This window comes from Marmota flaviventris, chromosome 12 (genome assembly GCF_047511675.1).
Source record: "Marmota flaviventris isolate mMarFla1 chromosome 12, mMarFla1.hap1, whole genome shotgun sequence".
Taxonomy (NCBI): domain Eukaryota; kingdom Metazoa; phylum Chordata; class Mammalia; order Rodentia; family Sciuridae; genus Marmota; species Marmota flaviventris.
In genome coordinates, this window is record NC_092509.1 from 11,343,368 (window position 1) to 11,630,190 (window position 286,823).

The window sequence follows — 286,823 nt, forward strand, 5'->3', positions numbered from 1 at the left end:
ACCACCAGACCTGATGCGCTGTCTTGCCTCAGGCCCAAAGCCACAGTGCTAAGTGACCATGGGTCAAACCCTGCAGCCAAATACATCTTCTGTCTTTTCCAGGTGACTTTCCCAGGCATTCTGTCACAGCATGGAGAAGTGACTGACTCCTTAGAGGGATCGCAGGCTGAAACAGCAGGCGCCTAGTCCAGGGGAGTGAAGGTCAGACCCTCCACAGTGGCCACATTTCCTCGAGGCAGGGTGGGCGCTGTTCTGGCCACTCACTGGCCCACACAGCCTCCAGGATGCACCACAGTCCGTGGCGGGAGGAACGCCCCGGCTGTAGCCCTGGCCACTCTTGGGCTCCTGGCTCCTTCCACTCCACTTCCCTCTGCTGCCTCCTGCTTGCTCGAGGGCTCCTGCCAGACCCTACCCAGTGCGGGCACCAAGTGGACACAACAATAAAGTTACACATGAATCTAAACCGCCATTGCAGGGGACACTCCTGCCGCTCCTGGGGGACCGTGCTTCCATGTGTCAGCCAGGTGACAGGGCCTGACATCTTGGAGGAAACCAGGCACATGGACATGGAATGAATCCCAGGGTCTCTGCTTGAAAATGTCCAACAGTTTAGGTCTCTGTCCAGTGAGTTCCCCTGCGGGTTGCTACTCTGCATAGTCTGTATTTAGACTAGAATGGATGGTGGGTACACGAAGGCACATGGCTGGGGGCCGTGCAGCCACTCTGAGGTGCAGAGGCATGAATCCCATCAGGGAGGGAGAGGGGAGGGAGTTAGAGGGCAAGGGCCACATCTGTCCTGGGCACAGTGCTGCCCGTCTGTGGCCCTCTCCAGCCAACGCTGTCGACCAGTCAGCCCTGTAAAGCCCTGCGTGTCGCCAGGCCCAGCTTGTGGGTCCAGGTTCCTACACTCCTTACCGTGATGGCTTCTCCTGGGCTTTGTGCCTATCAATTCAATCTCTGGGTCCCTGTTGGCTTTTTCATTTTAAAACCCATTTTTAGCATCCCAGTCTCCATTTCTCTCATCTGAATTCTCACTGAAGCTCAACCTATTCCCTGACAGCTTGAATTCCTCTCAGTCATTCATCTCAGGACTGTGCAGCAGGGATGGGCTCGGCTTCCCTGCAGATGATTGTGCAGAGGGGCTCCGGCTAGAGCCTGGGAGCGAAGCACTCAAGAGAGTGCCCTTGGGCCTGGCTGCCTGCCCGCCTGCCCTCTAGGCCCCACCTGCCACTGCCTGGTGGGAGGATGGCTGCTACAGGAAGGAGCATCCTCCCAAGCTCCTCTCCCAACCCCATGTGCATTCTGGGTGCCTGTGGACACAACAAGGAACAGAGATAAAAGCCAGTCAGGCCTCGTCTTCGACATAATAGCCCCATTCTGACATGGAGCCCAGCAGCAGGCAGGAGCCCAGCTCCTTTACAAAGCTGTCACACATCTGCGCACAGAGGTGGTGACCTGAGAGCCACCCTGTAGCTGCTTCTGGGCAAATGTGCTGATGGGACACCATTCCCCAGTGGGGAGGGGCCCCTGGTTTCAGGGACAGTTTGAAGAGGCAGTGGCCTGCAATCTCCACCTGAAACTCAACCTCTAAAGGGAAATCACTGGACACTGAAAACTCCATCCCCATCCACCAGAAAGGACAGACACACATGTGTGTACTCAGGTGTTTTACCTCGGTCGTCCTGTCACCACCCGCCAGTGCATTTTTTCAAGGTGAAAAGTGGAGACTTTGGAGACTGGAGATGCTGTTTCTGGCCGTGTCCAGGGCGGGGCTACGTGGTCAGGGTTGCGAGGCTCCAGGGACAGAGTCTCAATTTAAAACTGGGGCCAACACAACGGTCTGAGCAAACCCAGACTAACATGCTCAAAATAAAGACAAGGAGGAGATGACTGGAGTTGCCTTACCAGGAGGGGTGTGCTGTCCTGTTAGTGCAGAGCCAGGCAGGCTCTGTGCTTTCCTGCTGTCCCCAAAGAACTCTGTGTGGTCCTTTAAGTCACAACCTTCAAATTCCCAGGTCGCTGCCTGACAAGCGGCTCTGTGGCACGTGTAAGGAAAATAAAAAGGAGGCACAGAGACAAGATGCAGAGGCAGAAGAAGTGGCTGCCCGTCCAATCAGCCCATTTATTTATACCAACCAAGTAGCCCCTTTATTTATACCAACAGGTTAATATTAGGCCATTAGTGCCATAACTACCTTATTGTTTATTGTATCAGTAAGGCTGCTTATTCCACAGCTACACTCTACAGTTATAATACGCAATGTTAGGAGCTTTGTGCAGCTCTCAAGCCCATTGTCTGAAGTTACCCTTAGGTGGGCAGGTCCAGGAGCACCAGGGCTTGGTGAAACATTGTAGTTACCTGGCAAGCAAGTTCCTTTACTCTCAGGAGCTGTGTGCCCAAGATCAAGGTCAAGCTGGAAAGACTCTGGCACAGCACCTCCTCGCGCAGGGCGTTACCACAGCAGTGAGACAGTGCATGTGCCTTAGTTCTCTTACTAGGTCCTAGGAGGAACTGCAGGGCGTCTAAGCATGGGAAACAGGGTGCCTGTTAACCCCCGCGAGTTTGCTCACTAGAGGAAGGTTTCCCCATATATTTCCATGGTCAGAATCTCTACGGGCACCTGCCCTCTGGCCCCCCTGTGACAGAGCCACAGTGATTACAGAGGTGAGGAGTGCACCTCTGAGTTTTCAGTCTGAGGAGGCAGAACTGGAGTTCCACACACCCTGTCCAGACAGAGGAAGCTCGTCCCTGCACTCCACAAGGGCGCTTCTGCCGGAATGTGGTCATCTAACACAGACCAAATTCGGGCTAACTGGTGTCCTGAGTCTCCTCATCTTGGGAGAGTCTCCCGATGTTTGAAGCACCTCAAAAGCCTCTTCTGTGGATGCTCCTCAAAGACCTTGCAGAGAAGTCAGTCTCTTAACTGTAACAGGAGTGGGCTTCGGTCCACAGTCATGGCCATTCTCTCTCCTGCACTAAATCTGACATCTCCTTCCCATGTCTTCTCCTTCTCATTCCTTTACAGCAAATTATCTTAGAAGTTCAACCCAAAAGAGGAGAATGAGGAAGGAAATCAACTCATTGGCCATTGTCAGAACAATCATAACTTACGAATTATTTCACACTTTTGCAAATAAGGTCATGAACAACCATATCAAAATAAATGGGAAACCTCCAACATTGAAAGCTGGAAACTCCATGAAAACTTGCTTGGAGAAAACAAACTTGAAAAAAGAAACAGTAACAATTATCCTAAGTTCCCTACCAAGCACCTCTTAGAGCACCTCTTAGAGGCACTATCATTTAATCCTCTCAAAGCTCTTTCAAAGAAAACGCTCTTCTCCCATTTTGTGGACAAGGAGACTGAGGGTCAGATGGTAACTAGCTGGCCCAGTCAGTAGGCAGTAAGTGGAACTGACCCAGGCCTGCCTCACTGCCAAGTGTATGTCCCTCTACTACCTACCTGTCCTTTCAACAAAATCTAAACCCGGTTAAAATGTCTGAGACAAGAAACTTGGAAGCACACTCTTCACAAACGTTTGGTCCTTTGCGGAGCTTTGTGCGTCCCCACAGGCTTCCTGCATTGATATAAAAGTTCTGTCTGTGCTGTCCACCCTGTAGCCGCTGGACACATGTGAACACAACACTGGAAATGTGTTTCATGTGACCGAACCTCAAGTCTTAATTCAGCTTTAACCCATTAATGATTATTTAATTTCCACTTAAGTAACAGCTGGTGGCATGTCAGCCGTGTCTGGCGGGCACAAACCTGCACAGCCTAACCCCAGCTAAGACAGGAGAGGGAAGAGGGCGATTTACGGTAAGGATAATGCCCAAGTTGGCCTTCCCCAAGGACATCAGGGGAATTCCTGGACAGCAGACGACCCTGTGAAGTCGGACCTACCTGTGGGCAAGTGCATTGTGAAGAGTCAGTCCTACTAAGAGACTAAGGGCCTGAAGTCCCAAGGCCTGCCCGCCTCCCCCGAGCGCCGCCCTCCTCTCTGAGCTCTGCCCTCCTCTCCGGAAGCCCACCCTCCTCTCCTAGGGCCCCTCCTTCTTTCCCAGGACCCCTCACCTCTCCTGAGCCCCACCCTCCTTTCCCAAGGCCCCACTCCTCTCCCAAGCCCCGCCCTCCTCTCCCGAGCCCCGCCTCTCCTCCCCCAAGGCCCACCCTCCTGTCCTAGGGCCCCTCCTCCTCTCCCAAACCCCACTCTCTCCTGAGCCCCGCCCACCTTTCCCAAGGCCCACTCTGCTCCCAAGTCCCCCCCACCCCAAAGCCTGCCATCAGTGTCCTCAGGGATTGGGACACAGTTTTAATTCCCATGCCTACACTTAATTATCTTGCCCACAATCCTGCGTGGCCGCAGGACGTGTTGGTTAGTAGATGAAGGTCTTCCTCCTGTTGTTGACTCTGCAGCTCCGGAGAGACTTTTCTTACCCTCTGAGCATAGCATCCAGATTCTGGGCATCAGTTCCCAGATCATAGAAAGGCAGGACCTCTCATAAAGGTGCAGTTTTCTTAGAGATCTTCTTTGTTTTGTCGTGTGCGATGGTGTGAAGAGCGTCACTCCAGAATGTCCTCAGAGGCACTCCAACCAGGTTCCTCAGAGAGCGCCAGGTTCCTGTGCAGGGGAGGCCGCTCCTGCCCCGCCCAGACTCTCCTGGCTGTCACTCATGCTCAAGTGCTGGGCACGCGCCCCAGCAAGGGCAGAGGTTCTTCATCTCTCCAGCGGGGTCCTCTCATTCCCATATTCTGGGCAGTCAGCTCTTTTCTCTCTGACTGCCCTATTTTACATGCAGGCTTTTCTGTAACAATTGTTGAATCGTTGTTTCCTTTCTTTCTGATGCCAAAGACACACATGATCACTGGGAAACCTTTGGATTAAGCAAATCCCCCTCTCAGAGACCACTACTGAACCCGGGGGCCAAGGAGAACCTCCTGTCCTGAGGAGGGCATGAGCGCGTGAGGAGTGGAGAACATCGATGTGTCTGGGGAGTTCAGAATTGTCATTCCTGGTCCTGTCCTGTACAAAGAGATACTGGCAAAGAGGTAGCTGCTCCTCAGCAAGGCTTCAACTAGCAAGATAGCGAATGCCTTAGACCCGGTGGGTCACTTGAGTGCAACTACTGAACACTGCCCATAGCAAAGGCAGCCATCGACCCTGGGCAACGGGAGTACCTGTTCTAATAAAACCGTGTTTACAAAACAGCAGGTGACACCTTGGGCCTCTGGGCCACAGCTTGCCCACCTCTAATCTACATCACCTTCTGAAACAGCTACATCTAAATTGTACATTTTATTATAATTTTTTTTAAAATTTTCTGGCCAAACCACTTGCAAATACTTCTCCCTTTAGCTTCTCAAATAGCCTTTGTTGTCTGGATTAATTTATGAAGACCTGATCTACATGACTGCCAATGAGTGACATGACGAGGAGTAGAGCACGTTCCTGGTGGCAAATGTTAACAGCTCATCTCCTGAGGCTGAGCGTGCCCAGTGACCCCACGTTCCTCCTCCTGAACACTCCATGCACACACTTGCTAGTGTGCCTGAACATGGATGTTCATAACAGAGCAAGATAAGGGCCGAGGGCTTCATGTATTCCAGGCCCGTGAAGGATCAGATTGCTCTGTCACACCAGAAGAAGGAACAACTTGGGATGTGGTTTGAGAAGGAACAACCTCTGGATGGCGTGGATGGCGTGGACGAGCCTCACCCAGGACAGTGCGTGGAAGAGAGCATACACCTTGATTTCCTTTCCATCAAGTTCAGAAACACCTTGGTGTTGAAATCACAGCAGAGCCTTCCATGGGAGGGGGTGCTGGTGCCTGGGGAGGCAAGGCGGTCCCCGAGGAGCTTCTCATGGGCAGGTTCACTCCTCCTGCGGGTATGTGTAGTTTTAGGAAGCTGACTGCAGCCAGGCTAACAGGGGCCCTTTTCTCGGGATGGCCTTGCGCTAGGCACGGACACCTCTCACGCACGACTCGTCATCCTCACCAAACCCTTGGCTGCACTCTCAGCCTCGCTGTGTCACGGACGCAGGCTCCCAGAGGTCAAGGACTTTGCTGAGTCCTGCAGTGAGTGAGCTCCAGTCTACCCCCAGGTGACTGTTTCTGCAGAACAATCCCTGGCTCCATGAAACCTCTTGGTAGATCTGGCGACCTAGCAAGGAGCAAGATGAGACCCTGTTGGGGAGGAATCTGCAGGTGAGCAAGGAGGGGCTGTGCCATGTCTGAAGGCAGGAGGGGAGAGGGCGCTGGGCACTTAAGGCTGGCACACCCAGATATCAGAAAGTCCCTTGATTGTGTGCTGCCCCCAGAAACAGGCCCTGGAATGAGTTAGCTTTCTGCCTCTGGGAGGTTCCTGCTGCTCACCTTGTTGGTTCTACAGAATATACATGGTGCAAGCAGGCTCACCTCAGAGTGCCGGTTTTTTCTGAGCAGAACCCTGGTTCCAAATTAATCCCGCACAGGCAGCATTGCAGGCCGCGGCCTGGGATGGTGCGCTGTGCAGAAAGCTCCCAGAGCCCTGATGCTGAGATTGAGGATGCGGAGACCAGACCCCCAGTCTTCCCCAGAACCACATGGGCCACCCCGCCCACTGCCCCTCCCTGTCCCTTTCCCCACCCTATACACTCTTTGTGAGCCCATGCTAGACACCACAGCATCCTATTGTTAAAAATGATGGTCTCAACATAGTCTGGCTTGTGTACAAGCTTATGAAATTATTCCTGTGCTCCCAACAGAAATAAGAGTCTGCAGTCCAATAAACAAACACTGCCAAAAATCAAGAGCTCCAAACGAAGCCTGTTTTCAGCACAGGACATGGAATGTGAGAATTCACAACATTTATCCAAGTCCCTGAAGGTATCGATAAACTTTTATGTGGGAAAATAGTGTAGGAAATATTCACTATAGCATTTTACGTTTTACTTAGCTGCAGTTCACAAACTCTCCAGGCCCCCAGAGAAGTGCTGGGAGCTGTGGCTTTTGACTTTAGGGGGATCCTCAGATGTCCATCAGCCTTGCAGGGTGATGTGTCCCCAGCACTGTGGAATCAGTTGCTGCAGCTGTGGGGAATCTGTGATGGTGCTTTCAAAACTCTGCAGAATATAGTGAGATAGGAGGACAATCACTGTGGAGAGAGAGATGAGAGTCTTTTATATTGGCTTTATTTATGTCTGTTTATGCTGCCAAGAGACAGCTGTTAGGGCTGTGAATCGTGCCTGATGTGCAGATTAATAGCTATAAAATAGTCCCCCAGGGAACCAGGGGTGTGGCTGAGCCACCCCCACGACGTCCTGTCGCCAGGAGCGTTGTTGTCAAGTCCACAGGCCCATGTTCCCGAGGTCCATGGGTTCCAAGACTGGAAGTGTGTCCCAGCATCAGGTGCCTGGCGGGAGCTCCTCCATGAGGTTCCTGGCGTCGCAGAACACACTGCAGAGGAGCAATGGAGCCGGACTCAGGGCCAGATCCTGGACTCCGACTGGCAGTGAAGCAGGAAAGCCAGTCGAAACTGCCCTGTCCTCCCAATAAACCTCGGGGATGGGGGGACGTGTGGGGGAGGAAGGGTCCAATCCCATGATTGCCACTCCTTGCCACCCACAGGCTGCAGGAAGGCAGAGTGGACCCCACGTGCCTCCTGCAGGGGTGTGGGCAAGGGCAGCACCAGAGGGCAGGAGGTGGCTTCTTCCTTGGTGCAGGAGATTTGGACTAGAACTTCGGGGGGTTTGAGAGCCTGTTGCTGCTCATGGCCATAGTTAAAAGCCCAGTCACGCGAACTTCCAGTGCACAAAATCCACTTAAAAGCAAGTTAACACATACTCAATATTCCCAATGGTCCTCCTGCGTCTTCCTAGGACCCTGCGCTGTTGGGAAGTGTGAGTGGATCTCTGCTGTGGCAAGGCTGTAACCATATGTCACAGTGTGTCACCACCCATGGCTGCCACACTCCAGAGCCCTTAGACACTGGGCTTCCAGCTGTGGAGGTATTGAGGCCACTGCCCTACCCACATCCTGTGCAGGGGCAGTGGAGGAGAATCAGGTGGAGCCAGCCCTAATCTCCATGCGTACTTCCCGGGCCACATAGCCCAGGGAGCGCTGCGCCTCTGCCTCTCCTTTCCTTGCTGTGGAAGGAGGTGAGGCAACGTCCCAAGCACCTCAGGAGCACACAGCAGGGACAGGCATCCTCAGGTGCCCTCTGTGATTCAGGCCCTCCTTCCTGGTCTACTCATCACCAAGCCACCCTCATGGGCAGCAGCCTGAGTCTCAGCAGCACTGTCTGGGCACCTCCCCCACTATGAGGGGCAAAGTAAACAGTATTTATTAGACAGTCAGTGACCATCACTGGCATGGCCATCTGCCGCTAACTGACCCTGACCTGTAAGGCCACACGGTGGTTGCATAGCAGCAGGCAGAGGGACATGCTGAGCATGGTCCACCACTTGCCAGGACTCTGAAGCAGAGAAGTTGGTGGTGATGTTCAGCCAGTGCCTTCAGCCTCACTGAGGGCTTTTAGGCCAGCATGAACCCCGGAGCTGGATGATGGAGGTCAGCAGACCTGGTTCTCCCTGTCTCTTAGAGTAAATCCTCCACAACTACGGATAGTAATGGAGCCCGTATCCCCTGGGGTAGAGGAGCAGGGTAAGAACCAGCCTTGGAGTAGGTGTGCATGTGCAGCTCCCTCCAGGCCAGCGGCTCCCTGACCACCACGCTCCGCACCTAGAGAGTGCCCCTGCCTCAGCACCCTGCAGTTTTTGGAGGGACTCCCAGTAGTTTTGAAAGCCAAACTCAGCAGATTTCACTTTTAGAAAAAAACTGTACTTCTCTTATGTTTCCTAAATAGGTACAGAAAGTAGTATGCAGGAAACTGCGTGTGTGAAAGCAGTCAGAACCAGAAAAACCAGCAAGAAGAATCACACCATGTGTGAAAAAGTGAATGAGGGTCTTAGGCTTTCAGTAAATAAGACACTACGAGGAAAGAAGCCTAAGTAAACAGTAACCCTCCAGCACCCATCAAGAGCAATCCAGAGGTGGCCATGGAGGTGAGCACTTCTTGTCCTTAGCTCCAGTCCTCACATCACCTGCAGCACTAGGAGGAATCATTGCCTCCCTGCTGGAGGGGATGCCGCAGTGGCCTAGGTCATTGGATCTCACTCTCCCTCGGGGTGGGACAGTGGGAGGAGCTCGTCTTCTGCAGAGCAGCTCCTTCTAGGGCCCCAGACAGGGCTAATGTCTCCCCGGAGAGCAGGAGAAACCTAGTGCAATTCTCCTAGTTCTCCTGAAGCCTCTGCCTGGGCGTGGAAGAGGACACTGAGGACGTGGTCCTGTGCCTGCCCTGCACTTGGGCCACACCCCAGTCCAAGTCCACCGGGATGCCAGGTGGAAGCCAGCAGCTCTGGCTCCACCATACTGGATCCTTCTCTCTGCCCTGAGCAGGTGTGGTTGGAGCAGCTGGCATTGGGCCCTCGAGAACTCAATCAGAGAACAACTGGAACCAAGCCCTTACCCCGGGGTCCAGGGGACGGACGCAGCGTCCTTCTCTGTACGCTGCTCCTTGCAGGTTCCTGTGTCAGGGAAAGCTTTGCTCTGCCTTGGGCCCAAGGCCACTTGTGCTGCCTCCTCCTAGTGAGAGACATGGCCTGGGATCGAGCAATTTCTGTAGATTTGGATTTTTTCTGCACCGTGGTGTTTTGAAAATGCCTTTGGAAAAGGTCTTTGTGGTCTTCTCGCCTGCTTTCCTGTTCTTCAGCTTTGGAGTGCAGACAGGGTGCAGGCATTGGTCAGGATTCCCAGTGGGGCGCCCGGCCTCTCTGGAGCCACTTGTGCATGCAGACACTTTCACTCTCAGGACACTTCTCCCCCTACTGAACTAGAGTCCTTATTCCTGTCTAGATAAGTGGGGTTTTGCTTTTTGTTTTTTAGGTACAGGGATTGAACTTGGGTGCACTCAACTACTCAACATCCCCAGCCCTGTTTGTATTTTATTTAGAAACAGGGTCTTGCTAAGTTAGAAATAGGGTCAGCTAGGGCCCCGCTAAGTTGCTGAGGCTGGCTTTGGCTTTGAACTCTCAATCCTCCTGCCTCAGCCTCCCAAACTGCTGGGATTACAAGTGTGCGCCACTGCGCCTGGCTTTGTCTAGGTAAGTTGTTTTTTTTTTTTTTTAAAGAGAGACAGAGAGAGAGAGAATTTTAATATTTATTTTTTTTTAGTTTTCAGCGGACACAACATCTTTGTATGTGGTGCTGAGGATCGAACCCGGGCCGCACGCATGCCAGGCGAGCGCGCTACCACTTGAGCCACATCCCCAGCCCCTAGGTAAGTTTTTGAAAGTCTCCTCTGCAGGGGACGTCAGCAGGTGAAAGAGAAGTTGTGCGCTCACCCTCTCTGCCTTTTGCTTCTGCTCCCAACGGCGAGAGCAGACAATTGCCAATCAGAAAGCACCAGACTCCACCGGAGCTGGAGGAGGAGAGGAAATCCCAGTACATTCAGCACACCTGCTCACTCTCCACTAGCGGGTCGTAACTAAGCAGGTGACTGAGTGCGTTCACCACAGGCTCCTCAGTGGGCAGCCGGAACTTAAGCACTGGGCTTATTGGAGTGATTTTTCACACAGTGTTAAGTGTGAAACAGCCTTTAACTAACGCTGCTCCACCCTCTTGGGGATGCTAAAGGCTGGACTTAAAAATGCAACATCGCTTTCTTGTCCTCCTCCCTTGGAGGACCCAGAGTGCTCACCTCTCAGAGAATTGAGGACAAATTAGACCCGAGCAGGTGGAAAGCACAGGACCAGCAGTTCCTTCCTGTTGTCAGGGCCGGTGTCCACTCTCCAGACAGGAAGGTTTAAATGGCTGCCATTGCAGTCCTGATGACTGTTTCCATCCCAAGTGAGTGCCCAGGGGACCCGGGACCCAGCGTTCATCAGGGTTGATACGCAGTCTCAGTTAGAAAGTTCACGATGATCAAAGTGATGGGGAGCGGGAGCATGACGTGTATTGTAAAGTGCAAATAGAGACAAAAGGAAGGAAGGCTGCGGAGAGCCCGTCCCAGCACTGAAGCTCCCAGCGCTGCTGCTCTGGCGTGTGCCCACATGACAAGCCAGCAATGGGAGGGGCATTGGGGGGTTTTGTTGTTGTTCTGGGAATGGAACCCAGGGCTTTGCTAGGCGAGCACTCTGCCCCTGAGCTGCGCCCCCGCCTGAGGGGCATTTTGTGATGCCAAAGCTGATGTTGTTTCTGTCCCTAGGACATGCTGACCACTTGATATGGCTGGCCCCTAAATAGCAGAGCTAAGCCCTTAGGGTGTGACAGGAGATGGCTCAGACTGAACCCGAGCACAGGCCTGGAAACTGGACTCTCCCGGCCCCAAACCTCCACCCTTTCAGTTCCATCTGCTGTGGACCTCTTCCTTATGGTCTAGGGTTGCTGGCTCTGTTCCTTCAGGCTCTGCTCAATGTCATCTCTCAGGGAGATTTTCCCTGGTGCCCCTTCCCTCCTTGCCTTCCACCAGCAACTGAAACAACGTACCCTTGTCACGTTGTACCCGACACTCTCAGATGATCTTCCTTGCCCGCCATTTACTTATCCAATATGCATTTCTCCCAACTGAAGGACAAGCCTCTGGAGGACAGGGCCACGTGGGCACTCCCCCAGAGCCTCGGCCTGGTCAGTGGCTGCTCTCAGCATGTGCTCCACAGGCGTTTGCTAAATTAGCTGGACGTCTTTGAGTAGAAATGCAGACATGGGATTGAACCAGCCTTGGCCTCACAATGCCACTAAGGAGTGGCTGGACTCAGAAAGGGCCTCTGACCAGTCCTCTGGAGATACTGGCTTCCCCAGCTCCACCCACTGGCTGACCATCTCCTGCACCAAGGGAACTGCGGGTTCAAGCAGAATTTGTCTTTCTAGACAACCATCGAGTCCCCCATTGAGGTTCCCTGAGAAAACACTCTAAGAAAGGCTCCTCGAGTGCCTCAATGATAGCGAACTGCCTGATGCTGAGACGGTAACATCATGCTGCTAACGTCCAGGCAGCAGGGCTTTGCATTGCTCTCTTCAGGGATGGCTGATCTGAGTTCATCTTTGCCAGCTCAGTGGCACCTGGACTGGCTAACTGCGTGCCCTTGGGTGAGCTCCTTGCCCTCTCTGCTTTAGTCCTCTCATCTATAATATGGAGACTGACACAGGCACAGGAGCTTCTTAGGGGCCTCATGACGAATGAGTGACCTCAAGCAAATGGTAGGACAGCACCCTGACAGCGTCCTGCAACTGTTCTGCTGGCCCTTGGGACATTTGCTGCTTGGGAGGGAAAGAGGACACCCAAAGGAAAAGACAGTCAATTGTGGAACATCTGATAAATGCCACATGAACGTGAGTGACCGGAAGCACCATTGGCAGCAATGGACAGAAGAGATGGCATGAACTGGGGCTGGCAAGTCCCCAGTGGAGTGAGCGCCAGCTGACCCTGGCACTCCAGCATGGCCTCTTCTGTTTGGGACAGGTTATCCGTGCAGTGGATCCACCACATCCTGCCTGATCTTGTGGGCTCCCCCAGCCACAGGCTTCCCCACAGAATCCACGCACAGGGTCCCATTAATCTTATTGGTTAAGATTTTAAATTAGCTTGTTTCAGGTTCAAGGTTTGATAGGTGGAAGCACCTTGAGAGAGAAGGGAGGTCTGTACTAGCCGCCACCGGAAGTCTCGCACTTTGGGTTTAACCATCACAATGTCCTCGGCTTCTGGGGATGGCTTTTGTGAACTGGGTTAGCAAATCTGATTTTTGCTCTCTTGGCCAGTTAAAGACCAAGATGCTGAGGTCAGGAGAAGAGATAAGGCTGGACAGAGAGGGAAATGGGCCCTGGGGAACTTCCTGGCAGCAGAACACACACAGCAGCTGCAGGGTTTTGCTGAGAAACTTGCAAAAAGTTTATTTTTAAAACAGGACATCTGTGACCTGAAGTCCAAGGCTTCTCCAAAGAAGGAAATGCCTGATGGGTGTTTCGATTGAACTAAAGCCTGCATGGATGCCTTGGGGATGCCTCGTGCCTTACCCAGGATGAGGCCAGGCTGACTCCTTAAACCTACAGCCCACAGTGTTTACCTGGACAATGGTCATCCCCAAGCAACCCTGTCAGCCCCCTCCCAGCGATGGGAGCTGGGCTTTGCTTTCCCCTCCTGCTGGCCATGAGTCTTATTCTTTGAATCTGCGAGACAAGGAACCCACCCATGTTGCAGTGGTCCCCCCTGGAAGGACAGTTCTGATCCACGAGGTTGCCCTCCCTCGATGGGGCCTCCATCCCTCCACCTCTTCCCGCCCCCGTCTCATCCTGTGCGGAGCTGCCTACACAGGACACGAGCACTCTGCTGCTCGCCACAGCTGCCCTGTCCAGGCTTCCACTGATGGATACCCGCAGATTAGAAGCAGGAGAGACCCAGATTGTCTGAATTCCTTTCCATTTTAAGTCAGAGGGAGCATACATCTGTGGGCTCCTGGGCGCGGAGCCAGCCTTATCATTCGGCTGAGCACTTGGGGAGGCATTAAGTGCCACCTCCCTGGACGTGGGAGACCAGGGCCAGCGGAGTTCTCCTGGAGAAGAGAGAAGAGAGTCTATTTCTAATACTCACCACCCTGTGGCCCAGGAGTTCACTTCTGGGTCCCCATTACAACAGGTGGACCTTGGGAGGTGACCAGGTCCCAAGGGCTCTGCTGGTCACAGGTTAATGGTCAGTGGGTCTTCCCAGCATCTTTGTTATAGAGCCAGCCCTTGCTCTGCTTGCTCTGTGTTCACACGTGAGGCCCTCTGCCTGCTATGGCACAGTCCGAGACCTGCACCCGAGGCAGGCTGGATGCTGGCACTGTGCTGTTTGGCTGCTCAGTCTCCAGAACCAGGAGCCAAGTGTATCTCCGTCCTGTGCAATGTTCCCAATCTCAGGTGTTGGGTCAGAGCAACACCCATACACGTCAGTATGGACGTGAGTGCACATTTCCTTTTCTGTCCAAATGTTGACTTCTGTTATGACGTCAGATGAGGTGGTGCCTCTGGGGGAAGTGAAAGACTGCGGCTCATCAGGGTCGTCTCCATGGCACCCGAAGGCCCTTGGGCAGCATCCTGATGTGGAGTTACTACTTTTTAGCTAAAACACACTGTAGAGGCTGATTAGCCATAAACCCGCAGAGCACAGCAGATGGGCGTTTCCTTGGTTTATCCTCAGACACAAATACACTGCACAGAGTGGACACTACTCAGGCATGGCTGGCTCACCAGCAGCGCTCCCTCCTCACTGAGTTAGAAGGGAAGGGACAGGAGTCTCTATTGCCCCTGTGACCCCTTGGGCAAAAGCTGCAGGTGGCAGCTCAGATGCAGTCCTGAGGAGGGCTTCACTCGGCAAAGTCCCTCACGGAGCCAACAGACTCAGTGACCTTGCTGCCCTGCAAGGTGATTGGGCCCTGGTGCCTCTGAGCCCATGTCAGAACTGAGGACACACAGTGGCTACTGGGAGGACACACTCCTGGCAGGTGTGACACTCTCCCTGGAGGTGGCCTGGTCTCTATCCTTCAGTGCATCACCCAGCTATGGGCAAGGTGCAGAGGACCCATGCCTGGGGGAGAGGCTGTGACAGGGGCTAGTTTGGAGGGAGTGAGGACAGGGCACAGTCTGCCTGTGCCCTCGGGCTCTGGTGGCTTTCCCTCTCCGAAATTGGGAGTGCATCTGGTAGCCGAGAGGTGGAACCCAGAGCTGCTTCTGTTCCTGCCTCCCAGGATGCCCGTGACCTCCCCAGTCCTGGTCCTCAGTCACCTGAGAGTGGAAGAGCACCTAACTGAAGATCACCAACAAACAGAAATAGCCACAGAAATGCTCATGAGGGGATAGAAATGTGAACTCCCCAAATGCACAGTCAGATTATCATCTTTGATGTTGAGGTAAAGATCTCCAGGCCACATTGTGTTAGGTATGAATAAATCAGATATTCTGCATCTTCCAACTTGGAACCTCTAGATACTAAGAAAGAACAAATGAGTCTAAGAGCTTTTTATTTTTTATTTTATTTTATTTTTTGGTACTGGGGATTGAACCCAGGGGTGCACAACCACTATATAGCTCTTTTCTTAGTTATTGACAATGTGTGCTGCAGTCCGGCTGCTGCAAAATAACCGGGGGGGGGGGGGGGGGGGTGTGACGAACAACTTGTGTACATTGATACAGCAGGAGTGGGAGCCGTTTATTGTAGGACAGGAGGGGTATATATACATTACACACAGCTTATCTTAATTAACATAAACTAGATACAGCAGTCAACCAATAAGGAATCTCCACGCTTAATGGCTAGCTGGCGTTACTTCACAAACCACTCCCTCTGGCAAAATGCCAGGTGCCATCTTGACTTGTTTACAGACCCTAACAAATGTGCACTTCAAAATTGATCATGTATGTATTTTTTAAACCCCTGGAACATGTTTGAGAATGGAAAAATATGACATCCTATTAATTGATTTCTTTCTTTCTTAATGCAGTTCAATTTAAAGTTAAAAAACAAAGCAGAATAGAGACTTGTCAATAAAGTTATCCTTTAATCAGCCCAAAGAAATCTTCAAAAATTTGTTAAAATGGAATTAAAGATTATTTTTATAAAATTTGACAAAGAAGATGTGCATAGATGTTTTATCTGAAAATAGCTTCAGGTGACCACTGGGTTAGAAATAGAAAGAAACTAATGATATAAGTGAGGGAGGGAAGAGATGTATTCTGGAGCGAGAAAAGAATTCTTCAAATGAGAGAAATATTCATGGAGTACTTTTCTAAATGAATTTTGTACCTTAGTTAAAAATTTAATAAAAGTTCTTTAAGGGGCTGGGGCTGTGGCTCAGTGGTAGCATGCTTGCCTGGCACGCGTGAGGCCCTGGGCTTGATCCTCAGCACCATATAAAAATAAATAACTAAAATAAAGGTATTGTGTCCAGCTCTAACAAAAAATATTTTTAAAAAAATCCTTAACTTAGAATGTCATTAAAATTAAATTTCTGCCTGAGATTTTGGACAAGGAAGTCATAAATCCACATTATGGAATCACATCAAGTTCATTTTCTGGTGGTTCCACTTGCAGGGAACCATGTCCTGCTGCATGTTCCTGGACACTGCACAGGCCCGCAGCCGAGCCCTTTCCGGAGGACATATGCACAGAGCTTCCATGGGGAAAGACTGTGTCCCAGACCTCGAGTAACTTCCAGACTGAATCAGGTGCCCAACAACTTTTGCTGAATAAGTAAATGAATTAAAGAAAGAGAAAAGTTGTCACCAAATACCTGTAAGAGTGACCTTGGCTTTGACCTGACTGCAAGGCGGCCAGAAAACGGTCTTCCTCGGGCCAGGTGCCTGGGCAGTGGGATGTGAGCGTCCTCTCTTGGACAGAACTGCACTTTGAGAAGCAACTTGTGGGTTGCAGCCGGAGCAGAACCAGCATGTGCCCTGCGGCCTCCCAGGGATTCACCCACGGCTGTGCATGTCCCTATGCCATCCTAGAGTGACAGGGACAGGGACAGGGACAGGTAACAACCCCAGAAGAGGTGTGTGTTGGGCAGTGCAGGTCTGCCGGGCTTCATGGCACTGAATCTGGTGCCCACGATTGTCATAACTTGTTTCATAAGAATCTTTCTCATCTCCCATCCAAGCTGCGAGCACATGCACACTGGGGGCTATGAGGGCTTTGATTCCCAGGTGGCTTACCTCCACCTCCTCTACACCATGCCCCGCAGAGATATGGTGACCCAGGCCAGGCGTCAGCCATGTGGATGGGCCACCATACCAGGGAGCCCTTGCACACACTCCCAGGAGACCAAGGGTGTCAGCCAGTGTCCACCAGAAGACCAAGTCCACAGTTAGTGTTTAAAAGGAAGAATTTAACTCAGGGAATTGGTTACCCTCCTGGTAGTGGTCACCAGGGCAGGAAATTACCCCCTCCTGGCTGTGGTCAATGGGTCAGGAAATGGCTCCTCCTGGTCATGATCAACAGGTCAGTGATGGCCTGTGGCCCTGGTCATGGCCAACATGACAGTTTTTAGCACAGGAGGGCCAACAGCACGCTGAGCCCATGTCCCTGCTCTGCAGACCTCATGTGCATCAGCGTGCCCAGCTGAGGGGCAGCTCTGAGCTCCTCTCAGCACTGAACTCCACCGACACTCAGGATGGGTGTCCCTTTCTTGACCTCAATGAGCCAACCTGTGCTCTCTTTGACCCATCCTCTAAGTCCTTTCTGCAAGGACATCAAGGACACTCACGGGCTGAGTTGAGGTCTGTGTCCTTTGGAGACCCCCAGGACCTTATTCAGGTACACCATTCTTTGCTTCTGTGTGCTCACTTTCCTAGGGTTCACTGTGAGACCCTGTGTCCCCACGCCCCTTCTGTGCCTGGCTTGGTGACTTTGCCTGTGTCTCCAGGTTGCGGATGGCGCTTTAGAGTGAGTGGCCTTCCTGGCTCTCCTGGGCCTGTCCTAGCACTGACCCCACATCCCAGGAACCCCTCAGCCTGGGCAAACAGGACAGTGGGCCTGGAAGTGAAGCAGGAAGCAGGGTCGGCTGCTGGGTGGGGAAGGGCTGGACACACCTCTTGCTGGGCCACCGGACACCAGAGCCCAAGGGGGCAGAAATGGAGATTGGTGAGCTCATAGTTTTCAAGCTTCTGATTAAAACCATCAGTCACGAGGGCGAGAGCTTTAACAACAAAGTCTTTGAGCTACGGAGGAAAAAAAAAATAACCCAGCCAGTGTTCAGAAAGAAATAGAAGAGGAGCTAAGCTGATAGCCAGTGGGAAGAGAAAATTGTGTCACCACATGGCTCACCCATGTCTGCAGCTCATGGGAAATCACCTGTCTGTGAGCTCTAGGGAAATGGTCTGCAGATACCATCACCTGAAAAACCAACCCTACAGGGAGCGCTCCCTGTGCCATTTGTCCTCCTGGCCCCTGGCTGTGATCACAAACTTTGCTAGCTTGATAAGAACCCTTCGGGTGAAGGGCCAGAGATAATATCCTCCCAGGACCCTGGCTCCTGCTTAAATAATAAATCATGTCAAGATAAGGAAATCACTTGGTTCTTTAAACTCAGAAAGAAGATGTGATTAAGAATGTCACTTCTTAGCTGTCTGGAAGGTGTAATCAGTTGTCCAAAATAAACTGTGTTATTTAGCAAATGTCTACAGAGAGACAACAGATGTTTAAGATGGCGAAGAAAAGCTGAAAATATTTTAAATGTAGAAATGCTTTTTAAAATATATATTGACTTTAGAGTGAGAGACATTGTGCTTATTTTTAATAATAGTTTGATATTTCTATTTTTAACACAATATAGAGACTAATACTGAGAACATTTGACACTTTAAGCCGAGGAGAGAGAGACTGTGAGATGAAGCCCTGTCTGATTGGGGCTTTGAATGATAAAGGATGTGATTTACATGGAAAGGAAGCCTCTGAAATCCACAACTGCACACAGTGAAGCCACCAGTGAACTGTCCAGGGAGCGTGTGAAGAAGAAAGGGAGAAAGGACGCATTAGGGAGAGAGGCCCACTGGGTCCCAGCTTCCTCTGGACACGAGGCAGGGGCTTCTCCAGGTGGCAGCTGGAGACGTGACCAAAAACAAGATCTCTCCCAGCCTCTTTGGCCCCCAGGGGGACTTACACTTGGCTCTTGGGACTCCCGTAAGAGACGAAGCATCCCTGAGAGGAGTGTTTCCTGGCATGGGGGCAGAGCGAGACAGAGAGAGGTCAGGACATCAGGGGCACTGGGCTCCAGAGAGCCTGTGAGAGCCCCCAGCCGGAATCTCTGGACACTGGGTCCCCAGGAATAGGGCCCTTTGCTGCTTAGCCTGCTTGCACTGGTTTCGTTCTCCACTGAGCTCCCCTCTGCCCGCCTGGCCCCCAAGGGCCTCTGCTGCCTGAGGGTTCACCCTGGAGTAGCCAGGGCTTGATGGGCAGACGGCATGGGAGAGGGCAGTGGTTCTCCCTCATCACCTGCCCTCGGCCTCCGACTGAGGCCTGCCACTCTGCTTCTCATGGAGAGGAAGGTGCAAGGAAGTGAGAGAAGGGTCTCCAAAGAGTGTGGGTCAGGGAGGTGACGCACTGCTGTCACACCAGGAACTGACCTCATGGCCGCCGGGGATAGGCCCAGGACGCTATGGTTAGGATCCTGGAGCTGGGCATCTTGGTAGACCCAGACAGGGGGCCGTAGGCCTGGGAATTGAGCAGCAGAGGCCTGGGTGTCAGAATAGAGCCAAGCAGGGGAACCCAGAGCCCCTCCCAGACCTCAGCCCCCACCTTCCTTCAGTGACACCACGGGCATCCTGAATACTCTACCAGACAGCGAGGCGGGGCCAGCATCTATTGTCCACACAGCAAACTCACTTCAAAACCATGGGATTAGCTTTGAAATTCTTAAAGTTCAGTGCCATCGTTAAAGGGAAAGTTTAATGAGCTGGTGGTAAGTTTCACAGCCACTGAAACGTCTATTTGGGTGACATTTGCTCTTTCTCTGCAGCCATTTAATAATCATAACTGTGTGTAGCTTCACTGTTCAGGATATTTTCTGAACGTTATCCTGCTTAACTAACCTCGTGACACTCTGTGACTTTCCCACTTTACAGGTGAGGGCTCAGGGAAGCAAAGCTGGTGGGTGCCTATGGCAGAGCTGGAAGGAGCAGGCAAGACCAGCCTCCCACTGGCCTTAGTGCTGCCTTCTTGTTGGAGGGCTGCTCTGTCACATTGCACGGCCCTGGCTGCACCAGGTGAGCACCAGCTTCCTGAAAGGGAGGACAGGGCAGCTTTCAGCAGCAGGAACTTATTGCCTGTGTGTGCCCTGCAGTGTGATGGAAGGGCGCAGTGCCCACTAGGGAGCCAGCGGGGCCCAAGCCATGGTCTTCACGGTGACCAGAATCCCAGCTCTGAGCTCAGGGCTGAGCAGGGAATTCCCAGCGACCCCTGAAGTGCCGCTGCCTCCCTGAGTCTCTCCCACGTGCTAACAGGATGGACTCTGGGCATCCTGCGCTGTTGGCTAAGAACCCAAAGGGGTCTTCTTCAAAGAAGCCGAGGTGGACGGGGTGGCTCATGCTGGAGGCCGTGCCTGGGGCCCAGTCCTGGGGCTTCAGGGGACGTGGGTCCTTGCTCTGCGGCGCCTCTCTACGGTTGCTGCGCTTGTTCTGACGGTGTGATGGGGGAACCAGAGTTCCTCTGGTGAACTCTGGCTGATGGAAACGCTGTGGTTTTGAGTCAAGGTGCAGAGTTTCTGTGCTGAATTCCGTCCCAGGCTGCCCAGTCCCCTGCTCTAGTTTTGCCCCGTTGGGCTGATTTTTCTTTAAATTATAAACACCAAATTTGCATGAAGCTTTTTTCCAATTTCTTCCCCCCTTCCCCCTTCCCCCCTCCTCCCTTCCCCTCTCTTCCTTCTTCCCTCCCCCTTTCCCTCCCCCCTTCCCCCCTCCTCCCCCTTCCCTCCCCCCTCTTCCCTCCACCTCCTCCCTCCCCCCTCCTCCCTCCCCCCTCCTCCCTCCCTCCTCCTCCCTCCCTCTTCCTCCCCCCTTCCCTCCCTTACCCCTTCCCTCCTTTCCTTCTAATAAATAAGAGTCCTGTTAAATACAAATCCCAGGGCTGGGGTTTAACTCAGTGGTAGAGTGCTTGCCCAGCACATGTGAGGCCCTGGGTTCAGTCCCCAACCTCCCCCCTTCTTACTTCCTCCCTCCCTTCCCTCTCCTCTCCTCCCTCCCCTTCCCTCCCTCCCTTCCTCCTTCCCTCCCCCCTCCCTCCCTTCCTCCTTCCCTCCCCCCTCCCTCTCCCCTCCTCCCTCCCTTCCTCCTTTCCGCCCCTCCCCCTCCTCCCTCCCTTCCTCCTTTCCTTCCCCTCCCTCTCCCTTCCCTCCCCCTTCTCTTCCCCTCCTCCCTTCCTTCCTCCTTCCCTCCTTTCCTTCTAATATATAACAGTCCTGTTAAATAAGAATCCCAGGGCTGGGGTTTAACTCTGTGGTAGAGTGCTTGCCCAGCACATGCAAGGCCCTGGGTTCAGTCCCCAGCCAATCCGACCCCCAACCAAAAGGACTAAAGACCAATCCCAAGGTCAGCTTTCCTACATCAGAGGTAGTGATCCATCATGTTAATTAAGCGCTTGTATCCTCAGGAACTCCGGGAGCAGTCCAACCCCTGCTGGGACCAGTCCAACACCTGGAAGTGGCTCTGCTGAGGGAGGCCATGAGCAGCCTGTGCGGGCTGAGGGTGGAGCTGTCACACTCAGGGCTGCAGAGGTGGCAGTCAGGCCTCACAGGAGGCCCAGGGCAGGCCCTCCAGTGGTAAAATGGGTGGACACCTAGTACCTGGCCCCAGTCATGGCTGCTGGCCACACAGGCTCTCAGAGGAAGGAGCAGGTGGGTTGTAGGTCAGAGGGACTGCTGGAGCTAGTCACATCTCTGTGGATGGCGGCAGCTGGAGGATCTGATTCATGTCACCACCAGTGGTCACCAAGTGCTCACTGCTACCTACTTCAGCATTCTATGAGCAGGTCCAATGGAGAATCTGTCCAACAGGATTCATTTCAGACTCATTAGAGGAAAAGAGGACCCCCCCCAAAATCACCGTCATTTATAACAGCTTGCAATGCACAAAGACTCTTTCCCTTATTCTACCTGAATAACTCTTCAGAATAATCCTGGGAAGTAATAAAAAACCAGCCTCTACCTCAGAGCAAAGCCTGTCCAAGGAAGGGACATGACCTTAGTCCTTGGAAAAACCCACAGAGCACTCCTAGGCACATTCCCGCCCTGCTAAGTTATTTATCTACAAATAACAGGAGAGATATGCTGCACCAGGTGTCCCTGACTCAGCCAGGCTAGATGGAGATCCATAGCAACCTCCTAGCAGCCACCAATCAGCATGAGACAGGGAAATACCTGGGATGCCAGATAACCCTCCCAGTAGTTTATGGTGGTTGATAACATATTGGGAAAACATGTAGTTCAGCACATACACCCCTCTTGGCTTAAACCAATCAGTACAAACGAATACCCCTTTTGTACTGACCAATCACCCCTACCCAACTTGTTCCCACCAGTGAATGTGCTAATCATTTTTTAGAGTTGTTATTTGATTTTCCCGCGGTGTGTGATGATTTGCTAAAAGAGGCTATGATGTATGTGAAGTCCCTGCCCTCTCCAAAGAATGTATAAAAATGCTGCAAACCCTGGGCTAGGGGCCTCTCAGTGTCACCAGTTGCTGTGTGCGCAGAGGACCGAGCTAGCTTGCAATAAACACCTCTTTGCTGCTTACATCGATCTTGGGTCTCTGGTGGTCTTTGGGGGTCCCGAATTCGAGCATAACAGTAAATACTGTCTAATTTTCCACAGCGGCCCACAGGGTGTAGAGGTGGGGAAAGCTGTTCCATCAATAGTGAGAAATCCTTTCCCCTCCTCCAGCATGGGAGGACCTCGCAATTCTCCTGATGCTATTCCTTGTCTTATATCCACGTCCAAACCCAGCCCCAGCCCATGGCATGTCGTCAGGGGCCCTGGTGACAGGCTTCCTCCCCGCTCGGTGCACCTCTCCCAGGATTACAAGCCTGGGAAGCCCCTGTGAAGGCCTTAGGACCCCTGCAGCTGGGCTCCTCGTGGCTCCTTTCTGAGGGGCGTCCATGGCTGGGGGACAAGAGAGCAGGCACTGCCTGCCTGTGGCTTTAGCACCAACTCCCTGGTCCTCCGTCCTGCAGGTGCTGGCCCAGTCACCAGCATCCTGGGAGCCAGGCTGCTGGACGACCCCTGTCAGGTGTCCTGGAGCTCCTACCCCAGCCTTGGCCTCTTGATCCCACCCCTAGCAGAGGGAGACTGCTCTCAGGGGCCAGCCAGCCTGGCATTGTCCTGGGGCCCTCCTCCCCTCAGCTCTCCTGGGGATTCTGTCCATTCTAACTCCTGCTGTTGGTCCTGCTGGGCACAGGTCCAGTTGGTCCAGCTCCGAGCACCTGTGCCCTGACTGATGAATGCCCTCCTCCAGTGACTACAGGTCCCGAGTCCCCACAGGCATGTCCTTCTGCACATATTCACGGCCCTCTCCCTGCTCAGGTGGGGGTGGCCTCCCAAGCTTCTCCTGGGCCGGCCCCTTGAGGGACTCTCCTGCCCAGACTCCTGCACCCCCACAGCCCCTCGCTGCTCCTACGGCTGGTGGAAGCCCCGTCAGAGCCGTGTCCAGCTGAGCTGGCTCTGCAGGGCCTGTCCCTCCCCTGGCTCCTCGGGTGGCAGTGGGACGGTGATCTCTGGAGATGGGGAACATCCCGCCCTGCTCCAGCTTTTCCTTCTCGGGGCACTCTCCCAGGCTTGTAGGAACATGCTCTTGGGTTTTTCCCGGGCTTCCTACTCTCTGGCACCGCCCAAGCTCGCTCACTGCTTCAGGAACCAGCGCCACCAGCACCACGGGGCTGGAGGAAGGGTGGGCCCAGAGTCACCTGTGCCTTCTGGGTTTGAGTCGGATTTGCCCCAGTGCCCTCTTCCCACCCACTGAAGGAGCTCTCTGGGAGCGAGTGGGGGCCCTCCATCTGTCAGGCAAGCACTCTGCAGGCTGCCCAGCAAGACTGCTGGTCCTGACCCCAGCCGGGGGGACTACAGTCGAAGGCACTGGACCCAGTGGGAGGAGCAGGAGGGACCGAAGGCCCTCATGCTGGAAGGAGGCTGGATTCCTGGCTCCTGAGGGACTGATCCTCCAGCTGTCCTCCAGGGGACGCCCCAAGGGGTGCTGCTGGGGCTTGAATGGGTCCCCATGGTCCATGTGCTAGGAACGCATTCCATTGCAGTCGTGTGGGAGGTGATGCTCAGAGAGGTGCCAGGGCTGTGAGGGCAGGCCTGGGGTGTCAGTGCCGTCATCGAAGGTGTGGGCTGGCTGCTGCAGGAGTGGCTTCCTGAGACAGGTCCCTGAGGGTCTCAGGCACTGGGCAGGAGTTTGGACAGAAAAACCAGTCAGGAAATGGCTGCTGTCCCCCACTCCCACCCCGAGACCCAGAAACTGAGATGGAATGGCACAATGTGGCCCTGAGAAAGCAGCCTGTGACCCAGGAATCGGCTGCCTTTTAAGTGCACATTGTAGGAGATCCTAAGAGGCCCTGCGTGTGCGTGGGGTGGGGTCCAGCCGCTCTCAGGGGCTTCTCCTTTTCCTTGTATGTCCCAAGCTTTTAGGAAAGTGTGTCTGATACAAGTTTTTAAAACTTCATCTGCCTGTAACTGTGTGAGACCTCTTTTCTGTGTGAGGACTAAGGTCTCTTTTTCTTCCAGAAAATTCCTGTGTGTTGCTTTTCACACTCTCCTCGAGGAGCCTCCTCATCTTCTCACTGAATAAATATCGGGACATTGGAATTGTCCTCCTCATCCTTTGCTCCCTTCACATTTTCTTTGTAATCCTTCTGGAAAGTTCCTTCAGTCTGACCTTCAGTCTGACCTTCCATTCGCACTCCACGCAGCTGGATGGATGTTCAGCATACCTGCTGGGGCTTCGTCTCCGCAGCTGCGTTCCCTGGTGCCCATTGCTTCTCCTGGACTGTCCTCCTGCTCCGTGGCTATCTCCTCCCTTGTTTCCTGGAGGGGGTGAGAGTGCGTCTCAGTCCTAAGTTGGCCCTCGTGCTTGCTGCCTCCTCCTGCTGCTGGCCCCTCTCAGGTGGCCTCCCCTTCCCTACTTGGGGTGGGGGCTCCTGCGGATGACCTCGGGTGGGGATGGGGTTCTAGCCTCCCACAACAGGAAGGAGACTATACCCAGCCCCATGGTGGTGCTTGCTGCCAGGTTGCAGCCCTGGGTGGTCAGCCCTCCTGGCTCCCCTTGGCCTGGACCCCCCGTCCCCTGCCCTGGCTGTTTGGCCGGGCGCTGGACCTGGCCTGTGAGAGGAGTGTGGATCTGGCCCACGTAGACCTGTGGTTTCCTTCCTCCTCTGCCATGTGGACAGGGGCCCCACTGCTGGGCTACAGGACTCCCTCCCCCTGTGCCTGCAGGTGCTGCACGTCTTTTAAGTTGTAAGTGTGTGTTGGGAAGAGGAGTTCCAGCAAGGGCCACCCAGCAGCAGGCCTGGGTCCCCTCAGGGGTTTCCCAAGAGAGCTGAGGGCCTGGGTGCAGGGGCGGGGGCTCTCCCTGGTATCTCTTCACTGTCTCACAGTGAGAACCAGAGCAGAGAGTAGGACAAGCAGAGCCACCTGTGGAGGACAGGAAGGGGGCCGGGGGCCACTGGGGGCCTCAGATGCTGGGGCAGAGTCCCCTGTTGTAGCTTTAAACAGGGATGTTATTTTTGCACCTGAGGAAGGACGTTCAGCACGTGCTTCTCCACGAGCATTCCCCTCGCCCCCACGGCTTCATGCCATAACCTGCTCAGAGCTCGAGTTGCATAGAACAAGACCACTGCAGTAACTGGCCAGTAACGAACGTTCTGCCTGCACGTGAAGACCAAGTGTGAACAAGGGAGCCAGGGGCTTTGCTAGAGAAGGAGGTGGTCTGTGGCCCTCCACCACTGCTTTGGAACCTCTGATAAAACGTGACTCTAATATTGAGGCTGATAACCTCCTTCTGGTGTTGCTGAGTAAGGTGTGCTGGGAGCTAATAATTCAAACCAAAGCTGAGCCCTAAGGAGGCAGGCTGGCTGGGTGCCTGTCAGCAGGCTCAAGTTCTGGAGGCTCTTTAGGAAAAATAACCCTAGGACAGAGCTCCTCACTGAAGTGAGGACTCCAGACCCTTCCAGATGCACTTTCCTTTTAGCTACAGGACCATGGGATGTACCTACATGGGGTGCAATCCATTTCAACTTGGATCCCAGTCTTGTGGTGGAAGACAATGTGGAGTTACACTGGTGGTGCATTCATATATGAGTACAGGAAAGTTCTGTCCAACTCATTCCACCGTCTTTCCTATTCTCATCCCCGCTCCCTTCCCTTCATTCCCCTTTGCCTAATCCACTGAATTTCTATTCTTCCTCTTCCCACCCTCCCTTGTTATGGGTTAGCATCCACATATCAGAGAGAACATTTGACCTTTGGTTTGGGGGGACTGGCTTATTTTACTTAGCATGATATTCTCCACTTCCATTCATCTACCGGCAATTGCCGTAATTTCATTCTTCTTTATGGCTGAGTAATATTCCATGGAATATATATGTCAGATTTTCTCTATCCACTCATCTGCTGATGCGCTTTTGATGTTGCAGCAGATATACCTGAGCAGTCAGGTACCCACTCTTTAGGAAGATGGCATCTCCAAAGTGCATGCCACCCATGCACTTTGAGAGCTCAGGAGGTGACCTTGGTGGGGAAGAGGGTCTTTGCAGATATAAACAGGCAGGAGGAGTCCACCAATCAGGGTTGTAAATACAGCTGCTGGTGCCCTCACAGGAAAGAGTGATTGGAGATGGGAACAAGCAAGAAAGCCTTGTGGCAATGGGGAAGGGGTTTTCCAGGGACACCAAGGACTGTGGCAATTCCCAGAAACCAAGCAGATGGGGAAGCATCCTCCCTGGAGGCTGGAGAGAAGGCTAGGGCTCAGACTTCCAGCCTCCAGACCTGAGAGAACACATCTCCTGTTTCAAGCTGGTGCTTAGTTATGGCAGCCCACAAGAAATCTGGGGCAGACGCAGGTGCCAAGCCTGGGTAGCAGGCTTCAACATCGACACCAGGGAAGGCAAAGGTCACCTCATCAAAGGGACTGCCAGGCTCCCTGACACCTGGGGATCTCTTCAGTGACCCAGGTCAGTTTATTGTGGTCCCACTGATGCCTTGTGCTACTGAGGTCAGCACATGGCCCTCTGCTGCCACGTGTGAGCCCTGCCCAGATGTCCCTTGGAACTGCCCTCTGGGGCCTCACAGCCACGCTCAGAGCAAGGCGGCTGTCACTGGCAGCACTTGCTGAGTGTTCATGACGTCAAATGCTTCTTCCTTCTGACCAGTCCTGCTATAGACAGGAAAAGCCCCCAGAGAAAAGAATACAATCTACTTAGCATAACTTTTATGTGACAGGAGCATAAAGAAGTGATGATCCCTCACGAGCTAAGCCGGGTTTTATGGCAGGTCTGAAGACAGCAGTGTTCTTGTCAGCTTTCTCACTGCTCTGACTGGACCCCTGACCAGCACCATCAGAGGAGGAAGGGTTTATTCGAGGGCCCGTGGTCTCAGAGGCCTTGGTCTACACAAGGCCGGCTCCATTCCCCAGGGCTCCAGGTGAGTCAGGACATCATGCTGGGAGAGGGTGGCCAAGGGAAGCAGCTCACATCACTCCACCTCCAAACACAAAATGTCCACCCCATGGCCAGGCCCCTGTGCCGCCTCCTCTAGCCACACCACCCCTTCAGATGTCGCTCAGTTAATCCCATCAGGGGTGGAATCACTGGTTGGGTTGAAGCTGTCACAACCCAATCCCTTTCCTCTGCACCTTCATGCACTGTCTCTCACGTGAGCTTTTGGGAACACCTCACCTCCACACCATAACAAGCGGATCATCGTGGAGAGAAGCAAAGAGCAGAGAGCCGTATGGTGAGCCGACCTAGCGAGGACCTGGCTCACCTCCTCCCTGTCCTGCCTTCTCATCGTCCTCTGTGCCAAGGGTGCTCCTTTCTCCCAGGGAGGAGGGCACCCTCACAGACAGTCTTCCGACCTGTGTCAGGGGAAGAACCAGAAAACCCTTCCTAGGTTTTGTTACCTGCTTCAGGGGAGGGTCAGGTCCTGCCAGCCCTGGCTGTCCCTCGAAGTCCTCTAGCTTAAAGCACTCAGCATGCCAAGGCACACACTTCGGGGGAGTGTGTCCTGAGCCCCGTCGCTGTGCACAGAATAGCTTTTGTCCCCAACTCAAGCTAGCTGGGCTTAGGAGTGGCTGGCGGTGCTGATGGTGTGCTGTCTTTGGTTTACGGTGTGAAACAACCCACGGAGGGGCCCCCGGTCACAGTCTCAGAGGCTCCCCACCCACCTGGATTCCAGACACCTCTTGGGAAGGGAGAATGATCACTGCCAGCTCCAGCTGTGCTTCCCAGGGCCGCCCCTCCAATGGGCACACCCCGCAGGCCGTCCCTGGCCACTGAGGCTGAGTGACAGTTGTACTTGTGCCGGGATCTTTGTCCCTACACACCGTGAGAGACCAGCAGGTGGCTGGGGAAGCTGGGTTGGCACAGTGGGAAAGCCATTTCCCCAGGGGGCATGGGCTCCTGGCTGCTTGTGATGGAAGGATGTCTTGGCAGAGACCCTGCACCGTGGTGCCCGCCTGTCCTGCAGTCATTTGTACGCCTGCTGCTGTCCCTGCACTTGCACAGGCAAGTGGCCCTAATTGGAGCTGAAGAAAGGGCACCTGGCTCAGCTCAGGCCAGCTCAGCGCAGCTCAGGGTGACAGGCCTAGCTGGAGAGATGCCTATGCCGTTTGAACAATGATAAGGCCAGACACTCTTGGAAGGAAGACTGTCTCACTGAAGTTTAATCTGGTTTATGCACAGTCTTAAGTGTCCAGAGGGTGAGTTCTGACAGCTGCTAGGCTGTCAGAACTCCAAAAGGCCAGAGCTCCAGAAGAGATACAGAGCATGTCCATGGCCCCCGGGGAGACACCCCTCTAGTTTCCATAGCACAGGCTGGTTAGCTGTCACTGGGTGTCCTGTGAGCACCCCGGCCACTCCTCCTCCTGGCCAATCCTCCTCTGGGCCTCCACTCCACACTGTGCCATATACTCATGTGGTTCTAGCAAGTTCCTTCCTCCACGTTCCTTTGGAACCTCCTATCACCGAGCCACAGTTCACCATCCTTCTCCTGTGGGTGGACATGGGGCTGCTTTTGCTTCCCATTATTACAAATCAAGAGTCTCTAAACGTTGACCTGAGTAGTTTTGATAGAACAAGAGGCTGGGTATGCCAGCGTTCACAACAAGGCCCACGGAGCCTCCCGAAGAAGGGAGGCCACGGGAAGTCATACATCTGGGTTCCAAGCTCCTTGAGTGGACCCAGGAGAGACCGGCAGGAGCTGTGGAACGGAAGGGGCTTTCTCTTGTGAACCATCTTTTCTGGGGAGCAGGTGAGACTTGAGGAGGAGAGAGAAGAGGGCAGGGCAAGACCAGGGCAGAAGGAGAGCCCCAGCTCGTGAGCCGCAGTGAGGAGGGGCAGGCTCTGGGTGACTGCTCTGCCAGCCCTGCCCTGAACAGACCCAATGAAAGTGGCAGGGTGGACCCACTGTATCTAGAGGGTGACTCTTCTCAGGGCCAGGGCAGGAAGGAGCTGCAGCAGTGCTCTGTGGAGAGAGGAGAGGACGTCACCAGGGAGTGGGCCTGATGTGGATGTACTGGGAGAGTGCAGGCCTGGCCCGTGCCCATACCTGTGTGTTGGGCAGTGGTTTGCTCTGCACAGCTCAGTGCTGGCCGGGAGATCCTGCTTCTCCTTCCCACCTCATGGAGCACTCTGGAGGGTGCGTAGCCTCTCTGAGTCTCTCCTGTGGGCCGGCGGGCACACATTGTGTTCCCAGGGTCCTGCCTGCTCCCACAGCTGCTCCGAGGGTCAATTGACCTCGTAGGACCTTCCACCACTGACACTAGGCCAGGAGAGCAAAATGACCCAGGTGCACAGTGCAGCGCTGGTTAAACCCAGCATAGGTGCATAGCTTCCCCCAGCCAGGCAGCCACACAAAGAGTGGGCCCAAGAGGCCAAGGTCCCTGACACGTGAGTTCTGCCTCCTAACCTAACACAAGAAAAACCCAACACAAGAAAACGTGATGATTTTGGTGCATTGCAGCCCCAGCTGATCCGCCCGCAGCCTGTCTCTCTCTCTCTCCTCTCTCTCTCTCTGGCTTCCTCCTTTCTCTTGCCTCTCCCTTACCTTACAACCAGCCTGCCACCTGTCCCAAGCACCGCCCGGCTGCCTCATTGAGCACTTCTCCACCTGGTGCAGTAGTCGTCTAATCTCAGACATTTACTGACTGAGAACGAGATCACATTGCTCCACAGAGGAGCGTCAGCCTCCGCAGCAGGAACTGAGGCCTGCAGAGCCTGGTGTATCTGCACTAGGTAACAGCTCATTGGCTGTGTAGCTGGCATTGGAGCCTGCTCTTCTAAATCCTGGAGTCAGGTGCCAGCCTGGAACGCGTCCTTTAGATCAAATTACAAGTGTTTGCCATGTGCCCAGGGTGGGGTATCTCCCCAGCCTGGATGAGGCGTGCTTTCTAAGGCAGAAAAGAGCACTGATTCATGGTCACGTGAGTGGACGCCAACATGGAGAGGAGGATGGGAATCTTCAGCCCTGGAGGGAGAGACGGCAAAGAAAGGAAAACAGAGCTCAAACACATGAAATGGCCCAGCAAGAACCACGCAGAGAAAAGTCTCAGGAATTAGCACCATTAAATATTTTCTGAGGGGGAAGAAGAAAGGCGCTCGGCTCCACCAGGCCAGATCGAAACCTCCCGAAGGAAAATAATGAGAACAGAGGAAAAGAAAAGAGGAAGCCAAGACAAAGCTGGCCTTCCAAGGTTCAGACCCCGGAGCTCAGGAGCCAGCAAGCAGCGACCCATCAGAGATGACGTGGGGACAGCCAGATGCAGGGAGAATGCCAAGCAGACACCGTGGGGTCCGTGCCGCGGCACCTGGATGGCAGAGAGTTCATGGGCCGCCCGGTGCCCAGGGAGGCGGTTTCTGACCCCGGCATGCTAATAACAGCAAGCAGCCTTTGGCTCTGCATCCATTATTCATGACCTGCTTTACAAGTGCCCTCCTGCAGAAAAGAGGAAGATGAACGGCCACTGCAGTGGGCCCTTCCTGCCGCCTCTACCCCAGCCACCCTCCAAGGATTACCCTGCTTCCCCTCCGTGCAAGGAAATGAAAGGAGCTCCCTCTGGAAAGTGGTTTAAAGATGGACAATGGAGCTCAGCCGAGGCCTGAGGGGCGAGTTGCATCCAGGGGCTGGGGATGAGCCGGGGCGGGGAAAGGGGAGCTGCTCTGGGCTCGCGGAGGCATCGCGTTGCACCACGATCATGTGAATAAGGTGTAAAAGGAACCCTGACAAAGAAACGGATTCCAGGGGGAGTGAGGACCCAGCACCAGGCTTTTCTTTTTTGGGGGGTAAAAGCAGTGCTAGGATCTGGGTCCTGAATTTCCACCATGCCGTGGTCAGTCCCAGAGGGCTGTCAGGGAGCCTAGTTCAGCCTGATTCGCCTGCTGTGATGGTGATCCACAGGCCCTGGTCTGGCACAGCCTGCTGCCTTCTCCTTCCTGCAAGTGGGGCTTGCCAGGCCACCAGGGTTCCCATCGCTGCCCGGGAGCTGCCCTGGGCATTCCTGTGGCTTCACGCTGTGCAACTTTGGGAAGGGTAGGAGCTGTTCCCTCCTGGCTGGTGCCTTGTTCAGTGGGTGGCCTGTCCTCTGGGGCAGCCTCTAGCTACAAAATGTCTTCATGAAACTGAAGGGAGATCATAGAACAGAGAAAAGGAACCAGGGGAGGGAGGGGGAAGGGAAAGGGAAACCCTGGGGACTTGTACTGGCTTCCTTAAATTGTCACAGAGTGTGCACGTATGAATATGTAACCTGGATCCCACTGTTATTTGTGACTATCATGCATCAATGACAAATGTGCAGCCAGGCATGGTGGCACACACCTGTGATCCCAGCCACTCAGGAGGCTGGGGCAGGAGGGACACAGGTTGAAGGCCAGTCCCAGCAACTTACTTAGCAAGTTGCTGTCTCAAAATAAAAAGATAAAAAGGTCTGGGAATAAAGGCCCTGCCTCAAAATAAAAAATAAAAGTCTCTGGTAAAGTGCCTCTGGGTTAAATCACGAGTACCAAAAATAAAATTAAAAAGTATGAAAAAATAAAGCCACTTAAACAAACAAAAGAAGTCTTCATGTCTACACAGACCCTGGGCCTTGCTCTGGATGAGCACCAGGTGAGGAACTTGGCCTCCCCTGGGTCCTGAAGTTTGACTTGAAACCAGCCGGTCAGCAGGTGCCCCTGCCAGCCTGGTCCAGTCTGTTCCCTCCCAGGGCCGAGAGCCTCCCAGCAGACCCCGTGCGGTAAGGTCCTCAGATAGTACAGAGCGGCTGGGGGGTCTGGGAATCCATGTGCCACCTGATCACCTGTATGCACCTGTGCTTTATAGTGGGGACAGGGTAGGTACACAGCAACATTGTTAGAACTTAGCCTGGTGGTGGCCGAGGGCCAGTCCAGGCCCTGCCAGCCCAGGAACCCTGTGTGGGAGAGTGTAAAAATGCAGATTCCTGGACATCACCCTGATTTCTGCTAGTCGGTCCAGAGTGTGACAGCAAATCTATGTGTGTGCTTCTGGGGAGCGCAGACTCACCAGGCTTGGTAGCCACTGCGGACTCACTAGGCTTAGTGGCCACCGCAAGAACAGTTTTGGTCAATGTGATTTGTGTCCTGCTGGGGTTGGTGTGTCTGCTCTGTCCCAAGTGATTGCTGGGAACCCTCTCTGTGCCAGACACTGCCAAGGAACCATCAGGCACAGCTGCCCAGGGGACAGGATTGGTCCTGGGGCTCCAGCGCTCCTGCCCCTCATGCTGAGAGGAGCTCACCTTGCCAGGCTTCTGTGGCTGCAGAGCTTGCCTGGTGTGGGGAAGAGAAAGGACAATTTTAACACAGACACTGCTTGTGGGGAGCGAGATCAACAAGGATTTCTGTGGATGCGTTGCCTCAGTGCTGTGGGCAGAAAGGAGGGCGACCAGCCCCTCTAGAAGGAGTGAGGACAAGGGAGAGGCATCTGCTCCCCAGTCAAACTATCTCCCAGGAGAGAACCTGGTCCCAAAATCACTGTGTCCTGCTGAAACATTATGCTCAAAATAACCCGTGTCAGGACGCTGCTGGTTCTCACGGGTGCCCGTCAGTGCCCTGAGCACACGACACGCCAGGTACCCACTCTGCCTGCTGCAATGTGTGTCCAGCATGAAGGATGCTTTGCAGATCGAGTGGAGATCCAGTTTGGACCCAAGGGTGTGACTTCCAGGATCAACAGAAAGATTGACTTGTTTTCCCTAAATAACAGGAAAAGTGCACTCACTTCGGGCCCCCTCCTGGACTTTGCCAAAGCCCTCTCCCCCTGTGACCCCAGACACACTCCCCTGCCCTATGGGCATCGAAGGGCTGCTGGGTAGGGGCTGCACTTGGAAAAATCTCACATACAGTTGGGGCAGGATTCACGTAGGATTCCAGGCAGTCATTTCTCGACCCCGTCTCGTTGCCGGATTCTCTCCTTCTGGTTCAGGTTGGTCTTGACGTGACTGGTCTGAACTTTGTGCGAAGTGTCCGTGACCGTCTAAGACAGGCTCTGGCAGGTAACTACACACAGGTGCCTAGAACCAGCCACCACCCTTATGGGCCTGTGGGGCTGGTGAGGTGGCTCACATATGTGCTGGGCTTCCCCTCCAGCTGCACCAACCTGGGGACAGGCAGGCACTGGGACGGCTGCATTTCAGGCCAGAGTGGGGCGGCCTTCTTGGCCCGGGAGGACCCTGACAGCTCCCACTGCAGGATGGGCCGGGTGGTGTGTCGTGGCCACGCGCTCAGCCTCCTGGGATTGCCAGAGACAAATACTCTGTCTTCATCAGGGTCACACTTGTCTCTATGCTCAGAGCCACCCACTGGCCCCATGGTCGGGGCTCAAGTGACCTCCTATGTGTAGACCCCGAGGAGATACACGGGCGGCTGTAATGGCTGGACCACGTCCACTGCTCCCAGGGCCTCACAGCCCTCTGCCCTGCACCGGCATCTCCACGGCTGCCTTCCGTGGCCCACTCTGGCCCAAGTTTTTGCTTTGGATGTTTAATCAGGGCCTTCATCTGCCCTCCAGCTGCTCCCCTGCTGGGCACAGTGGGAAGGCCCAGCACCTGCCTGACCAGCACCTGCATCCAGACCCAGCCCGTGGCCCTGAAGGGACCCGACTCCACATGCCTGGCCTGCGCTCTGGCCCCACTGGCAACTGGTGGTGCTCAGATGCATGGAGTCCTGCCCAGGCCCCTCCTGATCTTTGCCTATTCATGTGAGGGGAAGCCCTCCCTTTGTTGGGGCTGAGGGAACCTCAGGCCTGAAAGGAGGTCCCAGAGAATGGCCTGTTGTTAGTGGAGCCTTGACTGTTCCTGCTCAGCCACCCCCTCCTGTCATGCAGCTATTACGGAAAATGTTCACCCGCTTTGGCTGGTGCATGAGAATTGTCCCCAGAAAGCCACAGTGTTCCATGTCACTAGGAGGTTCAGGAACTCACAGTCAAGGTCTGCTCTGCTCCCGGGGCTCAGCGTCTCTCGTCCCCACACCACAGGGGCACCAACCACCACAGCACTGCTGACAGGCACCTGCACAGGTCCAGCCACGCCTCAGTGCTGACCACTTGCACCTGGTAGTGGCCAAGGTGTGCCAGGCCCTGCTCATGCTTCACCGAGTCCCTCCAGCCTCAGCCACAGGTCTTGTGGAGGAAGCTGGGTCAGTGGGATATCTAGACTCTCTTAAAAAGTGGCACGTCCCAATTCTAGCCCAGCTTTGCCAACCCACCCCTGTTGCTCTGCCATCCCGCCTCATGGAAGGTAATGTTTAAATGCACATTTAAACTCCCGTGAGCCTGACAGATGCTGGGAAGGTGGAATTTGAGTCCTGCTCAAAGAGCAGCCAGAGGCCACAGGGGCGGCCCAGGTACCCACAGGGCCCAGGTACCCACAGGCTCAGGCTCATCCGCCCTCTGACTCCCAAATCTCAGCATCTCTCCTGGAGTCTTAGTGGGAACGAGGACATTACCAAGTGTGCACTTCAAGCTGTTCCCTGCTAGCTCCCGACAGAGCGTGGAAAGACTGCACCAGGGCAGAAGAGGTGTCCAACTCTCAGCAAACAAAGAAAGAGGAAGCAAGGCAGGAAGAACTTGCCCAACTGACAAAGCTCTGGAGCAACTTTCCTGAGGACAGCTCTTTGGTGTCTCATCAGCATGACGAGGGTCTCGGAAGTGATGGGAAAGAGACGGTCTGCATTTGGCACAGTCCAGAAGTCCATATCCCAGGGTGACCTGGAAGACGTGCACATAGCTGTTGTTTTCAGCTTCTCTGTGGTGTAAACGCGACACAGCAGGGATCTCCTCAGCGCCACAGCTCTAAGGCCTGTGGCACCATCCACCAAAGCCTCGTAGAATGGGTCAGGCTGCTCGGGTGACGCCCCTCTGCTGGGAACACCAGCCTCTCTTTACAGAAGAAGGGCAGCCCACACGGGGACATCAGCCCTTGCCCTCCATGCTGTCTAGGCCAGCTCTGTGCCCAGGTTCAGACTTCCCACCCACATGATTGGCCCTGTCCAGCTGTCCAGTGGATCCTGACTGTACCAGGTGGGGCCCGATACCGCGGTAGATGCCAGGATGGCTTCTGAGCTCCCTCTGCAGGGTGGATCCCAGCAGCCCTCATAGCGAGCACCTTCAGAGTCAGCACACTTACAAAAGCCTGTAAAAGGGCACAACACCTGCCTTCCAACAGACTCACAGAGGCCACAGCTGCCCGCTACTCCACACGCTCCATTGCCTCCCGGTGCTCAGGGTGCATGTACCCTCGCAGCGTCCATTTTACAGAACAGGAGACTGAGGCAAGGATGTGCTATGGTCACTTAGCTCCCAGGCATTGCACCTGGAACCTGAGGCCCCCTGCCAGACCCAATGCCTGTGTTTTTGATTCTGGGTGCTCTGGCTCCTTGAGGCTTAAGGGAGACCAGCTCACTCACAGCTAGGCAGGAAGCAGCTGCAGACATTGGCATCCTGCTACCATCTCATGGGACATCAGGCCTTGCCCTCCACGCTGTCTGGGCCAGCTCTGTGCCCAGGATGTCCCACACTCTCACCACTGCCCTCTGTAGACAGCCAATGTGGGACACGAGAGGTCGCAGCTGCCTTCTGACAGGCTCCCGCTCCCCAATGCCCCCAGATCTGCTCCTGCGCAGCAGCCTCAAGGGCCCTCCTGGGCCGCGGCACAGATTCCCAACAGCAGGCAAGGGCCGACATCCCCCAGGATTCCCCGACAGCGACAGCGGGTGAGGGCCCATGATCCTGTAGGCCTTCTTGGCCTCCCCAGCTGCCTCTGCAGCCCCTCGGCTCCACCCCCCACCCCACCTCCTGCCCCTCTGGTCCAGACACAAGGGCTCCTGGTCTCCACCACACAGGGTGAGCAGGGCCCACCTACGTGGCCTCTTCACGACTTCTCTTCCCACCAGTAACTGGGAGACTTTTCCCTTCACCTCCCTCAGTCTCAGCTCAGCTGCTTTCCTCAAATTCTCTTCCCACAGAGAGGCTTCCCCTCCACCCCTCACCCCTGTTCCTCTGTGGTTCAGTGCCAATGAGGCACCATGTCACCATTAGTACTGTCCCTTACTCGCTCACACAGAAGTGCCTCGAGGGCAGGGTTTGGTCAGTTGGTGTTGTTCACCACTATATCCCTAGGTCTAGACAGAGCCTGATGCATAGTAGGTGTTCAGTGAAAGCTGGTTGAATTAATGCACAAACGACAGACCAGATAGGACCAGCTCAGTCCTGGCACGCAGTAGGAGCTAAAGTCAAGTGTGCACGTACTTAAAACCAGACCTGGGGCTGGGGCTGGGGCTCAGCGGTAGGTATATCCTTGGGGACATTCCAGACCCTCCCAGAGAGGGCACTGAGTCTCCCTGGCACTGAGCAAAGCCGCATTGTGAGGCACTCCTCTTCTGGGACTCTGATGTGACGTGTATGAGACCTTCTTGCTCTCTCCTCCATTGCTCAGGTTCTCATCTCTCAAACCTCTCGTATTCTCTATGCTGGATTCCAGGTAACGTCTTCAGTTTCTTCAGTATACCATCTGTCCCTTTATCTAGCTTTTTTTTTTTTTTAAAGAGAAAGTGAGAGAGGGAGAGAGAGAGAGAGAGAGAGAGAATCTTACTTTTTTAAAATTATTTTTTAGTTATCGGTGGACACAACATCTTTGTTTGTATGTAGTGCTGAGGATCGAACCCGGGCCACACGCCTGCCAGGCGAGTGCGCTACCGCTTGAGCCACATCCCCAGCCCCCTTTATCTAGTTTTAATGTGTTGTTTCTACAATAATTACAGTCTAAATCCTAATTAGAAAACTTCCTTGGACTTCTACCTTGCAGATCTGATGAACATTTAGACACTTTTTTCTACTCTCTGCAGGTCACGAGGCTTGTCTTTCGCTGTGCTGTGTGATTGGGTGTAGTTTCTATAGTTTGACGTAGTTCGAATGCTGAAGCCTTCATGCTTCGTTTCTGCTGGTTCCCCCTCGTGTTGCCTGGTGACTGCTCTTGAAAGTTGCTCAGTTAGTGGAAATGGCATTGGGATTCCTTGAGGCATTAGAAGGATGATGCTTTCTTCAGGAGGGGTTTGCACAAGGCTTTGCCATCCAAAATCATTCTAAACTAAACTCATGGCTTGCAGGTTTGAAGACCACAATTATAATGACTTGGGGATACAAATACGTGAGAGAGAGGACTTTTAACACTACATTGCAGGGGCTTTATTGGTTTTTGTTGTTGTTGTTTTGCTTTGTTTTTTGCCCTGCTGGGTATTGATCCAGGGCCCCTTTAACACTGAACCACATCCCCAGCCCCTTTTTAGCTTTCATTTTGAGATAGGGTCTTGCTAAGTTGCCCAAGCTAGCCTCAAACTTGCAATCCTTCTGCCTCAGCCTCCCAAGACCCTAGGATTACAGGTGGGAACCATCACAGACAGCATGGGAACATTCTTTTCCTGACCCCTGCTTTGCTCAGTGCCAAGAAGACTCTGTGTCCTCTCTGGGAGGGTCTGGAATGTCCCCAAGGTCCTGTGTTAGAATCTTGGTCCCCAGCAGGGGCTATCAGCAGGTGGTGGGATTTTAAGAGGGGGAGTACTGAGAGGTCACTGGAGATGTGCCCTAGAAGTCATGTGGGACCCTGATCTCTTCCTCTCTCTCTCCTTTGCTTCTGGCCCATGAGGTGAGAGGTTCTGCTCCACCATGTTCTCCTGCCGTGATGCTCTGCCCACCACAGACCCAAAGCAGCAGGGTCGACCAATCCTGGGTTGAGACCTTCAGAGCTGTGAGCCAAGGTGAATCTTTTCTCTTTACAAGGCGATTTCTCAAGTGTTTGCCGTCACAGTGTCAGAACCCTGACTGACAGGGGAGAGTGCTGCGGTGCTGGCTCACCCCATCCTGGTGAGCAAGGCCCTGTGTTCTCTGCCTTGGGCCACAGAAGGGCAGTCTCACGACCCACCTCCTTTCTGCCCTCTCCTGGCCACCCCCTTCCCAGGTGGGGCTTTCTTCTCTGTGGAACTCAGACAAACACCACTGCGAGGCTTTACCCAGCAGGGGCTGGTTTTGAGCCCTAGGTGCTCTGCCCTGGGATCCTGACCTGGCCAGCGTCATGCCCCCTACGACTCTGGCCCTGGCGGCCCTAGTGTCCCTGGTGCTCCTGGCCCTGGCCTCCTTGTTTTCTGCTGAAATGGAAAGGCCCTTGGAGTTGGTGGCCTCAGCTCCCCTCCTTTCCTCTTGCCTTGTCCTCAGCCTGGCACTTTGGGGACAGTGAGCGCCAGGAGTCTTGTGGCCATCTCCCTGCCAGCAGTGTGCTGCAAAGTCCTTCCAGACACCAGTCAGAGGGCTTTTCACGGCTCCTCCTGGTGACCCTCTGTGACTTTAGCACCTAACAGCCAGCCCTACGGGGCTCTCCCTCAGCAGGCAGTTTAAAGCTTCCCGTCTGGCCTTCACACAAGCCCCTGAGGCAGATCCTGTCACTGTCCCTCAGCGCAGCTTAGGAAGCTGAGTCACCACGAGACTGATAATTCTCCCAAGCAGCGACCAAGGATGCCACTCATCCAGACAGCAGGGTCTTCAAGTTTTATAATTAACCAGGAGGCTAAATGTGCCCCCCGAGTAGCTTCCTGAAAGGGGTAGTTTCCTGTCCCTTTTCTGAAATTTAAAAATAATTTTTTAAAAATACCTAAACAAATACACGTAAAATAGTTTAATTCTCTGGCTTCCCCTGAAGTTTAAGGACTCCGGAGTGCTGCTGCCGCCCCCTCTGCCCAGTCCCTTAGGGAGGCTTAATTCATGATCAATGAAGCACATTGATACTTTATTTCATTTAGCTAAAAGGATAATGTGGCTGTCTCATTAATGAGGAAAAATGATAGCAGAGAAAGAGATCGGGTGACCTCACTCTTTCACAGAAGGTCTCCCCTGGGTGGCCCCAGGACAGGCCGGCCCGGCCCTGGCAGCTGGTCACAGTGTCCTGAAGCCGAGCAGAGCAGCTGCTAGCAGAACTGTCCATGTGCGCACAGCGAGGCTTTGGCCGAATCCTAAGACAGACAGGAAAAGAAAGACCCTGCAGATGGATGAGGAGACACCCACCCACACACCTCCCAGCCCTGTGCTTCCTGAGCAGGCCGACAAAGCCTGGAGTTGGAAAGGAGTCAAGGCAGGACCAAGCCAGGTGCTGTGGCCACGCCTGTCATCCCAGCAGCTTGGGAGGCTGAGGCAGGAGGATTGCAAGTTCAAGGCCAGCCTCAGCACTTAGCGAAACCCTGTCTCTAAATAAAAAACAAAAAGGGCTGGGGATGTGACTCGGTGGTTGAGCACCCCCTGGGTTCACTCTCCGGGTATCCCACCCTCCATAAAAAAAGAAGGACCAGGTGACTTTACTGCAATCCCTAGATCCAAGGACCAGATGGGATTCTGCCCACCACCTGGAACCGCAGGTGCTGGTTAAACTTCGTCCTGCAGACCAGGCAGCCAGGCGTGAGGAAGTGGGGCTGGAGGGTAGGGTGTCTGCGGGGGACTGTGGCCAGAGTCCTCTTATAAGCAAAATAATAAAAAATGAAAACAAGAACTTGCCTCCAGTGAGTCAGAGCAGCGCATGGGCACCAGGAGAGCAGTGACCATCCGGCCCACACTGCAGAGCCCGGGTGGCCCATCAGAGGCTCAAGCCCCTCCCAGCCGGGGGCTGTAGTGTCTGCTGCGCCCTGGAGGAGACAGCGTCCCACTGGCCACAGAGGGAATGGGGAGGCTAGAAAACCACTCCCAACCCCCTCCAAGCCTTCGCTGGCCACTCGAGGCCGGGCAAGTGCCCATTCCATCCTGCCACCCATTCCTGCAGGGCAGGCACTGAGGGGACCTGGTTGCAGGCTGCAGGTGATCTACCTCTTTAGGAGCCGGTAGCAGACATTCAGCCGAGGCCACACCAAGTGGTGCCCTGAGGACAGAAGGCCTAACTTTTGCCCGTGTCTCACTTAGCTCTGCTGGGCAGGAAAAGCCTGGGTGCCAGAGAGAGGGGAAGGTGCTGGCAGCCAAAGAAATTGTGGACACCACACAGCGGCTACAGCAGGGCGCTCCGGAGCGGGAGTCTGGCATGGATGCCCCCTTTGCCCACCCCACGCCCTGCCCACCTGCCCGTGCTGGGTGTGGGAAGCCATGCAGTAGGGCTTACGGAGGTGAGAATCCTGCAGCCCTCGCAATGCCTGGGGTTCCCAGAGGCTAAAGCACAGCAGTTTCTGCCAGTGGCACTGCCTGCCTGGCATAGGTCCTGTGGGCGGGGGGCGGGGGCAGGGGAGGACACGTGAAGTCAGAAAGGCAACTAACCTAGCGGAAGATCATACCATCATCATCTGGTTAGACCGAGGGTGGACCTGTCCAAAGCCACCCTGAACGTCCATAGTTCGCCCAGCAAGATGCACCGCTTGTGAAGGAAAGGGGTTTCCAGCCGGGTCCATGGTTTCCCGTGGGGCCCTGCTCTGTGAGTGGCTGCTGTCCAGGGCTCTTGTCCCACCCCCCACAGGGCCTTGGCTTTGCAGGCCATGGGCAGTCCCCCAGGGCTGGGACAGCTGGCTGCCACCCTTGTGGTCAACCTCTTCCATCTGCTTAGAGCTCAGAACGTGTTTTCACGTGACAGCTTCTGACCTCTGCGATCATCTTCAAGGGGTCAGACATCATCATGTACTCTCACTACACAGTCCGTGTGCCTTTTTCACGGTGTGACTTAATATTGTTATGATGTCAATTGTACCCAAGAAGAAATCAGAGTTTGGTGAAGGGATGTGACTTTAGGTCCAGGCGTTGGGTCAATGTCATCGTCGGGGCTCCTCAGGTCTTCCAGGTCTGCATCTCTGCATCCCACAGTGATGCCAGCTTCCTCGGCCTTGGCCTCCAGGGAGGTCCACCTGAGACCTGCAGGCAGCCGCATGCTGGTCTTTCCTTCTGTGTGTGTGGCCTAAAGGCCAAGGCGCGGTCAGCAGTCTTCACAGATGGGCATCTGGCAGTTGGTCCACGAGGACAAGTGGGACTAGGCCACTCGTTGCCACCTGCTCCACTGAGAGCCTGACATCCTGACCTGCCAGCTGGGGGAGGGTGATTTACCTGGCAGGGACCCACCAAGTGAGACAGGCAGATGCAGTCCTGCCTGGAGCTCTCTCCCGCTTTGTTCTGACATTTCTAATTTAACATCCTCCTCCTCATCATCAAAAGGTTGCTCAACACACAGGCTCTGAGGGAGACCTTCCACCTGGTGGAGGCTGTTGCTTTAAATGTTCAGCTGTCAGAGGGAGCTGGGAACCAGGGCTGAGTTCATAGTTCAGGGCATTGGGAGCCCTGGGAAACTCACCCAGGCTCAGTTCCCTCGTGTGCAGCGGCACTCGCGATGCCTACTGCACACTGCTCTGTGAGAGTGGCGTGGAAACCCCCTCAAGGCCCCAGCCAGGCTGAGCTCAATAAACGGTACCTGTTCTTGTGACGCTGTTGGGTTCGGAGACGAGGCCAGGTGCCCTGAGGAGCTAGCCCTGGGTGCAGGGCTGCAAAGCCCGGGGACAACCTCTGGTGGGCCAGCGTGCCTGGGCGGGTGGGGGAGCAGAGCCTGCATCTGCACAGCCCCTGGTATCCCACTTGGGTTTGCAGGCTTGTCCCCTGGGACGTTCTCCTCAGATCTGGCCCTGGCTCCTTCTCACTGCCAAGTTGTGCAAGTCTCTCTCAGATGAGCTCTGGGGCCTGCAGCCTGCTCTCCTTGGGCTCTTGGGGACAATTCTTGCTCTCTAAACCTGTGGGTTTAGGTGCCCACCTATCTATGGTCGCCCTCCCCCAGCTGTGAGTCTGTAATGGCAAAACCAGACCTGGTCGTGAAATGAAATTATAAAAACATTTTGGTAAGAAACCAAGGCCTGGGGAAGGGTCAGTGCCCCTCCCCTCTCTCAGCCTTTCTCCAGGAAGCCTAATTAACCATGGGTCCCTACTTTTGGGTTGTAAATAACTGCCCAGGAGTCTGTCCACTCCCTCTTGATAAGTAAACACCTGGGCCAGGTTCTCACGGCTGGAGATTTAACCGATGCCTGTGAAAAGAGCCCTTTCTTCCTCTGTTTTTGTGAGCATGCTTCATGTTGGAGACCCTGCACAGGCCTCCAGTCCAGTAGATTAGGGATTTTTTTTTAAAAGAGGAAGAAAACCCCAATGACAGGATGGGTCTAAGATGACACCCTATAAATGTTTTCAGCACCTGTGGATCAGGGCTCAGAATCTGGAGTCTGTTCTCCTCTGGGCCTGCTGGTGTCAAATAAGGTTTGGAGTCTCCTCTCCAAGTGCTGCTTGCTGCTTCTTGACTTGTTTCCTGCAAAACACTGGGGCAGGATCCTGTACTCTTTCCTGCTCACCCCTTGGCCACCCAGCAGGGGGCCTGGTATCCCCTCCTTTCCTCCATCATCTTGAGCCAGTTGGGGGATTGAACCTGAGGCAATGGCTGAGGAGCTTGGCTGAGCATATCACACCTAGATGATGACCTAATGCAATGGGGGCATGAATTTGTTTGCATGGGGATAAAAGAAGGAGCAGAGAGGTGGTGTGGCAGGGTGTGAAGACCCTGGACTGGGAGCCTGGGCCTGGGCTTGAGCCTGACTCTGCCGTTTGCCATCCATGCGATTTGGTACAAGTCATTACACTCACCTAGGTCTCCGTTTCTTTGTGGCATGATGGGATTGTTACTGTGATGGAGGGAATTTACAGTTGTAAGGCATGTAAAATACATGGTCGGGCCATCCGCTATTGAAATGTCTATTTAAATGCATACGGTTTCCCTGGTGGGAATCGAAAGTCCCCTCTATGGGAATGGTGTGGGCAGTATTCCCTCTAGGGCCTGCAGGACCGAGCTGGCTTTCCCACAGGCCTCTTGCTCCTGGCTGGCGCCTCCCAGCCGACTTCCTGCATGCAGGGCAGGTTGGGGGGTCAAAGCAAAGTCCAGCCTCAGCAGGAGGCACCGCCTGCTTTGCTCTCTGCCCTCCTCCTTCTGCAGGCTGTTTTGAAATTCTGTCCCTTCACTTGTCTTGAAAAGTCACTCCCAGGGGATTTTATTTTCAGCCCAGCGGGCTGCCAAGGAGAATTTTATTTATGGGTGTGTATGTTGAGAGTGCTGGGGATTCTCCTGCCTTCAGGCACTGGGGCTGCCTCTTCCCCCACCCTCCCTGGGAGTAGCGGGTTGCAGCACTTGGCTGAGGTCTCACAACCCCCAGGGCTGCCTTCTCTCCTGCAGGACTGGGAGGGCCCAGGGCCTCGGCTCCCTCTCTCCCACCAGGAGTGTGGTCCTCCCTCTGGAGTAGAGGATGTGCCGTGGGGGAGGCCCTTCCTCTCCCTTCCATGCTCCTGGGTGCTGTGTAAACTTGGTCCACTGAAAACAAAAAATGCCCTGTGTTTGCTCATGCTCAGCCGCAGGGGGTGGGGGGGTTGGAGGGGGTGGGGGGTGGGGTAGGGGTCTGTGGGCGGGAGTGGGGTCTGTGGGCACTTGGTGGCTGCCTGCTCAGAGAAGTCTCCAGGTACAGGTGAGAAAGCCAGAGACTGCCAGGGGTCTGGCTGTGGCTGGGCCCAAGCAGGGACATCCTTGACTGGAGGATCCACAGCTGAGATTTTTAGCAGGGGCCAGGGACAGACCCACAGGCTGGCCCAGAAGAGGGTTTCCCCCAGATGGCTCTGTGGGGCACCAAGGCCAGGGCCAGGCGGCATCTCTGTCCTTGTCCCTGTGCTGTCTATTGTTTAGAAGCTGGAACGGGGTAAGGTGGCAGGCGTCACTGAAAGTCACGGTCGTGTATGGATTTTGGCACGACTCAGTGGTTTGCAGTTAATGACTTTGTTCCCTTTTGTCCCTTATCCTCTTAGAGGAAGAGAGAACTTGTTTCCAATTCTCCTGTGTCCAGAGAAGGCAAGCTGCCAGACCTTTCGCCTTTTGCTGAACAAAAGAGCTTGGGAGCTGGAGTTCCCAGGAGATGGGACTGACTCCCGGAGCTGGCCAGGAGAGCCGCAACTCTAGGAGAGCTGGCTGGGGTGCTCTCTCACAGGACTGCAGGAGCCACGTTCATCCGGGAGCCTTGTCCTGCTCCTGCAGGCCCTCCTTCCTCCTTCTGATTCCTCCCTCCTCTCCTCCAGGATCAAGTCCTAAAGACATCAAAGCGCCCCAGAGATGCACGACCCACAGAGGAGTGAGCAACTCTGCCCTGTATCCACCTTCCGCCTGCCAGGAGCCCGAGCTGTTTGGTTAGTACAAGGCACAGAGGTTGGGAAAATAAGCACCTGATCAATAATCAAGACACAGAAAATGTGAGCAAGTGGGCCAGAGGACGATGCCCTGGGGAAGAGCCAGTCAACGCTCTCCTCATTGTTCTCAAATCCAGAGCCAAAGGAATAGCGGCCCTGGAAGTTTCCTGACCGAACAGAATCACAGGAAGACTGTGGCAGAGAAGCCTCTTCTGGAGGAAGTACGGAGCCGGCTGAGTTTATAGCCAGCGCATTCTTGGGTCTGCTGCAGGAAGCCTGGGCTGGATCGCAGCTTAAGGAGAAGCCAGCCTTCCAGACCTTTCCAAGCACTCCAATTTGGGCCCAGCCTTGCATTTTTAAAAACTATCTCTACTTACACAAGTTGGAAGAAGGCTCTTTTAACCAGTTAGGTTTAGTTAGGATGGTTTCTTTGCAAGTCAAAGGGTAAGCTCTGTGTTAGCAGCTAATTGTTAACAGTAGAAGATTGTTATAAGAGCTGCCTCCTTAGGAAGCCCACAGCCCGACAGAGCCCGAGGCACAGCCCCAGCCTCCTGACTTTGCCAGGAAACCCATCTGTAGGAAGAGGGTCTATTGGCTAGAAGGTGACCTGTGCAGAATCCATCCAAAGGACCTGGTGACGAGGGCACAGGCTCAGGATGACCCCCGTGTCACCCTCCAAGTCAGGGGTGGGCCCTGAAGGGGAAACAGGGCTGCAGTTTCCAGCAGAGCCCACACAGCAGGCTGGACCTGCAGGCAGAACCCCAGGGCTGTCCCCCACAGGTGGGACCTGGGAAGATCCCTCACTGCGGGCTCCTTCATGGAGGACTGGGGGGTCTCCAGAGGCGGGATCAAGGCCGCTCTCCTGTTTTAGGAGGCAAAGCAGCAGCCCTGAGTGCGGCCTCTGGGAACTGAGAGCAAACCCGACCAAACATCAGCAAGGAAGGGAAGGCCTCCTGCCTGGGCCCTGAACTGCACAGCTGACAGCTGGGATGGAGCTCCGCGGATCTGGGTTCAGCCCTGGGACCCAAGTAGAGGAGCAGCTGCACTGTGCTTGGCTTTCCACCCATGGACTCTGCCCTGCCCCGGCCCCTGAGTGGCCGCCCTGGGATGGAGACCGTGAGTGCCCTGCAGCCTGTGTGGCTGGAGAGGATGGAGCTCAGAGCCTGCTGCTCCCCTCCCCTCTGCTCTGTTCACGAGGACTCGTGCCCACCCACCATGTTAATCCCCACTTCTCTTGGGAGCCCAAGACCTCCTGGCCTCCTCTGTGATGCCCTCCTTGACTGCTCACACTGAGCAGAGCACTGGATGCTGCCTGGGGAGTGTGGGTCTCAGCTGCACAGTTGCCTTTATCAGGAGGCACTCACCCTTCTTCTCCCCTCCACATGACCAAAGGCTTCCTGAGGGCAGAGCCGGGTCGTTCCTGCTCGCCGTGCCCTTCCCAAGCCAACACACTGAGGAGCACGTAGCACGAGTTTCAGGAGATGCTCGAGGGACGGACGCGAGAGTTACTTATAATGTGTCAAACTAGAATGAGACACCCGAGAGTGGCCCCAAGCCCTCCGTGGTCCCTCATGTCCCAGACATGAGCGCAGAGCCAGGAGCAGGAGGTCCATGGACCTCGAGAGGAAGGCGGGAGTGAGCGTGAGGCCTTGAACACGGTCCTCCCAGCACCCTCCTGTGGACCCTGCTTCTGTCCCTTCATCTGTCTGATGGCATCTCTTTGCATCCCACAGGGACCAAGAAGCACCATGAAGACAGGAGGGGTTGCCGTCCCTGCCACCAGGCATTGTCTCTACCGTGGCCAGGCTCCAGTCACTGACACTTCTTATGGGACTGTGCCTGCATTCACCAGTCTCTCTGTCATTGTCCTAGGGTGTGACCGAACTTCGCTGGCCTCATGACTGGAGTGGGAAGCACACCGTCCTCCTCTGATCTCTTAGGGTTTTCTTTGCCGGCCAAGTTTCCTCTTTAAGTGCTCCCAGATCTCACTGATGGGAACCCCTGGGTGGAGCCTGTGGCTGGACGGGTTTCCGGTGCAAATTTGGAGTCTTCCACACACAGAGCTGCTCGGTATCTCAGTGACTCTTGCATAGATTTCCTTCTCTTATGAGAGGGGTGTCTGACCAAGCCACTGCCCTCTGGTTGGGAGTTCCCCCAGGGGTCTGAAGCCTCTTCCTTCTGGACGTCCCTCCTTGTCTCTGGTAATGGTCCTCATCCTGGAGTCCTTCCCACAGACACACACGGTTGTATGGCTGTTCTTGCCTTTGTGTGTCTGTTATTTACACCAAACATTTGTTTCTATCCCTTTACTTTCAACCTGTTCATCTCTTTTGTAAGAGAGATGATCTGCTGCCTCTCATAGCAGAATACGGTCCCATACTGTTTTTAGCCCAGTGTGGCAGTCCCTGCCCATTAGCAGCAGTGGTCAAGCCACTTGTACTCAGTGTAATTACATGTATGTTTGGATTTGTGTCTACATTTTTCTTTTGTTTTCTAATTGTTCCATTTGTATGTGTGTGTTTTCCTGTTCTTCCTTTTTGGCCTTCTTTTGGGTTAATAAAAATCTTTTAAGATGATATTTTATTGTCACTCATGTGGGCTTTCTACTATACATCTTTTTTTTTCTGTCACTGGGGATGACTCAGGACGCCAGCATGTGAGCCAAGCACTCTGCCATGAAGCTATGTCCCTAGTCTTCCTTTCATCATTCTCTACTGATTGTCCCAGGAATCCAACGTGCACCTTTGACATTGTCCCGCATCACAGGGACGGTGAGACTCGTGCAGGGTGCACCGTCATTTAATCCCCTTCCGTGCCATCGCTGATATCTATGTCAGATCTCTGAGTATCACGAACCCAGGATACAGGGTTAGGATTTTGGTTTAAAACAGGTATGTGCTTTATAAAAAATACAAATGTAAAAAAAAAATTATAATCTTTTATTATATCATTTTATTTTTCTAGAATTTGGTGAATGACCCAGTCCAACAGTTCTCTTGGAAAATAACAATTGTAATAACAATAATAATGATGCCAGATTTGGAGGGCACAGAAGGTCCAGGAAGAAAACAGACGAGAAAGTGGATCCACATTCTCCACTCCCGTGCAGTAACAGGAGACTCTCTGTCGAGCTGAGGCCCTTGCAGATGGAAAGACGTGTGAGGTGGGAAGGAGCAATGAAAATCAAGGCAACAGGGAGGGAGAGAGCGAGGCCCACAGCTGGAAAAATGGGCAGAAAGCACAGACCAGACCTCACTGCTCGGCAGGCCTGCCCCAGGAAGTCATGCCAGGCAGCAACAATCAGATTCCTGGATTTTTACTTCTCCACAGTATGCAAATGACTCCGCTGAGCTGCTAAACATGCTGTTATGGGATTCTGAGAAATCCCCTTCATAAGATGTCATATTTTTGTGACAATATTGTCAGCAGTGCCAGATTGCTTTTCTATTTTGGTTAAGCTTTTATCTGAGTCTGGTATATGTCATCCACTCCCAGATTCCAAATGATTGCTTTTATGTAATTTTATGTAATGTCATTTCTTGTGTAAGCAAGAAACACCACTGTGCTGCGCAATGTGAGAAAAGTGTCAACCCCCCGCTGCTTTCCAGTGCCCGGGAGGGTCGGAGGGTGGACCCCGATGGGGCTGATGCCTTCTCACCTGTGTGTCTGTCTGCGTTGGCCTCCTGAGTCCAGTACCCGGCTCTGGCCCTGTGTCTTGCTCCTCCCACGTTCAGGAGCCTCTCGAAGGACTGACAGAGATGGGGAGGCTATGAGAAAAGGTGACACACTCCGCCTGACACATTCCTCCTGGGTCCTCCTCTCTCCTGTTTTCCAGAGAGGCTGGGCTCTCTCCTGCTGTCCCCATGCTATCCATCCCCGTAGAACCCGTGGCTCATGGTCTCCCTACTCCTCATGGGTTTGATGGCTCCGTCCAGGACAGCAGCACTCAGGAGCACCAGCCACTCCTTAGGAGTGTGTGGTAGGGATCTGGTCAACCCCAGGTGGTGTCACCTTCAGGGTTAATTTTAGGCATCAACTCAGCGAGGCGCAGAATCCACATGTCTGGCTGATTGTTACCCTAGCTGTTTCTGCGAAGCCACATCTCAGGCGTGATTAACATTGACCCTGTGGACATGAGTAATGCAAAGTGCCCCCCACCATGTTGTGGACCTCCCCCGATCAGGAGAACGAGCCCTAGTACAGAAAAGACTGCTTCTCCTCCAGGCTGCCTCTGGGCTCTGGCTTCAGCATCAGCCTCCCCTGAGCGTCCTATCTACTGGCCCACGGCCCACCCCGTGCATCTGAGACTTGCAGCATCCACAATCATACAAGCCTATTCCTTAAATCCAATCTCTCCACCCTTCCTTGGCCATGTGTGTAGGTGGACAGGATCACCCAGGTTACTGGCATGCTCTCTGGCACAGAAGGGCACAGGTGGGCAGGCCTGTGACATCAGGGCTGGATGCATCCCACACTGGCTGAGTCCTTGTTAGTATTGAGGTTTGGCCAGGTACTTGAGCAGTAGGTGAAAAAGTCCTTCTGAGACCATTTTCAGAATCACAAAGATTGTTCCTTTACCATCACATCAACAGAGATGTGTTGTTGAGTTGAGGTCCCCAGGGAGAGAAAGCAGGCTCAGGTCCACTGACCCTGCAGATCTCTTTAGATCTGTGTCCTTCACAGAGTGCCACACCAGGCAAAGCAGGACTTCATGTCCTGCCCTGCAGCAAACCTCCAGAGGACAAGTGGCCCTGGTAAGTCACCCTGCAGGGCCTGACCTCAGTGCTGAGGACAGGTTATCATGACCCCAGGCAAACTTGCTGGCACAGGAGGAGGGGACATGGGCAGAGACAGGTCCACCCCCATGGCCGCAGACACTAAGGGGGAGAAACTTTGCAGGTCCTTGAGTTCAGGCCTCAGAAACCTGCACCTTAGAGCCGGGTACATTCCAGAAGATGCTCTGCCCTTGACAGGGCCCCACTGTGGTGTCCCAGCATGTGCTCAGCCAGGAGAACTGCGGGATCCTGACTGTCTCACTTCACGTGAGCACACAGGGCCCCGGTGAGTGGCTCAGGCCCAACACACCGTGGTAACAAGCCCGGCTGAGACGCGCTGACCTGCGGCCCCAGAGAAGTTAGAGAAGCCACCTCTCTGTTGCCATCTTAGCACCTCCCAGGTCTTGGGAGATGGATACAGAGAAAGGGCCAAAGACCAGAGACAAGGCGGCCCTTCAAAACCTGCAGAGTGCCCGGAGCTTCCTGGTGGTGGTGAGAGTTCACCATGCTGGAACCTCAAGGTGAGTTCATCAGGACCCTGGTCTCACAGTCTCTGCAGCCTCCGTGGCCTCTGCAGCCGGGGCCCCACCTCTCCCACCCCTGGTTCTGGAGGGCGGGGGCCCACGACCTCATGGCTGGGCAGGGTGTGGCATGGGGAGCCAGAGCTTGGCTTCTGGGTCTTATGCTTCCAGCTTCCTCTAGGAACGGCGTCTCTCGGGCTGGTCAAGGCTGGGTCAGCACTTAAATCTGGGAAGTGCCAGGGGGCTGTGGGGAACCGCCAGGTTAGAGCCAGCAAGAAGGGGCTGAGAGTGTCCCCTGGGGGAAACCCAGCGTGGCCAGGTTGCACTGACCCCATGGGGCCCACTGGGCTTTGTCTGCTAGGAGTGTGAGGGCTAGAGGAAGGACCCTGGAAAACGTCCCTCCTGAAGCCCGTGGGAGCTCCTGCTCAGGATGGTGAAGCTGCCCGCCTGAGCCCAACAGGAGAAAAGTTCCAGACGCTCTTCCCTTAGCAGGGCCCCACTGCCATGTTCCAGCATGTGCAGAGTGGCCCGAATGCGCCGGGTTCCTCGTTCTGTGGCTCTAAAGGGCAAAATCAGGGGCAGAATCCTTTCCCATGTCAATATAAACTTTCTAGCTCGAGCACCTACACAGCAAGAGCAGCTCATGGAGCCGCACGTCTCCCATGCAGGGGAGTCACCCAGGGTGCAGCGGAAGCCCCCACCCCACAGACCCAGACCTCCAAGCCTCAAGTTGCCTTTCCTGCTGTTTCCTGGGTATACAGCAGTTTACCAGGCGGACTTTTTTCTGGGGAAGAGCAGAGATCTGGGGCTAAGAGCGCGGCCGACAGTACCCATGCACCTGGACAGAGCAGAATCCAGAGGGTGAGCGGCTCTGCAGGGGTGCCCTGTGTCCCCTCGGGATGCGTCTGGCACGTGGCTGGGCCAGCAGGACAAGTGTTTTGGTACGATCTCAACTCCTCATCCCTCCTCTAGTGACCCAAGGGGGGCTGCTCCTAGGGATGTGAGAGCCCTATTGCCCCCAGGGCAAGTGACAGAGAGGGAGCAGGAGCCACCAACATGTGACACTGCAGACAGCCTTGGGGGGATTCTCCTCTTCCCACACACATTTCATTTCTATTCTCTGTTCCCAAGATTTTAAGGTGTGATCTTGAAATAGCAGCACTCTTACAAGACACAGCCTCAAATAACCTCTCTGATGGCTTTGTCGAGAGTTGCTCGAAAACTGAGCTGTGCCAAGCCTGAGTCAAGGCAATCCCCACCTCCTTGAACATAGTCATCAAGGCCAGCTTTTTCAGTGCTGTGCCCAAAAGGCCTGACAAGAACGATGAGGGGAGGAAACGTTTATTTGGGGCTCACAATTTGAGAGGAGTCAGTCCATAGACTTCGTTCCTTGGGGACGGAGTATGTGGCAGAGAAAAGCAGCTGGGGAAGTGGCACCAGGAAGCAGGGAGAGAGTCCCCTCACACAGGCCAAGTGTCTACCCCAGAGACAGGTCACCATCCACTTGCCTCCCCAGCCATGCCCCACCTGCCAGTCACCGCCCAAAACATCCCCATGGGGATCAAGGCACTGCCTGGTCAGGGCTCTGCTACCCCGCCCCTTCGTGTCACTTCTCACGTGAGCTTTTGGGAGACACCTGATGTCTAAACCATAACACAGCCCAAGCCACGTTGGGCCCTGGAGCCAGCGTTCCGGAGGAGCTGCGAGTCTGGTGTGCCCAGAAGTCTTGCAGCCATGGCCACCCTGACAGTGGGCAGGAAAGCCGCGGAGCCCCAGCAGTGAGCCCAGCCTGCCAGTGGCTGTGAAGCCCGAGGACGACAGCAGTCTTACAAGGCTGGATGTTTCAACCTTACACTTTAAACGACGATCCTCATCCCCTGAGAGGATACAGAGACGGCAGCTCCCAGGGGCCCCAGGTCGGCTGGCGCCATCTGGGGCTCCCTGGCTTCACGTCGCGTGAGTTTCTGTGGTTTATAAGCTAAAAGTCAATGAGGAAATGAGAAAGGAAGCCCCGTGAGTCTTCCTGGATCACCTCAGCGGTGGGAAGGACTGAGCTGGGACCCCTGACCTCCCCGGGGGGCTACCCTCTCGCAGGCAGCCTGTGCCCTCTGACAGCCGCTCTCCCCACACTTGACTTTCCCTCTCCATTGCTTGTTTCCCCTGGAAGCTGGCGACCAGACTTTGGCGTCACCCAGTCTGCACAGCACTGTCCTGTAGAGCTGCTGAGACCTGGGGGCTGCTCCTTGCCAGGACTATGGGAGTGACACCCCATGGACCAGGTGGCTTCAATGACAGATGGCCACCATCTCCCAGTTCTGCAGGCTGGACAGCCAGGGTCAGCTTTGACAGGCTTGCACCTGATGGGGAGTTCTGCCTGGCTCGAGGTGACTGCCTCCTGTTCATATGGTGCTGTCACTGTGTGTGTGACTGTGTCCTAAGCACAACCATCGGGTAGATTGGGGTCACCCTCCTCCAGTGAGACCTTGTCTTAACTAACTACATCTGTAGCCAGCGGCTTCAGATAAGATCACTTTCCGAAGGCCCTGCTGCTGTTTCAAGTATCTCAAGTGACCCCTGTCATTTTTACCTTTAAAGCTCGCCTCCACCTCTTCAAACCTCCTCGCTCCCCATGGCACACGCGTCCCCATTGCCTGCTCTGCTGACCTCAGTGGACATCTGTATCCACTGGAGAATCTCCCTGCCTTCTGTACGTGACAGGAAGATCTCCAGCCACGAAGTCCCAACCTTTCTATATACTCCACCAAGAGAAAGCCAGGGGAGGCCCCAGAACAATAGCAGGGGACTGCCCAAACCCGGCCTTAGTAAGTGGATGCCAGCCTGGGGGTCCTTTCTCCCCTTTTCTCTCCTTTATGTCCCCGTCCTGCAAGTGCACAGTTGGAGCTCATCAGTGGGTTTATTTATTTATTTATTAAATATTTATTTTTTAGTTGTAGATGGACACAATATCTTTAATTCATTTTTATGTGGTGCTGAGGATCGGACCCAGTGCCTCATGTGTGCTAGGCAAGCTCTGTACCACAGAGCCACCACCCCAGCCCCTTTATTTGTTTTTTAATATTTATTTTTTAGTTGTAGTTGGACACAACACCTTTATTTCACTTGTTTATTTTTGTATGTGGTGCTGAGGATCGAACCCAGGGACTCGCACATGCGAGGCGAGCACTCTACAGCTGAGCCACAACCCCAGCCCCGGGTTTACTTTTTAAAATCACAAGATTCTAGGTGAGATAAAGGCTCATTTCTTGCTCATAAATGTCAGCCTAATCAGTAGAGTGCAGAAAACCTCTCCCGTCCAGACAGGATGCAGACCGGCTGCTCCAGACCATGCCCGGGCCTGGGAAATGCTCTCTTCCCTGTGCCTGGGCCAGTAACCTTGCTTTCATCCCTGTGGCCACAAGTAGACCTTGGACTGCTGACTTGAGGAGGTCTAAGCCAGCGTCTGAGCTGCAAACACCACTGCTGGCCCTTGGATCCCGGGTGCCATTCTTAAAGGGTGTGTCTGTGGCCTTATACGGGAAAGATCTAGGTCATTCCAAGTGGCAGTGGACTGCGCTGTCTCAGCTGAATGCATGCTGAAGTACAGCCCAAGTGATCTCTGCCTGTGCTGCCCATGGCCATTTTCCTGGGGGCTCCGGGCCAGCTGCCATTGCCGGGCAGGGGCTCTGTGTGGGGGCAGAGGGGCCGGCAGCCTCGCTTGCCTTTCTCTGCCTGCCAGGTTCTGGAAAATTACACTGCTTCAGAAAATCACTCAAGTGATGTCTTTCTCGGCCTTTCCTAGCATGGCAGGCTGCAGGTATGGCTCTAGATGTGTAGGTGAGGTCCACGGGTGCTGGATACCTGGCGCTCAGGACTGGAGACCCTCAGGGAGCCCCAAGTGAGGTCAGGTGACGTGTCGCCAGGTTTTCTAGTCATCCTGTGGACTTGATTCCTTCCAAGAGCTGCAGAGACAGCCTGCTGCTTCTGTTCACGGTCGGTGGGTTCACGCCAGTGCCCCAGCTGGGGTGGGGGGCCTGGACCTGTCAAAGACATTTGGGCTGCTCCCGTTCCCAGGTCCCATCCAGCCCCTGTAGGCTGGGGGAGGCCTGCCCAGTGCCCGGCCTGCATCCCGCCTGGCAGCCCTTCAAGGTGTGTGCTCAGGTTGGCAGCTTGGCCAGGTGTGGTGTGTCCTCCTTCAGTCACTTCGATAGCTTCTCTAGCCCCTGGAGATGGTGCTGCCATCAATGGCCAACTCTCGTTGACAGCCCTGGGGATGCTCTGCAGGAAGAGTCATCCAGCTGTTCCCAAGCCAGACTTCACTCGTCTGCTGACGCTCTGACGGGATATGTCAAACCGTCCCTTCAACGGAGCTGAAGTATCGACCGCTTCCTCCGCAGCCAGGGTTGCTGAGGCTAGTGTTCCTCTCACTGGACACAGAGATACGGCCACTAGGGGATGGGGAGAATCAGGTTATCTGCAGCTGAACCAAGGGGAGAGGTTGTTGGTGGGGGCAGGGGTGAGGCGACACACACACACACTCAGAGGTGCAGAAGGGGAATTGGTCTTGCCAGCGTGAGAGACGGTGGATTGATTACCTGCCTCCAGTTTTAGAGGTTGAGTTTATTTCCAGAACTACACTGTTTTGAAACTTGCAAAGGGAGCACTCAAGAGAAGACGGTGATTGTATTGAGAGAGGCCAGGATAGGACTCGCCCCTGGCAGCAGGTGGCCTGACAAACACAGGGTGCACTGTAAAATTGGAAATTCAGGTAAACTACCAGTAAGTTCTTTAGGTGACAGTATAAGTATGTCCCATGTAATATTTGGGATGTACTTATACTAAAACCATTACTTACCTGAAGGGCAAATTCGACTGAGTGTCCTGTGCTGTTTGTCATTTAGCTGAAAGAGTGATTGTAGTAGGTGACTGGGGGACTTGCCCATTTTGCATATCCTTATCTCTGGCTCTGCTTCCATTTGTTCATGCCCAAGAATGACACAAAGAGTACAGCCAGGTGGCCTTGGACGTCTATGCGCCTGGGATCAGTTTTCAAAGCAATTCAGAGCAAACCAGCCGCCAAGTACGCGGTGTAAAGCCAGAGGCCCGTTTTTAAGGAGGAAGTAGTCCAAAGGGGTCCACAGTGATCTCAGTGTCCCGATGGGCCACGTGTGACTCAAGGTGGCAGAGCCTGAGCACTGGGCTGGACAGGCCTCTGTGGCTGAGGGGGAGCAAGTCTCCCCATCCTGCAACCTTCTAGAACTTGCTGAGTCAGCAAGCAGGGGGCTGGCCCGTCCAATGTGTGTTGGGGACCGAGGACCTCCAGGCAAAGGGGCTCATGTTAAGGGAATGTCTCAGCAGGGAACCTCAGCCTTTGCCTGGGGAAGGTTCTGAGAACAGGGTCTGGCTTCACCCAGCACCTGGCTGAGAGCTGGGCAGGTGGCGCCTCAGGTGTGCCCAGCGGAGGAATGCTGGAGAGCTCTGTTCACACACACCACCCAGCCCTATGGAGCCCAAGTGGCACTGGATGCACTGTGCTCACGACACAGGAGAGAGTGCCGCCCTGTCACAATGACCTGCCACACAGTGGGTGCCGTGAGGGCTCTGCTGGACCCATGGAGGTTTGTGGGCATCGGCCTGGCTGTCAGGACCTTGGCACCTGACCACGGGGGACTCTACACCCTCCCAATTCCTGGTGGAGCTGTGGGTCCCAGGGTGCCAGCACCATGGAAGGCTGGGGGTGACAGGCAGTATCCTCAAGAGCAGAGCAGGCACTGGGCAGGACTGGACCTGGTGCCCACATGCCAAGCGCTGCGGAGGGTTCCCAGCCTGCCTCACATACGGTAGGTGCTCGGTGGTGGGTAGAGGCCTTTGGTTACTGTGCACACACAACAGGCACGAATCCAGCTAAAAGCCGAGCGTAACCACGGGCCTGTGAAGGAGGCAGATTTATTTTTCCTGTAATTTCTCAACTGTGGCTTGAGGAAATGTCAGTGTTTGGTTCAGTTCCCATCTGGCACCTTTCTCAGAGGTAAATTGATTTCAGTAGGCTTTTTAAAAAGCCTCATCATGGAGCTTCCATAGTTAGGTATAATTCATCAAGATTTAGAATTAGACCAAATTTCTGTAAATTCTTCTTTATTTTTTCACACAAGGCATCATGATTGTTGGTGTGGAACATCAAGATGCAAATGATGAGGATCGCTACACATTTCCACATGTGGCACCAGCCGCTGGCAGAGAGCCACCCTTGCCTGGGCGTGCTGAGATGGAAGGGAGGGGACCTAGAGGGGGTGGCGGGCTTGATTTGGGCTGCACTGGCCTGGGGAGAGGAGAAGTGTCCTGCGCCTTTTGGACCTGAGCACCAGAGGACAGGCGGCCTCTGGAAGGTCCCCACCAGCCCGCAAGGTGGAGGCCAGGCAGGTCTCAGATGCGCCCAGACCTTCCCCTGATCCCCTGAGGGCCGATGGCCATCTTCCTCCGCCTTGGAGAGTGGGTGTGAACTCCTAGCAAGTCTGGGTATCTCCTTCTGAGGGAATTGAAAGTGTCCAGACCCTGTACGGAGGCCAGACTCTCCAGGGTGCTCTCCCAGGCACTCCAGCCCAGCACGCAGCCCACCTGCTCCCCCAGCCTGCTCCCCCTCCTCCGTGTTTCTTCCAGCAGACCCCTTGACCCCTGCAGCCCTCAGCTACCCAGTCCTCCCACAGAGCTGCCCACACACATGCCCCTGGATCTCAGCTCTGGAGTCCCCCCTGGGAAGGATGTGCTCCTGAGCCTCAGCCCTAGAGATGAGCTGGAATGATGGAGCGTTTCCTGGGGGTGGAGCCAGCGGGAACCAGGAGAAGTACCTGGCCTACTCCCTGCCTTGCCCGCAGCCCTGCCCACCAACGCAGGGCAAGCAACAGCAGGGAAGGCAGGCCTGTGCCTGCCCGCGGTCATGCGTGACAGCCGCCTGGCACAGTCCTTCTTGGCTTTCCTGTCCTCTCTCCACAGTGAACAGGTGCCCTCCCCTCCTCTGCTAGCTGTTTCTCCTTCAGGTGTCCTACAGCCAGCCTCTGCATGTCCCCTGCCACGTTCTGGGCACGCAGTCAGGGGCAAAGCCTGGCCAAGCCACAGCCGCAGAGGAAGGGCAGAGAGAGGGGGCCAAGAGTTGGAGCCGCTCAGCCGACTGCCCGGCAGCTGCTGTGGGACGCCCTTCTCCCAGCAAGCCTGGGCACTGAGGGATTGAGGTGTCCATCCACCAGGCAGAGGGGCTGAGCAGCGAAGGGCAGCAGCTTCCATGGGCCAGAGAAGGTCTGCGCCTCACTCCCGTGGCGACTCGATGGTATTTAAGGAGACTTTTGGGTCGTGGGAATAAGTTGACCACTCTGGAACTAATCAGAAGCCCCCTTTACAGCATGAACTCTCGGAAAGCCAAGAAGGGGCTGCAGATCTTTCAGGGCTTCCAAGATGGGAGCGTTTTTGGAGAGACAGTAGAGTTTGCAGCTCCAGGTGTGTCCTTGGGGTGGTGAGGAGCAGAGGTGTGGGGGGAACAGAAGCGGGGTGAGGGAGACAGTGCCCACAGGAGAGCAGAGGACTAAGGAGGCCATCCCTCTTGGCACCACAGGCCGTCTACTAACCTGAGGATTTTGTGAGATGGACTTAGCTGCTGCTGGGTGGCATGGCTGACACCCAGAAGGGCTCGTCTGGAATGTCTTAGAAAAGGGACGAGGACGGGGACCTGGGAGGAAGAAGGTGCCACCTTATCATGCCTCTCTTCCCACTGAGTGTTCCCTGCAGTAGGGGACCCTGCTGTGAGGCTCAGGGTACAGGAGATGGGCTGCGGGTGTGGGGAAAGCACCAGGGAGTGAGGGCAGCAGACGGCCCAGTCCTGCTCTCCTTCCTGGCTGTGCTTCCAAAGAGCCCAGGCTGACCGTGGAAAGGCCTCTCCCCCCGCTGCAGGGCTCATGCCCACCATCACTGCGTCTGTGCCCTGAGTTGGCCCTGCCCAAGGGCCTCAGGATCTCTCCGTGGTGAGGCAGGCAGGTGGCTCTGGAGGACGCACAGAGGTGTCCAGTAGAGAGGGGTGTGCCAGGGCATCCAGCCTGTGCGTAACCACCACAGGTGTCCCTGCATGAGAATCCAGAGAGTACGGCATCGGGCCAGGCCGCGGAAGGACGAGTTGAATCTTGCCATGATGTGCTTAAGTTACTAAGCCCTAGCAACGCTGGTCTCAGGTCCTGTTTGGAAAACGGCAAGGCACAAATACATTTCAATAGAGCCAAGGATCCAGCGAAGGGCACGGAGAATCCTTCGAACATCACAGCCTGTGATGACGGCCCCTGTTGTTGATTTGGGAACAGAAACGTGTCCAGCGAGCAGCCTCGGCTCACTGCAGCCCATGTGTCTCTTGTCCTTGAGCCAGGCCACACTGCACCCAGAGTCCCCACCTCCGCACAGGGAAGTGGTGGAGCTGACAGGACCACTGCTGTAGAAGAGCAGCCGCTGCCTCTGTTACAGTGGGAGAGGGGAGGTAAGTGAACTGGCCCTAGAGTCCCACCTCTGCAGCCGGCCAGGGGATATCCACTGGAGACCCAGCCTGCCCAGAGACATAGTCCACACTGGGCACCAGCCTGCAGCACTGGGCCAGTCCCCTGCCCCTGGGTGCTTAGTGCCCAAGGGAGAAGAAAGTGAGAAGCTGAACGGCATCAGCTCTCAGCTCAGTGGACAGACATGGCCTCCTTCTAGAGCATTCCAGCACAGGACACAGAGCTTATCACACTGAGGGAGTGCTGCCCTTGCTTCAGGAGCACTGTCCGTGGGTAGAAGAATCTGGTCAATTGACCATGGTTAGCAAGAGGGACTCTGCCAACACCGTCTACCAGAAGATGGTGCCCTGGAAACAGGTCTTGCTCCCAAATCTGTTCTCACCCGCCATTCTGTACCCCAAATGATGCCCAGCGTGAAGAAGGCCCCAGCCAAGGCCCAGCCTCAGGAGAACCCACAGGATGCGTGCAGATCTGTGTTCTAATCACGTGCATGTGTGCGTGGAAGGAAGGACACGGTAATGGGGCTGAGAACATCAATATGGAAACACTCATCCGGTGTTTGCACCACACAGAGATAGGAAATATGAGCTCTCCCCAACACTCACAGATTTTCCCTCACATCTCTAAATCTAAACTAGAAAATGTGACTCGAATGTCAGCTTGGTGCAGGTTTCTTGGATGCTGCTGTGGATCCTCCTGAGACAAAGGGAGCTTCTGTAAATTCCCCCAGAAACAAATGCACACACTTATCTGTAATATTCCCAGGAAGCTGCCCACACCCTCCACAAGCCCAAAAGTGGTTGGCGTTTCCTAAGAAGCTGTTGGGGAACCCACCAACCACCCTGTGGTGACTGTGGCTCGGGAATTCCAGGCCTTGAGGAGTGTGGGCGGGACACACATCAGCAGAGCATGTCTGGCTCCCACCCCCAGCCTTCCCTGGGGCCAGGGCCTCCCTGCTTCCTCAGTTCTTCACATTGACTTCCTGTTCCTTCCGCTCTTCCCTGCCCCCAGCCCCTGCCCAGGCCACCTGATTGCTCAGGATGCAGGGTGCTCTGGTAGCTGCTCTTTGGCATGCAGCAGGACAGAGGTAGCTCCTGGCTGGGAGGTGTCTTGGGCATCCCGTGGAGTGTCTGAGAACTGCCCTTGGGGTCTGGAGCACTCTAAAGCACACGGCTATTCCCATTAGACCAGGGCCTGCCTGACTCCAGGAGTATGCAGTGGACATGAAGCAGGAAGGCTGGATCAGGGACCAAGCCAGCAGGGTGGCAGCTGGCGTGGGTGGGTGAAGGAAGAATCTAAATTCAAAGTAACCAGGGGCCTTGAGAGAGCAGTGGCTTTGTGTTTAGAAGGTCCATGTGGGCGTTGGCCGGTCAGTGTGTTTGCTGATGGGTTTTTTCACTCTTGTTTCCTTCCAGTCGAAAACCAAGAACTTCTGAGAGGTGTCTTTAAGGGACCAGCTCTTTCTTGCCAAGATAGAGGGAGCTGGGTTTGTCTCCGTGTCCTGGGCAGGGCAGGTCACTCCGCTACCTGCTCTTCTCTGCAGATATATTTCCAGAGGACTCTGGTTGGGTCAGCTCCTTCCGTGCCAGCCTCCCGTCCCAGCCTCCCTGGCTCACGCAGCAGGCTCCCCGACCCTTCCACACTTGCTCAGTTTCACTCCTATCCCCAGAGGCTTCTCAGGATATTCCTGCTGCTTCCAGCGTGTCTGTCCTTCACCCCTGTCCAAAGCAAGCCCAGCCTTCTCCAAACTCTCCAGCCTCCCTGGCCCACCAGGCTGTCTCAACTCAGTGACCCCCCTGCTGTGGGTGCTGGCTCCAGCCCCCAGTCAGGCTGCCTTGCTGGCCTTGATTGGGTTCTTGTCCATCTACAGCCCGGAAGAGGTGCTGGGCAAGCATCCTTTGAGTTCTGTTTAAGTTAGAGGAAATGGTCTGAGGCCTTGTCCACACGAGTCAGCTGTAGGTGAAGTCAACACTAGAGTCTTACGTTCCTGCAGGTGAGCCCATCTGCTCCTTTGACACTGCCGGGACATCCATCCTGACCCAGGGTTCAGTTACCTTTGCATGTGGCTCAGGACGCAGTGTCACTGACCTCCATGCGTAACTGAAACCCAGCCTTGAGACGGCCTCTTCTGTGAAGCAGATACCATCTCTGGTCCCTCTTCTTGTGCCTCCTCTGAAGTGTGGAGGGGAGAAGGGCTCTGGCTTCAGAGTTGCCCAGCAGGCTGCAGACATTCTGCTGGTAAAAGACTTCGGGCAATGCCAGACACAAAGTAGGTGTGCAACCCACTTTGTCATCATTATTAGCATCATTATTATTCCTTTTGACCCCGGTCCCTTCATAGGGTGAACTGCCTGCCTTACCCCTCTATTCACTGAGGATGCCTAAGCAGCATCTAAGGGGAGAGAAAGCACACACCGTGAGAAATCCGGAACAGTCATTCCCTGGGACCTCTGAGGCGGAAGTTTCAAGGGCGTGTCGGATCTCTAAGACTGCCAGCTCTGGGAGCACAGAAGGCCCCGGGTCTCTGAGGACACTCAGAACACAGTGCCCTCTGTTCAGAAGGCTCAAGAGCACGGCCCTTTTGTGCTTGGACTTCCCGGAGACCATCTGGGTTGTGAATGGTCTCCTTGCTTCAGACGCTACCATGAAAGGTGGTCCTATCCTCTGGGCTTCCTGTCGTGAGGCAGCAAGGCTTGGTAGCTGGAAGCTGTATTTTGGCACCAGCTGCCTGCTCTGGGTACAGCTAGAGAATAAGGATGTTGCTCTTTGGAGGACAATTACCATTTGTCCAAATACATCCAACCACGTGACTGAGCAGAAAAATACGAGGTTGTGTTCAAAACAGGGAGGGTTGTCTTGCTGTGAGCCTGGGCACGCAGCCTGGACAGAGCAGACCCCATGAGCGTCTCGTCCTGAGTCATTGACATTGGGTTCTTTACCAGGGATTGTACTTGAAGAGAGAGATGTGTCTATAAAGGGACAAAGGTCCTTGACCCAGGGACACAATTGCTACCATTGTCTTTCCTCCAAATCCTGGAGCACATTTGTGAGGCAGCTCAGACAGTCAGCACTGCCCCTCTCAAGGTCAAGGTGTGGACAGCCAGGGAAGCCGGGAGCCCATGGAGGAGAACTCAGAAGACTGCCTACACAGAATTCTTCTTTTCTTCGTTTAACAAAATCATTTTTTTTTTTTTTTTGGCTTGTGGTTAGTTCTTGTTTTCTCCATGTGGGATTCAGGAAAAGATGAAAAGAATATGTTTAAAACCCTCATTTTCTCAGCCACACCAGTGCTAATTGTTGGTTACAAAGGGCCCAAAATAGCACGGCTGTCCAGCACCTGCCCGGCTCTGAGCCAGGTTCCCAGCCAGAAAGGGGAAAGTGAGAAGAGACCCAGGGACTGGCTGAGCTCCCTCAGGCCTTGTGGCCTTCAGGGCCAGGCTCTGCCACCTGTCCCCAGGGCTTCTCTGATCACTGCAGGGCTGTGGGGACAGCACAGTGGAGCCCTGCTTTTCTGGTGCTGCTGTGGCCATGGGGGCCTGCTACGGGTAGGGGACAGGGACAGGGAGGAGCTGACGCCCAGGGCTGTGACTTCGGCCCTCCCGTGATGAGCTCCCAAGGCATCTGGTTTGGACACCAGGTCCAGGCACCTGGGCACAGGAAACCTGGGTCTTTGGAGACCTGGGGAGGATGCAGCCTGGGAAGACGGGACTGATGGACAGCGTGAGACTCACCAGCTTGGTGGGAACGCCGAGATGGTTGATAAGTGGCACAGGGAAGACACCATCTGCGGCTGAGCCGATGCGTTGAAACACAAGTGGTGGTGGCAGGAGCTGGAGAGGTGGTGGACAGGACTGATGCTTCTCTCTGCTTGGGGTCTCCTTTCCGTCCCTGGAGACTTAACTCCCTCCACATGTTAGAGTCTGCGGTTCCCAACTTCCCTGCTCAACCACTTTGCCAGATCTCAGGGAAGATGTGCCCAACCCAACCCTGGAGGGAGCGGTCAAGGAGGTGGGCAGAACGAGGCGTGGGAAGGTCCCAGAAGGAAAGGGCTCGAGGGCGTGGGCAGCCAGGGCTTGTGTCCGCCCGAGGCAAGGAGCCTCATTCAGGGCATTTGCAATGAGAAGGTTCGGCAAGGGAGGCTGGGCAAGCGCTCAGGTGTGGAGACCTGTGTGGTGGCAATCCTCCTCTTTGTGGCCTTCAGGAGGCTGTCTGTCCCCTGCACACTTGGACTCCTGTTCTGAAGCAGCTCCAGGCTTCCGAGCTGGCCTCAGCCCAAGGTTAGTGGGAATGGCCTAGGAAAGAGCGGGAAGAACCCTGTGCTCTGAGGCCAACCAGCATCCAGGGGCTACTCCAAACTGAACAGAGGCTAGAAGTTTGTCTCAAGGGGGAGCAGCATCAACGCGGTCAGAGGATGCACTGCCCAGCGGCCAGAGCAGGGCACAGAGGATGCAGTCGGGGCTGTGGGGCAGCAGGATTCCCCTCCACGCTCACGGCCCACGGCTGCCGTCCACACGGGGCTTTACTTGACAGGAAATAAACAGTCGGCTTGCAAATAGAGGGCCCCACAATGGAGCCACTGGCTGCAGGGCAGGCTGGGCCAGCTCTGGACATCGGCCACGCTGGGGACCCCCGGGATCTCGGGCCACTCCTCCCATGGACACTGTGGTCTGCCTTTCTCCTCCTCCTTCCTGCACCGGCAGGAGTGAGCACCCGCTTGGGGCCCGGCTCCTGAGTGTGAGTCCCCTGAGCCCAGTCCTGCACGTGACCAGGCTGCTTCTACCTCTGTTTGCCCTGCTAGGTGCCCAGCATGCCTTGGAACGAAGCCTCACAACTGAGGGATGGGCAAGGTAGGTGCCATCTGATGTCTGCCTACTAAATCTGAGGAACCGCTACCAAAGACCAGGAGCAGCAGAGTCAGGGTTTGTGATTGTGCTAGCCCAGGACTCACGTCTCTCTAGGAAAGTACAAGGCACAGCTGCGTGCCCTCTGGAGACCCTGACGCAGGACGAGTAGCCCTAGGTTCTGAGCTCCATGCTGACGACTCAGCCTGCGGGGAGCTGGTAGCACTTGGCTGCCAGACACCCTGTTCACAGCCTTCTGTGTGCAGAATCACACTGCCCACTGGACTGCTGCCCCTTCAGCCTCAACAGACAACAGGAGATGGGGTTGGTGCCAAGGAGGGGCGAGGTGCTGACTCTGACCCCTGTCTAGTAGGAAGGGGACCGAGGCAGGAATGGAGGATTTCAGGTGCCTGTCATCCACTTGGGGAAAAAGCTGTCCACAGAAAGCCGTCTGGACCCCCCTGATCATGTGTGACTGTTGAACATGGGGGACGGGGGCCTGCAGGTGAAGGGGCTGCCAGAGAGCAGCCAGCGAGCCCTGAAGGAGGGGACAGCCAGCCTGGCCAGGTGGGTGGCAGCACAAAGGCAGGCCCCGCCCCGGGTTGTGCCCTGGCTTCCCTCACAACCCAGCCGCTGTGGACTCGGCCACAGGCCTGACTATCCTGCCCCTGTCCTGCCCAGGTAGTCACGTCTCTGCCCTGGGACTCAGTCTGCCTCTCTGAAACTCTGATGATGATTCCGCACCTCGTCTGAGGTTCTGAGGTCTCCAGGTGGCAGATGTCCCCGACCACACTGACACTAGACTTACTGCATTTCCCCATGGTGGGTGCTGGAGAGGAACACATGGCAATCCAGGAAGACTTGTTGAGCGCATCTCTCCATCGGGTCGTCCAAAATATCAAGTGTGAGTGAGACCAAATATATTTTGTTTTTAAAATTAAAATAGATATTGTGAAACTTGGAAGACACAGTGGAGAGGAGAAATATAACCCAGGCTCAAGCGTACGAGGGTGAGGAAATTCTGAGACCGGGAATGCAAAGGCAGAATGTGCTAGAACCACACCTCCAGAAAGCAGAGTGAACGCTTCTCTTACCTCAGAACTTTGTGGTCAGCAAGATCCACTGTGGACCCTGCAGAGCTGGGACAAATGGAGGGTCACATGCCACTCACCAACATAGTTACAACTTCCAAGTTGAGCTAACAAACTGAAAAGTAGATAAATTCTCCCTGCCTTTCCCGACAATTTTTCTTTCTAAATGACCTGAGTTAGAACACAGGTGTGACCTCACGTCTGGCTGTGGTTCCTCAGATGGGACACCAGAAGCAAAGCAACAAGAACAAAAAGACCAAGTGGACACCTCCAAGATCAGAACTGTCTGTGTGTCACAGGATCCACCACCAAGTGAAATGACAGCCCACAGTTTGAGAAAGAATATTTGCAAATCACAGATTTGACTAGCGCCTAGTATCCAGAATGTGTAAGAACTTTTACCCCTTAAGTGACAGTTAAATGACAACTCGATTTTTTAAAATAGACAAAGGATTGGAATAAGTATTTCTACAAAGACAGTATATGCATGACCCGAAAGCAGATTAAAAGGTGTTTGTCACCACTGGTCACTAAGGAAATATAAAGAGCACAGTGAGACACCTGTCACACTCAGCAGGTGGGTCCCAAAGAAAGTGACAGACCATGCCCAGTGCTGGCAAGGATGCAGAGAAACTGGAGCCCTCCACTGCAGCGGGGAGTGTGAAGTCAGGTGGCCACGCAGGGGAAGAGCGACAGTTCTTTAGAAGTCACCCTTATGATTATCACGTGACTCAGGACACCTACCTAGGTGTGTACCTAAGAAAAGTGCTCAGAACCCAGGTGTGTCTGCAGCAGCGCTATCCGTGACTGCCAAAAGCTGGAGATAACCCAAAGTCCAGCACCTGGTTGTGGACAGACAGCGGTGGTGCCATGAGACGCCCTTCAGCAGCACTAGAGCATGGAAGGTGACCACAGGGTGACCCTGGACCCTGGACAGTGTGCAAGGAGGCACATGGGCACGTCCATTTGTGTGGAGCATCTGGGGCAGGCACAACCAGAGAGGTGACTCTGGTGGGGAGGATGAAGTGTTCTGGAACCAGGGACTGTGGTTGGGCCACCTCACATCTACTAAGAACCACAGAACCGTGGGCTCCAAGGGTGGATTCGTGGAATGTGAAACCAGCCTAGTTTCACCAATTTTCTCAAAGGTCAGTTCAGGATTTAGAATCTGCACCCCGCCCCACAAGCTGCCAACCCTCCTGGGCACCCTGCCACGCACCTGCGTGAACCCCCTGCCCACAGGCCAGACTTTCCACACCTCACCAGCAGTTGTCCCCAGGTGTCCTCAGACCTGGAGGTGAGTGCACAGAGCCTGCCCAGGATGACATTGTGGGTTTGAGGTCCAGCAGGCTCTGAATATGGGCTTAGGGACATTTGGGGGTGGGCAGGTGGGCCCACAGAAGAGAGTGGCAGAGGGAATGGTCACAAGGTCCAGGTAAGTGGTCCTCTTGCTCCACAGATGCTTTCCCTGTGCAGAGGCACAGCTGGCCAGGAAAAGGGGTGATGGACAATTCTCGAACACTATGGCGTGTAGAGGGCAGCATTCTCCCAGTTAGCCCAGAAATGCCAGAGCCAGGGCTGCGGATACCTGGGGAAGCTGAAGAAGGCAGCGCGCTTTATGAGAACTCCGGGAAGCGGAGCAGGTGCCCAGACGGCAGGCCCAGGACGGCAGGACCTGTGTGCTGGTGCGTCTGGTGCTCTGCGGCCATGGGAGCCCAGGCTCTGGCTTGGAGCGTGGCCTTGCTGGTCCCAGGGATCGCCGTGCTCTCAGAGGCCCTACCTCCTGCAGGAGGAAAGCCCTCGGTACCCTGGTGAGCTGGGAACTGCTGGAAAGACTAAGAGGGGTCAGAAGTCACATGACTGCCCAGACAGAGCCACAGAGTAGGCAAGAGGAATGAGCTCGGGAGGGAGCACAGGCCTCAGATGGGATGAGGTGAGCGCAATCTGTGTCCCCGGGATCACTTCTTGCCACCCTGCAGAGTCTGAGGGCAGGAGCAGCAAGGCTGTAACTGCAGCCTGGGGAACGGCAGAAGTGTTTGCTGGGCCTGGGAGGGGAGGTCTCCAGGACAGGGGGAGGATGAGCAGGACGGCCCTCCCTGTGACAGACAGCCCACGCCTCCTGGTGCTTTCCCTACCTGTCCGGCTGACTGGAGGGAGGGCCGCTAAGCCAGGGCGCAGCCGGAGGAGCAGGCTGGGCTACTGCACCTTGGGTGTGTGTGCTGCCCGGCTCTTTGTCCTACAGGTGTGGCCTTCCACTGACGCTGGTGACTCAGGATGCACTTGAGCATCAGGCCAGCCTCAGCTTGGATCCCAGCCCAGCCCTGCAACCTGGGTTCGTTCAGCCTGGAGAGCGGAGGGGCTGGGTTGTAGCTCTGGGGCAGAGCCTTCGCCCAGCGTGTGCTAGGCCCTAGGTTCAAACCAGCAGGCACTTCCAGCGGGATCTGTATGTGAATCTCTGAGCACCATCTCCAGGGCCTGTCAAACACTGGGGGATTGATGGGGAGTTTGGCTGATTGGGAAGCAGAGCCCAGGACTCCCTAAGTCTCACCCGCTGGGGACAGGCTGACCTTCATTATATATTGACAGCAAAGTGGACTTTTCCAAGGAAAACCAGTCCTTCCTTTGATCTAGCACTAACAGCATAGATGAGCCTCCAGGGAGGGGAGGTGGATTTGCAGTGCAACATCTGCTCTGAAGAGTGGCCGCCAAGCGCTTGCTCCCAGAAAAGAGCTGAAATCCTTGGCTCTGTGAGCTCCAGTGGGGAGGGGGTGCACACTCAGTGCCCGGAAAAGCTTTCTTCCCCAGGTGTCTCTGCCCTTAAGGCTTTGTTGTCCCTCTTGTCCTCCACCTCCACGGTCAGCTTGGGAAGAGCTACAGTAGCCCCTGCCACCCTCCATCTGCCCCCAGTGCACATGGCCAGGGGTGACCTGGTGAGATGCTTCAAGCAGGACAGAAATAGAGGAACAGGACAGAGGTGAACCCATGCCCAGCTTCACCACTGACCATCGGAAGAGCTCCGCCCTTCAGATCTGCTGCTGGAGACCTTTCTGCATCTGTGTGGGGCAGTGGGGGTGGCAGCAGGTGGACTCTGCCAAAATGCTGGATTTCAGAAGGTTCAGCATCTGCTGTTCTCCTAGGTGGCTCGCTCCATTCAAATTTTGGGCCAAATACTATTTCTGTAGCATGAAACCAGAATGATGAATTGTTTGGTGCCAGGGACATAAAATAACGAAGGACAGTATAGGTAAAAATAAGGCTGCTATGATTTATGGGGCTTCTTTGTACTTTTTTCTCTTCCTCTGATAATCTTCCAAATTTATCCCACTTCTCTCAAAGAATCTTTCTCGCTCCCAGCACGGAGTCTTTCTCTTCACTTTGTTTTTTATGAGAAATAACTTCCTGGGTGGGGATGTCCTTAAAGAGCTGGGGTAATCCATGGAAGGAGTTTCTCAGCACCGCCCACAGGGAGCACTACGGGGATCAAAGGGAGCCTCCCATGGCCCGCCCATGCTTGGGACACGTGGGACATTGTGGCACCGCCCCTGATCCCTGGACGGCCTTGCCCAACAGAAGCCAACAGGCACGGGGCAAACTTGGGTGGGTGTAGGGCTGACCTCAGAGAGCTGCCAGATGGCCAGGGCCAGCTGCCTAGCCCAGAAAGTGCCTATGCTGGTGTTGGAAAAGTAGGAGGTGCCTTGGGAACCAGGCTGCAAGGGGCTGAATCCCACCTCTGCCACATGCCATGTGGTGGTGACCTGGGGCAATTTACCTAGCCTCTCTGAACTCTATGTAATGGGAGTGATCACAGCACCTATCTCACAGGACAATTGTGAAAATTATTAGAAATGCTTAATACGAAGTGCTTGACAAAATCAGCAATGCTATAACACACTAATAACTTGAGCCCACCTAGGGTGACAGCAGGTTACAGATGACAGTGCAGAACATCCAGTGAGTCAGATCTCAGCCTTTGGCGCAGCAGAGCAAGCAACAGCCCAGGGGACCTTGGGTCAGGATTCAGGCCCTGAGTCCACTGCTGTCACTATCACAAATCCCAAGGTAGGCTACTTTGCAAGGAAAAGAGGCTTGTGGTGGCTCTGGTGGCTCTGGAGGTGCAAAGTGAAGGGCCCCATCTGCCTTCTAGCCAGGGCAGGGCAGGGCATCACTGGGCAGAGGCAGGGAGCATGTGCCCTACCAGGAACTCGTTGGTGCGGCTCACTGGATGACCTCCTCTCAGGCTGGTCACCTCCTTAAGGCCCACCTCTAAACACTACATCAGATGAGCTCCCCCCTTACTGCCTGGCACTGGTGATGAAATGCCCACCCGGGAAAACTGGGGGGACACACATACCGTGTCCAAGCCATCGCACAGGCCACCTGGCTGGGCCATGGTGTGCAGATATGGGAGGGGACTGGGCCCTGGGCAGTGGAGGAAGATGAGCACTGAAGCCAGCCATCCAGGAGGGGGCCGGGCACCAAAACATTTGGAAGATAAATCCCACGAACAAAGTCAGTGTCCAGTAGAGCGGCCAGGCCTTCTCCCCTCGAGTCCCCAGTGCACTGGGTCAGTGACCTGGCAGCCACTCAGGGCAGGTGGTTCCCAGAGTGGCTGCCATCCAAGGTGGTCACAAAGGCGGGGCCTCTCACCAATCACGCGGCCTTGGGCATGATCCTTAGCCTCTGCACTTTTACCCCTTGTCTGTAAATTGGGGGGAACGGCAGCCGTGTCATCTTTAAAAGGGTGAAATGTGAGGGCACAGTGCCGGGCACACCATGTTATTGTTATTAAACCTGATTAAACTCAGGAGGCCTGCGGCACCCTGCAGTCTATCTTCAGTGGACGCTGGCTGGAGAGGACTTCCCAGGCTGTCACCCTCCAGGGCCTGATCAACTGTGCTGGACTCAAGAGGCAAATCTGGCTTGGGGAGACCCAGGCAGCCAGGGCAGGTGGCAGCACATCCTTCCAGTGAAAGGACATCCAGGATGGGCGGTGGAGAAAAGCAGGGACCTGACAGGAAAAGCCTTGCTCTGGGGGGAGGAAGAGCAGCAGCCCCAGGTGGGGTGAGGAGCAGCTGAGGGGCTGCAGATGGCAGGGAGCACTAAAAGAAATGGCCCACCTGCTGGACCCTCAGGGTGCTGGGAAGCCAGGGAAAGGTTCTCAAGGGAGGTAGTGGCTGGCCCTCTGTACGGGAACAGACCTCAGGGTGCAGACACAGGACAGGGAGGCCAGCTGGCCACCAGGGCTCAGTGGAAGCAGGAGGGTTGAGGCCCAGCTGGGGCCACAATGGAGATGGGGCAGGCTCGCTGCAGACATATTCAGAGGAGTCAAGGGAAGCTTGACTCTGTCACCAGTCACACAAGCCAGGATTCTGAGCATGGAAAGGGCAAGGCTTATGGCTGCCAGGGAACACGGCCATCTTCACAGGGTTCCCTGAGATGACACACGGAAAGAAGGGCAGGTTCTCTGGGCCCAGGAGGTGGAGTCCAATAATCCTGCATAGGGTATGTAAAGTGTCCGACACTGAAACAGGTGTTGGAATCTCCTGAAAAGGCAGCGTCACACACTCAGGAACGTGGTCTTCAGGAGAGTCTGGAAGTGGAGAGGGGGGGTGGCCTAGCACAGGACCCGGGCCCTCCCATGCCCTGAGGTTGGAAAGGGAGGGGACCAGGAACCCAGCAGCAGCCCAGGAAGCAGGAGGGAGCAGGAGGTGGATGCCCAGATGAGTGCCGTCCAGAAAGGAGGGTGCGAAACCTCACCCGAGGTCCTGGTCGCCTGGAGTGGAGCAGATTTCTCCATGTGCAGACAGGACACCGGAGGGACCAGGACCTCATAATGAGCTCAGAGGAGGTGGGAGGACAGCACACACAGAAGATCTTTCCAAGGAGGTTCAAGGGCAGCCAGGAGAGAGTGCTTTGTAGAGGTGAGCAAGTAGCCTCCGAGGGATGCGTGTGTGGGCTGGGTGCGGGGAGACTGCAGCTGCTGCATAGGCCATGAACAGGGGCGCCTGTGCTCAGGGTGGCCTCCCAAGGTGGGCACGGCGCACTGCCCGAAGAGCAGTGGGCAAGCAGGCCATCCACAGGCTCAGCCGCAGGGCAGGCGCCTGCCTCCCACACCACCATACTGCAGTGACATGGGAAGGAAGGGCTCTGGCTGCAAACACGAGGGGAAAGATGGGTTTCACCTGAGGAGGGGGCGGAGCCCCGGGGCTAGGGAATGATGGGGCTGCCTAGAGTCTACATTAACTCTGTGCCAGGGGCTCCGTGACAGACAGGCAGGAGTGTCAGGGTTAGGTGCAGGTGTGTGGGCCATGTATGCACAGTCAGAGTGACAGGGTCAGAGTGACGGACCATAGGCTGGGACAAAAGTGAGGAGATGGAGGGATACAAGGTAGAGGGGCAGCCCGGGTGGGCAGAGAGAAGTGAGCTGGAAGGTGGAGGTTGGCCGGAAAGCCTGCAGCGGGTATTCTGAGCCACTGTGGCTAATGGCAGTGGAGAGAGACTTCCAAACTCTCCGTTAGCTGAAGCCAGATAAAGGACAAGGTCACTGGCAGGGATGAGGGTGTTGGAGAATATGTTTGTGTGACTTTGAAATCCCTAGGAACAATGAAAGTATGCTGAAGGGGACAGCCAGCTGGTGCCCAAAACCCTTGATGGACGAGGGCAAGAGTCCATAAATGATGGCCACTGGCTGAGTTGGGAGGAGGGGACCACACCTGCCTGGATGTGGTGGGAGGCTGTTAGCGACAGCCATGCTGAGACACAGGGGTCTCCAGGAGAGGCCAGGACGGCCTTCACAGATGGAGGGGTGTCCCACAGGAGCGGAGGTCAGGCAGGGAGGCCATGGCTACTCTGATTTCCAGAGCACAGAGTGGGCGGAGCACAGGCCTGGGAGCTTGCATCAGGGTGGAGGATGAGCCAGCCCCAGGGAAACAGTGGTCCCAAGGAGGGCAGCCAGAGAAGCTGGGGTTTCCTATGGAAATGGCGGCAGAGCTGTGAGGTGGGTGGGTACCACCATCGTGGTCCTTAGGCGAAGATGCTTGGCCCGCTCCAGTGCTACCTGCTTCTTGATGCTGGTCTCCGGACCAGCAGGGAGGGGACTCCTGGGGATGGGAGAGATGCAGAGAGGACAGGGAGTGTGGTGGCCTTACCAAGAAGGAGATGCTGTGTGACCCCTGGACCACCTGGAGTTTTTAAACCCAGCGGACTTGCTGACCCAGGGCAGGAATGCAAGGGCCAGGATGGCCAAGCTGGGCGAGGCTGGGAACAGCCGGAAGGTTCTAGGGTCCCCTGGAGGAACCTGCCCCCCGTGCCTCTCTGTAGGCGGAAGGCAGACAGGGCCGTGCCCTCCATAGCACCAGAGACGCTCTCACGCAGGCAACAGAGCTGCGCCCAGATCCCCGCCTCTCCACTGCCACTCCCTGTCTGCGAGTTAAGAACAAAGGTTGAAGCTGCCGTCTGCTGTCTTTATCTACTCTATTCCGTGCAGCCCATGAGGGCAAATCTGCCAAAACCCATATTTAATGGCTCCCAGTAAAACCCAATTTACTCACCTGCCAACCATGAAGTGGATTGGTTGCCGGAGGAGCCCCATTTGTTGTTGACCATGGGAACTGCCCTGGACCTAGAAATACATTTCCCTTCCTCAGATAGAGATGATGCATTGAAAATGAGCCATGAAACAGCCTGGGAACAACGTGCTGCTGTTGATAATGGTGCTACATTACTTTATTTGTCATACACTCTAGATCTGTCTTCCTGGGCACTTGGTCCTTCCTGAGTGTTTAACATGAGCCCTCATGGGCAGCAAGAGGAGGATACACAGGTTCATGGAGGTCAGCTGTCTGTCAACCAAGTCTCTGCCCCAGCCTCTGGGGAAGCTAGGGTTAGGAGGCACCTTAGCAATGGCATCTGTTCTCATGGGCTCCAGGGCCTTCTGGCTGCTGCCTGCATTGGCAGGGGTGTGGTGGGCATATCTTAGCCCTCCTCACTGCCTCAGCTCCCTGCTGTCTGCTCAGCACATTCTCCACCTTCGTCCTCTCCCACAGACAGCCCCTTGTCCCCAACACATTCCCGATGCTCTCCAGCTGCTTCCTGGGTGCATTGCACTTGGCACCAGAAGTCTGGACCCGAGAGCAGATCACCAGGGAGCAGGCAAAGGATGCCGCTTGCTGGCTGGTCAGCACTGCTCTCTTGCTTCTTGCCTCTTCTCCTATGATGTAGAAGCAGCGACAGTCCTGGGCAGTTCTGGTCAGGTCTCTGCTTCCAACCTGACAGGCATGGCTGGCATGACTTAAAAGCTCCTGTATCTTGTTGATGACAAAGAACTTGAAACTTGGCCCAGGAAACAACCCAGGACCCAGGGCTTCCCTGAGAGGCAACGGCCTTGGGCTGGGCTTGCTCGTGCATGACTGGGGCAAGGTCTGGACTCCTTCCCCAGCTGCCCCGAGTCTCTTTAGGACTTGTTCACAGTCACGAGCAGGAGGGTGTGGGTATGCCTCGCTGTTAACAGCAGGAGCTGAGGGTCACTGGCAGGTAGTACAAGAGTGCAGTACTCCTCAAGCTAGGCTGAGGGGACGGTTCTCAGGGATCTGAGTGAGTAAGGATGTTATTATTATTTTTTTAATTTGTATTACATTTTTGCCAATAGTATTTAAAATCACCACATGTACACTCTGAGACCATTGGCTGGTAACTACAGCAGGGTTCTGTGTCTGCCTGTGGTTCCTCATATACCAGCCCTGACAGGAGTCCTTAACTATATCAGGTGCCAGGCCACATATTTTTAGATGCATGTGCTCATTTATCTCCACAGCAAACCTGCGAGGTGGCTTCTCCTACCATTGGCATTTTACGGGCAGAAAGTAGGCCCCAGGCATCAGCTGCGGCATGCCCTCTTGCACGCAGCTAGATGGACGGGAGGGGACCTGGCTGAGTAGTCTGGCTTCAGAGTTTGGTGGCTTTTAACTTTTTCATTTTTCTTCTCAAACTTGTGATACTTCAATTCCAATATGGTATTTCTCAAATTGGGCTCCAGTGAAACCAGATTTGTGATGTATAATCAAAAATTATGGGATTTTATTTTTCTTAAAATAAGTCTGTGCATTCCTTAACTTTTCAAAGGCATAGGCTTTAGAGTGAGACTGTTAGGGGTTCAAATCTAGACAAGGCTCTTCCCAGGCAGGGGATGCAGAGGCATTTCTTTCTGGCCTCTACTGTGATGGGGCATTGCTCTCCCCTGTGGGGTTACTGCCAGAGCTTGGTGAGACTGCCCTGTGAACTGGGCATACCATATTCAGTAAGGCTGCTCCTTCTCCCTTCTGCCCCTCCCTCCTCCTCTTGTCAGCTGGGTACAAAGTCTGCAAGAACCCTGGAGCATCTGGAGCTGTTTGGACTGCAAAGAGGAGCAGAATCATTGGGTTCCAATGACTGCTCTCTGGAAGACAGGCCTCTTGCATAGAGGGGCAGGCACTCAGTGCCTGGGTAGCCACTCCAAAGAGACAGTTGTGTGTAGACAGTGGCAAAGATGTGGTGGGGCAGAGATCAGGAGGGAAGTGAAACTGTATTCTTCTGGGGCAAGAGACAATATCTCCACGTTTGATTCTGCTGTGAACTTGTGGTGTGTTCTTGGACTAGTCTGAGCCTCCATTTTTATCTCTAAGGGGATTTTAGACTGGCGATTTTAAGTTTCTCTTTAGGCACAGAACCCAGTAAAGGTTATGCCCCCTCAAGCAGATTTTCTTTATGAGGCATGCCAACATGGCCAATTCCCAGTGGCTGACGGGGGCCTAACGTGGAGAAGGTGGTTCCATAGTGAGAGTCTGTGGCCAGTCATCGATGCTCCTCGTGCACAGGCCTCCCAGGGAGTGGGCATCCTGCCTGAGAGACAAGTGTGACAAATGTACAAAGAACCTTTCAGGCCAATGGGCAGAGATGGCTGGCCCTGGTTTAACCCTCCAGCAAGCCATCCTGCCACACACCCTGGACTTCCCCCAGCCTCTCTCCATCTTTCTATGCCTCTAAATTTTGGAGGTATTACATTAAAAAACTGTCCCATACTTGAAGATGTATGAAGTTTGATGCTTCATGACTGAAATTGTCCCAGTCAAACTCAGCGGGCAAAGTGAGGCCAATATCCTTGGCACCGTAACGCTGGGCCCAGCACTGCGGTGATATGTTTGCCTAAAGCCCCATTTTAATTGGTCAACAAAACATAAATGAGGCTTTTAGCCAGCAGGGTTGGTACCAGTTCACCCCAGCTGACTGGATTGTTCAGTTCTCTCCTGCAGACACCTGGTTCATGTAATTCACCCTCTTGTGGGATATTTTAATGGGCTTTTCACAGTGCTGAAGAGATTTGCCAAACTCAGCAATCCGAGGCAGCAGAGATTCGTCATTGTGTTCACGAGGTGTTTGGTGGCCACTCGCCTGGGGAATCTCCTCCAGCAGGTGAAAACAGAGCTGTCACCCTAGTCCTGGGAATGGCTCTGCTGGAGTGCCTGCCAGCCCCCCATCTCCCAGGGGCATTCAGAACCCTGCAGGGGCTTCCTACCCAGGGCACAAAACACCTATTTACGAGAACTAGAAAGAGATGAAGGGGAAGGGCACTTGCAGCTCTGCTTAGGTTGCCAGGACCTGCGCTGTGGAGCAGGGAACAGGCCAGTAAGGAAGGCTGCGGCCCAGGGCAGGGTTGATGTGTAGGCTAGAACCCACCTCAGAGAGCCATGCCACCTTCTGTCCACCACGTCTCCCAAAAAACTGGCTCCACACCTGCTGGAGCACTCGCCTGAGGTCTGTGGGACTGGACGGGTGCACGGACCTCAGGAAGTTACCTGGGACCATGAGACATTAAAGTACAGGAAATAAAGATTCTGATGCAGATGGTGACCCTCCTCCTGCAAACACCACATCCCAGAGAGCCACTTCACAAACCAGGAGTCCAGTCCTTATCCGCCCAGCCAAAAGGAGCTATGGAAAGTAGAAATGAATGAGTGAGCCCAGTCAGCGTTTTTAAACAGCCGGTCACGGGCATTTGCAAAGGTGAAGGGTGGAAACGACCCGCCACTCACACAGAACTGTTCCAGGATGGGTGAAGGCCCCCACAGCTGGGGTAGAGTGCGGTGGCTGAGAAGGTGGGGCTGTCGGGGAGGGCCAGTTTCCACGTGGCCCATCTCCAGAGGATGTGGAAGGCCTCATTCACTCACGTAGCATATGAGAAGACGCTGACGCCATTAGCCAGACCCAACTCAAAACACAAGGAAACTCCCTGCCACAGCCTCTGGGCTGCTGGGTCATGAACAAGACGACAACCAACACGGGCAGGCTGGCGCCGGCAGGCCTGCAGGCAGTACTGGGGTGACTATACAACCTGGGGCAGAAGGTCCAACACAGACCACACAACAGCAAAAACAATTATGTCACAAATGTGTGAACGCTCACCCACCATTATTCATCAAAGCCCCAGCCTGAAAACAACCCAGGCCTGTCGATGAAGACACGGACACACAGAAGGTCCCAGCTCGTACAAGGCATTCTTTGGCAATAAGTGTAAGCAAAAAGAAAATAAATGAACCATCGTACATGCTGCAGCGTGAATGGACCTTGATGACATTATGCTAAATGAAGGAGCCATTCATGAAAGGCCTCGTGTTCTGGGACTCCGTTTCTACGAGACGTGCCGAACAGGCAACTCTGCAGAGACGAACGCAGAAGCACGGTGTTCTGCATCACTGCCTAGCACGGGGAGCTGGAGGCGGAGTGTTGCTCCAGGTGCGGTTCCTTCTGGGTGCTGCATACACAGGTGGCTACACTGAAAACTGCTGACCATGCACTTCTGATGGGTGAATTGCATCTCAAGAAAAGTTACATAAGAAAAAGAAATAACTTGGAAAAAACCACACCTTTCATAGCCCTATTAGATAAATAGAATAATAGGTCAGTGGGCCAAAGGAGAGGCAAGAACCATTCTTACTCAATATGTAAGAAACTTTGCATTCCAAATCAGTAGAAAAATAAAGAAATTATTACATTAAGTAATTCAGTGAATCAAGGCAGAAACTGGACTATTCATCTGTGAAAGAAAAAGTTAGATGCTCACAGCACATGAAAATGAGTTCCAAGTGGGAGGATTGGGGACAGCTGAAGGGCTACAGAGGGGCCAGTCAACCAGAGAGGCCGTGGAGCCCTCTGGATGGACACATGACCAAAGCCGAGTCTCCAGGTGATGGTGGTGTTTGATGTGGCCTCGGCTGGCCGTGAGGCACTTGGGGTAGCTGTGGGTGTCATAGATGGAAGAATTAAAAGTCAAAGTACCATTTGAAGGACATCAGACTCTGTTCCGTCTCAGTTTAGTAGGTAATGGGCGTTAGAAGAACCACACACAAGCTAGCCACCATGATGAAGGCTTGCAGAAGACCCTGGGCCACCACACTGAAGAGGGAGACACGTGGCCCGGTGGGGGAAGGACTTGGGAAGTGACAGCAGGCTAGAGGTCAGACATGGACACCTCCCAGGGAAGGCACACCCCGAGAGCCAGTGCGGGTGGGCAGCACAGCTGCCTCACTTGCTGCTCCACCTCGGTGGGCTCTCTGGTGGGCTCTTGGTGGCCATTCTGTGGCAGTGCAGCAGTGCAGGTTTGTAAGCAGGGCCCATCTGGAATCAGGGTGCATGCAAGCACGCTCCGGTAAGGAACAAGGACAACTTAAAAACTGTTGACCAGCAGCCATCTGCCCAGCGCTGCGGTGGACCAGCAGCCTACAGGGAGGGGCCATCCTCGAAGGAGCCTGTGGGTGGAAGGCCGGGACGACAGCAGGGAGACAGAGGTGACAAGCAAACAGCAGCAGGTACTTAGGGTCTTAGAGCCAGGGGGTGGGCTCCACTTGGAGATTCCCGAGCATCTCAGCTGGGCTCAGGGTCTGAGTCCTTCCTGGCCACCTCTGGGAGGAGTGACTACTTAGCGACAGCTGCAGGTCTAGGTTTTCCCATTTGAAATTCAACCCAGAGCCATCTGCCAGCCCAAGAGCCTGGCTTGAGGCCGGCTTCTCACCTGCGTCCGGACACCTGCGCATGCCTTGGTGCCTCTCTGGTGATAATGGTGGCCGGCTGGGCAGACTCAGGCACTGGATGGCTCACAGACCACTCAGGAAGGCCACATGGGGGTGGGGAGGCAGGTGGCCATGCACACTGGCCCTCTCGAAGTGGCAATGGGATTCCTGAGCTGACTCACTGACCACCACTCTCACCCTCACTCTGATCCCCATGTGACTCCAAGAACAACATGTCTAGGGACATTGACTCACTCTAACCAAACAGAACTGGTATCAGCCATGTGCCGGCTCTTCATTTCAGGACGAGAAATGCAACCATGAGGCAGACCAGATGGTCACGTTGGCCTGACACCTTCTCTCCCTGCGGGGGAGTTCTGTGGAAAGCAAAATGTGACGAAGTGGCTTGGTGAGGTTAGGGCCAGAGCAGGACGTCTGTGTCCACTGTCTATAGCTGTCCCTCCTCCCTGTTTACATGTGACGCACCACCCTGCGTGATTATCCGCCTGTACCTCCATCTCGTGACTTACACAGCCATATCTTTTTGTACCTACTGTTGCCTGCATTGTGTGTGTCCACACCCTCCATGTATCTCTGTCGACATATCAACCTATGTACAGTGTCAAGGGTGCCTGACTCTTGTTTGGATCAAGTATGGTAAGAAGCACAGGCAGGAAGGGACTCTCATAAAAGAAGTTAGTGCTTCTCTAGAGAGGCAGGAAGCGCCCTTCACGGCAGAGGGAGAGGGGAGTCTAAGCCAGAGCCTCTGTGGATCCCGCAGAAGGTGGCAGGTGAGGAAGGTGAGCATCCCTGGGAGGGTCTAGTGTGAGTAGGTTCAGGCCCTGGAGCTGAGGAGCCACTCCTGGTAGTCTTAGGGGTCATGCCCACAGCCAGACACCTTGGAGAAGGTGGGTGAGGACCCTGGATTTGTTGGTCTGGGTTTGAAAGGCGTGCATGCAGGTGAGTTGTCTGTTGTTCCTGTGAGCTGGCCAACCCTGAAGGGGGCAGTCCCCTGGCCCTGGTGCCACCATGTCAACCTGCTTTCTTTGTGTGCCAGCCATTGGTCATTAAAGTCATGTTCCTTGAGATCCAGGCAGAGAAAGGGCCATCGGCAGCACCTGCCCAGATAGGGATGTGCTGCTTTGCCAGCCCGTGTCAGGGCCAGAGTGAAGCGAGGCAGACAGGCCAGGGCTGGGTGGAGGCCAGAGGGAGACTGTGGACGGCAGTGCTGCATCCAGCAGGAGTATCCACCCTGGAGAGCACTCGCCAGGCCCTGGGCATTCAGGGCCCCGAGGAAGCATTAGCAGAGGTAGCGCCCAATGGAACCCAGTGTGGCAGGTGCCATTGCTATGTTACTGTCCCCACTTTGCAGACACAAGCCTCAGACCAGACAGAGAGTCCTTCGCCCAAGGCCATTCAAGGTAGACACAATGGAGCTGGATTCTCTTACCACCCCAGGGAATCCAAGAAGGGAGGTCAGGTCAGGAGTGGGAGATACCAGGAGCATAGGTAAACACGAGCAAGGTGAGTTGGAAAGCTGTAGAAATAAACAGTTCCTGATTTTAAACCACAGGCCCTTTGAGCGGGATGTTGAAATTTCCCTGTCTCATTCCATCTTGCCCAGGATGTGGGTTGCTGTGCTCCCCAGTGTGTCCAACTGTCTGCGCTGCCTAGTGCTCTTTGGTCAGTACTACCTTGGCTCTCAGGTCAGCTGTCCTGCAGCTGCAGTGCCAGGCTCAAGGGACCTTATTTCATTTAAGAAGAGCCCAAAGCACAAGAACAAGAGGGAGGGAGGCCCAGGGCGTGAAACACAGGAGGCAGGTTACTGTCGCCCACGGTGGCTCTGCAGGGCCCACAGGAGACATGATCATACAGGGCTGGGGCTTACTGGGTCTCACACATCCTGGGGGAGGGTCTTGGAATGAGCCTGTCCCCAAGGACAAGGGGATGATTGCAGTTCCTGTGCCAAGTTCCACATGCTCCTGTTTCCCTACGTCACAGTGCTCAGCTTGCCGCAGAACCTCATGTGCATCAGCGATTGCTAGGCATGGTGGGTACATGATAAATATGATCCCTGACCTTACAGTGGTTCTGCTCAAGGATTCAAGCCAAGAACAACCAAGTGGAAACAAGGAGCTCAGGCCAACGTGGGGCAAAGCATGGTGGCCTGGGGGTTCTTTCGCTGACTCTCCTGGGTCCCGAGGGAACACAAGCCAAGCACAGCCCTGCCAGTCAGGGAGGAGGGTCCTGGTGATCCCTAGGTGGGATCTTGCAGGCAGCAGGCCTGGCTGCCCTAAGTGTGGTTTGCTGTTGGCTCCGTTGCCTTGGAGAGATGCCTGGGACGCTGGCTCTGTCCTGTGGTGGCTGGGGGAGGGAAGACTGCACAAGGTCCCTCTCCTTCCCATCTCTGCAGTCTCATCAGGCAATTAGTCAGCCTGCAGGGTGGTGGGGAGGCCCCCCTGGGAGCCCAGGCCTCAGGCAGGTGAGAATCAGCTCCTTCAGGAGCCCCCTCCCCAGAAGGCTGTCCCCTGGGCATCACTGGACGGTCACTTTCCGCAGCCAGGGCCCCTGGGGAGGGCAGGTTTGTGCGGTTGTTCTTCCCACAGGCATTCCCCATTATTCAAAACTGTGCCCAGACAACTGGCTTCCAGAACAAATAGCAACGGCTCTCACTGCACCACTGGGGCATCAATTGGCTGTCGAGCCACTGGACAGGGCCTGAGGCTCCAGTTGCTAAGTGGCCAGCTGCGGAACTTCACCCTCTCTGAACCACCTCCCTCCAGGAGGGCCATTCTCATGACCCCTGGAGCTCTGAAGAGACCTCGATGACTACGAGTCTGCCCACCAGCCTGGAGCCCAGTGGCAGGCAGTTGACGTGTGCCCAGGGATACAGAGAGGGGGTCGGCACCTTGGGGACATGGTCCAGGCAGCCCCCTCCCTGTGCCAGCCCAGGCTGACTGCACAGGGAGGCTCCCCCTGCAGCTGGGCTCAGGGCGAGTGGCTGGGAGGTCTGGGGGCTCCTCTCAGGAGTGGCCACACGTCTGCCCAGGGCCAGCAGGGGCTTGTCTTCAGGCAGATGTGAGGGGCCTAGAACACGTTCCCAGGAGGAGAGGCTCCTTGCACGGCCAGGTCAGGCGAGCTCAGGTGAGGGACAGGCCAGCCCCAAGGCAGAGAAGCACTGTTCCTCCTTAAGTAGCTCATAACACAGGGGTGGCATGGGGGGCTGAGAGAGGTGGGTGCAGCGGTACTCAGAGGGGAGGCCTACAGCCCAGCAGAGCACAGGACCACGGCCCCGTGGGCACCACCAGTACCAGTGGATGAGAGGTCTAAGCACGCAGTTGGCGGTCACCTTTGCCTCAACCCTGGTCTTGACACGCCCACTTTGGGAGCTCTCCACACTCGGGATTCCTCCCACCTCATCTGGTTGCTGTGCTCCACCTTCCCAGGTGGGGCGACCGCCAGAGGCCACCGTTCCTGGGATCTTGACTGGTACTGGGGGCTGGGGAGGTCGAAAGCGCCTCAGCTTCCCCTTCTGTGACACACCCACTGGGTCACTGATTTCCTACCGCATTCTCCTTTTCCTGTCGTTTGCTGTTGACGCATCTCAACACCAGTCTTCCGTCAGGTGTAGAAAGTGGATGTATTTCCTCCCAGAAAACACGGTCACCTACCTGTGAGCTTAGTATCCGATGCAGTCACTGAACAGAAATCTTGGCTTCCAAATTACTGAACCAATTGCATCTTTCTTTCTGTGTATCTTTTTTTTTGTATTTTTAAAATGAAAGATGACCCCAGTCAAAGCTTTTACAAAGATATCTCTCTGTGTCTCCTTCTAGCATTGTACTTTCAATAGCATGAAATCTTTCTTCTGGATATTTAGCTTTACCTTTTGTAGGTAGGTATTTGATGAATCAGGGGATTTTTAAACTTTAATTGGGTGAAGGGCTGGGTTGGAGTTCTATAATTTTTACACACACACATACACAAGCACAGACCCACACAAGCACACACTCAAACCCACAGCACAACACAATTACACACACGTGCAGAGAAAGCACACACCACACATGAGCTGTGGTCCCCCAGGGCTCGGTCTGCATGGTGAGCCTCTACTCGGTGTCCTCCTGACCCTGAGCCCTGAGGGCTGCCACTGGAGGCTGCTGTGTTCTGTCCTGGTAAGGAGCTGTGGCATCTCTGACAGGTACTGACAAGAGAGCTGGCCGCCTCCTGTGGTTTCACTTGTCCCCTCAGGTAGGCCGTGGAAGCTGTGAGCATGGAGAGCTGAATTAACCTGGCCCCGGTGTCCTGGTGGGGAAGTGACATGCACTCTGGGCCTGAGTGGGGGGCTGGCAGCCTGACTCCTTCCCTCCCACCCAAGACATCCACCATCCATCAAGTGCCTGCTACTTGGCAGCAGCGTGCTGAGAAAAAGGGAAACATCTAGTTAAGGATGTGGGGAAGAAGCATGTGCCAAATGGAGACTGGTCCATGAAAATACCACCAGGAGAGTGTGATGGCCAAGTGTGTCAGTCAGCTTCCATCACTGTACTGAAACACCTGAGGCAATGGCCTTATAAAGAGGAAAGGTTTATTTTGGCTCACAGATTTGGAGGTTCCAGTACAAGATGGGGAGGCACATTAAGGGCCTCTGATGAGGCAGGTACACCATGGCAGGAGCGTGTGGCAGAGCAGAACTTCACCTAATCAGCCAGGGAGCACAGAGCCAGGACAGGGGTCCCCCAGGGCCTCTGGAAGTTCCCCCCACCCAGTGCCCTCAAGATCTCCCAAGAAGTCCTCCTAAAGGCCTCACCAGCTCCCAGCAGCCCTAGGCTGGGGACGGAGCCTGAGCACACAGCTTTGGGGGATGCTCATCCATATTCACCTCATGGCACCAAGACAACACGTGCTTGGCTTGTGGCTGCTCAGCTCCTAGTGCATGCCTGCAGTGCTGGGGCACAGTGTTGGGGTGCAGTGCTGGGGCACAGTGCATGCCTGCAGTGTTGGGGTGGTATTGGGGCACAGTGCATGCCTGCAGTGTTGGGGTGGTATTGGGGCACAGTGCATTCCTGCAGTGTTGAGATGCAGCACTGGGGTACAGTACTGGGGCACAGTGTTGGGGGGCAGTGCTGGGGCACAGTGTTGGGGGGCAGTGCATATCTGCAGTGTGCACAGGACGGGCAAGTGGCTTCCAGGCTGGTGAGGCAGTCGCACTGGCAGCTTCCACTCAGCAGGTGTGTTGGTGCAGGGCTCTTCCCTGTGCACCTCCCCTGGGTGCACTTGAGGTTCTCAGGACAGTGCTACCACGGAGGGACCATGATCACCCTTCCTTTATAATGGGGACACTGAGCATGGCAAGGCTAAGTGGCTACACGGGCTCCTGAGGGTGAGTCTCCGTGGACCCTGGTGATCTGCACCAGGTCCTGACGGGAAGACACGTGCAGAAAGGCGCCCTCCTCGCCAGGCTGCCTACACAGAGCACCGGGACCTCAGTAGGACCTCACCCCACATTCAAGGCTCTGTGACACAGTGTGAACCAGGCACGTGCGTCATGCAGCCAGTGTCTGCAGGAGGTGGGCGCTGGCTCCGTCATGCCTGCTGAGGGAAGAACAGAGGGGCAACCATGGTCTCTGGCGTAGGCCAGGCAGCTGAGCAGGAGCACTGTGTCCATGCAGCACAGAAAGGGCACTGGGCTGCAGGGGCAGTGGCTAACGGTCCCTGGAGGGGAGGGAGCAGCGCCCAGGGGCAGAGCCGAACCCAGCGAGGACCACAAGCAGAGGCAGGAGAGGATGTGCCATGCTGGCTGCCAGGTAGTGTGTGGTTTAGGGACCTAGTGGGCCAGGAGGAGGGAGGTGGGCACAGGAGAGGGTGGCCCTGGAGGGCAGGGAGCTGGGTCAATCTGAGCATTTGTCAGGAGCTCCCAGGGGAGGAAGCCATGTCTCAGCGACTGCTGCCCACAGTGGTGCCCAGGGAGGAGGGAGGTGGGCAGAGTGGAGACCACCAGAATCCAGCCCTGCATCCCAGGCGGGGGTGCTGAGGATTTGGCAGAGGAGGCCGGAGGGAGGACTGGCCTCTAGGCAGTGTAGGGACTGCCATCTTCATGACCTCATCCAAACCATTACCTCCCCAAGTGTGAGGTGCCAGGTCACCCAATTAGAGCAAAAGGGAGTCCTCTTGGCCATGGGGCAGGGTGGGACTCCCCTCTTGGCCCTCTCCCCCACTCCAGGGGTGAGAAGAAATCACCCCCCTGGAAGGCTGGAGACCCATCTTGGGACAGGAGGGAAACTGGCTGAGGAAGAGGGTCTGGGGCTGCAACTGAGCTGGGGGGAGCAGCTCTGAGGCCTGCTGACCTGTCCGCCCCCCAACAAGCCCCAGGGCCAGTCTGTTCCAACTGGGAGTGTGTTAACTGAAACTGAGAGCAAGCTGCACACAGAAGAGCATCCTGGTCTGGAAACCCTGGGCCTGAAGTGGGACCGTGACAGAGACAGAGGCCCAGTCAAGCAGATGCTCAGTATGGGAAAGAGGCCATGCCAGCTTGTCACCAGAGGGTGGTTGGATAGGTGGCTCTAAGCCCACAGGAACAGGCAGAGGCAGGCGATGCCCAGGGCAACTGTCAGAGCCAGTGCTTGGCCTGGGTGTGTGAGCAGGGCCCAGCCAGGTCCCCCACGGGCAGCAGGAGGACTGCCTGGAGTCTGCTCTGTGCCTCCCCCAGGGTCAATCTGTCCTACGTGGACCTGAGAGACCCCAGCAGGGATGGACCGTGGTGCCCACCTGTCCAGGAGCTTCTCAATGCTCAGGCTTCTCAGCCTGACCAAGTGTGTGGCCGGCCTTCCCCAGGCACCTGGGTTCCGCTACTGCTGCACCATACGCCCCAGCAGATGCACACGCAGGTGGAGCTGCAGCCATGCCGGCGTACGGCTCCACCAGCACCCCGCAAACCAGCACTGGGGCTTCCAAAGGGAGGTTATAAGCCCACTGCTGGGGGCCCACAACCTGGGTACCCAACACCAGGGTGCCCCTGGGCAGAACAAAGCACCCAAGTCCACAACTGGGTTTGTTCACTTGAGCCTGGCACTCAGGGTGCTCAGTGGTGTCCTGCCGTCCTCTTCCTACCCTGCCTGTCCACTTAGCACCACAGCAGGGATCAGGAGGAAGACCACCAGCCCAGCTCGCCTTTCAGGGCTGGACTTTGTTGTGGCCGTCCTTGGCAGCCCCCGCTGCCATACACTCCTGAATCCCCCAAGATGGGACAGTCATTACACATGCTGCTGTATCCCTAGAGTCCCTGTGCTGGGCTAAGGGGACACTGCAGTGGGATTTAGTCAGGGAGGGCCAGTCACAGCCAGGGCTCCCGTGAGTGCCAACTGCTTGAGAACTGCCTGTCACTGAACTGCTCAAGGGGAAACAGGACCCTCCAGGCAGCCCTGAGCCCAGTCCTGAGGAAGGCCAGGTTCTCTTCCGGTTCTGTGGTACCCGGCAGTGAGTTCTAGGCCCAGCTGCCACCTGAATGGCTTGGGCAGCCGCACGCGGCTCCTGACGGCTGCACTGGTGGACGGGGCTGAGGCCATGTGCAATGGTGGCCTTGCTCTTCTTCTCTCCAGGTCCTGTCCCATCTTGCCCTGACAGGTGAGGACAGCAAGAGGAAGCTAGCACAAGGTTGGGGACCTTCCCAGGGGAGCCTGCCAGGTGCCACCGCCTCAGGGAGCCACAGGGAGCAGAGCCACAGGTCACCTGAACACGCCTCCTTCCTGCCAACCATCCAGTGGGCAGAAGAGCTGGCCAAGCCTCCACCTGCTCCTGACCCCGGGGCTGCAGCGGGCGGGTCCAGGCCTCAGTGGGCTCATGGGACGTCCGCGCACAGCGCCCCTGCCTTCTTGCTGGCAACTGCATGTGGGGCAGAGCGGAGCTTCCCCTGAGGGCAAGAAGTGGGTGGGCCCAGCCCCTCTGGCTGGTGATGTGCACAGATCTGAATCCCACCTGTCCTGAGGTGTTCAGTGGAAGCCAGGCTGTGGGCAGGGCTGAGTGGGTTAGAGTTCAGGTAGAACCGAAAAATCAAGCTTTCCCCAATAATTTCTCCTTTCAAAGGTATTCAATAATACCTTTAAAACTCATTTTCTTTTTTTTTTTAATAATAATCCTTTGCTCACAAAGCTTACATATTTATTTATTTTTTAGTTTTCGGCGGACACAACATCTTTGTTTGTATGTGGTGCTGAGGATCGAACCCGGGCCGCACGCATGCCAGGCGAGCGCGCTACTGCTTGAGCCACATCCCCAGCCCTCATTTTCTTATTTTTACTTATAGGTCTTGGTTGTCCTAAGTCAATGAAAATTAATATATATATATATATATATATATATATATATATATATATATATATATATATATATATATATATATTTTTTTTTTTTTTTTTAAATTTGCAGTACTAGGGATTAAACCTAGGGGTGCCTACCACGGAGCTACACTCCCAGCCCTTTTTCTTTTCTATTTTGAGACAGGGTCTCATTAAGCTGTCCAGGCTGGCATTGAATTTGCCATCTGCCTGTCTCAGTCTCCTAAGCCACTGGGATGACAGGTGTGGCCACTGCACTGGCCAATTGATCATTGACTGCAAAAATGCACTAGGGCGTGTGTTCACTAGCATGCACTCCCTCCATGTCCAAAGGGTGCCTTGGTGCAGCTGTATGGCTCTGGCCCCCGGAGCCTCTCTTTTCCCCACCGACTCCTGGAATTGGCCCTCTCCTGTTCCAAGGCTCTTTCAGTCAGCACCAGGGCTGCCCACAACAGCTTTCCTTCCCTTGCCTGTTTTAAGCGAGTGCTTCCCCCAGTTTCCAGGTGTCCACACCCTCTAGCTCCCGTGGCCAGCATGTTCAACTCCTTCCTGAAGCTGTTTTTCTGCTCAGCCAGCCTCGCCATCCCCCAGGGCTGTGCTTAAGGAGGAGCTACTCTTCCTCTTGTTTGTGTCAACGACAGAGTCAACCAAGTCAGAGGTCTTTCCTTGCAGCTCCTCCTGCAGGCCCAGGGCAAAGCTTGAGAGCCACTCTCCTCTCTGATAGAAGTACCAGCGCTGAGGAGTCAACTCCTGGGCACAAGAGGGCACTTCCGTGGTGTCTCCATTCCCCTCCACTTCTTCCAACAGGTCTTTAGTCTTGTGAGTTTTCCTTGTGTGTGTCTGCCCAGGTTCCCACCTCTCACCCACTTAGGCCCCATTCCTTAATGTGTATTTTTAATTGTGCAATGAACACAACCTAAGAGTCTACCACTAACCATGCAGGAGACAGTATTGTTGGGCGATCCCCGCCCCCCCAACCCGCCCCGGAGCTCTGTCTCTCTGCAGCTGATACTCTGTGACCACCCTGCCCTGCCCCACCTGCCAGTCTGACTGGTACCTGGTGGCCCGGGGAAGGTGGAATCACACCATGTTGGTCTGCTGAGACTGGCTTCAGCTGATAATGTCTGGTTTATCCATGCTGGAACAAGGGTCAGGATTTCTTCATTCTTGAGGCTGAATAACACTCATCTACTGATGGCTGTTTGGACTGCATCCATCCTTTGGCTGTTGGGAATGATACTATGAACATGAATGTAGAAATACCTCATTGAGACCCTGTTTTAGTTCCTGGCGTTTATATCTGGAGTGCAACTGCTGCATCACATGGTAGTTCTGAGTTTGATTTTTAAAGGATCTTGGACTGTTCCCACACCAGCAGCGCCATCTTACTTTCCCACTGGCTGTGCTCCAGAGTTCCCAGGTCCCCATCCTCATCAACGAGTGTCCCATTCCCACCCATGTCACCAGATACAATTCATCACAAGCCATAACTCGGAGGTGGGGACCAGGCAATGCACAAGGGGCCACAGGCTCCATGTGAACCACGGGTTGGGTCAAACTTTCCAAGCAGAGTATTGGAAAGACCACTGGAGTTGGCAGCTACAGAGTGGATGCTCCCCGCACGAGTGTGAGGCATTCCTAGGGAGAAGTAACTGGGTGCACTGTCGACACAGTTCCTTGGACAGCGAGGGCCCGATTTGTACAGCACCTGACGTAGCCGGCTGGTGGATAACACCTAAATAGCTTCTGTTTCAGGAATGGTGCTTAAACGCTACGACAGTGGACAGTCAGGGCAGCCAAGGCCAGGTCAAGTATGTATTGTAGAACGAACCACACAGAGGGCTTTGCTTTTGAAGGACAGAACCTGTTAAATGAGGGCTGAAAACCTGATCTGAGAATAATAGAAGGATCAACAATAGAAGGATCAACAATAGAAGGATTGGGACCAGTGGTGAGGCCCAGGTAAACCAGACTCACAACTGGCTGTGACCAGGCTGCCCCTCACACTGCCCTCCCCACAGCCATCAGAAACGAGGTGATTTTCAGATGATGGTGGTGGGACAGACTTCACAAGTGACAGAGGAATCAGGCAGGGCACAAGCCAGTAGCCTCCTGTGCCCAGTTGTAAGCGAGCCCGGTCCCTCCCAGCAGTGCTGCCCGGGTTCTCACGTCCTTCATTTACAGGGGCACAGAGTGCCCATGCCTGGGGTTCTGCATTCAGAGGAGAGGTTTGCGGACATAGCTGCTGCCTGTGAAGCCCAGATGGGGCCCCACAAGGTGCTCCAGAGGGCATGCCACTACTGTGTTTAATCATCCCAACTTAGTGGGGTCAGATCTGCTCGGTTTTCCATCAATGATGATGGGCATAGGAAGGGGGCTAGGCCAGATACCCAGGCCCAATTTATTTTACACACGGTGGTAGCAGAGATTCTGCATGAAGCCTCCATTTGCACCTGTGCGTTAGCAGCAGCACTGGCTGGTCCCCTTCTCTCCCTAACACACCTCACTCCGAGTCCCTGGCACACACAGGCCTCCTTGTGAGTTCTGCAGGTTCACAGTGGGACTGGGAGAGTGGCACCCAAACCTCTACCACCAATGCCTCCAGCTGGATCAATGGGTATCGAGGGCCATAACAATGGAAGTCTGACCCTTAATTGGGTTTTTTTAATAATTTGGTGACAGTTTAGCAGCCAAAAGGAATTCACATGTCAAGGGGCCTCATGGTTATTCATTTGCTTTTGTGAAAAACAGCCTACTGAGCACATCTCAGGTCCCGAGCATCAGGCACGGAAGCAGAGTCTGCAGATGTGACCCTGGATAAAGACCGGCAGTATGAGGTCAGTGAGGAACATAGGGGCTGGCAAGCTAAGATGAACAAGAGGGCTTGCAGAATCCTTATTGTTTTAAAAACAACTGAAAAGTCCCCAGATCTTGTTAGTCAGAATGCACGAATGCGACCCTGAAGTGGTAACGCTCACCAGGCCTTCATAAAACACAGGGGGACTTTGTGCTTCAGTTTCTGTTGCTGAGGGTCAGCGGCTCAGCCTCTGGGATAGTTTGGAGTTCTCAGGCCACACTGCCTGGGTTCTACCTTGTGGGTCCTAATCAATAGACAGCTCACCCCCCTCACCTCTACCAGATGCTGATCGGAACCCACTCACCTGCATCCAGGCTCTGTTCTTGGAGCCGGGGGCACGCGCACCTGCTGAAACTAGAACTGCAATGGTGGTTTTAAATTTCTAAGCACAAAATCCAGGTGCCGAGGAACCGGGCTGGTTTCCTATGAGCCCAGGACTGTGAGAGTTTCACTGGCTCTTCCAGTCCATGCCAAATTGGGGATCCAGGGCTTGCCTGTGTGGGCCTTCATCCCTTCCGGAGCCCGCCCTCTATGGCTCGGCAGCGTGGTTTTGGCCATGGCAGAGCAGCAGACTCTGCTAGACCGTGGCTCCTTTCCAGGCACAAGTCGCCCTCCATCTTCACAGCTTCCCCAACCAGGAAGCCATCTGCGCCATCTGAATTGCCAGAGGGCTCCTAGGCTTTCTTGGGCTGATGTTTCACGCCAGGAGCAGCGACTTTCCCATCAAGCACTCTGCTGTGTCTGTAAACTCCCGGTTCAAGCTTTCTGGCTCTGCAGACACGAGGCTGTGGCTCAGGTTTCATGGGCCTGAGTAACTCTGCTGGCTAACAACATGCAGCCGACCCTGTGTCTTCCTGATCAGGAGGACCATGACCACTGGCACTTCCAAACACGAGGAGCAGGCGAGGCGGGCTGCTCCGCCCTGCTCCACCGTGGCTGCAGCTTTAATATGCCCCCCTGCTGCAGAGAACAGCAGGGATAGACCCTGGACATGCCAATTAACTTCAACTGTCACACATCAGAATGGTCTTGATATACAACAGGGTTCTCCAAGCAGAGAGAAAACACCTGCTTATTCCAAAATAATTCCTAGTGGATACATTCCGACATTTAGATTGTACCAATCAAGTTATAGCAAGTCAGCGTGGGCAGTCATGCAGGGGCTTTACACACAGTGGTAGCAGAGACTCCGCCTGGATCTGCCTGTTGTGGCCAGTGGTGTGCGCCTCGATGCCATGCTGCTACCCTAGGAGTGTGTGGAGGTTTTTCTCTGGCCTGATGCCAACTGGAAATGTCCCTTTGAAGAGGTTTAACAGACCAAAATCACTTTGGCCATGTGTTCAGCATGACTTGTGCAGGTCTCGGACTTGAGAGGGGACTGTTCTTTTGCTAGTGCAGAGGACTGTTTTTCCAAAAAATGTCGCTGGCTTTGTCCACAGTGAGCTGGCAGAGGGTGGGCCACCTCAGTGGGGTTCCATCACTGTGTCTGCATCCTCCTGACTGGCTGCTCCCTGCAGCAGACACACCCATGCCTGACCAGTGCTGCTGAAGAGCTGTTCCGCCCTTGCTAGAAGCGCATGGTCTGCTAGACTTTCACCAAAGCCAAGAAACACTCATGGAACAACCAGTTTGTTGATTTCAATGGAGTTCAGGGCTCATCCCCAGGTCAAACCTCTCCTGTCTCCAACCCACCAGCAGCTCTGCGGCTCCCTCTGAAAACCCCGCTTCACTGCGTCTCTCTCCTCCTTGGCTGCCCTGAACCTGGGTTTGGCACAGTGAGCTATGACACAGCCTTACCAAGCCGAGAATGGACTCATCATCTTTAAAGGGGAGTGAACACAACTTCAATATGCTACAGAGACAGTATGCCTTGTACGGAAAAAGCTTGAGGACTCACATGACCCTTTCTTGCTGAGAGCCTCAGCCGAGTCGGAATGGCCCCTGGCATTTTGCCAGAAGTAATGGTTGAGAGGCGAGCCATTAAGATGATGCTGGATTGATTCAATTGTATATTAGACCTTTACTGTCCACCTCAGGCGCCCGCTACTTTGGAGTTCTCAGGAGGATTGCCTGGGGAGTTCCCGTTGGTTGGGGAAGTTCCGGGAGAGGGAGTTCCGGATGGTGTGTTGGTGTGTGGAGGAGCCGTGTGGGTGGTGTTCGGGAGAGTTCCCGGGGAGTGTGTGTGGAGTGCTGTGGGAGTTCGGAAATAAAGTTTGTTCCTGCTTGAGTGGCTCGTGATTTGTGCCCAGCCAGACTGCGACAATTTCTCCTTCAGAAGTCAGAATAGTGCACTTAGAGTCCACAGCACGCCATGCTCCTGCGTCAGTGGCTTTGACTTAGGACAAGATAAAACTGCAGCAGGCCCATGATGCCTTAGTGGCATGGCTAGGCTGACCCACGCATCCACCCACCACCTGTCCTGCAGGTAGCATGGACACCGGTGGGCCCTGAATATGCTGGGACTCAGGGCCATGGAACCCTGCGTCCCCTTTTCCTGCTCCATGGTCCTGCCTTGGGGCCCCCATCGATGTCCTGCTTCTTTCCCTCTAAGAAGGGCGAGGCCAGGGTCCTGCTCTGGGGGCTGCTGTGTAGAGCAGAGGGCTGGCCAGGGCCTGGAGCCTGCAGTGCCTTCTAGTGTCCACCTGTCTGAGCACCGCACCCCAGGTTAGACTGGACTCCTGTGGGGACAGTGATCTAGAGCCCTGTGGGGTCTTCAGCTCCTGGCACAGTGCCCAGAACACGGTAAGAAGGAAGAGAGGGAGGGAGGACAAGGAGACTGGCCTGGCCTGCGGTGTCCTGTTCCCTGGGAGCACCTGGAGGTGGTGTGAAGCTGTGCTACAGCTGTGGGGGCACTAAGGACACTGCTTAGTGTGCCCCTCATAGGCAGCCTAAAAACCACTTGGCACCCGCTCAGCTCTGCCTGTGGTCTCATCTCTAGAAGGCCAAGGGCTGTGTCCCTTGCAGTGCCCACTTCCCACCAGGTGCCTGTCCATGTCTTTGGCCCTAGCCGGACTGAAATCCAGTGAAATCCTCTTCCTGATGACTCTGGACTAGTTTTATTGTATGTGCTATAAGAACAACACGTTATGTGAATGAGATGATAATAAAGAAGACAACCCGGGTACATTATGTGAGCCCAGCCCCAGTTAACCCGGCTGTAAAACGGGACGCCATGCCTTACCTACCAAGGACACCGTAGGGATTCAATAATGAGACAAGAAGCACAGATGAGGGTCTGGCACAGAGCAGGTACTAATAAATACTAGTTACTCTTTACTTTAAATCAGCCTGGGATTCTCTAACAAGGCAGCTAAACGGTATTCAGTATACAATAAGATCTTAAATGACCCAAAATAAATCCACAGACTGTTGACAGATCATAAAAGGTCTACATCCACCCGGCAAGGCTGTTGCTTACGTGGACTTCTTTTGAACATTTATTAAAAAAGCAAAATGTATATTCATCTCAAATATAACAATTAAAAATGGTAAAGCAATACCAACAACTTGCTCCTCGCAGCCTCCAGCCGTGGTCCCCCCCAGTGGCCTCTCTGCCCTGGGCGTGCCCCGTCCTCCCCGAGCTGTCTGCTGCCTCCCTCCTCCTCATAGTGCAGGTAAGACTACATCTTATAAAATTAACAATTCAAGGTTAAATAAGCTTAAATAAGGGTGTTAAATACAAGACACATCATCAAAGCTTCTGTACAAAGATACACAGATGTGGCACTGCCCACGGGAGCCCCTGGCTCCCAGCACACAGGCAGCTCCAGTGTGAGTGGATCTCTCGTTCCAGCAAAGCAACTATACACAGTGAGCTAAGAGTCGAGCGACTACAGACCACTCGGCGAGCCATTTACAAGGCATAGTATCTTTTTAAAAAAAATCAGAACACTGTTAATATTCAGGCACCATTTGTTCCTGCAAATAAATAAGTCTCTACAGTAACTGCATTCGAACTAGTGTTAGGCCAGTGCTTCCCCATGAAGCTTTCCAACTACTGACTAAGCCTCCCTCTTTATTGCTATGATAATGTGGCTGTGGAAATAAAGCTACTGTACATCCAAAAAAATAGAGCACCTTTACCATTAAAGTGTACATCTGACTGTTCGTCTCCGTGTCTACTTTACAACACTAACACCCAAAGAGGGCCCTGCTCGGCATCGCCTCAGCGGCTGGCACTAGAAATGGAGCCCGCCTCTGCCTCCAAGGTGAGCCAGGTGAGCCCAGCCAGGCCCCACTTCAGAGCCCGAGGAGGGTCTCAGTGGACGAGGCTCACGTCCCCGCCCTGTGAGTTACACTCATCTGCACTTCACTGCTTCCTCTGTGGCTGCCTGGAGGAGCCAGGCCCCATGCTGCTGGGGTGAATGGCACTGCACGGGATGGAACAGCAAACGCTATGCTTGGTGACAGCACACTCAGGACCCTGCTGCGGCTGGGGGGGCAGCAGCAGGCCCCGTGGCCCGGCGAGGCGCTGGCTAGGACTTCTTGTCCACAGTGCTGAAGAACCACTCGGTGAACCTGCGCAGCTGGGCAGCGGCCGTCTGGGACTCCTCCTGCAGCCGCAGGTTGTCCTCCCGCAGGTGCTGCACCTCGGCCTGCAGCACGGCCTTGTCCTGCTTCTCCTGCAGGAACACACCAATGTCAGGGGCTGGCCCTTGCTCCCTGGGGGCCTGGGAGTCCCTGCTCTCACTTTTCCTGACCTCTGGGAGGGGGCGCGCTTCCTTCAGGGAGGGGACCTGCTAATGACAAAGGGACAGGTGAGCCTCTCCGCTTACCCCACCACGCTCCTGCTCCTTCATGACCAGGGTGCCCGCCATCTTCTACCCAGAGGGAGATCACAGCAGGCAGCTGGGAGGGAAACCTGATGTGCCTGAGCTTCCCAAGCAGCCTCCCGCTACAAAGGACAGAAGCCATGTGCCCCTGGTGTGCTCAGTGACCAGAGGGCCTTTCATTCCCTTACATGCTTTCTGGCTACATTATATTTCCACACTGATCTTTAAAAATGTGCCACTCAAAACTATGTAAGAATGATTAAAAAGTTCAGAGCAGTCCCACCAGGAGTTTGCAACACACAGTGACAAGAAGCGTAAAGCCCCAGCCCCAGCTCTATGGGGCTGGGAGACCTTTGCCCCATTGGAGCTTGGCAGCGGCTGCCAGAGGGATCTGACTAGACCACGGGTCCACCAGCGGCCCTGCGGTGCTGTGTGGGCATGGCCAAGTGGGGCGTGGCTGGCCAGGGGCTGTTCCTGCTCTTGGTGCCTCTGGCCCCATCCTCAGGTCCCCCTATTCCTTCCAGGCTCTCCTCTGTGCTGGAAGTTCTGGTCTTAAGAGGCAGCTGAAGTGACTTTCCCCAAGGCTGACGCAGTTTTCCTGGGATCCTGCTCTCCTCAGCCAGACCCCACCTCAGCTCAGATCACCCCACTGCCCCTCAGCAGCCACCTTCCCACTGTCCTCGGGACCCCGCAAACTTGCGCTCTGTCAGTAAGGCCAGTACTCAACCTCTGTCGAGGTTCCCTTTGCCTCACTGTCCATCAACAGCTACGCGCCCCACAGTGACAGTGTCTCCTCCTCAACATGGACTCTGGTCCCTGGTTTGAGCACACCTCCTGCATGCCCAGGGTCCTTGTCTCTTTACCTTCCGAAGATCGGTCTGCAGTTGTCGCAGAATTAATTCCAGCTGATTGACTTTCCCGGTCAAGGTGGATGGAGAGCGCTCCCTAGCAAACAGGTCTAATTAGAAAGACTCAGGGGATGTGAGGGAGGACACCCCTGGTAAACCTGGCACTGGGCGTTACTCCTGCGTTGGGAGCCTGGCAAGGGGAGGAGTGATGTCACGTCCTACTGGAGGGAGTCCCCTCACTGCTCAAGACTCACTCCATGCTTAGGCACAGAGGTCAGGAAGAAAGCAAAGGGTGGAGTGTGTGGACAGAGGCCAGCGTGCAGCCCTGGGAACTGCAGGTGGACTCCACTGTCCAGCCTGCCTGTTATGAACGTATCATGAACCTCAAAGGAATTTGTGAGTGAAGGACGGCTCAGTTCACACAGAGGGGAGCACTTCCACTTCCCGGACTATGTACTCATGAATGCAGGGCGGCAATGGGGTCTGAGGCTGGGTCTGGGGCAGGTTCTGGAGGAATCTTGCCTTTGGTGGGAATACAGCATGCATGGCCTGGCAGCCTGAAAGCTGCTTGGTGTCACTGCCTGGCACTGTCATGATGACTAAGCAGCAGAGGTTGACCCTAAGGCCCCTCCTGTCCCTTTCTGCCAGTGAGGCATGCCCCTGTATTATCAGCCTTGGCAGATGGGACCTGCCTGCACAGATGAGCAGCCACGTAGCCGAGCACCTTCATCCAGGAAGTCAGGAAGCCCTGCCAGTCCCCTCTGTCCCTCCCCTGGATTCCCGAGGAGGCCCAGTGGGATGGGGGTCCACATACCCAGCTGAGTCCATGAACTCTTTGCTGCTGCCTGGATCTACGCACAAGGACAGCTCCTGGGCCCCTTCCAAGTCCTGTCTGTGCTGCAGATCCGTCAGGGTGCAGAAGGACGCCACTCTCTGGTCTGGGGCAGGGGAGAAGAACAACAGAAGAGTCAGTATCAGCTCCAGGGCACATTTTTTTGTAGAGATGAATTTAGTACAAAATGAAATCTGTTTCCCCCTCCAAATCAGTTATTTCCCTGTTTGAAATAAAACAAAGAAACAGAAACTCAGGCAAGCTGACAACGAAAGCATGAAGATGGCTGTCCCACGGGGCTGCATGGCAGGGACAAGTGACAGATCCTGGATTGCTAGAGCCAATCTGCTCTCTTCTCTCCACACCCTAAGAAATGCCAAGCTGCTGGCTCCGTGCAGAAGAACAAGCTGGATGATAAGGGCCAGGGAGACGGGCCTGCCGGCAAGCTCCCCCAGACCCACAGAACATTCCTGGACCACCCGGTAAGGCGCCCCCAGCACCCCCAGCCCAGAGTGCGAGGAGCCATGCAGACATGCAGACACACAGACACAGAGCAGGCTACAGAGCACCAGGAGGCAGCAGCCAGCTGCAGACAGTCACCTAGAAAGGATGCGTGGTGACAGAGCAGCCCCAGTTCCTCATCTGAGTCAAGACCTGAAATAAGATCCAGAGTTCTCCCATGAGCAGGACGCCCTCGTACCCGAGGCTTTCGGGCCTCCCAGGCTCAAGTGACAGGTGGTATGCAGTACAGAGCACAGTGTGGTTGCTCAAGACAGAAACCGGAAGGAGCTGAGTGCCAGACAGCTGAGACCACGTGATGGCCAGAGGCAGGGCCGCAGTGGACAACAGAGACACCTGGCGCGCCACGCACGCGGACCCAAGCACAAGCACCAGTGACTCACTCCACACACTGGGAAGGGGAGAGACTGGCAAACCCACCCCCTGGAAGTCGGGCAGGAAGGTCGGGGCACGGCACCTGCAGCTCCAGAGCCCAGGGCTGAGCTGAACGGGTGTTGTTTCTCAGCACAGGCCATGCTGGCCAGAGACGCTGAAAGACGCGCAGGAAAGTCCTTCTCTGCACAAGGTGGATGTGGGCCGCAATCCACCCAGGACCACTTCCCTCCCCTAGCCCTCACTCCTAGTTTCTGAGAGGCACAGCTTGAGTGTCGGTGCTGTGGCAGCTCTTTTGTGTGGCTGATTAATGGGGGAGAAACTGCACTTAGGTGCACCCTGTTCTTAATTCACCCCACTGTCTCCCTGGCTGTTCAGTAAGCCTCCTAATGAGGCTACCTGCCTGTCTGGCTTATGGAGGGTCACACACTTCCAGTTAATTAAAAAGGAAGGCCACGTGGAGGCTGCCAGGAGCCCAGGAGGAAAGCCAGGGTTGCAGGCGCAGTGCTGGCGGTGGGTGGCCCCAGGCCTGGCGTCCCAGAGTCTGTTGAGCCCGCTCATGACCACCGTGGGGTTCTGTCAGGGGCCCCTTTCTAACATCTGCCATAGCCATCCAGATGTCCTTCGGTGAACCTTCTTGAAAGTCCCACAGGACTCATCTTCTGAAAAACAAACACTGCAACACTACAGTTCCAAGACGACAACTCTGTCACTCATTCAGCACAGCACACTGGGACTTCTGCAGAGGATGGGTTTGTGACAACCCCAACAGCTAACGTGGGTGTTGCCCAGATTCACTCAGGGCTCCAGGTGCCCGGCAGAGGTGGGGGCAGAGCCAGGGCAGCCTGGCTGGGGAGGTCCTGCCTGCTGTGGTGTGCCACACAGCCCTGTCTTAAAGGTCCCCAGGGAGAGTGCGTCCCACTCAATGACCAGAGCTGTCATGCTCTTTGGGGAATTTCACTGCTGACAAGAGCAATGCCAAGAATGTCACAGAATTAATCTCCTCACTTTCTCAAAGAGCTCTGCTGGCGCCGTCCTCACTGTGCGCAACCAAGGGGCACCTGCTGACACCATCCTCACTGTGCGAAACCAAGGGGCATCTGCTGACGCCGTCCTCACTGTGCGCAACCGAGGGGGCGTCTGGTCAGGCTCATATCCCACCTAACACACGTGTTCTAAGCCCCACGTCTACATACCTGGGTGAAAAGGCTTCAGCTGTGCCAACCTTAACTGATAAGACATCCCCAAGACAAGTCTGGCTCCTGGCAGCCACCCAGATGTTCCCCGGGAGAAACAATGTCCTGCTGCTCAGGAGGCAGGCCACCAGGGCCGTGTTGCCACAACCAGGCCTGCGCTGAAGCTCCTGTGTAACGTGGCCCATCTTCCCGAGGGTGTCCAGGGGAAGCTTCTATGGTGATAAACACTCAATCAAGTGACTGCTGACCTACAACCACACAGCCCAAAGGAAACCACGAAGGCCCGGGAGCCAGGGCTGCATGAGCACACGGCACGTGCAGCCTCCCTCTCCCCGGCTCCTGTCTGGGCAGGTGGGGCCAGGGGGACATCAGCGTGGCTCACATGAGACAATCCACCCCTTTATTTAATTTAAACCTTGCTCCTACATTTTAAAAATGTTTAACACATTAACACTAAAAGAGGAGGCAGAGTCAACAGCTACCTGTGTCAACTTCGGGCTGCCGTCAGACAGCTGGCCGAGCGACTCCCAGAGCCCACCTGGCTTTCTGCAGCTCTGAGGGCCTCAGGCTTGCGGGCTGGGTTGTGTGGCCAGGTCCTGGCTGCAGGGATGGATCAGGACCACAGTGCACATGGGGGTGTGGCCACCAGGACCTGGATGTCCCCAGCTGGTGCTTCCCTGGCAGCTGGTGGCCTGCTGGAGAAGTAGGTCATGGGGGTGAGCTCTGCAGAGGAACACGGGGCACTGGCCCTGTCTCTGTTTCCAGGCTGCCAAGAGGGGAGCAGCTTTGTTCCACCACATGCTCCTGCCACGATGTCCTGCCTCACTACAGCCCCCAAAGCCATGGGTCCAGATGACCAAGTCCTGGAGCCTCTCAAACCACAAGTCAAGATAAACCTTTTCTCCTTTTAAGTTGTTTGTCTGACAGCGGTGTAACTTGCTAGAAGCCAGAGGCTAGATCAAGACAGCTCATCTCCACAAGCAGCGCCGTTCCAGCACACCTCTGCTGAAACCACAAGCCAGAGACAATCTGGGGCCTTGCAGCTCCTTCGAAGAACCAGAGGCTCTGGTTGAGGTCTGTGCTCGTCAGGCTGCAGGAAGCAGACTTAACCGACCGCCAGGAAGCAGCATGGGTCTGCACTGGGCTTTCGGCACGAAGTGCTCTGGGTCAGACTATGGCCACTGACTGGAGAACGCAAAAACCATAATGGCTGGAATCTTCGCTGAGAAGCAAGTTAAGGACAGCCCTGGCCTCTCTCTTGACTCGAGATGCAGCAACTGAAGCAAATTCTAACTTACGCTGGAGACTTAGACTTTGATTTCCTCTATATTGACATTCACCTTGCAGTTTTCTTCTTGTGCAGTCACTTTTCTTTTTTTCTTTCCTCTAATCATGTTACTGTGAGGAGCACCCAGCCTGTCACCCACCGTTCCCTTATGCTGGTGTACACACACGTGCACATCACACATCACTAAATTGACGTCATCAGCTTTAAGCTGAAACTTTAGAATTGAAAAAGTTCTCATTACGAAAGTTTATGGTTACCATGGGATCTAAGAAACCGAGGGCCCACAGGGCATAAGCTACAGCACAGAAAGCTGTTTTGGAGAGGATGTTTATGCGGTCATCTTACTCCTGCTGCAGTGCCTGAACTGCCCCGATGGCTTTGGGGACATGGTGGCGGTTGCCAGCCATGGAAAATGTGGAGCGGCGGATCACAGGTCTCCTCGGCTGGGGGTGTGGAATCCCGACTCTGACCACCCGCTTGCTATTTCTCCTTTCAAGGCTGCTTCTGGTCACATCTATGCCACAAATGCTCCAAACTACACTTGATATGTGGGAGCTGCTCAGGGCTTCTAGAGAGACTCTACTCTCGCCCCCCCCCCCCCCCCCACAATGGTTGAGCCACAGCCAGCTTTCCCAGTGGATCTGTCCCTGTCTCCAAACCTGAGGGGGTGGAGACTACGGCAGAGCACCCCATGCTTGGGATGGGGTGACATCCCATAAGCCTGTCCCAAGTTAAGCATACTCTAAGCTGAAAATGTATGTAACACGGTAAGTCCCCCATGTGGCTCAGCAACACAGCACACAGCCCTGATGGCCCCACTCAGGGTCCCAGGGCTGAGGGAGCTACGACTTGCTGCACTGCCTAGTGTCAGAGGCTCCTTCTGCATCAAAATCCCAATCCCAGCTTCCGTGGAACGCGCAGTGCTTCCACATCATGGGAAAGTTAACACCTGTTAGAGGAGCGAGCCAGGGCGTCCACACACACGCTCTCGTCCACACCCGGGCGGCTGAGCGCTGTGCTGCCAGGGCTGAAGGGCCTTGCTGCACGAGGTCAGTGCATCTTACTTGGGAGTTCTGAAGAGCAAAGGGCAGCTCGTCCCACTCAAGAAAGGAACTGCACATATGAAAACAAAGCCTGAACCGTGGCCAGCCAGGTTTTCAGCTTCCCACTGTGGCCTGGGAGGACTGCAGCTGGGCTGACAGCATGTACGCTCAGCACCCAATCACCTCCTCCTCTGGACCCAGGGGATGGCTCTACTTTCTCTGACATGTGGCTTTTGGGGTGGAATTAGGTAGTGTGTTCACTTATTAAGTTTTAATGATGCCACACAGTATTTCTCTACAGAACACCTTTTCACTCTTTTGAATAGTCACTTCTCAGGAATGAAGTGTCTAAGCAGTGGGGTGCAGTCTTCTGGGTGAGCTGTGCATGGTGCTGTGCTTGAGTGGGAAAGGAGCCCTGGTGCTCTGAAGGGCACCTTCTGCTTCCCAGAGCTGCCAGGTTGTTCTCTACCTGCCACAGGTGGAGCTGGTGCTCACCCGCCCTGCCATGCCCGAGGCTGATGACCACCTGCTGGCCCTTGTGCTCCGTGTGTGGGCTGTCTGTCTGCTGCAGAGGTGCTGTTCTTTTGCCAAGCTCCCAAGTGCAATTTAGACACCCTGCTTTGCCTGTCACAGGTACAGGCAAACCCTAGCGCCCAGCACACCCGCCTCAGATCTTCTCTTGAAGGTGTGTACAAGGTCTGTGAAATACTTATATTTGATCATGCTACCTTTTATATGTTCTCTTGTTATCCAACAACTAAAGATTACCTCCAGATGGTGTTTTTTTTTTTTTTTAACTGTTTCTAAAATCAACTTTTCTAGTTCCTAAATCCAAAGGGCATACATAACTCCCTTTGCCATTTAATTATTGAAATATATTCAGATTTCTGTGTGTGCTCTATTTTTCTTCAAAAGGACTTATTCTATTTTTGAATCACTGCAATAGTTTTAATTATTATTTATAATAGATTTTTTTGGTTGAACATTGTTCCTCTATTTTCTGAGTAGATGCAATTACTTTAACCTACTTTTGGGGGGTTGGGGATGTGGCTCAAGTGGTAGTGCGCTCGCCTGGCATGCGTGCGGCCTGGGTTCAATCCTCAGCACCACATACAAATAAAGATGTTGTGTCCGCCGAAAACTAAAAATAAATATTAAAATTCTCTTTCTCTAAAAAAAAACAACAAAAAAACCCCTTAATTTTGGATAGCTGAACTGAAATCATTCTAATCTGCAAATTAATTTGAAAAGGACAGTCATTCTTACTTCCGTTAAGAATTTTAGTTACTGAAGTACTTCTTGGAACTACCTCACTGTAATCTAATGGTGGCTTGCTTTCCAAAGAACACGGAATTCCATATTCTGATTCTGCGGCCATCTCAGTAGGAGACTCTGAGCAACCACTGTGGAGAGTCAGCCTTTTGGGAAACACACCACCCTAGCAGGAGAGGTGGAGCCTGCGCCCACCCAGGGCTGCTGGCCTTGAGTCTTGCTCTGATCACAGCATGTGGCAAGATGCTATCCTGGGACCTCCAGCACCAGGTCTGGCAGTCACAGAGCACCTGCTTCTGCTCTGCAGATTCCTAGTGCCTCCTGTGAAGAGTGCGATCACCCTGCTGGGGGATGCGGTCCCTGCCACAGCCTGGAGCTCCACACTACAAGGGAGTGGAGTCCCTGGGACGTGCAGGTCCCAGCTAGGCTCCAGCCGCATGAATGACTCTGGGTGACACCATGTGGAACAGAAGAGCCACCCAGCTGAGCCTTGACTAGCCTGTGGCATAGGAAATAACGGAAATCATTGGGGTTAGCTGTACATTTTGGAGTGTTTTGTGATGTAGAAATAGGTAACTAAAAAAATTAGCAACATTTTGAAATGGTGTATATCAAGTTACTTTGTCTATGTTTATGATCCCTAAAAATTTCTAAATGTCAATGATTCCAGTAAAAGTTAAAGGACATGGTTTCAAAGGGCAAGTTGGTTCCTTTGGATTTAGGGCTCTGCTTGGAAAGATCCCCACGGGTATCGTGCAGTTATTTGGAATAAAGTAGACATTCCAAGGCTTTTGAGATATCTTTCTTTTTTGGACTGGGAATTTAACCTAGGGTCACTTTATTACTGAGTCACATCCTCATCTCTTAATTTTGAGACAGGGTCTCACTAAGTTCCTGAGGATGGCCTCAAACTTTTGATCCTCCTTTCTCGGTATCCTGAGTTGCCAAGGTTACAGGTGTGTGCCATTGTGCTTGACTAGAGGTATCTTATCAATCTTTTATTAGAAACTTCAATCTTTTATTCAAAATTTTATTAGAAATAGGTTGTAATTCTGTTAGATATACTTTTTTTGGAAAGTGATATGATCAGTTTAATTACTTCAACTACTGTAACTTGTTATAATTAAAGTTTTTTTTTTTATTATTATACCAGCTAAGCTCTTGCCAGGAACAATGCATAATCTTTTCAATATATTACTGAAATTTCATTTAAGTTTTTCTATATCAATATTAGACAATTGTCTAATGGTTCTCTTTTTTTGTGTGTATTTAATCAGGAAAGAATCCTATTATGCAAGAAGGCTGCTTTTAAATTTCAAGAAAATTTTAAACAAGGGCATCATTATTCTCTGAAACTGAAAACAATTAACTGTACACTTATTAGTTTCAAGTGGCATTTGGGATGTGGGGATTTCCAGATGACCTTTACAATGACCCCCACACTCTGGCCTTCAATTATTTCTTATGCCTCCCTCCCCCCCATTAACTGGATTCATTCCTATGTAGTGCCCGACATTCCTAATTCCTCTAAAACCCCCCTCCAAGGGCACCAGAGGACGCGTACTGGGAAGCACAGAGCACAGATGCGCGTGCTGGGGGTGGGGCAGCCAACATGCTGCTACTTGGCTCAGAGGGAACCGGCCGCGGGCCAAGAGCCACACCAGGATGGAGACAGAAAGCCTCTGTGGGGTCAGGCAGAGCCCAGTGCCCAGGTCTCTATGGTGGGCAGTGTGTGTGCTGTGAGCTGAGGGGTGCTCTAAGCTGGCAGTGCCGGACAGACTTGACACAGGTTTCTTTCAGCCTCTCCAGCTAACTCCTAGGACTGTCCATCTGCACACTGAGTTGACCAGGTGACCCACCTCTTAAGCAAGGGCAGGGTCCTGTCCTGACCATATTAGGAATCTGGGTGGCCAGGTATGTCTTCTGGAGGGGACGGCAAGGACTCCAACCATGGAGGGGCCCCTACCGTGGCCATACCAGCCACCTGGCCTAGGGTTGGAGGAGCCTGCTTGGGGAGGTGGCACGTGTCCTCTCCCAGGCTAATTTCATCTTCTTTACAATTTTGTACATCTAAAATAGTACAAAATTGTACTATTTATTTTTTGAGTCAAATCTGCTAATGGTTTATCAATATTCAAAGAAAAACTGATCACTGACTTTCCTTATAAAATATTCACTGAAATTTCATTTGCCAGGTTTAGATTTATTTCATTTTCTTTCTTTTCTGTAGGGGTTTTTAGTTTTTGTGGAATCTTTCTGAAGTATCGTCTAGTTAGCCAATTTCCACATCTTCTTCCACTCCAATGTTCCTTCAGGCCTGACTCTGGCTGAAGTCCAGAGGTTTAACAGGTAGCATCTCTCCCATCATCCTCACACACACATAAAATGCTTCTATGAACTCCTTCATTCCTCCCAGCACGATCATTATTCGATACTTAAGATCTCTGAAGGTTGTTAGAGCTTCTTGCTGGTGTGCTTCTAAGCTACCTCGTGGCCAGTGATGGTCGAGGGGGCTTCCTGAATGCAGTGTGCAGATACCTGGCGACCCACCCGTGGTCACACAGCCTACGTCTGCTCCTCCTACAGTTGAGACGAATGCTGTGGCTTGGACGCACAGCGTCGCCCAGGAGCTCATGTGAGGACATTCAGAGGTGAGGTGATCAGGCCATGAGAGCTGTAACCTAATCAGCAGAGATTGATGCACTGGTGATTAGATTAACGGGGCGTACCCCAAGGTTTGTGTCTGTCCCTCTGATTCCTGGCCACCATCCCTGAGCAGCTTTCCTCCACCACAACCCACCATGATGTCCTGCCTCTCCCCAGGCCCAGAGCTACAGGGTCGGCCAACTGTGGACTGAAACCAAGAGCCTGAATAAACACCTCCTCCTCTAAGTTGTTCTTATTGGGTCTTTTGACCACAGATCACAGCAACAAAAGAGCTGACTGAAACAGGAAGCCATGCTTGGGCAGATGAATTTGGTGTGTGACCTATTGTTGCATAGTATGGTAAATCTGTAACCTTAAATTTGTGTGTTCAATGTCGACTTTAGCTCTTAGGCAAAAGTGAACATATCACAAGATGAGATGTGTGGCATGAACGAGGTAGGTGTGGGGAGAAGCCCGCAAAGAGGAATGACACTTTGGGTTCTGTAAAGGTCCTGGGTCTCACTTCCATAGGCAGAAACACTCCATTTCTGAAGGCCTACTTTCAAAAGCACTGGCTACACTTACATCAAAATATGGGCGAGAGGCTGGGGCTATGGCTCAGTGGTAGAGTGCTCACCTAGCATGTGCAAGGCCGTGGGTTCAATTCTCAGCACCACATATAAATAAATAAAATAAAGACATTGTGTTCAACTACAAAAAATATTAAAAACAAAAACAAGAACAAAAAAACCATGGGCCTGGGGGACCTGAGTCCCACAAGACCCTCAAACTGCCTTGGAGAGCTCGACAGTGAAAGAGAAAGCCCATGGGCATGTTTCAGACTACTCACGGGAACACGGCTCTGGGGAGTGGGGACTCCAGAGCCTGCTCTGTGCTGTCAGTAGAGCAGGCAGAGCAGGCTCAGGCTGCATCATTCTCCTCTAGGACAAACCCTGTCCCCCAGGACCTGAAGAATGGTCTCAGCTTCTGCCCTACACACAAGGATGCTGCTGGCCAGAGGAGGCCTCTCGAGTGGCCAAAAAGCAAGGCTGCTGATGGCCTCCTGAGACAGACCCCGCCTGTTCCCCGAGGCCTGCTAGGCCACAGGTGTGGTAGAAGGGGTGCGAGAGGCAGAAGCTGCCATCATGACAGTATAGGAGAAGTTCTGAGTCCTGATCCTGGTCCACTGACTCACTGTGCATCACACACAGGCCAGAGATGTCAGGAGCAGGCGTCTTTTCCGTGGCCACCACCATCTACAAGCTGGGTCAGGTGTCCCCCAGGCAGCACTGAGCAATAGACAGCAGGACTGGGGGAAGGCCCATGAGGTGGCTTGTCACCAGGGTGAGCAGATCATGCCACGTCCACACCTGGGGGATCGTATCCTGCCAAACCCGCACCGTGGCCCCTGGAGGGTCCTCCACCTCACCTCACCATGCCTCCAGAAAAGACATGGTATGCACCTACATGATCACTGCTGCTTCTCGGATAAGGAGACAGGGCCAAGAGGCAAAGTGGCTCATCCCATCCAGGCCACAGTGAGGTCTCCACTGGGAACCCATGACCAGCGCTCATTCCATGAGCTCCTCAGAGGAAGCTCCTCAGAGCCTGAGTCTTCCTCTCAAGTTCCTTCTCAAGGATGGGTGACACACCCAGCACCTGACCCAGAGGACGATGCACAGGCTCTGACCCAAGCTGCCAAGAGCTCCTGGGACAGGTGTGAGGCCGGAAGGCTGGAATGTTTACCTTCAAATGCCCGCGCAGCATCCACCAGGTGGGACCATGCCAACCCTGTGGCTGTGTCTGGGAGGGGCATCAGGCCAGGATCTGCACACTTGGACTTATCCGACAAGGACCCGTCGGAGAACCAGAACTCATCTAAAGAGAAACAAGACCAGGGCGTCAATCAGCATGGGCACTGCTGTCATCTCACAACCACAGGCACCCATCCCTCCCAAGTGGCGCAGGACACTAAACATATCTTGCTCCCTGTGGAAAGGTCAGCATCAAGCTATGTTAACCAAAGGGCTAGAGAAATGGCAGTCAAAAGAAGCAGTCCAGGAGATCAAGCTGGGCGGCAGGCGCTTGGGCTCAGAGTGGAGACACAGGACCACCTCTTCCCAGCCGTCTCCTTAGCACACGAGTCTGGCTGACTGAGGACAGAACCTCCTCCTTCCTGACGTTTAAAGGGTTACTGAAGAACAAAACTATTGAGCTGAGCCCCAGAAAATCGAGATGCCTCACAGATCAGCTTATTAAAAAGTGTGGTGAGACCCACTTTGTTCTAATTTTATGATTTTCTGTTTCATAGGATGCTGCAGCATGGTGGGACCTCACATGCCCTGATTGCACACATGGATTTTTTCCCTTTAAACTGCCATCAGAGTCTGGATTCTGTCAGTACTGCACCGGGGGTAAGGACCTGTTATGCACCTGAGGACACTCCAGTGTGCCTTTCTGAACCCGCCAGAGTGCTGTATGCAGCTGCTCATGGACACATCTGCCTAATGAGACCACTCACAATAATCACCACCTGGCTGTCTGAGCCTGCAATTAAGTTAAGTAAGGGACATAATTAACCAAATGCACCTGTAATTCCTGTTCCCACATCCTTTGGGGGAGCTGTGAGATGCTGGCAATTGGACCAAGACAGGGTCTATGCATCTGGCCTTGTCATTCTCCTGACAAGCGCAGTCCTCACAGACCTCTCCCCACGGTAGGGAGACCCATCTAGCCACGCCCTCTCAAGCTGGGGTGCCACCAACACCACAGTTTTCTCCCAGCCTCCAATCTGAGGAGAACCTGGCAAGAGGTGCTCTGTGCACGTGCCCTGCCCCTCCCATGCCAGAAAGAAGAGTGACTCCCGCATGCTCCAGGTGGAAGCGCTCAGTCCTGGCCAAGGGGCAGGCCGGCAGCCAGGCTGGAGTGGGAGCTGGGCAGGAGGTGAAGGCTGGCTCTAGTTTAAGCAGAGAGATGAGGGACCCAGGGATCTTTGCTCCTGGGCAGATCATCCCTTCTGCTGTCAAACACGCGTGGGCTGCGCTCCAAGCAGGGTGCTTCGCCAAGTGCAGAGAAGCCCCGGAGTGAGGTGGTGGCAGCCACCCTTGCTGCAGGCTTCTAAGTAGAGAGTCTCAGGAAGCTGAGCAGGCGCCACATCCGGAGGGGTGCACAGGCAGGCAGGCTGGATGGTGGCCTAGTCCCTCCTTTCTTCCCCGCCAGAGGGGCATGTCCCAGGAAGAAGGGCACACAACAGGACAGAATGCCACTCAGGTGTGCGAGTAGTCCCAGGGCCAGCGCTGCGTGAGCCCCATGGTGGGAATCCTCTGCCCTGGAGAGGAGGTCACCTTCCCTCCAGGCCCCAGCACTCTCAAAGGCAGACACCAACCCAAAACCTGTCTGCGAGTGCCTCCTTCCCCTCACCACACTGCTGTACCCTTCCTGGGTCTACTGTACACAGGTGGAGAGACAAAGAGCAAAGGAAGTCAAGGAACAGAAGGACAGTGGCCAGTGCCAACTCAGAAGGGTGCCGCGAGGCACCATTCCTCACATACTCCGAGGAGCAGCTGCCTGGCGTGTCTTGGACTGAGCAACTAAAGCTATCTCTGTTCCTGAGCACCCTGAGGTTCTAGGACATGTGGCCCTTTCTCTGAGGCTGGTCTTGAGAGGCTAATGTCCAGAAGGAGTGGGTGGGTGAACCTCACTCAGCCAGCCCCTGGCTTCTGCTTCCTGCCCTGGCACAACACTCAGGCAGGAGCCACCACTGAGCAGCACTGGTGACCACAGGGTCTGAGACAATCTCAGTGCCCCTTCCACAGCCCAAGGCAGCCTGGCAGCCCTCGCCTCCTCCACTCTTACAGAGGACCAGGAGCAAAAGGAGGGGACCCTGGGTGACTAGACCTGCAGAACGGGCCAAGGACATCAGCGGCATGGAAGCTGCCCCCTCTGGCTTGTCTGCAGTGCAGCCCTCCCTATGGTCTGCAGCCCCCCCTATGGTCTACCCGAGTGGTCCTCAGTGAGCATGCCACCTACCGAGCAGCTCTGACTGGGTCAGGGAGACACGGCTCAGGCCACAGGGGAGGGCAAGAGGCCACAAGGAAACACACAACAGGACTCAGCCGCGCCAAGCTCCTGCGGAAGGCACGCCCACATCAGGTGCCATGTGGGTGGCACCCACGGTGAGGGGTGCAGAGCAGCGCTGGGAGGAGAGCCCTGTGGAGCCTGAACCAGTGCCTCTCCTGGGCAGGAAGAGCCTAGTGCCAGCGGCAGCCCCATCACAGCCCAGAGCAGGGGCTCATCCTGAAAAGCTGGAGCAGTGGCTCCTGAGTTCACACCTGGGCTTCTCTTCTCACCCCAGACCTGAGATCATGGTGACCACAGAAATGATTTCTGAATCAGGGGAAATTACTAAACCCTGCCTGCAATGCAAGCCAGCAGTGGCCTTCACACCCCGTCCATTGACATGCTGCCTCACCACCAATGGTATCTGGACATTACGTGTCCAGTGAGCAGTGAGATGCAGACCTGCTCTCGAGGAGGAGCCTGGCCCACCCTGGATGCTCACTGTCGGGATCTGACAGGGTGTGGTCAGTGCAGAGCCCGAGGAGCCAGGAGTCACGGCTAGGCTGCACAGACGCCATGGCAGGGGCCAGGTTGTCTCTGGTTTCAGCTTATTGAACAGGCGGCACCTTTGCCGTGTGTGGGTACCAAAGTCCACTTTTCCAAATCCAGCTCCCCCCAGCCTTGGGCTAGCTCAGAGGCAGACACTGCTCTTCTGGCTGATTTGGGAAATAGAGCAACTGAAAGTCCCAGGGTGGCCCCAGTGCCACTTCACATCTGGAGCGTTTCCTGGGGTTTGAGGGGGAAGCGGCACAGGCAGGGAAGTCACTGCCGGGAACCTCCTGGGATGCAAGGGCACAGATGTTGCTGCAGAGGACAGAGGAGCGCGGTGCTGCCTCTCTGCTGGTGGCCTCCCTTGGGCCATCTGGAGAGGCTAGGAAGTGGGTCCAGGACCCTCTGCCTAGGCTTGTTCACCAAGCCTAAGATCACGGTAGCCACCAGTGGGAACCTGACCTCACTGATGGCTATCTGCCAGTGAGCCTTCCTGACTGCATTTCCTGGTGGAAACCTGGGGTCTCAGCTATCCTGTCACAGGCACTCCAGGCCAGGATGGGAGGTGTGGGGGAGGAAGGAGGCGGTGCAAGCAGGGTGCCTGCCTCTGGCAGGTCCTTCCACACTGGCTGGAGTGCTTTGTTGCTGGCCCTTGTCCCCTGACTTAAAATTGGCAAGCACACACCTGGGTCTGTAGTGATTTGTGCTCACAAAGTTATCCCTAAAATACTAGTTCATTTATCCTAACCCCGTGTGTGTGCATGAGTATGACTGGCAACTGAGCCCAGGGGTGCCCCTCCAGTGAGCTGATCCCAATCTCTTTATAATAAAGTTTGGAGAGACTCCTCCTGCCAGAAGACCCACCTGCACCCCAGCCTCCCCTCTGCAGGAGCAGCCTCAGGCACGGGAGTCTCCCGTAGAGGCAGAGCAGCTGAGACTGGAACAAGAAGGCAATATTTGACCTGATAAAGGAGTTCAGCACTAAGTTTTCAACTCCCTTATGAACAGGTAATTTTGCTTTTAAAAAATTTCCATTCTGGAGCTTTTACATTTGAAAATTACTTAAAACAAAAAGCATATATGACATCAAAAGACGTGCATCTGACCACCCCCCACCTACACGGGGACACAACCTGAGGGGCCCTGAGCCGGGCCTGTGGCGGGCAGCACTGCACTTACTTCTCAGGCTGCCCATGCTGGGCGCTGGGTGGGTCCTGGGGGGCAGCGTGCTGTGGTAGGGTGGGGTGGTGCTGAACAGGATGTCGTTGGGCAGTGCTTGGTCCAGTATGGAGCTGCGGGAACTGCCAAAGGAGGACCCCCTCCGATTGCTGCACACACTCTCGTCAGAGAGGGTGCGGTACAGCGACCTCCTTGGAGACAGGTTCCCATAGAACGAAAACTATGGATAAACAAGATGGGAGTGAACGTTAAGCACTGAAGGGGAGGAGTGCCTCTGACTCAGCTATGGGGCAGCTTCTCCAGGCTTCCCCATTAGCTTGGAAAAGCTGAGCCAGGCTCACGGGCCCCAAGGCAAGTGCACCAGGGCTCCTGTGTGGTCACTGGATTGCAGCGCTTTCTTCTGACATTCTGTAAAGTGTACTTGTCTATCAACTAACTATAAGTGAAGTCCCATAACAAAACTAATTTTGAATACTTATGCCACTGAGCCACATACAGTCAGGCTCAAGGAACATGTTCTTAGGGCAGGAAAGTCCTACTCTCCACTTGAACGTGCTATTTAGAGAGGTCAGCATTACAATCACTGGAAACTGAGTTGCAGTAATGGATCATCCCCAGGTTTAAAGGAACCACGGATTACTGTGGGTCAGCACAGATTGGGTAGGAGAGCTGATGGAAGAGGAGCTGGTACTCAGGGACGTCAGGGCACCTGGTGTCCAGCTCCTCCATGGCCTCCCACTCAGCAGTGAAGCCAGCATGCCCACATCATGCAACGACAAGTGGTGTCCACATGTGTGAACGTGGCAGGAGGCTAATGTGCTTCTCCTGGGTGCTGCTCCCCTTCTGTCAGCCCTTTCTCCCGACGAGGAGCAAGCACCATGGTGCATTAAACCTGTACCATAAGTAGGTGGTGGTTTGTCATAGGAGGAAAAAACCCACATCAAAAAGTTTATCCCTACAAGAAAAGCTGTCTGTACTTGTACCTGAGCACAGTTAAAAAAGATTTGCTATGACGAGTTCTTTTGGGATCCCATCACATATTACCAGCAGATTCCCCAGAGCCACCGCAGCAGGCAAGATTAAAGCAGCTGTGGGGTGGCACCTGGTGTGCTGCCTAGGCGCTCACAGGACTGCTGTAGCCATCTCCCCGGCTGCAGGCAAGGTGGCTGCCGCGCCTCTCGCCACCCTCAACTTGACAGGAGGGGCACCGTGCTACATTGAGGGGTTCCATTCTGCACTCTGGCACCAAACGTTTCTGTGCATCTCATACTTCATCATCTAAGTCTCAGTTATTTGCAGAACAGGGCAAGTGGGCTCAGTTACCTCACTCTGTATTATTTTAAAAAGTGGCTTAAGAGACTGTAATCACAACGCAGCCAAAACCACCCACAATAGGCAACCCTGCTGCTGCCTGTAAGCAAAAGAAGGCCCTGCTGAGAAGGGGGTGGGGGAGAGGCCCAATGAGCATGCCTTTCCCTGGGACCTCTGTGCACCTCTCTGCGGCAGAGTGCCAGGTCCAATGCTGGGGTGAGCCCCGCCCACTTCTGGAACAGGATATGCATGCCGAAGGTGGAGGTGGAGGGGGCTCAGGCTAGGGCTCGTCAGGCAGTGTGAAGTTCAAGGACTAGTCGCGGCCATGTCCAGGCACGTGCCAGGCTCTGCACACATCAGTTCTGACTGTCACTCTACGTCTGCCTGAAGGACCCTGAAGCCATACCACTTGCAAGGAGCCACATAGGCGACGACTGCTGGGGCCAGAGGCAGCCTGCCTGGCTCCCAGCTCTGCCTGCCACAGGAAGCTGCTCTTCCTGAGCCCCAGCTAGTTCACCTTCCAGGAACCACCAATGGCAAGGCCATCCTGCTCCGAGCTGCTGGCAGGGCCCTGGGAGAGGACCTATGGGGCATGGTGGAGTGGGGGTCGTTCCCTGGACCCTCGTGGTGCCACAACCCTGCTTGCAGTGTTTCCGGTAACTCCAGAACCCCATGACACTGCTCACCTTTCTCCTCCCCTCCTCCACCAAGGGGCTGTCGGGAAGCATCAGTTTCAGAAAATCTTCTTTGGACAGGACGTGCTGAGTTTCTGAGATGGCATCTCCCACTGCCTGGTGGTGAGCTGCTGTAGACATGACGTCCACCTCGCTGTACATCCTGTTGACACAACAGGACAGGGAGTCAGGAGCCGCCATTCATCAGGTGCCTGGGTGGCGAGAAGGAAATCCGGTGGCCAGGTGGGCCACTGTGCCACTCTCTGGGTCACTGTGGTCACCAGTGTGCCAAATCTCACACGGCTTCGCATGCTACACAAGTCAACTGGGAAGTCAGACTTCTAAATAATGCAGAAACAAACCAGATCCCCAAAGCCCAGGATGAGAAAAAGTGTGCCAACTCTTAGAAATAAGGCCATGTTTCCCTTGCCTAAGCTGTCGGGAGACAGGCTGGAGAACACATCAGGAACGAGCGTGTCTTCTGCAACAACGCTGGTCTCTGAAGCACAAAACAGAGGCCCCTCTTGAGGCTGATGGCCAATGCAGTGGCTATCAGGCTGCAGAAGGTCACCTGGGGAGCCTGCAGTTTAAGAGTAATTACCACAGGTGTGTGTAAGCATGTTTTATTATCAGTAGCTTCATAAACTTATTTGGATCAATAAAGCAGCTGTCTCCCGTGATTATCAGGATATGAAAATGTGTCTATGCATAACGAAGGACTGCTGAGCTGCATTACTGACTTCAGCTCTTCTGCAGGGAAAACTGGAGACTCATTTTGGAAAGGTTGACTGTGAAAAGGCAACCCAGGCAGCCAAAGAGTCCTGGGATGCAGGGTGGTCAGCAGTGGACTTTCCAGAGGTGGATGGTCTTTGTTATGCAGCCTGAAAGGTCAGGCCCCAGGAATTCACAGCCTAAAGCAGCAGTGAGCTGTAGAGCTGACTGCACACAATGAGTCAAAATGCCACTCTATCCCAAATGAGGCCACCTTGCTGCATGTGACAGCCTCTGGAGAATTCTTAGACTGAGAAACAGCCACAGGCCTGCTCAGAACCAAGCAGAACCATCTATGGCTCCTGTGTTGCTCCTGCAATTGGAAAGACCCCCTACCCCTCCCATCTCGATAGGCTACACTGGCCATATGAGCAGATAGGACTGATAGCAGCTCTGCAAAACTTTAAAAGCATCATGAGGAGGAACGGCATGAAAGGACAGAGAACCCAAGACCTGGCAGGCTTCTGCACAGCCTCACGGGGAGAACCAAGGTGCGGCTTTACAGAGAGGCTTCTGATCCTGAGCCCCAGGGCTGCGAAGTGCTCCTGCCGCAGGCCCTGTGCTCTGGGGAGGATGTGGGAGGTACCTAGGCTGCACTGGTAATGGCGTGGGTGAAGAGGACACCTAGGTCACAGTTGTTTCAGTTTCTTCTGTTTGTGTAGGAATAGAATCACTAGCCTTCTCTGCTATAGTACTAATTTTTTAAAAAATTAAATAAATAATTAACTAAACCAGTGTAAACAAAGGTTTAGTCTGTGTCAGTCACTAAGAGCACAGAAGTGGGCAGAGCTCGGCCCCCGAAGGGCCCTGGGCTGGGAGTGTGTTTGTACACATACACATGCAGTAGTCAGGTGGGAACAGGGCTGTGTGGTGCGGAGAAGGGCACATCCAGGAACTGGGCAGGGCACGTAGACAGAGGGCAGAGTGAATAACGACAGGAAGGCCTCAGCAGAGACGCTCCAAACCCGACTCTGTGGCCGGCAAAACACTTGGTGGGCTCGCTTTGCACAGGCTTTTAAAGACTACGTGGTGATGTCAGAGCCACATGGAATTTCGGTCAGGGTGTGGCTGACCATTTCCCAGGACCCACTGTAGTGACAAGACCAAACTCCAGACACTGCTGTGTGGCCCTTTGCAACCCTCACCTCAGAGTCACGGCTGCTGGATTGTGCCTGTGACCCTGACAGGTGAGCTGCCACGCTGGCTGGGAGCTCCAGCCCCGGGTCCCAGCACTTACTTGGGTCAGGGGTGGAAATAATCTCTCTGACCTCAAATCATCTCTAGGAAATGGGGGCAGGATGAAGGCACTTTGCAGCCCCTTCCCTCCAACATGTCTGAGAGCATAAGCGGGGCTGCCAACTGCCCCACCTCGGTCACTAGGGTGTGGAGACTCTGAGGGGCTGTGGTAGGGACAGACGCCCTTGGGTGTGCCTGCTGTTGCCCAGGGATCCACAGCCCTTCCTCTGGATGCAGGGGGTGCTGAGCCAGCAGCGTGAGACACACAGACCCTGGCTTCTGGGTGGACTGTCCAGGGACACTCCTCACACCTGACCCTCGCAGGGAGCCCTTTGTAACGGGGTGCTGCCGTGATGTCACCAATACTTCTACAAGTGCTTCCCGGAAGCTAGTGAAGCCTGGAGTGCATGACCTGGAGCCCTCACATCCTGCGGTGGAGACCCCAGGCTTTACTCTCACACCCACACCTACAACACAGAGCGCATGAGACTTCCTTCCTGAGGAGTGATTACTGACGTGACTTTTTTTTAAGAGTTCAAATCCAGTTTTAGCCCTAAGAGGACTTTCCCTTGATCAACAACATGATAGTTGTCTTTAAGACACGGCATCACCAACTCCTCCTCTTCCTTTCTGAAATGGGGTCTTGCTATGTTGCTCAGGCTGGTGCCACACTCCTGGGCTCCAGTGATGCTCTACTGCAAGCATATGCCACAGTGCCTGGCTGGGGTCATCAGATCAAAAGAGTGACACTGGTTCACAGACCACACAGAGACCCTCAGTCGCCTCACAACACTCTCGTATGCTCCCAGTGTTTCTGAAGTTAGGAACAGAGAGCAAACAGCCCAGTGACTGAGCTGGCCTTGCTCAGCACTCTGTAATGCCATCTCCTCACCTGTCCCCCAGAGGCATCAGCCGTTGGCATGACCCTTACAAACAGGGTGTCGGAACTTCTCCTCTTCCCACGTACACACAGCTTCCCTCCCTCTCTGCCCCACAAAATCTAACTCTGAAAAGGAAATGAGAAGTCCTGCTAGACTCTTGTGCTGCCACCAACTGAGATTCCAACTGCCCTTGACCTTGGCAATGACAGAACACACTCACACCACCGGGCACATGATCATGCCTTTTCTAATGAAGGCAGTTTTGTGGATATAAGAGCAAAGAACACAGTTTTTTTCTTTAATGTAAAAGTTAAGAAAAATGGGGACTTTGAAAAAGAGTTACAAATATCAACATTTAAAGCATTTAGAAAGATAGCTCTTGATTATTCTTAGAAAATATATTCCCTCCCCATCTCCAAAATGTCCAACATTGTCCAGAGAACAGTCAGCCACCTTACCGGGGACACTCTGTAACTTCAGGCTCCTCAGGCGGTGGGCTGTCCTCTGCCTTCTTCCAGCCAATGACATATTGGTTGACTGACCCTTGTCTGCGGTAGGGCTTGGACGCGGAGCCGGGAACCTGCTGACCGCCACCATGAGACACGATATAGACTTTGGATGTGTCCAGAGACCCACTACTTTTGGAACAGTGGGCCGAAGGGCTTCCTGAATGGTGGGAACCACTGAGGGGAGAACACACGAAGCAGAGGACATCAGAGCCAGTGGCTGGTGCAGAGCCAGCGGGTCCCCAGCCTTTCTGGGGTCCTGGTTCATAAGCAGGCTTGGGCTCAGAGGCAGGGTGGCCTTCTCCACCACAGGCCTATTGGAAAGCCTCACCTGCAGAGGCCCAGGAGCCCATGGGCAAGCTGAGTGCCCCTGCAGGAGGCAGTACTGAAAGGACAGGAAGAGCCCAGGAACAGTGAGGCCCGAGAGGGAAGGCTCACAAGGGGCCAGTCTCCAGGAGAGGCCAGCGCAGACTCGCAGGCACCATTGCACCCTACCGACAGCAGCTGCAGGACCGCCTAGACACCCAATGACAGCTGGCCAGGACCCAGAGAGGGCGGCCGGCTATGTGTGGGAGCAGAAGGGAGCAGGCAGAGCCTGGGCTCCAGCAGCCCCAGGCCAAGGGTGCACCTAGGAACAGGCCTGCTGCACAGAAGTGACCAGTCATGGCAGACATGATACACTGATCTGTCCAGGTTATTCATACTTCCACACTTTTCAAAATATGCAATGTTTTTAGCGTGACCTGAGCATATGTATTTTCCATTTATTCTATAAGACATACTTTTCTAATTTAGACTTAATTAAAAATGTCTTTTATTCCATAAAGTAACATATTTTAAATTTAATGCTAAGAACCAAGTCAATCTGATCAGTGAGACAGCAGAAATCTGTGCTCACTAGCAGTGACATCATTATGAAAGATTCCCTGTGGCTGGGGAACTTTCTAGAATGCTGGCACTACACCTTGCATGCATTCTTTCCCATGTTAGCACTGTTGTGCCAACTTCCAGTCGTTGGTATTGAGGGCATGGTGACATGGATAACGTGGCCCACAGGATCACACAGCCCTTCCTGAGTACCACTGCTCAGGTGTACGGCTTGCTGGTCAGACTGCCAGCCTGGCAGAAGCCTGCTGCCCTAGGCAATGGCATCCTGCGCCACAATGATGAAAGCCAGAGACGTGCGTGGAGATCTGAGCGGGTGGGGGTCTGTTTCTTCTGCAGACCCTAAGGGGAGCGAGCCATGCCTAGGGTCAGAGGGGCATGAGCACAGGAGGTCGGCAGGTGGCAGAGGCACACTCTCCCCTCGTTCCCTTTTATTGCACAGGCCCTACCTCTTCTCTGAAGGTGTGTTGCGGGTGGTGGTGGGGGGTTACAGGCAGCACTGGGAGGGACCTAAGTGGCCTGGCTGGAGCTCTTAGTATCTCCACTGGCTTTCCCTTCCATGGGCCTGTGAAGTCCATGGGCCACCAGGATCACCCCTGGAGAAAAGTTCATAGCTGCACTAGGTGCCTGGAGGACTGCCCTGCCGCGGGTTCTTCTAACTGCCCAGCAGCAGAAGAGTTCAGAGAAGTCAGAGTGTGACTTGGGGCAAGTTATGGAAGCCTCAGGAACAGGGAGGAAAATACCATTCGATTCTGTCCACAAATCAAACAGATGCAGGTCTATGCCTGGTCTTTGAAGACAAAGACAGAAAAACCAGATGGGAGGTCAAAGCCACTTCTAACTCTGTAAGCAACATCTGCCCCCAGTATGGCTGTAGATTTAGCTGGTATCTGTTCTGTTTCAAGTCCCCACTGCCAACTGCTTATTGCCCGATGTGGAACTGTGGCCAGCATGCCCGAGGTGGCAGGTCTATCCTGCTTGCTGTGAGGCCTCAGGAACAGGGCAGGCTGTACATCTGCACACGGGGCCCTGGGTCCCTGGTGCACACTCCCCTCAGTCCCTGTTATTGCACAGGCCCTATCTCTTCTCCGAAGGTATGTGTGTGTGTGTGTGTGGGGGGGGGGGGCGGGCGGTCACAGGTAGCACTGGGAGAGATCTAAGTGGCCTGGCTGGAGCACTTAGTATCTCCACTGACTTTCCCCTCAAATTTAAAGCAAGAGAAGGGGAAATAAACCACACACATGACTTAATGTACTTACCTTGGCAATTAGATTTAGAAACAAGCCTGTCTTCTGAAGACAGACAGCTGGGCCAATGTGACAGTGGCCCCAGGCCCCTGGCACCCCAGGGCTGGGAGGCACAGCAGGGGTAGCCCTGCAGAGGCTCACCTGGAATGAGACGATATCTCACTGAGGTCACCCATGCTGCCCTCGGTGGCGCTGCCGGTGGCGATGGCGGTGGCATAACCACGCATGGCGTACATCTTAGCCTGCTCGTCCTCAGGCCCTGGGACGCTGGCCTCATCAGCCCACTGCTCAGCCCGGCTGTGGATCAGAGACCTGCTGCCCGTCAGGTGGACAGGGCCGAGGAGGGCGGCTGGCATGCATGGAGCCGTGTCGATGCCGCTGTCAGTGGATGCCCCCTTGATGTAGGTCAGCCCCAGCAACTCGGGGTCCATCAGGTCCTCCGACCCAAAGGGCTTGTCGTCGCTGCTGCTGGAGGTGTTGCTGGAGAGCGTGTTGCTGCTGGAGTGACTGGAGCAGCCTTTGTCGCCAATCTGGGGGCAGGGGACAGAGCACCTCAGAGGAAACCCTGGGCTAGCTGCCTCTTGCCGACCCAGAGCAGCTGCTGGGGCGTGGCCTGTGCCCACTACTCTCCTCACACACGGGCTGGGTGGGTGCAGAGTCCCTGAGTCATAATGTGTCTAGCAGTTTAAGTTAAATGAGCATCTTTTCTGTAAGTCTTTTCCTGATATTGGTGCATGAAGCGCCAAAGCAGGGCCATGATGTCACCTGTGAGGGTTCTGTGAACTGGCACGTGACAATAACAGAAGGGAGGGGGCAGCCGTTTATGCAGAAAACACTTGGGACAAGTGACGGTATGGGCAGGAGACCCAGGTGTGGTCACGACAGGCCTCTGGGTCAGTCACAGCCCCCTGTGCTTGCTGCACTGAGCTCCCAAGGCTCCTGTGCAGACCAAGAGGTGACACACGTCAAGAGCACCAGCAGCTGCGAAGCGCCCTGCAGACCTGCGCTCCGGGGTCCCAGGCCAAGCCACTCTGAAGCTGAAGACACAGAGCTCTGAGAGGGGCTCGGGGCCTTGGGGGTCCCTAGCTTGCCCTGTGCTCAGGCAGTCACGGATGTCACGACGGATCCTGTGACACCAGCAGAGGGCTTTGGCAGACCAGGAGGAGCAGGTCTACCTAAGGTGGCTTGGCCTTGTCTCCTCCCTGTCCCTTCAGATCCCCACACGGATCCAACCCTCTGGCTGCACCTGGATGTTCCCGCTGTGCCTCCCTCGCCAGAGCCCTGCGAGAGCCGGGTGGACACAGTGAGGCTGGCCGCAAGCAGGTGGAACATATGTGCTGCTAGGAGACCACTGGGGGCTGGCTGGAGACGCGTGGAGAGGAAGGAGAGGCGCAGGGGCCTGTGCCAGCTACTCCAAGGCAGGGGCTGCATTAGGCACCGCTGACAAAACCCTCTGTCCACCTCCAGCCAGAGCCCTGCCTCCGGGCAGTCTCCAGTGTGGCCGCCTCCTGGGGTGTTTGGCACAGTGGGCGAGTGTGGGACAGAAAACGTGCCAGTGGCTGTGATCACCACAGGGCCCTGGTGACTGCTCTGTAAATGGCACCTGCGATGGCTTCTCTGAGGTTTGAGAGGCTGAGCTATAACCTTGCTTGGCTCTGCCAGTGATTAACAGCACGACCTTTCTTTGAGGTCCTTCCCAACTCAGGAACCAAATCACCCTGCTTTCCTTGTGTGGCCCCCTGAGCACTGCTGGCCATGGTGCTGCCCTACTGTGTGCCGAGAGCTCGGTCACCCAGGTGAAGGCTGTTGGAACAGGACTTACGTGCGACAGCTTACTGGGGGAGTCCCGGCAGCTACCGTCCTTCTGTAGGGCTCGCTCCTTGTAGGGGCCCAGGACCTTGGAAGGTGGGCCGTGCCATCTGGTCTCTGCCATGTGAAGAGAGGAGTCGAGTCTCAAAGTCCAGCGTTAGCAAAGGAGGAAGGAGGCAGGAGCCAGCAAGAGGCTCTGTAAACACGAACAGGACTGTGGCTCTGGGTCTTCCCAGTGGGTGAGCCACGAGAGGAGACAGAATAACTGCCACAGAGAACATTTGCCACTTCTACAAGCATTACCACTCCACTCCAGCCACCACAGCCACCTCCAACTCCACAGCCACCACAGCCCCCAGTCACACCCTCCTGTTAGGAGCCCCAGGTGGTCTTCTCAGCTTGGTGAGGAGGTGCCCACCGGTCATGGGTGGCATGAATGCCTGATGGCAGAGAGGGAGTGGCAAGGCCAGGAGCACCAGCGGTCACTCTCACCTTGGTGCCTGCTTCCTTCCATGGCATCCTCTCGCTCTCTGGCTCCATCGTACTCCAGAGGGCCTGGGCCCTGGTGCTCAAGCAGCAGAGGGGACTGGCACCTGGGAAGAAGGCAGAGCTGAGCACTCTTCTCACCAGCCTGCTGGGGCAGGGATGGGTGGGGACAAGTGTGTGGGTTCTACAGGGGCTGCGTGGCACAGCGCCCTCAAGGAAGCTGCCCTCAGGACACACACACACACACACACACACACACACACACACACACAGCTTGGACAGCCCAACCCCCCCAGAGACACCGGAGCACCAAGGATGGGAGTCTGTCTGTGCTGCAGGTCCAGGGCACTGGACAGAGTGCTGTGGATGCCAGGGGGGAGTGACCTCCCAGGCCAGTGCCCTGCCACCTGGGAGGACCCCCTGCTCCTGGCTGCTTCCCTTGGGCCAGAACACTGACACATCTGTTGGTTAAATCATCTTAAGGAAAAGAAAATACGATTAACTCTAGATTATATCCAAGTGGGCTTTGTTTCATGGAATCCCAAAATAGGAAAATATAATCTTGGGAAAGAAATAAAGAAAACTATTCACATTACGATGTGATCCTTACTTCCAGAATTCAGGTCACAGGCCCTGGTGCATAGAAAGTCAGAAAAAGGCTTGCAACTTATACCAAGGAAGGAAAACCTCCCCTGTTAGTACGTAACTATCCAGAAACACCACACAACTCCTGGGAACTCTGTCTGCCCTCCACACACAGAGTCTACTTCAAAGATCAAGGGTTGAGTGCTATGAAGGAGGAGAGCTGAAGCCCCCAGCCCAGGCCTCCACTGTGCTGGTCTGCATCAGGGTGCAGCCTCTGTCCTGTGGGGCGGCCAGAGTAGGCCACTCACCTTTCCAGGGCGTGGCCTCAGTGGATTCCGTCTGGGCAGCCCGAGTGGTGCCTGGGTTGCCATCTCCCAGAAATAGTGCCTGCCTTGGGCGCACTCAGCCAGGTGTGCTGAGGTGACCTCTGCTGCTTCCCCACGGGGGTCAGCTATGGGGACCCTAACCCTTTCCCTTTCTCTGATTCTCAGAGCGTGGGCACTGTCTGTGCTGAAGAGGCGCACTCTCTGATCTGTACCCGCTGCTCACTGAAAGCAGGTCTGGCATTTTTACATTCCCCAAATGGCCTAGGTGTGCAGGAGGTGCATAGTAAATGCTTTAAAACAAGCCACACTGGTTCCTCTCAGGGAGAGCAGAAAGGTAAGCAAGCAGTACCCGTCATAGCCCACTGGTGGTCTCCAGGGTCCACTCCCACCAGGTCCGGGGTCACTGGAGGACGACTGGTTACTGGGGGAACTTCTGAAAGGCAGAGCAGAGTTATTACAGGGCACTGAGTGCCCGCCAGGCACCCAACCCTGAACTGCTGGACATTAAACTTCACTTTCACAGTGAAGAGAAGGAAGAAAACCACACAGACGTAAACCAGAAACAGGTGCTATCCCGAGACTTCTGACGTTTATGGTGGCTATCTACATAGGAAAGACGTACGGGCCAGCCCTCCACTTGGAGATTTAAAGCAGAGAGAGTAACTCCCAGTGAAGGAGGGAAGACCAGGAGCACGACCTCGGGCAGTCAGGAAAACACCACTACCTCCTGCCACAGAACTCGGTGCCAGCTGTGCTTTGGCTCCCCACCAGAAGCTACGCAGAAAGCAAGACTGAAATTTGGCAAAACTATTTGTTTTCACACATCTACTGAATAGAATCTTTTCCCTGTTTTTTTTTTTTAAGAGAGAGAGATAATTTTAATATTTATTTTTTAGTTTTCCGCAGACACAACATCTTTGTTTGTATATGGTGCTGAGGATCGAACTCGGGCCGCAAGCATGCCAGGCGAGCGTGCTACCGCTTGAGCCACATCTCCAGCCCCCATAGAATCTTGTTTATCTTTTATTTCACAAAAAATGAGTGATATTTGTGAAAACACACTTCATGGGATGTACGTCTGTCTCCTTGGCTATGAGAATCTCCCGGTTCCCTGGAATCCACAAAGCTCTACTGAAGTAAGGGTGCTCTGACCTTGGAGCCAAGTGTTCCTGCATCTGTGGAAAGAACCAACTGAGAAGGCCCAGGATGACCTTGCATTTATTGGGTGGACCTGGTCAGTACTTCCACAGGCTTACTCAGGGTCATTTCCCCTGCATAGGTCATCCAGTCTCAGCATGCCCTGATCAAGGATCATCTGCCAGATGAGGGGCGCGGAGGGGAGCAGCAGGCCCCAGGGAATGGTGCATCAAATACCCCGGAGCCGAGTTCGAGCCCAGGCAGCTGCCTTCTGGCCTATGCTGGCAACAGTCAGACCAGCACCTGACAAGCCATGCCAAGAAAGTCCCCGCTTCTGAAAGCCGCAGTGAAGACAGCAGGCGTGGGCGAACGATCCCACAGAGCAGGGTCACTGTGACACTCTCTACAGGGCAGCTCCCAGTGCTCCTGGACTTCACTGGAAATACATGTCTTCTTTCACTGGAAAGCTGATTTTAGAATCAACTCACTTTGCCAGAGATGAGAGAAGCAAAGCAGAGCTGCTAATGCTCCAGGTGCCTCCTGACACGGCACCCACACTCAGATGCGGGGTCTGTCTCCTGTGCACCCAGATGTGCTCATGCTTTTCCAGAACTGCATACAGAACAGTTCTGGGCATCCTCCCAAGATGGTCTGGAGGGCCAGTGGACAAGGAGGGTGGGTGCCCAATGAAGGAGAGGGCTGCGGCCCTGAGGGCATGACAGCCTTTCTTCAGTACCCGGGCAGCACCAAGGCAGGGCCAGGAAAGGGCTGGACTGCAATGCTCAGAATAAGCTGATGGAATAGAGCGTAAGCTGAGAGAGAGGACCCCACACTGCCACGCTCCCACCCAGGTCCACCAGAGCCTTCCCAAGGGTGGGGACAGCGTTACCTTGTACCGTCAGGCAGCTTCCGGTCAAAGGAGGTGCTGCGGGGGATGGCGGCCTGGGCCTGTTGGAGCAGCTGCTGGCACTGCAGGCGGTCAGGCGTGCTGGGCACAGGGGAGGCTCTGGAGAGGGGCTGCAGGGCAGGGGTGGGCACCCGATGCCATGTGGTGTTCCTCCTGAAGGGGGTCTTGTACTCGCAGGGTGTGCCTTCACTGTCCAGTTTGTACTCCACCATGGGGATTCGGCATAGCTCTGAACACCCCCTGTCAGGGCAATAGGAGACAGTGAGGGGGTGGCCTCATGGAGCTGCAGTGGGTTCACTCCCCCGGGAGATTGACACACAGCTCGGGGGATGCCAGAGCTGCTTAGGTCACACCGAAAGCAGGGACACAGCACATCCTGGGGGGCTCTTAGTTCTTCCCTCCTTGGCTGCTGTGCAGCTGCAGGCATCACCCATGCTGGGGAGGAGTGGGTAGAGGCATGGCTGCGGAGACTCACAACTCCTGAGTGGATAAGGAACTGCTGCCCAAACCTGGGTACCCAGGGGAAGGACCCGGCCTGGCACTGTGGTCTCTCCAACACTATGGGTCACTCAGAGTTAAACACCTTGGGGAAAGCAGTGCTGTCTACTCAAGGAACTCAAAGCCAGACACACTGCACCCCCATTCAGAGTCACCCACCAGGGATGTGGCCAGCTCCAGGATCCTCTTATGTGGAGCCCACTTTCTGTTTGTGCAACCGCGTCACCTGTGCCCAGCCCTCCAAGCAGCTCTGCATGAACACAATGTACTAAGCCCAGCTCGCCTCCAAGCTCTAGAGCCCCACAAGTAGGAGAAACACTCCCTCTGCCCAGGTGCCCCATGGGGGGTGCAGAGTGGCCATGGTCAGCTCACTTGGACCAGGCCTGGCTCCTCTGTCCTTTCCTATTCCTCATCCTATGACACCCACAGGGAACTCATCTACAATCTTCAGTGCCTACTCATGGCCCTGGGGTCTCACTTGATGGCCACTACCCAGCGACAGCTTTTCCAAGCACCTCCAGGATCACACTGCCTAATAGTCCATGAGGCACCCTATGCCACAGGACAAGGAGCAGGGCACAGGAAAGGGTTTCTTTCTCAACAGTTTTTATCTTAAAATTGATGCTTGGATTCATTTTATCAAGTATGTTTGGAATAACCTGGGAATATGAATACGCTTTTCAACTGTAAGTATTATGTAATCTAGCAATAAGCATTTAAGTTGAAAATTTAACTTCTGACTGGAGATACTCTAAGTGTAAAAAAAAAGTACAAATTCTTACTACTATCTTACTACAGGATGTTGAAATGGTAGCATTTTTGGCGATATTAAGTCTTTTGTTAAGGCTACCAGAAAATCCAAAATTAAATATTCCTGCTATAGAAGAACCTGCCAATCAATAGCCTGGCCTACCCATAGTCCCTTGCTCATATTTTGTCTTCTCCCAACTGTTTGGTCCCCCTCAAGGCTCCTGCCTAGCAATTGCCAATCCCAACTTTGCTCAAATCTCACCCATGAGATTTGCCAACTCTGCCAAACCAGAACTCTGCCAAAGCCCAGCAATGGTGTGAATGTAAAAAGAGGTGTGTGTCCATACAGGTACCCTGGGTGGCACAGGCTCGAACAGCAGACAATAGCTGAACTTCAGGGCTCACTTGCCCCTGGGGAAGGTACCTTTTGGACACAAACCATGTGACTGCATGCAGAGGCCCTGTCTCTGGCTCGTGGTGGCCCTACTGACAGTCCAGGATTGACTGTCGGTGTGGTTCAGCAATGTGCCTTTGGCTCTGGCTAGCTGACAGGTGCTCCCGCCAGGCACTGTACACATGCAGCCTGCCTTTCTAGGGAGTCTGCAGATTTCCAGGGTCAGCTTGAGTCGATTTTAACTAATATGTACACGTGAAATCAAGAATATTGACCATGGTGAGAAACTATAATGGATTGTAAATACTTCATCTGTGGAATCGGAACAGATATTTGAAACTGTAACTATGTTTCCAGAAACCAGTCACATATTGCTTTTCTATAGAGTCTTAAGAAACATGAAAAACAATCTGCAAAGCCATCACAGTCCAGGAAAGCCTGAGTGGCCCTTCTGCCAATGCTGGTATGGGTCTTAGTTACCACATCACTCTCTGAAACTAACATTGTAGCCCCCCCAGGTCACCTCCTAGAGAGCCACCCATGTGATCAAATGACTCGCCAGTCATTCAAGACCCTTCAGCCTGGAAAGCAGGATCAAGTCAGACATCCCCAAGCTTCCCAATAACTGCCCAGTGCCAACAGATAATCAAGCTGCTCCCAGCCAGTCTGCAGAGCTAACTGGGCAGGGGGCAGGGGGCAGGGCACAAGAAGACAGGGCAGTCTTAGATCTGAGCACTGGGCAAATACTCCATCTGCCATGCTGGTCAAGCTGTTGGCATCTAAGGCCAGCGCCTCTCCCTAGACACTCTAGGTCAGTAGTCACCCTTAACTCTGCGAGAGCAGGGAACCACTCCCTTAAAGAGCATGCCTCCAATATCAATGCAGTAAAAGCATTTCAGACTTCATCACGAAAAACAAGAACGAGACAAACCACCTCAACTGTGAACAGGAAGTGAACAGGAAGATACCAGAGACTAAAACACAGTGTCAGTTTGGAAGGGGAGTGGAAGAACAGCAAGGTCTAGCAGAGCCCAAGGCCACAGGCATGCAGGTGGAAAACCCAGATGCAAGGCTATTTCCCTGCAGGACCTGAGATACACAGAAGGTGAGTACCAGGCATAGCCAAGGCCATGAAAAGAGGGAGCTAAAGACCTGCGGCTGCTTAGAAAGCAGACCACAAAGGGAAGTTTGGCTCCAGGCCTGAGGTCCCAAGGGCACCTGGGCAGCCAGCCCAACCCGACCTCTGAGGCAAGAGCCGACAGCCAGGACTCCTGAAGGATGCAGCCTCCAGGCCTGGAGCACCACAGGCAGCAGGGAGGAAAGTAAGGCTGAGCCAGGCTGTCCCAGAAAGAAGGGCCCAGCCTCAGGGTTCCTTCCTCCAGCCCTGCGCAGGATGTTTCCTCCCAAGATGAGCAAGGGGACGTGCAGTCGCCATCACCCAAGCCCTATGGTCTCAGAGAATAAGGAGAACTCTTGCTATTTAAAACCATGATGCTGAATCTAAAACTATAATTCTATTACGACAATGGGAAGGTAAACCTAGAACTGTCCCAAAAAGAACAGGAGGGAAAACATTAGAAAACCAGAGGCCAGTCCAGCATCTAGCAAGCAGAGAAGAAACAGGAAAGGTGGGGGGGACTTGGTTGGAGGCACTGCAGAAAACCCCAGCGCGGGGATGTGCAGACCAGGGTGCCAGGCTCCCAGGGACCCATGATGGAGGAAGAGCCACTGGGAAACATGTCACAGGATTCAGCCTCCGCGTCTAAGAGGAGCTCTCAAGATGACAGGAGCCCTGCAGGAAAGGCAGGCACAGGAAGTCCTCCCCACAGCTGAGCGATGGCACAGGTGTCGTGGAAGTCACGTGCTTAAGATTGGATGAAGACACCTGCTGGACTGTCACATCAATGGTAATTGGTGCTTGGGACAGAGAAAAACCAGACTCTGTCCTGACTCACGGGTGGGGAATGGAACGGTACTACTGTCCTCAGAGAGCCAAGGAGGAGGAGGAGGAAGATGACTCCGGAATCCCGCCAAGCGGCTAGAGCCCCTGACTTCAATGCCACCATTCTCTGCCCATCAGCAGACTCTGCCATAGCACTCCTGCTCTACTTCCTTCCCCAGAGCAAAATTCACTCCAGTTGACAATCTCTGAACTAAGCTCAACAGTTACTTACAGGTCAAACTCATTGAGGCCGAATTTACACTAGACGGCTTTATTTTTTAACAAAATACTGGCAAGGCTGTGGCTTTTCCTCATGGACTCACACTGGACACCACAGCACCTGGGACTACTGATTCTTCTGCATGGTCAGTGACTGACCTGGAAATCACAAACATGGGATATTATAGCAAGGGGACACGGAGCACCCAGATAGCCTCCTCCTGCCTCCACCCTCAGGGACGCTGGGTGGCTGGAGGCTCAGGTGACCTGGGCACTGGGGTCCCTGAGGCCGCTGCTTTCTGAGCAGTGAATGTCAAGGAACCTGTAACCGACCCCACGGACACTAAGTCCTGGGCCTGTTTTCTGAAGGAGAGAAACGTGAGCCCTTGGCTCAGGACCAGAAGGCACCGTGTGCCTCCAGTGCTTGTTCGGGCTTCATGTTCCTTTGGTTTGCTTCATAGGAGGGAGCAGCAAGGGAGACAGGCTGCTAAGTAACGCTGTCTGCTCACCGCATGCCCAAACCACAGGCTTCTGTGAGGCACTCTGACGCGAGCACTGGAGAAGGCCATCACATACCCAAGCCATCAGGATCAGGCTGATGAGCAAGCTGGCAGAAACCTGTGCCATACACCAGAAGGAACCAGGCAAAGTCTTTTTTTTCCAGCCCTCCCACAGAAGGCTGTGCACGTGAGGGCTTCTGAATACTGAAAACTTGCACTTGCACCCTAATAAACATCTGCTGTTTGTAAAGGGTTTTATCTTAGGATCAAAATCAATATTATTGTCCAGTCCTGTCACAACATGACTTTAGAACTGGACCTTACTTTCAGGACTAAGATACCCAACGCCATAGACACCAGCTAAGGTTACTAGATCCCCTTAAGCTGAGTTTTGCTCCTGTGTATGCAGAATTCCTTAGTGATAAGTTGAAAAGCTCAACTGACATGTAGGGAACTAGGCAGGGGTACAGAGGAAGAATTAGAAAGGGTTCTGCAGAGGGCTGTGGCGCCCACAGAGGTGTCTCTGCACCTGCCCTCATGCCCACCCTGTCCCTGGTTCTGCTCAGGACCCGGGGCAGGTCAGCCTTGTTCCTCTGGGGCTTCTGTGGAAGGACATGCAGCGAATACCTCGGACTAAGTAGAAAAGGCTCCACTGGGACCCAGACAGACCAGAGGTCATAAGACAAAAAGATACTTCTGAAAAAATGAGCTGCTAATCTTGTGCACCTGGGACATCAAGATGACACTCCAGCCTTAAACTCAGAGCTCATTGAAGCACACGCTGGGCTCCCCCTTGACAGAGCAACCAGGCTGGGGATGGATGGAGCTGCACTGGTCCTCAGGCGTGCTTCCCACACTCAGAACCCCGGGCAGGGTGCAGGGTGACTCCCGCACGAGCACACCATTCCCTCTTTGTTCCAAAACAAGTGTGCACATGGAGTCAGGGACCTGGTTGCCATGCCAGGTAGGTGCCAACAGACTCTGCTTCAGGATTAGAGTGTTATTTTAACATTTCTTGCCTAGCCGGTGACATTTCTGAGTCAGAACTTTCTCACCAGCATACCCTTCTAGACAGCATGCTCTCCAAATGTGGTAGCCCAACCCTGCAGGAGTGACAAGAAGCTCCCTGGCTGGGACCCTCGGGGGACCTTCCCTTTCACAGCTGTGTTCTGAAAATGGCACCATGTGTCTCTCTGAACTCAGCACTGCAGGCGTCCTCAGATGGCTCTGTGCTGCACCGGGGACATACCCCCACGAACTCCTCCACTCTCCCAGGTCTCTCCTCTGCTTGGTCCCCAGAAGCCCCATTTCCTGGCTTCTGGGCAGACCAGAGGAGAGGTGGTGTCCATTCTTGCACAGTGCACAGCACCCCTGTGTCTGCAGGCTCTAACTTCAGGGACACCAGGAGGGTCCCTGTGATTGCAGCTACGTGGACCCATTCCTTTCAACTAGCATCCCTAGTGTCCCAGAGGAACCTCCATTGCCATCAGCATTCAGACACCTGAGAGAGGAGTGGGCCTGGTGGCCCTGGAGGGCTCTGAAGTCTGGCTTCAGCCTCGGGGCTGCTGTGAGGACCATGGTGCTGCAGCCAGCTGGGCTGCACCTTGCTTCCTGTGCTCCCTAAGGAGCCTCAGAGGCCAGGCTGTCCTGTTGAGAGCCACTGCCCAGTCAGAATGACACCTGGCATTTGCCAGAGGGAATGTTTGAAAGGTGAGATGATGATTTGAGTTAATATATAATTGCTGTGATGCTGGATTGATTATATTGTGTATTTGACCTTTGCTGCCTCAAGCCCCGCTACTTTGGAGTTCTTGCGGGGATTCCTGGAGAGTTCGCACTGGTTGGGGAAGTGCCTGAGGAGGGATTTCCAATTGGTGGTGTTCCTGGAAGGGCCGCGTGGGTGGGGTTTGGGCGAGTTCGGATAATAAGGAGTTCCTGTTTTGAACCTACAAGTGCCTCATGCCCAGCCAGACTGCGGCACTGTCCTCCACTGGAGAGAGGCGGCTTGCGCTGGAAACCAGCCTGCAGCTCGGAAACTGAGAACCGCAGAGCGAGGTGAGGAAGTTCCTTACAAATAGACACACCACTTTCACTTTTACAAAAACAGGGCACCAATAGGAAACGGCAAATTTTCAGGGATGTCCCACTTTCTGCTGTGTTCCCACTAGGTGCAGCAGGTACAGGGACCATGTTCTGCTGCACTCCCACTAGGTGCAGTGGGTAGTATGCCCACATTGTGCTTTATGTCCACTAGGTTCTAAAGGAATCTCTGTAAACAAAGCAGATCCCTGTCAACTAAAGGACCTGCTTCCTTTAACACCATATACTTTGTAGCCCAGAAATTAAAGTCCTCAGGGATGTTTGATCATTTTAGTGTCTATTGTGCTAACAGCCTAACAGCTCAACACTCTTTCCAATCACCCAACACAACCACAGAGGGAACTGATGCTCCTTCACTAGAGCCACAGACGCTCTCTGCTACATAGCAATATCACCGTGAAGGGGAAGGTGGCGTTAGACCTGAACTAGGTACTAAGGAAACATGAACGCCCGTTTCCACACCTTCCTCAAGTTCAGACACGGACACTATGTGGAGGAGGCACAGACGACAAACCCACTGGAGCCAGTCCTCAGGGGGAGGCCTTCAGCTGACAGGGAGTGTCCCCACGACACAGGCAGTGAGGCCTCTGGTGCTGAGTCAACAGCCTCTGTCTCCCCTTGCTTGGAAGCACAGGGGTAACCTTGGTGCCCCAGGGCCTATCACAGCCCAGGGTCAGGCTCAGAAAGCTCATTGTGAAACAGCCGCTTCCTCTCCTTGTTCTCTGAAAGCTTGAGCAGGAATAATGTTGCATCATATTCTAATACCTAGAGGTTATACAGAGAAGGTGCCCAATAGCTACCTGCACCCGACGTTGTCCTCCATCAAAGCTGGGTGCAGCCTGGCCAGCCCGGGGCAGCTGTCTGCCTAATAGAGCACTCAGGCCTTGTGCCGCCCGCCCCCCTCAGTCCTTCAGCAAAGTCCAAGTGCAAAGTGCCAGTGGGCGAGGGCACCAAAGAGTAGGGACTAGATAAGCAGGTGAAGGCGTCCTCTGTGTTGGCTTGAGAACCTTGCTAAGTAACCAGTTCTCACTCGAGTGCAAGCAAGCCATTTCTAAGTAGCTAAAACATGAACAGGAAGCACTGTACTCCAGACTGTGAGAGTCCACGACACGGGGAAACACTGTCCTGCTCATGGCCTAGTGACCGGCACGGTTCCTGGCACCCACCTGCTGAGGGTCAGTGAGCGAGCAAGGGCAGTCCAGCTTGGTTCTGTGTCCCATGCTCCTACCTGGAGGAGAAAACAAGCAGAACCTCACAATGTGGAGCTTGAGCGGAGGATCAGATGGTGAGTGGACTCAGCTGCTTTTGCAGCTTCCAAGTTGTCTCTGTTCCACAATAAGCTATTCACTGGAGGGTCCGTGAGACGGTACCAGACACAGCACAATTTCTATATAAATAAGCGTTCTGATCCAAACCTCCCTGTGACGGAACCCACGCATTCACAGTGGGGCCTAGACCACGGGACTGGGTCATCCTCCCTTTTCCTCATCCCATCCTCTGGGCACTTTAGGGGCTGAACGGTAGTAAAGCAGAAGATGAGGACTTAATTGCCAACTTTACAGAATGATAACAGTGACTCAGACTCATGATAACCCAAGGAGACTTCCACGCTCTGCACTATACAAAAAATACGTCTGGGTGACACATCAATGAAGCATGAAAAATCCTGTGAAACAGCACACAGCAAGGGTTCTACTTGCATTACCGGATGTACTTGCTGGATCTACTGGCAGTGTGTAGGGACTCATGCATAATTCTGAGGAACTGCTACTTCAGTTAATCAGAGCCTTTTAATGGAGAGAATCCATTCAGCTCTGAGGGACACAGGCTGAGCCACACCAACGACTGTGGACCATCCCTCCAAAAAACAAGACAGGTCCTAAGGGAGTGTCTGGGGAAGTGCGACTCTTCCACCCATCTGTGCAGAGGCCCTCTGCCTGCAGAGCCTCGTTTCCATGGGAAGGGTGCTGTCCCCAAGTGCTGCCAATCCTTCAATCCCCATGTCAGTGGGTTTACTCACCAATCCCCAGCAGGCAACCCTTTAAGAAGCATTCCCAGAGCGGTCCTCGCTGCCCCTACTCCCTGGAATTCCCCGAGGAAAGCTAAAGGTGGCTCAGCCTTTCTTTCAAGTAAACTGTCCTCATCCTGAGCTGGAAAGGGGACTTCAAAATGCAAGTGGCTTCTGATCTAACAAAAGGTTCTCTAAGAAAGACTCCATTTAATTCATCTGCTTCCAAGCCATAACCAGGCATCTCTGACCTGGGGACAGCCTAAAGCCAGAGGCTAAATGACAGGGTTCTCTTGCTGCTGACATAGCAGATGGGCTCCAGGTCAATTACTCTTTTACTGATTCCTGTAAGAGACATCAGGAACTGAAGCATACTTCATGATGCTTATTAATATACCTTGCAATTAACTGGCCATTTCTGTAGTTCTCTAGGCAATTACAGTAAGAACAGCTTAATAGGAAAAATTATTTTTGTGTACACGCACATATCCCCATCAATTTAAATGATTTTTTTTTTCCCTCCCTGACAAACACTAAGAACCAATCTGAGAAATAGAGGAGAAAGAAGTAATTTCCATGCCACGCACCAAGTGTGTCTTAAAGCCTGGCCCCTGAGTTTACCATAAGGTGACAGAGCCAAGGGAAGGTGCTTCTAAAAGGGCCGTGTTGTGATTTTCCAGGTGAACTGGGTGAGGCTGCTCTCTTCTCCACCCTCCAGCACAGGACGGACAGCGCAGCAGTGGCACTGGGCAGGGGGCCCAGGGAATGGTGGCTCTCACTCTGCAGCTGCCTAACCCACAGTGGACGCTGCTCGGAGCACAACGCTCACAGCAGCGTTGTCAGGCACCACACAACGGCAGATGGAGAACGAGCCCCAAAGGAGCTAAAGTCCACACTTGAAGATTCTCAGATTCAGATGCACAGGGACTTGTGACCCTGACTGAAGGTAGTGAAAGCCACTGGCTGGGCCAACATGCCCCTCTTGCAGGACCGTATGCAGCAGGTGGGCAACGCTGAATGCCAGGCAACAGGCTAGCCTGACTACAGATGGCATCCAGAGCACAGTCACTCAAGACTAAGGAGAGACCTGCACTCAGGCAAAGACTTTTATGAGACTTTTAGGAAACAGAGAAAAATCACTAAAGAAATACCTTGGCTATTTTCCATAAGAGAATTTGCATTAAAACAAGAATTATTGTGTGCAGACCAAGTGGGTAAATGGTCCTCTCAGAGGAAAGACGTGCTCTTGGGAAAACACATGATAGCCAGAGCTTTGAATGATACTTTGTGTTTATTTGTTTTAGCTGAAAAACAATTCAGTATTTCTTAAGAAATTCTTTTCTTCTAAGATTATATGTTGCAAATGCCAAATAAAATGACCATTTTTATTAACTAGATCTCTTAAAAGCTTGAAAATTTTCTTACTGAGCAACAACAGACCAAAATCTTAGAAATTGGCAAGAACTGTTATTTTTTAACCCAAAGACAAATCATGAAAGTGGTTTTGTTCCATTCTACAGCAACAGGCCTCCAGCACCGAAGATCTCACCAGGTCGTAACTTATACTTCCACAAGAGAAGATACATCTCACCATATGGAAAATTTCTAACAACTGATGTAAAATTTACTCAAAAATAAGTCCTAAAAGATTTTCCCTTTGCTACTTCCAAGTCTTATTCTCAATGAATTAGCTTCTTCTCTTCAATTTCTGAGCACTCACACCCCAAGTGTGGTCAGGCACCCTTGGAGGGCAGGACCAGGTGAGGTAGCAAGCAGCAGCCTGCTGTCTCCCTGGTGTGGCACTGGGGTTCCTGGGGGCCTCTCAACTGGCCCGACCTGCAGTTCACCAACATGCTGGGCCAACTGGAGGCACTGCCAGTCAGTGGGAGCCAGTGGTAGGGTGGACAGAAGCAGACCGCGCAGACCCTACACAGTAAGCACAGGTGAGGGAGACAGACCGGCCGGCTTGCTGCAGACCACCACGGCATGGCATCGGATACGTGGGACCAACTGAATGGAAAAAGTGCAGGTGCACTCCAAGCTCGGCAGGGCACCTGCAGCCTTGCAGAGCACACACCCTGGACAGCATGGTTGAAGCACAGGAAGAGGTGGGGAGGAGACCGCTGACCTCTGCCAATCAGTCCAGGGAGCACGGGGTCCTGCTATTTGGGGGAATGTATGATGGGTATCCTAAAACTTTTTTTTTTCCTCGACTAAAACACCGGTGTGTTGATTATGCTAAAAGGCCCTAACTGCCCCAGGACGTCACTTCACAAGGGCTCGTGCAACCAAGCAGGTGGGGGTCACACAGCCCCATCCCACAGATAGCAAGCTCAACTCATGAGCACCACCCAAGGCCCCTGGGCGAGGACCTGGGTCCTGAGCCCCTCCATCTCCAAGGCCAAAGCTCCCGGGCAGCCCAGAGGCCTCTACCTGGGCCAGGATGAAGACTGCACTGGAGCTGCCACACCTACCACCAGCCACCACCACCTGCCCAGGATGGGCGCCATGTTCTCACTCCTCTCCTCCTCTGCTCCTCGGTCTTCTCCTCTCCTCCTCCCCCGACTTCTCAGTCCCCTCCCCTGCCCCCCTCCTCAGCCCCCTCCCCTCCCCTCCTCTTTCGTCCCCTCCTCTTCTCCTCTGTCCCCTCCTCTCCTCCCCCTCTATCCACTGTGTACCTCTGGACACCCAGCCCACCACTTCTCTCCTGTGTCCCTTGTGGCTATGAGAACCCTTGGACGACGAATACCTCTGGGGCTGCCATCTGCATAATTGGTAGTGGCCACAGGGCAGGAGTGGAGATATAGTCCCCCAGATACACAGTAGTGGTCACGGGCGTCTTTGTTATTACTGAGGATGTCATGCCACAGAAAACGGCTCGCTGTGTAGAATTGAGTGGCCTGCTGGTGGCAGTGCCAGTTGGAAGGGTCTCCTCACAAAGCAGACCTTATGGGCCAGGCCTTCTGGCCAGGGCCCTTCCCTGGGTCTGCATGCTGCCAGGGTCCCGTCAGGCTGTTTAGGAAGTCACAACTTCTCCTTCAGAACCCGGCAAGGACCTTTCCACTGCTCATCCTGTGCTGCTCTAGTGGCAGACATCCCAACTCCATCCACAGAGAAACCCAACTACAATTTAGAGGACCTGTGAAGAGCTCAACAGACGTGGGCACTGCCTGGCCTGCTGGGCCTTACCTGCGGGGTGAGCCATCGTCATGTGGCTGGATGATGACCACCTTCACCGTCACGGAAGTCCGGAGCAGGTCGATCATCTGCTCATGGGTCAGAGTGGCCACAGCCACTTTACAGATTTCCACCAGGCGGCTCCCTTGGCGCAGGCCAGCCTTCCAGGCAAAGCCGAATGGCTCCACATCAGCCACGATTCCTTCAAAGTTCACGTGGAAGCCAAGCTGGCCCAGCCCGTTCCTCCTCAGGGTCATCTCCACAGTCTCGCAGCCTCGTGTCACTATCTGCAGGGAAGAGCTCTGTTAGGTGGACCTTGCCCGACACAGCCCCAAGCCGAACAGTGGGCTGCCACCTCAGCAGGCAGGGACTAGGGGCTGGAGAGCACCACCCTCCTGTCCTGCCCTCAAGGTCAGCACAACTAGCCCTGAGAACAGCCTCAAAGGAAGCAACACCAGAACAGCGAGGTCCTGTTCTTCAAGGGCCAAGACTACAGATGCCACTGACTACGGCAGACGAGCTCAGCACAGGCCCGGCAACGTCCTCGGTGCCTCTGTGCCAACTGACTGGGCTCTGAAGCACAGATTTCCACTGTTCTAGATGGATTACGGCAACAGTGAGACCATGAGCCTCAACCATCAAGCCCTGAAACCAATTTGTCAACTTCATTCAACTACAAAAATGTGGCCCAAAGGACTCATGAGCCCAGGCTTCGTGACTGCCCTGGACCAGGAGGGCCATGGATGGCCTGCGGACATCCTGAGTCACCTCCCAGGACCCTTCCTGGGAGCGTCTGCTGGTGCTGGGCTGAATGGTGAGGGCCCTCAGATTAACCGTGGGGTACGCCAGCCAGACTCCTGGCAATCTGTTGACACGGGCACTGTGCAGGATGGCACAGCAGTGGGACCATCTGTGCCTGCAGCCAGGCCCGGGGGCGAAGGGCAGCACCAAGAGGGGCTCCAGTGCACATCCTTCCTGAGGAGTGGCAGCCTACACAGTCCCACAAAAAAGAACCAGGGAATGAATGGCATTGTCCCACTGGGCAGTAAGTACCAGCAATGAGTCACTGTGGCCCTCAGGAGCACTGAAGAAAGCATGGCAGACCACGGAAGGGAGACCCAGGCTCATTGAATGCCCTCTGATGACTGGGACACCACTTTGTTGTGGGCCTTTTCAAGTTGGGAGGTGTCACGACCCAGCTCTGGCCAGGGCTGTGGAAGCCCCAGTGTGACGAATGCTCCATTTCCAAGACAGGCTCTGAGCAACACCTGCTTAACGAGACTCAGGACTGCGCTCCAGCTGTGGGACTAGGCTGCCTCTGCTACCAGCCCTGTGCCCGTTTCCATGGTTATCAAACACTGCCCATCAGCTTCTCCCGGAAAGTGTGGCATTTGGGACGTAGAAGAATTGGGAATGGGGGCTGGGGATATAGCTCAGTTGGCAGAGTGCTTGCCTCACACGCACAAGGCCCTGGGTTCAATCTCCAGCACCACACACACACACAAAAAGAATTGGGAATGGGATTGCTAGCTAGTGTTGGGGCAAGTTTTGAAAGACTGAAGTTCTCAGGTTGTGAACTAAAATAATTCAAAACTGTTGACAGAGCACTTCTGCTGCACACGCAACCTCAATAAAGTTTTCCTTCATTTCTTTTCCACTGTGTTCTGGGCAACCCGACCAAGAGATGCCATCTGCAAAGTGCCCTGGTTTCTCTGGGATGCTGATGCAGCTGTCAGCTGAAGAGTGTTCAGCCCAGCTTGCCCAAGTCCCGGAGCTCCGGTCTCTTCCCATCGCCAGCCCCCTGCCACCTCCCTGACTTTCATAGTCTTTGAGACTTTGGGATAATCAGAAGCTTCTGTTCCTTGCTTCGGAACATCTCAAAGTCTCAAGGACTGTGCTCTCCATGCATTTGGAGTTCCTCATACACTTACATGGACTCAGTGACCACATGAAGACAGTGGCCGCCTCGTCACGTACCCAGGATGGCTACATAATTTGTGGGCCCAAAATAAAAACACGAGCTGCCTACTCAAAAATTATCAAGAATCCCAAGAAAGCCACAGTAGAGCTCTGCACACCAACCAGGGATCTCCTGAGAGCCAACCCTGTGGGACTCACGGGTGGAACATCCACAGGCCAGCCTGCCTGTCCCTCGGGCGTCAGCTCCCCTTCCTGTCCTGTGTCTTGGCTGCCTAACAGGCACCTGTGAGCACGCCTGCTGCTGAGTGATGGCTGCTGGGTTTACCACCTGACACACGGGCTGTCATTCCCAGCCCCTCCCCCACTACTGTCATTGCCACTCTGTCCCCACCCTCACGCTTGGGGCCCTTCAGTGGTTCTAATGTTCCAGGTCATCCTCAAACACATCTCTGACCTTAGGAATCTTAGTGACTCTAGGAGTCTGGTGACGTCTAGGAAATGGCAAGGCAGGTCCAGGGAACAGGGGGACATGGAGCTATGGAAGGGCTTCTGGTGACTGGGGACGTGGCATTGGTGCTGTACTTCTAGGACCACAGATTATGCCTACATAGAAGATGATGGTAAAAGAAACACTGCTAGATGCAGTGGCCACACCTGTAATCCCAGCAACTCAGGAGGCTGAGTCAGGAAGGCCATGGGTTCAAAGCCAGCCTCAGCCATGGCGAGGTGCTAAGCAACTCAGTGAGACCCCGTCTCTAAATACAAAAATGGGCTGGGGATGGGGCTCAGTGGCCAAGTGCCCTTGGGTTCAATCCCTGGCACCCCCCCCCCACACACACACACAAATATTTGTAATAGAGCCTAGCTGAGACCCCCAGTGCGGCTCAAGAGCCAATCCTGTGGGCACACAGGGTGACCAGTCAAGCGTCCCCATGCTCCATCTGGGTCCACACACACCTGACCAGGCACTGAGGCCCTCCCTGAGAAGTGTCTGCACAGGGACACACCATCTCTCTAAAGCCCCAGACACCAAAATGACCTTACTCTTGCTTATACAGAGCTTCACAACAAAAGGGAGACGTGTATTTGGTGTGAGAAGAAATGGAAAATTTTTCTTTTCTCATGATTCATAGCTAACTAACTTTTCTAATTAAAACATAACACATTCTTTTACAGGAAAATCTACATGAGACAGTCTATGATTAAAGCAGCATGGTTGGGTTTATTCACTTTACTCTATTGTGTATATGCAAGCTAAAATCTGGATCTCACTTTGTTAAAATTGGGAGCAGAAACACACAACTGTTCAAACACCAAGAACATGACTTAGGGGCTTTGTATTGAAAACCATATCTACAAAACATCTCAAGACATTTCTTGTTCACGGGTTCTTTTAATTTAATGGCTAATTTTATAAAACCTCCTCAACAAACTGTGGCTGAATGGTAAGTAATATATTTAATCTATATAAGATATTTAAACAAAAATACCTGCTGTGCAAACATATGCAGGGTTGAAACTGCAGAGACTCACTTGCCTGTGAACAGCAATTTTGCGCCCATTACTCACTGACCAAGAAGGTGTACAATGTCACTCCCCACAGCCATACCACCCATGGGAGTCTCCCTCAAACATCAGAAGAACAGGACCCTATGTTCTCCTTTGAACACTGGCTTAATGTTCCTGATCATTTCGGACGGGTGCTCCTCCATGTTTGGAGTTCCGTAACTCCCAGGAGAACCAACATTTAAAACTAAGCCGTGTCTGTTAGGAGGAGCCGCTCCCTAAGGGCTGAAGCCCTGGTGTAATTTCCCTGGTGCAGCCTGTTAGGACTCGGTGGGAAACACAACGTGTGTACTCACCACTAGCCGCTGCACGATTTCCCGGATGTCTTCAGCACAGCTGTCCACTGCGGACAAGAGGATGCATTCTCCTCTCTCGTAAAATACTTTGATACTCATCAGTCCAGACGTCCACCCAATAACATCCCTGCAGGAACAGTTAAACACCACATTCTTGGAGTCCTTTTCAATCAGCATTATGAACTCATTGGAAATCCCAAGGAGACACTCGATGTCCGTGGACTGGCCAAAGTCCCTGGCCACCACATGCCACATGATGGCTCCAATGCTGTACAAGTGGGCGTCCTTCCTGGGCTTCACTTTCTCCTTCTTCTTTGCACCCAGGGTAATGAAGCTGAACTTGGCAGAGGTGTCCACTGTGGCCGTGGTGACGAAGTTCTCTGCCAGATCTTTCAAGTACTCTTGCCTTGTTCGAGTGGCCATTGCTCGAAATTTTTCTGATTTATGGGCTGCGTTTTCTGCATTGATTACTTTGGCTAAAAGGAAGTCCCGGAATACTGCCGACTTTGGAAAAGTTACACCCTTAGGAATTGGGGGACCAAATGGTGGCACGTCCTTGGATCTGGAAACACCAACGCTGAAGAAGAAAGGAAAACAACACTGATGAGCTGCAGCTCCACATCTAGGTTCTGAACGTGCCAAAGCCTACCTTGCAAGCACACCCACTGGCTATAGGTTCTGGTCCGCCAACAATAAAGCTGAGGAGGCGATTCAGAAACTGGAGGCACTCTGTTGACTGTATGTCTAACCTCATCAGCAAACGTCACCTTCGTGGTCACAGTGTGCTGTTTAAATCAGTGATTGTGTCCCACAGATTGTGCACAAGTATCTTCTGCCACAGAAAGATGACTCAGTGTGCTGGGTTTCAAATAACTGAAATTATTCTAGTAATTTAATTAAAACCAGAAAGTTTATAAGAAAAAATGGCTTTTTCTTATCTTTAAGAACTTTTGTGCAAATGAACCATCTTTTGAGATAAGCAAAAAGGTAAAATATTGATTTGACCCCAAAACAGCAGCCAATAAAACAGCTCCAGGCCTAAGATTCCAGACCATTCTGAAAAATTCCGGATTACACTGAACGGTTCCCTGGGTGCGATCCCAGGCAAAAGGCCAATGTGCCATGTTTGCACCAATATTCTCTTTTAAGCATATCACTTGTAAAAGAGAGATACTGTTTTGGTGAGAGGGGTACCAGGGATTGAACTCAGGGGCCCTCAACCACAGAGCCACATCCCCAGCCCTATTTTGTATTTCATTTAGAGACAGAGCCTCACTGAGTTGCTAAGTACCTCACTTTCGGTGAGGCTTGGTTTGAACTTGCGATCCTCCTGCCTCAGCCTCCCAAGTTGCTGGATTACAGGTGTGTGCCACTGCACCTGGTAATACATTATATTTTTAATGACATCCTTTTCTTAAAAGCACTCCTGAGCACTTAGGCCAACAGTCTAAGCCCAGGGTGTGAGACTGCTATGGGAACAGAAGACAGAACCCTCCTGCTACGGGAGAAAGCCACTCCTATCACTATGGAACCTGTGCCTTAGAGCCAGACTGGGCTAAGAACTATGGTTTTCAGACTGCTCCTTTCAGATGTGCTGGCTGGGCAGGTGGGCCGACAGACTGGTCTTCTCTGCCTTCTAGGCGTGGTCTGCTGTCCCCGCAGGCCCCTTCCACCCCTTCCACATGGTTCACATCTGTGGCCAGCTGGGTTGGCAATGACCGCTTAAAGACTGTTCAGGAGAGCGAGCCTGGGTGAATGCCAGGAACCCCATGGGTCTTTTGCTCAGTTTAAGATACCCATTCTTATAGCCACGTTCTGGAGCCAGCACCACAGCTCTCTACTTTCAGACAAGGCCAGACAAGGCCAGTGAGGCCACGGCAAGCAGTGGTGCAGGCCAGCCTGGAAGGAAGTCCCCTCACCACGCATGCGACTGGCCATCCAGCTGCAGCGGGACAGGCCCAGACTGAGGGTAGACTAAAAGCAGGCCTTATTAGCATGGCCTCAGGGTACCAGGGGACACACAGGTCACCACAGCTTGCTGGAGGCCTGGTCTCAGCAGCCTTGTCTGAGAAGTGTCCCCAGGACCTCTGACAAACAGTGGTGTAGGGCCACTGGGCTTACCTCCCCAACAGGAGGAAGACTTCCCTGGCTATATGGCCCAACTTAGAGGCTGGCGCCATTTTAGGGTGGGTCCAGCGGGGCAAACAAAGTGCGCAATCCACCCCTCTGACCTGTTCGGTGGTTTGCTTGTGTGTACATGTGCACATATGTGCGTGTTGGGATGGGGACCAGCACCCTGCACGTGGTGGGTGAGCGCTCACCACTGGGCTACACCCCAACCCTGCTTTTGCTTCTGACATGGGGGCAGATGGGAAGGAGGCAATTACTTCTCACAGAAAGAAGCTGAGTGATTAACTGAGAAGCAGGACTAGAAAACCGTGGGGCAGGAGAGAGTGACTAGAAGGCCGAGGCCCCGCGGGGCGGGCACTGGCTCGGGCTCACCTGTAGCACACGCCCTCGGTGCACGGGTTGTGCACCCTCACTATGACAAAGACGTGCTGGAAGTGGGAACGGATGCTTCTGGGGGTGAAGGGAAGCGCCCCTGGCTCCTGGAAGACGATGGTGACGATGTCGTTCCCGATGTGTCTCTTCCTCAGAAGCTGCGGCCAAAGAAGCACACACAATATGAGGGGCAGGACATGAAGCAACGTGCACACATTTCTCTCCACACAGGAGGTGCAGAAGGAGACCCGCCCCAGAAGCTCAGGGCTCTTCAACCTCGCTCAGAGAGAGCAGGACAGTCTGCGTCAGAGGGCCCAGGAAGGAGGACCTGGAAGGCCACGCTCACCTCCGACTTTAAAATCCAGACTGGGTGGGCTCTACTCTTCATCTTCACATAGCTCCCTTTAAAAATCCTAAGAACTGCATATTATAGCTCAAGACATTGAAGAAATTTTATAGTTTAAACTCTTCAAATCCAAGGGGGAGCCAGAGTACCAGGAGGGACAGGTCTGCCGAGGCCCCACTGCCCCGGGCTCAGCACCAGTGCAGGCTCCTGCGACACGGTACAGGGCCGTCTTTTTGGTGGCAGTAGCGCTGAACTAACTGGCCAGACACTGGCCTTTAAATGTATCCCACAATACAGAACTCCACCAGACCGACTGCCGAAGACCCAAGAGTTTGTAATCTGAGAAATCACGAGTTTGGCAGAAGAGAAGGAATCCCAGAGCAGTAACATTCTAAGAACCCGCCCTTTTATTAACACGTACTAAGTGGACACATCAAGGGAGGTCAGTGTGGTACTTTCCAGTACAGCGTGCACTGACCAAACCCACCCCCCGCCCCCTGCACCTCCCCAGCCTTTAGCAGTCACTGGTCTATCTGCAGGTTGACGATGTCTACCTTCCATTTATGGGGAGAAGGTGGCACTTGTCCTCCTACGTCTAGCTTATTTCACATAACATCATGTCCCCCAGCCCCACCCATTTGCCAAAAACAACAGGATCTTGTTCTTTAGGGACGAATACCACTCCAGTGTACATCGCCACACTTTCTTGCCCACTCATCTGCTGATATACACCTGGCCAATGCCACATCTTAGCTATCGTGAACCTGGGTGCACTCACTTCAGAGGTTCCTTCTGCCAAACCCGCACCTCACTTCAAACACCTGCCACAGCTCAGCAGTCACCAAGGGTCTCACTTCCCCTGCAGAAGCCCTTCCTCAGGGCTTTGCCATTGATGGACCAGGGCAGAACCCACGCTTACTGACACACACCAGTGAGCCTCGGGCTATAGTTGCCTCTCCTGTGAACTCCTGAAGCACACCCACATGCCAGGCCCTCTGGGAAGGCCAGCATCCAGCTGGCGACACAGAGGCAAGACAGGACCACCCCAGGCAATCACTCTCTTCCACGAGGATGGTGCCCTGGAGTTTATTTGGCACCTACAGAGCATATTCCACTGTGAAGAGCATCAGGTTCAACTTCTAAATCTCTAAGCCCAGATGCATACAGATTTCCCTGCCAGGTCCCTCCCTGGTAACGTAGCATGACAAATGGCCTGGAGGAGTGAGGAGGGAGAATCACTCCATCAGAGTTTTCTATAGCCAGTGAAATTGCTGACCCAAACACTGGAGAATTCCAGTCCAAACCCCACGGGTAAAGCCGCACACACACTGCTCACTGTGCCATCTAAGTGGACCTGATGAGACTCAGTGGGCGACTCGCTTAAATCTAGTTTTAAAAATGTTTGTTAGATCTTTAAGTAAAACGTGGCATTTCAAATGTGTATAAAAAAGTCAGTGGAAACTGTAGGAGGCAAAGACATTCTTCCCTCTTCCCCCAGAGCGGAAATGCAGATTCCCTTCACCTGTGTAACAGGACAGGCGAAGCAAGGCCATGTTCAGTGTGTTTGTGGAGAGAAGGTCAGAGGCCCAGGCTGCCTGTCAGTGCCTGACACACAGCATCCCTTGGGTGGTGGGGAGATGGGGGCGGGCAGGCTCCCCACCTCTGCCTGAGTCAGCACCAGGCTATACTGACAGGCACTCACCTGCTGCCCAGAGCTCTGTAGGCACATGCTGCAATGCTAGGCTGCTCCATGTCCCTGCTGGACACGGCCTGTCCTATGTCCATGTCCCATGCTGGGCCTCACCATAAACACTCGCACACGAACTGAGGGAGCTTTAAATCCAGCTGCCACACTGGCTACCCTGCCTTAGTGCCCTGCTGAGCATATTCTTTTACTTTATAAAACAGGCAAAACAACGTCGTTAAAAGTCTAGTTAATTCCATCATGGCCACATAACGCACTGCACCGTAGGAACAGAAATTGGGGGTCACAAGGGCAGTAAGAAAGAGTGAAACCTAGAGCTCTCTGGAGAGGACTCAGCTAGGAGAAACAGGCCCTACCGAAACAATCCTCAAGTTCAGAGACTCAAGAAATAAAACATCCTGAACATTAATAACATTGTTTTAAGGTTTTTGTGAAACGTGAAACAAGTCATTTCATGAGCTTCAGTAAGAGCAAACATTTTATTTGGTACTTAGTTCCTGGGTTTCCTCAATGGGCAGTGAAGTTCTGTGGACTCAGTCCTAACGAGGGGGGAGGTCAGCATGCCGTGAACAGCCGTGGCCTGGCGAGACAGGGGCACCGTTTGTTTGGGGAACCAGGGAGAGGCGGTTCCTGGGTGGGCTCTTCCTGGACACGCACAGCTGACAACGCTTCTCAGTGCGGGCAGCAGAGCCAGCGGGCGTCTCTGACTGCGGCAGTGAGTTCACAGAGGCCGTGCTTCAGGCTCACAGCAGGTCCCACCAAATCCCCAAGCCCCAGTGTGACCAGGAGAGGGAGGCTGACTCCCCCCACTGCATGGCCACCAGAGCACCTGGGGGTCAGCTTCAGTGCTGCACACAGCCATGACCAGGTCCCAGAGTCACTACCGCTCTGATCCAGTGGCCGCGCTGCAGAAGGTGGGGTCCACAGTCTCTGCAAAGACTTCAGAGCCTGAACTATTTACTCTTTTATCTTAACAGAAGGAAGAAACAAGAAGCCTGCACCTCATTTCAGGGGCTACACGATATGAGTAGGAGCAGTGGGGTGTCAGAAGCTGGGGAAGGTGGGTCCCCACGCGAGACCTCAGGAAGAACACATCTATAGCCCACAAAGAGCAGCCCGGGTTCTCGATCCTGGCCCTGGGGTTCTAATCCAAGCCCTGTCAACCAAGCAGGGCCAACCTGTTTGATCCAGTCCCTTCTGGCCTGCGAGACCCCGTAACCACCCCCGGTTCCTGGTTCCACCATAACAAGGAGAAGAGGGCAGCCCACACACCTCCACCTCAGTACGAAAGGCACGTACTTACGGAAGGGATGTCTGGGAGCCCCAGGCAAAAGCAAAGCAAAGCTAGTTGATGGTTCTTCCCTCAGAAAATGAGGATCACAGGAAGCCCTCTCTGCATTTCTAGGGTGCGTCATTTGAAAAATTTACCCCCTTGTATCGACCACAGACTTTACCAACGGCGGAGCACACCTACAAACCAGGTAAGCAAATCTGAAGGACTCACACCTGGAGAAGCAAAGGCAAGCCAGGAATTCAGGCTTCAGTGACCTCACGATACAGGAGAATGAGCTGCTCGCGCCCCTCTTCTGATTCCAGGACCCTGAAGGTCTGGTGACTACTCGCTCCTCTTCCACTGCAGGCTGGGACAAAGCTCTCCTCCTGCTGGACGCTCCCATGGAGGGTTCACAGGAGAAGCCAAGTACAGGCAGGCCCGCCCAGCTGGCACAGAAAGCAGGCCTCCACAGCGTCCACCAGGGCTGTGTGCAAGCCCTCCAGAGATCTCTGAACCGTAGGGGTCGGCCTCACTGCAGAGGTACCTCAGGGGCTCCTAACTCCTCCAAGCACAGCAGCTTGCACTAAAAAGCAAAGGTCACTGGGTGCCAGCACCAGAGCGCCTCCCTCTATCACATGCCTCGTCCAAAGAAAGGATGTTTCTGCCAAAGAAGTCTAGGGCTGCCTGTGAAGCTCCTCCCTCTGATGACAACCCATGACAGCTGACTCACCAGGTGTCTGTAGAGCAAGCAGAAACGTGCACACGGGGCGCACACGGCCCTGGAAAGGTGAACGGACTGCCCCACAGGCCTGGCCTCGCTCGCGAGGAGGGGAGCACTCCCTGAGCAGCTTCTCACTGTCCTGGGTTAGTGGAGCCTCCCCGAAGAGTCAGAGGCATTCCAGACTCAAGACTTCTAATGGACCAGAATCAGCTCCTGGCTATAGGAACAAACGCAGGACCTCCCAGGGCCACATCCAAGATCATAACTGTCCCACAGACACTAAGTGCAATGGAACCACAGGTTCCCCTGTTTCCACCTCAGCCCATCAGCAGATCCAGACCATTTCGTGGCCTGTCACTCAAGCTCGACACAGAGTCGCCATCTGAGCAGGTCTTTAGGCTGCAGTCACTTACAAATAGCAACTGCAGAGACTCCCTTTGATCCCCATTTTGGAAAGTGCAGAACACACCAATCACTTCTATCCAGAGCTCCACTCTCTTCTTGGTTCTACGGAGTTTCTGATTTTTGTATACAGAATTTTTTCAGGAAAATTTAATGAAATAAAGTCAGGAACAGAGAACCCCAAAGTCCCCCAATTACTAAACAATGAAATAGGGTGGGTCAGTTTTGAGTTCTGGTGACAGAAGTGGTGAAAGCCCAGAGACTGCCCTCTGTGGAAGGCTGGGCCTGCCTGTGTGGAGTCCAGGGGCTCAGGGGCTCAGGTGCTCAGCGAGCCAGCAGCTTGGAGGTCTGAGTGCCTGCGCTGGATCCACCTCTACCAACACCGACAGCATCTCTTGGCCTGAACAAGCCCTATCAGCGTCTGGGCACCAAATCCCAGGGTTTAATTACTGAATGAGTTGCAGCTGGACAACCAGGCTAGCCTATCTCAAGCCCGTGATGCCCAGCGTATCTGTTTAGCATCATTCCAAATAAATAACTTGGAGTTCAAAGCTCTTCAAGGCAGAACAGACACATGCAGAGGGTGTAGAGATGCATTCCATCTCAGAGGAATGTGCAGACACAGAACCCAGAGACAGAGCCGCCCAGGTGGTGGGGGAACGGAGGCTTGCTAGAAGACACCATGGAAGGTTGGGACAAGACAAGAGATTGAGCAAAGATTCACCAAAAATTCACCAAGAAATCCTGGTCACAATGACCACAAGGAGAGGGACGAAGAGGAGACTAACTGGAAGAGCCTGAGAACTGGGCCAAGCGCCCATGCTGCTGGAGGAAGGAGAGGAGGTGGCTGGTTTCTTCTCCAGAAAAACAACAACCCCCCCCCCACACACACACACAGATTCTGACTAAATTTGTAGATTTCATGTGTGTTTATAAAAAACATGAGAAAAATGATCTGAAACAATTAGGTCTCACTCACAGGACAAATACCCCAGAGAACACCTTTGTGTCCTTGGCACCTAAAAATAGTATGGCCCTTCAAGGAGGAGCAGGTGACATCAGGAGGTCTGCTTCCAAGCAGAAGACCCAGCAGTCAGCATCCTGGCTTTAGCCCAACAGTCCCATCTTTGTGTTAAGCCCAGCCAGGGAGCCTGGGGCCGACCTTCAGAGACCAGCACAGCCCTCCTGCCTCAGCCTCGGCTCTGACTCAGGACAGCCCAAGACTCACACAAGATGGGGCAGAAACGCCCCTCCCAGAGAGCGGTTCTCAAATGCAGCTCCTTACTACCCCAAGGGTCCTCGTATCAGGCAGGCTCGGCACTGTGAGGGTTTCGGCTCGGGAACAAGAGCTACGATTTCTAGTAATTTCTGCAAAAGAACTTGCTCAGCCCATTTTATAGCTATTCTAAAGCGTTATGTAAATTATTTTAGGATGTTTTAGGCATCATTCAAGTTTTCAAAGGTTCTTAATTTTTAGTGGCTACATTCAAAGCATAAGGCACAGTGATTTTTTTCTCTTTTAAAATGTCAATAAACTCACTTAAAACAATGAAACTAAATGGGGAAGAACAGCCAAAATAAACCAGCAACAACTGTGAACAGTGTTTTTTCCAAGAAGTCATTTACCCGTGTACAGAAACCTCGGTCGTGCCGGGGAGCTGGCCTTTCTGTAACTCTCACAGTTGATGCAGGTCTCTTTTGAGATTCTGCCAACACCCAATAAAGGTGTAGAAGACTGAGCTTTATGACGAATAACTGCAATGATGCTCCTTTTAAAACCCAAACCCTTCCAGGAGAGTCAAAGATTGCTAATGCTATGCAAGAAGAACCTCCCTTACTGGTCTGCAAACCCAGGGCACCACCCACACCTGCGGCCAGCCCGGAAGAAGTGAGGGGGAGAACGTACCTGCTGCCTGTTGCTGGGCATGTAGGGAAGCAGGGTGGACACGTGGAACATGAGCTCGTAGTCTTTGTACGTAGTGTAGAGGGAGTGGGTTCCCGTGGAGTCGGCTGGAAACCAAGGTTAATCACAAAAGAAATTAGGCCACGGCAGATTGTGGGCATCGACACTGAGAAGGTCATTCCCACAAGAGGTGACTCAACTACAAAACAGATGCCACACTGAACCGGTAGCACAGGCTGCCGCTCGCCCACCTTCCCGCCTGCAGCTTGGAAGCTCCGGGAGGAGTGCCTACAACCTCCCACTGAGGCTGGCACCCGAGGGCTTTTGCTTTCCCCACCCTCTCGATACTGTGTGTGGCTTCCACCTGCTCCTCTTCATTTTGGACCTCAGGACCCACCCAGGGCTAGGTGCTTTGGCCTTGGTCTGTAATGAGGGGGAAGGTGCCAGGCCCACCCAGACCCCGGTGGAGCACCTGAAAGTGACAGTTGGGCAGCCAGAAGCTGGCCACACCCTTATGTGTGCATTGACTGTTATTTCTACATCATCTGGGGACACATGACCTTCCAGAACACAGAAGAATGAAGTAGGGCTGACAACACAGAAATGGGAACAAAGTGTTACTTTAAAACTTTCTTTCCCTAAAGGATGCAACCTTTTCTTCTTTCACCCGAAAACGGCAGCAGTGACACATCTTTTAAATGGAGAATGAGAAGAGTGGTGTCTTACTGTATCTTTTGCCCAACACCTTAACCTTGCTGATCATGCAGGGTTTGTCAAGCACAATGATTCTTTGCAAATTAAAAACCATCTGTGTGATCCGTGAGATTGCCACAGATTGAGTCTCAGACTTTCCAATCAACTCAGCAACTCCAAAATATTTCAATGATAAAATAATTCTGGAGAGAAGTTCTGGACCACTCTGCACAAGGCCAATGAAGACAGATACTTGCTCAGGAGCAAGACCACCCCTCAGTGTCTCCTTGGCTACTGTGACTCTTCCATTTCCTAAACAGCAGGAGATGACGCTGCTCACCTGTGCATTCCCTGCTGCACCTTCTGAGGAAACCTTTGAGCAGTCATTTTGGGTAAATCTTTTTTAGTTTAAAATTTTTACTTTGAAATAGAAATATATTCAACCTTCATGGGCCTCCACTGCTTTCCTTCTGAGCCCTGTAGCATGACTCTCTGGTATTTACATCTGACTTGGAGACAGTCCAGACATTATCTAGAACAAGTCTTGTGTGGTTCTCGGCTATCCTGGAAGACACCTGCTGACACGACCATCAGTAGCCAAGATGAGGGAACCGTCTGTGGACCCTCAGGAAATGCACACTGCCCTTCTTCACAGGACTTCAGGAAGCAATGATCCCCTTGAACGCTCTTGGCTCAGAGCTTGACAGTGGACCCAGCTGGGATGCGGGAGCTTAGCCACAGTGAGATAGGGCAGACTCACTGACCCCCAATCCCAGGTGGGAGATAGGTGAGAGCCCGGGGGAGTAGTGCTCCTGGGGCTATGACATAACCAGCCTGGCCCAGCAGCACCCAGAGGCCATGCCAAGGGAGTGCTGTGAAGGTTTACCCCAGACACCAGCACACAACGGAAAGAGGAAACCAACAAGGCTTGCTCAGGTGGCTGGCAACAGAGAGCAAGGGGGTGTCGCCCTGACTTGGTCACTCCTGCCAGGTGACGAGGGTGTCTCAGTGGTCAGCCCCATTCCTATTCCATTCTTCTTGGGTCCAGACTTGAATCAAGTCCTACAGAGTGTTAATGTGGTACCCAATTTCCTGAATTGCAGAAAGAAAATCTTTCCTCGTTCATCCCATGAGACAACATTTTTATTTGACTTTAAGATATCTAATTCTTAGATCTTTCCTCTCAACTAAGTTACATCACACTTCGTCGCATCTCAGGAGAGTCTTGCTCCTAAAAGTAAAGACCTGTTGATCATCAGAGTTGACCTATCGAAATCTGGTTTTTATGTTCTCATCTCCTTGAGCTGATGCACTGGGAACTTTGCTGAGGTCACAAGGCTGCTGTCAATTCTACACAAGGGAAAACACTGTGCCACACACTTCACGGACTACACATTCTGAAAGGGATTTCTCAGTGCCTCCCACTGAAGAGAGAGGATCCCCAGGGCAATAGGAGCTATGTCCACGGTGGCTGTCCACAAGGAGGTCCCCAGGGCAGCACAGTGGCCTCTAGCAGCTGGGCTGTGGTTTTTTGCAAAGGGGAGTTAGACAATAAAATCAGGATAGGTCACATGGATCCTTCTGAATGCACGTGGACATGTGCGGTGTCATGGGTCACTTCCCTGCCTTTACATACCTGGGCACGAGCAGTAGACATGCACTGGGGAAAAGCTCCAACCTGGCACACATGGAGGACACGGGGCCCACATGAGGCAACACCATTCAAATTTAGAAACACATCAAAACCCAGGATTGACTCAGGCACCACCCTCATTTGGACAGAGCATCAGGCCGAGCAGGGCTGGACACAGAAAAGAAGGGCAGGCAGGCTCACTATGGCCAGCTCTGCTCCAGGGCTGGCCATACTGTGGCACCCATGGGGACAGCTCCTGCTTCACTCTCCCACTAGCTCTCAGATCCCAGACTTATCATCTACTTATCTCCTTTCAGTGAAAGAGCAGGAACTAACTAATAAGAATTCCCCCAAATATGTAAAATTATGTTGCCCAATATTTCAAGTGCTGGTAGCAACCAAATAACAGCAGAAGATGAAACACACAGAACACCTGGAAGATGCTAGACAACTCACATATCCCAGGGGGCAGAAAGCCCATATTTGAATCAGGTGGTCAATCTGGCCCCTGAGAGCTGATGTGTGTTCCACTCCAGGCAACCTGACTCAGGAAAGGACACCTGGTTTCCTCCTCACTGCTTCAACTCCACTGCTCAGCTCATGAATCTGTAAATGAATGAGCCCAGTAACACGCACCAACGAATATGCCAATGCTCTGTCTCAGCAATGAACACAGTGCTGGTCCGTGATGTGACAACATAAGGGTGTCACAGAGGTGGGTGTGCAAAAGGGGAGGACCACACTGAGATTCTTTGGGAAACACGGGCAATCTCTGCTAGTGTCACAAAGCACTAGCTGTCAGGCATGCAATGTTTGACATACACCACTGAGAAATGAGCCCCTGCTTTCCTGAGGACCAGTGAGCTCCCTGTTCACCTGAGGACATCCACACTGACCCAAGAAGCTCAGTGGGCTGCTCCTGGGGCCAAGGGCAGGCATGCCCGGGACCCCACTCAGCAGACCTGAGCTCACACAGGCATGGAGCTTACTTTTATTGTCCAGCTGGGCGCGGTATTTAGTGAATCCTTTCAGTCGCACTCTCTGGCCCAGAAGGTCCAGGAATTCCTCAAAAGCTGGTCCCGCCGTCTCATTGTTGTACATTTCTTCCTCTGTGCTCTGTCCTGCTTTGCAATAGAGGATCCCAATCTTGTGCTGAAAACTCAGCTGAAACGGGGAGGAAATGTCATTACTTGCAAAGAGTACCAGATGAGCTAACTCCAGTGAAAACGAGAACAACAGAAGTCTGGAGCTCTGTCCTCAGGAAACACAGAATGGTTTCCACAAGCAAAGGAACAAAAAAGAAGGCACAATCTCTGTACGAGGTGCTACAAATAAGTAGCAAACCAGGAAACCCCACACACAGCTGAAAAAGCGTCGGAAGCCCTCAGGAGATCCAACAAACGGCCAATCGTATGGGATTTGCTGGGGTTCCAGAAGGATAGTCAGTCAGATTTGTGCTCTCCGTAAACAGGCCAGGGGGCAAATACTTGATCTCAGGCCTGCAGAGGCAGGAGAAAGGCCATGAACTTTAGTAAGATTCCCCCTGTGGTTCTAATGCCATTTCCTTCTTTAGTGTATTTGAACGTTCATGAAAACACATAAGACAGGAAAGAATAAAAAAGAAGGTCTGCTAAGGAAAGATCCCAGTGGGACCTGTGATAGATGTGCATTAACAGAGAGCTGTTTGTTTCCACAGGAGTAACTCTGGTTGAATAACCACGGCCACTTCTCACATCCTTCCCTGTCTGCTAGAGACGCACTGTGCCAGGAAGAGCTCCAGCAGCGCTGGGTGGGCTTTTGCCCAACTGCTCCCTATCCCCACGAGGGCGCTGGAAGCGGGGCCCACCCTCCACGGCAGGGCACAACTGCGTCAGCTCTCACAGCCTCCGTTTTTCTCCAAGGAAAGCTTCCCAGTTGGGCAATCAGAGCCCTTCTCACCAGCACTGGAGCCTCAGAAAGGGACAGACAGGGTCCGTCACTATGCACATCTACCACCAAGATGTGAAGCAGAACCTCAGATCCAAACCCACAGCTGGCTGTTGCAGTAAAACATGGCATGATGACCTCACTTCCAGGGCAGCACAGGTTCAGCACCTCGTCTGCACTCCTGGCCAATGACCACACACACTGCCTGCGGTGACCTCCCTGGGTGGCAGGAATGTCCTCTGCTCATGGCCAGGCACAGTCAGTGCAGTGATGGATGCTGTGGCAGTGAAAGCACCAGGCCCTGGGCACCACTCAGCTACCAGTTTCCCACTGCACAGTGGAGACCAGGGTCCCAACCTCCGTGTGGGCGGGAGACAATGTGCAGAAGCTACCAAGTCAATAAAGAACTGGTTCTTTAGCAGGGTCAAGAAAAGAAATTTCTCCAAAAACTGAACAAATAAATACATAATAGAAATATAATAGAAATGCCTATGGCATTTCATGATAAATGTCAGGACATCTTTCAAGACCTTATCTTAGGGTCACTCTTGTGATTCACAACTGTCATATAAGCACTGATGAGTGAGTGACTGTGGAATCAGGATACCTAGTGGTAGAGTTTGGATAAGAAGTGTCCCCCTAAAAGCTCATAGACTGAAAGCAGGTCCCCAATGCAGCAAGCAAGGTTCTGAATGGGGCTTTTTGGGTTGTAACCTCATCAGGATTAATCCATTTAGTGATTAATAACTTGAATGAACTCCTGGTGGTGACTGTAAGCAGGTAGGTGTGGTTGGAGGAAGTGGGTTACTGCAGGCGTGGGAGATGCATCTGTCCTCCGGACCCTCTTCTCTTACTTTCCGTTTGCTGGCTGCCCTGGAGGGAGCAAACTTCCAGTTCTGCCTGCCTGCCCTATTTCTACCATGCAGTTCTCCACCATGATCTGAGGCCTCTGAAACTGGGAGCAAAATAAGTCTCACCTCCCCTCAGGTGCTCTGGTCATAGCACACACAGCATCAGGGCCCCAAGTAGCAGCTGCAGGACCTAATGTTGCTAGCTGGGCTTCTCACGCACTGCTCTAAGGGTCTCACCTCTGCTGCTTGACCTTTGCTTTATTGAGCATACACCACTCCACAGATTCTACCACTCTCCCTGCATATACCAGCCCTAGGTGAGAGGAGGCTGGCCCCTGGGCCTGGGCACTGCTGTGGACAAAAACACTCACTGTCACAACCACCGTGGTGTCAGGGTCCTAAATGAACGGACACATGGATCGCAGAAGAACCAGCATGTTTCCCTGTCCTTTCTGCACAGGATCACAATTGGCTGCTGTAACCCAAGGCCAGAAGCGTTGTGATCACTGACAAAAACATTTAAATTAAAACCAAGGTGATAAAAACAAAGCCTCAGAATTGTCTTGAAACTAGTCTGAGTACCTAGTGGCTCAGTCCTCATCTAGAGCATGCAGCCTCAGAGTGGCTCAGCTCCCCTCCAAGCACAGCCCTCACTGTGGCCCAGCTCCCCTCTGAGCACAGCCCTCACTGTGGCCCTGCACCCCCTTGAGCACGGGCCTCACTAAGGCAGAATGAAGTCTGTTCCTGAGCAATCTGCCATGAAGGTAAACAGGTGGACAAGGGCTGAGTGGCCATGAAGGGGAAGAGGGGTTGACCATAAGGAGAAACAGTCTTGCCCAGATGGCCTAGCTGGAGCACTACTCTTGTGGAGCCTGTGCTGATTGAGGAAAGGACAGCCCTGAGACACCCTCTCTACCCCTCAACCCATTTCCAAGACTGCTTCTAGGACATTACCTATTCCCCATGCTCTACCAGCCACGATCAGGGTCACCGTACTCTGCTCATCCTGCCACTTGAAAGGCTGACCACTCAAGTTCAGAGTGTGGCCTGATGTTCTGACATGCCAGGTTTTGCTCTTGAGACAGTAAGATCTCAGGACTATTTGATATGGGTGTTACCATACAGCTTCTCACTGCCAGTGTGGTGTTACTTTACCTAGAAAGACTTCATATCATAGTCCTCTAAAACATGCAAAATATTTTCCTTGGGAAATTCTGGAAGTACACGTAACTACTACCTTTTAAAAATTTTAATCCTGGATTTAAAAACAAATTCACTCACTAAAATAAATCATCTGCACTCAGACACCTGCCGCTCAGTTTCCCCTACAAATAATTTTGCATATGAAACATGGAAGACTCCTTTCCACCCACCAGGGCACCATCTCAGCCTGTGCAGCACTGGTGGGCTCCTGGGCAGTGTCCATGAACACATGATGGGCTCCACGTCACCACCGCTCCTTCTTCCTCAGCCTGTGACCCCTTCTTCAGCACAACCCGCTCTGCACACAGCTCCTGTTACCCCAAGCTGTCCCAGAGGAAGACCTTCACCCAAGCCGCTGGCCAGCATTCCAGGGCTCCACGCTCTGCTTCACCTTAGTATCCCTGCCCCCACCTCGCAAGCTTCCTTCTTTGTAAAGAAACTGGAATGGTCAGGGTTCTTGAGCAGCGGTTACCCGTGTAGCACCCATGAACTCTACCCAAGGAGGGCTCAGCAAAAGGTCACCTCCTCTAGATTTGCACAGGTGCTCACCGCACTTCCATGTCTCCAAGCTCTCTTCCTTCCTCTGCCTGGGGAAGCTCTGGTGGTCTTGGCCTCACTGCCCCTATGGGCGAGGGACAAAGTCCCAGTCAGCCTTGGTCTTCCTCATGCAGTGTGGGACACCCATCTGTCAGCACTGTCCCAGAGCAAACAAGGATAAGCATAAGGGTCACCAGGCTTGCACATTGTCTACTCTCAGGCGAGGGATGCACTCCTGCTTGCTGGCACACACCAACACTGTAGCCGAGATGGCCGCCGCACAGCAGCAGGTTTCTGAACTAGAGGAAGGTGTGCTGGGGAAACTGCAGAGCAGAGCTCCAAGTGTTAACAGGAAGTAGTTTTCAAAGCCGATAACGAGGACACTCAAGGTCTCAGAAACACGACACAGGCTCAAACACCCCTGCGCCATACTCACCCCTTGTTCGTCCAGTTTGAGCAGCTGCTCTGGGACCTTGGGGGAGCTGGAGGCCTGCCGCAGGCACTGTGTGTTCAGCTCTGGGACCACGTACTCCAGCACCTCCTTGAGTGGCAGTCCCCGTGCGGTGCCATGCCGGGCAGTGGAGGGCACAGCGTCTTCCAAGATGGCACCCCTCAGGGTCGTGAGCTGTAGGAACAGCCACCAGAGTGCAGTTAGTGCTTACTCCTAGTTATCTATTTAGGACAACACTCCACCATGTCATTGAGAGTGACTTCATCTCATGTGTATATATCTAGCATGGAGCCTTGGTCACCAGAACAGCTGCATACCCCAGGCGAGAGACAGGGCCACACGTGCCCACATAAGCTGCAGGACTGGACAGAGCTCTCTCCTCCCAGATATGTCAGTGGTCCATCAAAACATACATTCCGGACAGTTAACAAGCAGACAGCCCTCTGGATCCAACAGGCTAGGGACCAAAACCATAGTGCAGATGAGCTCTGACTCTGTACCACCAGTGAAGCTGCCCACTGAGCCACCATCCTGCACCAGGGGGCCATGGCAGTCTTGGTAGTGCACATTCACCACACAGTGGCCTCCGGTGTCACATTCACATGGTCATACAATATATGTTTAGAAATGACCAATATGAATTTTCATTAAGAAGAGTCAGGCCGGAAATTAACCTGGGTCTGCAGTGCACTGAGTGTGGGTACACAGCATCCCCAGACTGGTTCGAGCACCAGAGAACACTCACCCATCTCAGGCCACCCAGTTTTATGTTGGATTTTAAACTAATTTTCGGTTCTGATGTGCATTATAGCCTTTGTCCTCTGTGTCTTAGCCCCCAGGCCTCGGTCTTTATCCTGTTACCTGTTCTACCTTGTAAGGTGGCAGCAAGATCATTACCACTGAATATATGGGACAGGTTTCCAAACTTTTCACTTAGAATAACACCCTGCAACCCTTCTTCAATTACCTTAAATGTGTGGTCATACACTAAATCAACGCCCTCCAGGCCCCGTTTGGCTAGAGCAGTGGTGCCCCAGAGACTCAGCCCGGACAGCTGCAGGGCAGGGCATTCTGTTACCTCGCTTGTCCTGAAAGCCACCCTGTAGTTGAACTGGGACCCTTCCTTCTCTTTGGGGTCTTCCACCTTCTCCCTCCGGATGCTGACAGCCACAGGGCCGAGGTTTTCGTCTATTCCAAAGTAGTTCTGGTGCTCTACAATGCAAGAGAGAGGCGCATCAGAAGAGAGGACACAGGCAGTGAGGGCCCTCAGTGGCCCCTCCCATCCATGTGACAGAGGACTCCATCTCACATTACTTCTTTTTTATCTTCCTCATCTTATTATGCTTTTGCCAGATCAGAGCAGAAGACTACTCGGCCCAAAGCTGAGGAGGGCAAGGCTGCCAGAGTGCATGCCCCTCCTGGCCGCTGCCCAAAGCTGGTCCCTGCTCCTCGCAGAAGCCAGACTGCACAGCACAGCCCAGCCCATTCCACCTGGGAGGAACCTTCTTGGACTGAATGAGGGCTCCCGGGGCCACCTAACAAACCATCCAGACTGGCCAGAGTGACCCTGGTCATCAGTGGAGGGGCGAGGTCACCTTTCATTACACTGCTACTAAAACCCATCATGTCCAGGTCAAAATCTAGCAACAGGAAATACATAAGAGGTCATGAGGTTGCTATGGTCACACCACATCTACGAATCCAATCTCTTACTACACTCGCTTGTCAGTCATTTCTTTCCTATAAACTGCTGGTCCTTGAAGGGACCTAGAATCATACAATCCATGGCAGAAAGGACCCTGGTGCTGTCCTGCCCATCTGGCACAGGACCTTCAGGCACCAGCTTCCTGGAGGATGACCGTGGCAATGACCACGTGCCAGACATTGGTCAGCAGGGTAGCAAAGAACATTCTGGGAAGCAATTCTGACTCCTGAAATGGACCAGAGATGTCCGTGATGGGAGCTCACCGCTCTGTGGACAGTTCTCCTGAACTCCTGGACAAGGGCTCCCGTCAGTGAGATCTGCTGAAGGCGTCACTGTGCTTCATGCACCTGCCACACTTTACGAGGACTTCCACGGAAACAGCCAATTCTCAACACCACATAGAGGTACAGCGCAACTGCACCAACAGGGAGCAGTTACCCACGTTTATTAATGCTGCTCAAACACATGCCTATTTTTAGTAGCTGCTCCACTCGTTCACGTGGAGCAGGTGGCAGACGCAGACCCTCAGGTGCTTTTTGTTCACGTCTTAATGAACTGTGGAGGGCTGGTTCTCCAGGGCGCATGCTCACACAACTGACTTTTCTGCCCTCTTTGCGAACACCACAGTTAACCCTTCTGAATGTCACCTTACTGGCTTTGGCTAATCTTGCCTAACTTACGTTTTTAGCTACAAAAAAACCTAACAGTGAACACCAGGCACTTAGAGGAAACCCACGGTTCCCTGAAGGCTTCAGCTATGCTAACAGTGCCTGCCACAAGAATTCTGGGGAGAGCGTGCTAGAAAGCAGGAGCAGGACGACTCCCAGTCTCACACAGAGCAACGGCCACCAGGGCACAATGTGAACAGTCCTGGGAGGCAAGTTCCACCTGGGCTGCCTAGAAACCAGCCCCGGGACTGCCAACACTGTCTCCCTGCAGAGCTGGTCAGCTGGAGCAGCGGACACCATGTGAGGGGCTGGAAGATTAGATCTTTTTAAGGGGGATATTTCCCTCAGGTGTAGTATCCTCTTAAGGGCCTATTCTAACAAAATCCAGTGAAAGCAACATTCATTAAAAAAAAAAAAAAAAAAGGCCTGGTAGGAAGCAAGCTGAGCCAGGAGTAGTCATCTGCAACTTCAGTAGAAACAGTTACAGGAACAGACCACCAACATGTGCCATCTCCTGAATCGAGGTGAGTGGGGGAACCCACACCATCACGCTGTCCGTGAGAGTGCATACTGAGGGGCCTGCTCAGCTGCAGTCAACTACCCTGATGACTTCTGTGTCCCTTCGGTGACGTGTTGAGAAGAATATTCCAAAAGCAAATGACACACAGCCAGGCACCAGGGTGCCACTGCCCTCAGGACACCACCGAGGGAGGTGCTTGCAGAATGTGCCCATCAGCGCCAGGCTCCAGGTTTGGTAACGCCCAAAACACAAACCTAGATTTTCAAAATATTTTAGGGAGAAAGAGTGAATACATAAAACCCCTTTTCATGGCAAAATTGAGAGCCCAGATCACCTGGGCAGGTCACTGCTCCTGATGCCCAACAAGTAAGAGTGGTATGCTCAGTGGAAGCCAGGGGGATGGCCGACAGACCAGCGCTGCCTTCAGGGTGAGAAGCACACCTCCCTTTTACAACTGGGGTCAGGAGGTCCAGGGGAAAGGGCCTTCTACTCAGAGATAAGGCTCCCCACTGGGGATCCCCACTGCCTGTCAGCGAGGATAGCGCCTATTCTCCATGTCCCCACTCACCCTCCTTTCCCCAGCCTCCAACCACATCTCAACCCCAAAACGCCTGCTCCACACCAGCACTCTGCCTGAGGTCTCCGTGGCACCCCATGCCAGTCTAAGTCCCACCTTCTAGGCCAGGCCTCCCCAGGCCTGTCACTGCGCACTCTGGACTCTCTTGCCAGGGCACCCATCTCCTTCAGAGCATCTCCCTGATCAGTTAGAGTCCCTCCTTGGGCCTCTCCTAACTTGAGCACTCCATTCACAGCCTCATCGGCCCTTTCTGATTCTAATTTACACCTCTCTGAATGAACGTCTATCATCCCACCTAAGGATTTTTTAATTTCTACATGTTGAATAACCTAAACCAGGACAATGATGCATGCCCTCCCTTTATTTAGGATTTCAGTTGCTCCTGACAGTGTCTTACAGCTTTCTCTTCATATCTCTGTTTAGATGCAGAGCAGAGTTTAACTCACTGTGTCTCACTGTCTCATTTTAATGAGTTAAACTCTGCATCACTGAGCAGGCAGAGCCCAGTGGCTGGCACAGGTGAGTGCTTCCTAGAGCCAATGTCCTGGGGAAGGGTCATCCATTTAGTTTGGGGGTATTTAGCCCAAATAAGAGAGCGTGGTAGGCTTACTGTGTGCTGAGCTCCACTGTGGCTTCACTGTGGGAGGAGCCAGAGCCCTGTCCTTGGGCCTGCTGCTAGGTGTCCTCCTGAGGGAAACTCCAGTGCACCTGGCTACCAGTTTCTGCCTCTGGGCTCAGCTTCCTACCACCCACCTACTCTTGGCTTAGTTCCATGGCCTTCTTTAACCTCAGCACCACCTCCTAAAATGCACATATAACACACAATAGGATTATCCCTGCTGCCCTGCTAGCTGAAAGCAGAGGTGCTCCTGACAGAAAATCCAAACCAGAACAAAAAGCTGTGCACAGACATGCCCTGTGCGCTGTGATTCTGCCACCAGCAGTCCTTCAGAGGTCCGGAGCCAACACAAAGGAGACTCACCGTCAATCCCAAATGCTGCCTGTCCAGCAGCTACCTCTGCCTGCTCCTGCCACAGGTCCTGGGTGTGCGTTAGTGGTTCTGAAGTTACTATTAAACCAAACAAGTAATCATTTCACTAAGACTATCAGAAATGATATGTAAAAAATAATTGGGAAGCCCCAAATTTGTGTATTACTTCTAATTATTTTTCTCCCTATATGTAATCTGATTCCTTTCTCTTGTGATTTTTAAAATTATATCCTTATTCTGTATGTTAAGCATTTTCTTATAACGTGCCTTGGTGTATGGATCTACTGTGATTTGGTGTCCTGGTTTGGTGTCCTATAGGCCTCATTTTCCAATTTATTCTTAATGTTTGGAAATTTTTCTGATATTATTTCATTGAATACATTGTTCATTCTTTTGGTTTGGAACGCTATGCCTTCCTCTATCCCAATAACTCTTAAATTTGGTCTTTTCATGCTATCCCACATTTCAAAATGAAAATAAAATGGATGCCAACCAAAAATCTTATATCCAGCAAAATTAAGCTTTAGATTTGATGACAAAATAAAAACCTTCCATGATGAACAAAAAAGAATTTACAACTAGAAAGCCTGCACTACAGACATCCTCAACAAAATAGCCCATGAGGAGGAAATGAAAAACAATGATGAAAATCAGCAGAAGGAGGGATTACACTAAAGGAAAAATCGATCAAAGGAGAAACCAAATCAAGTTAGATACCAAAAATAAACAAAAATGGCTGAAAATAAAAATTATGTCTCAATAATAACCCTGAATGTTAATGGCCTAAACTCACCAATCAAGACACAGACTGGCAGACTGGATTTTAAAAAAAGACCCAACAATATGCTGCCTCCAAGAGACTCATCTCATAGGAAAAGAAATACACAGACTGAAGGTGAAAGGTTAGGAAAAAACATACCATTCACATGGACCACGATCCTCATATCAGATAAAGTAGACTTCAAGCCTAAGTTAATCAAAATGGATAAAGAGGACATTTCACATTGCTTAAGGGAACCATATACCAACAAGACTTAACAATTATAATAATACAACCAATAACTTAAATTTAACTGATATAGAATATTTTATCCATCAACCAGAGAATACAGTTTTGTTCTCAGCAGCACATAGATCCTTCTCTAAAAATCATATACTATGCCACAAAGCAACTCTTAGCAAATACAAAAAAGTAGAGATAACTATCCAGCATTCTATCAGCTCATAATAAAATGAAATTAGAAATCAATGAAAAAATACATAATAAAAGCTACTCCAACACCTGGAGACTAAATAATATGCTACTGAATTAACAATGAGTTATAAAAGACATCAAAGAAGAGATTAAATTCTTAAAGATAAATGAGAACACTGATACACATATCAAAATCTCTGGGACACAATGAAGGAAGTACTAAGAGGAAAGTTCACTGCATGGAGTTCATTCCTTAAAAGAAGAAAAAGTCCACATATAAATGACCTAACACTACATCTCAAAGCCCTAGAAAAAGAACACATCAACACCAAAAGCAGTAGAAGACAGGAAATAATTAAAATCAGAGCTGAAATCAATAAAATTGAACCAAAAGAAACAATTGAAAAAATTGACAAAACAAAAAGTTCTTTGAAAAAAATAAATAAAATTGATAAACCCTTAGCCATGCAACAAAGAGGAGAGAGAAAACTCAAATTACTAACATCCATGCTGAAAAAGGAAATATTACAACAGACACCACAGAAATATAGAAGATAATTAGAAATTATTTTGAAAACTTGTACTCCAAAAAAATAGAAAATATCAAAGGCATCAACAAATTTCTAGAGTCATATGATTTACCCAAACTGAACCACAATTCAAACAGATCAATTTCAAGGAATGAAATAGAAGGTGCCATCAGAAGCCTACCAACCAAGAAAAGTCCAGGACCTGATGGATACACAGCCGAGTTCTACAAGTTCTTCAAAGAAGAACTAATACCAATACTCCTCAAATTATTTCATGAAATAGAAAAAGAGGAAATACTTCCAAACACATTCTATGAGGCCATTATCACCTTGATTCCAAAACCAGGCAAAGGCTCATCAAAGAAAGAAAACTTCAGACCAATATCTCTAATGAACATAGATTCAAAAATTCTCAATAAAATTCTGGCAAATGGGAATACAAAACATATCAAAAAGATCGTACACCACAATCAAGTGGGATTCATCCCAGGGATGCAAGGTTGGTTCAACATATGGAAATCAATAAATGTAATTCATCACATCAACAGACTTAAAGATAAGAATCATATGATCATCTCAATAGATGCAGAAAAAGCATGACAAAATACAACACCCCTTCATGTTCAAAACACTAGAAAAACTAGGGATGACAGGAATATATCTCAACATTGTGAAAGCTATCTGCGCTAAGCCCCAGGCCAACACCATTCTAAATGGAGAAAAATCAAAAGCATTCCCTCTAAAAGTGGAACAAGACAGGGATGCCCTCTTTCACCACTTCTATTTAACAAAGTCCTTGAAACTCTATACAGAGCAATTAGACATATGAAAGAAATTAAAAGGATATGGATAGGAAAAGAAGAACTCAAAACTATCACTATTTGCAGATGATATGGTTCTATACCTAGAAAATTTTAAAAATTCCATCATAAAACTTCTAGAACTAATAGATGAATTCAGTAAAGTAGCTGGATATAAAATCAACACCTATAAGTCAAAGGCATTTCTGTATATCAGTGACAAATGCTCTCAAAGAGAAACTAGGAAAACTACCCCCATTTACAATAGCCTCAAAAAGTAAAGAAAAATACTTGGAAATCAGTGAAAGACCTCTACAATCAAAACAACAAAATACTAAAGAAAGAAATTAAAGAAGATCTTAGAAGATGGAAAGATCTCCCTTGTTCTTGGATAGGCAGAATTAATATTGTCAAAATGATCATACTACCAAAAGCACTATACAGATTTAAGCAATTCTAACCAAAATCCCAGTGATATTCCTCATAGAAATAGAAAAAGCAGTCATGAAATTCATTTGGAAAAATAAGAGACCCAAAGTAGCTAAAGCAATCCTTAGTAAGAAGAGTGAAGCAGGAGGCATCACTATACCAGACCTTAAACTGTACTACAGAGAAATAGTAACAAAAATGGCATGGTATTGACACCAAAATAGACATGTAAACCAATGGTACAGAATAGAGGACACAGACACTAACCCACATAAATAGAGTTATCTCATATTAAACAAAGGCACCAAAAACATATAGGAGAAAAGATAGCCTCTTCAACAAATGGGGCTGGGAAAACTGGAAATCCATAGGCAGCAGAATGAAATTAAGCCCCTATCTCACACCAAGCATAAAATTCAAATCAAAGTGGATCAAGGACCAGGAGTTAAACCAGAGACCCTGTGCCTAACAGGAGAAAAAGTAGGCCCAAATCTTCCTCATGTCAGATTAGGTCCCAACTTTCTTAGTAAGACTCCTATAGTGCAAGAAATAAAATCAAGAATCAATAAATGGGATGGATTCTAACTAAAAAGCTTCTTCTCAGCAAAAGAAACCATCAGTGAGGTGAACAGAGAGCCTCCAGAATGGGAGCAAATTTTTGCCACACTAACATCAGACAGAGCACTAATCTCTAGAATATATAAAGAACTCAAAAATCTTAATACCAAAAAAAAAACAACTCAATAAATGGGCCAAGGAATGGAACAGACACTTCTCAGAAGAGGATATACAATATATCAACAAATATATGAAAAAATGTTCAACATCTCTGGCAATTAGAGAAACGCAAATCAAAACTACTCTAAGATTTCATCTCACTCCACTCAGAATGGAAGCAATTAAGAATACAAATAATAAGAACAGTTGATGAGGATGTAGGGAGAAAGGAACACTCATACATTGCTGGTGGGACTGCAAATTAGTGTAGCCAATACGGAAAGCAGTACAGAGATTCCTTGGAAAACTTGGAATGGAACCAACATTTAACCCAGCTATCCAACTCTTCAGTTTATACCCAAAGGACTTAAAAACAGCATACTACAGGCACAGAGCCACATCAATGTTTATAGCAGCACAATTCATAATAGTTAAATTGTGGAACCAACCTAGATGCCCTTCATCAAATGAATGGATAAAGAAAATGTGATGTATACACACACACACACACACACACACACACACACACACACACACAAAGGAATTAAAAAGAGAATAGAATCATGGCATTTGCAGGTAAATGGATGGAGTTGGAGAATATAATGCTAAGTGAAGTTAGCCAATCCCCAAAAAACCAAAGGCCAAATGTTTTCTCTGATATGTGGACACTGATACATAATGAGGGTGGGTGGGGAGCATGGGAGGATTAGATGAACTCTAGATAGGGCAGAGGTGAGGAAGAAAAAGGGAGCGGGCAGTGGTGTAGGAAAGGCGGTGGAATGAGATGGACATCGTTACCGTAAGTGCATGTAGGAGACATGAATGGCATGACTCTATTTTGTGTACAACCAGGGACATGAAAAATTGTGCTCTATATGTGTACTATGAATTGAAATGCATTCTGCTGTCATGTATAACAAATTAGAATAAATAAGTAAATAAAAGAAAATCTGAGGCATTACAGAAAAATAATAAAATGGTTAAAATATTAAGCATTTTTTACATAAGGCAACTCACTTCCTTCCAACCAACGAGGTGGCACAGCTAAGTCCCCGTGTTACGAACAGAACAGGGCTAAGAGGTGAAGCAGCTTGGTCAAGGTCCCCATGTGGGGTGACTGCTGCCCACAGTCAGCCTGGTTCTAGCTGCTCTCATGAAGCAGCCGAGGGGAGAGGCTCTGCAGGGCTCGGCTGCATTCATGAATGCATTTAAGGGGGCACTGCTAGGATGAGCTACCTGGAAGCTGGGGACAGTATCCTGCAAGAGGCCACTTTAAGGAAATCAAGAACAGTGGAGGCTGGAGAGGGAGGTGGCCTTCACCGGGTTTCCTCAGGGGCCCATGGCTGTGTAGCCTCTGTTCAGGAGGAAGAAGGAAAACTGGGAGGACGTGGGAAAGGGAATAATAATAATAATAATCCCAGCCACAAAACAGAAGCTGGCGCCACAGAGGCAAGAGGGCCACTCCCAAATTCCAGGGGAGCCTTCTGTTCTCAGTGGCTCCTGGAGCAGATTGGTGGGTGCTATCCTGCAGTGAGGGGCTAACACCGCGAAGGCTAGCGCTGAAGAAGAGGGGTCAAGAGAAGCCATGTGAGGGCGCAGGGCTGGGAACAGCAGAGCTGAAGGGTGCCCAGAAAGGTGGGCCCTGGAAGCCCACCCATGGCTTCCTGCACCCCAGGGACTGGGGCCAAGTAAGTGTCTGCGCACACAGGGTGAGTTTACTAGGCTTATGGTGCTGAGACCTGCACTCAGAAGGACCCTAGCCAGTGCTCCAGCACCAGTTCCCCCTGCTCCGGGACTGGCTGAGGACTTTCAGGCCAGGTCAACAGGCCTGGTGGTGCTTGGCCCTTCATGGGGTCCTACATGCCACAGTGGATGGCACAGCCAGGCCCCAACTGCACCCTGCAGGAGAAGGTGCAGCGTTCTTATGTCACCTACACGGCCCACAGGGCTGAGTCCCACATGCAGCTGGGCAATCACCTGGCTAGGAGCCCCCAGGACTCAATGGGACCTCTGTTTGTGACGGCAATACTGGCCGGGAGACAGGCTGAATGCAGATGCGATTATGTCCTCTGAGGGAAGATTTTATTTCTCAGAATAGTCCCATTGTTAGATGGCACTCCGTTCAACCGTGTGAATTTAATAGTGTCCAACTGCCTATTAATTTTTGTCAGTGACTGTATAAAACAGAAAGAAAAAGCCACCAGGCATGAAACTCAAAGCATGCGCCAGTCAGCAGTGAGGCCCATCTGTACGTAAAGGTGTGTTCCGTCCTGTAGCTGCCATCTCAGGGACATAGGAGGGACTGTGCTTGGAAAGGGTAGCAGTACCATCGGACCTGTTCCCGGGCCACCCCACGTACTGCTCTGCTTCTCCCCATCTCTAAACCATTCAAACAAATGGCCACCCTTTGTAGCCTGCACCAGTGGGTGGGCAGTGGTCTCTTCCCAGGGAGAATCGTTACCTGTTAGAGAAACCCTGGGGCAAGCTGTGTGGCAGGCAGGCGCCAGCCCGAGTTCAAGGACTGTCCCAAAAGCTTCTGGGATGTGAATCCTGGTGCACACAACACCCTGAGTGGTGCCTGAGTACCAAGGACCCCCCCCCCCCCCACACACACACACACAGGCCTCTGATTCCCAGGAGTAGACCTCCAACTAAAAGTTATAGCGAACAATTGTGTCTATTGGCAAAAGATAATCCCAGCCACAAAACAGAAGCTGGCGCCACAGAGGCAAAAGGGCCACTCCCAAGTTCCAGGGGAGCCTTCTGTTCTCAGTGGCTCCTGGAGCAGATTGGTGGGCACTGTCCTGTAGTGAGGAGCTAACACGGCGAAGGCTAGCACTGAAGAAGAGGGGTCAAGAGAAGCCATGTGAAGGCGCAGGGCTGGGAACAGCAGAGCTGAAGCGTGCCCAGAAAGGAAGCCTGGCAAGACCCAGCACCCTCACAGACCCCCAAAGGGATCTGCTCACAGTGGGGTGGGGCCTCCAGAGCACCAGGGCTCACACCCTGGGGCAGAAAGGGACCCGAGAGGGCCAGGTGCATCCTGTGGGAATGACAGGGCTGCAGCTCCCGAGAGGCCTCACTGCACTGGGCAGCAGCTAGAAATGTTTTTCTGGAAGCTTCCTGCAAAAAGAATCCTGAGCTGCCCTGGGCCCAGAAGACCAGTGAAGCCACTAAGGCACAAGTAGATGAAGAAGGTCCTCTGGAGAACACTGTTTTGTAGCCAACACAGAAAGACAATCTCAGCTTGAAAGCTGGGCACACAGGAGCCCTGCCAAGCTCCCGTAAGGGACCCTGTAAGGGCTGCAGACCAGGCCTGCTTCTTCTTGTGGACTTGTTAGGGGAAATCCTCAGAATGAATCTGGCAGAGAGGCTAACTTAGGGTCATTCAGGGAGCTGGGAACGTGCTCACACAGGACACCCTAAACCACGTCCCCAGTTGTGCCACCTCCTCATGCAGGTCTTGTGGAGGTTCAGAAGGAATGGTGGCAGAGCGCGCTCAGTAAAGCTGGCATGAAAAGTAAACACTGCCCTCACCTCCAGCACCCCACAGTGAGCCTGCGATGCAGCGCAGGAAGGAGCTGTGACTGCCATCCTGCGGCCTCCCCCGTCTGAAGCCACAGTGGAGGGGAGCATGTGGGAACCCTAAGGCGGTTCAACAAAGCCATCACCAAAGGCCCAACTGCAGGGAGTAAGGTGGGGAAAAGCCAGGGCAGCGGGTACGATGGGCTTTCCCCTGGAGCTTGTCCCATGTGGCAGCGCTAGAGCTCCAAGACTCAGGAGGCAGTATGAGGGCCTCAACACCTCACACCTCAACACGCACGACGTCCAGCTGTCCTGCCCAACAGGCCCAGCACATTGCCCTGCCGCCCAATTCTGGGCACATGGATGCTCAAGGTCTGATCTACTTGCCACCCTCTGTTCCACCAAGGCACAGCTCAGAGCAGAGTGGACCACATCTTCACCAGGGGCTCCCTCAAGAACAGTAGGGCAGCAAATGGCCACTGCCAGCAGAGGAAGGGACGGGACCTATCGCAGCTCTGCTCCCCAAGCCCTTTCACTGAAGGGTACAGGGGGACCTGCCTGGACAAGCCACACCACATACAGCTCACAATGGCAAGCCACGGCCTCCACAAATCCCTAGGGATCCCCGAGGATGCCCTGCCATAAATAGCAGCCCTTACACACCAGAGGCCTCTAATGAGCGGCTGCCTTACTTAAGTTCACACCTTAAACATCTCCCAGAGACAGAGAGCCATATCATGCTTTTGAAATGAAGTTACACAGAGAACACAAGACAAATAAAACGTGTTCAGAAAGACCTCTGGGAGCCAGTTTCTGAAGAGAGGCACTCAATGTTGGGAAGGGACGAAGCACAGCAGGAGGCATCTGCCACACAGCAGCAGGGCCAGTCTATGCCAGGCGTCCCATGACTCCAGAGCCTGCAGACAGAAGGGCCCCACCAGCTGTTTGACAGGCTGGGAATGGGGCGAGGCTACCATGGGCTGCTGCTCTGGAGGCTGGAGGCAGCCTTGGCCTAAGCACCTGACCAACTGGGGACTGGGAACCACATAGGGACCAGAAGAAGCAGGAAACCTTCAATCATACCAGGCACACAGCTGCACTGGAGCATGGTGTGTGGGCCCCTCCTGGCCCAGTGCAGAGCCACAGAACCCTGCAGACAAGCAGAGACTGCTGCCCACTCCCCGCTCATGCAGGCCTCACAGAGGAGGCCTGGGTTGGGGCCTCAGCCAAGCCCTGGCCCAGAGAGGATCACCTCGGCCCTGGACGTCTGCGTCCACTTGTCCTGAGTCACAGGCATCGCCACAGATTCTTCTTTGAAGCTTATTAATTTTTTTATTTCACATTCAAATCTAACAAGTCTGATGTCATTTCCAATGCCCTCAAAAATTCTAAGCAAATCAGAAAAAGCAAAAGAAATGTCACTTACAGAGGAAAGGTCATCAGGAAGTCATAGATCACCCTCAACTAAAACGTACAAATAAAATGCACCAACTAATAAATGTGGAAAAAGTATGTTGGCTTTAAAAAAATTTAAAAAGGATGACAGATCAGAATTTAAAAGAATAACGACAAAGAGCAATCACAGGAGCAGGGAGAGCACATAGCAACCAGAGACCCCTGGAGCATTCCTGAGAACACTATGAACCCAAGGGAGGCGACCCAATAAACATCAGCTCCTCCTTCCAAATGCACTTTGGGACATGAGAGACAGTCACTGGCACCAAGCATGTGCAGAATATGGACATCAGCTACCTGGGGATCTTGAGCATTAGAAGCCTAGGAGGCTCAACCTCAAGGTCAGCACTGGAAGCCCGCAGTTCATCAACAAAAGCAGTCTTCACAAGAAGCCCACTGCTCCAGGGCCTCCCTTTCAGAAGCAACCAACTTCCCCCCAGAGACCAGCCCTGAGTCACACCTGGACTGCCCCGTGTCACGGCTCATTACTGCACAGGCCGAGGACAGGCCAAAGGTTCCTGGGCTCCGCCACTGGAACACAGCACAACAGTGAGCACCATCGCAGAAGGGCCACAGTGGGACCAAGACTGTGGCAGCACCGCTCAGCCACCACTTCTGGGCACAGTGACCACTATGTCACAGGGCGAATGTCAGCTTGCTCAGCTTTGCTGCTCACCCAGATCTGTGACCGTTTCTGACCTACATGACTTAGCGATAGTGTGGTGATGGGTGATAGGCAATATCGGTACGCAGAAGGGGGAAACAATGTTATAACTGCAACTTATCTGGCAAATGACTTCTCCTACTCCAGTCATCCCTGGGGAAAGGGTCCATGTGACTGCAGGGCTGTAAGGGGCCCGAGGCCCTGCTGAGGTCTGAGTGACACCAACCCCTAGCAAGGGAAGCCCCCAGAGTCCAAAACTGCAAGTGCTCAGAACAGAGCAGTGCATTCGCTAGGCACGAAGGCTCTGCCAGGCAGCACCTGTGGGCAGAGGGGTGGCAGGTGGAGACCACAGACAAGTAGAACCCCAAGAAAGAAGGAAGGGCCGAGGGACCCGCTGCACCAAGCAGGAGGACATGGGAGACACTGCATGCTGCTGCCAGGTGCTTGGCCACCCGTGGAACCCAATAACCAAGGACTCTACATGCCCTCTGAAGGAGGTACCCTTCCAGCCTAAAGATGCAAACCAAAGCAAAATAATTCATCTTACCAGGGATTGGTGAGTTTTAAAAACAATACCACAAGGGAATTGTTTCTTAATATATGAAACCAATCACAAAACTACAAAGAAACTCCACCTGTCTATCATGCTAACCCACATGTCCTTTCAACAGGGTCTGGCATGTCCAGTACACGAAGCAACATGGTGGAAGCAAAATACAGGGAAAACCGGAGCAGGAAAAGCCACAGAACTGTCCACGCACAGAGCCTGTCAGAAAAGGCTTATTAAAAGGGTGAAGAGTAAGTTCAGTCTGACAGATGTGATACGCACAGACGGGAAGGGACAGGCATGGTGAGACTGAGATGGAGTGAGACAGAGAGACCGAGATAAGACAAAACAAGACACAGAGCAACAGCCACACAGAATGACAGACACAGAGTTACACAGAGAGAGACAGAGACAGACAAGGGACAGAGAAAGAAGGCTCTTCCACACTGGGGATCATCAATCAACGAAGGCAGAGCTGGATTTCAAAAGCAGCAACAATGACAGAGACAAGGACATGCCCAGGCCCATTGGGCCGGGGCTTCCAAACCCGGAGGGACCTGCTCCGGTGAAAAGCAGGCCACGCTGGCCTGAGGACTCACCCCGGGCACACCGCAGCCAGCCGGGCTCCTACCTTTCCCGTAGAAGAACTTGCGGTAATAGTAGGCCCCAAGGTCGACGTGCTCTATGATGTAGCGCTTGACCTTCTCCCTGTGGACGGGCTGGTTTTCCCGTGGCACCTCCAAGACAGAGACACCCGCATTGGTGCAGTGGGAACTCAGGGAGGACTCAAAGGAGCAGCTCTCACTGGAGCCCAGCGAGGCTGAGCTGGCTCGAGATAGCGCAATGCGCCGGTCGCCCTCCCCGCCTGTCTCGTTTCTGAAGTAAGGGCAGCTGAGAACCAGGTCATTGCTCTTCCCGTCCCCCTCGTCAGCGTCTAGGTTCTCCTTCGAGTTTAGGTCCTCCTTGCTTCCCAGAGGGGACTCGCAGCCGCCCGCCTGGCCTGCAGGCGCCTGGGTCTGCGAGGCGGCCGAGGCCCCCGTGGTGGTGTTCTTCCGTCTCCCCATGTTGGCCCTAGTGGCCATGGCTTCATTGATGTTGAACAGGACGCTCTGCACATCATAATGTGCGAAGCACCGCTGGCAGTTCCAAGGGCGGACAACCTTGTCCAGGCGGCCGTCCTCCAGGTCAGACACGAACTTGAAGGTCTCATGCTCACTCTTGACGGTCCGCAGCTTCCGAAAGAGGGAGGTTTCCACCGACTCTGATTTCAACCTGCGCTTGAAAGGCTTGTCCCTGTCCCTCCCCACCAGGAGCGCACTGTCCACGTAGTCCAATCCTGAGATGCGGACAAACTCTCCCCGAGAAATCTGGGCTGCTGCCTGCAGGCTGGGGGAGATTGCAGAATCACAGGGGAAAAACTCAGGGAACCCAAGCGGGACCATTGCTTTGGGGTCATAATTGTCCATGCGATAGCCTCGTAGCATAGCAAAGAAGCTTTCTCCAGAGAGGCCCTGCCTGTCGATGGACGATGTGCTTCCATACTCCCTGTGCAGGGCCGCCCCAGTGTTGGGGTTGACCGCACGCTGGTCCAAGACGTCCTCGGCATCAATATCACTGATGGTGACATCACTGTTGCTTCTCTGCCTTATGGGGTGCAGCCCTCTTTGGGGAGAATGAACAAAGATGTCTCCGATGGTGTACTTGGCCTCCACCAAGCCCAGGTCAAGCTGCTCCCCCTGATGCCCCTCGCCCTGGTCATTCTGCCCATTCTGCAGAATGGATGTCACACTCTCGTGGCTGCTCTGAGACCGGCTGTCCCACAGTGTCTTGCAGGGTGGCTCCTTGGGGCAGTCCTTTTTAGGTGGCCACTCAGACACTCTGGCTCTCACGCCCATTTTGGGCATGGCTGGGGTACTGCTGGCAGGTCCACCACCACTCTCGCTAGAACTCGAGGCATTCAAGGAAGCAGCAGGTCCCATGTTGCCATTGATGGCTTTAAATTTCCGAGCAAAATAATCATCTGACTGCATGATTCTAGGAGGGCCCATGAACTGGGAAGGGGCTCTGCCAAGTTTGGGCTTCTCTGCTGGTGGCTGTCTTGGGTCACTCATGTCTATCCTGGTGAGAAGCTGAGCATCACCAGGAAGACTGCTGTAAACTCACTTTCACTGCCATTTGCAACTCTAGAATATAGGCACATAAAGGCCCAGGCTATTTTCTCTTCATCACCAAAAGCAATCAAAGTCCTTTGAGTTCAGTTTCTCCAAGCCAACCCACTTCTCGTCTGTTGACAACTTGGTTGCCTCTACTTTTCAACAGCATTCCTCCAGACAGCTGACCAGGGGTATTCTCTTCACCTACGTTAAGATAGGAAACAGATATTAGCATTGATGAAGTTCAGGGTCAACAGATTCTGTGGTCTGGCTTCTTGCCTTCTGCTCCTGCTTCTGCCCACATCAATTCCCCTAAACTGTCAAAGACTCAGGTCTCCACAGTGCTGCTGCCACCTCTCCTCTCTGGAGCATTATCCCCTGAGAGACTGGCCAGAACCCACACACAGAGCCTTCCATACACTCAAGGGCCTTCCTAGGACACCTGCAGTCACATGCTCTGGGGCAGAGGGCCTCCTCCACCATCCTGCAACACCTGTCAATCCAACGTGTTCCCCTCTCCCACCACGGCTGACCCACACTCCAGGCCAGCAGCCTTGCCCCTCAGCCACAGCCACAGTGATGTCACACAGCCCAGCCTAACGGCGGCCACCCTGACAGGCTGCATCGGCTACAAGAGCAGCAGCAGTCATGGGTGCAGCATTCCATGTGGGCCAACACAGGGCATTGGCAAGGCCTTTTCCAACCCACCACTCACGATCAAATCACACCTTAGAGACCCCCAAGAGTGGGAAGGGTCCTTAGGGATTTGGCATTTCAGAGTAAGTTTTGTATGTCACTGTGCCACAAGTGTTTCGTCAAACATGCTGGATAAAACAAAAGACACCTGCGAGACATTAACTTTGCGGCTGACCTGGCAGAAACAAGGTGATCAACTCTTATTTAAAAATGTTTTTCTTCTCATTCATTCTGTCTCTCATGAGACAAAACATTGACGGTATTTTATATTTTCCCAGCACACGTCTGATGTTCTAATTCAGAAAAGCAACTCTATGTCTTCTGAAAACAGCGACGCTAAGAAAGGCGTGATCAAACCTGTTTCCCTTGCCTCTCAGGTAGTTCAACTGGAAGCTGAGACCCCGACGCCCAGCGGTGGGTGGACCAGGACAGCAGCCCTCCCCTCGGTAGGAAGGTGTTGGTGTGGGCGTGGGCGTGACCCACACGGTCTCATAGCAGGGGCCTGGAACGAGCAGAGGAGCGCTCCACAACACAGATCGTGTAGACGCACAGCCCACACTCCCGTGCGGAGCATCCAGGCCAACGCTGGGTGATGGAATTTCCTACACAGTACAGCCATTATGGGATGCATCCCTGGAATCAGAGACAGTGACAACAGAGGAACAAGAGAACAGCCCTCCGTCTTCTGGAGCATGTCTGATTCACTGGGCCTCCTGGTGGGCTTCCTGGCAGTGACCCAGGTGGTTCTGCTCTACCACATGCTCCCCCAAAGCAGCAGAGCCATCCGACCACAGACGAAACCTCTAAACACAGGGCCCCAGATAAGCATCTTTTCTTTACAAGTTGATTACTGCAGGCATGTGTAATAGGAACTGTAAGCTGACCAACCGACCTCCAATACTGAAATCACCCAATGGAACCTTTCACCTACGAGCAGAGCTGCATCTATGCCAAGCTTAAAGAGGTATGAGGTCCACCTCTCAAGAACTACTCAAGGAGATCCAATCATATGATATGCTGAATAGAAAACACTTATTTGCACAAGTTCTCAAATATTTGGTGCATAATCATCACAGAATGGTCTTCACACATGCACATCTGATCCTACTGGGTCCTTTCAACCCTGCCACATCTTCCATTTCTCTCTGCCACAGAAGAGAATGCAAACTCCTCAGCCCAGCAAGCAGGGCCCTGCAATGCCTGACCCCAGCCTTTCCACTGTCCAGAAAGCCAGGTCCTGAGCTAAAGGAAGTGATGCCAAACCCCAGGGAGTTAGGCAAACAGAAAGCGTCTGCCCCATGTGTGCTGCAGCAATGTCCTTGGTCCTAGCAGTCTCTGTCTTCATCCTTGGGCTCAGCTGAGCCCACCAGGACCTTGCGTCCCCTCCACTCTGGGTATTCCTCCCTAAGCGTCTGCTGAGGCTATGAATGAACGGTGCCTGGTTTGTACACACTGGTAGTTGCACATGACAAAAATCAGGCTTTGCTGCCTACTAATTCCCTGACTCAGAAAACCAGCTAAGTATTCCAAGAATCTGCAAGAAGCTATTTCAGGTAAACTTTGTCAGCATGTGCTCCTCCACAACCTCAGGCTGCGCTAGCAGAGGCACTCTGCCCATCTCCGTCTGCTCCGAACATCCCTGCCTACGCTGACCAGTGAAAGCCTCAGAGCTTACACTTCACCTGGCTCAGCCCCGCTGGCAACAGGACCATGGGTCTGCCCAGGCACACAGGATTTCAGTGACTCTCCAGAAAGCCCGCTGCGTGACACGGCAGGATCAGTACTGCAGAGGACTGCATCCCAACGTGCATAGCCCGGTACCACAGGCAAAAGGAAAGCAAGCCCAGAATGCCTGAGGCCTCCTCACTCTGCTCCACCTCAATCACAGCACTTTGAAGCGGGCGGTACAGGCCACCTGCCCACAGATCCTCACCAAGAGGCTCCAGACACCTGTGAACAGGAAGCCTGCAACACACTGCAGGTTCATCTCCACACCTCTCCTGGAGAGAGGCCGTGGAGCAGGCGCCAGGCAAAGCAGCCGCCCAGGCTGGAGCAGATCCCAGAGCGCATCCCCTTCTCCAGAGGCCTCAGGCCCGCTGGCCTTTACCAGACAGCTCAGCGCCTATGCAGGCAGAGTCCCAGGGGTGCCCTGCAGGACACGTAGGATGCAGCATCCACAGAGACAGTGGCTGCTAGCTAACTCCCGCTTCTTTCTGCACACACTTTGTATTCGCTCTCACCATCTGAGGCTATACTCTGGACTGAAGTACATGACAGGAACGTCACGGGGCTCCGTAAGCCTACATCCCTCAAAGCTGCAGCAACTTAGTTTGCTGGCTACACCAGTGGTCCACGCACGCAGCACAGCGGTGAGCAGGATGGACAGTATGCAACCAGACGGCACTCCAGCCCCAGGAGCCGGAGTCCGTCCTTCCTCCCAGGACAGACCAGGGAACAGAGAGGCTCTCCTTAACTGTCATCTGCAGCTGGATACACACAGCTTCCAGTTTCCCAGCCCAAACGTAATCACCTTGCTGTCTGGAGCTGGGCAGCAGTGGACTTACACAATACTGCTCTGTAGCTGTGATTTTCAGTCACTGTATTGGTGGCTTCCTTCCCTGCCAATAAGTAAAGATCTTACTGTTCAAATAAGTCACAGCTTTCTCTGGGCGCTGCAGAGCTGCTGGACACACTTCAGAACGTGAGTTACATACACTCAGACTGAGGAATGGTCCTGTCCCTTCCTCCTCTGGGTGTCACTGAGGTATGCATCATCAACAACTGTGCTGCCATGACTCTGAGGCTAGGGATGCATCCATCACAAAACAGAAAGCCATTTCCTGCTCTCAGAAGCAACCACAGAGCACAACCAGGCATCGGGGCACTCACAGCTGGGCAGCAGGGGTACCCGCCAGTCTAGGGGACTCCTGCTTCCCACCTGCTTATCCCAACCCTGCAAGCAGAACTTGACAATGCAGTTGTTTTCAAAGTCCACTTAGTTAAAGACATTTGTGGACTTCAGAGCATACAAATCAGACAAGGAGTGACAAGACGTTGCCCACATGGTCACAGACTGTCTCTGAAAGGACCCAAGACACCAGCCACACCACAGGGCACGGGGTGAGACAGCCGTTCCCTGAGCAGCCTCTGGACCACAGGAACACATTTCTCTAAGTGAAAAGAACTCTTTTCTTCTCCCTACCAAATCACACCAGAATTTTATATGCGGAACACACAGCTGAATTACACAACAGTTGGAGAGTGATGTGTCCCCCGGTCACTTCTGGGAGAGCTCACTCGTCAGTCTGGTTTCTGTTACTATAATGCAATACCTGAGGCTGGGTCGTCCTCAGGAAGCAGGTTCACTTGGCCCACAGCTCTGGAGTTGAGGGCGTGGAGTTGGTGAGAGCTCTGGCTCTGGTGAGGAACCATAGTGGTGCAAGCCCAGATGAGCAGGAAGCTGGAGGGTGCCTCCATAATAACAATTGGCTCCTGCGAGAGCCCACCCCAAGCCCCAAGGGACACTTAACTCCCTTCCCAGGTCAGTAGCCAGTGATGTCCCACTGGGCCCCACATCTCAAAGGGTCCACCGCCTCCACACGGAGGACCAAGGCACATGAGTCGCGGGGGACAGCCCCATGCACACCACAGCAGCCAGGTAGGGGACAGAGTCCTCACAAGACAAATGCCCTCTCGTGAGGAGGTGACAGTGTGCTGGCAGGGAATCCCTGGGAATGGAATGGGAGTTGCCTAGTCACATGTCCAGAACCACAGCTTTCCTGTTTTCCTGTGTGTCCTGGGGAACATGCTGGAGCAGCAAGCAGGAGTGATTAAGAAAGATGACCACCGGCAGCCTCAGAAAGCACACAGCCTACAGGCCACACGTCCCTTGGATGCAGCCTGGTCCTCCATGAGCCTGGGAAAAGGGTGCTAGGCCAAGAGACGCCTCCAACGCACATGAGACACAGCTGGGTGATGAAAGCAGGCACACACTGGTGATGGTGGAAGCTCCCTTTTCTAGGGCATGAACAGAGGCAGGTGCTGCCTGAAACCCCGGGGGCTGAGGCACAAACCAGAGGAGAACCTGGGTCTTCTAAGTCACACAGGAACAACAAGCAGCGCTAGGCTTCTTCTCCCTCACCTGTATCTGGTCCATGCATGTCCCTGCCTCTGTGGGTGACAGTCCTGTGCAGGGAGGAAGACCGGGTTCTTAGGTAGAGTGTCCCAACGGAGGCAGCTATGCCAGGAATGTCCTCCTCCCTGTGCAGAAGTGGAGACCCATGTTGGGATGCTGAAAGGGGCCAGGCACGAGTTACCTACAAGATGGAGCACAGAATCTTCCTCAACTCCAGCTACCCACGCCCACTGGGTATTTTTTGTTGTTGCTGCATGAAATATGTATTAATAATGCCACTTCATCAGTTTACCAAATGGCATCTTGCTGTATTCAAAAGAGAGTGTTCATTACTCGAAGGACCATCTGTCTAGGAGCTCGACAGACGATTGAAGGAGCCGCCATCTATTGGAGGGTGCACGGCTGCATTCTATCACGTCGAAATTTACACCTCTCAGTGTTTTAAATATGCACTTTCTTATCCAGCCACCCACTATAAGCTAGACTTGATTACTGTGCCTTTTTTGGTATTTTTATCTTCTTTTTCATCAAATCAGTATAGAAATTTCAATATGAGAGTGGCTTAACCCATGCACACAGGACTGCCAACCTCAAGGACGGGTGGCCACTGCCCCTCACACAGGAAACAAGCCTGGCAGCAGTAGTGCCATCAACCAGGAAAGTAGCCAGACGGATCACACAGAGCAGGAAGCGTTTGAAAAGCAGTGCATCTGCCTTTCTGAGCACCAGTCACCGCTGTGGCTGCCATTGTCAGCACAGCAGCAGCACCTCATTGCGTGTCACCCGACCACTGTACTGGGCAGAGCACAGACCAGTGGCCACCTTTGCCGGGGAGGAGGCCACCTCTGCCCCAAGAAGACTCAGCAGATGCACAGCTTGAGCAAAAACACTAAGACCTCTTCCCAAGCAATCATTTAAAAGATTCAAGAAACTTTTAAGATGGAAAAGGGTGGACAATGCTGTCAGGGTGCCGCTGGGCAACTCGCCAGGTGTGGCGTGTAGAGCGAGCTCAGGGGAGGGTCGTCTAGAGGCAGTGGCTGAGTGAGGAGCCTGCAGGACTGGCAGGAAGGTGAAGATGACAGGATTCGGGTGCCAGGACTAACAGGCACTCCAGAGACACTCCAGCCACAGCATGCAGGCCCGTCCGTGCTCTCACATACCCCAGGGGGAGCAGGTCCAGGGCAGGGGCACCATGTGCATCTGAGCAGAAGGAGCTGAGGAGCAAACAGCACCCGCACAAACCTGTGGGAACCGCAGGGTCAGGAGAAGGCCAAAGGAGAGGAAGAAGAAGAGTGTGGCTGAGCCCCCTGCTCCAGTGGCCAGGAAGAGCCTTGCTGCGAAGGCAACTGTCCATCAAGAGCCAAGCACAGAGACTTTGCCTTCACCTTGAGAGCGCCTGTCACAGCCCAGAACCTGGCCGGGTGAGCCCCGACTAGATGTGGCTTTCGCCCACCCACTGCCCTATCAGGCAGCCCATGCTTTCTCAACTCTGACTGTGTAAAGCTGAAACCCAGACAGGGGCCCTGGCCGAGGTGCTCAGGGTGAGCACTCTGCATCTGCCGAACCACAGGTGCCAGAGCCAGGGAGGGATAAGAGCAGACAGCACGGGGCAGGACCAGGGCACAGGATGGAACCAGGGCACCGTAGCCGGCTGCACCCTGCCTCTGGCTACCTGTGTGACTGCCCAGACTGCCCGAGGGGACAGGCAGCCAGGGCTAGGGCGCAGCCTCCGTGCTCACTCTCCCCGCACGATGTCCCAGCCTTCCTGCCAGGTCCCCGTCTACTGTGAAGCCCAAGCAGGAAGTGCCTTCAAGTCTGTGGGCCTGCCTCCCTTCGAGTCAGACAATGCATTCAAGTCACCACGCGCTAGGGTGACCACTGGGTGACTGGTCAGTTTCCTAATTAAGAGGGACAGAACCCAGGCTCTGACAGGCCTTCCTAAAGCCCACAAGCGACCAGCAGCGAGGGGAGGAAGAGGCGCCACATGCTGCTTCCCATTCCATCTACGGAAGTTTCTTCCTCCAAAATTAAGAACAAAAATGGATAAATTCAATTTTAAACTTCTACCTTGACTTCCGGTCTGTCCCTGCAAAAGACATGTGTCAGGCACTGGAACCACTCAAGTGCAGCCACCAGTGGAGGCCAGGAAAGGACTGAGGGGGAGGAGCATGCAGTCAGTGCCCCACCCAGGGAAGTGAGGCCCAAACCCCAGGCCCTGGACAAACGCCCCAGCGCCACGGTGGGTGTCCACACAGCCACAGCGCCAGAGGGGCACTGGGGAACAAAACACTTGGAGGCCTATTTTTAACACACACTTTATCCAGCCTATCAAATACCAGAGCCTTCAAAAAGAGAACTCTTTCCACAACACGTCCCTCAAAACAGCACCCTTTGTTCCTGCTCAGGACGCTACAGATTTCCATCCAGTAGCTTCCGCAAGAGCCGCCACAGGCTCTAGACTAGGGAGGGAGACACAGGCCATCCTCCCAGAGGTGGCCTTCTGCATTGCACGCACCCCATGCCACCAGACATGGGTGGCGCTTCCTCTAGGAGCTGGTCTGTAGTAGCCCCTGGGCAAGCACCCATCCTCGCAGCTGCTGGCGCTGGCCACTCGGGTGAGTGATGGTTAATTTTATCACATGAGCTCAAAAAGGGTCAATTATTTTTATTAAAATAACAACAAGGAAATGCTTTCCAGGAGTGAGTTTCCAAGTGAAGGAGTCCATACACCAAGCACTTGTGTCTGTAGTTAGCAGAATTCAACCTGCTTCTCTCTCTGAAGCATTTGGCTTGCTTCCTGATAATAACTGTCCATGGAATAGAAGTAAGTAAAACCAGAAGCCAAGTCAGCTAAATATGGACATTACTCGTTCAGTTCCAGAAGAGGCTTACACTTAAAAATAGTTACAACCCAAACACCTGAAAGGCTCATCTCGGCAGGGGACACCTTGAGGACAAGGGACACCTCCACCAAAACAAGCCCCCAGCACGTCTGTCTCTCACAGCGTCACTCCCACGCCCAGGAGAAAAGAGAAAACTGTTCCAGACTCACCACCCCCTCCCTGGTAAGCTAAGTCCAGGGAGGAAAAGCAGGTCCTCAGGGTTAAGTCTGCCCTCTTTGCCATGTTTGTCCTCCCTGAGCCAGCCTGGAGCGGGTGACAGCATCGGCTCCCGCTGCAGCCCACGGCCTAGTTCTTAACAGCAGTGCCCAAGACAGACCTTAAACAGACAGGAGCAGAGCCCAAACCACTCTGCCACACGCAGGCGCTCACCAAAACGCCAGGAATAGCCAGAGAAGCAGACAGCGAGTTAGAATCCACCTTTCCAGTCCCTGACAAAGCCTGACAGCCTGATGTCACCTGGCAGTCAGCATGCATCACAGCAAAGACCTGGCCTCCAGAGCCACTCCACAGAAACAACAGCCGAGTTCAAAAGAGCCCACTTAGGGCAGCTGAGGACAGGGGCAGGAATACAGGGTCCTGGGAAGTGCATAGAACCGCTCCTGCACAAAGCCAGCCTGCACCCTGTCCATCATAGGAAGCCACGCTGAGGGCAAGAAGGATCTGTCACAGGCCTTCACCATCACGCTGGCCCCAGGTCGTCAGATGGCATCCCGAGGTAAGAACAGCCACCTTCACAGAAGACAACCCACAGCTAAGGACCACGGCAGCTGGCCCTCGACGGGTGTGGCCAGAGGCACCCCACGGCCAACCCAGGAAAACCAGGAAGCACTCAGGACACCTCTCCTTTTGGCATGCCAGGTTTCCCGTGGCCACTGCTGCTAAAGGTAAAGGGGACCAAATCATCACCACATGCACATTTTGAAAGAAAGGCTTCAAAAACCCTTCTTCTTACGCCACTTCAGGGACAAGATGGCCAAGTGCATTTCAGCAGCCCAGGTACCACATGTGCAGATGTGCTCCTTCCTGTGCTACGAACGTGAGGGACAGCACCCCACAGCTCAGAGCCACCAGGCAGGTCGGCCTGTCTTCTGGGAGAAGCCGAGCTGCTTCCAACAGCAGGAGAGTCTTTCAACCTGTGCCTTGAAAAAGTAGGCATCTCCTCTCACCACAGATGAAAACCTAAACCAGGTCAGCGAGCCCTGGGGCAGACTTCACCTCAGAACAAGAAGGCAGGACAACTCACCAAAGTTACAGGACTCTTGAAAACTCACTTCATTTCCCTCAAACTTTTAGATCTAGATACTATGTCTCACTGAGCACAGGACCGAGGAAACTGGTGGCCCAAGAGACCGAAGACCACTGAAGAACCCCTGGACGGCAGCTGGAGTGAAGAGAAGGGAGGCAGCAGAGATCCTGCAACCAGCATGGGCAATGCACCTGCGCCCCACCTGCAGGGGACTCACAAGCACTCACGAGGGCAGAGCAGCCACACTGCAGCTGCCACCGCAGGCGCCAGCAAGTCCCCTCTGGGGAAGGTGGGGGCATCTGTGAGGCAGGCCTCATGTCCACCACCAGACATGGGAGGTAAGGTGTGCAGGGCAGTGGCAGGACAGAGAGAGCACCACGTGCCTGTTCCGGGTGAGCACCCCTGAGGCTCGTTCTACCAGCACATGGCTGTAGCATCCTGACTGGTCAGAGGCCAAGGCTTCAAGCGCCTGAAGTCATGTCACATCCAGCTGGGGCAGGTGCTCGGCATGTCTCAGTGTCTCCCATGCATTTCCTTCCATCCTATCACATCACTCTCTCTCCTATCCAGCACACCAGGCCCTACCACTCCATTCCCACCTCACTGAACCACAGCCAGGCACTAACTCCCCGATCTCCAAGAGCACCTGCCATCCAGTGGTATCCTCCACGATGTCGCAGCTTCAGGAAGCTGCAGGTCTTGACTTCCATGCTCTGGCAGACGCCACCCAACATTACACTTACAACATGACGTCTGTCCTGACTATCCTGCAGGGCTGAGGGTCTAGGAATCAGGTACACCTCCTCCATGCTCTGCCCTCTCACCCTAACAGGGCACCTGGCCCATGAAGACACAACACCCTGCCAGCAAGCCAGACACCCCGTGCCAGTCCAAGGCACAGTCAGATCAGCAGGAGATGGAAACATCGTAAATCTAAATGACACAGAACTTTTAAATGAATCATTATTCCACATCAGCAAAGCAATGTTGGTACAGAGAGCAGCCAAAACAAAGAAGCAGCCTTCCTGGAAACAGTGGCAAGCCCCTGCCCGCTCGACAGAACCCCACCCAGGACGCCAGCTACCACGGGCCTTCGTCTGCAACAAAGCTCCCCACGGGGCTGGGAAATAGAGAAACGGATCCTCTGGCCCCTGGACTTCAACTCTAAAGAGCAAGAATTCCCAGGCCTGAGAGCTACTACCACAGCAGGATTAGGGGAAGAGCGTGGGACAGGCAATGGGCACCCTGGCCACATAGAAAAAGAACCCAGGTGGATTGGATTCTGTCCTCCAGAGGGGAGAGATCCTCGGCCACTGCACGGGCAGTGCAGGCCTGAGTCCAACTGCTCCATTTCTCTCTTCCTTGCTCTGATGGCAAATGTACCAAGCAACCAGCAGACCTCGCCCGACTTTCAGGGAGACAATGTGGGGCTGAGAGGAGGTCAGATCTCAGAACCATGGTGGCCACATCCATTGTTGTAAATTACTAACCTGTTAGTAGTTGGGTAAGTGAGCATGGTTAACTTGAGAGGGCTGAGATGGACCCATTCTTAGAGCACTGAGAAGAAAACCATCTTTTCCCAAACACCAAATAAGGACTCTCACCGGGGGTCTTAGGAAGAGGCGGTGTCTGCCGGCTGACCACCACTTGGATGGTCATCCCTGGGTGCACTTCTTCACACCCATGGGGGTCAGGTCTTATGATGGCAGTTACCTTTGGTCAATGGTGGTTTCCACCAAACAGAGGAACAGTCGATTCAACAAGACTCTTCATCCCAGTCAAACCACCTCTCACCTTTCAGGGTGGAACTGCAGCGGAAATAGCTTGGTTTCCAGCACTAAACTAATGCTACTTTTGTAAGGCTGAGGCTAATTCCTACAAAATTTAATTTGCAAAAACCAGCCCAAGGCTACCATGATATAAAATTCACTTGATGTGTTAATTTCACACTCTAGAGTCCTCATCCACTAGTGGGTGGGTGATCACAATTATGCGAAGCAGAAGAGTATCTGAATTTACCCAAGCAGCCCAGACTCAGCCCCAGCAGCCTGAGCCAACAGTCTCACTCTGCAGAGCTCAGCCACAGGGCACTAACATCACACTTAGTCAATCTTTCCTTCTACATCTTCATACAGAAGGGAAGCTTCAATGTGGGTAAATACTAGCGAAAATGTCCATATTCCCAGCTAGACCTAGTCCACCCGGAGTGCTCAGGGCTCCAGAGCAGACACCAAACCTGGGAGCATCGAAGGCAACCCTCTTGCACCCAGGTCTGTTCTTGATAAGAACACTGTTGGCTTCTGCAAAACGAAAAAGCCGCATGTCCTAACACAGAGAATGCTGTTGATGAAGAACATGGACTACTGAGCTGCACCAGGCTGGAGTTCCTCAGGAGCACACACCTACACACACACAAAGCCCACAGTGGTGACTTCACAATCCATGCACGTGGACAGGAGAGGTGAGGAGGACGTTCCCAGTGCTGTCCTCCTCCTGAGTGCTGGCGGTGGCAGTGATTGCTTCCTTTCCACTCAAATGCTACACACGCAAGGCACACTCATTCTCGCAGGCTCACGCTGCTGACCTGTGTGAAAGTCATCTAGTTAGAGATTCCCTCCATTCACTGGTTCACTAGGAGGAATGCCACCACCCCTGAAGTGACGGGGAGGGTTCCAGGACCATCAAGTCCCTCCTGATTCTCTTCCCAACCCCATCTGCATCTATCCTGGCAGAACATAGATAAATCCAGGAAGCCAGCCTTCAATTATCTAAACAATCTACCCACACCTATGGTCACTATGCTATCAGCAGAGGCACTTAGGCGGACCAGCTGTTCTGATGTGGGCCTGTGCCTCTGAGGAGACACACTCACACCCTGACAGCTCACAGGGCTAACCACAACACCCACGCCACACAGACAGCAGCACGCGACCAACACACAGAAGCCCAACCAGGAGGCCAAACCGCCTTTTAACTGGGAGTGGGATGGGCAAACACAGACCACAGTTTCCTCCTGTTACTGTCACAGGGAGACACACAGCTCCCTCGGGATGATCATGATGGACATTCCATGGTCTAGCCCACACCAGACCCCTGCCAAATCAACATCCAGGGCCAGGAGAAGAGGGGACCCAGGGAAGGTATGTGGAGGGCCCAGGACTGGACCTGTCAGCACAGGCCTCGGACAACTGACTTCTGACACATGGGTTGGAAGCCACTAACTCTCTCCATGGCAGGCCGGGAAGCCCACCACCCACAGCACCCACTGCGCTAGCTTCTCTGAGGGCCCCTGAGGGGCACAACAGACCAGCTGGTGTCCAGGCAGAGCAGAGCTCACCACGGAGCCAGAAGGTGAGGGGCAGTGGAGACATCATGAGGAGAAATGGGACGCTTTCCTCACCCAAACTCAGGAAAAGCTCAAGACTGCCAGGCTGTCCTCACTGAGGGGCACCAGGACACGCTCAGGAAAGATTAGCAGGAGGAGGAGTTGCGGACCTTAGGGGTCCATCCCAGAGCAGCAGCCTGGACCCACCAGCACTGTTACAGAGAAGCTTTGCCTGGTTATTGGCCCAGAGAGAAATCAGTATGGGAGTTATTTGCATAAGGACACATACTTTCGAGGTCAAGGCCCCACAGCACTGACCCTAATACACTGCTTACTATAGCACCCTAACAAGGGAGGTGCCTGAATGGGAGAGAGGGTCATGGACAATAGCCACTTGCTCCATGGACACAGGAGAGGAGTTTCCCAGGGCAACCATGGGAACACCACACGCCTTCACCCTGAAGGACTGGCACAAGTTTCTGAGAAGGGATTAGACCAGCAAGATCTGCCTGCCTTCTGAAACAAACAAGCTAACAGTGCTGCCGCTCTCTGTCCACCATCAGACTCAAGTGAGGAAATCCCATGTGCAGAGACCTGCCAAGCTGGAGGCAGAGGGGATCCCGGGTGCAGAGACCCTGCCAGGCAGGAGGCAGAGGGGATCCCAGGTGCAGAGACCCTGCTAGGCGGGAGGTAGAATGGGACAGGACAGCACTTCACACACTCACTTTCTGGGCAGCACCACCAACTATGCATTTTTTAGCACATTTTAAAAGGAAAAGGAGAAGAAACAAAAATTTGCAACTTAATAAACACCTGCAAAGGGTGCTGGAGAAGGGGCGGGGGAGAGCTGTGCAGACACCTGGCATTGCCTGCCAGGCTGCCAAATCTCTGCATGTTAATACCATTCAGGTGCTTTTTAAAGAAGAACAATTCCTATACGCCTGAACTGTGAGGAGAGTGCCTGCCTCTGAATCAGCCCTTGTCAGACAGGACAGCGGCTTCAGAGGGCCCGGCAGCCTCTCCACAAGCCTACCTACGGCAGCGCCTACTAACAGCGCCTAGGGCAGGGGTCACAGGGAGGAGTGCGCCTGCGTGGAGGAGGAAGAGGGAAGCAGCCAGGCCTGCTCTCAGATGGAGCGCCACTCCTGGGCCTCCCCACGGCCCTCTAGATGCATCCTTCCCCTGGACACACACGAGCCATGTTGGCCCTTACAGGATAATGAGGGAGCCAATGCACACTCCACATGCCCAGGGCCACTGATAAGAGACCCTCCTCCCCGAACACAGTGATAACTAAACCACAAGTGCCCAGCATGGCCTCTGGTTCTCCTGTGCCAAGCAGAGCTCTCGACCGTCACTGATGCCAGAGTCACTGGAGGCACAGGAAATGCAGGTATCAGAAGCTCCACGTTTAGTTCAGTTTGTAAACCTCAGGCATTGGTATTTTCAAGAGCTTCCTGGGTGAGCAGCAGGGACTGAGAACTGCCTAAAAGATTAAAGGCCTTCGAGCAGCTCAGGTGGCCTGCCCAGGCCAGGGAAGGGAAGCAGAAGAACAAAGCCAGCAGGGAGTGGGTCAGCATGGGCGTGGCCTGCCTGCTGGGCCACCAGGAGGCCCGAGGTCCCCCTGGCCACTGAGCCCTCTGAGTGGCCCAACTCCGTCCCACAAGGCTGAGCTGATTGGCTCCTCACTTCAGAAACCAAACTGCACAGAACCACCAAGTCACGACAGGCAGCCCCAGACACAGGCCACCCAAGGAACTAGAGAATGAAAGCTGAACTGTAAACTCCTACACCCCTAATTCTAACTTAGCATTCACCTTTTCTCTTCTCAATATGTTTATTTTAAAAACAGAGGGAAAGAGAATCTTGAGGGGACAGGTCCAGGTCAAAAAGCCAAGATGGGAGAAGAAATACTCATAAGATCTCAGACACAGTTCAATGGGTTTTTCAGGTAAAACAAGGAGGACAGAGGACTGCAACAGCATCGCCTCGGGAAGCCTGTGGCAGGTCTTCACTGCCACCCACATGGCACGGGCATGTGCAGGTCGGGTGACTGCCCACAGCACCAAGGCTGGCAACGGGAAGACCTGGATGGCAAACCCACTGCCACCCGACTTTGCGCTCCTCCAGTGAAATCACACACCGTCCCCAAGCCCACCTGAGTTGCAGGGACACAGGAGCTGGTGCAGGCAGGGCAAAGCACCGGGTGCTCAGATCTACTTCCTCGGCCAGAGATGCAGCCTAGCAGACCTCTGCAACCTGAACAGGCCCCTCCAGGTCTGGTGGCTCAGTGCCCTGCATCCCCCAGCAGGGAGACAGCAGAGGATCCCCTTCAGATAGAAGGAAGGGCGCCTGAGATGTGGGCCAGGAAGCTGGTGAGCTAGTGTCATCGTGGTTCAGCGTGAAGACCCAAAGACTCTTACCAGAGGACAGCCAAGACAGGACCCTGCCACGCTGCACATGCAGACTCTCTACTCCTCTCCAAATAAGGTCCTTCAAATGGGCAAAGGTCAGGCCTTTGTTTTACTGTGCCTCCAGGTATGCAGGGGACCAAATCACCCATGATCCCACAACCCAGGGGCAGGAGGAGCGCACGGGTCCCTCCTCTCAGCCTGCACTAGACACGCCCCTAACTACCTTGGGCAAGAGCTCTGATGGAGCCAAAGCCGCTGTCTAATTAGTGAATAAAAGTCTCAATGCTACAGAGCCACTGCTCACCAACACCTCCTCTGAGAAACCTCTTGCTGACACTTCCTCCAAACAGAGATGTTTAACACAGACAATTGACTCAAAGAAAGCAACTTGCAGAAGCACCGTCTGTCTGTGCACCAGCCTGCTGCTCAGACTGGGGCGCTCAGGGCAGTGCAGCTGGGACTGTACAACCTCTAACACCAGCACCATGAAGACCTGCGTGAAGCTTGAGGGGTTTCAGGGTTAGTAACAAGAAGCCAGATGCTGCAAGTGTCACATCAGCCCTACACTCCTCTCAGCAATCATGCAGAGCTACCAAAGCAGGAGGGAACCGAGCTGGGAAGTCGCAGCACCCAACACTCAGGACAAGGACGCTGAGAACACGGGTGTTCCAAGCAGTCCTAGGATGACAAATGCGTAAATAGGTGCCTGTGAGAACAGAGTAGGCACTCACGGCAGTGCAGCGCGTGCTCAAATCCTCGAGCACATGGCAGTTCTACACACCCGGGCACACTTCTCCCCAAGGACAATGTGTGGGTGCTGGGCAGCATGAGTCAAACTGTACAGAGCCTCCTCTTTGGTCCTCCCCAGAGCTGCCTGCAGGAAGCCTGCCCAGCCCTAAGAAACCTGTAGAACAATCCTAAGTGCGTGACTTGGCACCGGGTGGAGCCCCTGCCCCTGCCGCCATCTCACTTCTAAGTCTCTCTTAAGAGGACTCAGTCCTGACCTCACCAGTGGGAACCAGAACCAAATGGCAGCAACCCCATCTAGGGCAATGCCACCAGCCAGCAAGCCGCATCACCTCCTTGGCACAGACCTCCACAGAGCTTACAGATTTCAGGCAGTGCACTGTCCATGCATGAGTTCACGGGATGGAGGGTCTGCGGAGGAGAAAATAGAACCCTAGCAGCCAAACTCCACCTGCATGTTTCAACAATAGCCATCCCTGGGGCTGGGAACGACTGTCAAACAGCTTTACAGAAGGTTTTGGCTCAAAGGAAAGGGGCTCTGTTCAGAGCAGCTGGGTGCACACGGCATGGGTCCCCACCTTTGCTGGGAAGACTTCCTGCACTTCGCATCACCTACTACAAGAATCAAGTTGGATTTAAAAACAACAGAGAGCCTGGCCTTGACTGGCTGACTGGAAAGGGTGCAGACCGGACCTCACCACCCGTAGAAACAAGAGGCGAGATGATCCACACACATTAACGTCAAAACAGGGACAGGAGTGTCCATGATCCCAAGTGGAAAAGCCCAGAAATCAGTCTGGAAGCTACACAATGGCTGAACGCAAGGAAAACTGACGTATTTGCTGAGACCAAAACTACTGCAGGACCTCAAAGCTAAAAGGCAAACAGAGGTGGCAAAAATATTTGTTTATGACAGGTGACAAAGGACTAATATCCAAACTCAAGAGACAAAAAAAATCAGTACCTGTAGTGATCCGAAAGGCAAATGAGCAAAAGAAAACAGGTGAACATACCTAACCACAGGAATTTTTTAGAACATAAAAATTAAAATAACAATATATTTTTAACATTAAAATCAGAAAGTTAAAATGTTAAGGTTACTTGCTTGATGGAGACCATGGGCTCACTGTAAGCTGCCGAGTGACACACAATGGACACCACACTTGAACGGGACCTGGCCATGGCAGGCAGAATTCTAACTGTGCACATTCCCCTGTGGGAAGTCTCTTCCTGGGGACCCAGCTCAAGGAGGTGGTTGTGAGTATTTCATTAACATAGCCAAATGCTGACAAGTACTTCCTGTCCTTCAACAGGAGAAAGCTCAGTGAATTACAGCACATCTCTCTATGAAAACCAGGCCAACATTAAAAGCAGGCAGAAACTACCTAAAAGCGGACACTGAGGTGATGTCTACAGTATGTTGACAGCAATAAGAGCCACGGTTAGATCTACTGGTCAAAATAGTAAATACTGAGCAATCCACTCTGCAAGCGCATGCAGACATAAAGGGAATCTGCCGACAGCGGCTGCCTGTGGGGACTCAGCCACGTGGGGTTAAGCTCCGCTTCGCTTCACACATTTCTGTGTTATCTAAACTTAATGAATCTTAATACTACAGATGACGACCTTTGACAAGGTCAAGTCTGGCGGAAGTCACGAGTGCTAACCCCAAGTGTTCACACTGCAGCACATCCCCTCCCACCCAAAGAAGTCCATCTGGAACCACGTCCCTAGGGCCCAGGCACTCGCTGACTGGAGAAGCCCAGACAGCAACAGGTCCAGGCAGACAGTGTAGTGGGATCCTTGGATTGGGGGTTCAAAAACAGTGCTACTGTGAGATCCAGCTGCCTCAGGCTCCCAGAATCCATCACAGGGAAAGAAAGTGCACCAGTGCTGCCAGGGGAGGGGCTGGGAAGCCATCTGTCACCACGGAGTATCCATTCTACAAGATGAGCACTAGGATGGTGTGGCACACTCACCACGGTGTCAACAGAAACAGCATGGTAGTGTTCATCTGGAAGTCCCCAATACTGCCACCTACTGCAATTCAGGAAGGAGTTAGCACTGGATATCCACATCCTGGCCCCAACCTCCCCTCCCGTCGCCACTCAGGCAGCACCTGCCTCTGGTGGCCATCCATCTAGTGAGGGCTTACTGTCTGTCTCCTGGACTTCAGCTTCCGGGCCAGAGGCACCATGTGCACATGACAGTCCCTGCCCAAGGACAGGCCATGGTACCAGGCACTGCAAGACAGGAGCTGCCTGGGCAGCCTGGGGAGAGAGGCAACTAAGCCGGGCCTGCCAGTAGTTAAAAGAGAACCACAACAGTCCTCAAAGGACGAGGACTCAGCTTTGAGTCCCTGCTTCTCCCGGAGGGAGGCTTCTGTCTTCCATACTTCACACCCTGGCACACCCCAAAACCCTCCCAAGTCGGTCCTGAGCACCCTCCCTCCTGCGCAATGGGTCTGCTGACTGCCGTCTGACGTGGTGCTCCCAAGAGGGACCTGCTGCAAGGTCCTTGTATGATGGGCAAGGTCTGTGAAGCCACTGTTCCTGCCTGCAAACAGCCAGCGCAAAAAGCCCAAGCCCACCCATCAGCCGGCTGTTCTTGTCTGCTGGCAGAAGAGGAAGGCTTGGCTCTCCAGCAGCAGCAGGCCCTGAAGCTTGGTTTCACTTCCTCCTGGGCAGATGGTGCCCTGAGGCACTGGCTATTGCACCTCACTATGCTTGCCTTAAGAGTGGGAAAGTGAGTTCTAGCAAAGTCTTCTCAAACAACCTCCCTGGTGCATGAGCTGCGAGGCACACCTGGGGGCAGGAGGTCCCCATCCTGGATCTGCACTGCGGCAGCTCCTCACACCCCAAGGAAGCTCCTTGAAGCCAGGTGTGCACACAGGTCTGGCCCACCTCCATTCCAGCAAGTTCTCAGCTGCTTTCCCGGTGACGGCAGCTCTGAGAAAGTGCAGGGGTCACCGTCTTCCCTCTGAGAGGAACGAAAACATCCCCACTAGCTGCTCCTTCCTCAATTGGTGAGCTGGCTGGGCTTGCTGGTATTCAGGGCAAGCAACACCAATGGAAGGCTCTATCTGTTTGGGAGTTTTTGTTTGTTGGTTGGTTGGTTGGTACCAGGAATTGAACTCAGGGGCACTTGACCATTGAGCCACATCCCCAGCCCTATTTTGTATTTTATTTAGAGACAGGGTCTCACTGAGCTGCTAAGCACCTTGCTGTTGCTGACGCTGGCTTTGAACTTGCAATTCTCCTATTTCAGCCTCCCAAGCGGCTGGGATTATAGGTGTGCGCCACTGCGCCCGGCTGTTTATATTTTTTATTTTATAAATTTCAAAACAGTGAGATTCCCAAGAGTGAAGTCAAAAGTACTGATTCGTTCCTTGTCCCTGTTTGTGGCCCTGTGAATTGTGTCCCACCCCATCCTGACGGTCGTCCAAGGCCAGACGTCGCAGAAGAGCCCAGGCATCTTCTCCAGGCCCACAGTTGGATGCCACCACAGGCCCAGGGCCCCCGGAGACACTCCAGAATGTGAAGGAACCCTCCTTGCTGGAATTGAGGTTCGTACCCGGGAGGGTCTTTTGCATCCTGGGGAGTTAGGAGACCAAGTCAGATTATGCCATTTACTCCTAGAAATGCATTCTGGATGCCAGGACATTATCGAGGGCACAACATTCAACACACTGACCACTCACCCCACAGTCACCACCAGCTGCAGATACTCGGCACAAACCAGGGTCTCTGATGCTATGGGCTACTTCAAGGGCCTCTTTCCCACAGCACAGGCAGTCACCAACCGAGGCCCAGGCCTCTGCAAGTCTCTCTTCTGTGGCACTCCTTTCTGGGCACCCCAGCCCTCTCTGCCCGAGTGGCCTCGGGACCTGGCCCAGGTCTGAGAACCAACCGGGCGTCCTGTGCTCAGTTCTCAGAAAGAACTGACACAGGTTTCCAAAGGAGTGTGATGGGGAGAAGGGGCACGAGGGCTGGTTCCTGAGCAGGACAGGGCACAAGGGCTGGTCGGGGAAGGAGGACAGGGCAAGGGCTGGTTCCCGGGGACAGAACCCGAGAAGGACAAGGTGCATAGTCAGCCTCCTCTGCTGCCAGCACCAGCAATTGCCTCCAGGAGGGACCCCAGATAGCTGAACCACAGGGAACTGCCAACCCTCTGCCCTGTGCATCCAGAGGCCAGGCACAGTGCACTCCCACAGAGCCCAAGTCCCTCCAGCCTCCACTTATTTCACTGCCCCCTCTGGCCCCACAGCTTACCAGGTAAAGTCATAGGGCACCCCATGCCAGCAGAGAAAGGAACATACCTGCAGGGGGCTCCTGCTTGCCTGTCCCCACCTCCTGCTCCTTGTACCCGGGAGGGACTTCTGGGTCCTGGGAGTTGGGAGACCAAGATTGCACCAGGAGCTCCCAGAACCCCAAATGCCGGCATCCTTCCCAGCCTCACCGGCCCTCACCACCTGCCAAGCCTCCTCCGACACCTAGGTAGAGCCGGTGAAGAGACTCTGGGATTCAATGGCCCACTCCCTACTGCCTCCAGAACACTGCTGGCCCCTCCCTCCCCACCCCCTGCAGCCCTGTTCCAATGTGTCTCTGTAGGTGTGACTGAGGTCATAGTGGACCGGGCCCTCACTGGGCAGTGGATGGCATGCAGGTGAGCACCTGCATGCACCTTCACCTTCCTCCAGAAACTCACTGCAGCAGCTCTCCTCTGAATTTTTAGGAGTAAACAGCTAAATCGCCATACTCCTGGGATGGCCTAGATGCTCCCTGAACTTGTGAGAGCATCTGGCTCTTTCAACGTTTCCCACAAACAGGACAGATAGAGAAGCCTGTGGGAGAACTGATGTGTTCTTGCTCAACTCCAGCTCTGCCCCTCGGTGTCTGCAGAGCCTATACTTCCAGGCACGGCAACCAAGGTGCGCGCACTCTCCAGCCCTCTGCAACTCTGCCTGGCTCCGTCCCGCTCTCTTGTTCTCACGCTGGCTGAGGCGGGGTGGAGCAGCCAGGGTCTGGACATGCGTGGTGAACACTCCTCCTTCCACTCGATTGTGAAACATTACGAACACTGGCACCGTCTAGCAATGGGAACCAGGAACAATCTCCCTAGTTAAAGATGTCCATCATGAAGTAAGATGTCCATCACGAAGTTCTGGTGAGAACCTCAACCAGAAAAAAAGAGGGACGTTGACGTTGCGTGCATAACTGACGCCCCATGACTCTCCATCATAGTCTGCTAGTGCCCTCATCCCCTGCTTCCAGACAAGCAAAACACTAAAGAGAAGCAAGGATCACTTATTAACAGAGTGCTGACCACTGTAACCCTCGGGCTGCCCCGATCAAATGGAGCGCAAGGAGAACCTGGTGTCTTGCAGGCTCCACAGGGGCGGAGCCAAGTTCCAACTTAGAACGTTTCTCCTGGAGATCCTGCAGTGTGAACCCAAGCATACTCAGTATGTCACTGAGGGAAGACAACACTGGTGAAATGACAGTCCCTTCTCCATTTCCAGGACAGGTATTAACAGAATCCACAGTAAACCAAGAAAGGCCAATTCAAGTGACTGCAGGAGCTTGTCAAAGGTACAGATGCCTCCACCTGGAACTTTCCTAGAGTGCTGCTTTCTGACACCCAATGGGAGGGAGTTTCTTACTCGTGCTTCACTGCCTGTTTATACAGACCCATGAGCAGCCATGAGAACCAGGCAGTCATAAGAAAGGAAAACGAATCAGTGTAGACCAGTCTCTTGCAGGCTGGCTACTGGTAGAAGAGAACAAGGAATGGTGAGTTCCCTCTGATGCACATGGAGTGCCCCCTAGAGGAAGGGCAGGTCAGACGAGCATCTAGGCCATTCCAGGAGGATGGCGATTTAGCTATTTACTCTCTGGGGTCAAGATGCAGGCTTCACATCCATCAAAGTGGAAAATGAGGCTGACTTCTGAAACCAATGTGCAATTTGAGGGAAAAAACACAGAACCTACTGACCCACTGAAGTTTCATGAAAGCACAACTGCCCCCCACCCACATGAGTGTCCACTGCAGTTAGGAGGCACAGCTCTGCCACATCCTCACCAACACCAGACCCATGGAGGACTGTCCACCAACACTATCCACTGAGTTCACTCTGCTACTGCAGAAAGGGAAGGGAACCAACTGAAGAAAAATTTCCTTCTACTGTCCTCCTCCTCCTCCCTCCAAAACTTCTTCCCACTCCAAAAAGGAATCCAAGGGCCCAACACCCAAAGCTCTGTGATTGCAGAGTGAGAGACAGGTGACCACCACAGGGCACAAGGAGGGAGGCTGGTGGCAGACTCACTTGGCAGCAGGCCTTAGTCCTGAGGGGCAGGAGGGAGTATGCCAGCTGGGGCACCCTGCATAGCACAGGCCAGCCCTCTACAAAAGCAGGGGACCATAGTACACCTTCACAACCCAGAGGATGGGCCCCAGGATAGGCAAGACTGTGAAGGGCTGTCTCCAATCTGTAGAAATAATGTCGACTTGCAGAACTCCAGGCAGGACAACGGCACTGGAGCACTTCAAAACCACAGGAGGAGCCGGGCACAGTGCTGCACCCCTGTAATCCCAGGACTCAGGAGGCTGAGGTGGAGGATCACAAGCTCAAAGCCAGTCTCAGCAAAAGTGAGACTGCTAAGCAACTCAATGAGACCCTGTCTCTAAATAAAATACAAAAAAGGCTGGGGATGTGGCTCAGTGGTCGAGTGCCCCTGGGTTTAATACTCGATACCCAAAAAAAAAAACCACAGGAGGCATCAAGGACTTGATGGCTTCACCAGCCAGCCCAGCAACACCTAAGGGGAGCAAGTCTTCAGGCTGGGAACCTGCTGGGGACCTACAGTCAGCCTGCATCTTTGCACAGTGTGCTGCAGGCACAGCTCCCATTGCCTTCCTGCAACAGAGCTTGGACATCCTTGCCCTGGACAGGCGGGCCACAGTGGCACATCAGCAACCAAGGGAGCTTAATCAGAAAGACACAAAAACACCCCAGTCCCTCCTGTCCTGTGCATGGCAGTAGATGCAGCCCAGCAGGGACAGCTCACTTCCCTACCCAGACAAACCCATCCCTGCCACCATGCCCAGCACAGGAATTCCTATGAAAGGGCAGCATAGGGCTCATATCTATCTCCTCCACCTGATCTCCCCTCCTGCAGTTACTCAGGAAATGCAACTGGAAACACAGCAGGGGATGTCAACTCTCTGTCAACTCTCTGCAAATAGCCATCCTGAAAGCCTTAAGATAGAACTGGACACAAAGATAAAGTCACAGCCCTCACTTCCACCAGAGGCTTCTCTTGAGGAAGAGCAGAGAGGAATCCCTTCAGGCAGCCCTTCTCCAACCACCCCAGACAGGACACACAGGAGGCCAGGAGCAGCCACAGCACTCTGCACCAGCCAAGGTCCTGGACTCCGGGTGCTGCAGCCATGCAGGCACCACCAGCTGCCCTGGCCTGCACAGCTCCAGTGGCAGCCGTGTTCCTGGAGCACGACCATACAGCTGGCACCAACCTCACGGGTACAAGGACACAGACACAGGACTGGGAACCTGGAGAGGGCAGTGGGTCCCAGGAGCGGGATGGGAGGGCAGGCCCCATATTTCCCAGTGTATCATGTTTATAATACCAGGAGAGTTGACCCTGAGTCTGCATATTCATAACACGAAGCCAGCTCTTAAAAGCACTGCCTTTCTGCCTGCTGCCCACTAACCACCTAGGTGGCTCATGACTTACTGCTTCAGGTGTGCAGGGCACAGGCAGGCATTCCAGCAGGCTCCACGCTGCAGTGACGCTCACACCCAACTCACACTCACTCTGTGCTGCATGCTATGACAGAATGCCACAGACCCTGTAATCTAAAAACAGAGGGTTGTCTGGCTCTTGGTTCTGGAGGCTGGGAAACCAAGATTGAAGAAGGCATCTGGCCAGGGCCTGTGTGCTCTGTGCATCGTGGCCGGACTTGCTGACCATGAAGCCACCCCCATGCCCACGGCCTTCCTTCCTCAGCCACGGGGGGCCTGAGCACCCGAGCCTTGGCAGTGAAGTGCCAATGCAGGGCTCTGGAGGCCATGGAGACCTATAGCACACACCCAGGCCCTGGACCCACTCTGGGATACTGGACTAGCCCCAGGACCATCTAGTTCATTGGGCACCTTTCCTATGCACCGCACAGCAGTGGCCCATGAAAGGCATGAACCATGGGTCCTCAAGGCTCGTGGACTGGATCTGTGGTCAAACTCATTTCACAATAACTCAAACAGGCTAAAGCAACAGCAGGTAAAAACGCCAGCACCCCAGCATAAAGCAGGCAGTGACAGAGGACAAGGAGCCCTTCCAAGCAGGACAGTGGCAGGACAGCCTGCCAACCTGCCAGGTCTCACTCCACACTGCTACAACTGAAGACAGCAAAGGCCGTCTCACTGCCTGGCCTGGGTAGACAGCCTTGGCCCTGGAACATCACAAGGGCCACCCAGTGAGCCCTGATGTGGCACACCGATGTCGTCCCAAGGGGCTGCTCCTCACAGAACACCACTTTCCACCTGAAGAATGATACCCATCTGTCTTTATTCAGGGGAGCCAGTGGGCCTGTTTTCATGGAAAACAAGATCCATGCTTTCATGCAAAAGTCAGACTTCCCAAACACCTGTATTAACCACTGAGACCTTCAAGATGTCCCTGAACTTAAGGCTTTTCTGATTGGCAATATATTGCCAGTAAATATATTGATATATGGTAGATTTTCCACATGGCCAATGCATGATTTTCAAAATTTTCCACATGGCCAATTCATGATTTTCAATCTCATGAATTTCAAAAATAACACATAGAACACAGTTAAATAGCTTTAAAAGCTCACAGAGGGACTGGGGATGGAGCTCAGGGGTAGATGCCTTCCACAGATGAGGCCCTAAGTAAGTTCTGTCCCCAGCACTGCCAAAAACAAGGAGTGATAGATGCATTTCAGAATCTGCACCTGACCCCCTCTCAGGGAGCTGCCCCCTATCAGGGGCTTTCAAGAAGACCCAAGTATCTGAAAAGAAGTTAAAGCCTCTCTCCTTTCCCACTACAGATCAGGCAAGGCAGGGTTCTCTTAGACAGGATGGCAAACAAGACCACACACCACAGTCAGACACAGAGGCACAGCCCAGCACCCAGCTGCTTCTAAGAGCCAGGCACAAGGAATCTGCACCTGATACAGCAAGCCTCTCAAGTGCTTCTGCTTGGGCACATGCAAGTATTCATGTTAATACCTAACGAGCATATTACTTTCACTTTAAAATTAAGTTGAGTAATGATTTCTAAAATCACTAGCTTTTCAATTCTAACATGATCTGACAAAATTCACATAAAACAACTCTTTGGTGTTCCCAGTAGTTTTTAAGGGTTCAAAACAGGCTTGGGACTGAAACATCTCAGACACCACTGAAGGGAACACTTTGATGGCAACTCCCAGGAGCAATGAGGAGGAGGAGTATGGAGAGGCACTTGCAGGATCAAGGACGCAGGTGAGCAGATGTGTTGTGACGCCAGGTGGCAAGCGAGCCAAGTCCCCTTCTCCCCACTGGGCAAAACACACTCATGGAGGTCTCAGGGGAAATGATGAGCCTGTTGGGACACCTGGGTCTCCATCAGTCTCCTACAGATGGCCAACTGACTGCATGACCCTGCAATCATACAGTGTCACCTCCCCAGCCAACTCACTACACTGCTCCCCTGCTGCCTCTGGGACATGTCCATGCCTCGCTACGCAGGCTGAGACTTCTCGATGAATCACCAGCTTCTGCCAGTCACTCACCCAGGGAGACCTGCTGGCCTCCGCCTCGCAGGAGCCGACCTTCTGCAATCTCAGTGCTCGTGCCTGTGGAGTCGGCCAGGGAATCAAAATAGCTGGAGAGCTGAGGGTGGGACACTGAGTTCTACAATGTGCTCAGCACAGTGAGGAGCAGAGACTGGCATGCCACTAGATCCCTGGCTCGGTGCTTTCCACTGAGGTCTCTCTCTCCCTCGGTGTTATCGAGGACTTTATTTACCATGTGCATCTTGGGATGCACGTTTTGGGGGCTGGCCACATAGCTCCGTGGCGAGCACTTGCCTGGCCAAGGCCCTGGGCTCCAGATCCAGCACTGAAAAGAAATTCTGAGCAGTGATATGCAATTTGGTGCGAGCTCCTGTTCATGAAGTGACATGCTTACAGCACTGGGACCGAGAAAGCAAATCCCCACACCTGTGGCCACGCACCTCTCCTCTCCAGCCACGCCTTCTGCCCGGCCTGCGAGTCCACTCTCCTGTCCTCCACACCACTCAGGCAGCAAGATCCCTGGACACCTAAGGGGCACACAGCAGACACGCCCAGCCCCCCTCACCCCGAGGCCTCCCAGGCGGCCACCATGCAGTCTATCTCAAGAACTCCTTTAACAATTGCTACGTGCCTCCAAAAGGCGTGTGTCACCAAGGGATAGTGATGGTCATAAAACTCAACTTAGTTCATAAACCACTTGAGTTTGAAGAAAACAACAAACCAAACCTTGAAGGTAGAGGAGAAAGGGGGAAACGAAACTCAGCAAGACACGCCACTGAAGCCTGCAGGGACAAAGGCAGTCGGACTCTGAGCACACTGTCTTCTGGAAAAGGAGGGGACACAGCATGATGTCTACATGGTGGTGTAGACATCAGATGCAAATTCAGCCCCACTGACCTACTTCAGAGGAGGACCCTGGCCTGCACACACACCACCTGAGCCTAGCCCACAGCAGGGCCACACACTGACGGCGCCTCCCAGCATTCCTCCTGAGTCTGCCCCACCACAAAGAAAGTGCAGTCTGCAGTGAGTGGGGACATCTCCAGCCCACAGCCCCCAGGGTCGCCACATCCAACTGTGACTTCACCTACATGCACTGGACAAAGGAAGCCAGCTGGACAGGGTGCCCTAGAAGAGAGCTGAAACCCACCCACAGAGAGCACAGAAGACCGCGAGCAGAAGGGCTGTGCCTGGCCAGTCCTTGCACTGTCCACAAAAGATGTTCAGCCTTGGCCAGTGGAGCTCTGGCAGGGGGAAGACAGAGAACCATACTCCATTCTTCATCTCTAGTGGGTGCTTCTGGAAGGCCATCCACCCAGAAGGACTGCAGGGTGCTCAATCCACCTGAGGACATCGGCCCAGACGGCGTGGGGAGACAAGAAAAGCGTGTGAATGGAAATTTTTAAAATCATCAACATCCTGGTATACACATCTCAGTGTGATTCTTCACCTGCCCACCAAACGGCACACCACCCACCTGTCTGTACTTCTGAGCAGAGGTTTACACTCACACACACCCCCCCAGGTCGGCTGGGGCTGTAGTCTACCCCATGGGGTTGGCTGCTCACCAAGGTTGTGCTCTCTTCCCACAATGGCTTTCTACCATGTGGCCAACACTGCCCTGGTCTACTCCGGTGAGCAGTGGGGCTCCCAGGCCAGTTGCCCCAGTCAGCAGCCTCCGCCTGACCTCTGGCCCCGAATGGCATGGCCACGGAGCCCTTTGGCCTGTATTGTACAGCCTTGGAACTCCCTCCTTGGGCCTCCAGATAGACATGGCTCTCTTAGGTCTCTGGGTCCCCTGCTAGGGCCAGAGCAGAACAATCTAAGAGAACCAGAGAGATGTGGCAGCTAGTCACAGGAGGCAAATGCACCTCAGCCCTCATGCCAACCAACCCCCCCAACACCCGCTGGCCAGCCGGCCAGAGAAGGGCATCAGCCACTTCACCACCCACCCACCTGGCCCACAAAGAACTAAAGGCACTTCTAATCTTTAATTCATTAAGATACAATATGACTCTTGCTTAAGGAAACAAAACCACAGTTAAGACTGCAGCAGCCCCAGCCCCCAAGGGCCATGCTGACTGGGCCACTCCCAGACTGCTTCTCCCAAGCCTCTGCCCCATCACTGCTGAAAGACCAGCTCCCACCGACTTCCTGCTGAACATGAACCACTGCGGAGGGGAGGGAAGGGGAGAGGCAAAAATCACCAGCTCTGACAGCCACGCATACTTGAGGCCCTCTGCAAGCCGGAGGAATATTTAGCAGACATTGGCAGACGCTTACTGTCAGAATTAAAACGGGAAGCTGCACAGATAGCAGTCACCAAGTCACGAGCAGCACTCTCTCCAACACAGTGGCTCTTGCCGTCTCCAGAGGTGAACAAGTCTGAACTGGTGCAGCCGGTGGGCCACCTGCCACTCGCATTCCAAGGGTTCTTGACTCGGGGCCACAACTGTGGATGCCTAAAATGCTCACTTCTTTAAAAAGAATGTTCCTTTGTACACTGTCTGCTGGCTTTAAATAAAAATAGCTGGTTGATAGGTGAAAACAAGAGCTGACTGACCAGCAGCCTGAACCCTTACCCTAGGGCTAGAGGACTAAGGAAAACCTAAAGTCAAAGAAAGGGATGTGGACAGTGCACAGTTACCCAGAACTCAATGGACTGGTAAATTTTCTAGAACTTAACAAAAAAAAAAAAAAATTGTTGTCAGAACCTTTCCAACCTCCCTTAAGGAGCCCTGGGAAACTAAACACAAAACCAGGCCTAAACAAGGACCAGCACCAACTCTTCAAGGCTTTGGGGCACTTTGTCCCCATGTTCATGGGAGGAAAACAATGGAAACACTTTGCTCTGCTGTGTGACTCAACAACAGGGAGTGAGAAAGCCACTCCTGGCCTGGCCCAGCACGGTGAGAGCCACCTCACCAGCCTTCACCAGACTCTACAACACTGAGGACAGCAAGGAGGTGCCCTTTCAAGTCCAAAGTCAAACACTCGCCCAGATAGGAGAGCGCCTTGAGAGCACCTGCCTGCCTGCCAGGATCCTGGCTGGACACCACTGGGGAGACGCCACAGGGATCCCTAGAGGTGAGCTCCCTTCAAGGCTGCACCTGGAGACCACATCTCACCAAGAAGTGAGCCTTCTACAGCAGAAGGGCCTCGGGGTCCATCCTAGAGTCACTGTCTCCAAGGCATTCCATGGTCTTTTACGGCTTCATTCAAATGATGGGACAAACATTGGACAGACCATAGTATACTGCTAGGCACCTCAGAAGTCAGCAGAGAGGCAAGGACTTCCCAACATGCCACTGGACCAGATGGGAAGATAAAAATTCTCTGCAATGATTAAGACAAAATAAAGACACCCACTTAAAACATTGTGTCAAGCAAGCAAAATCCTCAGAGCAGATCCTGGGGGCTACCCTCTGGCCTCACACCCCTCACACAGGGCCTTCTGGTCTGGAGCGCACCACGGGCAGACTCCTCTGGATGGAACCAGCACCAACCAAGCTTCACACCCACAGGGCAGGTAGGGCCTCAGCCCACTCCCACAGGGCAACCAAAGCAGCCTCCAGAACAGCCTCTCCAGCCTCTCCAGCTACCCCCTTCCCCCACCCTGGCCTTCCCATGACCTCACTCCTTCGGCCCCACCCCCTAAAGGGGACCTGCCTAACAGGACCCTGCCACTTAGCTGATAACACAGAAAGAGGGAAAAGGAGAAGGCAGGGCTAAGGGCTGGGTGCTGGCTGTGCTGGGAGGCTGCTGAGGAGCAGGGGGGCTGGGGGACTCAGGGAGCCTTTACCAGGGTGCTCCTGCCCAGGGCCGTGGTGAGCACAGGCCCGCCACACACCCTAGGCTATGCACCTGTCCTCATCCTCAGTTCAGTGCTCCTACAGGCTCATCCCCCTACCTCCCTGACTCTCCAGCAAGCCAGCAGAGCCCACTCTTCCTACCACCATCACCCAGAGGACCCTCGCCTCCTGAAGTGAACACACTCCTCCTTGGGCCCAGTCTGGCCTCTGAGTCATCTGGAGCCACCTAACCACCTTTAAATTCTGTTCCCTGAATTCACCGCACTAGGGAGAAGCCAAGAAGAGTTACAGTGAGGAAAAGCCTCAAGATCCATACAAGCCAGTCCTGGAGGTGCTTCCTGCCACCCCAGGACCTCTGCCACTCTCACACCACCCAGGAGGCAGACTCTGCAACTGTTCCCTGCAGCCAGCATGCGCCCCAGTGGGGACCAGGAGAGGCTTGGAACTCTGTCTCCCTGCCACCCCCTCCTGCATCATCATGTACCCTGACTCCTCTGAGTTCCAGTCAGGAAGCATACAGGGCCTGACTAAATGACAAGAAACTAAGCCAGAGGTCAGAGAAAGCGTAAAGCTCCCGGTCCCTGGTGACCACTGAAGACCCGGCAAGAAGAGATGGCCTTCCTGGGTGCCTCCATAAGGTGGAACCCGGAAGCCCATGGTTCTCTGTGCCAGAGGCCTGCTGCTAAGGCTCGGGCTCCACCTTCCTTCTGTCTGCAGTGTCCCCAGACTCTCTCTGCGTGACTCCCTGCTCCAGGAGGGGCATCGAGGCCAGCCAAGGACACCACCATCTGCACAGGACTGCACGCCAACTTCAGACAAGGCTCCACCTTACGGCCGCAGCCTGGGCACCGTGCGGAGAATGACAGTTGTCTTCCAATGTTCAATATAAAGGGAAAGTCTGATTCTGGACAGTACGTGAAGATTGAGCTTTTATTCCCTTAAAATTTCAAAGGAAAAAAAAAACCAGTTTCATTAAGAACAGATGGAAATCATCACTGAAATGCTAGCACAGAGGATCAGACGGGACCAGTACACCAAACATCAGCCCATTCTTTCCCACTGTCCAGATGTGAAACATGTGCACAAATTAAATACAGGCTATAAGACATAACTGTATGATATGTACCACAATTATGTAACAATGTGAATACAATTTCAGCACTAATACCAATCAATACCAACATCACTTCTAGACTATGATTTCCAACCCATTCTAATGCACCTGTGTCAAGTTCATTGAAAAAGAGTCACAGAATTGAAAACCTGGGACTGAATGGGCTAATCAGACCAGAATCAATCAGAACACTGCAGGGCACAATGGCTGCATCCCTGAGGGTTCCACTGTTGGGAAAGCCTGTGGCTCCCCTGGCCACTCCCAAGCTGTTCCCATTCACTAGGGTGCCTTCCTGGCTGCCCTTGCAGAGGTCAAGGCAGGTTTAAGCCAAGGGTGAGGGTTGCAGACACAAAGGAAGGCGCAGAAAGGCAGGAAAGCTAGGTCTGGAACTCACAAGACAGGAGCAAGGGGCCGGCCAGGAGTGGTTCTGCACTTCCCAGAACACCCTGTGTATTCTGAGCTCACCACCACTTCAGGAAATGGCGCCAGACACCAAGTACAAAGCCCAGGAGGAGTCTTCAAACACCACGTGGCCACGAGAACAGCCCTGTTGTTTCCCACAGGTGAGAAAACACTGAAGGAATGCCCAGTGTTAGGAAGGACCCTAACACAATGCTCTGGCAAGCCACACACCGTCACCATATTCTCAAGCATCAATGTCTGCATGGAGGAAGGGGCTGGTGAGCCGGCAGCAGCAGCCCTGCTGCTGGCACAGACCCAAACTCCAGCCTAAGGAAGCAGCAACACTCGATCTGGGAGTCGCAGCGGGTGAGGGTACCAGGCCACTGCTGCCATGACCCAGGCCAGGGAGGGCAACACTGGAGCAAAGTCAGAGGCAGCACTGGAACCCCAAACAAATCCCTGCACCCAGGCTGAGCCCAGGCACTAGAAAGAACACCTTCACAAGACAGGCGCCTTGGCCGCCTCCACATCCCTGCCTTCTTAAAGCAGGGCACCACCTGTGAAGTGCAGCCTGCACCTGACCCTCACATAGCCTGCCAGCAACCATGCCCTCACCCTGGCCTGCTCTCAAGCCACCAGGGCCTGGCTCCCAAGGACAAGCATGCTCTGCACCATCAGCGTTCCTTTAAAAAAGAGCTTGCAGACACTTCTCAGAAGAAGATATATAAGTAATCAACAAATATATAAAAAAAATGTTCAACATCTTTAGTAATTAGAGAAATTAAAATCAAACCTACTCTTAGATTTCATCTCACCCTAGTCAGAATGGCAATCATCAAGAATACAAGCCATAAATGCTGGCGAGGATGTGGGGGAAAGGTACACTCAGACATTGCTGGTAGGACTGCAAATTGGTGCAACCACTTTGGAAAGCAGTATGGAGATTCCTTAGAAAACTTGAAATGGAACCACCATTTGACCCAGCTACCCCACTCCTCAATCTACACCCAAAGGACTTAAAATCAGCATACTATAGTGATGCAGCCACAGTAGTGTTTATAGTAGCTCAACTCACAATAACTAAACTGTGGAACCAACCTAGGTGCCCATCAATAGATAAATGGATAAAGAAACTGTGGTATATATACACAGTGGAATATTATTCAGCATTAAAAAGAATAAGATTATGGCATTTGCAGGTAAATGGATGGAGGTAGAGAATATCATGCTAAGCGAAGTAAGCCAATCCCCCAAAACTAAAGGCCGAATGTTTTCTCTGATCTATGATGGGGGGGGGGGGGGCATGAGAAGAATGGAGGAAGTTTGGATTGGGCAAAGGGGAAGGTGGGAGGGGCTAGGAAAGGTGATGGAATAAGATGGACTTCATTACCCTAGGTACCTGTATGATTGCACGAATGGTGTATTGCTACATTATATACAACCAGAGAATTGAAATGTGTGCTCCATTTATGTACAACTAAGTACAACAAATTTTTAAAAAATAAAAATTTTTAAATAAAATAAAGGTTGATCGACAACTAAAAAAAAATTAAATAAAGAGCTTGCACCAGCATGGTGGCACATGCCTGTATTCCCAGCAACTCCAGAGGCTGAGGCAGGAGGGTTGCAAGTTCAAAGCCAGCCTCAGAAACTCAGTGAGGCCCTAAGCAACTTAGTGCGAACCTGTCTCTAAATAAAAAATAAAATGCGGTGGGGATGTAGCTCAGTGCTTAAGCACCACTGGGTTCATTCCCCAGTACGAGAAAAAAAAAAAGTTTGGCAGCAAACTCAACAATACCTATTGTCCTTTGATTAACCCGTAAGGTGTGGGAAATACACAGCTATAACAGGCAGTGTCTCAGTCCTCCAGTGCCTTAGCAAAGTAACAAACTGGGCTCCCTAAAAACAAGAAGTTTCTCTCTCACAGTTCTGGAGACTGAAGTCAAAGATCAAGGTGCTAGCAGTTCCCATGCCTGGCTCACAGAAGATATGTTCTCACCAATCCTTCACATGCTGGTAGGGCCTCTTGGGGCCCTGATCACCCCCTATGATCCAGTCCCCTCCCAAGGGCCCCACCAGCACCATGGGGGAATGCCGCAGTCTGGCTGGGCACAAATCACGAGCCACTCAAGCAGGAACAAACTTTATTTCTGAACTCCCGCTAACGCCATGCAGGCGGCCTTCTCCCATGGCGGCCTTCTCCAGGGACACACCACACACCAACCAGAAATCCCTCCTCCGGCACTTCCCCAACCAATGCGAACTCCCCAGCAACTCCCCAGGAATCCCCAGGAGAACTCCAAAATAGCCGGCGCCTGAGGCCGACAGCAGGAGTCTAATATACTATTGAATACACAGCTTAACATAACCATCATCATCTCAATGGCTTGCTGGCATCACCTCTCAACCACTCTGTTCTGACAAAAATGGCATGTGTCATTCCGACTGGGCTATGGCTCTCAGCAGGGGAGAGGAGCCAACATAGGAATCTAAGGACACATACAGACTGGTGAGCCAGATAGACATACCAAAATAAGCCACAGGTGCAGGTGGACTCCACAACCTGGCCTGGCCTTGGTGAGTGGGCAGTTGAGGAGGGCCTCCCACAAAACCACCCTATTACTTGACTAGAAGCCAGTCCCCCAAATAAGACTTCCAAACTCTAGGGATCTTATCCTGTCCATTTCAACATAATTCCAGGCCCTTTAGTGTACAATTTCCTTGAAGACCCAAAGTCCATCAGTCCCAATGTCTCTATTTCCCTTGGCAAGAGTGAGTATCTGCTGGGTAGCAGCACCTGGCACATGCTTTACTCCCTGGAACGCAACTAGACAGGTTCCAGATTCATTATACATTTTAAAATTAGCAGGGGCTGCTGGTCACGTGCAGTACAGCAGCTTCTGGGACTACCGTCTACCTTGCCTGGGCTATCAACAGTTAATACTGAGTTTAGCCATGAGGCCTAATCCAACAGCTTCCTCCCACCACTATCTTCCCCAAGACCATCAAGGCCAGGGGGGCCAGGGCAGCAAAATGCTGATAGCTGACCAGCCCCGGCAGCAGACACAGTGACCAGGGACAAATTCCTACCTGTTGCTGGAAGCTGCATCATGTTCTGCACCCTTAAGTCAAAATGTGGGCAACTGCGGGGGAAGCCACAGGCCCATGCGGCTGCATGCTGGGGCAGAACTCCCCTTGAAAGCAGAGGCCAGTTTCCCCTGGGTCCATGCTGCATCCCTGGGCAGGGCTGTGAAAATCCATTAGTGCCAGCAGCCCTGAGGAAGGAGGCCACTCAGCACCAGCAGGAGGACCACTTCTACCAATCTTGGTCAGCTCTGCAGGAGCACTTGCCCAAGAGCATCCAACAAACCAGTCACTTGTCTGCCTCACGTCTCTCCATCCCAGACAAGAAACACCTTTCTCCAAGTGCTACTCAGACTAATGCACCCACCATCAGAAAGCAAACCTTGGGCTCTGCGTGCACGCACACAGGGTCCAGCTGGCCATGGGCACTAGCCCATGCCAGAGTGATTGCCCTCCTTGAAAGGTCCCTGGGCCCTCTGAGAAATGGAAAGTTCAGTTCTCAATTTTCAGCCTATAGCTTGCAGTATAAAATTACTGGGGATGTAGAAAGAAAAATGCCAAAGGGGAATGGAACAAATGGTCACCATTAACACCTGCGTGTGGCAGTCACAGACTCTTGACAAACAGGAGCAAGGGAAGCCCAAGCAGGCCGGCTGACCTGACCAACCAGTGAACTCACCCCAACAAGGCCTCCTGTCAAAGGGAGGCAGGGACAGCTAAAGGCACATTTCTTTAAATAACCAAGCAGGGGACAGCAACACCAGGGGATGTCTAGGAGGACTGTGCCCCCACAGTGCTCGGCCAGTGAGGAAAGGAGAGGGCCCTGTGCACTGGGGAAGAAACGCTGGTTATAACTGCTCTGGGTGCGCCTGTCCCCAGAAACCCCATCTTGCAAGACCTCCAGTGAAAGCCTGGCTCCATGCTGCCTCCTGCCTTAGGCCATTCTCTGGGTCTTGATGGATGAGCTTGTCTCTCACAGGCCTGGACCACCTGTGGGCTTTGCCTCCTGGGAACATCTGAGAACCAGGTGCTCAGCATAGAAGGGGCTTTATGCACAGTGGCCACTGAGGGTTTTCCAAGAAGGGGCAGTGTTTAGAGTGATGAACGTACACTTCTGTGCTGTATTAAGCAGCATCTGAAAATAAGAAATCAGCTTTCTTCCAGTTACCTTTCCTAGTAAACTATAGCCCAGATCAACACTGTTCAATCAGCTTTTCTAACTTCCACCATGGTCTGGATCCAGAAGGGCCCCGAGGGCTCACATGTAGGAGGCAGTGTCCAGAGGGGGGCCCTGGGAGACGAAGGCTCTGCCCGGCTGGTGGCTTGCTGACTTACAGCACTACTGGGAGGCAGGGGAACTGGAGACTCAGGGCCTTGGGGTTGTGCCCCTGGAGGCTGTCTTGTCCCTACCCCTTCCTCTCTGCTCAGTGGCTGTCATGCAGTGAGCAGCTTCCCTCTGCCACCTCCTTCCCCCAGGTTCCTGCCCTAGGGCCAGTCCACGATGGACTGAAACCTGAAACATGAGCCAGGATAATTCTTTCCTCCAAGTTGTTTGTTATTTTCCAGGTTTTTGTCAAAACAACAAAATCTGACTCGCACATCCTATTTTGAGTTTCCATATGAAAGAGCAGGCCTCATCTCAGCAAGCCTCACGGCCTGCGAAGTGTGTTCAAGCAAGCAGAGATGAGGAACCACGTCGCGGGGTGACCAAGAACCTATCTGCTGTGGGAAAGAAGTTTCTTGTTTTGGCGTTTGCCTAGGAGTGCCTGTGGATAATTTCCTAACACAGGTGGCGATCCACACAGAGGAGCCTGCGTGTGGAGACAGCATGGTCTCCCAGACAGGAAGCTAGTGACTCACCATGGCTCCGCTCTGCAGGGGGCAGGAGGCTAGCAGAGGTGGCAGCCACTCCAGGAGGACACAGATGTGACACCAGATGGCCACCAGGGCATACAGCCTTCATCACATTCTACACAACAGCCAACACCACACAGGCCTCCATAAACACAGCCACTGGTCATTGTGACACAAGTACTTCCACTGCTCCCAAAGGCACAGCTTAAGACCCTGACGCAACTTACAGGGAGAACAGCTCCAGAGCGATTCCCTGGGCACTGTAAAGGGACAGCAGGCGCCACTGAGGGACCTGTGCGACAGAGACCACCCTGTCCTTCAGGCTGCATGTAAGGGACGGAAGCCCCAGGGTCTATGCACACAGCTCAAGGAATCAGTGTCCAGACCCTCACCTTCCACTTGCCACTCTTCGAAAACTGGCCCAGCAGCCTCGTCTTGCCCATGGTTCCGTTCTCCCTAGCTCTTACCTCCCTGCAGTGTTCCAGTCCTAACCCTCCAGGCACCAGCCCAGGACAGCTGAGAACTGTCAAGAACTGAGCCAACTGAGAACTGAGCCAAGCATCAAGGAGTCCATCAGGACCCACCTGGTCTCTGGAGTCTAGCTCTAAGTGTCAAAGTCAATCCCTGGGAACCCGGCCTATGTGGGGATTCTGGATTCAGGACACAAAAAGCCATCGGGCTGACGATGGGGTACTCCTAAACACACCTGGCAGTCTTGCCACAGTGCTGGGGCCACCCAGCCACAACCTCACCTGTATCCTCCACAAGCACATTTCCAACCAGCCATTACAATCAGTTCTCTGGACTCACGGAAAGATAGACTCCAACCAGGCCAAGCCTTATATCTGCTACTGTCTACCTCTAGTAACAAAAACAGCTTAAATGTGAGATGTGTGACATGTCCCCAGAAATGTACGGAGTATGTGACATTTAAGATGTTATTTCAGAGTGCAAAGGACAAACATCTGAGACCACGCCCGCAGAGAAGGCATCCTCTGGGGAGGCCAGCCAGGACACAGATGTCGGGCCTGAGGACATGTCACCAGAGGACCAAGAGCAGGTGCACCTGAAGAAGTGGTGGCCCGCAGACACACTGAGCAGGGGAAGGGCGCAGGGGTGGTGGTCTCGAGGCCCGTTTGCGCAGCGGTGGGGTCAGCTCTGAGCAGGGAGAGCAGAGCTGGACTTGCCCAGGAAGCATGTGTGCAGCAACAAGCTGGATGAAGTTGTCAAAGAGAGAACCCAAGCGTGGATGTCAGCTGGGCGGGGTGTCCACACAGAGCCCTGTACCACCAGGAAAACCTCCCCATTTGCTGTCTACGTGGCAGCCACCAGCATCACAGGACTGAGCACACAGGACGTAGCCGTTGAGACCAAGGAATTGCACAGCCTGAATGCGAGCGGTCACAGGTGCCACCCTCAAACACACCAGGCTAGAAAGCTACTTCCATTCCAAGAAGGACAGCAAGACAGTCCCAGTGCCCCAACAGGGGGAGGCCAGGAAGTGAGCAGGCAGAGCTGCGGTGGAGGAGGAACAGCACAAGAGGACAAGGGCTCCAACTGGGCATGCCAGGCTGGCCATGAGAGCACGACTCTAAGAGCAGGGTGCAGAGGTCTGCAGAGGTAGGCAGCAGACCCAGAGTGAACTCAGCTCCTGAAACCAACATCACCTGAGAGGCAACGAGAAGGTTGCCCAAGTGAAGATTTGGAAGTCACCACCTCAGAGAGAGCAAAAGAAGCCCCTTAGGAAGACATGTTCACCCAGAGGGAAAGATGACCACAGAACCCAGCAGAGCCAGAAATGAGCAGGTACAGGATGAGACCCAGCGAGAGAGGTGCCACTAAAGCCAAGACGGGGGTGTTAAAACAGAGGCTACATGAGGGTCAGAGGAGCAGATGGCCAGGAGGGCGGGTGTACAGGCAAGCCACAGCCCTACAGAGTCGGGAGGGGCCACAGAGGGGTCTGTGCCCAAGAAGTGAGCTGGCAACACAGAGGCAGGAGGGGTGCTGGGAGCACAGTGGCAAGGTTAAGGGCCAGCCCTCCCTTCACAGGTGCCAACCAACCCAGGGGACAGCAGACCCACAGTGCCCTTAGGCTCCAGCAGCAGCTGCATGGCTGCACCACATCTTCATCAAGAGTTTCTTCTTTTGGGCTCCAGTTGCAACCCCCAGAAGAGTCCAGATGACCCCTTTCTGACCACCTGCTAAGTAAAGGTATTCAGCAGAAAGAGGCATTCAACATACAGACTGGAAGTGAGCAGGGAGCTAGACAGGAGCAGACTAATCAGAGTCCTCAGCCGGCCCTCTGGTCACCTGTCAGCTACAGCCACTCCCTCCCAGCCCCTGATCAAGCTGAAAACCCAACTCCAGTGTGGGGATCAAGTGCAGTCGGAGGAAAGCCATGTGGCATCTGCAGACCTTGCTCCTCACCCTCCACAGGCAGCACAGCAAGAGGGAATGGCCCAGCCAGAGTCCCAGCCACGCCTCTCTAACCTGCACTCTGGCTCACATCACCGAGAGGAATAGCACTCCTTGAACACAATTCTTCTGACTTTAAAACGCTCACCAAAATTTGCTTGGCTTTTCTAGGTGGTCACAGTTGTGCCCTCCCGGCCACCTGCTCCCAGGCCCAGCCTGAGCCTACGGGCTCTTGGGAACACATCAGGCACTCAGTGGCACACACAAGGAGCACCTCGGCACAGCTGCTCTGCGCAGCACCAGAAAAGCACCTTCCTGAGCATGGCCAGAATCTCCCAGCCACCTTTCCCAGCACACATTCTAGCTCCAGGTAGCAGTGTAGAAACTGGGGTTAGCGGCCCAAGAGGGTGCACAGCTCAATAATTCCTGGGTCATCATAGTATCTAAACCATGGTTGGTGTCCAAAGAGCTGACAGAACGCGGTATTACAAACCCTGCACCCATTCCACTGAGGTTACGCTGACTCCAGAGATGCAACTATTTAAATCATAAAGATAAGAACAGGACTTCTGAATCTCCAACGGCACAGTGCTACTTCTCACACATGTCACCAGCATCTGCCCGTGTGTGCCCCTACTGCTTGCTTCCTGAGACAGTGCTGGGCCAGACACAGTCATCCCAGCTGCCTGACAGCACCGAGCCACATGGCACCCAGGTTCACACCACTGCGAGTTCGTCAACACTGTGTGTATGCTACAGGTGTCCTTGGCAATGGCAAGAGAATGGACTTCAACATCCACTAATGCTTTCTGTCCTAAACCACTGCACTCTGATGCTAAGAACCAACTTCAGAGTATTCAAACACGGTTCTTAAATCATGCTTCCATATGTCACACAAGCTAATTCACAGAGAGATAATTAGCCTTTGACACTGCATTTAATTTAATAAGCCATTTCGGAATTTTAATAGAAGCATTAACAGGCGTGAAAGAGTAATGAACTACTTTTTGAGACCTTATAACTTACAAATTAGCTAATTTTTATTTTTAATGTAAATGTCAAAAAGCATAGTATCAAAGGGCTGGCAATTATTCTGCTAAAAAGACATGAAAATGATCTGAGTCAAGGTATGTCTGCTTCCAATGATAAGCAGAGAGATTCTATGGTATTTTTAAAGCAAATGCCAAAAATCTCTTGCCGCTTGGTGGCAACACGGAACTACTTCCCATTGCCCGTGATCTTCACAGGCCCCATCAGAAGAATGGAACTGTGAGGGTTAAATGACGTTGCTGTGGTAATTCCTTCAGTGCCTCACCAATAAACTATGACATTACTCATTAGTACTAAAAAATATCCTGGAATTAATGCTTTTAAATTATACATGTGGACTGGGGTTGTGACTCAGTGGTAGAGCGCTCACCTAGCATGTGCTAGGCGCTGGGTTCAATCCTCAGCACCACACAAAAAATAGAAAAAATAAAATAAAGGTATTGTGCCCAACTATAACTTATAAAAATATTTTTTAAAAAATTATTCGTGTGTATGTGTTCTTTCTCATGTAGCAAGTTTAAAGAATGAAGTCAGAAGGTGGAAAAGCACGATGCTTAAGGTCCAACATACAAGACCAGCAAATGACTTTCAAAGGAGATCTATATGTGTGAGACTCAACAGACTACAGATGCTCTCATGGTGAAGAACAGGTACCGAGAACATTCAGGAGTAGAAGGCTAGTCAACATTTACTAAGTATGTTCCTTAAAAACTTCTGTTAAATACACTCAAAAGAATAGCACAAGGGAGACCGCATAATACAAGAAAATCAACCCAAATTATATTGAACCAGGAAATTATAATGAGACAGATTAATCATTTTTAAAGAAATATAATAGACATTCAAATAATTTAATAGCATGTTTCTTCTTTTGCAAAATTAGTATGTTCATTTTAGGAAAACAAGTGCAAAAGGACAAAGATAATTACACACATGTAACACAACATAAAATGTAAGTAATACAACAAATTTTTAAAGTATCTTGGAACAATACATATGCATTGTTAATTTTCCTGGGAAACTGGGATATATACTACTCCATAAGAAAATTTTTTCATTTACTATTCTACAAACATTTTTCCACGTTATTAAGTAGTCTTGTAAGATGTGTAATGGATTTAAATTACTTGATTACATTCAACATCAGAAGTCCATTTTACTGCCAATATTTTTCACTAGAACCTGCACTACGCTCAATATCCTCACGTGGTTTCATTGGGGTAAACAGACCCATACACAATTAGAGCTCTACCTAGAAGATGCAGAAGCCTTGCCTGAAGTAGGGAGCACTGGGAAACAGTACTGACCCTTCTCCTCTGACCTCCTGGCCTGTCCTGGAAGGGCCTCCAGGCACAGGGGCAGGGACCTGGCGATCTCGCACATCTTGCCGGGAACAGAGAATATTTAGACAGAACTACTTGCAAGGTGGCCAATGTCCAGTGGGACTTGCTGCAGAGGACAGGCCACTTGCATGTGGCAAAGACTCCAAAACAACAGAAGACAAATTAACAGGCTGGAACACAGAGCCCATGCCCCCTTTCAACACGCTCCCTCCCTCCGCCCTCCTGGCATGGGTTCAGCCAAGCATGTGGTCCTCTCCCTCAAAGACAGCTTACTTAGCATTTTGGTGTCAGCAGGTAACTCAAGTTAATAAAGGCTTTCCTCTGTGTACTGTGTGCCCATCCTGCATATTCCACAAACTTGAGGCACTCCACGTGCACCCAGAAACAGACCAGCACGCCCAGAAAGAAAGAGGTGTGGGTCAGACATCCATGCCAATGAAGAGCAGACAGCAGTCACCCTGGCAAGAGTGAAGAGGGGTCACTGGGTAGAGGGGATCCAAAATACCATGACTACATTCTAAATCACAGCCCCAAAATAAATCCTCCCAGGAACTCCCAGCCCACTAGCTGTCTGCAATAGGCCAGACTTCACAAGGTCAACACATGATCTGACAGCAACCCACACCCCTCCCTTTTAAAAAGGGGCAGCTGGTTTTTAAAAGTAACCTATTTTAGTAGTCTGTGCCCCACAATTTTATCCTGATCCTCTGAAAGGCAATTATCATCCACAAACTATCCACAGACCAGACCAGATGTGGCAGAACTTGAGTGATGAGCACCTGACTGAGACCATGAGGATGGCATTATGATGGTGATGTTTTATAGCTAGCTGTCAACTATAACGCAGAAGAGTGCAACACCCAGACTCCACCATGTTCAAAGGACAGAGGAACTTGTCCTACCCAAGAGTGGGGCCCCCTATCCAATGATAGAACAGGGTAAGTTAAGGAATGCAACATTGTTTGTTTTCCGGATAAAAGTTTAAAATGAAGAATGAACTTGCTAGAACTGTTTCAGAATCTCTTTCTGTTCCCATGGACACTTCTAGGAGATGATCTATCACAGGTGTCTGCTGTGATACGTATTCCCCCACAAAGCTGTGTGTCCACCCAAGCCTGACTGGCTACCAAGCAAGAAGCCACTTCCCACACTGACACCTTCCAATGCCAACCTGCTTAATAGCTGCCCGGTGAGAGCACTTGGCACTTCACATGGGGACTGAACTCCTACCAGCATGAATCTAGTTACAACTACACAGCAACTGAGAGTCACAGGAGCAGCTAAGACCAAGTTCATTTCTCACAAGCAAACTTTCAGGAACAAAGCTGTAAATGTGTCTTATTCCCATCTTGTGATGAAATGTGTCCAATCACTTGTATCTATTTAATAATTAGCCCTCACTATGTTCTCAGAAGGACCCACCTGCACAGAATTGCAACTGGAAAAAGAGGAGCTTCCTAGGTTCTTTCCACAGAGAAGTTCTGCAGCCTGCATTGACCTAGAGGAGCTTCCCGAGCAGGCAGGAGAGCGGCAGGGGCTGTACAAAGCAGGCTTCCAGGGCTCAAGCAGCAGCAAGATCCGGGCCAGGGCCTCAGAGGACAAGAGCAGGAAGATCCACCTCACTGATTTCTGTCGTTTTTTTCAAATGGAAGATGTAAGGAATTCAGAGAGAACTCTATAAACAGATAAACACCTGTATGCTAGCCAGTATCTGCCTCCAAGTTCTAAAAACAAGAGAATAAGCAAGCACACAAACAACCCCTGGCCCCACACACATGCAGTGCAGCAATGTGTCACCCCACACCAGCCACAGGAGGCACCACACCCACATCCACCCCCAGTAGTCGGGTCACATCAGGGCCCAGGGAAGGGGCTTGAACACAGACACAGGATGGGCACAACACCCAGGCAGGCAGCCCAGCAGCTTCAACCCTCACTTCTAAATGATGCTGTGACCTCAGCTGAGGCCTCAATCAGGTGAGGAGCACTGACATTATAGGACCCTTAGACGACACTGAAGCAACCCTGAGGGGAACAGTGGCAAAGCTGCAAAAGCCCACACAAGGAGCAGGAGCATCATGGCAGGCACCCCACAAAGCACCATGTTCCCCATGGTGTCCAGGGGACCTTCCCCATGCTAAGAGTGTTCCATGCAGCCTGCCAAATGCAGAACTGTGTCCAGACAATTCCACAAGTCACCAGGAATTTAAAATTGAAGGACAGAGCAAGGATTTAAAAATGTGAACAAAACAGAAATACTACTATTAGTATTAGATTAGAAGGATCAGGCTGTTGGAAACTTCCAATTAAGTTATAATTCAATGACAAAAAATGCCAAAAATGTTTTGATGAGCGAGTTAGCTCATCTCAGCTTAGAAAGAACAAAATATGATCTTTCAGATGCTATGTGCTTTTTAAACTCACAAAACTCACCCCACCTCTGAGCTGCAGGCAGTCAGGCAGGCTCTGAATGCAAAAACCTACAGATCCCCCCAGGACCAGAGGCACGGACAGCAGGCTTCTGTTTTGAGTCAAACAGTGACAGCACTGAGCAGGAAGGCGCTGGGCAGAGCACCTCCCTTAGGATCACCAGTGCACTGGCAGCTTCCCCGCACCTCCCACTCCCACAGACACAGACTGAGAAACCTGGCCTGGTGCAGGACTCCCATCCACCCCATCCACCCACACACCAACCAACACCACCAACTCTGTGCCCACAATGTCTGTGTAAGCAGAAAAAGATAAAAGCTCCAACAGAGGGAGCACTGCTGCCAGGGCAGAGGTGGGTGTGAGCAGGACCCTTATGGGAGAATCCAGCGCCTGGCTCCAGCAGGCAAGTGGTCTCATCACTCCCTACGCCACAGGCCGGTCTCACTCACCCACGAGTTTCACGTTCCAGCAGAGACAGTCACAGCCCTCAGAGTCCACACACACAGTCAAGGGCCACAGCTCTTGTAGCCCACAAGTCATGTGAGAAACTTCCAACTGCCTCAGCAAGTCAGAAACACCCCCTCTGCAGCTGCCTACCACAGCCACTGCCCCAAATCAAAGGAGGCTCAAGACCGCGCCTCTGCTCAGCTATCCGGAGCAGCTGTGCTCCCCTTAAGCGGGAGGTTCCTTGAAACCACCCATGCTTAAGTCACTGGCAAAAATTAGTAAGATCAGCGTTCCCCACCCGCCAGAGGTGCACCCCAGCAGACAGCAGCAACAGAAGAGGGATGGACACCTTGTGCAGGCTCTCCAAACATGAGCACTCCCGTGACAGAGCCCGTTCACCTTTCCACCTCAGAAAAATTTAAGTGTCATGTTTCAAACAAGAGTTCAAAATAAATTTTTAGTGGGAAGTGACAAATGCAGCCCTATCACGAAGTTTTCTTTTGTGCACCATCATTCCAGAACATGAACACTCCAACCATCAGAATAAAAGTTTTAGGGCAAAGCTGGACACAACTCCTCAGCCTGGAGCACAGGAGCAAAGCCTGTTCTCTCCAGCACCCAGGAAAAATACCTGACCCTCTAGAAGGGACGCTTTGGTCTGGCAGCTCCACACCTCCTTGTGAAGCCACAGAGTAACCTAGGACTCAATGCAGGACCAGCACAGTGGCCCCACCCCACTGCCACACCCTGACACCTAGGGACACTGGCCACATGTTGCTATCTTGGAGCCCAGCACAGGATGTGCTATACGTGGCCCCCAAAGTGACCACATCAATGGGTTAGAACTGGCTTCAAGGGTCCCTCAAGGTGCTAGCCAGTGAGCTTCCTTTCAGGTGCAAGCAGTGTGGTGTGAACTCATCACAGGCCAAGTGCTTCCCAGACCCCAGCTCCTCACGGTGCCTGGCCCCAGGTACCCAAGCAGCATGCAAGCCAGAGTATTCTGCTCCCCAGGCCCCTGTGAGACCTGTAAGCAAGTACTGTGACTCCACTCAGCAAGCAACTGACCAGGAACAAGGTGCTCAATGATGCCCACCATGTCCCACTGACACTGCTCCCAAGTCCTGATACCTGTCTGCAACCTCTGTCTCCTTAACCAGAACTAAACCACACCACAGTCTAGAGCAGAGGGTGGGAGCAACTTCCTCCAACAGCGAAAAAAAAAAAAAACTAAAACCAATTTGGAGAAATATCACCCAAACTGCCCCATCCAGAATCACCAGACAGCAACACCTCATCTAGCCCCACAGCCCAAGGCCCCAGAATCACACCTGCTCTGAGAGCCTGCATACCTGAGTAAGTAAGTGCACACACCTGAGTGCCCAGCAGACAGGTGCCCCACCCAGCTGACCCTCTTCAGGATACCACAGGGTCGGTTCACAGGTGTAGAAACTGAGGCTCCTGAAGAGGAAGCAGGAGGCCTCCGGGCACCACAGCCATGGAGCATCCCTGTGATCCACTCAGAACGCATCCTATGCCTTGGCATCAGAGGACGGCAGCCAGGGTCCCCACGTCACAAGGAATTTCATCCTGCCACAGAAGCGGGTGCCAGCAAAGCCCCAAATACCAGCACCAGCATTAAATGAGGCATCTCAAGACATCAGGCAGGGCAGAACGGAAGGACACTATGCTAGTTCATAGACCCAGGCCCAGGGCTGACAGTTGCAAGGCATTCCCCAGCAACCGGAGGTGACATGTCATTCCCAGGAGAAAGAGCAGAAGTGAAGTACACCCAGGGAACCAAACCTTCAACTGACCCATCTCCTGGGCCGACCACTGCAGACTGCTCAGTGTGCTGGAATGAAGCTCTGGGACAGAGAAAGATGGTGGATGGAAGGACCTGGGTCGAGAGCATCAAATCGGGGAGAACTGCCCACATGCCAGACCTCACGTTGTCACTCAGGACAGACAGCTTCTTGGCCAGGAGCAGTGGCACACACCTATAATCCCAGCAATTTGGCAGTTTGAGATAGGAAGATCACCAAGTTCAAGGGTAGCCTGGGCAATTTAGTGACACTCCATTTCAAAATTTAAATAAATAAGTAAATGGGCTGGGGGCATGACCCAGGGGTAAAGTACCCCTGGGTTCAATCCCCACAATTCCCAGTATCACCAAAAAACAAAAAAAGAAAGCCTGCCTCTGTCCTGTCTGACACTGCATTCAGAAGTGTCCCTGGAGCAGGGAGGATGACCACCCTATCAATCCAGCCCCTCAAGAATTTCTCCACGCTGACAGCATGAGGCACACACAGAACCACCATCAGCCAGGACAGCTGATGAAAACCAGTTTGCTTAAGGGCTCCAGAGGCTCAGCAGCACAGGGCTCAAGGGGCAGCTACGAGGCCCGGAAAGCTACAAGCCAACCAGATTCTATATTGCCAGGCAACACCCCTTCAGTGCAGACTTTAAAATCTGGTTCTTCAGGTCTAGTTGGTTAATCTCCTCATATCATAAAACTGAACTCAGGAAACTAGAGTTTTAATAACTGCTACATTTAAGCTACAAAGGATCCCTCAGCTTTGTAGAAACACAGGTATATTTTTTTCACCTTGTCTCTCAAGCAGCCCTCACAATTAAGCGGCTCCAGTGGCAGGGTTCATCTCTAAAAGCAAAGTCTGCCCAGGACGGTGAGCCTGCAGCACATACCAGCAATCCCACAGTGGGCACTCCCAACCCCAAGCTCAGTGGGAAGGACCCCACGGGCAAATGGCCATACCAGATGGGACACCACATCCCTGCAGGAAAAGGGAAGCAGAAATGCACCAAGACATATGAAAAATCATCTGACAGCCAACACAGCCTTCGAAAAGGGCAAGCAATCTAGTGGAGGGCAAAGCAAACCTGGTGGGTAAAAGGGCATGAACTGCGGGATCCCACTTAGGTTGATCTTCATTCACCGGATCAACTCTTAGCTATGGCAGAAAAAGAAACAGTCGTTTTCCTGGCCTGGGGTGGTAAAGTGACTGGGAAGAAGCAGGAGAGAACTTTTTGCAGTGGTATCAACATTTCATATCCTGGCAGAAGTATGGATTTATCAACATTCCCAAAATGATACTAAATATATGTGAATTTCGTTCCATAAATTTCACCACAAATAATGCAAGTATTGAATCCACTGCCCACCTGTGTGCCGAAGTGCTTTGTAGTGAGCTGATCAGATGTGGTGTGCGCAACTTAGGAGATGCAGCTAAAGGAGGAGAGGGCCCCGGGTGAATGGGAGATGCAGATGGGCAGAGGCAAGAGTCCAGTGTCAGCCACAGAGAGGCTGGGTGGCGGGTGTGGGTCCCCCACACCACAAGGTACTTTCAACTCTCTTACAGAGAGATTAGAAGTGCAAGATGTCAAGGGAAAGCATGTGTGGCTATGCCTCATTCTGGATTTTAAATGAGAATGCAAATCTCTCCAGCACTTCCTTCCTGGGACACAGAAGTAGACATGAACCAAGGGACAGCCCACAGAGCCCACCAACAGGCAGGATGCAGTGACACCACCACTTTCTACAGCTGTCTTTTCTAATGTGCCAGTTTAAAACTGATTGGTGGCATAATTCTAAAATATATGGCTTCTGGGAATCAACTATATGTTGCAAATGCCTTACTATAAAATCTCAAAACACAACCCTGAATTGCAAATATTATACTTTGACCCTGAATTGCAAATATTATACTGTGTGTAGATTCTCTAGACAAACAAGTGAAATAGATTCAGTTATTTCATACCAAAGTAGTGCTTATCTCTCAGGTGCATCCAGAGTAACTTTTCTTGTAGTTTATGACACACTCTATAACTTCTTTCAAATTGTAAGAAAAAAATCAGACTGCCTATCTTCCATGAAAGAGAAGACAGTCAGCTCTTGGGAGACACTGCCCCTTGCTTCTCCTGGCTGCTGCTTTTGTCAATAAAGTCCTTTTCTGGAGCCATGAGACTAACCAGACAAAAGAAGAGTCTGGTTTTGAGCAGGGCAAGATCAAATGAGAGTCCCAGGATCAAATGGGCAACTGAGACCCCTGCATGCACTTGCTGGTCCCCACAGAACCAGGAGAGGACAGGAAGACACTAGGAAGCACTCAAGTCCTAACTATTTCCCAAGCTCACCCCAAGTCCCACTGCGTCCCTGACCACACCCACCCACCATTCTTAGCTCCCAGAATGTCCCCCAGAAGAAGTGTGGTGCCATATGTCCTCAGGTCTCATTTATACAGGAACCTGTTCCTGATACACAAGACACTCACAGCTGAGTGGGCACTGGCTACTCACCTATTAAGGAGCCCTTCCATGGGCAACAGACCTCACAGTTACACATTCTCTTCTCCAAGTGCACAACATGGGGAGTTTCATTATAGGAGAACCCACAGGTCCCTTTGAGGCCTAAAGTCCTAGGTATTGGTTGATTTGCTGACTGTGTCCCACTCTGCCTAGGGCTGGGGACAGGGATGAAGCAATGTCTCTGCCCTCAGGGCAGCACACCCTAGGGTGCAATGACAATCTACACACAGTATAATATTTGCAATTCAGGGTCCTGTTTTGAAATTTTTATAGTAAGGCATTTGCAACACATAGTTGATTCCCAGAAGCCATGGCAGAATACCAGAGGGTAAAAAGACCTAGAGACTGTGTCTCATTTTAAAAGTAGACCACCCTTGCTGTGTGTGTGTGTGTGGGGGGGGGGGAGACAGCAAGTTAGACAAGGCCACCAAGCAACCCTCACCCACCTCATCCTTTGCAACAGCAAGAAATTCTAGTTCGCTTCTCTATGATGCTCCACATAGCTTGGGGGGAAGAGGCCTGCTTGTTTGTTTGATTATCATCCTTCTCCTTCATTTTACCTTTTCCAGAAAAGCAGGTTAAGGTTCAGTTTTAACAAACTAATCTTGGCAGGGATAGCAAGGAAAACCAAAGATATCCCTGCTCCACGAAAGCAGGAGCCGTGGTTTACACCTCCGCTGCCCGGCGCTGAAGCCCAGAAAAGCGGGTTCCACGGTGAGTCTGAGGACCGGCCTGGCACCTCCCAGCACTCGCACACAGCCCAGCTGGTCCACATCCCCTGGCTCCACAGCTCACTTCCCCGAGAACCCAGGCTGTGGTGCCAAGCAGAGGGATGAATTTAGAAAGCCTGACAGAACCACACACACTGCGACAGCACCAACAGACATCCTGGATCTGTGGGAGCGCAGCAGTGATTGCGTCAGAACCATGCCGCCTGGCGAAACGCCAGTTTTAAACAAACTGTCCTGTTCCCTACCAGGGGAACAATGTTTTGGCACAGTGCCAACTAAGCATTTCAGTGAGTGTTCAAATCCAGCTTCACTATTAATGTTTTATAATTCAATGACAAGGTGAACAAAGTCTATATGGGCTGCATCTGCAAGGGTGTTATTTTCTTTGTTGAAAGCGTTTATTCTTTGGGTGAGTAAAGTACTGTGGATGAATCGTTTTAAATATTTAAATGCCTGAAATTTATTTAGGGATTCACATTCAACTGGCTTAAACAAAGATTATGCAAATCTAGCCAAGTATAAATGCAAAATAAAAATTGTTTTCCTCTTATACTTCCTTTAATCTTGGCAAAGACTGGGAGGCTAAAGAAATATTCTCTGCATGACCACAGAAGAGCCCACCAGCTTCCCAATAAAGGCACTGCCTGGCTCGGTCCACCAAGCACAGCATTCCCAGCTGATAACAGCGCGCTGGCTTACAGATCAGGCATTCTGTACACAGAACCTGCAGTTCACAGGCAGCCCCGCCATCCCCAGGGATGGTGAGTGGGCCCCTACGCCGCACATGCGCACTCCTGCTCTATTCCTTGCCCTCTAGTGCCCCCTCCCACAGAGATTAACTGAGGGCCCCCTCCTTGCAGGCAGCTGCAGGGCAGAGTGGGGAGCTCTGGATGTGCTATCAAGAGGCCTGGGTTTGAAAGAACTAATAAGGTTCAGAAAGCCACTTTCCCCTTTAAAGCGGAGCCTCTGCACCTGTAAAGGGGAAGCCAAGCCAGGCAGAAGGGAGAGCAGGCGCCACCCAGCCTGTGGTCCTGAGGCTGCAGAGCCAGAACAACAGTCTCCTCACACTTAGCCTTCAGAACTGTTGAATGGGTAGACAGACCCAATATTCCAAACAAATGACTTAAAATGACCTTTCAATAACAAAACTTCCTGATGAAGTAGATGCTCCTCTCATTCATGAGGACACGACTGCAGCGCTCTACAGCTCTGGTCATGGCAAAGAGGTAGTAGGGTGTCCCCAGTTTCATGCAATGCAGTGATGCGTGTTGTCAGCATAGTAAAGACACTTCTACCGGCAAGATCCAAACCACAGTTAGTGGGTAACTACCATACTCAGGGCATCAATAACAATTTGCAACCCTCAAATTAAAAGCACTAAATCAACAAAAGGTATACTCTTTGCATGTTATAAATAAAGTTTTCAAAAGTTATTCCGGTATTAATTACCACTGCTAATGTGTTGGGACATGAAAGTCTACAAATAGTGCTGGCAACTCCAAGTCATTTCTGTCCATTCATCTTTATTAATAAGCCCAACCTGGAAAGTGAACTGCTGCCTCATCTGATTCCAACAGGGTTGGGAGTCATCAGCAGGGGCCAGATGACACCTGGGAAGGGGCAGGGGTAGACCACACCAAGAACCACAGCCCACTGATCCAGGCTTGGAAGGGCCCCTACACCCAATGGCACTGCTATACCCTCCTCAAGACTCCTGCACCAGTTCCAGCTCAAAGTTCAACCACAGCCCATTTCAAATGACCTGGAAAAGATACAGGAAGAGATGCAAACGGTTGTTTACAGAGCTCATTTCCAATAAAACAGAATCAGAACTTGAAGCAGCACTGCTTAGTTTAACAAAAGCAAGACACAGGAAGTTCCTCCACATTCAAACCCACAACTCCCAATCATTCTTAAACAGATGTGCACTGCTGGGAGCCAGTCCTGTGGCAAAGCTCGGGGAGCACAGGTGCAACATCTCTGGGTGCTTGTGTTCCACAGAGGAAAGACATGGTGTAATGGCAGGCAACGGCAAGTGCTGGGGACCAACACTCCAAAGGATGGTGGGTGGGCGAGGAGTGGCAGGGGTACAAGCAGGGCTGGCCCCTCTCCACCTAGTCCCAGCCCTCCTGCTCCTGGAAGGGCCAAGCCAATCACATATAGACAAAACAACACCATACAGTTGTGCCCTGAACATTGTTCATACTCTCTGGAAGTTTCTGGGTAGCCAAACAATTAGTCTAGTTCTATCCTTATACCAGAGCTGGCTGTGACAGTATGCTTGCTCCAGGGCTGAGTCCAACAAGAAACTCTCCAAGGAGAACAGTACCGACCAAGACATCATTCCCCTCCAAATCAAAGCCCAAACCATGTAACGCATAATAGTTCTGGGGAAATACAGGCCAATGTCAGAAAGGACCTTAGGAAAAATAATGAATGGGAATCACAGGGCCATGAGGAGTGGAGCATCCCCATGAGAGGCTGCAGGCACCTAGAAACTCCTCAAACACAGGAAGGAGTTCCATAGGCAGAGTGGTGGAGCAGCGGCTCCAAGTGAGGGCCACAGATTTCGAGGGATGACAAATGAACACTGAGGTACAAAGAAGGCACCTCCGCTGCTACTCATTCTTCATGAGATATACACTGTCTTGCACATGATGTCTCCGCATGGCAAAAGGTGCATATACGCACACATGTGTATCACACATGTGCACAGTCAAGGTTGTACATGTATATGCATATGTGTTCAGACATCTGGGAGCTGGCTGTGCAGCTAGGATGCACAGAGGAAGAAACTTCAGGAACCTACTTCCAAGCAACCATTGTTCCTTGGATTGAGGCATTAAACAGTTGAAACAGTAGCATTTCCTCTGCAGGAAGGATCAAACTGTAATTCCTAACATCACTATTAGAACCTTCAGTACAAACAGGAACCACATCCCAGAGCTATTCCCGGGCCACCGGAATCCCACTGTTGCTTGCACAAGGAACCAGAGCCATCAAGACACCTGGGGACACAGTGAGAATAGTGCTGTGCTGGGGACATGGGTTACCAGAGCTAACAGTCAAAAGGTTCTCAGCCCACACAGCAGTTTGGCCTGCCCAACATTCCCATTTCTCAAAGAAACAATTTTTAACTGCTCAGATGGTTTATTCAGATTTTTTTTTGACTTTAGAGTAACTGAAGACACATACAGCAGCCTTTGGACTGCTGGTCTCCTGCCACCTTCTCAGGAGAGGCAGCAACAGCAAGGGTGAAAGTAGAGCACCCACCTGGCAGAGCTTCAGGTGCCCCACAGCTGAAGCAGATTTACCTGGGAAAAGGGAAGAAGTGTATAAACTAAAGCACCAAGAAAACAGGACAAGACTGTGGCTCCCATCCCCACTGTCGGGAAGCAACTCAAAATACTACCATAACCACACTGAGAAGCAAACTTTCCCATTAAGTCCCAAGGATTCCATTCTGTAATACTGCAACAAAACTAACTGAGGTGCATTAAAATAGGTTGGAGATCACTACCAAGGACTTATCTATGTGACTGTTTTAATTTATATTATGTTATAATTTTCACTATTAATCATATGTATTTTTACTACATTTAAGTTTTTATACATGTTACATGACTAGGATGATGGGACAAATGGGCTGAGAAAGTTCAAGACTTCCTCATTTTTCCTTTGTCCTTTCTGGTACCCAAGGTCTTCAGAAGTCACGGGGTCCCCTAGTTTCTAGTCACTCAGTCATGAAACATGTATTATTTTCTAATCACCAACTATATGCAAAACAGGGCTTGATGTCTCAGGGACACATTAAGAATGACTCGCTTCTTCCTCACAGCAACCCGGTAGGCAGAACCAGCAAAGCAGCTGGGAACGCGCTTTCACAACCCTGTGCGGGAAGGCGGAAGGTGGCCATCACCAGCAATGGAGCAGCACTTCCCCCAGCCCAGGTGTGACCCTGGTAAGCCTGGAAGGAGCCCTGTGGCTAATGGGACACAGCTACTGGTGCTCAGCCAGCTCACCAGGCTCATCAGGACACAGCCCAAGGGACAATACTGAACTAAGACATGCACCGTGTTTCTCTGGGAGGACAGGCAAAGGTGTTAAGTGACAGGATCAAATTCCCAAAGCACCCTGGGAGGAACCAGCCAAAATAAAGCCCAATAAAGGTCATGCACACCATGGCACGAGTATGGAACAAAGAGCATAAGGCTGGTGACCAGAAAGCCACCAAGTCAGAGAAGCCCAGAGGCGAATGCAAACTCAAGAGCACAGCAGCACAACAGCAGGCGGCCAGAAAAGATGTTCCTGCTCTACTCAGGGGCAGGCAGGGGCACGGGATCCTAGGCCCAGTTCCTATTGGGACTGTTCCATAACTGAACTACCTCTATAGAAGGATGTGTTCTGATGGCCACCAAGGCAGTAAAATGTGGATAAACAGGTAGAATTAGGTCAATCCCATTAAGTCAAAAATCTTTCTAGTTCTAAAGGCCATCTAAAAGGTAGCACTCTCACCCCTTACTGGCCATGCCTGGGTACTGCCAGAAGACCACCTGAGAGATTGCACAGGAATTCGAGCATTGAGGAAGGCTGAGCGGGGCTGTCCATGACTTCCACATCCTGGTCCTCTGGGGACATTCTCAGTGCTCCATGCAACAGGAGAACAAATGGGCACATGGGCATGCAGGTAGCTGGGTACAGATGTTCTCTCCAGATGGGAAGAGCCCCCAGCAGACTGACAGCATATACAACCTTTTGATTATATCAATTCATCTTGATGCTTAGATGATGGAGAGTAACTGCTATTATTAATTTCAATATACTTCTGTAGCAGTGTTAAATGCAGACAAATATGCCCATCCCTAAAATTTGTGGGTTTTTTTTTTTTTAATTTTACAGGGGATGGAAATAAAAAGTGTAAAATCAGGAAAAGATAACCTTTATGGTCCTTTCTGACCCAGAGATGCTAAGACAATGACATTCACCGCATACCTTCTTCCTTCCCATCACTCAGGTCACCATGCAAGGTCAAACACGGATAAATACAGCAAGAAGCCAATCATACTAAATAAGACATCTTATAAGAAAGAGGGCCCATACAACTGGTCAGACCTGGCCCCGTCCCAGGACTTCTGCTCTTCGGAACAAAGCTTATGAATCAAGTTCAGAAAGGATCAAAATAAATTATCCCTGAAGTTGTAAGGCATTTAAATTCTTACAACACAGTTACCTCTCCTTTAAAAAGGATCATAGGTAAATGCAACTGAAATAGAAAAGTTATGAATCATTGACTTCAAGGTAAACCAAGCAGCTATTGCCCAAAACAGGTTTCAAACACAAACATACAAGACCAAGAAAGACACAGTCAGGAAAACATAAACTATCCCAGCCTGACATTTGCATTATTCTGATCATTTTAAACAATAAAGAAACCTAAACTTCTGGTACTGAAGGAGACTGTGGAAATACCTAACCCCAACTCGCCTCTGACGAGCAGTAGAGAGGAAGCTTGCTCCCCCAGCACCCCACCACCACCCTGCCTGGTGCCTTCTGCCCACCCTGAAAGGGAGGCAGCTGCATTGACAGAAGCAGCAGAGCCACAGTTCTGGGTTCTTTAGAGCTCTGCTTCATACTTTATTCAGGCTTAAAACAGAGAAGAAGAGCTAAGTTTTTCAGTTAACAGTAACAGCCTAACTTTTCTTCCAATCTAGTATATCTTTGGAAGCTGTATAACACTAAAGCACCATTGCAAGAAGATCAGCTCTTCAAACACTGGATGACTCCTCAGTTCCAAAAGGTAACCAGGGCATTGACTCCTTGGGACTGGGGAGCAGGGGCTGCACACAGGTAAACCTGCAGTTCTTCCCCATGTCTGTAGTTAATGGTTCTGATGCCCAAAGTTTTAATTATCAAACCATCACCCCTTCAAGACACCTGTTACTATTTCCTCACTTTCAGAAATGGACAGATTTTCAAAATTAATAACCCATTTCTCCCCTTGCCTCAGATAAACAGACTCCAAGGTGGACAGCTGTTGACTGAGCTCAGGTATCAGGGAACCCCAGCCTCAAGGGAAAAAAATAAGAAAACTCCAAACCCCATGTTATACAGCTTTAACTACTATACTGTCACAGATGCCAAGTCATGACAATCTGATCATTTCACTATTAGCTAAAAGTTACAAACCATAAAATTTAAGCTCTTTGAGAAAGCCTAATACTTAAAAACATAGAAAGCATTTTACGAAAAAAGCCATCTGGGGGAAATCCAAGGCCCTGCTCCAAAGCCAGAAGCTACACCCCACATGTGTATTCCTCCCTTTATTTTCTGGACCAAATGCTTGCACTGCGTCTTGCCCAAACTCCCCTCACCCCATCTATAGGCAGCAGGTGGGTAGTGATAAAAGCTATTCCTCATTTCACTTCACTCCCTACTTCCCAGATGTTTGCTCAGTAGCTTTTATTTTTTCCTTCAGCTACTTATGAATACACTCTAATTTAGAACAAACAAATTCAATGTGTCATAGTTTACGCTGAGCAAGGCACACAATAAATGACAGCTATAAAGATAACTTCAAGATATTTCTCCAGCTTATAAATAAGTCTGCCTACCAAGGCAGGATTTACACAGGCTGCTGCATTCTTGCTTTAGAATCAAGTATTTAACAGCATAACTGGGAGACGGCTGCCGCCAAACCGGTCAACGACAGGCAATTGTACCTGTCACAAAAGGTTTGTGCTAAGAAATGAAGATGCAAACATCATCTGGGGAGAGGAAATGAAGCCGCCCGACACAATCCCTGGTATGAATCATACAGACACACTCCAAATGCACCTCTTCCCAAATGCATCAGCTGGTCTCCAGGAACAATTCCTGCAGTGTATGCTCACAGCTCAAGAAAGACTGCCCTTTCCCCCGAATTATCAGAGAGACATATCAAACAGCAAGATCATATAAGTGGAAACATTATCTAAATAGAATTACAAAGCCCACTCAAGAACTCTGAATTCCCCCATAAATAAGTCAAAACACAAAGACATTTCTAAATATGTAATCACGGTAATCAAGTTCTCCTTTGAAATTCACCTTTGGGAATGCCAGAAATGAAAGGACAGTTTTTCACGCCTGCAAAATATTGGTTTGTATACCTCTTATAGGGAAAAGAATATTAAAATAAAGAAAAGTCAACAATCCTGGAGATTTTCTTCCTTTCATTACTATTTGTAAGACTATAAAAATCATAATCTAGATTGCAGAGAGGCAACTCAAATGCGCAGTTTACCAAAGGCTTGTCATAAGAAAGCCATCTAGTGTTAAAGTTTAGAAATGAAAACTGCAGACAAAAGAGGCAAAGAAAAGAAAAATTTGTGAGACTATTTTGAACTTACTGAGCAAACCCATGAAAATCGCCAAGGTTTTTGTTTGTTCGCTTTCCTTTCTAAGCCAGCCCTGTCCAAACCAAGGCGAACTCTCAAACTCAAAGCAAAGCCCCCGAGGTCTACAGCGCCGTTTTGTCCTGGGAGCACAGTTCTGCGCCCGGCGCGCCCGCCGTTTCCCACACTCGGGCTGGAGTCACCCCGGGCTGAATTATCTCGGCGAAGCAGGTTAATGATGACAAATACCTCCCGGGGGGCGACGCCAACTAGTTCCCGGCTCTCGCTCCGGAGGATGAGCCGCAATTGATTCTCGGGTTGCGGCGCGGCTGAGATTGATCTGAGGGCGCGCACGGGGACATCCCGCACGCTGCGGGGCGCGGGCCGGCCGGCGCGGGAGGGCGCGGGCCCGCGCTCACAAAGGGCCCGCGGGCCCCGGGACCCACCCCGCAAGGTGGCCGGCCCGCGCGCCCAGCCTCGCCGCCGCATCCGCCCCGGCCCGTGCGCGGCGATGGGCACGACCCTTCGCCGGTCGCCCGGCGCCCTGGAGACCCGCGGACCCCGGCTCCCAGCGCAGCGCCCGTCCGCGCGCGCCCGCCGCCCAGCCGGCGTCTCCCCCGGGACGGTCCCCGCGCCCGCCACGCACCTCAGAGCCGCCGTCCCCGGACCCGCTACGGCCCGCGCGCGCAGGACGCGCCGCCACCTCGCCGCCCGCCGCCGACCCGCGCGGCCCATCGGCCCGGACTCCCCGCCGCGCTCGGGCGGAGGCGGCGCACCGCGGCGGCAGGAGCTCTGGCTGCGCGGGCGGCGGCGATGCGTCCTCCTGCCCGGCTCCGGCTCCGGCTCCGTCTCCTCGCCGGCTCCCGCCGCCGCCCGCCGCCCGGCGCCGCCCCCGCACCGCCCGCCGCCTCCCATTGGCGGCCGTCTAGGACTGCCGCCTCCTATAGGTCGCCGCTGGGACCTCGCCCCGCCTCCGCGGGTGCGCGCGCCGCCCTTCCGTCCGCGGCTCGCGCAGCGGTGCGCGGTTCCCAAGCGGGCGGCGGGAGGGGCCGCCCGAGGCCGCGGTCCGCTCCACCCTCGCAGGGACAGGGCGGGCCCGGACCCGGCCGCGCGCACCCTCCTGCCCGAGTTGCGACGAACGCTCGGCCGGCGTTCGAGTCGTGTGCCCCGGGGCCTGAACGTCGCCGGCCGGGGCGAAAACAGTCGGGGGCCTGCGCGGCACCCGCCCGGGACGGCTGGGGGTCGCGGCGACCCGCGGTACAGAAGCCAGCGCCGGCCCCCTTCCCGAGGCGGCGCCGCTGCCCGGGGCTGGGAGGAGCAAGGCGGAAGCACTGTGTCGCAGGCGCCAGTGGCGAGTCGCGGCGCGGGGACCTGTCGGCTGGGAAGGCGCGGCCCCGGGAGAGCAGGAGAGGCGCGGGTCTTGCGTAGCCTCAGGGAGATAACTTTCCGTTTTCTACTTTCCCAGGAGACGCGCTTCACCTGCGAGGAAGCCTCGCCGGAACCATGAGTGTGCACCGCCGGATCCCGACCTGGGCACTGGAAGATTGGCGGCCTCAGGGGAATTTTGCGAGCGAAGCTGGAGATGACGCCGCCCGCACGGTGCCGTGGGAGTCTTTGCCCGCAGGAAGCCAAGGCGGCAGGTGCGGGTCGCCGCTGACCTGCCCCCAACCACCAAGGGCTGTCGGAGCGGGTTTCGCCGCGACCGAGCCAGGGGCTGTGCCAGCCTGGGTCGGGCGTCCAATTCCTGCCCTCGAGGAGGCAGAATTCTTCCCGAGAGGTGTTCTCTCTGCTCGCCGCTCAGGCACGTCCAGGACACAGCTCTGGTAAAGTTAAACAGGGCCTCCCGTGCCGTATTTCTCTGTGAACACACCGTTCAGTCCTTTATATCTTATTAGAAAATGGGCATGATGTATGGCAATGGGTGTAATAAAACACGTCGGGCAGCGATCCTGTGTCAACATAAAATTCCTGAGTTCTCCAAGTTTGGGGGGTTCCTGTCACCTCATAAGCAGCATTTGAAAGACCGTCCTGTATTCATTCCACTAACATTTAAGGAGACGCTAAAAGACCTGCTGCTCGCGTCCTCGCTGGAAGGTCTTCCCAGCAGCCTGTCGCTGGCTTTCCGGGAAGGGAACGCAGCCTTGACCCTAGGGCGGAGACCGAAGGAGCTCAGCACCTGTGCAGATACCTGCGCAGCGCTTTGCTGCCTCGGGTCTTCCTGAACGAGTGCCTTTTCTAGGAAAGCTGTAGGTTTTGCGTAAGTTTTAAAGAAAAATATCAGATACGAAGTATGAAATTGGGGTTTCCTAAAAGCTCGCGTGAGCTTATCTTCAGTCTTTCACCTTCCCTAAAACCGAAAGTGGCTTCCTTCGCTGCTTAGGTCCCACTTCCCGCCCCTCAAAGGCCTCCTTCCTCTTGGAAATTTCACCGTGGTCCTGGGCAGCCTAAAGAAACACTCTAGGGATGACTTGTCTAGAATTACGCCTCGGAACGTGGACTCCTTCTGAAGTAATTTCGGTCACGGTCTTACCTCTTTTCCTCTAGGAAAAATAAAAGGGGTAAAGTTCAAAGGCAAACCAGCAATCTACCCCGTCTTAAGGACTTCCGCTTGTGCGCTGACCTTGCATACTGCTTGTACTTATTCACCTTTGAATTGAGCAAAACGAGTTTTATTTCCTTAATAAACCACGGTGAGATTTAAGCTACAATAACGTGCACACTATAATAAACCTGAATGGCTAATATGGGTTTATATTCCCACCCTTATTTCCTCCTCAGTTCTACTACAAATCATTTTTAAAGTGTTTATTTAATATGAAATGGATATTCATAATTTGCAACAACTAGGTACTGATTACTTAGACAGTTCAGGGCATTGTGTTAGATGCATGGGACCCAAGGGCTACAGACCACCCTGTAAGAATTTCAGAACAAGCAGAGCTTGAGCAGGTGCTCAGGACCGCCTGTGGGTGGCGCCCACGGAAAGCAGAGAGCCTGTCCTGCAGGTAAATCAAGGGTCCAGTGGGCCAAGGCCTCCTGACCAAGGCTATCAGAGGGCCAGGCAAGAAGGAGGGAAGGAGGCAGTCTGCTGGCCAGGGAAGCACGGGCAGTATACCTAGGAACCAACTGCACAGGCCTGTCTGGGAAACAGCAGTGCCCTCTAGCCAAGCACACCTTACTACTTATGTAACCACAGTTGCCTGGCACTTCGTCTGCCAAGTCCAGTTTGCTTCTCAGAAGGCATGTCCTCCCATGCAGTAGAGCATGTCAGGAGCATGTGAACCTCTCATACAGCACAGATGTGTTTGGATATGGTCCAGTAAGTAAAATAAAGTGGCAGTCCTGCTGAAATTAAAAAATGCTTTAGTTACAGCTCAGAAAGCCCTGGTGTTGTAATATACCAGTAGTCTGGATAGCAGGAAAGCATCTGTTTCAGAAGAAGGGAAATCAAAAGCGTAATGTAAGAGTTATTGAATAATGCATCAATACTGTCTCATGGTATAAGTCCACTCTAGGAGCCCAACAAGCCCCCTAATAAAAATTTAGCTCTGCAAATACATTGGAGACCCACTCTGTGCTCCTTTGTGCTCTGGGGGCCACAGAAGAGTCCTATGTTTAAATAGCAAGGCCATTCCCAGGGAAAAACAGGAGTGCTCAGCTGGGATTTTTGCATGGGAAACAATTCTAAGAGTAGTGCAAAGGCAATGCATTTAAAATGCTGCATGCATGGAATTTAATGTTGCATAGAACATGCCATAGAGATCTAGAAAGGTGACACGAGATGGAGTAAGCAGGCTCAGGGACAAATATCCTCCCGCAGGGAAATGTTTCTACATTCTTCATTGTATGCTTCACAAGCAAGAAGTCCTGTATACTGGTTTTTGCTATAATGTGCCCAATCCCAAGTATCTCCAAGGCCCTTCCAGGACGGGTGCATTACTTTCTGATGATTCAAACTCTTGGCCATTGCAATTCATGTTTTCCTATTCCTAGTGTCTCATCTTCACCAATCCAAGTTTACTGCTGAACAGCTTGTATATATCTTATTGCCCTCAAATGTGTCTTCTGCCCTCTTGCCTCACCAATGAAAGAAAAGGGGAGAGGCAGGCAAGGAGGAAGGGGGAAAAGGTGAGAGAGAGAGGAGAGAAGATGGACGAGAAGGAAGGAGAGAGAGGGAGAGGAGTGGAGGAAGAGTAGAAACTGAATGGGACCAGAAGCATCCTCCAGCATATCCTTACTTGGGTAGCCCAAAGAGCAGGGTTCTTTAGAAGCCCACAGACATGGGGATCGAACCACCCTGGCTCTAAACTTTCCGGGAAGGGAAAGCAGTTTGAAAGCTTATTAGATATGTAACCATAAACAAGTTACATCTCAATTTTTCATTTATCTCATCTAAAAAAAAAACAGATAATAAAACCTCTGAGGCAAAGATGCTGTTATTCTGCAGCTCCACAGCTGGCATGCTGTGATCTCCAGTGTGGACCATGACTACCGCCTGTCCTTATGCAGACCTGTCAGCAGGAGGGCTTCACAGGAAGCTAGCCAGTGTGTCAGGGATGGAGGCACTGAGATGAAGCACTGTTGCTGCTTTCCTGTGTCCTGCCAAAGCCGATTTAAAGTTGATGACTTAACCCTCCACGCGGCATGTTGCCAGTTGGGACACACTTCTCTAGAGCCAGTGTTCTCTGGGTTCCCCTGTTCATGAACACTAAGTCATAGCATGTTCGTTGAATGGATCTAGAGCAGCTGCTCCCTGTCCACTAGGTGGCGTCTGTCAACAGGAAGTTTCCAAAGCACCACAGGTATGCTGCCAGGTGACCATTCTAAGGAAATAAATAACAAAAAAGGTGTGTGTTCATCTAACACATATTCACTTTCTACATGTTATTTATTTTTAATGGTGTCTACGAACCTAGAGCTGTGTTTAATTTGGCAAATCATTTTTCTAATTTTAACAGTCTTCTGTAACATTTTAAAAGTTCCTAAGTAAACTCTAAGCAACCTCAATGTGCAAGACATTTCACAGTACCGGTTGATGCATGTTGTTGACTGACTTATTTGAAAGCACGCCTTCATGTCCCCATCTCTGCATACAGGAGATGGCTCTTATTCAACATTACTGATTAAAATTCAGTGTGGCAGCAGGGCACCAGCCAGTGCCTCTGATTTTATTACAGCATGACCCAACAGAGAGCTCGTACCTAGATGCAGCAAGTCCTGCTCACAGCACAGGCACATTGGTCCCATTGTCCTGTGGGTGGTGGCAGAGGCCATCATAGAGCCCATAAGCAGACCAAGGTGGTGAGGCAGAGGCTCTGGGAGGCAGTGGTGTCCTACAGGGACAACTGGACTGATGTTGCACAGTGTGCCCAGGGCACACTGCAGAGATATCAGCAGATTCAATCCTGTGTGTAAAACTCATCCCCTGAGGACATCAGGAAAAGAAAGGTGATGTTTTTGTGGAGAATTGGAATTCTGTATTATCAGATAGGCACAAGCCTGGGAAGACAAATGGTGGCTCTGGACATGGCCCTTCTGCAACTGAAGCTGATCTCAGGGGTCTCCAGTGGCACAGACATGTACTGCCTGTGTCCCCAGGTTGTACAGAGACCTTCTTGAGCTCTTGGTTATTGTCTAATTGACCAAGGCTGACAGCAAGGGAGCTGATCCCCTGGGCACCTCTGCCACTGTGCAGAAAGCATGAGGACAGCCAGCTGGTGGGATTGTTGAGACTGTGGCTCAGACGGAGGCCTCATTCCTCAGCTTTGGCCTCCTGATAGTGGAAAACCTATAAAATGCAAACGGAGCTTTTACCTCCACCATGCAGAGCCAGAACCCCAGCTTCGTGGTGATCTCACTGTGCTGGCCTAGTCATCTCTCCTTCCCTTCCTGTCTCCTTCATCAGCCCAGAGGAAATGAGGAAGCTGGGTGTGGGTGAGCGTTGCAGGTACTTATGGGTGAGCAATCGTGACAGAGTGGCCTCTTCAGCTACTCTCACAGTGCAAAGCAATTGCAGGAGGGTCACCCATCACATTCACTAGCCACAGCTTCTCTCCGCACAGTAGCCGGAGTCATCGATAATGAAGTATGATCGCTCCCTCCCAGAAAGAGAAATACAACACAAAGCCATGTCATCTCAGACGGGATTTCTTATGTTAGTGTGTTGTTCAAGACTGTTTTTGATTGCCCAGAAATTCCTCACCAAGGACAGGCTCTGCTGGCTGTGTCCCCAGGGCAGGAGTGGTACCTGAAGTTCTGTAGCATCAAGTCCTTCCACAGACACAGACACAGCAGTCAGCCAAGGACCCAAACCATGGAGCAGATCACCAGCACCAATTGGCTCATTGACTATGCTCACTATACTCCCTGAGTCAAACTGCCCAAGAAAAAATATGGACCCGTATGTCCATGTCACCATCTCCATACAGACCAGTGGGGTCCTGCACATGGCAGTGCCTGGGGGTGCCAAGCACACACCACACTGCACTCCACTGGCTGCTGTTCTGATTCTTTTGTGTCAGTGGTTTACCATCAGGAAACCACTAGAGGGGACGCATCCAGACAAGACAACGTTCAATTATCATCTTCAGGGTTCCCACTTGGAAAATTGGCTAGCATTCATGTGGAGCAGTAAAATCAAATTTGCTGGCACTTGACTCCCACTTCATGGATACAAAGAGAGGAACTTGGGGGGAGGGGTTTGCCTGAAAGGGCTGGGGGAAGGGGGAGGGCCTGAAGGGAAGCAGATACCAAAGAGTAATGTGCATCTGTAGGTGCTGTCCACCACAGGCGCTGAGCTGGTTCCTCCCAAGCACCCTGCTGTTGGTGATCTCAGCTTGTTAAGTGCTCTCCGGAGATCAGAGCACCTCTCCAAGATTATCACTTACTGCACATGTGTGTATTGAACTCTTCCTACATGCTGGGCACCCTCAGAGGAAAGCAATGCCGTAAGTCTGCCCATCCCATAGGTGAAGCGGGTTCATATCTACTTTGAGGCTGAAAAGTCCCCAACGAGTATAGAACAGGTGACAAGAATATAAAACAACCGAAGGATAAGTGCCCACTCACTCTTTCTAGTCATCTGTCCATATATACATACACCCACTCATCCATCTGCTCATCCATCCATTTATCAAATATTCTTTGTGTGCTGTTGTCTGCCAAGACATGTGCTAGGCAGGCGCCATGATTGCAAAGGTGAATTTTGTTTCACATATATTTTTATTGGTGCATTAGAGTTGTACATATTGATAAGATTTGTTGTTACATATTTGTACATGCACACATAGTAACTATATGATTTGGCCAGTATCACTCCCCAGCCCTTCCCACTCCTTCCTCCTCTCCTTCCCCTTGGTCTCTTTCCTCTACTGATCTCCCTTTGATTTCTACGAGATCCACTCCAATTTTCCTTCTTCCTCTCTAGCTTTCTCATATGAGAGAAAACATTAAACCCTTAACCTTCTGAGTTGGACTTATTTCTCTTAACATAATGGTTTCTATTTCCATTCATTTTCTTGCAAATGCCAACATTTCATTTTTCTCTGTGGCTGAGTAAAACTCCATTGTGTCTAGATACCACATTTTCTTTATCATTTATCCATAAATTGATAAATGAGTTGGTTCCAGTTTGGCTATTGTGAATTGTGCTGCTGTAAACACAGGTATGGGTGTGTCACTGGAGTAAGAGGACTTTACTTCTTCAGGATGAATACCCAGGAGTGGCACAGCTGGGTCACATGGTGGTCCCATGCCTGGCCTCCGTGCTGATTTCCATAGTGGTTGTACTAATTTGCAGTCCCAACAATGGTGTAAAAGTTTTCCACAAAGATGAATTTGAGCTGTATCTCTAGTGGAAGAGACAAACAAGTGAATGAATAATTCTAGAAAGAAAAACCAGACCAAATACTACTGGTCACTGGGACTTGGACCCACTGCAGCCACCAGGAGGGGGATGGTGGTGAGGTCAGCCCAGAGCCGCCCCGTCCCCTCTGAGCTGCTTTCCATTTTCCGCCTTTCTGGACCTCTCCACACACTGCAGCAGTGTTTCCTTGAATCTTGACTTTAACCTTGGTCTTTGCTCAAGGTTAAAGTGCGTCTACTTTACTTTGAACCAAATCTGGTGAAATGTTTTCCAGTTTAGAGATAATGTGATTAAAATGTGAAAAAGGATTCTTTTGCTCTTAAGATGGACTCTCCAGAACCTAAGCAGCTACTTACTAACCTGAAATTGTTGCTTTGCTAACGTGGCTTTTTTTTTTTTTTTTAAATCAGTTAATCCACATTTACCTTCTGACTGCAAAGGTAAGCAAGAAATATCAAGTGTAACCGAAGGATAGGAAATGTGAAAGTACGAGTTTCTGAGCCCTGAGTCAGCCCCTCTTCCCAGCAAGGGCACAATTGCCATCTTTCCTTAAATTCAGATGCCATGAGACCATCAGTGATTTCAACCAGGGTGATGCATGTGTGTAGACTCAGACCTTAGCCTAACCTTCTGTTCTTGAAATCTGCAGTCAGCTTTTGTCTGAAAGTTATTGAACCTTAGAGGGAAATTCCTTCTAACTGGAGAGAATATAGATTTTATTTCTATTTCTGTATGCAGGTTCTGCTATCGAATCGTTCTTCAGAGGCATAACAGGCTTTTCTTACCTCCTTCAGAACCTGAAACTCAGCTAGCTCAGCCCTTTGGCTCTTTCCAAAGGAAACAAGCACAGAACCCAAGCAAGGTGCTATATTCCTATTGTAGCTGCTGTGAGGAAAGTTAATCCTCTTGATGTGGGTAATAGATACGCTAATTAAAAGGATAATAAAGGGCACAAGGACAGGGCTGGATAGACTTCCTCTTGGGACTAGTCTGAACTGCACAGACAGTGGGACGGTGTGATCCCTCTTTGCTGTGACTCATCATGGCAGTGTCGTCACTCCTGTCATCCCTGTTCCCCTGACAGAACACTGACAGTTCAGGTAAGACAGGTCCTGCCACCACGGTTGACAATCGAGACCCTCCTACATGGAGCCTAACATGCCCTTCAGTCTGACTTACGAGTGATTATTTTCTGGGTAAAGTCATGCTTCTCCCTTTGAATGGGAGCCAGGGTGTTCGAAAGCTAGCCTTGGTTTGCCGTGAACCAGCCGGGGGAGGCAGGACTGCTCTCCATCCCTGAGCGTCTCCATCTGTTAACCTATCAACCATGAAAAGGAGATGAGAACCCTCTAAGACCCCGGGGCTCCTGGATGGGAAATGATGCAAACCTCCAAGGACAGCAGAGACCATTACTCTGTTACAGAAAAGGAAATCTCTGACCCTTCCCATGAGGCCACTTTCTAAGTGGGTTTGTTGTGCATTTGTTCTGGGAAAAGCATATTTTAGGCAGAATATTTCTTCTAAACTTCTAAACCCAAAAGAGCTGTCTGCCTCTTTGCTGTTACAGCTAGAACATGTTTCGATCTTTATTTCATTTAAAGGTTGGTTGTGTGGAGTAGAATCTGTCACTGAGCAATGGAGTCACAGAGCACAGATTATGAAAGCTGGGCTTCCTCGACTCCAGGCTTCGTCTAAGACCAACTGGAACCTTTGCTGTTCTTGTCCTTGTTTTAAAGGACTTAAAATTTTTATTTTCCTTCAAGACTTTCACTGTGGTGGCAGTGTGTCTTGTCACTACTTCTTGTTGGTGTTTGTCTGCCCTGTCTCTGACTGGCTGGTGCCTGAACAGGATCCTTCTCTCTAAAGTCACTGCTCTTAGCAATCTCAGATCTTCTCACCTCGCCTGTGAGAACGATGGCCATCACACGGGGGTTCTTCCTGGAGACTTCTGTTTTTCTCTAGAGGCAGAACTGACTTTCTTAGTTACCAACCTTTCCCTGAAGGGAAGTGACTCCTAGGACTAAGCCCTGGTTAATGACTAGCTGGAAATGTATTGGCCAGCTTCTCTAAGAAAAGGCCAGGCAGCTCAGCCATCTGAGGAAAATGACTGGCCTGTGAGTTTGCCCACTACCACGAAGCGGAGCCCTGGTGGTCTTTGATCTTTATGTGCTTCCTTGTAAGACTGACCCAATGAAAATAGAAATTGAAAGTCTTAGGGACAAGAGGGAATTAAAAAGTTATAGGCCTTTCGCACATGGCAATAGAATACTTACTGTAGCTATTTGGTCTAAGTAAAAGGCTGTCTTCACTGAATTAAAGGTATGGTTTTGGACCTTCAGAGGTTTCAGTCTGTAAAATGTCTGAATTAGAGACAGACCCAGGCTTATGGAAATGAGGTCTAAAAAGTTCGGGCACTGCCTTTAAGAAGCGGGTTTTTAATGGTAAATATACTTGGGATAGGCAGTGTCCCTTGTAGTGGCACCATGCCTTACCCGTGTCTGGTGCTGGACACAGTAGGGCACTCATGACATTTGGGTCCCGACTCTGGCCTTTACCTTCCAGCCTATGACTCTCACAGGGTGAGTGACGGCCTCAAGGACACAGAGAGCCTGGTGGACTTGGCAGCTGTGAGCTGTCACTGTCAGTCAAGCATCGTGCAGACATGGGCACCACTGGAGTGGGAAGGGCCAGGGGGTGGGTAAGTGGATGATGGAGTGTGGAGACCCCACAGGGTCAACGAGGCCACACAGAACTTACCACAGCAGGTAGCCCCCAAGGCTGAGTGACCACAGTGACCCAGCCCAGCAGACCCTACCCGCTGCTTAAGAGGGAGGAGATGCTGGAGGGAGAGCTGCCCAAGCACATCCCATGTCTGGGCTTTTCCCAGCACTGTGCACCTCCTCAGCGTCTGTGGTGTGGTTTCCAAGTATGGCTCACCAGGGGTCTGCTCCATGGCCCTGGAGGATCTGGCCAGGAAGCTGGCCAGGGCTGTGGTCACCTGAAGGCCCCAGTGGGGGTGGACCTATTCACTCAGGCCATTGTTGGAGGGCCTCAGCTCCTCTCAGGCAGCTGGCCAGAGGCCTCATGCTTCAGGCCACTCCATGGCACCTGGCTGCGTGGAAGCAAGTAGTGGGAACAGGAGGGAGGGTGTGAGCAAGACAGAAGCCGTGGTCCTTCCCCAGCCCTGGAAGTGGCCACTCATCATGCTTGCCACACTCTCCTCATCAGCCTATATCTGGTTCCCACCACAGGGAAATGGTCTCCAGGGGTGTGGACAGCAGGGAAGTAGGGCCCTCAGAGCCGTGCTGAAGCTGCCTGTCACACAGCGAGACTCGGACTCCACCAAGGACAGTGGAGAAAGCAGAGAGAGTAGAGAGGGAGCCTGGTTCCTCGTTCTCTCGCACCCATGGCCTTCCCCAGGCCCCCAGAGGCAGGATGCTGGGGATGTAGAGCAGGGATGGGACCCAGAGCAGCTGGGTTGCAACCCAGGCATCCTGTCCCTTTAGATGTTCTGACATAACTGGACAAATACACTGAGACTCTCTCCAAAGAGAAGTATTTCCTGGCAATTGTGGCCCTAGGGTTGACGATACTATTCTGGTCTCCTGTGAGGTGGCACTGTGCCATGTGCCAACCTTCCTGTCCACCAAAGAGCCTCAAAACCCAACACCCAACACGCACACACCCTTGACCATGCTACACAGAAGAGCTTTCTTGCTTGCTCAGGGACAGGAGAAACATACTGGCTCCCTGCAGCCATGCCCAGGAGGAGGACTTTACCGGCCCAATGGTCAGAACAAGGGTTGGGATCCCCCTTCATACCACATGGGAGGCAGGAGTTCCCAGTGTCCACTGTGACTCCCCTATCTGAAAACCGTGGCAGGGTTTCTGCAATAAGCTGGGCTCTGGTGTTGGTTTGTTCCCCTTTTTGCAAACGACCACACCCATCTCTGCAGCTTGGCAGCAGAGGCCCCAGGAGCTGTGAAGCCTCCAGGTGGTCTGCATCTTCCAGGAGGGCTAATGCTCCTCCTCCACATGCTGTGGACTCCCACATCTGCTCCCCTAGAACCTGGGTGAGTGTCGTGCCCTTCTCCACTGACAGCCATGGGGGCAGCCAGCCACGAAGGTGCTAAGGCTGGATCAGAATGATGCCACAAATATGCCCCTGTTCCCTTTCTGCTCTTGCTCTTGGAAGGCAACCTGCATGTTTCGAGGCAGCCCAGGCAACTGCGAGTGAACCACACAGGCAGGAACAGAGGCCTCTGCCCCAAGCCCTAATTTTGCTAGTGGACACACTGAAAGTGTTTGCAAGTGCCCTGCCCTGCTTTGTTAGCTGGTACCACTTGGAGCAGAGGAACCATCCCCACTGAGCCCTGTTGCAATCGTGGATTTGTGAGCAAAACAAGTGGTTGTTGTGCTTTGGGCCACCATGTGGTTTATCACAGCAGGAGGAAACTAGAACCTACCCCTGGGAACCGCCAGAGAGGCAGAGCACCTGAGTTAGGACTGTGTCTGGCTGGCCACAGGAGATCTGCCTTGCAGGGGTCTGCATCCATAGCAAAGCGGAAGGCCTCTGGCAAAGGCGCAGAGGCTGTGTCGGCCGAGGCCACGGCCTCTGACATTCTCTGTGCCCTTCTCACATGCTTGTGGCCTAAGTGTGGCACACATTGTGCCCTGGTTCTGGACACAATGCCGTGTGCCAGGAAGGCTGAAGGGAAAAGGGGAGAGGCCAGGCTGGGCCCCGGTGCTCCTGGAAACCTCTCCCGGTTCTCTTGGCCTCGGCTGGCGGGTGCTCTCCAGCTGGAGTGGAAGCAGGAATGGTGAGCATGTGCCTTCATGCCAAGGAGAAGGCTGGGCACGGTCCAGAACCCTGCACCGCAGGGGAGGCCTGAGTGAGCAGCAGGGGGCCAAGGAAGCCTGGGTCAGGAGCAGAAGAAGCCGGTCAGTCGTGCCTGTGAGAAAATGACAGGAGCTTTCCTTCTGTGGCGGCACATTAAATATTTCCAGAAATTGTCAGAACTCCATGTCTATCTGACTAACCAGTGTTTCCTCCAATTCCCCAAATACCTTTTTGCAGATATCCTCCCAGAGGCCCCTTCTAAAATTCCAGTCCCAAATTGCTGATCAGAGGTCAGACACTCCCTGACCTCCAAGCCAGGTCCTGAGCTTGCCCTGCTGTGCGAACCTTGAGCCGGCTTCCTGCGCTCTGGCTCATGCCGCTTTCTCCCTGTGCCCCCTGGGTGAGGCATCTGGTTTCTGCTGCCTTCCACTCTCTCTGCTGCCAACCAGCTTGGGCTTGGATGGCTCTTCTCTGAAGCTACTGTGGACCTAGCTCCTTCCTGGCTTTCCCTCCATGCTCCTCTCCTTCCCATCACCCTGAGTGCAGGGAGGAAGGGCTCTTCATGGCTTGGTGTCATCATGTAACTTCTTATGTGCCTCCAGGAGGGATCTCCCCAGAAACATTGCCTGCTGTTTTGTGAATATGCATGTCATTTACTCATGGGAGGGTCTTGGGCCTTTAAGACCTCAAGACACAGGACACAGAGAGGCAACCTCAGTGTTGCCAGAGAAACACCTTCCACCTTCCCAGGCTGGCACAGTAGGATGGCCTCATGTAAAGTCAGGATTCCTGTGCACGAACGTGACCCCAGCTGTCTCTGTCAGGTTAGTGGGAGCATAGCTCTGAGGCACAGGTCCCACAAGCCTCATGCCGTCTTGAGTCTGAGCACCTGAAACCCTTGCTCTCCTCATCCCTGCAGACTTGTCTGTCTGAGTGACCGCAGCAACTAGGCCCTGGGCACAACTTTGCCAGAGTAAGCTCACCTGTGGGTCCAATCTTGCAACTTCTCTGCTCAAAAATCTCTAATGGCTCCTCCTTCCCTCCAGCTTCCTTTTCCACTCTCCTCCATAATGGGCAAAGGTCCAGCCTTGCACGCCCATCTCTCCCTGGGGTCCATGTCCTCTGGACCCCAGCCCAGCAACCTGTGCTTTTGTGACCTACCATTGGCTCTGTCTGCTGTGTGTGTACCCCTCTGTGCTTCCCCTTGGGATCCAGCCAGAGGCCTTGAGGCACAGGAGGTAGGTGCATTTGCCTAGGCCCAGGGCTGCATCCTCCTAGCCTGAGTGCTACCTCAGCATTGTGTGTGAATTTGGAACTTGGTGATTGTCTGTTGAAAAGTGAACTGAGGGCCCTTCACCTCTAACCCAGCAGGCCGAACACACAAGATGCTTGAATGATCACCCCGTGAACTGTCCTCAGCAGTCTGATGCGGCCACCTGCCCCTTTGCATCCTGCACCTGTCCTACAAGAACATCACAAAAATGGCACTGCCCACAAGATTGCTGGCCACCTCTGGTCCCTGTGCTGCTCTTTCTCTGCTGCTGCCACTGCACCCTGCATTGAGGGGTCCAGATCAGCACCTCCTGCAGTGCTGTCCTGACCCCCATGGAGAGTGAGAGGCTGCGTGCCAGGGCCGGAGGAAGTGAAAGTAAGTCTTGGAAGCCTCCGTCCTGCCCGCGGCACACTGGCCTCCTTTGAGGCCCAGCTGGTGTGGACAGGTTCAATGCTGAGGCAGTTACGAAAAGTGGGTGCGCGAAAGGTGACATCTGTGTATTCACCTCACTTTCACCCAGGGAGGGCAGAGGCCTCGACTTGGGGCCCGTTTATGGTTCTGAGATATAGCAGATGCCCGTGTCTACCCCGTCTGCAGTTCCTCTGCCTTCATCTGCAACTGGCCGCAAGCTCCCGTCTCTCCCTGTTTCAAAGTACAAGTTTCCATCTGCGCAGCTTTCAAAATCTCCAAGGAATCCTCTATTTCTAAATCCACTTGCAAATCCGCAAGGCCCCGGGCTTCACCCCTCTTCAGCCCGTGTCCCTATACTGCTGTCCCTACCCATCCCTGCCCATTCCTGCTCCACCCCTGTCAGGCACCTGCACTGCCCCAGTCCTAAAAAACAGCTCAGTAGCATGAACTGGAAGAATGTCTGCTGCTGATGGAATCTTGACCACCTTGCTTTGCCTCTGCTCCTTTCCGTGATGGGAGGATGTGGCAGCTGCTGTCCCGCTGGGCCTGCTGCAGATCTCCATGTCGACTTCAGTTGCATCTTTGAGTCTTTCTCCCCAGTGTGTACTACAAGCTATCAGCACTGATCAGCACATAATTTAGTCTCTATGAGACTTCTAGTTAATTCTTGGAATGTGTTTCCTATTTTCCCTTGGGGTTTGATTAATATTTTTTCTACTTTCTTCTTATATCATAGGTTGGGAGAATTACTAAAACTCAGAAATTAAGTTACATGAGTCAGGAATACTGTTGTTAACTTTAAAGATTTTTGCAATTGATTTTACAAATTTTTTTTTTTTTTGCTTTTTTCCTGCTATTCTGGGGATGGAACCTAGGGCCTCACACATGTTAGAAGAGCATTCTGCTACTGAGTTATATATCCAGCCCCCACCACCATGCTTTTTAAATTTTATTTGGAAACAGGGTCTCCCTGAATTGCTGAGGGTAGTCTCAAACTGCAGTCCTGCCTCAGCCTCCTGACTAGCTGAGATTACAGATGTGCACCACTGTAACAGACATCTTTTATATTCAGACATCATACAAATAACTTATATTTGGTTTTTATGCCTATTTTGTTAATACCACCTCATTCCTAAATCTATATTATCTGGGGAGGGGAGTGGCACCAGGTTTTGAACCCAGGAATGCTTTACCCTGCAATGAGGGGTCCAGCCACATCCCCAGCCCTTTTTATTTATTTATTTTTTTGAGACAGGGTCTCACTGAGTTGCTTAGGGCCTCACTAAGTTACTAAGGCTGGTCTTGAACTTGGGATACTCCTGCTTCAGCCTCCAGAGTTGCTGGGATTACAGACATGTGCTACTGTGCCTGGCTCCAAGCCTATATTTATTTAATCTGATACCCAGGCTCTTTAGCTACTACTTTTCTCAGTAGTACTCTGCTTGGCTGCATGAAAGTCTGATGCCTCAAAGGAACCCAGTCATGACTTGTCAAATGGGGAAAAAAGCGAGGGGAAGAATGAGCACAAAATCCAGGGTCTGCGTGTCTGTGTATAATTTCTGTCATAGGGATCCTAACATCAGGGCACATGAAGCATGTTGTCCAGTCTGCTGATAACTGGGCAGTGATGACCAGCTGCCAAAGCCCACTCAGAGGATGCAGGAGTGAAGTCCAGCACACAGATATGCCTGGACCTCAAAGGCAGAGAATTGAGCATGCTCTCGCAACCAGAGTGTGCCTGAGTTACAGGCACTGAGACCCTGGGACACGATACCATTTCTCAAAGGCACTCGGTTCGCAAGGTCACTGGACATGGGCTCTGGCCTCCCCTAGTCATCCCCTGCCTGAACAGTCTATCTCCACAGCCAGCTGATCTGCTGAGGCTGGGCATCGCATAGGTATGGGATCCAGCTTCTCAGAGCAGTTGCCCAGAAGTCAACTGCATGGAAGCACAAGAGAAAGAGAACTCTTGTTTTCCAGGCAGCTGGAAACGTTCACTTGGAACTCATTTTTAACATCTTGTGTGTGCTCAGGAGCAGCCATAGCAACACAGGCTTCACCTCCATGGGGAAGCAATGACAAGCTGGACACATCCTGTCGCCTGGGCAGCCATGGCCAGAGCATAACCTGGGCTCAGCAATAAGTCACTGGTGAGGTCATCACTATAAACCTCCTTTCCCTGCCCTCTTCCCAGCACCAAGGCAGCTCGTAAATAAGGCTGAACAAGCTGTCCCCACCTTGAGGTCTAATGGCATCCTGTTTTATTTACCACAGTCTCTGTGAAACTGCAAAACCACAGAGCCACAGGGAGGGCCTGGGACTCAGGCCGCCCTTTGGAGATGGCTTCAAAGGCCTTTGGTGTTCTTTCCCATCTGAGCAGATGCACAATCCAAAACTCCCCAGCTTTTCCTCAAAAAACAGGTGAGCAGGGGGCTGGGGACATGAGTCTGCTCTGGAGAGAGCACCAGCCAGGCCACGCTAGCTACAAGAGACCCCACACCTGGTGGCCAAAGTGAGCTCAGGCTCACCTGCCACCTGTGTGCTCTGCAGATGGCCTCCTCCCAGGGGAAGGGATCCCAGCTGGGGTGAAGGACCCAGAGCCCCTCAGGAAGCTCTCCAGTTCTTGGGTTTCTCCGTCCTGCTCTCTGGCACTGGCAGAACCACCCGGCTGGACACTTCTGCAAGGTCACGTGGGATCTTAGCTTTCTGACCTTCACGTGTAGGACCCACCACTTCACCCTTCCTTTTGCCACATTCTGAAAACTCATCCCTCTACCTTATGCTGCTTGGCAAAAAACCTACGTGAAATGCGACCAGCATGACAGCCTGGGAAAGGGCTCTGCCTTGGTCAGGCAGCGTTTCTGCCCGGGCACTTCCTCATCATGACCTTAGAAAATGGGGAATGTTTCTAATTAAATTTGGTGAATTTCCAAAGGATAGGAAGACATGTATTGCTCTGAGTTTGTGGTTCAAGGTATCTTGAAACATGATAGTGATTGATAAAATGTTTCCCACGGACGAATCTTCTGTAATTGTAAACACATTTCAATAAACCCCAAAGATTCAAGCGATATCATAACACAGTTTGGGGCCCATATGAATTCCTCTCATTTGATCACATTTAAGCTCTGGGACAGTATTTCTCACAAGCAGGTATTTAATGAATAATAAATAGAGCAGGGGAAGAGAGGCATCCTTGTGGTCATGTGGCTGGAAAGACCCTATTGATCTTCACTTCTCCACAAAACCACATAAATGTATAATGTGGTATTGAGCCAGCTTCCACCCCACAAAGGAACGATGGCTTCTATAAGAGGTATGCATGTTGTTATGGAGCAAAATCCTCAAGATAAAATAGAAGACAGTCTCTATCCTACCCAGACTGAGGAAGACTGGGGGAGGAGATATCTACATGAAATTTTTCCTCCTTTCTATCCCTAAAACAATCTATGAGGCATCATCACAGGTTCTCAGTGTTGGAAGAAATCCCCAAAGGAATAATTTATTGCTTCCCCCCCCAATAAGCTTCCATCCCTAGTGCACAGACCTACCCGCATCACTTTGAGAGATGTCAATCTCCCTTTTAATTACTAGGTTCTGGGCTCTTCTCAAAGGCCACACCCAGATGCAGAACAAAGAATGGTCCTGAGACAAAACACAGTGCAGAGGAGCCTGCTTCTGTGGTCACTCTCAGGCCAGCTGTACTCCCTCAGCCTCCCAGGTGTGGAGAGGGACAGCAGGCAGCAGGGCAGGCAGAGAGGCACCAGCACCAGGAAGCTCTGCGTCCCTCAGAGGGAGCAGGACAGGCTCCAGGAAGGCAGCCGGGTGTGCGCCACAGATGCCAGGACAGCATAGTGTTCTGGAGCAAGCTGCAGGTGGACTCAGGCCCCTTGTACCTGATGGCGGGGAATGTCCACCACACAGTCCCTCCAGGAACGTGATGAGCCTGCATTTCATGTTTTCTCATTCTTTCTGCCAAAAATGAGATCCTTTTAACTTTTGATTTTTTTTTCTCAGAATAGATAATAGACAACCTAAGTTCTACATAAAGTAATTCTGGAGACAACTGAAGAAAAACTTTTGCAGTATCCTCAGGTCACTTCCCAAGTGAGTAAGCATAAATGCTGGGGTTCACACAGCCATGTGACAGGCTCACACAGCTGGACCCAGACCCGGTTCTGTAGGCTACATGCCAAGGTGGAACCGGTCTCCTTACATTTTAGTTGTGCAGAGCGATAAAGAAAAACAGCTGTCCAAATTGAGAGGGTGAAGATAGCATTCCATGTGTCTCTCCAGATGTCCTCCACTGACAGAGAATGTGACTGGTTCAGGAAGACATAGACAGGCAGGAACTGGGAGGGTCTCCAGAGGCCAGGTCCCCTCCACCTGGGGGCTCCCCGCTGGCTCACGCCATCGCAGCCCTGCCTGGCGAGGAGGAGCCTGTGGGGACAATTTCTCTCATGGATCACACCACTCTTCCTTCTTGTTTGCAAGGACTGATACAAAGAGGGAGAGACATGTTTATTTTCTTGTACCCACAGCCAGCAGGACACCACTGAAAATGTGTGAGCAGTGCAGCCAGCAAGCCTGGCTGAGGCAGCTGCCTCCCAGGGCGAGCTGGGGATCCACCCCAGCAGCTAGCAGTGCAGAACTACCAGTGACACCAGACCCCCACTTGGGGCTGGGTCTTGACCTCCCACTCTGAAACACAGAGGGCAGTTGGATCTCATGCTGCAGTTTACAGTCACTTCCAAGGTAGACCCAGAAGGAGGGGAACCTAGGAAGGAGGGCCTGCAAAAACAGGGTCTCCCCCAACTTTGGCAGCTTTGATGGCACTCACACACCACCCCCTGGGAAGCCCTCTTATAGCTGATGCTGAAGTCCCCACGTGGCTAGAGAGGCACGGTCCCCACGGTCACAGCCCCTTTCATCTAGGCAGGTGGGTTTCTTCTAAACATGAACCCCACGTCACACTTTTCCCTTGGCCCCCGGAGCCCTCTGCATGTACCCAGCTTAGCGCTGCCCATGGAACATGCCAGGAGTGCAGTGTTCACCAGAGGCACTGCCTGCAGGAGGCGGGCATCAGTCTAGAGGCTGTTTCTGTGAAGGGACTTCTCGCTGGGTTCCCCTCGCAGGTCCCACAAGATGAATAGTATTTAGGGGGGCTGTCAGGGAGCTTTCTCTTTTGTGAGTGAAGGAATTGAGGTGAAAAGTGAAGCCACTCTTCTTAAATCAGCCCATTTGGTCAATGGTGAATATTTATTGTGTCTTATGGGATCGGGGTGGTAGGCCCTCTCGCTCCCTCAGGAGTAGGGTTATGTTGGAAGGTGGCAGGACCAGCACGAATATGCCACAAGAAACAGTACCACGTGGCAGGCCTCCCCGTGCCAGGGAGCAAGGACTTGCACTCCCCACGGCCACACTGCTGCAAGGCCACAGCTACCACTGCTACTGCACCAAGCCAGGCAATATGCCAGGACTTCGAGCTATAGACTTGACCTTGCTGAAGGAGGCGCACGTCTGGCCATGTCACCTCAGTGATGACCCAAGAGTGGCTCCTGAGCTTTGGCATATCTGTGTTGCCCTGAGGAAGGGCCACTTGTTGCCCTCTGGGGACTTTGCCCAACACAGCTGCTTTGGTTCCTTGTGATGAGCAGTCCTTCACATCTCTGGATGCCATCACACGAGTGCTTGGTGAGAGAAGCAAGAACAATACCAAGATGCTGAGCTGTGCCCCCTGTGCAGAGATGGCCACCCTCCCAACACGTGCCCAGAGCAAAAGGTAGGTGCTGGTGGCCACAGAGCCGTGCCTCGGACAGGCGCTAGAAGTCCAGGTGAGTGAAGCCTCGGACCCACTGCCCCGTGCTCTCCCCTGCTCAGACTCCCAGCCTCCCAGGAAGTGCAGCTGGCATCTGATTTATGCTGAGGGCAGAGAGGTTGGGGGACAGGTCCATTAAAGAAAGGAATGACAGAGCCTAAGTACTATAAGTTTGGAGGAGATGTCAATTACGGTGTTTCGCCCCTCTCTTCTGGAAGGGCCTGTAATGACTGTGTGATTTATGGGCCTGGAGAGAGCCATAAAACCACAGAGCAGAGGAAGCAGATGAATCCAGCTATTAAAAAACACGAGGTAGAGCATATAGATCTTTAGCCATTATTTTTGAAGCAGCTCTCAGAAATTTAAATATAGGGTAGATAAACAATGTTGATGAATTTTAAAGATTCTTCTGTTGTTTCATGTGAATTCTACAAAGAAAAACGGTTCCGTCTCCCAAGTCTGTCGTATGGACTTTTCATGGTCAGTGTTTTCTCAACTGCGTGCTCTGAGAGTTTAACTAATAAGCTGACACTTTTCTGGTAGCAGGGCCTGGGAAAGCCACTCACTCCACAGGCAGGAAAAGGCAAAGCAGGAAGGGAAACCATCTTCCTATATATCCCAGCGAGAGTGTGGAAGGCCTTCTGCACCCCACACCCCGGTTCCCAGCATCCTATCTCCCTGCGGCAGAGTGCAAAAGCCCAGGAGCGGGCCTGGTCATGCCCGGGGAAGAGGACAGGCAATCAGCTCTGGAGCAGCCCACCAGGATGCGTGGGCTGGGCAGGGAGAGGCCGGCACTGGTCAAAGGGTGGGAGATGCCCAAGGACTCAGGCAAGGATCCGACTCACGCAGTAAGCTGGGGAGGGCCTGCCTTATGTGGTGGTGAGTGGCTGGCTAGTGCTGTGGTGGCTAGTGCTGGCGGGTGCTCCCCCTGCAGTGCTCTGCCCAGGCCTCGTGTGGCCCCCCTGAGCTCGGCTGGGGAGCCTGCTCTGGTTCGGCTCTCCCTAGATCTGCATTCCTCCAACCCTCCCTTTGGCCCAGATGCTCACCTCCGTGTTCTCAGCATGAAGGTGTCCAGCAGGCAGCACCTACCCTTCTGTCCAACTCAAAATTGATCTGAGCTCGTGTCAGACTCGTGCTCCTGAAGACAGGCGTTCCCAGCATGAGCACTCGGGCTTTCCCTCCTCGCCGTCCTGCCTTCAGCCAGAGGTGGAGATTTATAAAACTACTGCTCTAAATAAAAGCCCAGCGAGAACTAGAAGCATGTATGCTCTTCACTCCTTGAAGCTTTCTATGTTTTTGCTCACCCTTCAGTGTTCCTCTAAGCACCAATCTGTATCTTGTACACCAAGGACTGAGTGCCTTCCTTTTCTCCTTCACAGTTCAGGGAATATTTACTCAGCTTTGGTCTGTAGGTTTCCTGTGGGTCCAGCAGAATCTTTCTTCAGGAGTCACTGAAATGTGGTAGGTCCTTAAGAAGCATTCAAAGTAGCATCAAATGGCCTTTCAAATAAGCAATACATATTCATAGGGCTTAGAGGATCAGCTCCTCAATGACAATAAAAAGGATGTGTTTGTGCAATCATACATGTACATAGGGTAATAATGTCCTTCATTACACTATCTTTCCCACCCCCACACCTCATGCCCTCCCCTCACTCCCTTGGCCCAATCCAAAGTTCCTCCATTCTTCCCTAGCCCCCCTCCCACCCCCCCCCCCCGCATTATGAATCAACATCTGCTTATCAGAGAAAACATTTGGCCTTTGGTTTGGGGGGATTGACTTAGTTTGCTTAGCATGATATTCTCCAACTCCGTCCATTTACCTGCAACTGCCATAATTTCATTCTTCTTTAAGGCTGAGTAATATTCCATTGTATATATGTACCACATTTTCTTTATCCATTTGTCTGTTGAAGAGCATCTAGGTTCGCTCCATAGTTTAGCTATTGTGATTTGAGCTGCTGTAAACATCAACGTGGCTACGTCACTCTGGTATGCTGATTGTAAGTCAGTCATTTAGTCAAGAAAATTATTGCATTTCTAAAATGCTGAAAAAATTAAGGGGAAATATAGTCTCAGATAAAAATCGAGGAAATTCATGACCGGCAGATCCATGAAAGAACAGAATAAATAATAAGGAAAACTATTCTGGGTGGAGCAAATGATCTTCTTTGGGAACATCCAGTGCGGGATGGGAAATGGCCAGTGTGTGTGTGAATCCAAATGGGAACAGTAATGACAGCATCTTGTGTGTCTTCAGCCAAGGCCCCCAAGTGGCCCCATGCAGACCTCAATGGCCGTGTGGCCCTCACTGCCAGGTAGTGCTGAGGAGCCGCGTACAGCACGGTGGGGGTGACGCTATGAGACGCTGGACGGCCAAAGGCAGGCTGGAAAAAGAAAGTAAGAACAGACAGAAACGGTGGCCCCCGAACACGCAGCAGCCACCAAGGCCAAATGGACTGTGCTGAAACCTGGGACATGCAGATTAGCTCTGGACCGAGAGGCTGAAGGTAGAGAGTGGAGAATGACTGTACAGACTCCCAGCAAAGGGAGGCAAGACAAACATGCTATCATCAGACTTGAAAGGCAAAAAGTTCACTAACAAGCAACATGGGTGTGGGAGATCCACATTCACGCCACCTAGTAATAGGCTCCGAGTACGCAAAGCAAAAATCAGCAGGGCCAAGAGAAAATAGAACAATGCAAAATCACAGTGATTTTAAGATTTTCACGGGTCTCTTGGTAACTGACAGAACACACATGCAAGAATCCCTAGGGACCTAGACAACCTGAACAAGGTAGGAATAGATCTGACCTCAAGGCACATTGACAAACTGGCTGAAGAATATGCTTGCTCCTCCGTATTCAGGAAGCACTCAGCCACGCTGACTGTGCTGATACAAGGCACTCATGTCTGATGACCATCTTGGGACATTGATCACAACTTAGAAGGTCTGTGTACTGGAAAAATGGACCAATAAATTCTGAACAGCATGCTGATAAAATGAGGAATACCACTGGAAATTAGAAAATATTTTGAACTTAATGATATAAAAATTGCTACATAACAAAACAGGTTGAGGGGACTACTACAGTCATGGGTAAAGGGAAATTTATAATTTTATATCAGTAAAGAAGATAGGTGGAAAACAAATAACTTGTTATTTATCTCAAAAAATTAGGTGGATTCAGAGAAATACAAGGAGGGAAATAGCAAAGATAAGGTCAAGACTTTAAAAAAGAAAATAGTCAAAGAGAATCCACAAGCAAAATTTAGTTCTTTGGAAAGAATAACAAAATTCACTAAATCTCAGGCAAAGGACAGAAAAAAGAATAAAAAAGACAAATGAATACAAAAAATTACATATTCTGCAGATGATAAAAGAAGTTTAAGAGCTGGGCACAGTGGCACATGCCTGTAATCCCAGCAACTTGAGAGGCTGAGGCAGGAGGATCATAAGTTGGAGAGCAACCTCAGCAATTTAGCAAGACCTTGACTCAAAATAAAAAATAGAAAAGATAGGGGACATAGCTCAATGGGGAAGCATCCCCGGGTCCAATCCCCAGTAACCTCCTCCCCAAAGCGTCATCACAAGTGAATGCATTTGATAGATGAGTTGAATTGCATACATCCTTAGAAAAGTGTCTCAAAATTACACTCACAAAGATAAACTCATAGTTAGCCTTTCAAAACAAAATCGCAGGCCCAGACAGCTGCATTAGTGAGCTCTTCTGAACACTAGTAGGAAAAAACCACTCTGTTGCACTTAGATCCTCCCCAAGAGCAAAAGAGGGAACATTCCAGATCTGTCAGTAACACAGCCCAGCCACAGCACCACACAGCACATTAGTCCAAGGCCCAGATGAGATGCTGCAACAAAGGTCAGGAGGCCAAGGAGGCCAGAGGCCAAGGAGGCCAAGGGGCTGGCACCCACCACCAACTCCAGTCGAGTTTCCTGAAGGCCCAGCCAGCGAGGCAAGACACAGAGAAGACAACCCAGGAAAGGCTGAGCCAGGACTCAGGGTGGCAGCCGCCAGGCCTGGCAGAGAATGCAAAAGGCCACAGAGTGCTGGAACCTACAGGTGGCTTCTCAAGCTCTTTAATTCAGCACGGAATTGTTCTTATTCCAACAATAAACAGACAATGAAATTTATAGGACACCTTGACATTCACATCAAAAACTATCAAATGGGAATAAATCTACAGAGATGTACAAGATCTTTATAAAGCAATCATAAAACACGATTGAAAGAAATTAAATGAGGACAGAATGGCTGAAGGTATAAGTTAGTGCCCAGAGTGGGGGTCTCCTCAGGGGTGGGGGGCCTTCCTCTGCCTGGGCTTGGTTATCCAGTTGCATGAAGGCATTCAAGCCACAATGTGGGACTTTTGCATTGTCTGCTGGCATGTGATATTAAGAAGTAAGCAGCATAGGCTGTGCTGTCGTGACGTATCAGTTAATAAATGTTGTGCTGAGTCATGTGAAATTGTTTTGTTAGTTCAAAAAATGGTCCAATACAAACAAAAATTATAGAGAAAATACAAGCAATGTTTAAATAGATCAAATAAGGTTCTTTATTTTTTTATTATTAATAAATAGTTGTAAAATCATGGTTTTGTAGTTGAGACTTTTCATGATCAGGTTTGGTGTTTTTGTCTGTTAAAGATGAAACCATAATAATTACATGGTGCCTACAGGAAAGGAGTTTTGACTGGTGACCCACTACCCAGGAGTCAGTAACTTGGACTTGACAGGAATGGTCCCACGTGGTTCCGTCCTGCTAACGCACACAGGGTCCCCACTCCATGCTGCCTGCCTGGGCCAGGGCTGCAGGGCGGACCACTGCGATCACCATGGACACATGCCTCTCAACATGGCCTGAAGCCTGGACCGGTGCTTAGGTTTACAGGTGAGAGGGTGGAGAGTCCTCCGTGAGTGAGCGGCTCCACCAGCCGGCACCCCTCCGAGGTGATGAACTGAGTTTACCAGCACGGGCTCGCTGAGATGCAGCCGGAGAGACAGCGTGGGTGGTGGAGCTAGTGCAGGTGGTTCTGACAACCTGGGTCTGAATTCTTATTCTATCCTGGCCCCTGGTGCAGTGTGTGAGTCTACTCCCATCATTTCCTCCTGCGGTCCTGTTTCCGCCTCTGGCCCTGTCCAGCTTCTCTCAGGCTGTGATACCAATCAGGAGAGACGCCAAGTGATTTTTTACTTCCCTAGGAACTTCTTCAGTGATGACACGTTATTTTTGATTGAGCCAGGAAGCCATCATGGAAGGAGAAGCAGACTGGGTGGTTGATGGCTGGAGGGCTCCATCTCCCCACGGCCACAGGGTTCCCTCACTTTTGCTTAAGCTACATCCACCTATAAAGCCAATGCAGTCGGTTAAAACAGTGACATAAACTAGACCAAACATCTGCATGGGAAGCAAACTGGCCAGATGTTTCGATGATTTATGAATGAACACCCAAAAGAAAAAGGATTAAAAAAAAAAAAAGCTGGGTAGGAGAATGGGCGGGATGAACACGCTGTGGCTGCCCACACATGCCCTCTGCCTCCTTGTCTGAAAGCCCCGCTGTGTGAGTCACCTCCGAAGAGGTGGAGTCAAAGGGGTGATAGGTTTGGAATTTATCCCTGAACAAAGTGAAGTGACTTTCCCTGTATTGAGAGGAAATGGAAGGTTGCCTCGGACATTTTTTTCAATCTAGAAATTATTTCTCAATTGCTCATAATTTTTGAATTATATCTACATGATTTCTCAGAGCCAAGCCAATGTATCGATTTTCTAAGAGAACTAGAAGAGTTGCCAGATTGGAAATAGATTTGTTTCCCGTGTTGGAATCACTAATGAAATCTGCAGGCGTGTGTTTTCCTCCCTCCTTCTCTGGTTTTGTTCTATTTAGTTCTTTTCTCGGTACACAGCACTTCAGAGAGCAATTCCCAGTGTGGGGAAGAGTTTGGGAACAAGATTCTTTGGTTAGCTTCAGCATTTTCACTTATGAGCTTCTAACTGTGAGCAACTGAACCTCTGAGAGCTTCATTTTCTACCTGTGTAAGAAGAAAATAATAATTACATCAAAAAGCTACTTGAGAAGTAGCTGCCTTGTCCAGTGTGAGACACCGGGCCTGGCTCACTCCAGCTTGAGCCATCTGGAGTTGCCCGTGGGTCTTCTGGACCTGCGTGGGTGCATCTCCTCCCACCTCCTCTGGTGGTTGGAGGTGGGACATCTCAATTGGATGAAGCTCTCTCTTAGCCCAGCCTAAACATTTTTTTTTTAAGAGACTGCCTCTCATTGCTTTAAGGGAAGAGAAATGGGATCAGAATGGAAAACCAAGCTGTGTATCTGTATGTGGGTTGATGGGGTACACCAAGATGGAAAACATTCAACATGTTCACATATTCTTTCGACAAGTATTCACTGAGTGTTTATGGTGGCTGGAAACAGCTCCAGGTGTTGGGGATACACAACATAACCCGGCTCTCAAACAGCTTACAGTCTAGAACTGGTAAACCCCACAGGAGAGAAGTCAGAAGCCAATAAATCTTTCCTGTAAAAAGCAACGAAATCAACTGTACTACTGATGTAAAATTGACAGAGTAATTCCCACGGGAGTGCTCTTTCCGTGGATGCTCTCTCCTGGGGAGGCTAGCTTTGTTAGTCTTACATTTTTAGACATCGTATTCTGATTTTGAGTTCTGTGGGTTTGGACATGATCGCTCGATAGAGAGAATCTATTTCTGAAACTGGTTAAATCTTTGTGGAAATGTTTCAAATTTCTAATTTGTGTGTGTGTGTTTGTGTGTGTGTGTAAAGAAATAATTAGTGGAAAAGAAACCAATCAATCCCACAACAAAGGGTCCACCAAGATGCTGAAGGCTCTGGAGGCCTGCAGGAAGGGCTGGGCAAGTCCAGGCGGGACTTGACAACGAGGCAGCACTGTCAGTATTCATCCCCAGCAAGCAGGACAGTCTCCCACTAGTCTGTGAGGTAGGGAAGATCAAAGGCAGCAACTATTTCAGTTACTGACCCGTCTCTTCCCAGAAATGTGAGCTTGCTCCTGAGGACGGACCTTCACTCCCCACTCACCCATTCTTACTGTCTTTTCCACACAGTTGAATGTAAATGCTCCCTTTCTCTCAGAAATGGACATGTTAGTCCCTGTGAGCTCAGGCACCGTGGAGACTCCACTTATACACAAAGGGCAAATTCCCCTGTCTGAGAGCTTGGCGCTCCAGGACTGTGGGTCCAGTCCTTGTTTTTCTTGTTACCATTTTTGGGACTGATGTAACATCTTTCCTAAAGTTCGGCTCACCATTTATGGATCTGCTTGGCACTTTCCCATCAGCTCTCCCAGCCCCAGGTGTGCCCCGCTACAGACCCACCACCTGGATCCTGCGCCTTTCCATCACTCCGAAAGTGTCTCTTCCAATATATTTTTTCCTGTCTCCTCTCTTCTTTCCTTTCTCCTTTCTTCATTCAACTTCCCTGTGAAAACATGCTCAGTCCTGTCCACCTTAAAGCCAGCAGAAGGCACCGCCCCACCCCACTCTCTCAGCTCAGCATCTTCTTGCAGGTGTACCTGGTGTGCCCCGCCCCGGGCGCCGCCCTCTCTCCATCCTTTCTCCTTAAGCCCATCGCTGTAGCTGTGCCACCATCTCAGTCCCTTCTGCTTTCGCACCACGCAACAGGACACCTGGCTCTTCCTTTTTTCATTACTAAGACTTTTTTTCATCAGATCAATAACAACCTCTGAGCTATGAAACACAAGGACACGTTGGAGCATGACATCATGTGGTTCTGGCAACAGGAGGAGGGGAGGGTGTCTGCCTTCTGCATCAAGGGGTGTCCGTCCTCCGCCCAGGCCCTGGACCTGCCAGGAGGTGGAGGAAGGCCCACTTGGTTCCTCTGTGTGTTCTCCTTGGCTCCTGTGGGTCCTCTCACCCCGGTCTCCTTCTACTTCTCTGTCCTCCCCACTCAGTGTCTTCTCTGGCTTTTCTTTTACCTTTCCTAAAGGTTGATCTTACCTAGAATTCCTCAATAATCCTTGTTTTCTATCTCCTCCCACAGGCATCTGCTTCCTCCACCTGAACTAAGATTCCACTGCCGCCATTTTGAAATTCCTAAATTTTAAACAAAGCCCTCTAGGCTTTTTTTGTTCTGCACCAGATCCTGCAAATTACATGGCCAGCCCTGCCCAAGTCATCTCACGCATAACGGAGCATCCCCTTGTCACCGCAGCCAATGCCCTGTGTGCTGCACCAGTGCCAAGCCTCAGCCTCTTCCCTTGAGGGAAAACTCAGAGAATCCCTGCTGACCTCGACCCCAGTGCGCTAGTTCACTCTGGGCCGTGGCTTTTTGCGCAGACCCCTCTGTCCTCTCTTCCTGCAGGCAAAACCCCAGTGCTGCTCAGGAAGCAGCCTCCAGTCTCCTGCAGCAAATGGACAAGCACTTTATGATGCCCTGCGGTGCTGGCCAGCAGAGTGGGTGCAGTTGGCTCTGCCTGGAAAACCTTCAAGGTAGGATTTGCGAATCTGTCCCCACCAGAGCCACAGGCAAATCTGTAAAATGCTTCTGTGAAATGTTGGTGGAGGACGTGGCTTCCTGTGACTCCACCAGACGCCTTAGCTGCAGAAAAATGCCGCAGGTAGCAGCACCAGTGACAGCTGCAAGAAGCCCTCTGATTAAAATGAACCGTTTCGACCGCTCATGAGCAGGGTTTACAGATTGGTAAGTGTTGAGTTGCTTTTACGGCCACGTTAGCCACTGGAATCTGTCTTTTGAAATTGTTCCCTGTCGCCCCGAGGAGAGAAGATGCTGCTGCATTTCTCCACGGCAGGGCACGTGCCTAGCTCCTCCAGGCACTTTCCTGTCATTAAGAAGGACAGGAGACAGAAGCGGCAGGACTTCCCTGGCCTGATGCCCCAACCATCAGACGTCTGTTTTAGCTATTCCTGATTTTTGAAAAGGTGTCAGAATTCAAGATCCGAGTTCCCACGAAAAAAAAAAATTACACTGCTTTCCTGGAATCAGAGATAAAGGGCATGAAGAGCCAAACAATTGTGTTGCCTTGTACTGTTCTTTGCACACGTCCATAAGAAAATAATAGAAAATGTAACAATGACCCATGGAAGAGCCGTTATTCTATAAAACTTATTGTTCCTCAGTTAAATATTGGACGGACAAACTTGACCATCTTTTGAGTGAGTGACTCTCTTTAACACTGCCAGGTCTCCACACTCCGGGCGCCCTCTACCCGGAACATCCTCCATCTGGCCAAAGCCCACACCCACCAAGGACTCAGGGCCTTAGGAAGTCTCTCCGTTCCGGCAGAGACTGCCTTCCCTGTCCTCTATCCCAGAGTGCTCCATGAGCAGTCTGCCGGCTCTTACCAGCCAGGTTGTTGTCCCTGTGCCCTGACTCACAGTGGGAAGGAGGGAGACAGAATGCAGGAGGGAAAAAGGCAGACACAAAGGAAGGCAGGTGGGCAAGAGGAGCCGTGCCATGCATCAGACACGTCTTTCCACGTTGGTGGAAGTCTGTGGTCCAGTGCTGCTGATGGCCATACTGTCCCCCCAGTGTCTTCAATACTGACAGCAGCTGGCAAACAGCAGTGGGGATTGTCCATTGGTGCACAGGCTAGCAGGTCTGTTTTCCTCTATGGTTCACTGAGATAAGAAGTAATTGTCCACAATTCAACCCTCATTAATTTCTCTATAGAAGACAACCCATCATTAAGGCCACGACATAACTTTAACAAAACACTAATTGCTATCTTTGTTTAGCTAACAACCCTTAAACAAATACACAGCTTAGGGCCAGATCCTCGCAAGGTAAGCATTGTGTTGATTTTCAGGCCACCCCACTGAGAGGATGAGGCACTTTTAACCTGGCATGAACAGCAGCGGCTGCTGCCTTTCCAGCCTGGCTTGGCTGTAGTCACAGAACTCACAACCCTGGGCTTAAGCACACACACCGTAGCTCCTCCACTCTGACCAGGACAGGAAGAGATGAGTTAAGACCCTGAACCTGGGACTTGGTATGGGGAAGAGAGAGGCAGGAGCCAAGTGCAGATTGACCAAAACTTCTTGGCCCTGCTGACCCATTTCTGCCCTGGGACTTGGGACAAGTATCCCCAGTTCCCTGCTGCACCTGGAGTCCCATTCTGACCTGTTGGTTGAGACCCGCCTCCTGCCAGCCTCCTGCCAGCCTCCCCTCACGGGCAGCTTGCTCCATTCCCAGCAGGCACAGCCACCGGGGAGGTGAGCCACCAGTACCCCTGGTTTGCATCCCTCCAGGCAGAGCAGGCTCACGTGGAAGCTCTCTTTTTAATTTTTTAAGGACACTCCCTATTGTCTTCTATAATGGTGTCCCGATGTACACGCCCACCAACAGTCTACCAGGATTCCCTTCTCTCCACAGCCTCCCCAGTGCAGTTCCATTCAGGTCCTCATCCCTTATTAATCCACCCCCACTTCTGGGCAGTGCACATGAAGGAAGCTAGTCTGTGTTTTGAAGGATATCTACCCCTCGAACACTGGACCATCGCCCACCGTAGCCAGGACTCAGAAACAGTCTGTGTGCCTGCTGACGCCCAAGGGGGAGAAGATGAAGCCCGGGTGTGTAGACCATGGGGAGCTGTGAGCCACAGAACAGGAGGAAGGCCTGCCACCTGCAGCGGCATGGATGAGCCCAGAGGACAGGAGGTGAGATAGCAGGGACAGTATACCCCGTGACTCTGCCTCTATGAAGATCATAAAATAGGGGAACTCCTAGAGACAGAGAGGCCAGAGGTCAGAGTGTCCTAACCCCCTAGAGACAGCGCTTGGGAGGGCAGCCATGGGAAATGTCTGCAAAGGGCACCAGCTCAGCCCCCGCAGGAGACATGGATAGAAGGGACAAACTCCAGGGGTCTGGCGCAGTGTGGAGATCACAGGTGATCACACAGTGTGCCGGGTTGACGTTGGTTAAGACAGGAGATTTGAAGTGTTCTCATCCCAGGACAGAAGACAAAAACCAAGGGAGGGGATGGGCACTCCAGTCAGTTGGTTTGTGGCAACTAACCCACTACCCACAAAAGCATCAGAACCTCACATTGTGCGTAGCCGTAGCCGGGACATCCAACTGTGTCACTTGAAAAACAAAAACAAAAGGCTTTTAAAAAGGGCAGTGTAGAGGGCCTGCCTGGAGCCACCACCTAGACCAGCTGGGCCTGGTGGTGACGGAGGTCAGCCTCTCTAGCCACCCTGTCCTTGTCCGTGCCCTACTAACACTGCAGCTTCATGTTCTGTTAACCAAGAGGATGAGTCCTTTCCTGGAACTTGTAAAGCACATTCTAACAAGCAGAGCCCTCTTGAAACAGGGAGGGTCCTGCTCAAGTCCTCGAAAAGCGGCCTGTCTCAGGAGGCCCGTGCCACCCACTGAGGCGGGAGCACCGTCCTGAGCACACCTGCCCGGGCAGCCTGCTGGCCAGGGCCATTCCTGCAGCAGCATGTGTGCCCCTTGTCTCCAGAGCAGATCTGCAGTGAGTCACCCTGTGCGTGCCCTGATACAATTACCCACCAACCCCGGCTTCCTAGCTGGGCAATTAACTAATTAATTGAGAGCCAGGGTAAACAGTCAAGTCAACATCTAAGCTGCATTAATTACTATTTATGAACTCTGTGTGCAGCCCACAGGGAAAAGTGCCACCTACACGGAGGATGTCCTCTTTTCTGCATGGTGGTGGTGGTCAGAGGAGGTGGTCCTGCAGGGAGAGCTCCCAGCTGAGCCAGGCCCTGCGCTCTCCACTCTGCCAACAACTTGTGTTGGCTTTTAAAGAAAGTCACTTCTTGTCTCTGTAAATCAAATCCAAGGACACAGAGTCATTGAAACCCTTAAGGCCCTTTGAAATCAGCCTGGGGTAGCCAGAGGCCACAGTGCATCTCCATGTCAGCGAGGAGTGTGGTGCACCTGGTCCCGAGGGAGGTTTTCAACAAGTGTCTAACAGCTCAACGTCCAGTTCAGGGCTGTCTTCTCACAACGCCTCTCTGGAAGCCTTCGCCTTTCCTCAATTCAGTGTGATGCGTATTTATTGAACACCACTGTGCCAGGCACACACAGGAGCAACAAGATAAAAACATCCTGACTTGCAGGGCTTACAGTCTAGCCATGGAGGTGATACATGAGCACCGCCAAGACCCCAGAGTAAGTGCTAGCATTGAGACCTGCAGCTGCTGCGGGAGGCCTACCCCAGTCTGGCAGAGCCCTGAGGGCAGGTTTGTGGAGGAGCTGTCCCTTGATAGCAGTACTGCAGCCTGGCCTTGTTGCTTTTTTTGAGTTTTTGCTCTGTTTTGCTGGATGCAAGTAATGGGGGAGATAAAAATTCATTCCAGGTGGAGAAAAGTGAGGGCCAAGGAGGACGAAGGAGCAGACGAAGAGCCAGGCACCGGGGGCCTCTGGGAGAGGTGCCTGGCTCTTCGTCTGCTCCTTTTCCACTGCACCCAAAGGGTCCCACCTGGGGCTCCACTACTTCCTTTTGGCTGGGGACCTTGTGTTCATTCAGGGCATGGATGGCGGTGAGGCCAGGCCAGGCAGCAAGCGGGAGAAGCTCTAACAGCAGGGGCTGTGGGAGGCACATGTGCAGGTGGGCAAGGTCAGGCTGCAGAGTTAGTGCTTCCGCTGCTGTCCCACCCTACAGACGCGTGTTCAGTGCCCACTGCATCCCTGGCCGTGTGCCAGCTCCTGGGGTTGACAAGGAGAGTCATGGTGGGCTCGGTGGTGGAGCCCGTGCCCAGGTGCCTGAGGTCCTGAGTTCCATTCCCCACTCCAGGTTTCAGTAGAGGTCAAAGTCAGCACCAGAGTGGAGATGGAGAGCCAGCAGAATGCGGTGGTGCTGAGGGGTGGGGATGCACGCTGCAGGGGAGGTGGGGCCCCTGTGCCGGCCCGGACAGGACCCAGGCTCTGAGTGGGAGCAGGGCAGAGCTGTGTTCCACCAACTCGTAGGAGGCAGAGCTCTCTGCTTCTCTGTGGGAACCACCCTGGCCCCCAGCTGCAGAGGGTGAAGGTGGCTTTGGAGCCCGAGGTTCTCAGAATGTAGACTCAGCATCATCAACAGGACGAAAGTGACCGCTTAGTAAACATTTCATACAGAAACATATTAGTTGGCTATTCAACACACCTTGACTGACCCGAACAGAGCCACAATCCCAAAATGGTGGGCGAGATTTCTCCCCCTTGACTGGTGCTCTTCTCAGGCTCCTGGGAGCCTGCTGAGCGCCTGGAGGGAAAAGCAGCCGGCTCTGAGCAGCAGGTACCATTCCCTCCAGGCCCCCAGGACTTCAGTGGCCTGCTGATGCGTTGCCCCAGGCTCATCCCAGAATCCCTCCATCTAAACCCTTTCTTTCAGAAGGCTCTGTCAAACCTCGGTGAGCAGAGGTGGTACCGTGCCTGCTGTGTTAGAAACTGGCCTGGCATCCCACGTTGTTCAACAGCACACAATCTAGATCCTTCCCACTGATGTTCTGGGGCCTGTTTGGACCTGCACATAGGAAGCTTCCCAGCTGACCACCCTTAATCTTCCCAAAGATAATTCCTACATCCGAAGAAAGGCAAACGGAGATGCTGGGCCCTCTGCCAGGGAAGTGGAGTCTGGACTCCCCTGAGTCCCTGGAACCTGGGGCCAGGACTGGTCCTTCCCTTGAGTGGGGCTGACGGAAAGCGTGAGTGCCCATGGTCCTTCAGGGCATGAGGGGGCAGGACAGAGGGCTTGAGCCATCCACACTACACATGCTGGAACAGAAAAGTCCCTGCCCTTTCAGTTGGTTGCCACCCAGAGATAAGAAGGACCTTAGTTACAAAACGCTCTCTTCAGCCAAGTCACTGAAACACACTGTGCAGCCGGGTAAGTGCGGCCTCTGAGTTGCCTCAAGGAGCTCCCTGGTTAGTTCCCAGGGCTGGCCTTTTAGAAAGCATACCTGAAGCTCCTCCTCTGGAATGGCCATCCTGAATAAAGTTAGGCTCTGACCATGTTAATGAGTTGTCACAGCACATTAGGTGGCAAACATGGGCCATGCTTGTGTAACCCAGGACACCTGGGCTACAGCAAGAGGAGATAAGGCACTGTGGGCATTGCCAACTGCGTCTAAGCCAACACAAAACCAAAACAAAACCAAGACAGCCAACATGAATGCTGATTTTCAGATTTAACATTCTAAAATGTTCTCTCTATAGACCATGTGTTGGTGGGTGTCTATGCTATTTGCATGGAAGGCATGCAGACAGAAGAGAAGAGAGGCCCAGTGGTTTTTCACTGGTATGTCCCAGTTTATTGTAGAATGGAAAGCTGGGCAGGGTTGGTGGAGAGGAGGGACAGTGAAGGGCTGTGGCAACTGGCAGCAGTCTGGGGACTTGCAGGCCAGTACCTGGCTTCATGTGCATACTCCTAATTGGCCTTGCTTCAAAGGTAATAAACATTTGCATAGGAATCTTCAATGCATTAGGAAAGGAGGTCCAGAGGGACCAGAGGCACCCTCCCTCCCTCAGCCACGCACTGGGTCATGGATGTGGTCAGCGTTGGCTGCAGGAATGGTGCTGAACCTTGTGCGTCTCTTTTTGAGAAAATGGGCTTACACACCACAGCGTGCAGAAAAGACCCACAGATGTCTTTAGAAAAGCTGGTGGAAGTTGCTTCTGGGGATCTCTGTGGACTCCGGGACTCACAGCACAATCCGTGGCTTCGCCGGATGGTCTGCCTGACCTCTAGTTGGCCACATCAGATGTGGCTGGAGAGACAATGTCCACATCTCTGAGAGGCTGCTCCTCCTTGCTGTCGAGGGATGGTGACATAAGGATGTATTGGCTCAGGTGTTCACTACAGAACACTTAGGAATGTCTGTGAGGAGACACCTCTAGAGACAAGGGTGACTATGTCGCAGTCCCTGCCCTCTGGGGGCTCCCTGCCTGGGTGGGAACGCCAGGAGAACAGACCTGCTTCCACAAGGAAATTCAGGGACAGAGATGACACCCAGGGTTGTCTCAGGACCAAGCAGAGCAAACGTCCGCATCTGCTGCTGCAGAGACCTGCCTCACCGTGTACGCAAAGCTCCACTTGGCCATTTCTCTTTTGGTGGCCAGCAAGTTGAGGGTCATTTTTCTGTGGCCAGTGGTCTCTTAGTTCTGGGCCTCTGGGATCCCATTCTCCCTGCCCACTGCTCTGAGCTCAGCCTACCGCTCATTTCAGTCGTTTTGAACCTGTGCGTCCAACACTGCTGGAAGCAGGCAGAGCGTGGTGGACAGTGGGTGAGGCCTCCTAGAGATAAAGCCAGGACGAAGCACTAGAGCCCAGGGTGCGGCCTGTCCAGCATGCGGCTGTGCGCAACGCTATTGCCCTGAGTGCTTCTGGAAATCTCTAGTGGTGTTTTCTTCATGAGCTTGAGGTGGGTGGAGGTGGGCAGGCAAACAGCACTAGGACCGTGTTTCCAAGCATCTTTATTGCACCACCAGGCTGGAGAGAGAGTGGGAAGAGAGGAGCCAGGGAGAAGCTCCCACTGGTCACTGTGGAACCAGAGTGGTGGCCCTAGGGACCCAGCTTCAGCCGTGTGTGCAACCCAGTGCTGGTGGCTGGTCACATGTCAGGCCTCTGACTGCACCAGGTGGACAGTGTCCGTCACTCACCCAGAGCTCATCTGTTCACTCACCCATGGCGTTAGAGACGACCCTGGCTCAAGGCCTCCCTGCGATTCCTGGCCCTGTTGTCTTCTGGGTGATGCTGTGCAGGTTACTCAGCCTCTCTGTGTCTTGGTCTTTGGAGAAGAAGGAAGTGATTCCTTCAAAGAGCGTTTTAGTGTGAATGAGTTAAGCCAACAAGCTAGTGGGTGCGGGGTCTGCTGCACAAAAGGTGCTCCGCAGAGATGGCTCTTCTTCCACTTCCAAGTAGCCCCCTTCCTGGCCGCAAGCCTGCTGGAACCTACGTCTTCCTCCTCCGTCCTGCAGGGCGGGAGGACAGGGGCTGAGGCGACAGGAAGTGCAGTCCCACAGCCAGCACTCCTCTAGGGATTGGCATCTCCACCTGAGTCCCTGGGGACAAAGGCTCACCTTGGCAGTCACATCCCACCGAGCAGCGCATGGGAGGCTTGAAGGCCCCAAGAAGATCCCCTTCCCCCACCCTTTGGAAAAAGACTGCTGTGGCCCTGGACAGGTGGCTTATTCCAGGTGCAGAGTAAACAAATTCCAAAGCTAGCCCTCGCTGGGTGCCTTTCTTGACATGGAGGGCTGGCTCCTTCTAAGGCACCTCATCACTCAGGGGGCCTTCAGCTCTGGGACCCCACAGACACCTAAGCATCAGATTTTCAAGTCCTTTATGCGAAGGGGCATGGGATTTGCAAAGAGCCGGTGGAATTTAAATGACCTCTAGATACAATGTACACACCAGGCCAGTTGTTGACTTCTAGATACCATGCACATACCAGGACAGTCGTTTTTACACCCGAATGCTAGGAATGACGAGTAGAACAACTCTGCTCATATTCAGTGCAAACTCGGGTTTCCCCTGACACTTCAGGTCTGTAGTTGGTTGCATCTGAGCATGTGGAGCCCAGAGGTGGGGAGGGCCAACGTGAGCTAGTTGTTTCTGGGTTCCTACCACCCAGAGCAGTGCCTCACACATGGTGGCTGCAGACATACTTCATGCACACCTGGGCAGGGCACTGGCTCTTGGTGGGTTTCCAGGCTTCCCCCTGGGAATCTCCCACTGTGTTGGTGATAGAGGTCAGTATCACCAACTGGAGTCCACAGCTGACCACGAGGGCAGCAGCTTCTCCTTAGACCTCCAGAGGGTCCATCATGGTCTGCTGAAGCACACTGCGAACACAAGAGCGGATTCCCCCAGTGAGACCCTGCTCTGCCACGTGCCTGGTGGTCCCCCAGGAGAGCTCAGTCCACTGGGAAAACATCTCTGGACACGATGCTTTCAAGAAGGGAAAGCAAGAGCCAGGACGTGGCCCATAGGTAGACGCTGCCTCCGCAGGCTCCAGGCCCATGTCCATCCTCAGCACCGAGCACACAGGCAGGAAGGGAAGCTGGTACTCAGCTACCAATTGTGGGGGCTCCACTGGCTACCTTCCAGGACCCCATGGTGCAGCCAGATGTCACAGCAAGTGCTAGTGTTTTTTTGGTCTTCTTTCGTTAACAAACCCTGAAGAAATGAAGTGTCCAGATGCCCTAGTTTCCTGTCTGTCGGGATGTGGCTGAAGCCTATTTCTTAATAGGATGCGAGCCCTCGGGAGAAGCTGACCCCGGAGCTCGGGAGCACTTCTCTTGGCTGGCAAGCCCAGCACTGGCTCTTGGGGCCCATGTTCTCTTCTAACTCTGACTTCCTTCCTCAGGAAGCCTGACGTGGCCGTCAGCAACCTTCCCGGGTGAGCGTCCTCGGAGCCCAGCCTTGCTGGGGATATTCCATTGTCCCCAAACACCCTCAGGAAGAGTCACAGGAACTCATTCAGAACAAAAGTGGCAGTACTGATGTCCTGGGCTCCCTGGAGGCCTGTCCCTGGGCCATTGCTGACAACAATCCCCAGCCCATGCTCCCTCCAGGGCTGTGTCTGAGAGACACACAGGGCATCAGCTCAATGCTGACCCCCAGCAGCCCTCGAGCTGGTGCACACAGTGCCAGTGCCCCGGAGCTCAGGGAGCAGCCCTATCCTGCAGTGCTGGAGCACAGGTGTGGCACCGGGAGGGTGATGGGAAGGTCATCCCTGCAAGACATGTGCTGTCAGGGTCCTGTGCCCATGCTCCTATCGCACAGCTCACCCCTGGGACTCTTCCCTGCCCTCCAGACAGCCTCGAGGCCACCTTGTCGAGGGCTGCCCATTTCAAGCTGAATTCACAGCACCATTTCCACTCAGTCAGAAAAGGTCTAATGCAGTCTGGGCAGTTTCAAGGCTCTCACACGGAGCAGGTTGGGGTGAGAGCTTATTTCCCTCAGAACCAGCCCTTCTTGCCTTAAAAATTGTGCTTGCTTTTCAGCCTTCCTGGCTACAAGGTCCTTCCTGCCCAGGGAGGGCAGCTCCTCCCACCGCTGCTCCCTCAGGGTCAGGAGCAGAGGTGGGATCCGGTCTGCAGCCTCCCCCATCCCTCTTAGATGCCTGTCCAGTTCCTCCTAGAGTGGAGGAGGCAGAGCCCCGTGTGTGACTCACTGGTCCCTGAGCACCGCGGCTGCTTCCGGCCTCGGTGCCTGTGCTCGCGACGCCCCCACCCTGCCACAGTCCCAGTGGTGCCTTCAAGGTTCCTTACAGAGAGAGGGAGAAATTCAGCCAGCTCCTCCAGTCAAGACCAAACCAGGAGTCGACCCACAGAACAGTGCCGGCTGCCTTCTGCACGTCCCTCCATGCGCCCCCATGCCAGGGTCTCCATGCCGTGCCCGCCTGGTCACTCCTAGGCTCCCCTCCTCCTACAGTTGCTTCCACTTAGCTGTCGGGCATCAGCAGTGACACCTCCTTCCTCTCAGTCACCAGTGATGGCCTGTCACCTGTCACTGAACCCCCATCTTCTGAGTTTCTGTGTCCTTTTAGGCAACGGGTAAACCGACATTCTCTCATATGATGAAAGTCCACCCATCTTTCAAAGACAAATTCAGGTTCCATGAGTAATTCTGTCTCCCTCTCCACACCAGCCATTTGTTCATGTCTCTGTTTGTCCCCACCTGCCTACGCAGCCCAGAGTCTCCTGATAGCCCTACTCTAGACGCATGTCTCTTGGAGGGCAGACTTCATATGAACTTTCCTCTCTGACAGGCTTTGCCATGTGTGGGGTGTAGAGGCTGTGGGTAAACTGGGCAGAGCTGCAGCAGAGCCTTCTCTGAGCGGGAGACTGAGCATTGCCCTTGGATTCTCTCATCCCAACAAGTTCCTGCCCTCCCCTGGCCGCCTGTGAGTGAAAAAGCCCCACTTTCAGTGCAGTGAGAAAATGCTGAGCTTGAAATCCCAGGTGCAACGGCTAGCACAGTTAGGTCTGGTTTGCTTCCCCTGTAACCTAGCCTGGAGTGAGGTGTGTGAGCTGCAGGCACTCACTGTTTCCCCGAGAATTTAAATTTCTGGACAACATAACCCTAATGAATACCATCTTGGGTCACACGATTCCACTCCCCTCTCTTCCACTGGGAATCAGAATCCCACTACACTTTTCCCTTTGGTTGGAAATGGATGATCATCAGTGTAAAGGAGATCTGTATCTTCTTTGATTTCAAGTTGTTTGCCATATGTCTCTACAGTCTGAAATCTACAAAGAACAAGCCCAACTCTGTTGATAACAGCCATGTCTTAAACAGAACAATAACAAAAAATCCCAACAATTGTGTTCGTGTATATTTTATGTATTTTCCATGCAGGAATTCTGCTGGCTTCCTGTTGAACTAGCTCCCATTTTGGTTAATTTTGCTGGAGTGATGAGTTTTTGTTTCCCTTGGGTGTTGAAGGTTAAAGAACCTAGAAATCTAACAAATTTAGAACTGTCTGGAAGAGCAGGCTTCACCTTCAGTCAGCTGATGAACGACCTGTTCAGCCTCCATACACGTGGACCGTGGGATGTGGGTGCCTCAATGTTGTTTTCAGAGGAAAAGACAATTGCTGAATTAGCCTGGGAAATGCTAAATATTGACTGCTCATTCTTGAAAAAGCACAGAGAATTAATACATTGAGTTCACGTGAGAGACTCGACATTCCTGAAGAAGAAGACTGAGTGTGGGTTCAGAGTCTGGCATTCTCCCGACTTGCTCAGCCCAGGTGACAGGCGGTCAGCTGGGGAACTAGCTCTGCATGGAGTAGATGTGGCCACTGTTGCCTCCATGAATGCCTCGCCCGTGGTCAGGCATGTTCATGCCTACACGTCACATAACAGCCTTTGACACCAGCCTCCACCGCCCAGACTGAGGGGTGCACATTTGGGGTTTTTTTCCAACTTCAAAAGGCCCAAACCACAAGCAGCAGCCCCTACTCAATCTGCTTCCAATTTTCACATTCTAAACACAATCTGGCTTTCAGGTAAGGGGATTGTTAAAAAAAAAAAATTTCCCCCACAGAAATCTGCCTTTTATAAATGTCTTCAATTTTCTGGCTCCAGATAAATCAAAAATATCTCAAGAATAACTCTCTTTTGAGTATTTTGGATTTTTTCACCACAGTCTTCAAGAAAATATCATGAGATTTGACTCCGAAATTGGCAGAGTCAAGTTGGTTTAATCTCACCCGCTCAGTCCTAATTCCGACATGGAAAGGAGAATTGGCAGGGAACTGGAGTATTCTCAACACAGCTGGGCGCGGGACATGGAAGCGCAGCGTGTGATGGGGCAGCAGGCTCCTGGTGGTGACTGTGCAGCGGCCACATCCACTCACAGAACCGTGGGGTGCTGGGGAAGGACACTGATGGAGGGAGAGAGAGACCCTCTGCCCAGGTGGGGGTGCTGGGGAGCCACCGGGTGCCCTGTACTCAGCAGCAGCAACCTGGGGGCAGGCAGTGAGGAGGGCTTACACCCAGAGGGCTTTCCTGCCACCTCCCCTTTCATCTAGGAGCCTGAAATTCCTCCCGCTGTCCCCCTCGCTGGTCCTCTCCCTGCCTTAATCAAAACCAGCTCCAGGAAAGTCCTCTCACATCAAGGAATAAGTCTTCGGAGGTCAGTAAGCAGGAAATGTTCCTGGAATTCTTGTCTAGCCGGGCCCCGCCCTGCCCCAGGGCTCACAGGAGAATCCAGCCATCCTCAGGGGAGCTGCTCGCCCTGCAAGGAGGACATCCAGAGAGAGCCATGAACGTGACCTTCTTCTACCAGGCAGGCCCCATCTGGAGGATTTCTGCTCTATTTCCCTCTACAACCTACGAGGTCAGGTCACAGCTCCATTTCAGAAATGAGGAAAAGCTCGGAACAGAGCTGAGAATTCCCCCAGCGATGGGTGACTGAGCCAGGATGAGGACGAGGCTCCTCAGACTCCAGAGCAGGCTCCCCGCGGGCCACACGCTCCCCGCGGGCCACACGCTCCCGCCTGGGCCAGCTGGAGGGGGCAAGGCCTCTTCAGCCACCAGAGCAGCAGGTGGACAGACGCCTGACCCCTCAGCTGCCACAGGGTGTCTCCTCAAATCCCTCTTTTCCCAGCTTTGTCACTGCCTTGTCATGCCATCAGTCCTTGTCCCCACTTCCTCAGAAGCTGGGCCGGGGACCCCAACTTGGCAGTCCACCTGGGGTCCCTTCACCTGGCCCCATTTCCTGACATATGTCATCAGCCTTTCTTCTCCTCCTAAGATCCCCTTCTCCCATATTAATCTTTTGGTTTAGGAAAATAGTAGAAAAATTTTAAATGTTTTTATTAGTGCATTACAGTGAGGCATAATAGTGGGGTTCGTTTTGATATAATCATACATGTGTCGAATACAATTTGTTTTATTAACTCCCCAAGACTTCCTCTGTCCCTCCTCTTGAAAATTTTTATTAGAGGTTGTCCTGGTATTTCCTCAAATCCCATTATATGTACACACACACACACACACACACACACACAAATCCCTGAGTCATGATGCTGGTTCAGCATTTCTCAGTTTGTAATGGTACAAAGACAACGTGGACACAGTAGAACCTGGATTTGAATTGTGGGTTCTGACAGCGGGTCAGCTATGCGGTCTTCATCCTGAAGGGGAGCAGCCAGGAACAGAAACTCCCCGGTGCAGCCTGAGGCCAGCAAGGTGGTGGGCGCCTGAGCTATGCCGTGTGCATTCCTATCCCGGGTATTCACGCTGACAGTGGGTTCATTGGGTGTTACCTCAAAGTCCAGGAGCACCTGCGTGGACACAGCCCTGTGTGTAAGGACACAGGCACTCTGCACACGTTGCCCTGGTGGCTGAACAGAACCACCCTTACCACACTGTGCCCTGAACATGGCATGTGACAGTGACGCTGGCAGGCTCCTGTGACCGTTTCCTACCAAGCGTGCGCAGGAACTGCCAGCTCTTGGCCCATAGCATTTATCAAGGGTTCACAGACTACCCACCTTGTGGCAGTCAGGCATTGGGTGGCACTGAGGACCACCTGGAGTGGGGACCACATGGAGTGGGCCCGCCTGGCAACTTGGTCTTTCAGGAACAGCGAGTGGAGCTCCTGGCCCGCTGAGTCTTTCTTTATGACATGTCTTTCTTTATGACATGTAGATGTTTGGCGTTTCCCCTCTGGACGTGAAGCCCTTGAGGCAAAAGCTCTCCTCTGTCCTTGGGCCCTCATAGGTGTGCTGAGTCCGCTGCCCGCAGCCTCACGGGCTCCTGAGGCAGGTTTCTTGTGTACTGCAGAAGGAGGAAGAGTGCTAGGCCTCTCAGAAGCGCTCTGAGGACAGCTGTAGAAACAGGCCAGAGTGCTTTGTCCAGACAGTCCGAGGGCTGCAGAGACCCGGGGATCCCCGGAGAGCAAGGCTTTCCCATCGGCCTGCAGGTCAGGTACAGAGACCCACGTGAGACCCTGGCCAACAGGACACAGAGAATCCGCTTGTGCCCAGTGCAAGGTAGTGAGGAGAGCTCTCTGCCCGACAGATTACCTGGTTCTCTAAAGGGCAAGTGAGTATGCAACCTTTCAGGTTCCACTTGGGTCCCTCCATGCCCAAGCCTGCAGCCTGAGAACCCCGTGGGGTGGGATTCTTGACAGCGTTGAAGGAAGGGGGTGTTTGCCAGGGTAAGACGTACAAAGCCATCTGGCATCGATTTCCTAAAGATGGCGTCTTAGAACTTGTCTCCATGACTGTCTCCATAAGTGCATGAACAGTCGCCCATGACAGGTGGGTTCCCGAGATCCACATTCATAGAGGGGTGCTCAGGCTGCCTCTGGGTCCCCCGAGCCTCCTGTGGATTCTCCGGCAGATTCACTTCCTAGGACTCAAGATCGCCCCCTGTTCTGGCTCTGCATTGCCTCTCAGGCTCTGTACCAGGAGTTTCTATTCCTCTGTGCACGTCTTCATGAGGCCGAATTCTCAAAGATGGAAATACCTTGTGCCCAGTGCTTGTTCCTGGTGAGGCACATGGGAGGCGCTGATGTTTTGATGGTGCGAATGAATGGATATCATTAATGTCACAGTGGTGGGCAGGGGCCTGTCATCGGTTGCTGAGCTGAGCGCTCTGTCCAAATCGTGTCATGGGAGCGAGATCCTACTTTCCTAAGGCAAGCTGTGACCCTGAGGCTCCTCTCTCAGACATGTCAGTATGCAAGGATGTAAGGACGTGACCTTCCAGGACCTTAGGACAATGGACTTCATCAACGCACATAATAGTCTTATCTGCTTCCCAAAGGCTAGGGGAAGCCATGCCCTGTTCTGCAGAATGAGATGAAGATGCACAGCTGTTTCTCTGCCACCCTGTGTCATGGCTTTGGGCTGGGCCAGTGACACCAAGTTGGGCGCAGTCCTCAGACTCAGCTGCGGAGAGCAAGAGTGAGAAGCGCTGCACCCTGCACTGGACACCACGGAGCGAGCCCTGCACAGGTGAGCGATTACTTACAATTGGGTTCTGGCTCTCTAAACTGGCTCCTCAGGGCACAGGAAAAGGTCAGAGTGGAAAGCAAAGCGTGAAACCATGAGCCCCAGATCCAAGAAGCCAGAGCCATCTCAGATGAGCAGGAGTGAGGAGCGTGCTCGTGGGTCAGTGGTGAAAGCCAGCCAGTGGCTGGGGAGCAGTTAGGCCACGTTCCAGAGTCCATGGGATCCGAGTGGGAGAGCAGATAAACAGGGCAAGGAAACAGCCTGTGGCAGGGCTGCCTGCGGCCTCTAGGACTTGCCCCTCATCTGAGCCCAGCTAGTTGTGGCTCGTTGGGCTCTTCCTGTCCACCCCTGCTCTGGAGCGTTCATGGACGTGAGCCAGCGCTGCTGATTCATTGGCATGGGGGTTCTACTTGCCTTTAGGCTCCACAGAGAAAGACGTTCTTCTCCAAGTAACTTCTGTAGTTTAGGAGACTCTGACCCAGACTTTTATTTCCCAAAAGAGAAGAAAGAAGAGGTGGGCTATCCTCAGTCCAGGATAGCACAAGGCCTCGGGGTGGGGGTGGGGGTAGGGGAGGTATTCACCACCCTTGCCTGAAGGACGGTCCCTGGGGAGGCAGGGCAGGCTGTGGGGGTGGGGGTGGGGTTGTGCAGGAGAGGAAGGGAGCGCATCATGCCCACACCAGCCCCTGCCCTGTGATGCCCGGGCTGAGGCCCCGTGAGCACGGCAGGCGCCTTGCTTGCATCTCTGCAGTCTGCAGAGGCCTGGGCATGGGTCTGCTCTCTCCCACCCCGCAGCAAAGGCACCAGCCTGGCCACAGGGTTTCCCTGGTGACCGGCCCCATTCCTCCAGACAGCTCCTGCTGCTGCTAGAGTGTGGCCCTGCTCCTGTCCTGGAGCGGCCAAGTGGGGCCGGGACACTGTCACTCTCTGTCCAGCTGGCTGGGGATACTTGAAGGTCGACCCACCAAGCCCACTGCCTCTGGACCCCTTAGGGAGACATATTCACAGAGGGTAATGAGGAACCAAAGGCCCTGCCATAGCAGCAGGGATTGTCTGGGGTAGCAGCACTCAACGTGCCAGCGCAGGAGTATGACTGCATGATGTCACGAGAGGAGCAGAGGGGACAGGATGTTCACCTGAGCAGCCTTGTTTGACCCTTCCCAGGAGGCTGAGAGCTTCCTAGGTGTAAACATCCATGTTTCCTGGTTTCAGTCTCCCAAATCCTCAGGCCCAAGGTCCCCTCTGTTTAGTAACAGTCCTAGATCTGTCAGTTTAGCCCAACTCTGATGTGTGAGTTCTCCTCTACGGAGGTTGAAGGACTGTACTCCTCTGTCCACTGGGGGCCGGCTCATGGCTGCTGCTGAGTCAGCTGCTGGTGACTCACGTAGCCTCCTCCTCCCACGCTGGAGGAAATGCTGCCTTCCTCCATAAATGTGTCCCTCTGGCCCCTGCAGAGGACTTACGACCCAGTGCGTTGTGCAAAAAGCCCTCCATGTTGCAGGGCCTGCTGCCCCCCAGCTCATGGGCACATGGAGGAGTATGGGAGGTGCAACTGCCCTCCTCTTTTTCTTTTCCCTCACTTCAGAAACTTCATACTTGGTTCTGGGCAGTGAACTTTCCTCTTACGTAAGATGTGCTGCTCTTGCTCACGTCCCAGGGGCTCTGTGAAGCTGAGGCCTGGGAGGATGGACTGTGAGAGACGGAAAGTAGTGGGCTTCCATATGCCTAGGTGCAGAGAATGCCAGGAACCCAGGAGCGCCCCAAAGCCCTGGGCAACGCTTGGCTGGCAGTGGTGCTGGGCAGTGCAGCCATGCTCTTCTCAAGGAAGCTCAGTGCTGCAAACACAGAGGTAAAGAGCTCAGGGTCAGTTACAGGGCTCACCTCAGAGAAGATGCTTCTCCTAATGAAAGGTGTTCCCTAGGAAGATTTCCCTCCAACAGTATGAAACATCACGCCAAGTGAGATTCAAGTCACATGTTTCCTGGGATCCATGGGGAACAGGAAGCAGAAGAACCTGCAGCAGAGGGCCCTGGCAGGCGTCAAGGTCAGCCTCCTGAACTGGGGAAGAGGAAGGAGCAGAGGCTTCAGGCCTGTCCGTCCTGAGTGCACAGATCAGGACCACAGGGCTGTGCTGAGCCAACTCAGAACAGTCACAGGTGAATGCAGCCAGCTAAGCTGCAGAGCCTGGACAGGATACCAGGAACAGCAAGGGCTTCCTGTTCTTTCTCCCTTCCAACTGCCCAGTGTCAGGCAACCAGCCTCTGCCTCTCCAGGTTGAGTCGTCTCAGACTCTCCATTCACGGGCACAGGCCAGACCCAGTGAGATCCATTCTCTGCAGTGAGGTACTGTGTACGGACCTGTCTCTAGGCTCAGGATGGTGGTCTCTCTTTCCCATCCTGATGCTGGGACATCACTAGGGTGCTGTCACACGATGACCCCTGATTACGAGCCCACATACTCCCAGGGACCTGGTACTAACCATAACCCCACCCCCTTTCTCCTAGTCAGGAAATTCTGAACAAGTGATTTCTAACTGAAGTTCTCAGCCACTCTAACACCTTCATGGGGCAACAAATGACGTGTGTGACATTCCCTGGGGCCCTTTCACATATGATGCTGAGAACTGCTCTTCTGTAAACCAAGCCTAGAGACGTCCTGTGACTCAGGGGCTGCCGGCCTCAGGCTTGGAGCTCCTACAGACAGGCGGTTGGGATGGGAGGGGATGGGAGGTGTGGGTGGCCAAGAGCCACAGCTGCACCCACCCCCACCTGGGCCCTCAGCAGTCACCTCCCCGCCTTCTGCTGCAATTTCCTCCCCAGGGCTCCCCTCTGTGACAGCCCCCACTGAGGTGCATCTCTCCCCTGGCCTGAAAGGTCTCCTGCTCTTCCCGGGCTTCAGGGCCCTGTGCTCGCGCCAGCTCTTTCTGCCTCCTTTTCCCTTTCTGCCTTCCCAGCCTCCGACTGTGCCCTGCAACCCATCACTCACCTCCAATGTCCTGTGCTGTGAGGTGGCTTTAAAGATATGTCATGTCCCCGCATTAGGATATAAGCCCGTAGGGGCAGGGATTGTACCTCATACCATTAATTGATTATTTATTTTATTATATAATTAATTAACCCCTGAGGGACGATTTTGAGATAGCTACTAAAATGAACATAACCTGAGAAGACAAAATTAGCAGTAGGCTGAGTGGGAGGGGAGAGGAGAGCGTTGCCATGTCCCTGGCACCCACTGCGCCTGACCCAGGCCTGGCGGCGGTGTGGCAGCTGGGAGCCAGGGAAGACAAGACAGAATGACAACTTCCATGAGCTCCATTCATAGGTCACTTTATAGTTTTTAAATATCCTCATTTATTACATCATTGGTGTTCACTAGACTAGATTTTTGATCTTTATTTCACAGATAAGAAAATCAAGACCCAGACACAAGGTCACTTGGCCAAGTTCTCTAGCTGGCACATGGCAGGTTGGCACTGAAATCCAGCTTTTTTTTTAATTTCAAGTATTTATTTTTTAGTTGTAGTTGGACACAATACCTTTATTTATTTATTTTATGTGGTGCTGAGGATCAAACCCAGGGCCTCCCACGTGCTAGGTGAGCGCTCTACCACTGAGCCATGACCCCAGTCCTGAAATCCAGCTTTCTTGATTGCAAAGTTAGCGTCCATCACTGGGAGAAGACGCTTCCTGTGGGGAGTAGGGAGAAGGACAGTGGCTAGAGGCCAGCTGAGCGGGAAGGGTGGTATCCGCACCAGGAGAAGGAAAGGGTCCACAGCGTGAGAGTTCACCAGACCCCACATCCTCCCAACTCCGTATGTGCAGGAGCTCAGTGGACCCACAGAAGACCCACCTGTGGAACAGAACAGAGGCATGTGCTGGACGAGGCTGAGGGCCAGTGAGTGCTGGAAGTTTCGACCCTGGGCCTCCACAGGTTCAGGATGTTCGTTGCCACAAGCCTGTGGCCAGTTGTCGCTGGTGGGGTTTGCCTTCTATCAGCAGGTGACTGACAGTTTTAGAACATAAAAAGCCAATTGCACATCTGCTCTCAGTAAGAGGGGGAGGTAGAGAAGGTGATCTTTGTGGACGACCTACCAGCTGGGTGTTCTGTGGAGGGGTCATTATGGCCCTATGACAAGACAAGCCTCTACTGGCCTCTGAGGGAAGCTGTGGCCACTCGTGTAGGCCTCGTCTGACTGCAAGAGTTGCTTCTTCTGACATCCTCCCTGGGTCTACTAACCATGCCTCGCCTAGAGCTCGCTGTCCTGGGAAGCTCCATGGACATACCCACCCAGGGCTCCAGACCCACTCCAGCCTCTGCCCATGGAGAACGGTCCCATTTCTGAATTGTTCCCTTCAGAGAAGCTGGTGGCCATTGTGGCCAATAGCCCCACAGTTTCTGTTACAGTAAGAGAGAAATGTGTAAAATGAGATTTGGATTTTTAAGTGTACCTACATTTCTTTCTAGAAGTTTCCATATCCTCTGCTTATAGTATTGTTTAACAAACATCCTGGCTAAGGCATTGTCAGATACCCTTTTTCTACTTAGGTACCTGATTCAAAATGTCCTTGTACTGTCACCAAATCCTGCCTTCCCAGAGCTGCGCCTGCTGCCCTTCCTGGAGTGTCTCTCCCACCCCAGAGACGCTCTGGGCAAACAAACGCCTCCCCAAGTTCCAGGACCCTTCGGCACTTCCCCCTCCCCAGCTGTATGTGAGTAGTTTTCTTCTTTTTAAAGTTTGTCATCTTAATTTACCATTTATCAAAAATTTCTCTTTCCATCTTTAAATTTTACCATTTTAATGGTCTTCTCTGCTGTGTTAAAGCCACCTTTAAACTGTAGTTCAAGTCATGTAAAGGCAGCAAAAGTTATTTTCTAATACAGCCCTCCTATTAATTAAAATCAAGGTAAAATATCTATTACAACAAAGATACACAAGTGACATCACAACAGGAAGAACCAGCTTCCCAACTATTAACTTTAAGCAAAAATTCTGTGCATGAACACTACAAGATGCAGCCTTGCCACACAACAGCACCTCGTGCTGGGACTGGCTTTACCTGTCGTGCCACTGAGACGCCTGTGGAAGGGAATCCCACAGGAGGCGCCCTCCCTTCACTGGTTGGTGTTCAGAGCTGGCTCTGCTGTGCAGCTAGACATGGTGACCGACGCGGCGACCTCCACACCACATGGCTGTACCCTTGTACTCTCCCCTCCACCCTTCCTCTCTAGTTTTGAGGCTCCACCTCTCTTCTTCCTCCAGGTCAGCATGGCTCTGAAGAGGCAGAGTGCATCCCCACTCTCTCGTGTTTCTTTCCTCCTGAGACCTGCGGGACTAGGGGTCTAACACACCCTTGTCCCCTGTGCCTGTGCCGGGTCAGAGTCAACTGCTGAGACCCTGCTCTGAGGCCCTAGCTCCTTCCCGCGGGGCTTGTGGCTCCCTCTGCACACACTGGTCTGTTCCCAGGGGAATGCAGGGTGGGGGGCTGCAGCCTGAGGGCTTCCCGAGCGCCTCCCCACCCCACCCAGCTGGACACACCGTGTCTTTATTGAACCGTCACCCCCATCTCCTCATCGACTCTCTTCACAGCCAAGGGCATTTCCCTGGCCTCTGTCAGTGTCTCTCCTTGTAGAAGAGTGATGATCAGTGTCCCCTGCAAACATTTTGGGGAAGCGGGCTGTGGGCTAGGGCTGGGTGCAGCCAGTGGGGCAGTGCCCTGCTCCTCCCCAGGGCTGAGGATCCTCAGCTCAGCCCTCCCTTCCCTCTGTGATGCCTGACGGGTCTGGAAGCTGGGTCAGCTCCGAGGGGACTTTTGAGATGACTACTATGACTCACTGCCAGCCGTGCCATGATGTTGCCTGATTGTAACTGCTTTTTAATTTTCTGAACTGTAACAGTGCAGCAAGGCAGAGGGTTTTATCGTAGTCTCTTGGCACAAGAGTCCCTGAACTCCCGCCCACTCAGCTCTTTCTTCTCTTTGATCTTGTTATTATAAAATAGTATCCTGCTGCCCCTTGGGGCCGCAGCAGCAGACACCTCAGGCAGGGGCTCACAATGAGACTTAGTTCTACAGGCCAGCATCTCGGGTCAGGGCGCCACCTGTGGACCTCAGTGGGGCTGCTTTCTCCAGCCCTCTCCTCACTAAGAAGGGCTGAGGGAGCTCTCCTGGGGCCCATCCACAAGGCCCTTCTTGAGGCCCCGTCGTTGAGACCTTGAGGCCCCACCCTCGAAGCCACTTCCCATAGACCCTCCTCCTAACACCCTGGAGAAGGATTTCTACACGTGGATTTCAGGGGAACGTAAGCATTCAGACTCTTGCATGTTCTTTAAAAATCAGCTTTTTATTTTTCAAATGTACTTATTGTCCATTAACTTTCCATCTTAAAAGATTAGATTTCACTCTTCTCCATGCCCTAGACACACCTATACACACATGAACACCACACGCACACATACACCCACACACCCCCCACACACATATGCACATCACCACATGTATGCACACACCATACATGCACACATTCCACACACACATATGCACATGCCACACATGTGCACTCACCATGTACATACCACACACACACATGCACATACTACACATGCACACACACCACACATATGCACATGTATTACACACATCATACATACCACATACACACACCACACATATGCACACACACCACCCCTACACACACATCATACACACCACACACATGTGCATACACTACACATGCAGAGTTACCACACACCACACACACACACACACAGAGCTCACTGTCCCGGTATGAGATTATATTGTCATTTTGTTTAATTCAATATTGAGGATATATATTATTCAGATTGTATAATTATTATTTAAATCATGTAAGCAATATTGTTATGTTTCTTTTCTTTCTATTCCTGTAATTAAAGAAATTAGCTGAGTTAATTATTGTCTCTTTTTTGGCTTGCTTTTCTGTATCATGCTACATTATTCCCATAATTTCCCACGGAAAGCTGAATTTCGGCCTCCAAGTGTCCAATCCATCAGATAATGTTCTCCTCTTCCTCCTGGGCTGCTGATCTGTCAGGCCTACTATTACTACGCAGCAGCATTGCGCCTGAGTGCTCAGCCTGAACACTTCTCCTTGCTGTCCAGGCTGGACACTGAGCTGGGACCTGGGGACTTTCCTCACCCCCTGAGTCCTCAACCCAAAGTGTTCCCCTTTCTAGTTTATTCCCTCATTTTGGTAGAAGTCAAATTTAGCTTTTAAAGCACTAATAGAAACAAATAAGAATGACATTTCTCTGAGCTTGGATGTCAGACAACATTTTTTCCCTATTCTAACACTTTAGATTGGCTGGTACAGAATTAGAAGTTCAAAAGTATTTCTCTTAGATTTTAGAAAACACCTTTATTCAACTGTCTCCAACTTCTCTGTGATCTCTTTGAGAAATTATACCATCTGATTCTCAATAATTTATATATGGCTTGATTTTTAAATTATATATATATATGGGCTGGGGATGTGGCTCAAGCGGTAGTGCGCTTGCCTGGCATGCGTGCGGCCCGGGTTCGATCCTCAGTACCACATACAAAGATGTTGTGTCCGCCGAAAACTAAAAAATAAATATTAAAAAAATTCTCTCTCTCTCTTTAAAAAAATTATATATATATATATATATATATATAATTATAGGTGGACACAATATCTTTATTTCATTTTTAAGTGGGATTGAGGATGGAACCCAGTGCCTCTCACATGCCAGGCGAGCACTCTACCACTGAGCCACAAACCCAGCCCCATATAGCTTGATTTTGATGTTTTGTTTTTGTATGATTTTAGTATCCTTTTTGTCTTGTTTTTGTGTTGCTATAATAAAATACCAGAATCTGAGTACTTTATAAGGAAAAGATATTTGTTTAGCTCATAGTTCTGCTCTGAGTTGTTCCAGCATCTGCTTGGCTTCTGGCGAGGGTCTCCTGGTGGAAGGACAGATGGGAGAGTGCAGAAGTGTGTCAAGAAAGACCCAGGGAGGTACGGGGCTCCCTGACAGCACCTGCTCTTGCAGGACCAGTGCAGCACTGTGAGAGCTGACTTACTCCTTAGAATCCTCAACACCCTGATTCAACACGAGCCAAGGGCGGCGGGCCACGTTCACACCTGTAGGCTCTTGATTTCCAGCACTTGATCCCAGTGCACTCAGCAGGGATGGGGCTTATTTGGTGTCCTGTTCCTGGAATGTGCCTAATGTATGGTTAGATCTCCACAAAAGGTGTTGGCTTGAATCGCAGGTCCGATTTTCCACTGGGTTGTATGCTCGTTTGCTGTTGAGTTATAGTGACACATCCTGGGTGCTGTCCCCTCACGAGAGCCTGGTTCATGGCATGCTCTCCTATCCCGCAGGTTTTCACTCCGCTGATTCTGTCCTGTCCTCCAGCCGGGGACTTTGATTTGGCGTCCCATCATCTGGTGTAGGAGATGGGTAGAAGCAGAGCCAGGCACAGCTGGAGTCTCAGACTTATAGACAGACAGGAATCGAGGCCAAGCCCCGCAGGGTGGCGTGCTGGGCAGTGGGTGCTCTCACTGCCCTTACCTAAGGCTGAGGTTTGTCCAGGACAGAGGTGGGCCTCGGCCAGCTGATGAGGGTAGAATGACCCGGGTAGTGTAAGAAGCAGTGCTGCCCCTGGCCTTTTTGAGTGAGTCATAGGTGAGGACAGCACCTATGTTTCTTCTGTTAGAGATTAGCCACACTATGCAAGTACCACAAAGCACTGGGAGTCCCTTCAGGATCTGAAGGAGGCCACCAGCCACCACCGGGCCAGTTCCTGGACAAACCCAACACCCAGTGCATCACTGGGTTAATGCAGTTCTAGCCTTTTCATAAAAGGTGACCTGGTACCCCAAGCAGGTACCTCCCACCTTGCTGAGGTTAGGCTTGCTATCCACACCCAGGAGCAAAGCAGGAGGGAGCCCTTGATGGTGGGGGATGACCCCTTTCAGATGGATCCCAAAGCTTCCTGCGCCAGTTGAAATAAGATCCAGCTTACCAAAGAGGCAGGATGGCAGAGGAGAGCCGCGGAAAGGAGGCTTCCTGTGAGTTGGCTTCTTAATGAAGCACAGCTTTCTTTTCCTATCTGCATTTGAAGGAGCTGTCTCTCTGAGGGCCAGGAAGCCAGAGGTAGCATTACCTGTGTGTCCCCTCAGGTCCCCAGCTTAATATAGAATCGTGTCTCTTCATAAGTTTCAACCAATAAACTTCAGTAAAAATAAACAAAGCTTTCCTCCAGAGCAAATTGTGTCAGGTCCCACTGCCACCAACAGATGACATCAGCCGTCTGCAGACTCATTTTAGACTCAGCTGTCTGTGTTTACTGCTGAGACATTTTAGGAGCATTGTTATACCCATAATATTTGAAAGTGCCAATAAAATATAGAAAGAATTCATACCTAGAAACTTACAGGAAATCAGAAGAAGCTTCTGATAAAAATGGAATGTGGTGGGGAAGTGGCAGGTGCTGTGTATGAGTCACTCCACAGGAGGGACAATCCTCAAGGGCAGAAAGCGAATCAGTGTAAAGCTCTACACCTGCACAGTCAACAGGGACAGGAAGACCAGGAGAGGCTCGTGGTGGGCAGGTCAACCGGAGGCCCTGGTGGGATCAGCCTTCTGGGTGGACTTCAGGTTTCATAGGTGTGTTAACTTTTTTCAACATAAGGAGGAAAGAACTTGGGCTCATGGTTTTAGAGGTTCAGTCCATGGCTGGCTGGCTCCTTTCTCTGGTCCTGAGGTGAGCCAGAGCATCATGGAGAAGGAGGATGGAGCAACGCCGCTCAGCTCATGGAAGCTGGGAAGCAAAGAGAAAGGGAGAGGCGACAGAAAGGGACAGGACAAGATACCGTCCCCCAGTGACCTACCTCCTCAGCTGACAACTTCCACCAGCTCCCAATGGCCCATTTCACTTGCTAAGCCATCAAAAGGATTGGTTCCCTGGTGAGCCCTCCTGACCCCATCACTTCCCCAAAGCCACCTCTGGGCCTTGATGTACCAGGGATCTAGACGTGAGCTTGGGGCCACGCTGGGGCCAACCATGCCCATGGGCTTTAGTCTCTACACGGAGTGGCCTGAAGCCAAGAGTCAGAAGCAAAGCAATGTGATTCTTCTGCTGAGGAAACTGGTCACAGCCGTGGATGACCACATGGAATCATGGCCATTTGAATCTGCACAAAATCAAAATGAGGAGAGACAAGTGTATGCTGGCTTCACAGTAAGGAGCAACCAAAGCACCTTTAGAGATGCTCAGGAGTTGGCCTGGGGATGAACTGCCTCAAAACTTCAGAACAACACCAGCTAAGAACATGTACACCGGCTTTAATGCTCCGAGGTCACCACTCACGTCTGTTTTGCCGGGAATGTGTCTGGGCCTTGCAAACTTAAAACAGACTCCCTTACTTTGAATTTATGATCAAATGACCTTTCAAAAAGCCTTCAGAACTGCACTTGTGCATAAGTAGAAGGACTTACAGGAGTCTGTCAGATTTATTTTTCCTTTTTTTTCAGTGTCAGCTGCAAATTTGACATAAGTGTTGTCTCTGTCTTCAGAGATATCATTGGTGAAATATTTCAGACATGACAAGGGCACTGTCAAAGGATGAGCAATGAGAAGAGCATTTCTTAGAATGTGCTGCCCATATTCTGTAGGAGAAAAGATCCCAAGAGCTAATAGCTTTGGAAAATGCTAAAATACTGGGCTAATAACAGAGGTCGTGCTTCTCTTTGAAGAAGGCACATGGATGCATGTGTCATTGGACACACCACCTGATTTCAACCACAGGGAGCACATATGACCAGCACATGGCTGCTGCTCCCGGCACCCCGTGTCAGGCTGTGGCTGCCAGGTGGCTCCTCCTAGGCAGGGAGGAGAGCAGCACAGTACCAGCCAGCCTTCCTGGAGGGCACGCATTCCAGGACAGCCAGCCATGGTCCTGGCCTGCTGACAGCCTTGATGGACTCTTATGGGGCCTGCCGTCCAAGATGCTCTGTCTCCACCTGCCTTCCCCCAGCAACCCCGTACTTGGAGTCAGAGCTGTACTACGGGCGACACCTCCCCAGCCTCTCCCGGTTCCCTTACGTTGACCTCCCACGGAAGATTCCACCACATTCAGTCCCATCCCGATGTCTGCTTCTCAGACAACCCAGGCGAGCAAAAGGCTCATAGATCTTTGTACGCACACAAAAGAGCAGTTAAAGATATGAAGCAAAACCTATTAGGAATAGAAGAATTATATTAAAATGTTATATTCTGGGGAGATTTTAGTATATCCTTCCCTTCTCTAAGTCAGTTACAAGTTACAGACCAAAATTAAAACCATAATGAAATCTATGAATCCATAATCTGTCAAATAGATAATAAAAATTATTTTGTAAGTTGATAGAACAAAGAAAGGATTTCTTATCATTATAAAATACATTAAAAACGTTATAAAATTCACACTTAAAAATTAAGAAATATACCCCTAGAGAAATTTTGGAATAAGGAGGTCATCAAAACTAAAATATTGCATAAATTTTACCTAGAGAAATATGAAGAAACTTAAAAGCTTGCATTAAAAAAGAGATATTAAAAATAATGAAACTTTATATTATAGAAAACTAGGGAAACAATTAAAATAAACCAAAAGAAAGCAGGAAGAGGAAATTAGTGAAGAAAAAAATGAGCATAATAATAATTTTAAAACAATGGCAAAAATAAAAGAATGAATAATAAACCCAAGAGCTGGTTTGTGAAAATACCAGTATACTAGACAAACCCCTTGTAAATTTGCTTATGATAAAATTTTAAAATAAAGATTGAAGGGAAAAATGCATGATTAGAACAAGGGAGGAGACAAAACATATGTGTAATATACAATTATACAAATATATATAACATTTGACCTATAAAATGTACTAGGACATAATGATATTAATACATGACATCATGCATAAGTAAATACAGTGCATTACATATAATACATTAGGCGGTTATACAACCTTTTAATAACAAATTTGAAAACCTGGGGGAATGTTTAACTACTAACCAAATGTGAGTTGCAATAACTGATCCAAGATGAAGCAGAGAGTGTACAGAGGCTGAGTTGCAGTCTTGGGAAGGCGTCGGAGGAGCTGGTGTTGTAAGTCCACGTCCAGAGGATTCCAGCACTGAGCAAAGCCCAGACCTAGAGGCCAGATGGTTTCACTGCTCTTTAAACTGTCAATTCCAATCACATGAAAAAAGAAAAGCCTCCCTACTGGGTCAGTCATGAAGCTAGAGTAATTTTAATACAGAGTTCTGGTCAAAATAATTGTTTTACAAATAGATAATATTTAAAAATCTCAAACAACATTATGTATGATTACAGATAAAAGTTATGAATAAAAATATAGGAAATACAATTCAAGACTATTTGCATAGATTAATATACTGCAGCCAGCTTGGATCTGCTCATACATTGCAAGGATGGTTTGATACTATAAAATCTACTAAAATAATTTAAAACATAACAATATGGTCCTATCAATAGATCCTTAAGAAGCATTTGGAAAACCTAATAGTCACTCTAAGTAGGAACTCTGAAAGAATTAAAAAGTTGTAGCCATTTGATGACTTGAAAAATCTACTTGTCAAACACAAACAGAAAATATTCTAAATGGTGAAATACAAAATCAGTTCAGTTTTAAAATGAATATCATGGATTTCTGCTGTTTGCATTATAGTCCAATATGATGTTATATGTTCTAGTCAATTCAGTAAGCATTGCAGTAAAATAATTCATAAAAACTTTGACCGGGGGGGTGGGGGACACACCTGGCCTCTGTAAGCAGGGGAGCCTTTCCAAGGAGCGGTCGGCTGTTCCCTGTCTTAAGAAGATGTGCTCCTCTCTGGTACACCTGGCATGGGCAAATTCTTCAACATGCCACACCTGCAGCTGGTACACAGTGACCTCTTGGGACCCAGCAGCAGCCTCACCAGGCCCCTGTGCCCACCCCAAAGTCTTGGCAAGCTGGCAACCTGCAGTAGAAGAGAACAGCTGTTACTGTGGCTCCATGGAGTTTTATGCACATGGGGCTTTGGTGGGGTCTTAAGTTGTGGGCTGACACACACGGCTGTTCCCCTGCATTTAGTGAAATGCTGTGTGCAGTTGGACCCCCCAAAGCACCAGACGCATCAAATGGATTCTCCTTATACTTAAAGAGGATGGTGTCTGTGTTCTGGTTAAAGGATAGGTCCAGCTTTCACTGGCTCCTCTACGCCAGGGCTTTGCAGTTTGGCTTTCATGAAGTTTTCAGAGCCTTGGATAGAACCTGCGAGGGGAGGAGAACGCCTATCTCTGGTGCACATCACTATGTTTGGCTGCCTCTGCCAGAGCTGAGTTCTTTGCCTTGGCTCCTACAGAAGCTGCCAAAGGTCAGATTCAAATCCAACCAGGCTGTGCCAACACTTGGAGGGATGCAGCTCCCAAAATGTATAGGGAAGAAGGCAAAAAAAGCATTGCTCCCGGGAGGGCTCCTCTCTGTGTGGGACAGACACTGTGCACCCAAGGTGAAGGCCGCCTGTGCTGAGCATGCTATTGGAGTGCCACTCAGGTCTGTGGTTCCTAAGCCCAGCAGCGAGTGAACAAAAGCAGTGCAGCTGGTTGGGACATCTGGGGCAGATGACACAGCTAGAGTCTTCTGTGCAATTGTCCCTTACCCTGCTGATTCTGGAGTGTCCATGCTCCTCAGGTCCTCAGAGACTTGGACCTACAGGTGTGTGGCAGGGACTTTGCCCATGTCACCATGATCGGCACTCTCACTCTACTGTGGCAGTTCATCTGTGGCTCCAGGAAGGTCCACCTCAGCCTCCCTGCCCTCTGCCACCTGAGAGGCCAGAGTTCACTCAGCATAACTCAGGGGATAAGTCAAAGCAAATGGGGACTGATTCTGCTTGTAGATCAGTGTTGAAAAGGTGTGCAAAAGCAACTTTCATATATTTGACAGTGTAGGAAATTGTCTATTCCTGATATATAATCATTGTAACACCTTAAGGCAAGAGTCTCAAACTCAACTGTTGAAAGAAACACATCTGTTCGTGAAAAAAAAATCATAAAAATATTGAAAGCAATACTACTATTTGTTTTTACTTTCAATATAATTTTATGCCACCCAAACTCAAGAGCTTCTATTTTAAAAGCCATCTTAATGGGAAACAAAATTATTGGATTAAAGATAAAAATACAAAATTTTATCTTGCATTATATTAACAATAAAAACTTGACGTAAAATGGGAAAATATTTTTACAGTAGTTCCAAAAAACTATTAAGAGCTAGGAATGATTTTAATATGAAGATAGAGGTCCCAAATAAAGGTAATTATAAAATCACACTGTGGGACATGAATTAAGTGCTGACTGTCTCAGTCTGTTCGGGATGCTAAACCCATCACATGCTTAGTGGCTTCAACAACCAACATCTCTTCCTCCCTGTTCAGGAGGTGGAAGTCCAGGGTCAGGCTATGGGCTGGTGGGATTCTGATGGGGGCCCTCTCCCCTATTGCAGACAGTGGCCTTCTCACTGTGCAGAACAGAACAATGAATTTCCCTGCACTCCCAGAAAGGCACTAACCTCCATACCTCACCTTCATACCCTCATGATCCTAATCACCCCAAAGGCCTGGCCTCCTAATACCCACGTATTAATGGTGAGGTTTTAACTTAGGGATTTTAAATGGATGCACTCATCCTATAACATGGAACATGAGGAGACATACGTGTGGGAATTAGAGAACTTAATCTCACAAAATGCATGTTTCTAACCTTACATCACATGGTTACTATAGTTCTAATTAAAATCCAGTGGCAGAGAATGTTTTGTTCTTAAGTCTCCTTTCTCTCTTTCTTTATAAGAATTCAGGACTTTCTGGTGATGAAACTGTGTTTACCACCTTCCTTTGCTTCCTGTGGAGCTGGTGCTCTCAGGTTTATGAAGTCAAATGGAACTTATGAGTGTCACTAAATGAAATACATGAAGACACAAAGAGCGGAAGGCATTATGCCAAACTGGGAGTACAGATCATGAGGGGTGAGGTTTTGGATTATTACCATCATACTTTCTAAATAGACCTGAAAGTACTATATTATATTTTTAAAATATTTAACAAAAGAAATAAAAATAGTGGAGATCAGAGACCATGTCTTCCATTTCTTGAAAATTGTTTAGACCCTATAATGGTTTTGAAATGTCGTCTGAACTAGAAAAACCTAGTGAGGGAAAGGGAGTGAATCTGGCATTCTCCGTGTGTCCCATTTTATGCTTCAATTAGAAATGGTGGTTTTGTAATTCCTTGCCTTATGTCATTGGGCAAAAAATGAGCTCATAAGAGAACATGCATTCTGCAAAATTAGCTTTTTAGAAAATGCTTAAAACAGGAGTGTGTTTGCTGAAACCCTCTTAAGAAACCAGAGAAGCCGGATGGCCTCTGGAGGAACCAGCAGCTCTCCTCCCCCATCTCCCACCCGCTGCTCCTGTTCAGGGCTGACTTGAAACAGAGGGTGGAGGCAGCAGTTCTTGTGAGATGGTAGGAGGACATCAGGGAAGTGCATGAGGACCTGGCTGGTGGGATGGGGTCAGCACCTACAGATAACACAGGTGGCAAAGTGGAAAGGCTACCCACATGCTCATGTGTGTCCTGGTTCCTGCAAGATTCCGCCTTGGGCAGTCCCTGGTCACCCAGGGCTTTGAAGCAGATTATCTGAGTGCTTGGACAAATGTGCTCTGAGTAGGGCTTAAGATGGCTCTCAGGGAACTGGTGCTGGAAGACAGCATCCAGGGCAAACCGGCCCCTGCCTTCATGCAGCCTTGAGCTTTAGGTATCGCGAAATTCAAAATGGCAGTGCTTTAGGAAGCCAAGGTTCTGGGGAGACAAGAGCCCTGTCCAGATGCAGGTCAGCTACTTCCCCAGGGTGCCCGTGGCCCCTCAAGTGCTCCTGCCCTTGGTGCAATGCCTGACGTACAGGACATACTCCAAGTTGCTCTGCTGAATGTGTGCGCCAAACAATGAGATTTCTTTAAACCTTGGGTTCCTGAGAGTGCTTCCTCACACTCGCAGGCTCTGGAGATCTTGCCTCTGGATGTCTCCAGCCCCCAAGGTGAACCATCAGTGCTCAGCAGGCGGTGTTCCTAGGCTAGGCAGGAGGCTTGGAGACGTGGCCCTGGAGTGCCTCAGAAAGACCTGCTGTCACAGCGAGACAGTGATCTGTGGGGAGAGAGGGGACATGGGCTGCGCCACTTGTACTTTGCAGGTGTGTGTTTTATGGCTACTCCTGGGCCACCCTGCAGGACCGAACATGTGTGTTGGTAGGGCCACCTCCCTCCTCTTTCCTCCCCAGGCTCCAGTGAATCTAGGCCCTGCAGCCTTCAGAGCTGTTGCCTGCTTCCAGGCACAGATGTACCTTGTGTTCCAGGAAGGGTCTCAGGAGAGCAGTGAAACAGAACGGTGTTGGGTTTTGTGCAGGAAACCTTTTTTCCACCCTCTCAACAACCCCAGCCTTGCCTGTTGTGGCCAATGCTCCACCCGTATTGCATCCTGTTACTCTTCCGGTCTCCAAAGCCCTGAGTGCATTCTCAAGTAATGTCTTCCTGGCTTCCCAGACTAAGAGGAAGGAGGACCGTGCAGTTCTGTACTTACTCTGCAGGTCTTGGCGTGAGAAAAGGGCTCTGCATTCATTTCATTAATAACACAGATGAAGATCTTCTGCCCCCCTTCTTCACGAGGTCAAACTCTGTGCTAGATGCTCACCTGAATCACTGACCCACACAAAACCAGACTTCCCATGTCCTAAAGTCATCAAAACGCATAATCCTAATTCCCCTGGGGACTATTTCCATTTTCTCATTTATAAAGGGCAATGTGAACTGTTTTTGTTTTTTAATTAACTAGCTGTCCCAAAGTTCAATAAAACCCATATTGCTTTGCTTCACGCCTGTGTGGGAAAGTGCTCACATCCAGGCTGGAGTGAGAATCCAGGTGATGTGGCTTTTGTTCCATGTGGCCCTTGGAGGATGGAAAAACCAAAATCCCACAAAATATACCAGTAACTGAGCCTTCCTTGGAGACACAGAGCAGTGGCCATTGGGTTTACCTGAATGCCAGTCAGAAGGGAGACCACAGTGGCTGAGCCACCCATGGTCAAGCCTGTGGTGTGGGCTGCCCTGAGGGTTTCAGCCTGACCCTTGGTCACTTTCTCTGGCCCTCCTGGCTTGTGCCACTTCAGGATCTCCCTGGCACCTTCTGTTCTTCCACTGATAACGCAGGCTGGGGCTCTGGCTGCTCCTGTCATAGGCAGGGCCCTGTCTCTCTGAAAGGCCTCTTTCCTCTGCAAGGTCCCTACTTCCTATGGGCTTGCACTTCACTTCTTGGCTTCTCCTGGGTGTCCAAAACTGCCCTGATTGCCAAGCCCAGGGTTGGACCATCGCAGGAAGCCCCTGGCCTTCTAGCTTCACTTTGTGCTTTGCCAGCAACATCTCCTGGGTCCCCACCACTGTGCCATGGGTCCTGGCAAGAATATCCTGCTGGCTAATGTTTTCAGAGTGAGGGAGGACCTCCTGGGAGCAAGAGAACTTGAGTTCCAATTCCTGCCAGGAGTATCCTCATCATACTGAAGCACAGGTCCTCCATAAATGCAGGGATAAGTCCCCACTGAC

General features: G+C 52.4%; 1 protein-coding gene, 1 long non-coding RNA gene and 1 pseudogene across 5 annotated transcripts; 2 read left to right on the forward strand and 1 right to left on the reverse strand.

Annotated features, from left to right (window-relative positions):
- Positions 1 to 91,876: 91,876 nt before the first annotated feature.
- On the reverse strand, positions 91,877 to 226,269 carry Sipa1l2 (signal induced proliferation associated 1 like 2). 4 transcript variants are annotated; one of them, XM_071619825.1, is made up of 22 exons: positions 226,087 to 226,269; positions 168,256 to 169,981; positions 154,383 to 154,516; positions 153,290 to 153,478; positions 149,326 to 149,500; positions 146,014 to 146,117; positions 139,661 to 139,818; positions 137,159 to 137,735; positions 133,389 to 133,663; positions 121,771 to 122,028; positions 120,094 to 120,177; positions 118,840 to 118,940; positions 118,361 to 118,464; positions 116,680 to 117,068; positions 114,359 to 114,583; positions 111,025 to 111,175; positions 109,028 to 109,247; positions 104,987 to 105,118; positions 95,505 to 95,558; positions 94,887 to 95,010; positions 94,088 to 94,169; positions 91,877 to 93,074 (listed from the first exon to the last, which is right to left on the reverse strand). In XM_071619825.1, exons 2-22 carry the CDS (start codon positions 169,733 to 169,735, stop codon positions 92,928 to 92,930), a joined length of 5,163 nt encoding a protein of 1,720 aa, XP_071475926.1. In that variant the 5' UTR covers positions 169,736 to 169,981; positions 226,087 to 226,269; the 3' UTR covers positions 91,877 to 92,927. The 4 variants fall into 4 exon arrangements, with proteins under 4 accessions (XP_071475926.1, XP_071475928.1, XP_027803834.2 ...); XM_071619827.1 differs by lacking the exon at positions 114,359 to 114,583; XM_027948033.2 differs by lacking the exon at positions 95,505 to 95,558.
- A 434-nt stretch (positions 226,270 to 226,703) lies between these two features.
- LOC139707815 (uncharacterized) lies at positions 226,704 to 227,387 on the forward strand. The gene is made up of 2 exons (XR_011709236.1): positions 226,704 to 226,826; positions 226,906 to 227,387. It is a non-coding gene; the product is annotated as an uncharacterized lncRNA (long non-coding RNA).
- Positions 227,388 to 282,011: 54,624 nt separating this feature from the next.
- Positions 282,012 to 282,704, forward strand: LOC139707891 (solute carrier family 25 member 3 pseudogene; annotated as a pseudogene).
- Positions 282,705 to 286,823: the final 4,119 nt, after the last annotated feature.

Excerpts from the sequence above, each read along its gene's own strand:
- Sipa1l2 (XM_071619825.1), bottom strand. The coding sequence starts at position 169,735 with ATGAGTGACCCAAGACAGCCACCAGCAGAGAAGCCCAAACTTGGCAGA. Across the intron at positions 139,819-146,013 it reads TGCCCAGCAACAGGCAGCAG|CTTCTGAGGAAGAGACACAT; the intron begins GTACGTTCTCCC and ends CTTTGGCCGCAG. Across the intron at positions 95,559-104,986 it reads TGCTGCGCGGGCATTTGAAG|GTCTTGACTCAGATGAGGAA; the intron begins GTAAACATTCCA and ends ATCTTATTTCAG.